Below are 288,358 nucleotides of genomic sequence, written 5' to 3' on the forward strand. Positions count from 1 at the left end.
AATCACTATACATTTGCACATAATCTCCATTGTTATGAACCACCCAGAGTCATGGAAAGTTGGACAGCATACATTTAATTAATAACTGTAACAATAAACAGAAGGAGCAGCACCAGGAGATACAGACTAATTATCTAGTTACCAACCACTTTCGTATTGCTAATTGGTGTGGTAACTGATGTAGTCGAACCAGAAGTGAGTTTCAGCAGGTTCTGACCAGTTCTGGAGAACCGGTAACATAAATTTTGAGTAATTCAGAGAACCGGTAATAAAAATTCTGACTGGCCCCGCCCCCATCTATTCTCTGCCTCCCAAGTCCCAGCTGATCAGGAGGAAAAGGGAATTTTGCAGTAACCTTCCCCTGGATTGGGGAGGGAATGAAGATTTTACATTATCCTTGCCCTGCCACGCTCACCAAGCCATGCCCACCAACCCATGCCATGCCCACTAAGCCACGCTTACAGAACTGGTAGTAAAAAAAAAAATTGAAACCCACCACTGAGTCCAACAGCATCTAGTTGAAAACAAGTTATTTCCTCCTAAGCACAAAGGAACAACAGAGGAACAAAAGATCAGCTCCTATTTGCCAAGATGATTTTGGAAAACTGTGAGAGAACGAATTTGAATATAGCATGGGCTGATCATAAGAAGGTATTTGATTCCCTGCCGTAGGATTGCATAATCAAGTGTCTGGAAATAACAGAAGTCATTAGAAACATGAGAAACTATGTGCAAAGATTGGAGTCACATGCTGGTCAATGGTGCTAATCAATGGTGAGAGGTTGGACAGGATAATATCAAGAGAGGAATCTTTCAAGGAGACTCAATATCACCTTACTGTTTGTCATTGCATTGATTCCTCTGTCAACAATATTGAATAATTCAGCAAAGACTCCCCAAAATGGTGGGAAGCGAAATGTACAGAAAGTGGCACGCTGAGCGATGGGTTGATTTTTTTCTATCTCCAACAAACAGCTGACTTTGCTGCTAAAGCTGGCTCTTTGGCAGCATGCTTCCCAGGTTTTCAATGGGAGTAACCTGGAATAACCCACAATGACTCTCAGAGAAACCAGTGTACTTGCATGGGAAGAGAATCCAGTGGATTCCAATTTTCAGTAAGCGCAGCTGGAAGATCTGGTTTCCATCTTGTTCAGTTGTTTGCTTTTTTTAGGCATGCCTCTGTTTTAACATCACTTTTTGAAGTTTCATTTTGCTTTGATATACATTTATAAGGGTTAAACATCTGGGTGAATGCTGATTTATCTTTTTTTTAAATCAAGTTTTTATTATTTTTAAAAAATTTATACATATCATTGTGTGAATGGCACGATGTTTGACTATCATACATTTCAATGCATATAAACATATTCCTAATTATTACAATCCATTTTCCTTAATTCATATTATTTATTCCTACCTTTTACACAAAATTTTAATTTTCATATAAATATTAACTAGTATGCAATAACATCTAAACCGATGTGCTTTAGCATCCATATTATCTTCCATTATAGTTTCAATAGTATAACTCTCAAGAAAAGAAATACGAAATTGTCCATCTGTTTTCTTTTCTCCTGTACACCATATTTCACCTATTTTTACAACATCCCTCTCCTTTCTCCTCCCTCTCTTCTCTACTCCCCTCTCCTTCTCTCTACTTCCCTCCTTCCTTCTCCTCTCTTTCCCTCTCCTTCCCTTTCTCCTCTCCTTCTCATGTCCCCTATTTCCCCTCTCTCTTCTAGTCAGCTTCTATCTCCTTCCCTTTCTACTCTTCTTCTCCCCTCCATTCCTGTCTCTCCTTTCTCCTTTCTCCTCTACCCTTACTCTTTCTCCCCTCCTCTCCTACTCCCTTCTACTGCACTCCATTTCCCTCATTTCCATTGTTGCATATAATATTCCCAATATCTATAGAATATGGTGTATTTTCCAATTAATATCTTTTTCAACTATAACCATACAGCTTCTTTAAATTGCATTCAAAAATCAAAGAAACAATCACTTACACATATATTGTTAATCATCATCATAATTATACTATCATCATAATATTAATTAATCTTCATGTTAATAACTTTATACACATTATCATTCTAGTCACATATATATATGCAACTGCAATTTTATTCTTTTAATACTACCATCACTTCATTATACCAAACAGTATACCATCTAAATATCAGTTTCTTACATCCTCACTTTTCAAGCTTACCACTATTTTCATTCTTTGTGTCTATTTTTCATATTTCTTTTCCTAACTTATTTGACTTTGTGATACATTGCTTTACACCTTTCCATTCTAAACTTCCACTAATATTTTTTTCTTTTTTCCCTTCCATATTATTACATTCAAAGACATGATACTCTGTTTTATCATTCATATTCCCATTCTCTAACTCTTCCTTTCTATATATTTTAAAATTTATTTAATACACATAAATATATCTACTTTCACTTTACCTACATGATAATCATATTTTATACACTTTTAATAATACCATCATTCAACTATATCTTTCTAATATTAATACAATTATTACTATATAATCATGACATATCTTTAACTCCTTTTCTCCCCTTAACCATTATCTCTTATCCACATCTCTTCCTTTAATTCTACCTTTTTTTAAACTTGCCTCCCCAGTTTTCCTCTAAAGTCTTTCATTCGATCCACTTTGAGGTTTATATTCTGAATCCATAATTTAATTTTTCTTCCTGGCCCTGTCTTTCCCCGCTGTTTAATTTGAGAGCCTTCTGTTTTAAATCCTATCATTTCCCTCCAAGCCTCTTCTTGTTTCTCCCATTTCTTTTTAAAATCTTTTAAACTGTTTTCCCCCTGTTTTAATTCCTCAATTCTTATTAATTTTAATAGTGTCTCCTCCTTGTTATCTTCTATTTGCTGGTTTTTCAGTTCTAATTCTCCTTCTATTCCAGTTGATAATCCCATTTTTTTCCCTTCTTGTCCTGATTTTGCTCTTCATCTCTTGTATACAGTTTTCCAGTCTTCTATCTATATGATCCAATATTTCCACCATGTCTTTGTGCAGTTCCAGGATAAGGTCCTTAATGGCTTTTGTTATTTTGAGTTATTAACTCCATTTCGTTTAGGTCTCCTCAATCATCCATTCAAAAACCAGACCTCCTGATCAAGTTTAAATGTCTCATCAATATCCAATCAGATCAGTTAATCACTTCATGGATCCTTCACTCCTCAAGTCATTTTTGTATATTCAATAGTATTTAGGAGTCCAGACACCAATTCTTTTTTTTTTAATATTCCAGTCTCCAGTGGTTAGAAAATAAATATACATCATTCAATAGTTATTTCCCTCCATTTCAATATTTGCTCCCGAGTCACAAAAATTTACTATCATCAGCAGATGGCATTCTTTACTTCACTTTGTTTTGTCTCTGCTTTTATTGTGACTGCTCTTGTTCTACTTTTATTTTGACACACCCAGTTTGTTTCTCTTGCTTAGTTTATCTTATAGCTCTGTTATTTGAAGAAAAGGTAGGTTTATAGTTCCAGCATCTTAATATGCCTTCTTAATATCATGCCTTTTATTTTGGGGATTCTATTTCCCACTTAAATTTCTTTTTAAACAGATAGTTAATTCTTTAAATTTCCAATATGCTTTTTTCCCCACAATAATTGCATGCCGCTGTAGCAAATTGCTCTAAAATGTATTCCCCTTAAATTTTTTGTAGGAGCCAACTTCAGCAGCAAATCTTTTCTTACCCAGATGACACACTATTCAGCATTTCTCTACTCCTGCACAAACTATGGTTCTGGATGTTCCCCAGCTTCATGGCAGCCATTTTGATTGCTGCTGCTTCTAGTCTTCGGATGAGGGGGTTTTCTGAGTCAGGGAGGGGAGATGTGGCTCTCCTTGACCTGCAAGGCGGTCCCCCTTTGCTTCAACACCCCTCCAAGGTATCTATGGCTTCTAGTGCAGCCCTCAACAAGGAGATCTGAGAACAGACCTGCAGGGGTCACAGATCTCACACCAAAAGTGCCGGAAGTTCAACCGGAAGCCAAATGCTGATTTATCTTATATACTCAATTACAAAAGTGAAGTTTTCATCATTGGTTTTTTTAATTTTGAAGATAAAAACCACTTTGTCTTTTGCTAAAATGTATGCCAATTGTTTGACATTTCACAATGCAACCTTACTAAGGGTTACCTTTGCTGCATTCTGGTCACATAGAGAAAACTGTTTGGCCAGAATTTCTTCTCATGGGGGTAAGAACTATTTTTGTTCATCTCAAGATTCACAGTATTGGATACTTGGGAAGGATATGCCTGGGGCACATGGTTTGTAGATGTAATTAAACTTTTAAATATACTGGCATTCATGTTACAAGCATCCTTAAATCTGCTGAAATATGGAAAAGGAATGCTTTTATGCACAGGGTAAAATAACTATATAAATGTAAGTGTTTGGGGGTTGATAGATGGACTTTATGTCAATTCCATTTGTTTATTGTGTTGTCCTTCTTGTACACATGTTGTACTTTTCTTGTAATGCAGAGGAATAGAAGTATTACGAAATTATTTTCTCATTTTTTGGGAACTGTAGGAAAATGAGGAACAAGGCTTAAAGGCAATTCAGTGAAAAATGTGGTAATAGAGCATTTCAAAGAGATTTTCTCTTAATTAAGAAAGATAGGGACTAGCATTATAGTTTTCAAGATTCTGTAGGACCCCAAAATAACATTAGAATGCTTTCCTGAAGAACATGTGCCTGCTTTCTCTATCTTAACAGCTGCATGGAGTTGACAGCATACACAAGGTGGCTGATATGAGAAGAAATATATTTATTTATTTTATTTATTTGATTTTTATACCGCCCTTCTCCCGAAGGACTCAGGGCGGTGTACAGGCAAGATAAAACAATACAATATACAAATTAAAATACCATTTAAAAAACTTATTTAAATTAGCCTAAAATTAAAAAATTTCCATACTAAAAACCCCGTTTAAAAATTAATAAAAGATAAAATTCAATTTAAGACAGCCCCGCGCAAATAAAAAGATGCGTCTTCAGTTCGCGACGGAATGTCCAAAGGTCAGGTATTTGGCGTAAACCCGGGGGAAGTTCGTTCCAGAGTGTGGGAGCCCCCACAGACAAGGACCTTCCCCTGGGGGCTGCCAGCCGACATTGCTTGGCGGACGGCACCCTGAGAAGTCCCTCTCTGTGAGAGCGTACGGGTCGGTGGGAGGCATGTGGTAACAGCAGGCGGTCCCGTAAGTACCCAGGCCCTAAGCCATGGAGCGCTTTAAAGGTCGTAACCAGCACCTTAAAGCGCACTCGAAAGGCCACAGGCAGCCAGTGCAGTCTGCGCAGGAGCGGTGTTATATGGGAGCTACACGGAGCTCCCTCTATCACCCGCGCAGCTGCATTCTGGACTAACTGAAGCCTCCGAGTGCACTTCAAGGGGAGCCCCATGTAGAGAGCATTACAATAATCCAGGCGAGAGGTAACGAGTGCATGAGTGACCGTGCACAAGGCATCCCGATCAAGGAAGGGGCGCAACTGCCGAACCAGGCGAACCTGGTGGAAGGCCCCCCTGGAGACGGCCGTCAAATGATCTTCAAACGACAGCCGTTCATCCAGGAGGACATCTAAGTTGCGCACCCTATCCTTTGGGGCCAATAACTCGCCTCCAACAGTCAGCCGCGGCTGCAGCTGACTGAATCGGATATGAATCGATATATCTACACTAGCCTTTTCAATTTGTTTTTACAGCTTTAAAATAGTTTCTTACTGGTAAAATTCACATTCCAGGTTCAGCCTTGAAGAAAGTCTCCATTGTAAAATCCTGGAGAACAAACAAATACTGAGCTGGATGAAGTAATGGCCTGATAGGGTATAAGGTTATACCAGGTAGAGAATTTTTTTCCCTGTATTTATCAGCTCTCATTTGGTTGGATAACAAAAAACAAGTCAGTTATAGATAGATAGATAGATAGATAGATAGATAGATAGATAGATAGATAGATAGATAGATAGAGGATAGATAGATGAAATGTTCTTGCATTCATTTAGTCATAAAAAACTGAGGAGCTTTCTGGCTTTCCATTTGTTAGTTAAATTCAAAAGGAAGGTATTAGTAGGGAACTTTTGTCAGAAATTTCTGCCCAATTTAATGGAAACTTTTGAAAGGCTGTACTAAGCCGTAGAACAAAATCAATCTTGCCATCTTTCAATTATTATTTTTTCAGATAGTATCTGCATTCAGAAATATTAGGAATTCAGGGTAGCCAATATGTATAGTTTATAGGATATCAAAATTAATGAGGTAGAGTTGAAATTCTAAGATCCAAAGATTTTAATGTTTATTCATGTTTTATTCTATCATTAATGCAGCAAAGCACAATTGGAGGGAAGAAAAGCTTCAAAGATTGAAATCATGTGGAAAGATTAAGAAAGTTGGACTTATTCTCATTGGAAAAGATGAAATTTCACAGTGTGCTAATTAACGTTTTTAAGATTTAACAGATGAACAATATTCACTTTAAAACAGGAATATTCAAACTTTTATTTTCCTGATATTATTAGTTCAATCTGAGCTGTAAAGATAGTATGAGCTAAAAGCAGGGTCACAATTCAGCCTGATTCATGCAGTTGACAGAAAAGACATTTATCTTTGGCCCCGCCCGCAATTACAGCTCCAGTTCATCAGATTTATTTGCTGGGTCTAGGAGATTGGCAAAATTTATTGTGCTTGCCGGATGATCCAATAGTATTTTTTGATAAATATATCTTATCATGAGCCAGACCAAGTAGCTCACTTGACAAAGGATGACACAAGGCTGAGCTCAAGTACCCCTGAGGAAAGCACACAGGGAGGGATATGGAAGGCAGGAACACAAAATACAGGGAGTATGGCAGATCTAGTCAAAGAGCAGACAAAGATGATGGATAGTTTTAAAGTTGTGGGAGAAAAAAGGAACGTAGAAATGTCTGCAGTGATATTTCACTGCACAACAGGGCTGTCTTTTTCTATTCCTTTCATCAAGTGAGCATGAATAGTGTGTCTGCCCCATCCTTTTGTACATAGACCTAAGCCTTTGTGACATTCAGTATTGCAGAAGTGGATGACTTTTGTCTCCTTCCTGAGATTTCCCCCCCCCCCACTTTCCTCTCTCGTCATGGTTATAATAACATCATAAATCATGAAAAAAAAAAATTCTAGCTAATAGTTAGTAAGAGTACCATCCAGTCCCCATCTAGTATGCAAAACCTGAATCTTCTGACAAAGCATTTTAGGCACGATTCTGCTAAATTAATGCCCTTGAACATGGAGTGGCATTGTTGGCCTTTGGAATGACCTCTTAGTGCAGAAATATGACTGTTAAACAAGAAAAGGGGGTGTATTATTATTGGTGCCTGGTCTGGCATTAAAGTTGCCTGCTGATATAAAACGAGCTTCTGGATAAGCCCAGGTGAATCGTGAAGGTAGTTCTCCAGTTTATCCCAGTTTGCATTTATTAAGAAAGGCAACCTTTAGAATCGAGACTAGATATTTATAATTAGAAAACCACATCCTGCTAAGTTGACCCCAGAAGTCATTGCCATTTGCACTGGAGAAATTCAATAGAGAAATTCATTCCATTAAAAAAAAGTGCTAACTCAGGGAATTGGCTTCCATATTAACATCAGAAGAGCTTATGCTGATTGAGGTTGATGAAGCCCCAGATTCCTGTTAGCAGTGAAGGCTTAGGAGCTGAAGAGATCAGTTTCCTTTTAACAGACCAAACATCTTCTTTCCAAGGATTCAGGCTAAATTATAGGGGCACAGCAGAATTTGAACTTTGGACTAATATCGTATTAATTCAAGTCCATAAATCTGAACTTCTGGACTAATATTATCATTGTAAGATTTTGCAGAAGCGAAGAAAATAATCTATGCTATGCCTTCAACTTCTTGTTTGAGGGAAGATTATCTAAATGTAGGAACCAGTACCCAGAATTAGTTAATAGAAAACAGCATAATATAGGAAATAATAGTATAGTACTAGAATATAATATATCCTATCTATTTTATATCCTATAGGATACAGAATCGTATAGGACATAAATAATGCAGGAAATAATATTTGTATGTATTTACATCTAAACGCAGAAGAAGCAAAACAAATAAAAATTGCAATACCGCCTATTAATGGCATAAAGTAATCAGTAATCAATTTAAAAATATGGGCCTGTCCTTGAAAACCATTTGGAAGTTTCAAGTGGTCCAGGACATAGCAGCATAAGCTGTTGCATGCCTTGTCTTGACAAGCCCACCAGACACCCCTGCTTATGCCAACCCTATTTAAAAAAAGAAAGAAAAAAGAAAAACAAATCATAGTTTACTGTAGGTGATGTCATTCTAATGACCTGCTTTGGTAGTGTTCTTCCACTTCTTCTCTCCCTTACTACTGTTTCTCCTCCATGGATCTTCTCATCAGCCTTTCTCTGCATGGATCTTCTCATCAGCCTTTAATTAAGGGAAAGCCAGGTGGAGAAAGAATTGACAGGAAGTTACTCAGAGAACTTCCAGCAGCAGCCAATCAGTTGCTTTCCCCCCCCTGATTTCCAAAGGTCTTTCCCTTCAGCCAGAGAGGCTGTCCAGCACCAGACTGCCTGCCATCTGGGGAAAGCATTGAAGTGCCAATCAGCTGTGTACCCAGACTGTCCAATGCATCCAAATGCTCCTGAAAAGGCTGGGCTGAACATTAATTCTATATTTTCCTCTAACCTTTCTTCTGTCTAATGGGGGGGGAAAAATCAATTTTATTGGTTTCTTCAAAGGAGAGAAAAATTGGGAATGATTCTCTCACAAGAAATATAGTGTTTTTAGACTGACCTGTTATGAGATGTGCATAATTTCCCTCTCTGTTTTGTTACACGATCATCTCTCCTGCCATCTGCAGTTCTCCGAGGTCCCACATTTCAGTTAAACTCTACAAGAGCTCCTGCCAATAGGGCTTTTTTCACCGTTGCAAACATGAAAGAATATATAGAACAACACGTCTGCTTCTTCCAATTAGCAATAATAAACTAACCTCAAAACTAAACAGAGTTCTAAAACATCCAGCGATGAATTACTTTTGCAAGGGAAGAAAAGTTTAGGGTTGCTAATCAGAGAAAGACACCATTGGTTCTTCCATTCTGATGCTACTGCCTAGCTGTCAAGTGCCAGGGAATTAAGGTGATCCAGGCAGTTCAGATGGGTATAAAGATTTATTGCAAGCTTAAACTCTGTACAAGAATCTGAACTAATAAGTGCCAAAGAAAATTGGCAGTAGTTAAGGGTAGAGGGAATTCAAGGTGGGCTGGACTTAGATCTCTTGTGGGTGCAAAGGGACTCATGACTGATGATATATTTGACCCCTCCCTTAGGCTTAGCTGGTCATCTCCTACGGTTGTGCCCCTAATAACTTTTCTGAACGGAAAAAGCTGGGCTGAAAGGAATATGACAATACTGCGAATCAGATAGTTCAGTTAACCAGGCAGTCATAAGGACTGAATGTGAGTCTATCTGCAAGCTGCAGATATCGCCTTATTTTAAACATGCAAAAAAGGGGGCTACAATATTGGAATGTTTAAAATCTCCTCTTTTCAACCTGTGTGAGAATGTCTTTATTATAGAATAGAATAGAATAGAATAGAATAGAATAGAATAGAATAGAATAGAATTTTATTGGCCAAGTGTGATTGGACACACAAGGAATTTGTCTTGGTGCATATGCTCTCAGTGTACATAAAAGAAAAGATACGTTCATCAAGGTACAACATTTACAACACAATTGATAATCAATATATCAATATATTATATATCAATATCAATATATATCAATATATCAATATAAATCATAAGGATTATCTTATCTTCATTGTAAGCAAATACACAGTATCAAAGACTCCTGCTCTTTATTTGCCATTATATATTTTGCATGGAACGTTCAAGTATACTTGTATACTTATACTGAATACTTATGGTATTCAGTACGTCAATCAATTTTGCAAAGGTAAATATGGGCATTTTGGGTTAATTCTTAGCATCAATTCTTTTTTTTGTGTAGTTTTGTATTTATCCATCAGATGGCAGTATACCCTTACAACAGAAAAACATGCTCCAAGTGAAACTTCAGTTTTATATATTTACTGTTATGAATTGAATCTGTGTTCTCTAGATTACATTTATAAGAATACAAGTTTAGTAGATAGTCTCAGTTAATACCAGGATAATCTGAAATCAGTAAAGATGCATAAGAAAATGGAATCATTGTAAGTTACTTTGAATAGCAATCTAATAATATAATCTTTGCATTTTTATTAAAACATCCCTATATGTTAGTGAAAACAGAATACTACAACACCAGAATGGAGTTTTATTGTCATCCTTAAATAGAGAGTCAGCTTCCAGCTAATAATAGCACAATAATTTATCACCAGTCAAGTTTGGCTCTTGATATAATTAAGGTTTAACAAAGCTAAAGCACAGTTAGTGTTTTACCTTAAATGACATTGAATCACCTGTTCAGCAAACTGTGAATCATTCCTATGTTTCTTTAAAATATGTGTACCTCTATCCAAAGAATCTTGCCAAATGAACTTGTTTCCCATCAATGTTTTATTGCCAGATTTCTCTCACACCTTCCTGGTGGATTTCAACATGCCATAAAAATGGGACTGTGGGTTGATTGCTCACATTACATTTAACAGTAACACAGTTTGGAAGGGACCTTGGAGGTCATCTAGTCCAACCCCCTGCTCATGCAGGAGACTTATACTAGTGATTTGAACCCCCAAACTGCCGATCTTTCTGATCAACAAGTTCAGCGTCTTAGCTACTAAGCCACCTAGCCTAATTTCCCGGCTAACACTTTTGTTCGCCCCATCCTCAACATGGTGAGTGAAGAATAAGTTGTATTCTTATTCAGTGAAGCCTGTGTGTATGGAGACCTGTATTTTCAGTCAAGTTAAACCAAATAGATACTTTCTTTAAATGTCCAGGATAAAACATCAGGGTCTGGTTGATAAGACACAGAATGGAATGGAAAGGCTAGTTGTTCAGTCTTAGTTTCTTTAGAACAGGGGTCTCCAACCTTGGTCCCTTTAAGACTTGTGGACTTCAACTCCCAGAGTCCCCTTCACTAAACCTGGCGTGGGCATGGGCAGAACGTGATGCATCCAGCCAGTGGGCCAGGAGTTTTACAGCCCTGTTTTAGAAATATCAATAGACAAAGCACACAATAAAGGGGTGGAGCTTCTCTCCCATGATCACAGTGCCATTTTGATCCCCCATGGACAACTCTGCTTGCTCCTACCTATTTTCAAAACTTTGTGTTTGATATTTAAAGAAGCACTGTATTAAGCCTATTCAAAGATATTGGCTTATATTCAAAGTAGAAAATTGTAAAGCTATCTAGTGGAAAATCAGTTTACTCAATCTATTTTCTTAATGTCGTTGTTTGCTGTCAATTATGCCTTGGAAACAATTACATTATTTGTTTAAATCGCACCACATATTTTTCTCTACTTGCTCAAAGAACAAGAAAAATGAGCAAAGTATGCAGCAAAATGATCTGGTATCTACGAATCTGAACATGAATATGGACAACAATCTTAGAGAGCTGTATTAAGCAACCAAGCATATAAAGATACTAAAAAACTTTATGGCAGAACAATTTGTTTTACAAGGTATGAATCATGCTTTCCAGTTTTCAGATAGAAGAACTCAAAGGCTAAAAAGAAGCTCAATAATTAAAAAAAACTGTTATGGTTTCTTCTACATTATAATGTAGTAGTTGCAAAAGTAAGCATTTTGCCATGAAATAATCACATTTTATTTTTTTTTAAGCACTGTTATTACTGTTATTTTTAAGCACTGTTATTATATATTGTTTCCATGTTTCATTAATCTGCCTGAAACAGCATTAGGATATAAGAACATAATAAAGCTACTTTTCTATCATAAAATGTATCATTTGATACTGTTAGATATTTACATACATTACATTCTGAATTCATCTATCTCAAATTAATGTACTCAAAAGGCTATGTCCTGTAACTGGGACCTGAATAGTCGAACATTTGCTGACATTTTTGTAACCATCATCCAATGCCAAAAAAACTGTCTATCTAGACCCGTTCCAGTCCGGTTTCCGGCCCGGCTACAGCACGGAGACGGCTTTGGTCGCATTGGTGGATGATCTCTGGAGGGCCAGGGATAGGGGTTGTTCCTCTGTCCTGGTCCTATTAGACCTCTCAGCGGCTTTCGATACCATCGACCATGGTATCCTGCTGCGCCGGTTGGAGGGATTGGGAGTGGGAGGCATCGTTTATCGGTGGTTCTCCTCCTATCTCTCCGACCGGTCGCAGATGGTGTTGACAGGGGGGCAGAGGTCGGCCCCGAGGCGCCTCACTTGTGGGGTGCCGCAGGGGTCGATTCTCTCGCCCCTTCTGTTCAACATCTATATGAAGCCGCTGGGTGAGATCATCAGTGGCTTCGGTGTGAGGTACCAGCTGTACGCTGATGACACCCAGCTGTACTTCTCCACACCGGGCCACCCCAATGAAGCTATCGAAGTGCTGTCCCGGTGTTTGGAAGCCGTACGGGTCTGGATGGGGAGAAACAGGCTCAAGCTCAATCCTTCCAAGACAGAGTGGCTGTGGATGCCGGCATCCCGGTACAGTCAGCTGAGTCCTCGGCTGACTGTTGGGGGCGAGTCACTGGCCCCGATGGAGAGGGTGCGCAATCTGGGCGTTCTCCTGGATGAACGGCTGTCTTTTGAAGATCATTTGACGGCCGTCTCCAGGAGAGCTTTCCACCAGGTTCGCCTGGTGCGCCAGTTGCGCCCCTTTCTAGACCGGGATGCCTTATGCACGGTCACTCATGCCCTCGTGACGTCTCGCCTGGATTATTGCAATGCTCTCTACATGGGGCTCCCCTTGAGGGGCATCCGGAGGCTCCAGTTAGTTCAGAATGCAGCTGCGCGGGTGATAGAGGGAGCCCCTCGTGGCTCCCGTGTTACACCTATCCTGCGCAGACTGCACTGGCTACCTGTGGCCTTCCGGGTGCGCTTCAAGGTGCTGGTGACAATCTTTAAAGCTCTCCATGGCATAGGGCCGGGCTACTTACGGGACCGCCTACTGCTACCAAATACCTCTCACCGACCCGTGCGCTCTCACAGAGAGGGACTCCTCAGGGTGCCGTCAGCTAGGCAGTGCCGTCTGGCGACACCCAGGAAGGGCCTTCTCTGTGGGGCTCCCACCTCTGGAACGAACTCCTCCAGGACTTCGCCAACTTCCGGACCTCCGAACCTTTCGTCATGAGCTTAAAACACACTTATTTATCTGCGCGGGACTGGATTAGATTTTAAAGTTATGGGTTTTAAGGGGTTTTTATTATTTATACTATTTTAAATTTGGGGCAATAGAATAAGTTTTTTAATTGTTTTTTAATCTGTATTTATATGTATTTTAACTGCCTGTGAACCGCCCTGAGTCCTTAGGGAGATAGGGCAGTATATAAATTTGAAAAATAATAATAATAATAATAATAATAATAATAATAATAATAATAATAATAATAATAATAATAATAATAATAATAATAATAATAATGCAGGAACTTAGTTCATAAATTATTTGGTGCCATCACAATATGGCAATAATTCTCCTCTGGTTCACTCTGGTCAATAATCCTGATTAGCAAAAAGGTTGTAATTCAGGATTTATAGTGATAGTGTATAATGTATGTTTGGGGAGCTAGCAATACTGGAGTAGAGGGAAATGGCAATGGCAATGGCATTTAGACTTATATACCACTTCACAGTGCTTTTACAGCCCGCTCTAAGCGGTTTACGGAGTCAGCATATTGCCCTCAACAATCTGGGTCCTCATTTTACCCACCTTGGAAGGATGGAAGGCTGAGTCAACCTTGAGCCGGTGAGATTTGAACTGCTGAACTGAAGCTAGCAGTCAACTGAAGTAGCCTGCAGTACTGCACTCTAAACACAGCGCCACCTCAGCTCATGAAGTTTTATTTATTTTTATTTTATTTTTGTCACAACAGTATACACAAACAATTGTCATAGATAAAACAACCTGTCTTGAAGAAATATATATATATATATATATGAGTAAAAAATATGCATCAACTATATTAATTTGATATAATGAAGGGAACGTTAGGACAGGAACGGTAGGCACTATTGTGCTCTTATGCACACCCCTTATTAAAGTTATTCTATTGTTCCTTTCCAGCAAACATTTAAGGCATGCAACCTTTAATTCAATAGGTGACCCTGAGTTCTAACTTTCTGAGAAAAGGAGATAAAACTGTATCCACATTATTCATTATTTAAGCCATTGGGAGCTTAAACAAGTTAAAGGTTTTTTTTAGTCCTCTTAATGTTATAAGTAATTCAACCTTAAGATAAAAATTTATATTAATCATCACTCATTTCATATTTCTGTATTTGTGAACAAAAAAGCCCTACATAATCAGCTTGACGAATAGCTTTGATAAGTACATCCTCCTTGACTCAGTTTTATTTTCTTTCTAAGTGCCAACAATTTCAGCCTATTCAATTTTCAAACCAGTGTTAATAAATTCCTATATAATCATCTATTGTATGTATAAAAACTCGATTATATCTATACTGCAAAGACTGTGAAATTATCTCTCTTAGTGGCACCAACTGGAATATGTGCTGGCCTTTTCTTTTGCCCACAGATATAGCCGTGCAAACATATATTGGATTCAGATTTTGATTTAAATATAGGCACTTACTGTACAAATATCAATATCTATGTGAGTAGGTTACACAGAAATTAGAGATCTTCCCTTGTTGCCTTTTAAATACTTTTTAAAATGCCCCAAACAAAAATATATTGAATGTTAATGAATGTCAATGAGACATAAAACGACAAAGAATGTCAAGGAATCATAAAAGGAGATTCTGCTATTGCAGTTGTTAATTAAACACTAGAAAGCTAACATTCAAGAATGTGGGGGGAAAAAACTGAGAGGAAGGTATACTTTTCAAAATTTCTGATGGAAGTCAACCACGAAATGGCAAGAACATTTAAAGTCACGTAAGCTGGAAGGAAAAATACAGACCTGTTTACTGGTGGTTGTGATATTTATATCAGAGAATAAAGGAAGCATTTGTTGCTTTAGAACTACTGACGTGCTGGATGATATGATCAGCCATGAGGAAGAAAATCAATAAAAAAATAATTACAGAAGAGCAAGGATAAATGGCATAGATAATGTGTCTTTTGGCTGCCAATGATATGGCTTTAAAGATTATAATATGAATATGGGTGAATGCATTTAAATACAAATAATATTTTTCATCTATCTTAATTTTTTTTTTTAAATTTGAATTTATATCCCGCTCTTCTCCGAAGACTCAGGGCAGCTTACATTGTGTAAGGCAATAGTCTCATCCTATTTGTATATTTATATACAAAGTCAACTTATTGCCCCCCCAACAATCTGGGTCCTCATTTTACCTACCTTATAAAGGATGGAAGGCTGAGTCAACCTTGGGCCTGGTGGGACTCGAGCCTGCAGTAATTGTAACTGCAGGCAGCTGTGTGTTTGTTTGTTTTTTAAATAATTTTTTTTTTCATTTTTCAACATCATATTTATGTACAAACTATTATCCATCATTAATCATTAATTTTTATTTATTACTGATTCAGGCCTGCCCGACTGCCACTTCCTTACTACACAACCTCCCTCTCTACTCTCTACTACTTTCCCCCTTCATCCCCTTCACTTTACTACTTCCTCTCCTCCTTCTCCACTCCTCCCTTCTTCCACCCTATCTAACCTTCTTATTCCCCTCCTCCTTCTCTACTCATTCCTACCTACTTTCTTCCCTCCTTCTACTCCTCTCTCCTTTTCTTCCTGAAATGGCAGTCGAGCATCCCCAATATCATTTTAATTTTTTTAATTTCATATCTTCAAAAATTATTGTACATTAATAATCAGTCCATGTATCACTTGTTGATTCATTTTCCCCCCCTTCCCCCCTCCTCCCCCTTCCCCCCGCCCCCAGACTTCCCAGAGCAAATACCGGGTATTATGACCAACAATCACAAGCTAAAGTATACAAAATATACATAACCTCCCACCTTAAAAAATTTAAAACTATAGATCCCCTCACAATAAAAATAAAAAGATAGGAAAGAATAATTAAAAAAAAGAAAAGAAAAGAAAAGAAACAATACCAACTTCACATATTACTTCTTCTTACAGTCCATTTTTAAAATTAATCCATCTTCTCAAATTCGATTTTTTTCCCCACTTGTATATTCCTTCAAATTTCATAAGTCCATTTCTCAAATTACAGTCCATCTTCTCGAACTCAAATTTTTATCACTTATATATTTCTTCAATTGCCATAACATTTAATGTCCATTCTTCTTACAGTCCATTTTAAAAATTAGTCCATCTTCTAAAGTTCAATTTTTTCCCTGCCCACTTATATATTCCTTCAAATTTCATAAGTCCATTTCTTAAATTACAATCCAGCTTCTCAAATTCAAATTTTCATCACTTATATATTTCTTCAATTGTCATAAGATTTAATATTCAGTCTTCCAATACTACTCCATCAATCAAATATCAAGCAAATAATCATTTAGACTACATCCACAATATAACAGTAAACAGTTAAAATCATTACATCCACATTATCTAAATTCATAAATTTCACTTTCCATCCTTCACAATTGAGTAATATCATCCCATAGATTTATACCATACAAATAGCAAATAACGAAAATCCTATAATTTATATCCTAAACAAATCAATTCCAAAAATTAACCATAATCATCCTATTCACATCTTAAACATTCCTCCCCTCTCCCATTCTATTTTCCATAATTTCCAAACCAGTTAACTTAGCATCTAACAACAAAGGATTCCCACTCTTTAAAACATTAATATAAAAATGTCTCGCTTTAATAACTGAATTAAGAAAATACTTTCTACCTCTAAAATTCACTGACAAACCCATTGGGACTTCCCATCTAAAATATATCTGATATTTCTTAAACTCATCCACCAAAAAGCAAATTCTCTTCTGTTTCTTAACATTTTAGGAGGAATTTCCTTCATCATTTTATATCTTGTCCCAATATCTGAAATTTATTTTTATAAAAGGCTTGCAAAATTTCATACCTAACCTTTTAGTTGTAAAATAAATAACCACATCCCTAGGTACTCTATTTTGTCTTGCCCACCAAGAATTAACACGATAAATTCTTTCAATATTAGTCTCAAAATCTTCTGGCTCCACACCTTTATCTGAGCAAAGGCTTGCGTAAAATCTCCTTTAAATTTTCCTTCCTATTTTGTTTCAACCCCTCACCCTTATAGCATATTCCATTAATCTATATTGTAATATTACTCTTTCTTCATCTGCCCTATCTACCTTTGCCTTTATATCTTCCATCTTATTATCTAAGTTCCAATTGTTTTGATTTTTTTGAATTTCTTCTATTTTCCTTTGCAACTCTAAATTAGCTTTATTAAATTCTGCAAGATCGTCCTGCATCTGAATACAAGAGCTTAATATTTGCGCAATTGCATCCTTTACCATTTTCATTTCCCTCTTCTGCTCTTCCACCACTTCCTTGAAATCCAACATCTCTTTCTCTATTTCGTCAAATTTTTGATCTATTTCTAAAAAGTGACTCTCCAAAAACTCCTGTAAAGAATTTCTTACTTCCTTTTTGATTTCTTCTTTTAATTTTTGAATCTGAGCTAAAGAAATTTCAAAGTTTTTAATGACTTTTGGCACTATTTGCTTAAAAGCCATTTTAAAAAAAGGATAGCTTAATAATAGACCAAGAAAAAGAAAGAAAAAAAATTAGAAAAGAAAGTTTCAAAAAACTTATCTTCTAAATCACTATAATCCCAAAGAAGAAGAAAAAATATAAATCATAAGCTTCTCATTTCTTCCATTTAGTCAGTATCTTCCTATGTATCTTCTATTTCAACACACTTTTGGCACTATTTGCTTAAAAGCCATTTTTTTTAAAAAAAATATAACTTAATAACAGACCAAGAGAAAAGAAAAAATATTTAGAAAAAAAAAATTCAAAAAACTTTTCTTCTAAATCACTATAATCCCAAAGAAAAAGAAAAGATATAAATCATAAAATTCTCATGTCTTCCGTTTAGTCAGTATGTTTCTATATATCTTCTTTCTTCTATTTCAACACTAGCCGTTAGTAAGCATTTCTACTTTTGTTTTCCGTACACACATTCCACAAAACCGCCATTTGCTTTCTTCTCTCCTATCTTCGCAGCAAATAAATCCTCAGGGGCTTACAGTCTTCTTACAAACAGGTGCTAGAACTCCAGTTTCTGTTCCGTCCATGTTACAATCCATCATAAATCAATTCCTGCCGTGGAAATTGGACGCTTCGTTTGTTTGCCATAAAGGCAAATGCCTCACCCAGCCAGGGAGCTTATCAGGTTATAGAAGGAGAACTTCCTGCAAGCTTTAAAAGCTTATTAGGGCATCTCAACCTCAACCTAATTGCTCATCTTTTTCTTCTTTGCCCGAAGGAAAGAATTCCAAGCTGTCGGACCCAGATTTACGATGTCCTGACAGCTTACAGACTAGGGAGTTAGCAGCTAAATCATAGCTGCTTCTGCACGAAGCGGAGCCAAAACCGGAAGCCTGGCAGCTGTGTGTTAATAACAGGCTGCATTAGTCTGGTGAGCCACTTCCCAGCCCATCTCACTTTAAGTACAAGGAGTTACTTCGTATTAACTGGTTAGAGTATTTAGATTCCTCCTCTTGTCTTCTTTTCATTCTTTAAATTTATCGCCTCAACCATTATCATAATTTAGGTTATTGGTTGCTCACAATTCTTAATGAATATTTTGAATCCACAGAAACCACCCAGGACAGAAATTTGAATGACTAAGATGAAAGTTTTTAAAGCCTAGAAACCTTTATAAATTTTACAGAATGCCCTTTCTAGAGTTTTCTGTGACAGCAAAACATCAAAGAATCTCCCATTCTTAATGATTAAAATATTAATAATCCTGGTCTTGATAGAGATATTAATTATCCCTGGTTTTTTGAACTATGACCTCACAAAGCAATTTTAAAAATATGAAATGAAAATATTTAATTAAAACATCATTAATCCTCTTTTTTCTTTCCTTTGATTCCAGTAGGTGACCTCATTACATGTTGAATATCTGTGCATATATTTAGCTTATTATTAGCACTTAATTATTGCAAACATCAGGATATAACAATGTGATTTTCCACTTACTTATTGGTTAAATAAAATAAATAATAAAAACTGAAAATGTGATTAATGGGCAAATTCAACCTGTAAGGATTAAAAAAGAACCCATTAAGAATAACTAAAAACAAGTTGCAATTAAAATCAAGTGAAGTTAGATTTACAGAGGGGATGAAATTGTTTAGGTCGCTTAGCCGCTTCATATGCAAAGGCAACTAAATAGCAGAGAATCTGATTTTTTCATAAAAATTCAATCTTACACTTATCTGGCCATTGTGCTTTCATTAGAAGGAGAGGATCCAATTAGTTGGAGCAGGCCGTAGTTTAAGTTGGACAATGAAAAAGATAATGTGAAATATCTTTTAGATATCAAAGGCAGATACACCTGGATATAAGGAATTTTCTTGTAGCAGCCTTTGGATATAGCAGAGGTATTTGCTGCATCCCAAATTTTATCAAGACTGATTGCAGAGAAGAGATTGTGATATATTTTAAATATTCCACTCGTATTCCACTCTAATTCTTTTTATGAGCTGTGGTGGCACAGTGGTTACAATGCAGTACTGCAGGCTACTTCTGATGACAGCCAGCTGCCTGCAATTTGGTAGATCGAATCTCACCAGCCTCAGGGTTGACTCAGCCTTTCATCTTTCTGAGGTTGGTAAAATGAGAATCCAGATTGTTGGGGGCAGTAGGCCAACTCTGTAAAACCGCTTAGAGAGGGCTGTAAAACACTGTGAAGCGGTATATAAGTCTACATGCTATTGCATACAAAGCGACATTTTTTCTTATTTCCAATGGTACTGAGATCAATTTGTGTGGAAACATCTGATATCCCTTTCTTAAACTAGAGAGCTATTGAATCAGTGAATATTTGCATGTACAAATAATTCCCCTCAGGAAAGCAGTAGGGATGTTGCTAAATATATGCTTCATTTGTTCAATCACATGAAGTTTGGGTAGTCAAAAATCTGTAAGGGATTTCAACCTTACTCAATATTTTACAGCTCTAAGAATTTGTTGGTATCTTAAAATCACCAAAAGAAAACTATATTGCATGCATGGAATTCTGTTCAGTCTATGATTCTATAGGTCAAAACTAACAATGGCTCAGATTCAAAATATTAGGTATTGATATCGGGATTTTGAATTTAGTAATGAGACTTCACATAAATATCATCTTTCAAGTCAGATATTATACAAAAAGCCTTCTGACTCAATTATTTCTACAAAGGGTTTTAAACAGGGAAGCATTCTAGCTTTCCACTCTTATTTAATCTTTTCATTAACAGTATTATTTTCATCTTGAAGAATGCCAAGTTCTTCCCGTTCAAAATCACTGACAGGGAACTTATCTGCTGTTTTTGGTGCCAACAATCTAGTCTTACTTTCCACTACATCAGTTGTTCTGCACAGATTGCTGTCTTATTTAGCTCAAAAGTAAAAAGAAAATCATTTGCGCACTAAGTCAAATACTATGGTCTTGGGCCAGAAACTCCCCAGACATTAAAAATGTCTATTGAGCAAGTACCTGCTTATCAATACTTTGGTCCCTTATTTATATTATTTTGCAGCCGGCTAATCCAACATTGGGCTATAAAAAGGTAAGGCAGTTGTGCAACTAAATGTTCTACTCAAATGGTGGTATCCCCCCTGTGGCAGTTACTTACGTCATACAGCCCTGAATCTTCTTAAAATGAAGCTCACCTTATTTTTCTTTACAGAGGGGAGTTATGAGGGAGTTCGCCAGTATTTCATTGTAAATCATTTCAAAACAATTTTTCAATCTTTTCAAAGCAAATTCCTGAAAGGCATTCTCATTGCTTTCCTTAAGCCAAGAAAGGCATCAATCCTTAGTTCCTTCAAATAATGTCAGAACTTTATATCTTTTCAATTTTTTGTCATTTCACATAAAATTATTTAACACTCTCACTAGCCTCTTTTGTGAATCCAGTATAGGAAAATTACCCAGGTCATTTTCTTGGTTTGTTGTTTGCATATCCCTTTTAATTATTAAGGTATCAGCGTAACATCTTTTTCCATGTCATTCTTGTAGCTGTCATTTTTAAATCCACTTCCAAGCTAGTCTCAATCTTCTCATGTATGATTTGATCCTCTTTCATAACAGGATTTAGACAAGTCTGTCTATAGAGGCAGATGCTGTTAAGGTTTATTGTTCAAAAATATTCTTTAGTATGTCCACTGTTAAAATATTTTGCTTTATTCAGTATTAGTAAGTCACGTTTGATTTCTTCTTTAATGTAATCTATAGTTCCCCTTGGTTCCAATTTTTAAAGTCTTATCTTATTATGATTTTAAAAATCAAATTAATTCCAAAAACTTGTTTCAATTTTTTTTAAAATCAAAGATTTAATCCCTCTTGCTGTTTATTTAAAAAAAGGTTTTAAACTTGTAATTAAAAGTTCCTTAATGTGAGGACCCAAGAGCCAAGAACAACACAGATAATTACTTCCTTTATTGCTCTTTTCCTACAGACAGAATCTTGCCAGATTTAAGCAGCTATTTGCATAACTACAGATATGCCGGAACAGCTGGGGAGGAGGCATTTTAACCCTCTTCCTATTGACCAAACTTTCCAAGCTTCACTGTCTCTTTAACTTCTGGAAAGCAGTCCCTCCTCTTAGGAATCCAGACTACATTCCACTACACAAAGGATTGAAGAAAACTCAGCCAGTGCTGTAAAACATGTCCGTCCGAAGGTTTCTAATAGCTGAAAAACAGTTAAAGAGCAATTTCCAAAGTGATTAGAAAAGGGAGCTTCCAAAAGTTATTAGAAAAGAAACTTAGTGTCTACTCTTTTTTCTCCCAAACCTCTGAACTTGCTAGAGTTCACTATTCTTGCAGTAACTTCATGAGGAACATGGAACCCATGGAAAAACTCAAGTCCTCTTCTTGCCTGGAAAAAAAATATTAAAAAGCTATTCTACTCTCTGGCTCTTCATCAGGGTCATTGGCACCATTTTTAATGACATCTTTAGCCCACCATTTCTCCCCTGGAGTAGTCATGCTTAATATCTTGAATGTATTACAATACTTTGGAAAGCAAGAATTATTGCAATAAATAATTAATAATAAGTAATACAAAGCTGCTGCTTTCTTGTCTCCTTACCTATGATTATCACACTCCCATTTTTAAATATAGCTTTTGTATAGCATTAAAAAATATTGTAGCATATATGCATACGTGTGTATATGTTCTGCACATACTAATATACAAATATACAAACAGGTTCATAGACATCTGTTGCATGCAAAATGTTTAAAAGAGAAAAGATGAAGAAAGTTCTAAAAACAAAAAAATGAATATTATAAAGCAAGCAGAAGATACAATTATTTGCAGATAATGTTTTAGAATCCCTTTGCATAACAGGATTTATACCTTTGATAGAAAATATTAGAGAGGTGGTCAAATTAGTTTCCAAGGGCAGTATTTCTCAATCTTGGTGACTTTCAGAAGTGTGGACTTCAACTCCCAGAATTCCCCAGCCAGTGTGATTGGCTAGGGAATTCTGGGAATCGAAGTCCACAAAATCTGAAAGCTGCCAAGGTTGAGAAACGTTATTCTATGGAATTATAGAATTTGGCCTACCAGTAGCAGCCAGCTGGTGAAGCGTGTACTGTGTTTCCCCGAAAATAAGACCCTGTCTTATATTTTTTGAATCCCAAAATAAGCTCTTGGCCTTATTTTTGGGGAGGTCTTATTATTTTGGGGCGCATGAAGCAACACGGGGCTCCTCTTGCCATCTTATCTGATTTCCAGCTCTGTCTCCCTAACCCTAACCAAATGAAATGGCGGGGACCAGCTGTGCATGTGTTTAAATATTTTCAGGGAGGGCTTATTTTTTGGGAGGGCTTATTTTCCGGGGGGGCTTATTTTAGCACATGTGCTCAAAAGCCAAATTGGGCTTAATATCAGGGGATGTCTTATTTTCAGGAAAACAGGGCAGTAAATCAATACAAGATGGCAGAACTTTCTAATGATTCATTTGAGTAACAAGCATAGACACCACTTCTAAAAGAAATTCAAGGAAATAGAATGGAGAACTGGATTAAACAGTTAAAAGAGAGGCAGTTTGGTCTAGTGGATAGGTACCAGGCCAGAAATCAGGACACTGTGGGTTCTAGTCCCACCTTAAGCAATAAAGCCAGCTGGGTGATCTTGAGCCAATCACACTCTCTCAGCCCAACCCACTTTACAGGGTTGTTGTTGGGGAAAAGTAAGAGAAAGGAGCATTAGGTATGTTTGCCGCCTCAAGTTATTTTTACAAATAATGTGAAATAAAAAAAATTAAAAGCAAAACTAAATCTAGAAAAAGGGGGAAGATATTGGATTACATGATCATTTGTTTTGCAAATTCCACCTGTAAGAGTCATATTTCTGATAACAGAGCTTTTCATAGTTAAAGTTGAATCTCTTTTATGAGAAATAAAAACATGGATATTTAATTTTGAGGGTGGTGATGCTCAGCTTATAAAAGAGCAATTTGCATTTTTTCCCCTCAGGTTCTTCCTCTAGTTTACATTCCAAAATGAAGATGATTATCAACCGATGAAACTGAATTGTATGTTAAAAGCATATTATTGAATTTCTAGACTCTGATAGTGATGAAACCAGCTTTCTGTGGCTCCTGTTGCAATTAGCTTAGTATTTACAAGTTCTCTCAGCAATTTTTCTGAAAAAATATACTTTTTTAAAAAAAAAAAAGTCCTGTGGCTCATGCACATATATTAACATCTTTCATCATATGCTAAATAATCTGTGTCCATGCTGTATTATGAAACCCTGTGAATTTGATGCACCCAGTCCGTGACACCTACTATGTTTAAGAATGCCCTAGGATGTCACTTGATTCTTTTCGAAGAAACACAAGAAAATGGTCCAATTTTGAAAAGACAACAACATAGGATGGGGGGTGGGGAGAAGGAGGGAGAAACTAAAAAGATCAAGAAAGCATCCATCTCCTTTTGCAAATAGGTCTGAGATAGCCAATGTCTTTTACCCGCCCTCATGTCAAAGTGGAAAAAGATGTCTGCAGAATTTCTAATAAAAGTGGAAAACGTTCCCTTAATAATGCTTTCGTTGAGAGTGATAAAGACTCCTCTGAGAAGAAATCTATCTGAACATGTTGTCATACTATTGCTTTACCGCTAAAAATTGTGTCTCCATTCCACCATCCCTGGTTTTATTTTTATTTTACTTTTATAAAAGATTTGGTATCTCTATCTACTCAAGCAAACTTGCAAAAAATCAGCAATAAGGAGATAGTCAAGAGTGTCTGTAAATCACTGTGGCATGTTTTTAATATGACAAATTACTAGAATGATATCTTCCCTGCCTGAAGTTTAATTTGCCCTCCATATTCCATTTCCAGTGTCATTTCTGAACTGTTTATAGCTTTCCGTCAGGAGTGAAATCCAGCAGGTGCTGACAGGTTCTGGAGAACCAGTAGCAGAAATTTTGAGCAGTTCAGAAAACTGGTAGCAGAAATTTTGAGTAGTTTGGAGAACTGACAAATACCACCTTTGACTGGCTCCAGAGTGGGGTGGGAATGGAGATTTTGCAGTATCCTTCCCCTGCCATGCCTACCAAGCCACAGCCACCAATCCACGCCATGCCACGGCCACCAAGCCACACCCACAGAACCGGTAGTAAAAACATTTGGATTTCACCACTGATTTTCATCTTTTTTGATGGGGAACACAGAACGAGCTTCACTGACTAAATAAGGCAGGGAACTGATAGATTTTTTGGAGACAGAAACTTCAAACATGAGATAAAGAAATAATAGATGTGAAAGAGTGTTTCCTGTTCTTGAACAGAAAGAAATGAAGTATACATACTGCAATGGGTCTAAATGGGACAGGCTGAATAATTTCGGTTTAAAATCTATTTGTCTTTCCAGACAATGGGCTGGATTTAAAGTTGTGTCACTAAAATCAGTGAGATCTGTTAGATTCAGTTTTGTGGATTTCAATGGACAAATCTATTTCAAAGTCTATCCTAAATACAGTCAAGTCTGCTTCCAACCCCTGACTTTAGAAAGCAAAATTCAGCTTGCTCAGCAGTGCTGAAGTGCTTAGTGGAGCTTCTATAGGAGGAGGCAATCTACATCCAAAGAACAATGGTTTCTATGCAAAACGTGAGAAACAGGCCACTTTAGTTATTGGTTTGGGAGCTTCCTAGATACCTTTGTGTGGCATAGTTGTTGGTCAAAGAGGTAGAGGAGCAGGTGCCCTTTGATAGGAGGATAAGGGAGGTGGGTCATCTCCCTGGAAATTCTAGTAGCTTTATGACTTCATCCCTGCAGACTAAAGTGTCAGTTACTGTCAGTTATCAGAGTGAAGATGTCTTCTTAGAGGTAAGTTGCTCTTCAGTAGGACTCCTGGACTCTGAGGTACCTTCTCTCATTTTGTATTGATTGGTTTGGTAGCTTCCAAGAGACATTTGTGTGGCATGGGTGTAAGTCAAAAAAATGGAGAAGCAGGTGCAGAGCTGGGTTTCAGCAATTTCTGACCAGTTCCAAAGAACTGGTAGCAGAAATTTTGAGTAGTTATAATAAAATAATAACAGAGTTGGAAGGGAACTTGGAGGTCTTCTAGTCCAAACCCCTGCCCAGACAGGAAACTTTACACCATTTCAGACAAATGGCTATCCAACATTTTCTTAAAAATTTCCAGTGTTGAAGCTTTCACAACTTCTGCAGGCAAGTTTGGAAAACCGGTAGTAAAAATTCTGACTGGCCTCACCCCCATCTGCTTCCTGAGTCCCACCTGATTGGGAGGAAATGGGGATTTTACAGTAGCCTTCCCCTGGAGTGGGGTGGGAATGGAGATTTTACAGTATCCTTCCCATGCCATGCCCACTAAGCCATGCGATGCCTACCAAGCCACACCCACAAAACCGGTAGTAATTTTTTTTTTTGAAACCCACCACTGAGCAGGTGCCCTTTGGTAGGAGGATAAGGGAGGAGATTTATCTCCATAGGAATTCTAGTGGTTTTATGAATTCATCCTTGCAGTCTAACGTGTCACTTACTGTCAGTTATCAGTTATCAGAGTGAAGTTGCCTTTCTAGAGGTAAGATCCCCGTTCCTGGGACCTGGGGAAGTTTCCTTCTTTTTGTAGCCAAAAAGCAATACTAGAGATACAAATGAAATTGGATGATGTCTTAATATTTGAAAAGGACATACAACTATCAAATCAGATTTGGATAGCTTTCTTGTACTGGATTTACAAAAGAGATCTGTTAAAATTTGGAAGGGATTGCTGAGAAAAGACAAAGAGAAGATGAGAAGATAGTGTTAAGTTCGGGCAATGAAGAGGCAGGAGACGATACAAGTGACAACAGCTCTTTGGTTTATTGTGATCCCAGCAACAACCAACAGGCAAAACCCCTCTTTAAATAGTATTTTGGTTGAGGCATCAGCCAATCAGCAATGTGCAATTTCCCGCCCGAATTTCCCTCCTGAAATTCAAATACATTACACTCCTCCCCTCCCAGAACACATTGTACCATATTTACATAGTTCTTTTTGCATAACATTTGCATGTTATTTTTCCACGTAGTCACGCAGGTAGACAGGGCATCTCCTAACTCTTTCTGACCTGCGCAATTCATTCCCTGGGAGTGAGTCGAGCTGGTCGGAGGGACTGTTTGTTCCGCCAAGCTCCTCCTCTGGGCCCTCTGGCCCTGGATTATTGGCAGAGTCGTCCCTGCTGTCCTCTGGAGGAGCCGGTTGGCATTGCTGGACTTCTTCAGACTCAGCTAAATCCTCCGATCGCCTCGGGGTTGAGTTAGCTGTTGGTTCAAATATTGGGTAGTCAGGGTCTGGCTGTTTGGTTTCTGGATTGATTTGTATTCTTTTTCGTAATTGATCTATGTGGCGTCTCCACACTCAGCCATCCCCCATGTCCACTATGTATGACTTTGGGCCCGTCATTCCTACAATTGTTCCCTTTAGCCACGCTGGGCCCTCACTATAGTTATGTGCCCATACCAGGAAACCTGTTGTCATTGTTCCGGTTCTTCCCTTTGTGTTTTGGTACCCATCAGGGGAGTATGTTGGGTTTAACCGATCTAGGGGGCACCGGAGTCTTCTACCCATTAGTAACTCCGATGGGCTGCGTCCGGTGGTCACACAGGGAGTTCTATGTTGGACTGCCAGGAAGGTATCAATTTTGGATTGCCAATCTCCTGGACTAATTCTAGATAGCACTTCCTTGGCACTGCGTACGAAACGTTCTGCAAGTCCGTTCGTCGCCGGGTGGAAAGACACTGAGAGGACATGTCGGATGCCCTCTTCTGCCAAGTACCCCTCAAACTGGGTGGCTGTGAATTGTGGGCCATTATCGGACACTAGAGTGTCGGGCAACCCGTGTGTCACAAATAGATGCCTCAATACTGTGATTACAGCTTCTGCTGTTGTGGTTTCCATGAGTAAAATTTCTAACCACTTCGAGTAGGCATCTACCACAATTAAGAAGGTCTGCCCATGGAACGGCCTGGCAAAATCTATATGGATCCTGGACCAAGGACCCTGGGGTTTCTCCCAATCCCTTATGGGGGCTGTTGGGGGTAGTGGCCTTGATTCTTGACATGCTTGGCATTTCCCTACCCGGTCGCTAATGTCTTTATCCATTTGTGGCCACCACACGTAACTTCTCGCTAGGCTCTTCATCCTTACAATCCCCGGGTGGCCCACATGCAATAGTTCCAACACATGCCCTCGTAATTTCTCTGGAATAACCACCCTATCCCGCCATAACAGACAACCCCCTTGTACCGACAGTTCCGAACGCTTTTTTGTAAATTCTTTGAAACGATCCCCCGGTGCAGTGGGCCATCCCCTCTGCACCCAACCGATCACAGTTCTCACAACAATGTCTTTGTAAGATGCCCTAGTCACTTCCCTAGATGTGACTGGGCCAGAGTCCAAGGAGTCAATTAGTAAGACAGGCGTCCCTGGGGTCGGGTCTTCTATAGTCTCTGGCAACGGGCATCTACTTAAAGCGTCTGCATGTCCCAACTCTTTGCCCGGTCGGTGAAACAGTTTGTACAAATATGCTGCCGGGAAAATAGTCCAACGGGTCAGCCTGGGTGATAATGCAACTGGTGTTGGACGGTCCCCCGCCAAGAGTCCCAATAAAGGTCTGTGGTCTGTGACTATTTCAAATTGCCGCCCAAACAGGTACTCGTGGAATTTTTTAACCCCAGAAACTATAGCCAGGGCTTCCCGGTCTAGTTGGGTATAGTTCCTTTCCGCTGCGGACATCGTGTGGGAAAAATATGTGAAAGGGGCTTCTGAACTGTTCGGTAACCTGTGGCTGAGGACAGCCCCTACCCCGTAGGGTGATGCATCACAAACTAGTACTAATGGCAACATCCCATTGTACTGAATTAGAAGGCTATCGCTAGATAAGAGATTCTTAATGCCTTCAAATGCCTTAGCCTCAACCCTGCCCCAAGTCCAAATGGATTTTTTCGCTAGCAGTTTATGTAGCGGTTCGGCTACCATTGCCTTATTTTTTAAAAATACTGCATAGAAATTTACGAGCCCCAAAAATGCCTGTAATTCTGTTTTGTTTTTTGGGGTTGGGGCCTTTCTAATGGCTCGCACTTTGCTCTCAGTTGGGTGGATGCCTTCCTTATCTATCTGGTAACCCAAGAATTCTACAGATTCAACTCCTATCTGGCATTTGTTGAGTTTAACCTTAAGCCCCGCAGACCTGAAAATGCCCAAAACCTTCCGTAATTTGACCCCTAATTCTTCCAAGTTTTCTGCTGATATCAGTACATCGTCAAAATATGGAACTACTCCCGGTAGACCTTGTAGGAGTCATTCCATTAAGTTTTGGAATAACCCGGGGGCTACACTAACTCCGAACTGAAGTCGAGTGCATTTAAAATTGCCCCGATGTGTGACAATTGTCTGCGCTTCAGCCGTCAACTGGTAATTGTTGGTAGGCTTGGGCCAGATCGAGTTTGGCAAAAACCCGTCCCTGTCCTAACGAGTGCAACAGATATTGCACTATGGGAACGGGGTAAGCACTCTTTTGCAATGCTTTGTTAAGTGTTGCCTTATAGTCAGTGCAAATCCGAACTGATCCGTCCGGTTTGACTGGGGTCACTATTGGTGTCTCCCATTTTGCATGGTCGACGGGGACTAGTAGTCCCTGGCTTACTAATTTGTCTAGTTACCTGTCAATCTTGGGTTTTAGGGCGAACGGGACCCTCCTGGCTTTTAATCTAATGGGAGCCACCTGGGGGTCCAAATTGAATGAAATGGGAGTCCCCACGTACTTGCCCAGGCAGTCCTGGAAAACGTCCTCGAACTCTCTCAACAGTTCGTCCTTCAGGTTGACTCCACTTCTGTGAACCCCGGTTACTTCCATGCCCAAGGCTCTGAACCAGTCCAGACCTAGCAAACTGGGCAGGTTTCATCTACGATGGTGATCGGCAGGGTTTTCTTGAATTGTCCATATTTCACTCTGACGGTCGTGACCCCTCGAACAGGGATTCGGTTCCCCTGGAGTCTTGCACTCTCAGCTTTTGGGGTTGCAGCTGGCGTTTCGCGATGTATGGTAAGTCCCTTGCGATTGTGTCCCAGGACATAATCGTGATTGATGAGCCGGTATCCACCTCCATTTTACACTGCACTCCTTCAATGTGTGTCTTGGTGAATATTTTCTTCTCTAGCCATGTCGATGCGTGGACCACTCTCACAGTGGTCTGATTCAACATCGCACCCTTTTTGAACTGACCAATCCCTGGCCGCCTCGCAGATCCGGCGCCCTGTTGATTGGCCGGTTTGAATTTTGGCCGGGAAGGTTGAGAGGCTCGGCAGGCCTGAGTTATGTGTCCTTTCTTTTCACACCGCCGACAAATTGCATCTTTGAACCTGCAATTCTGTCGTTGGTGTTGGCCTCCGCAACTCACGCACTCGTCCCGGTCACCTCTCTCCGGCCTCCCGGTGTGGAAGACCTCTTCCTCTTCTTCACCGTCCGATTCGGCCTGGATTTCTTCGCTGTGGACTGGCGTTGCTTTCGCCGCGGCATTTGGCGTGTTTGGCTTTTGTAAGGTTTCCGCCGCTTTGGTGGACATCTTGTGTGCCCTGGCCTCATCCAGGGCTATCGCCAGGGTTAGGTTGCTTTTCGACAGCAGCCGCCTCTGTAGTCAGATGTCCCTGACCCCACAAATGAGTTGTTCCAATAAAGAGTCCTCCAAGTCTCTATACTCACAGTGGTTTGCAGCTTTCCTTAATGCGGCCATGTACACACTTATCGATTCGCCCTCTCGCTGAACTCTTTGCCTCAACTCGAACCGTTGTACAAACTTCGATGGCACCGGCGTGTAGTGTGCTCGTAGCGTTGTCTGTAGCATTTGCCATGGCACCGACTGTACCGCCGTTGGTTCCGACAGCGATTCGGCGGTATCGAAGACTTCTGGCCCACAGTGGCTCAGGAAGTAGGTTTGCTTCTGATTATCCAATACTCCTTGCAGTTCGTTAGCTTCGAGGAAACACTCAAAACGAGCCATGTATGACCCCCATTTCTCCTTGGCTGGGTCAAATGGCACTGGCGGCGTATAGCTAGACATCGCTATGTATCCACCCTTGATACTGGCTGGGTTTGAAGTTACTTTGCCCCTTTAGCTCTTTTCCTAGTCTCACTGCCTTCAAAATCCCATCTTCGTCGCCAATGTTAAGTTCGGGCAATGAAGAGGCAGGAGACGATACAAGTGACAACAGCTCTTTGGTTTATTGTGATCCCAGCAACAACCAACAGGCAAAACCCCTCTTTAAATAGTATTTTGGCTGAGGCATCAGCCAATCAGCAACGTGCAATTTCCTGCCCGAATTTCCCTCCTGAAATTCAAATACATTACAGATAGGTTTGAGGATACCTTTTTAAAGAGATTAAAAGCCAAGAATATTAAATATACAAGGAAGGAGTTGGCTTGTTTGAGCAAGGTTAAAATAGATACGTAGTCATCTCTGATAGCACCTAATGGATTTTACTGACTAGAACATTAAGATTTTGTTTATAGTTAAAAGATAAGCTGTGGGAAGAAGAGAGTGCTGGATATAGTTTAAGAAATGGTGATAAGTTAACAAAATTGTTTGAAATTGTCATCATGAAGCAGAAAGCTACTGTTGTTGTTGTTAGTTGCAAAGTCGTGTCCGACCCATTGCGACCCCATGAACAATGTTCCTCCAGGCCTTCCTGTCCTCTACCATCCTCTGGAGTCCATTTAAGCTCATGCCTACTGCTTCAGTACTATGAATACTTTGAATACCAATACTTTGGCCACCTAATGAGAAGGAAGGACTCATTGGAGAAGAGCCTAATTCTGGGAAAGATTGAGGGCAAAAGAAGAACGGGATGATAGAGAACGAGGTGGCTGGATGGAGTCACTGAAGCAGTAGGCATGAGTTTAAATGGACTCCAGAGGATGGTAGAGGACAGGAAGGACTGGAGGAATGTTGTCCATGGCGTCACAATGGGTCGGACAAGACTTTGCAACTAACAACAACACTGCTTCAGTGACTTCATCCAGCCACTTTGTTCTCTGTCGTCCCCTTCTTCTTTTGCCCTCAATCTTTCCCAGCATTAAGCTCTTCTCCAGTGAGTCCTCCTTTCTCATTAGGTGGCCAAAGTATTTCAGTTTCATCTTCAGGATCTGGCCTTCTAAAGAGCAGTCAGGGTTGATCTCCTCTAGGACTGACTTGTTTGTTCGTCTTGCAGTCCACGGGACTCGCAGGAGTCTTCTCCAACACCAGAGTTCAAAGGCCTTGATTCTTTTGCGCTCAGCCTTTCTTATGGTCCAGCCTTCACAGCCATACATTGCAACCGGGAAAACCATAGTTTATATATAGTTTATATATAATTTTTATATTATATCATAGTTTATATCATAGTTTATAGAAAGCTACTAGTTTATATTTTTCTCTTTCTTCTCTTCTTCCTTTCTTCACGCTATATTTTTAATTTTTATATTTTTGTAGCTTGTATTAGTTTTATTTTTTTTCGTTGTAATCTTGGTTTTAAAAAAATGTTTTTGAAAAGCAATGGCACTGTTTGACAGAAATAGCAATCTATACACATACTGCCATATGGATTATGTAGGGTTTCCTCATGTGTTACTCAGTCTCTTTCTCTGATGGCATTTGGGACTGAGGATGTGACAGAAAAGGGGCTGGGGTGTGAAAGTACTTAAGCAAAACTTACCTATTTCATAACAAGTAGAAAATGCCTGAAGGGAGATTGAAGCTTTCCTAACTGAAAAGAAACTTCTGTAACAACAACTCACTGACTAAATTCAAACTTGGTCAGCCTCTTGAGATACTTGAAAGAAATATTTCAAGAACACGAATGAACAAGAAGGAACATAATACAAAAGCAAAGAACCCAGACAAATGCCTAAGAGACTCTGAGAAAGTTTCCATATAATCTAAACAAGTAACTTGTGCAAAGCATCAACAAAACTAATATCCAGAAGGAAAAAACTTTTAGCACAAAAAGAAATGCAGATTGTTTCTCTGGCCAGACCCTGTGCTTCAGAGAGTCAACCAGCTTTTTTATTAACCACCAAGAGTTTTTTCTTTTTACTCTTCCTGTGAAAGAGGAGATGCAGGAAACCCGTCCGTGCATTTGCTCCTACTAAAAGTGATCCCTCTGTAGAAAGACAATCTCTATAGAGAGCAATCAGGGCCCACAATGCACACAAGAAACATTTGTTTTGCAAATAAAAAAAGATACAGGCATATTTTTCCCAACAGGAAAGGCTGCCAATGGCAATATTTACAGAAAGATTTTGGAAGTTTTAATGAAATTGTTTCAGAGGTTTCATATGTGTAGGCCTGGGAACAGCAAAGCTCAGAGGAGAATAGAATAGAATAGAATAGAATAGAATAGAATAGAATAGAATAGAATAGAATAGAATTTATTGGCCAAGTGTGATTGGACACACAAGGAATTTTTCTTGGTGCATATGCTCTCAGTGCACATAAAAGAAAAGATACCCTCATGAAGGTACAACATTTACAACACAAATGATGGTCATAGGGTACAATTTAACAGTTAATGATGCAACACTTAATGATAAGCATAGGGTACAAATAAACAATCAGGAACAATCAATATCAATATAAATCATAAGGATTACCTGGGACAAAGTTACAGTTATACAGTCATAAGTGGGAGGAGATGGGTGATGGGAACGATGAGAAGATTAATAGTAGTGCAGATTTAGTAAATAGTTTGACAGTGTTGAGGGAATTATTTGTTTAGCAGAGTGATGGCCTTTGGGAAAAAACTGTTCTTGTGTCTAGTTGTTCTGGTATGCAGTGCTCTATAGCGTCGTTTTGAGGGTAGGAGTTGAAACAGTTTATGTCCAGGATGTCTCTACTCAAAATCCCAAAAACTTCAACCAAAACCTGTCTACTATTGACCTCACCCCATTTCTAAGAGGACTATAAGGGGCGTCCATAAGAGCACAAAAGTGCCTACTGTTCCTGTCCTATTGTTCCCTTTCATTATATCAAATTAATATAGTTTTTGCATACTTTTGCTTATATATATATGGTTTTTTACTTTTTACAATGTGTTGTTGTTTTATGTCAATGTTTACGTATACTGTTGTGACAAAATAAATAAATAAATAAATAAATAAATAAATAAATAAATAAATAAATAAAAAAAATTTGAGGGAACTGTAAATATTTTCACGGCCCTCTTCTTGATTTGTGCAGTATACAGGTCCTCAGTGGAAGGCAGGTTGGTAGCAATTATTTTTTCTGCAGTTCTAATTATCCTCTGAAGTCTGTGTCTTTCTTGTTGGGTTGCAGAACCAAACCAGACAGTTAGAGAGGTGCAAATGACAGTCTCAATAATTCCTCTATAGAACTGGATCAGCAGCTCCTTGGGCAGTTTGAGCTTTCTGAGTTGGCGCAGAAAGAACATTCTTTGTTGTCCTTTTTTGATGATGTTTTTGATGTTAGCTGTCCATTTTAGATCTTGCGATATGATAGAACCTAGACATTTGAAGGTTTCTACTGTTGATACTGTGTTGTCTAGTATTGTGAGAGGTGGAAGTATGGAAGGGCTTCTCCTAAAGTCTACCACCATTTCTACAGTTCTGAGTGTGTTCAGTTCCAGATTGTTTCGGTCGCACCACAAGGCTAGTCGTTCGACCTCTCGTCTATATGCGGATTTGTCACTTCTCAAATGAGACCAATCACTGTTGTGTCATCTGCGAACTTCAGTAGTTTAACAGATGGATCATTGGAGAAGCAGTCATTGGTATACAGAGAGAAGAGAAGTGGGAAGAGCACACAGCCTTGTGGGCCCCCTGTGCTAATTGTACAGGTATCTGATGTGATCTTGCTTAGCTTCACCTGCTAAGGCAGAAGATTAAAGTGAAAATTGTAAAGACTCTCAAAAGAAACTAGAAAATGAAAAAGAGAATGCAAGAATTTTAACTTTGTTAGGGAAGAAGTATGAGAGACTGTTTGGTGTAGTGGTTAAAGTACCATGCTAGAAACAGGAAGGGCATGAGTTTTACACCTGCCTTAAGTACAAAGCTAGCTAAGAGACAATGAGCTATGCTCTCTCAGCTTTAAGAAGCAGGAAATGGGAAACCATTTCTGGAAAAAGGTAAACGTTGGCCAAGAAAACTGCAGGGACTTCTCGAAAGAGTTGCCAGGAGTCAAGACTGACTTGAAAGCACAAGCAACACACACACACACACACACACACAAACCCCCAGCAAGAAACACAGTGTGTCCTTGGCATAATCCTCCATCTTTTCTAAGAAAAAGTAAATTAGAAACTTAGATCTCTATATTATAGACTATATACCAGGGGTGAAATGCTCCCAGTTTGGACTGGATCGCCCAACCCGGTAGCGATGGAAAACTGGTAGCAAAAATCCCTGCCCCACCCCCATGCCCAGCTGAGCCACGTGATCATCAGAGGTTTTTTTTTTAAAAAAATTAAAAACATTTTTTCTTCGGCACAAGCTTTTTTTTTTTTTTTGCCTTTAAAAGAAAAGAAAAGCTTCTGACAATCAGGCAACTCAGCTGAGATCGCCAGAGCCTTTTAAAAGCATTTTTTCTACAACTTCTTTGGCTGAAAAAGTTGTAGAAAAAATGCTTTTAAAAGTAAAAAAAAAAAAAGTTGGCCACACCCACCCAGTCACATTACTCTCCCACACCAAGCCACACCCACAGAACCGCTAGTAACAAATTTTACATTTTACCACTGCTATATACATGTGCACTTAATTCACTTGGTTATTTTGAAAACATGATATGAAGTCTGTTCTCATACTGTAATAGCTGCTTAAAAATGGTTGAATAACTCTAGATGTTGGATGGTCAGATGTCCCTAGAAGTAACTGGTGGAGGCAGGATATATATATTTTTTTAACCTTTGAAGACAATTTGCCTAGACTAGTGATATCAGTGTCTGTTAAGTTTTGTGTGTGTGTGTGTGTGTGTGAGTGTGAGATAAAAGAGATTCATAGAAAATTAAGATCATGTGAAAAGAAAAAAGAGTCTACAGTTTAGAATTAAAATCAGCAAATAGCCTTTTCTGAAACATTTAAATAATCCTGAGAGATTGCCATGACTGCATGAGCTTCTGGAGGAATACAGTTTTTGTACTTGTTAAATTGTTATGGTTCAGTTCTGCTTCTATGGAACTTGTTGAAAGAACTATTGTCATACATTTTCCAACCTCCAATGCAACAGTAGCTCAGTTAAAGTGTAGAACTTTTAATTATGTGGCCCAAGATAAAAAATTATGCTAATTTTGTATATTGACTACGGTCTCTTCAACCATGAGATGGCCAGCATATAAAAGTAATAAACAAATGAATAATAATAAGCAATAAAGTAAAGTAAATAAAGCTCGGATCATCTGCAAAGTGGTGGTGTCTTTTCAACGGTTGGAAACCAGCTCTGCAGTTATTTTATTTTTGACTCAAAAGATAGGCAATTTTGGTTCATAGGTTCTGAAACAAAGTAAACATTGTATTGCTTTAATAGCAATTTGATCTGAGAATGGATCTTAAATCTTGGTAATGTACCCTATCAAAATGACCTACATTCCTTCTGAAGATAATATAAGAAATAAAACTAGCTATCCATGCTACCAAAAGACAATACACTAATCAGTTTCATTTTCTTTCATTCTTGTTTCCCAAGGTTATGAACATATACTGTTCTTTTGCCTCGTATCCAATTTCATAGACAATCCATTCTATTTTCTGGTCAGGCTGAAAGTTCATGGTATTTTAAATATGGATTTATGATCAAATGATCTAAAATTGAAAGAGGAATATAAAACCTTGCTAATATTACAAGGCAGGACTGGCTTCCAAAGATACCATTATTATTATTATTTTTTAAAAAAAACCTCTTTCCACCTCAAATTTCATTTTTCAATTATTACTGAAGTGAAATTAATGGAGAGACACAATCTTTAGAAGTCTGTTGTATGGCAGTTAAATAGCTCTAGATGCCTTCTGGATGTGCCAATGCAGACAATTAAACACTAAAATGTGAGAGGAAAGAAAGTAGATGTAGTGTAACAAATTAAATTAGACATTATTGCATTGTATTGTTCTTAAATTATGACACCATTAACAAGCAGTGATAAAAAGCATAGCTTGTGGTGTATAAAATATGTTTTTTTAAAAATGGTTGTGGTTAGCAGGCATTCATTAACAACAATAATAAAGGACCTGAGTTGAAATACTACTTATAGTAAAAAAACCCAAGACTTCTGAATTAAGGTAGGGAATGAAATATCCATTTGTATGGACTATAGAAGGAAGAAACTCTATCTACTGCAACATTAAGCTCTGCAAGTTCAGATCAATATACCTATTTCTGGCTATTTCACCCATTTATAATATGCACTTCTTTGTACATTCTACAATGCTGACTGGAGATGTGAGGATTGGATTATAACACAATTTTCTTACCATTATTGTGTGACCCTTCCAACATGTGACCTGTGGTATGACTAATTTATACACCCCGTTGGCTTCCTCTACTTACCTATAGCAGTTATTTAAGGGCAGTTACCGAAAGAAGCCTAGCATCGTAGATGCTAACTGGGAATATTCTGCATGCAATCAACAAGAGGTTTCTTTGTTAAAAAAAAAAGAGTTGGTATAAAACCAGCTGATAAACCATTAAAACAATAGCTGGCTAAAAAATAATGTAAATGGCAAGTCAAAAGAAGATCCTTGGGACTTTGCTTGTAGTTTGGGAGCAAGATGACCTCTAACAGTGATGGCTCCTTCAGTAGGACTTTGTTTATAAATGAAAAAATGGGGATAGGTTCATAATGAGAAGAGTCCCCCTATTCCCAAGATTCCTTATCAAAAGCAGAGCATTGTGATCCCCTTGCATTTAATGATCATATAAATATTGGCCTTGGTTAAGGAATGAAGCAGGCCATCCGCTATTCTTAGTATGGTTCTCTCTAAACAGCGATATTTTTCTGTTTCCTCATATCTTCAAACATTAAACTGATTCAGATAAAACTAGTATTTGTGCAAATGCACTTTAACAAGCTGTTAATGATATTTAATTCTTGGCCTTTCAAAGGTGGAAGATGAACACAATAGTCATTTCTAAATAGAGTATGTAGCAACTAGAGGACACTAGGTGGCAAAGGAGAACTGCTTATCAAGCTACAAAAATTTTCTACCTGTCTCCAATAGTTTTTAGCAAATATTTCTATCTGAAATGCATTTGTTCTCTTGGGAGCCTTCCTTCCTTCCTTTCCCAAGTCTGTTTTGTTTTGGCCTTGCTCCATGACTTTAACAACAACGTCCTCTACAGATATTAAGTAGATAAAAAGATACTAAGTCCACTGATAAAAAGATACTAAGTCCACCAATTATTAAACTTCCAACTGGCAAAGAAATAGGAGCAGGTATGGCTAGCAAAAGCTCAAATTATAAAGTAAAGCAACGTAGCAGGAGATCTCTGTTAAGAACAAATTCATTTTGCTCACGTCATTGTGCATATTTAATATTTGGGGAATTCAGATGGAACTATTTCAGAAAGAACCCCCCCCCCCAAAAAAATCCAAACACTGCTCATCAAAAGCTAATCAAATTATCTGTAGAAAAGAAGTAAAAATTGAATTTTTTTCACCAGTGATTAAGTTAGCTCTACAGCATTCCCACACTTTTGAAAAGTTTCTTCTATTCACTGTGTGAGACTTTTTTCTAAAACAGGGGTCAGCAACCTGCGGCTCTGGAGCCGCATGTGGCTCTTTCACACTCAAAATATGTGTCACAACTGCCAATGAGCAACACCCGCCAGCACACGATTTATTGAGCTTTTCAACCCCCCCGGTAGGCCAACCATGAATAAATCCAAGAAAAGAAAAGTTTCAGAAGAAAACAGAATGTTTAATTCAACTACATATGCTAGTTTTGTGGCCGCTCAAGAAATAATCAGGCACGGGAAGGATTTTGTGGCTCCCGGTGTTTTCTTTTCTGTGGGAAACGGGTCCAAATGGCTCTTTTGAGTTTTTAAGGTTGCAGACCCGTTCTAAAACATGTTGATTGAAAATATGTGCTCACTCTGTAGATAGGGATTTTCCCTGTGATCTGCATACATTAATTCAATCAGTTGCAAATATTCGGGATAGCCTTCCTCAAACTGGATCCCCTCCAGATATATGGACTTTTATTTCCCAAATTCCCAAGTCGGTTGCTATTCTTGGAAGTAAAGACCACACACATGATAGCCTAACCCTTCAAGTTCTCCACAGAATCTCTTCTTCTTTGGGGAAAAAAATGGAAATCTGGATATTTAACATTATATAGACAGTCCTCAAGCTAGGACTGTTCATTCAGCAACTGTTCAAAGTTGCACCAGTGCTGAATGGTGCTGAATGAAGGGACTTATGGCTGGCCTTGGAGTTCAGGCTGTTGTATTGTCCCTACAGTCATATGGACAGAATTCAAGAGCTTGGCAACCAGCTTGCACTTAAAGTAATTGCAGTGTCCCACTATCATATGAACACCATTTGCCATTTTTCCTCTTAGCTTCCCACAAGCAAAGTTAATAGGGAATCTGGCAGAAAAAATCACAAATCACTCAGATAAGTCCCCTTTTCCCACAACCTTTCTTTGCTCACATGCACCCTATACCATCCTTCTCTGGCCTTCCTGCCCTTATAAACATGCACACATCTACTGGCATGCTCCTTCCCAGGGCTCACTGTGCTAGCACATATGTCACATCCGCCTTCCCTGACCTTCATGATCTTGCTCCAAAGAGCAGCACCCCCTTCCCCCAGGTCTCTGCTGGGCCTCCTATAGCATTCCCCAGTCCCCTGCAGCACCCCCACTACTCCTTACCTGAGATTCCCACCAACTTCTTGCTTAATGACTCGTGTATCTTGGGTTACAATGGCAACTAGGACTGCTTGAATTGCCATCACCAAACAATGTGGTTACACAACATCATGTTTTACAACCACATTCCTTAGCAATGGTGATGGCAGTCATAACTTGAGAACTGTTGGTTGAGAATTGAAGTTGCCACTTCAATTCTCAACCAACAAATGCCCTGTCTTACACAGTGGCAAAAAAAATCAGAACATAATATACAAGCTGGAGGCACATGACCTTGTTGACAACCCTCACTCTGTCAAGGACCTTGGTGTACTCATCTCTAATGATCTAAGTGCGAGGGCCAACTGTAACTACATTGCCAAAAGGGCATTCAGAGTTGTTAACCTAATCTTGCATAGCTTCTTCTCTGGTAATATTGTACTACTAACTAGAGCATACAAAACATTTGCTAGACCAATTCTCGAATACATTTAATTTGTCTGGAACCAGCACTGTATATCAGACATTAATACAATTGAACGTTTCCAGAAATATTTCACAAGAAGAGTCCTCCACTCCTCTGCTCGCAAAAGAATACCTTATGCTACCAGACTTGAAATTTTGGGCTTAGACAATTTAGAACTACGCTCCCTTCAGTCTAACCTAAGTGTAGTACATAGAATTATCTACTACAATGTGCTACCTGTCAATGACTACTTCAGCTTCAACTGCAACAATATACGAGCACACAATAGATACAAACTTAAGGTAAACCGCACCAAACTCGATTGCAGAAAATGTGACTTCAGTAACAGAGTTGTTAATGCCTGGAATGCACTACCAGACTCTGTGGTCTCATCCCAAAATCCCCAAAACTTTAACCTTAAACTGTCTACTGTTGACCTCACCCCATTCCTAAGAGGTCTGTAAGGGGCATGCATAAGTGCACCAATGTACCTACCGTCCCTGCCCTAGTGTCCCCTTTTATTCATAACCATCTCATGTATTCATAATCATGTTTATACTCTAATCTGTAATCTTATTTTTTTTTTGTTTACATTTATATCCCGCCCTTCTCCGAAGACTCAGGGCGGCTTACAGTGTATAAGGCAATAGTCTCATTCTATTTGTATATTTTTTACAAAGTCAACTTATTGCCCCCCCAACAATCTGGGTCCTCATTTTATCTACCTTATAAAGGATGGAAGGCTGAGTCAACCTTGGGCCGGGCTTGAACCTGCAGTAATTGCAGGCTACTGTGTTCTAATAACAGGCTTCTTAACAGCCTGAGCTATCCCGGCCCCTTAATATATATATGCTTGACAAAATAAATAAAATAAATAAATAAAAATTACCTATACTCAGCATTCACCACAATAGTGCCTGACTCATGACTTTTCTTATGATATGATATTTTAACAAATGCCACCATCGTATTTCCTCTAACCTTTCTCGGCATTAATAATGCATTAGTCAACTACAACAATAGATTTTCCCTCTTAAAACTTCCCCTTATAACCCAAATCTTATTATTGTGATGATTCATTTCCCTCCCACTGTTCTCCAGTTTAGTCTCCTCTGCTTGAATTCTCTTCTTCCTTGGCTAAGGTTTCTTATTTCCTTTTATAGTGTCTTATCTGTATCTTGTTTTAGTTATAATAATTCTTTCTTGTCTGGAAAGCAATCTATGAAGAGCTCAGAGTCCTATAATACTTTTTTTTTTTTTTTGGCTGGCTTTTATAGCTCCAGATTTTAGGTAATGGAAATCAAAACTTTACGTGTTTCCACCCCCACACAAAACCTCTTGCATACAATTGTAAAATCAAGATGTTGATAGTTATACCTGATTAGAGTTCTTTTGACTTAAACAACCATGGCTGTCTTTTAATGGGTGGATACATTTTGAAATTATAGAGTATTGACAGCTGATCGCATGGCTTTGTTTGTCAATGTTGTATAAGATAGCTTTCTACTTGCACATAAGAGAAGAAAAAGTCTGCCTAGATTTCTCTCTCAGGTTTTTTTTCCTTGATGGAAAGAATCGCTTTCCATGATAAATGTTTTAACATCTGCTGACTAATCTGCCTGTGTGCAAGCTGCACTTTGCTTTGACAGGGAGCTGCAGCTACTAATATGCCAGAAGAGGCCCCAGAAGAATAGAAGGCACTGCTTGCTTTTGCTTTTTAGAAGTGGGGTACCAGGTTGCTTCCTGAAACAGCTTCAAAGGAATACTTCCCTTGAAGCATCATCAAAGCAAAGCGTCCCCCTCAAAGCTTTGCACAGCCTCATGAAGATTTATTTCTCAAAAACATCACAGCTTGTTGGAATGCACTGTATAATGTATTTCTTTTGCATTTCACTGAGCTGAGAGACCCAGAATCTTGTCTAGGTCTTTTACATGGATCTACCCGGTTCAGGGGCTTAGATGGTTAAGAAGTTACAAGAATATCAAAGTTCATTCCTAGGACTGTGAGCCAGAAGGAGCTGACTTTTCCCTCCTTTAACTTCACTTGGAAGTGAAGGTATTGGTTCAGTGGTCCAAATTTTTTTACTACCAGTTCTTTGGGTGTGGCTTGGTGGGCATAGCTTGGTGGGCGTGGCAGGGGAAGGATACTGCAAAATCCCCATTCCCACAACACTACTGGGGGAAAGATATTGCAAAATCTCCATTCTCACCCCACTCTGGGGCCAGCCAGAGGTGGTATTTGCCAGTTCTCTGAACTTCTTAAAATTTCCGCTACTGGTTTTCCGAACTCCTCAAAATTTCTGCTACCAATTCTTCAGAAACTGTCAGAACCTTCTGGATTTCACCCATGTGTTGGTTGAATATTCAAAACGCTCCAAGCTGTATCTGTAGTAATCTTGCACGAAGTCACAGATTTCATTCAACCAAGTCATTTGTGCTGTGGAGGAGGATGTGATTCAGTGCCACAAAGCAAAAGAAGCCACACAATTGACCTCCATTAAACAATTTGTGGCCTAAAACCACTTCAGGCTTGTGCTGTGACAAAAGGTTTCAGTTTCTTAGCCAGGATGAGATTAAAATGTTTTCAGGATGGGTGGTTTTATGATTTTTTGAATTGCACATCAAAACTGCCCAGTTGGTTGTTGTTGTTTTTTAATTTGGCTGTAATCTGTACAAGTCTGTTGTGCATTCCAGAACAATTTGCGAGCACATCAAAGTGATCCATGTTGCATGGTAAAAATATTAGACTTTGACTAAGAAAAAAAAAATCAATACCAGAGATTTCCCACTTGACAAACTAACTGGATGATTTTATGCCAGTCATTACAATATTTTTCAAACTATAGATTTGGAATTTGGTCAGTACAGATGGGTGAACATGATCCTTATTTCAATTTTAATGCATATAGATGACATCAGTTAGTTGTCCAGGGATGATTTTGCAACAATTAACAATTAACACTGGATCTGGTTAGGGTTTGGCTACGAGGTCACCAACAAATCCCAGGGTTTATGTAATAAGGGAAGAAAACATATTTTGGAAGTATGTAATGGCAAATCAACTCCCTATTATCATCAAGAAATGACCTGCCCATGACTATAAATTCAAGAGGAGTCAAAAAGTTTCTACCTCAATTGGTGACAAGACTTTAGAAATCCTTTGATTAAGGAAATAGAAAGGACATTATTTATGTTATAAATGCAGAGGAAATCAAACTGACCTCTATTATACCTTTCCCTCTGAAGTTTATAATGTAAAGCATGTGTAATAAAAAGACTATTAGTTTTAAAACGCCAGCATCAACTTAGACTAAAAGCATGTTACATCCTCTTCATTCATTTGTTTTTTACTTGTGTAACTCTTTCCATCTTCCAAGTACTGCATTCATTAATATGCAGGTGTAAAAGCTAGAACCATTTTGTTAATTGACTAATCAATCAAAGAACTCTTATTTATTCCACATCCTTGTAAGATATATGGAGGTTATTTTAATGTTCAGCAAACATATTTAAGCAAAACTCAAGAGGCAACTAAGTCAAAATAAACATTTAATATCTGGAAGCTAATTATAATGGTTACTTTACTTCAAATTTGGTCATTAAATACTATTAAATAAATGTATTAATTTTCCTTGGGTGGAAAACTATCAGTAGCACAATTGATATATGGACATGGGGCAATGCATGCCATAAACACAATTGTCCTTTAGCTGTGTTCATTTAGCTAATCTCAGCTATATTAAGTTTCTCATGCTATGCAATCATCTTTACATGATCTGTATACACCATTTTGTTCTTTCGTGTTGAGTCTAATGTATGAATATAAAGGATTATCTTGCACCTCCTAAAATCTGCATTACAAGAAGCTTTGAAATAATAACCAACTGCCAAACTGTAGTTGCTTTTCATCTTAATTTCACAATTTAAAATACTGCTGCAGTAGTCTGAAAACTCAGGGCTGTTCTACACAGGGGGACTTGGGATGGGGAAGTGAGGAAGAAAAGTTTTAGTAGGAGTTCGCATTTAAAGAGCTTTCCTTGGAGATATTGAACAAGAAAGATAAGAGATTCAGAGCAGCTACTCTAATCAGAAACAGAAAAGATATATAAATAAGGTGGTGGGATTTCAAAGGGCAAGTTGCACTACAAGTAGTCTAGATATTCTTTTTTTATTGCCTTGAGAAGGTTTAAAAAAAACACTGTGCCAGCAAATCTCTGAAAGAATGAGGGATCAGAGCTTTTAACAAGCAAGTGAAGGTTGTGTTAGCTATTGCTGTTGTGCACACAAGAAGACACTTCAGTGACATCTACTTCTTGAAGTGGCAGACTATTAGGTTGCACTCGGCTACTAGAGTGACAGAGACATTGATCAGGGCAGTCTGACACTCCGGAAATGGAGCGAAAAAGGAAAACATATAAACCCTTCCCAATTGAAAACAGATGTGGACAGGTGGCAAAGTCATTGCAGTTCCTCTTTCTGACAAGCTGCACATAGTTGGAAAGGGTTATGGACCAATCATGTCCCTGTCTGCCTCATCTCTGGCATCTTCACCTGTATCCCATTGTCCTGGAATAGACCGAAGAAGGAAATAATGATTGATCCAGGTTTTTCCCTCAGGAATTTTACATGCTTCTTCCAAACAAAAAAACTGCTAATTTCTAGTATGTGTATGTGCAGTATGCATACCCATACAAGTGTGTGTGTGTGTGTGTCTGTGTGTGTCTGTGTGTGTCTGTGTGTGTGTAGGCATAAAAAACATATGACTATATCCATGAAAAAGGCTTTTGTCTGTCTGTCTCTGTCTCTGTCTCTCGGTGTGCGTGTGTGTGTGTTTTTGTGCGTGTGTGTATACAGTATATACATATGGTGTGTGTGTGTGTGTGTGTGTACATAAAAATATTGAAAAAATGATTGCTCCTTTTGTGCTGACTGCCAATTTGGTACACAATTCACAGTGCTATATCTCTTACCAGTTTTTATCGAAGGACTTTTTATTTTATTTTGTCACAACAGTATACACAAACATCAACATAAAACAACAACACATCACATACTTTGTAGCAGAATAAATGAATCGGCACCTCTTCCCAACAGTCTGTCCATAACGGAAAATTTTAGTAATCAAGTCTTAAAACTGCTCCAGAAATTTACAAATTGCAAGTACCACTGAAGCTGCTTGAGAAATGAAAGCTGACTCAGAAAGACTTTTATAAGCAATAAGCAGCAATGTTGGTGTTTAAAGCTTTCATTCTTTTATATGTTGCAATAATTCAGAAAAAACACCCTCAGATCCACAAAATATGAATTATTCCTCCTCTCCATAGTGTGAACTGAATAGGCAAGATAAAAAGGAGATTTCATCGTTAGCTTCTGCCAACGCCATACCAAGACTTAAAATCTTCCTTCCTTCCTTCCTTCCTTCCTTCCTTCCTTCCTTCCTTCCTTCCTTCCTTCCTTCCTTCCTTCCTTCCTTCCTTCCTTCCTTCCTTTCTTCCTTCCTTCCTTCTTGCCTGCCTGCCTGCCTGCCTGCCTTCCTCCTTCCCTCCCTCCCTCATGACACTCATGACAACTTTCCTTACCTTTTCTTGGTTAAAAAAACAGCTGCTGTTATTTCATCATTTTGATTGATTTCTCTTTTAAAACTGCAAGTGACCCAGAGTCTTGTGGTGCTTGGGGGGGCTTCTAAATCAAATCAAATGAAAACATGCAATGTGTACATGTTCTCTTTTAAAGATGTCAGGTCTTGAGAAAAGCTAAATAATAAATACAATTTTTGGCAACAGTAATCTCACAGTAAATTATAATTTCAGTAATTTCTATCCCAACGGTGAAAGATTTATCCTTATTTAGCATATCACTGAAAGCTAGAATGTCTTGGATATCAAGGCATACTCCCTCAACTTAATTTACCATTTGGCTACAGGGGGAAAAAACTGTATGTATTATCCAGGAAAAAGCATGAAATATATTTCTGCCAAGATTTCAGTTGTCAATTACTTTTCTGTCAGTGTTTGGTTTTTATTTGGATTTTAATGCATGGATGCTGTTCTCTTTCACGTTTTGTATCCTGTTACGCTGTTGTGAGCCACCTGTTTTATCAAATAGCTACAATAGATGGCAATATGGGCTATTACTCCAATGATTACAACAAAAGTGTGACTAGTTAGAAAATATTCAGTTACTACCCTAGCACACCCTGCAGCACTATGTTGCCAGTCCAGCTGATTTTTGTCATTTTGAAGCACTGATGAGCACTATTCAAAAAATAAACCCGAGAAGCTACCCAGCAGTTTTATTTTCTAAAAATGTCTTAAAGGCCTGTGTGAAGTCCAGAGGCATTCTTAAAAATAAAGATAGTGCCAGAAGGTGGTGATTCACTTTGCCAACTTCCATTTACTACACACCCATAGACCCAGACACATGGACACAAGCACATCTTTCTTAAAATGAAGTTGGCAAAAGGACATTTTGAAGATTCCTAAATATATATTTTTTATCTTTAAAGTCACATTAGTAAATTTATTTCCTAATTTGAGAAGGGCTTTTTTCTTCTTCTATGCTTCCTATATGAATCTGAAGAAACCAATTTGCCCTTCTAAAAAATAAAATCTAATACATTTCTGTTGATGATTGATTGGCTGGCAAAGCCTTTGAGACAATTGCATTTAATACAACTGCGGGCATTATTACTGAAATCTTCAAAGTAGACATTTAAGGAAAAAAACTGCAGCCTTGTTCATTTTATTTATTAATTTATTAAATCTGTACTCAACTTTCTGCTTGCATAATTACTTGAAGAAGCTTAAAACCGTTTAAACAATTATTTTATATTGTGCAAGATCTAAACATAGTTCTAATGAAGAGTTTTCTGCCCACACTTGAATTAGCTATAGTAAGCTGCAGGTGTGCAGTCATCTATAAACAAGACAAATAAAATTTACTCCTAGGATCATGTTTTTTATATTTATATTTTCTCTTAAAGAATTGGGCTTAAAGTTACTATTAAATCCTGAAGCAATTAAAAGCCCATCCAAAGACTTCTACATGTACAGTATGTCACTATTAGCATTTAGGTATAGAGCAGTGGTAAAATCTTTTTTTTTTTACTACCGGTTCTTGGGCATGGCTTGGTGGGCATGGCAGGGGAAGGATACTGCAAAATCCCCATTCTCTCCCTACTCCTGGGAGAAGGATATTGCAAAATCTCCATTCCCACCCCACTCTGGGGCTAGCCAGAGGTGGTATTTGCCAGTTCTCCAAACTGCTCAAAATTTCTTCTACCAGTTCTCCAGGACTTGTCAGAACCTACTGGATTTCACCCCTGGTATAGAGGGGGGAAAATGGTTGATATTTGAGCAAACACAGTAAAGCAAAAAAAAAAAAGGCAGTAAGCTACCAAAGATGATTACTGAAAGTGTCTAAACAGGCTTTAAAAATGTGACATAGATTTATATTGTGTCTTCAAAGCAAATGAAAAGGCCAAAAGGCAAGGGGAGAAAAGGCCAATTAACTGTTTCCAAGAGGAGAGCCCTCCTACTGTCACCTTCAGCGAAAGGTATATAACAATGCCTGAAATTAGATGAAATGGATTAATGCGATACAAAAGAGACAGCAGGTGGCAGACACATATCTCAGTGGCACACAGAGTAGACTGAATCAACAGGCATGAAATAATCAAATGGACTCAGGGTGTTTTCAAAAGAACTTCTTTCTTACATAGGAGGAAGAGCCTCAGAATTGAAAACAATGGTTGTTTCCCAAAGCAACACAATCAAGCAGGGTGAAAAAGGGGGAAATATGTCCTTGTATGACTTCATTAGACTTGTACTCCCAGCTTAGGGAAGCTTACTTCTATTTGCAATGTCTATTGAAATATTTGTACGCTAATGGCTGATTAAATGGTCTTTAAAATACTCTGTAAATATCAGTCCAGAAGAAATTAATGAGAGCTGCATAAACAGAGAAAGGAATTAAGTGGAGTAAGCCAAGACTTTTTCATTGTGTTTGCTTGCAATCTGAAAGCCACCAAGACGCACTGTTTTGATGCCACATCAGATGAAGTAATGTTCATGATACCTTATCCTGTTCAGTCCTTAGGAAATAGATGACATCTTGTTGATGTCAACCAAATTTTTCAGCAAAGATTAAATCACATGTCTTCAGATAACAAAATTCATTACTGCTAACTGATCTTGAGAATATGCAAATGCAGAAAGTCCCTTAAATTCAAGGAATTATAGTTAAAGGAAGGAAGAGAAAGATTATTTAAGGTAAGGAGTGTCAAAATCCTGGCCCATAGGCTGGATGTGTCACACACTGGCCATGCCCATGCCTAATTTGGCGAAGAAGGGAAAGTCGTGATACGTCACATGACGCAGTCTGATACGCCTGATCTAAGGAGTAAAAGTAAATTAGTCTGACAGCTGAGTTGGAATAGATTCATTGTTTTGGAAAGTATCTGTAATATTATTAGGAGGCAAATTTAGATAGTATTTGTTAGGGTTGTTCAAATATTCAATCTAAACATAACTGTAAAAAATAGGTTTTTGTATAAGTGATGAAAAACTTGCTTCTACTCTCATTGGAACTACGACCTCTATGTCAATTAAATTGCTAGGGCTGATACATTTGCTCTATTTATGTACATTTACATACATGACAAGAGACAGTTTGGTGTAGTGGTTAAAAGCATCAGGCTAGAAACTGGAATCTGTGAGTTCTTGTCCTGCCTTAGATACAAAGCCAGCTGGGTGACTGTTAGCCAGTCACTTTCTGTCAGCCCTAGAAAGTGGATAATAGTAAAGCACTTCTGAAAAACCTTGACAAGAAAACTCCAGGGAAAGTTGTATGTAGTCTCCAAAAATCAGATAGGATTGAGCAATAGGGAAAAACAATATGTGACAGCCCTTTAGCACTTAGCACTAGTACTTACTTGTATACCACTTCATAGTGCTTTACATCCCCCTCTAAGCAGTTTACAAAGTCAGTATATTACTCCCAACAATCTGGGTCCTTATTTTACTGACCTCGGAAGGATGGAAGGCTGAATGAACCTTGAGATGGTGAGAATTGAACCATTGGCAGTTGGCAGAACTAGCCTGCAATATTGTATTCTAATCACTGTACCACCACGGCTCTTTCACACAGACAAAGTTATGACACAAAACGGATTTCTAGAATGTTTTTTATTGTCATAGGGAAGTCTTGAAAGCCTTCTCTGTATGCCATCTTTATTTATTTATTTATTTATTTATTTATTTATTTATTTATTTATTTATTTATTTATTTATTTATTTATTTATTTATTTATTTATTTATTCACACTTTTATACCGCCCTATCTTCCTAGGGACTCAGGGCAGTTTACAGCCATATAAAACATATATATGTACAGAATAAAACATTAATTTAAAAAACTTATTACATAAGGCCGAATGTTTAAAATAGAGATATTAATAATAAAACCCCATTAAAACCAAATTTAAAATTTAAACATTTAAAAATTTAAAAATTCTAGTCCAGTCCATATATCTTATGCTAAACTAAAATAAAGAGAGGTTATTTTGAGTTTCTTTCTCACAATTTCCTCTTTATCAGGGCCAAATAATCTCTTGTTAAACTTTTCCTAAATGGTTCACAAAGCCAGGTCTCCATTTCTACACAAAATATTTCAAGCCATCTGAAACATTTACACCCTGTAAGTAAGTATCACAAGACAGGAACCATACAGGCAGAGCAAGCAAACATGTGCCTACTATAGAAATATTTAACCCATAACCACAGACCTGCAGTAATAGCGACTGCAACAGTTTTCAAAAATGTTTGGAACACCCCTATTTTCAGAAATGGACTATTCTGGTTGCAAATAGCTTTTGTTTTCCTGCCAATAAGAGTGTTTGCAGCGTATTTGGTGCTTTCTGTAGCAGTATTTGAATTTGAATTGCGGTCATTTTGAGCACAGATCTTTGTTAATGTATATATTTTTTTTATAATGTCAGGCCCATGTTTTCTGCCAAAAAGAGTGCAATTTGGTGACCCAGACTTCGAAGAAACTGTTCTAATATGGTATGAAGAAGCAGAGAGTGATCTGAGTGAAGTGGAATCAGATTACAATGAAAATTTTGTAATGGACATGAAGTACCCTCCTCTGTCACCGATTCTGACATCAGCGATATTGAAGCTCCTGATGAAATTAATGGCCAGTACAATCTACATTGTGCAATAATTTATATGGCAAGAACAAATTCAAATGGTCTTCTGCACCTTTTGGAAGCAATAGATCCAGAACCACTAGTCACAATATCGTAGTGCAATTACCTGGACTATGGCCAGCAGCTAGAATGGTCATTATGACTTCATGTCTCTAATAGAGTAGCTGAAATTATACGTCTGTGGTCAAGGGTTAAAAGAAGGGAACCAAACTATTCAATAAGGTAGTCCAGTTTGAATTGGGAAACTCCATGGACATGCTTTGATGACTCCATTTTGACATTACTTGATTATATGGGGTACTCAATAATTTCTACCATAATTTTCCAGGAAAGAAGATATTCCTGTATTATGAGATTTCTAGCAAAATCTTTATGGTTCTTTCTCAGGCTGCAGAGATTCATCATTGATAACATAGGCAAATTATCCTATCCAGTGTTGTTTTCCCCACTCTACAGCTCTTGGGTGTTCATTATCTTTCTCTTGTAAAATTTGTCTTCCAATCCCCTGCTCCAAGAAGAGCAGAAGAAAATAGAGGAAGGATGCAACTTCGTAATTGAAGTCAATTATTTTGTGCTCAAGTCATCTGTGCTGTGAATGACTTGAACAATGAAGCAGCCGAGTTGGTTTTTATGCCAGCAGTAAATGAGGAATAAAATGCTGAGCATGCCAATCACCAATTGGTAGACGGTTGGACCTGCTCATAAATATTATCTCCTGAACAGATGGTTGGCACCATATATCTGTCTCCAACCATTTTCTCTTCATCAAGCATTTGCATATTCCAGGTCATCTAGCCACAGGAAATGTATTCATAGCATCAATTCATATTATCCTTGCTGAATGAAACAAAGCTTTTTTTTAAATAACCACGTTGCAATTTGCTTTATAAAAAACAAAATTTAGTACAGTGGAAGCTCAGTTGACCAAGCCTCAATGCAGCAGCACTGAATTACATACAACAAATCCAATTTCTCTGCACTTTACATTATTTAAATAATTATATGAGTCTGCAATTGATGTAAATGGCTGAAGGAATGTACATTTCAATTTATCCCTTTATTATTTATATATTCATCAAAATTATATAGCCTTACAGCTCGCCAAAGGTGACCCTAGGCAGTGCATAGAAAAAAAGAGTAAAACCACCTATAAAAATCATAGATATAAAAAATATAAAAATCATATTAATATTAATTTTATAAAAACAGAGTTACAAATCCTAGGAAAAGAGAGAAATAGTCTGTTCAGCAATAGCTCCCCAAATAGAATCCCCAAAGCTTTAACCAAAAACTCTCTACTATTGACCTCACCCCATTCCTAAGAGGTCTATAAGGGGCGTCCATAAGAGCACAAATGTGCCTACCGTTCCTGTTCTATTGTTTCCTTTCATTATACCCAATTAATATAGTTATCACATATATGCTTATATATTATATAGTTATTTTCATGCTTAGGCTTATATATACTGTTGTGATAAATAAATAAATAAATAAATAAATAAATAAATAAATAAATAAATAAATAAATAAATAAATAGAGCCATCAAAGCATGTCTCCAGTTCCTTGAGAGCCCCATGCCTGATAATTTGACCAGGTTTTGAGGGCTTTCTAGAACATTCAAAGGAATGATAATAATCTACTTTTGGGGAAAATCTCTTGGGACCCACCAATGGTATCCACAGCGTTCGTTCTTTGGAATCCTGCATTTTGTTAATAATGCTCATCTTACCTTCTGAACTGATTTGTTCAAATATTGAATAAAATGAAATAAAATAAAAAGCTGGTTGCTATAGACATGCTATTATTGATTAATGCTGTACTTTCATGAAGTAACAGCCTAGTCTTCAGAGTCCTGAGATAACTCCTATAAATGTTAGAATAGAATAGAATAGAATAGAATAGAATAGAATAGAATAGAATAGAATAGAATAGAATAGAATAGAATAGAATTTTTTTATTGGCCAAGTGTGATTGGACACACAAGGAATTTGTCTTGGTGCATATGCTCTCAGTGTACATAAAAGAAAAGATACGTTCATCAAGGTACAACATTTACAACACAATTGATGATCAATATATCAATATAAATCATAAGGATTGCCAGCAACAAGTTATAGTCATACAGTCATAAGTGGAAAGAGATTGGTGATGGGAACTATGAAACGATTAATAGTAGTGCAGATTCAGTAAATAGTCTGACAGTGTTGAGGGAATTATTTGTTTAGCAGAGTGATGGCCTTCGGGAAAAAACTGTTCTTGTGTTTAGTTGTTCTGGTGTGCAGGGCTCTATAGCGTCGTTTTGAGGGTAGGAGTTGAAACAGTTTATGTCCAGGATGCGAGGGATCTGCAAATATTTTCACGGCCCTCTTCTTGATTCGTGCAGTATACAGGTCCTCAATGGAAGGCAAGTTGGTAGCAATTATTTTTTCTGCAGTTCTAATTATCCTCTGAAGTCTGTGTTTTTCTTGTTGGGTTGCAGAACCGAACCAGACAGTTATAGAGGTGCAAATGACAGACTCAATAATTCCTCTGTAGGACAACAACTATTAATCAAAGCCACCAGATCAACTGCTAACTAATAATTGTTACTTTTGTACCCTATGACTATCACTAAGTGTTGTACCTTGATGAAGACATCTTTTCTTTTATGTACACTGAGAGCATATGCACCAAGACAAATTTCTTGTGTGTCCAATCATACTTGGCCAATAAAAAATTCTATTCTATTCTATTCTATTCTATTCTATTCTATTCTATTCTATTCTATTCTATTCTATTCTATTCTATTCTATTCTATTCTAATCATTGTAGATTAAAAGGAGAGCAATATCTGGACCTTCTCTGTGTAACACCTGTGCTATGAGCAGCATTTCCCCCACCCCGAGATCAGAATGATCAACCTTTTTGACCTTCTATATGGTAGTAAAGACCTAATTATTCCTCCAGGCTTTGGGACTAGGAGTTAAACCAATCTTATTAGTGGATTTGTTGTTCAATCGATATCAATTAATATTGAATATGTTAGGGCCCAACATATGTCACCAGTATTACTATTATTAGTTTAGGCTTTTTTATTCTATATCATGTTTCATTGCTTTTAATTTTCAGTGCACCACCCAGAGTCACTGTTGTCAAATGAGTGGCTTTTATAACTTTTTATGTATGTACGACTCTGAATAATTTGTACAGAGACAAAAAGGGAAATCAAATTTTTGTGGGGCCTGTTTATAAAGAGCAAGTCTGGGCAGAAGGTGCATGAGTCAGAAACTTAGAAATTTTTTACGTTGACAACATTTTGCCTTACAGTGGGGGGGCCCCCCCGCGGGAGGTAGATATATTTAGGTTGCAGTTGCAACCAAATTCATCATTTCAAGCAGATTGCTTGAAGTGTTCAAACGGGTTTTTGAAAATTGGTTTATTCTTGTGCCTTATGATTAGATGGCATATTTCCATTTTATTCTCCAACCTAAAGCAGCAGAGACCAGCAGTGAAACATACGTTTGGCTAGTTATAAGACTGCTTGAAGCTACATACCTGCTAAGCCTCCTGACAAATGACCAGTAGGGGCCTTTTTAAACATTATTTATGTCTGAACACATGTATGCTTTATTTTACAGGCAGGTCATGCAAAGATCTGGGTGCTAAAAATACTCTGCATACAGCTATGCTATGGCTAATGTTGATATTTTATAAATGCAAAAGCTATTAATACAATTTTCTTATGCTTGAGTGAGTGCTCAAGTTCTGGTTGCATGGGAATACTTGGCTTATTTTGAAATTCATCTTACAAGATATATACAGGTAGATCTCAATTAATGACTGTCTTGTTTAGTGATTGCTCAAAGTTACAACAGCATCAAAAGAGTAAATTTTTATGATCACTCCTTACATTTATGTCCATTGCAGCATATCAAACAATTCCTGTTTGATACTCAGGCATTTCAAAACTGGCAGGTATTTCCAAGTGTTGCAGTGTCTTGAGTCCTGTGATTGCCATTGCCAGAACCATCTTCCAATAAGCAGAATCAATGGAGAAGCTGGCACTAAAATTACATGTTAAAGACACATGAAGTCTCATTTAATGAACTACTGTGATTTGCTTCACAGCTGAATGGGATGTGATGTTATAAACTGTTTGTGGTCATGTGTTGTTTTGCTTAGTAACTATGTTGTTTAGTGATGGAATTTCCTGATCCAAATTATGGTCATTAAAATGAGGACTATTTGTGATACATTTTCAAATGCAAAGGCTACATTAAATTGGACTAATTTGTTGAGCTTTGTTCTTACTGTTAGTAAACACTTTTTGAGGAGGGATTGTTTTATCATTGACATCTAATAATTCCTATTTTTGTATTTTTTTAAAAAGTCAGCAAAGAGTAAACACAGTTGCATAGATAAATTTGTATCTGACAGGCAGGCTGAAAAAAAAGGGGGGTGTTAATATTTTTTCTAAATGGGTAGGGACTTATACAAAAGTTGACAAAGGGGAGAATGTTATTTTTTTTTAATAATTGAGGATGTTTGGGGGGGAGGGAAATGGGATGTGATGAATTACACAAATTACAATTAAGGTGCATTTGAAGATTTCCTGTTTTCATTGTTCCAGGATCTTTTTGGAAGCTACCCATCAGTGAAATCATACCTCAGATCCCTGGTTTTCATCCAGAGTGGTTTATATATACAGTAGCTGTCCCAGAAATTGCTATGGAATGACCACTACTTTGTGAAATGTGAAAAACTGCAGAAGTTTCAGTCTGTAAGGACCAAACTGGATACTCCAATCCTGGAAGATGACAGAATCTGTTGCACTACAAACTATTCTACAGCTGTTTTGGTCAGTCTGAACAATTGTGCTATCAGCAACTGGGTTGACATATGGTACACAATGCAGTTTTAAGGGATGGACCACAATGGCAGGTGAACCGAGTAACAATGACGTAAGTGCTGCGATATCTCTGACTGATGCTGGAGGCATTGTCATAAGGCCTATGCTGTGGCAATCACGGAAGAGAAAGGCATTGGATTTCCTTTATAATTACATCCACGGAGAACCATCAAATAGAGATTTTCAGGGCTTCAAGCTATCTGAGTTCTATTATGAGCAGTTTGCACAGTTCTTCAGAGATAAAATGACTTGGATTCATGCTGAGTTTGATGTCACTTTGGGCAATGCTGTACCTAATATGTTCGCTGCACTGTCTACTAATACCTGTCTGAATCATTTCTATTGCTCGTCCCCTGAGGAATTAGATGAGGTTCTTCTTTCTCTTTGTGCCATTATTAGAAAATATTGGTTCTTTTTTATATGCTGACTATTTGCCTTAGGGTTTATTTAAAGAACAGAAAAGATTTCTGTATGAAGAGAATTCTGCTTGCAGATTCTAATCTAGACGTATTGATTCAGTGTAGTAAATCTAAGCTAGTAGTTACTGTTACAATATTGTTGTAAAGTACTTGGAATTTTTTTTACAAAAGAAGATATGCAATATTACAATAAATGAATAAAGAGTTTGCCCATTCAGCTTTAAAGAACTCTATGGAGTTTCAGGGACAGTAAGAAGAGAAAACTGTTCAACATTAAGAGAACATTTTCATATAGACATTGTTTCCAGTCACTAATAAAACTACACAAAGCAATGTGTAGATGACTCATGGTTTCTGAATGCTGTGAACAAGGAGAAAAACTACAACACAATTTGCTGTTTTAGATCTGGGGGGAGGATAACTCCGTCACCAAACAAATCATGAAGGAAAAGGAAGAGGAGGAAGAGAAGGGGAAAGAAGGACAGTTTCAAACACACAGTGAGTCAGAAGTAAATTGGCTCAAGTCAAAAACAGCCATCTGCGTGAGGTCAGAGATCAACCATCACTAAGTCCCTAGTTGGAAGCAGTTGCATTTTCCTCTCTGTTTATTTTGTATTATTGTTTCCACATTAAAACAATTTTTTAAAGTTGAATTAATAACTTTCTAAAGAGCCACAGATTTAGGCTGTAGTTCTAAGCACACTTGGGGGAGTTAATTCTACTGAGTTAATAAAACTTCTTTAGAATAATTCAGTCTGCTGGGTTGCTTATGTAGGCATGAGGTCAATATTTTAAATCATGCTAATTCAGCAGCACAAAACACCACAACACTTCTTCCATTTCCTGGGTTCAACAAGGGCTACAATTTTGCACACAGATTAGTTAAATACAGCTGAATTCAATGGAATGCAGCTGTAGATTTTTTTTTTCTCTCTCTCTCCTTGGATAGCATAGTGAGAGTACTTTGCTCTCATTTTTGTAAATACCTCCAGTCTAGTCATAAGAGGATCAATTTTCCCTTGACAAATTATGCTGCTTAGAGTTTAATTCCAAAAGATTCCAAAAATACCTACGCTAAGATGTCTAGCAAGGGAGTGTGCCAATTTGGAATGGAATAATGTTTAATGCTTACATTTACACAAGTAGAACTTACATGCACGCTCTTCAGTTTCCCCATCTCAAATACTTAGTATAAGTTATGAAAATCCTTCTTTCTTTCTTTCTTTCTTTCTTTCTTTCTTTCTTTCTTTCTATCTATCTATCTATCTATCTATCTATCTATCTATCTATCTATCTATCTATCAAATATTGTGAGACAAATCAGAATGCACACTTTTTTGGCTTTGTTTCAAGATAACTACTTCTTTCTTGGACTGGGTAGAGTGGAGGATGAAACCACAACAACCACACAATTGAGCTCCAAATTCATTTGGACTTTTTTTTTTTTTGACCCAAAGAACTGATCAGATTAGTTTTTAGAAAATCTATATCAATGCAAAATATTGAAAAATCTTTACTTCTAGAAATATACATTATGGATATAATTCTTGTATTCAGTAACTGTTTTTTTGTATCCTTTTTAATACTATTCTATTTTTCTTTCCAGATCCTGAAGATGAAACTCAAATATTTTGGCCACCTAATGAGAAGGAAGGACTCACTGGAGAAGACCCTAATGCTGGGAGAGATTGAGGGCAAAAGAAGAAAGGGATGACAGAGAATGAGGTGGAGGGATGGAGTCACCAAAGCAATAGGCATGAGCTTAAATTGACCCAGAGGATGGTAGAGGACAGGGAGGCCTGGAGGAATGTTGTCCATGGGGTCGTGATGGGTCAGACACGACTTTGCAACTAACAACAATAAATTTTTATTTCTTTTTTCTTCTTTCTTTTTATAGATAGAGATAGTTGTGCCTTCAAATCATGTTAATTCCTGGTTATTTTTCTGGACAATTCCCTATAGTTTTCTTGGAACATTTTCTGAAATAGTTCATTATTGTCTCTTTCTAAGAGCTGAGAGAAAGTGGCTGTCTAAACATACCAGTTGGCTTCATGCCTAATGTGAGTCTCACTACTCTAGTTCTATCAGTACTACTAGTACTACTACTGTTTGCTATGATACTAAAAAAATAAAAAAATAAAAACTCCAAAGACAAAACTATGCAAGGGATAAGTTAGAAAATTATGCATGACTTCCTAGCCAAATGCTAAAATAATTCATTCTATTATTTAATGGATTTAATGGAGCATCATTTATTTATCCATTATTTAATGGATCCCCATTTGACCTGATTTGGGATGCAACAATCAACATACATCCAGATGCTACTTCCTACTCAAAGTAAATAACTACAGTAATTCATACAAGGCATACAAAATATATGTTAAATTATTCAAGTAATATACATTATTGGGACAAATGCTGTAATTCACAACCTTTGACTAATATCATTATGGAAATTATATAAATTACTGCCCATGTATTATTTTTGTGGTAGAATGTCATATGGTCTTTCAGAAGAAATGGACCTTCCTTTTCTCAGTTCCAATATTCAGTTTAGGATTCACCAGATTTCATTTTCAAAATCTCTAGCCTTATATTAGAGCACTTTATCCGTTTCCTAGAATGGGAGTTTTCTATATAAGCACCTATGATTTAGAACTCTTTTCTGAAAGAAGTCTGTTATCTTTTCAATTGCCTATTGCTTAATTTCTAGAAACAGATGTTCTCCTCTGGAGAGGGAATTGCATGACTTCCATAATTGGCTTCATTTCTGACATTTTCCTGTTTAGCTAAAGCTGCACAGACTCAATTGGGAAATGTGCAAAATGCCAGATGAAACCAGGTGGCAAGGTCAGAATCCCTTAACACACATTTAGTGTACATGGAAACATTGTCTGCACAAAATGCCAGGTCCCAGTTACTAAGCTATGTGGAAATGAAGTATTCGGGGTGGACTTCCCTCTTTTAAATTCTGTTCTTAAAGAAAAACAAAATAACTCTGAACAAGACCCAATACAAGTACAATTTTGTCTTTTCTATTAATGTTTTGCCAAAATCTGTACTGTAACTAATACAAAAGTCTCTAGGTTAAAGGACTCTTTGTTTTTCCAATTCAGTCTGAAGGTTGTTTTTATATTTCTTAATGGGAATGGTTTTGAATTGGATGTAGGAAAGGGTTCTCCCCCTTTTTTCTCTTACACATCTTTCCATTATACTGAAGCCTCTTTGGCTGCACACCCTTTTCAACTTTCCTTTGGGCTTAATTGAAGAATGGAAGGCCAGGTAGGCTGTAGACTACTTAAGACATGGATCCCCAATTCCCCAGGCTGTGACAGATTACCGGGCTGCAGCCTGTTTGGAACCAGGCCACATAGGTGGCAGGTGAGCCTATGCATGCAAAGTTCCCCTTGTTCAAGCGGTAGCCATCTTGTCCTCATATGCAAACCTCCCTTTACATTAATAGTGGGCAGCCGCGGCCACTGTTCACACAAATGGAGCTGGGCTTGCATGCGTGCCCCCTCCTACCACTCACAAGGAACTATCCCTTCTCCTCCCCCGCCAGGCCACCAAGTCAGAAAGGTTGGGGACTACTGATTTAAGAGACAATTATACAGGGAAAGTCAGGATATTTCCTCACATCTCTTGCTTATCCCGTGATATACAAGTGGAATAAATCCATATGCACAAACATACCCCCTCCAAGTGAATTTTATCAAAATTCTCTACTCCTTTGGAGAAAACAATGGAGGGAAAATAAATTCTCTTTCATCAGACTGAAGGATCTGTAGAAACAAAGCAGGAGAGGTTTTTCTGCTAGGCACTGCTTTTTATGTTTCAGAAAAGAGCAGCAGCATTAAAAATAGATGCTGAGGCTTCATCCTCAGGGACTTTGGTGAAAACAAAAACAAGGCGCTGTTCATTGGGGAAAATAATCTGTTCAATAATCTGTTCATGAATTGAAGCTGCTGGTACTTGTGCTGTGAATGCTTATAACTATCATTTATAATTTGAACTACAATGTTTATTATTTTGGTTTGTCACACAGTCAGTCAGATGTTCAGGCTGGATTTGACATTTTTATCCACCTATCATGTCTTTCTCAAGAACCTGGGATAAGCAGATGTGGATGTGCTAAAGGTATCATTGCAGGATGCAAGCTGTTCCAAGTAAAGCTGCCTTTTGAATAGAATAGAATAGAATAGAATAGAATTTTATTGGCCAAGTGTGATTGGACACACAAGGAATTTGTCTTGGTGCATATGCTCTCAGTGTACATAAAAGAAAAGATACGTTCATCAAGGTACAACATTTACAACACAATTGATGATCAATATATCAATATAAATCATAAGGATTGCAATTGATTGTTTGTGATTTTGTCAATGCCGATGGTGTTCAAGTGGTGCGCCAGTTTTTGGGATAGTATCTATTGCTATTGGTACCACTTTTACCTTCTTTTGCCATAATACCTTCACATTGTTGTTGTTGTTGTTGTTGTTATTGCTGCTGTTGTTGTTATACAATTACCTATTGTTCTATTGTCATCAGCTTCTTTTCATCAAAATCAGATCATATGGGCTTTAAATCTTCAATATTATATATCACACTGAACATTCTGCCATTATCAGAGAAGAGGAAAAAATTAAGGATAGAAGAAATAAGGAGGGGAAGATATCTAGATAGCATTCCTGGGACCGCATAGACTTGTTTGTATTCAGCTATTGTTATTCCTTTTGATAGTAACTGTAAGGCCCAGTTTTAGATGAAGCAAACTTAAAAGTAGGAGAGTAGTCCCAGATTGTGGAAAAATCAAAGAACCACCTATATTGTTCTCAGACAGAAACAGGTAATTTTCAAGATAATGGTCAGATCAGTGATACAAGGGACTTCTTCTGACCAAAATCTTCTTCAAGCATTCTTCAAATGTATATGGAAAATTAGAGATTGTGAATCAGAAATGGTTGCCCTGTAAGGATAATGAAAGGATGAGTGATCGATCGATTGACTGACTGATTCATTGACTGACTGACTGACTGATTGATTATATACCATCTAGTTGGTGCTTAGCAACCACATAAATAGATTTTCTTCAGTATAGTCTGACCCCAGTCTGGTCCTTCAGATCTTCCAATAGTAAATATTGCCTCTGTAACTGAGTCTATCCACCTTGCTGCAGATCATCCTCTTTTTTCTTCCTAAAGGATTATTAATGAGATTTTTTAAATTAAATTAAATATATACATTATCACTTTAAAAATGGGTGTCTGGACTAAATAGCCAAGACTGTTAGTCTTAAGGTAAACTTTCCTTGTCACTATAGAGAGGTTTAAAATGCAGGGAACAGAGTTGGGATAAGTTATCATATCTTCCTTCACTACATCTCTGTTGTGAAAACTGGAAAATTCAAATTCTTAACACCTAGGGTTACAAATTTCCCCTCCACCTTGAAGAGTGGATCCTTAAATAGCAGTCTTAAAGTCTGTGACTCATTGTTCCACTGGAATTGAAAGACAGATTCCTTATCCAACTCTTCTCCTTCCATTTCTAAGTCACAGTAATGATATTAACAATGTATGAGAATTCTATTCCATTCAAATTTTAAGAAACAGCTTATCAAACGTTGCCTTTTTCCATGAACAATGTGAAATTAATCTGAGGTTTTAAATAGATGACTTGACAGATTTACTCACCCTTACATTATTTTACCTGTTAAAAAGAAAGACATTTCAACAACAAAAATTCATTCTGAGAGACAAATTTGCTTCTCTGCAAGCTTTGTACAAGAATTCATCTCATTTTTATATCAAGGTGGTACTTTTACATCTGAGTCCTTGGATTTCTCAAACGTTCTCAGAATTAATAAATCAACACAGTAGATTTTTGTACTTTTCATGTTTCCTAAGAACATAATGTGAATTCCCTTCCTGGGTATGATAGCAAAAGATGGGCTAAGAGAGAGTAACTGACCCAAAACTACCTAGTTAACTTTCATTAAAAGATTGGACTTGAAGTTGGATTTCTACAGTCCTAGTCTACACTTACACTACATATTATACTACATATTTTACTATTTAAATCATTGAATTACATAACTTAAGTTTAAGCTAAACTAAACTTTGTACCAAGGCTTCAATAATGATTATGTATCATATTTGAGTTGTAAGGCCCTTTAAACCCCAGAATGGATTTCTTGCACTTCACTTAAAAAGCTAGACATGTTGTCATGCTACTTTCACAGACAGATACTTTAATGAGAAATGGGGTCCTTGACACTTTTGGCATGTATTTGATTGATAGTGTTTGCCTGGCAATACATTACTGATTCTGAGAGAAAGGGCCTATCTTCATTTTAGGCTGATTAAAAAGTAAGAGCTTGTTGTCAGGTAAGAACTGTGCAGAAAGATCCAAACAACTAAAAGGAAATAGGAAGCAAAGAAATTAAGAAGACGATTCCCTTTTTTGCTCCCGAAAGGGTAAAGATCATCGCTATATATTAGTTTTTAACTGATAGTAATTCAAGCACTGAAATTCTTGCAAGTCTAACCCATTCATTTCCCCCACACACAAAAAAAAAGGTGGGGGGAGAGAGGGAGGGAGAGGGAGGGAGGGAGAGACAGAGAATTCTATTTAGTCTAATGAAGAGAAAAACTAGTGGGGACATGATAATGCTAGTACTTGAGGGGCTCTTGCAGAAAAGAAGGAGTCGACCTATTCTTCAAAGTGCCTCTGGGCAGGACAAAAAATAATGGGTGGAAGATGATTAAAGAGAGATCCAATCTAGAAATAAGGAGAAATTTCCTGACAGTGAGAACAATTAATCATTGGAACAACTTGCCTCCAGAAATTGTAGGTGCTCCATCACTGGAAGTATTTAAGAGGAAATTAGACAGCCATTTGTCTGAAATGGTATAAGATCTCCTGTCTGAGTTCCAAAGTCATTTCCAACTCAGTTAGTCTATGTTCTATGGCAGTGATGGCTAACCTTTTCTGGATCAAGTGTCCAAAGCTTGTGTGCATGCAAATGCACGCCCGCTCACCTGAACCCCCCAAATTCATTACGTACACATTTCCTGTGCATGCGCCCCATCCCCCGTGAATGCATGCACCCCTGCACATACCCCATCCCCACACATCTGCATGTAGCCCGGCTGCACACTCCCTGGACTCCCCCCCCGCACGTGCACCCTGCTCATGCATGGCAGAGACCCAAAGACCAGCTGGCTTGTGGGAGGCGTGTGTGCCTGCATGGCACAGCTGAACTGGGGTGACAGCTCACGTGCCCACAGAGAGGGTGCTACATGTCACCTCTGGCATGGATGCCATAGGTTCGCCATCACGGTTCTATGATCATGCTTAGAAAAGCACCCCTTTTGATTTCTGGAAGTAGCTGAAGTGTTGACTTTACAATTATAAAAAGATTGGCTCCTGAAAAAAAAATCTGGAAACCATTATTTGGAAGTTGACCATAAATATATCATGCTGTACCATGGAATCTAAGCCAGTTTATCCAGTGTAGACTTCTACTCTTTACCAACTGTTGAATGACATAAGACTTAAACTTTCCAAATCCATTAAGAAGCCAGCCCCCAAAGTTAGATGTTATAATATTTCTTTCACATTAATTATTGAAATGATGAAAGCCCAGTAAGAACTGGAATAACATAATAATAAGTTTAACTAGTTACAACAGTGTCAAAACATAACATATGTTTTTAACAGGCATTATGTTAATAATGAGCAAAATTTTAATCAATGTGGCAGGAAATTACCAGGAAAAAGAAAGTTATTTATTGGCTTTGTCTCAGATTTTTATCATCAGAAATTTGTGATTATTTTCTATGTATTACATCTTAAGAATTATAGTTGTTACATGAGAAACATATTTTCATTGCAAATATATATCAGGATAGAAACAAATAGTCCAATAAGAGCCTTTAAAAGATATGTTGAGATGAAATGAAAGACACCCCTCCTTCTGCCTCTATATTTGTAGATGTATTTGTAAAGTTTCCAGATAAAACACATCCAAAGGGCTGAATTGCAATAAATCATGAGTGGAACAGAAATAGATAACCTTAAAAAGGATTTTTGTTTTGTTTTTCTTTTTAAAAGAAAAGATTTTGCATTTCTGTTGCCAGAACAAATTTTATTGTTAAGCTCTCAAGCTGTTTCAAACATTTTAGCTCCTTAAGTATACCAGATGGATTGAATAAACAGATTCTTTATACAAGATAGAAATATATCTCATATGAATAAATATTTTTTTCTCTCTCTCTCTTTCTGCTGGAATACAGCCATTAATTGCCCCCATACTGAAGCAATGTGTGAAGCCAGGAAGTGACAGAGAATTACTCCAGCAAATAAGAATCAGCAAAACAGTAACTTGATAAATGCAATTCACTATATCATTAGCTAATAGGTTTTCTTCATCTTTAGGCACATTTGTCCTTGCTGTTAAACCAACATTCAAGCCAAGAATAATCCGCCTTTGACTCTTCATATATAGCCAAAATTCAGAGGAAAAATTCATATATAGCCAAAATTCAGAGGAAACATGAATAATGGTGGGGGATACTACATATGATATTTATCAATATCTGAAGTGCCATGGGTAGCCTAACCATAAACTAAGTGATCTTATTTTATTTTGTACCTGCTATGTTCATAGGAATTATCAAATCTTGAAATCATCAATTGGCCTACAAAAATCATAAAATGGTCTTGTCCTATATCTTATTGAGCCAGGAATTGTGTGACAGGTATTGGGTGACAACTATTTCAGCTATTGATAGCTAATCTTATTTACCAGGCTGCGCGGGTTATTGAGGGAGCAGTTCGGAGCTCCCATGTAACACCTATCCTGCGCAGACTGCACTGGCTGCCTGTTGTCTTCTGGGTGCGCTTCAAGGTGTTGGTTACTACCTTTAAAGCACTCCATGGCTTAGGACCAGGATATCTATGGGACCGTCTACTGCCATCGTCTGTCTCCCAGCGACCGGTGCGTTCTCACGGAGAGGGACTCCTTAGGGTGCCGTCAGCCAAGCAATGTCGACTGGTGGCCCCCAGGGGGAGGGCCTTCTCTGTGGGGGCTCCTACCCTGTGGAACGAACTTCCCCCTGGACTTCAACAATTACCTGACCTCAGGACCTTTCGCCGCGAACTTAAAACTTATTTATTCCATCTTGCTGGACTGGCTTGAATTTTTAAAATTTTAAATTGATTTTATGGGTTTTAAATTTCTGTAAATTTTATAGGGAGATATTTTATTTAAATGTGGCCAATTGAATAAGTTTTTTAAGGGTTGTTCTTAGTATTGTATGTGTAGTTTTTGTATTTTATTCTGGCTGTGCACCGCCCTGAGTCCTTCGGGAGAAGGGCGGTATACAAATTAAATTATTATTATTATTATTATTATTATTATTATTATTATTATTATTATTATTATTATTATTATTATTATTATTATTATTATTATTATTATTATTATTAACATAAACATCATATATAATACTGGTCATAATTACAAGGGTATGAGTAGTCTCATGAAAGCTTATACTGAGCCCTAGAATAGAATAGAATAGAATAGAATAGAATAGAATAGAATAGAATAGAATAGAATAGAATAGAATAGAATAGAATAGAATTTTTTTATTGGCCAAGTGTGATTGGACACACAAGGAATTTGTCTTGGTGCATATGCTCTCAGTGTACATAAAAGAAAAGATACGTTCATCAAGGTACAACATTTACAACACAATTGATGGTCAATATATCAATATAAATCATAAGGATTGCCAGCAACAAGTTATAGTCATACAGTCATAAATGGAAAGAGATTGGTGATGGGAACTATGAGAAGATTAATAGTAGTGCAGATTCAGTAAATAGTTTGACAGTGTTGATGGAATTATTTGTTTAGCAGAGTGATGGCCTTTGGGAAAAAACTGTTCTTGTGTCTAGTTGTTTTGGTGTGCAGTGCTCTATAGCGTCATTTTGAGGGTAGGAGTTGAAACAGTTTTTGTCCAGGATGCGAGGGGTCTGTAAATATTTTCACGGCCCTCTTCTTGATTCATGCAGTATACAGGTCCTCAATGGAAGGCAGGTTGGTAGCAATTATTTTTTCTGCAGTTCTAATTATCCTCTGAAGTCTGTGTTTTTCTTGTTGGGTTGCAGAACCGAACCAGACAGCTATAGAGGTGCAAATGACAGACTCAATAATTGTAGAATTATTGTAGAGGTGCAGTGGTTAGAATGCAGTATTGTAGGCTAATTCTGCCCACAGCCTGGAGTTTGAACGTGACAGGGCTTGAGGTTAACTCAGCCTTCCATCCTTCCAAGGTTGGTAAAATGAGAATGCAGATTGTTGTAAGGGCAATATGCTGACATTGTAACCCACCAGAGTGTGTTGTAAAACACTATGTATCTGTAAATAGGTCTAAATGTTATTGCTATTGCTATTATCCCTTTAATAAAACGAGTTGAAAGAGTTACTACCAAACTCCTCCTGATTTTTTTGTTTACCGACATAGATTAACACAACTCTCCTCCTACAAATTTACTGACCCAATGTATCAATCACTGTAGAAATCTGACAGTAATTTATATAGAAAATAAACTGAGCCAGAGTCCAGCAAAATATTCACACTCTCTCCGTATTAGACTTTACAGAGGGAAAGGATGAGGGGAATATTATCACAATAGTCGGAAAAGATATTAGAAAGGAGGTGTGTCTCTTGTCTTTTAAGATGGAGAATCAACAGCAAGGGCACAGATATTGCTCAATAAATTTCTTAGGCATTATCCTGCTCACATGGAATGAAAAATCTCATCCATTTTGTTCTTTCTTAGTTATTTATTTCTTTATTTGATTTATTTGATTTAAAAGCCACCCATCTAGTGACTGTGGATGACACATAATGATTAAATATACACATATATACATGCAATATTATAACCCCAATTGTCTGCCTCTCTCTCTCCCTTCCTCTCTCTCTCACACACACAGAAAGAGAGAGAGAGCACATCAACAGCAGTTCATTTATCCCCTTGATCCAAATGCTTGTTCATAGAAACATGTTGAATCATAATTATCTGTTGTCTATATGGAATTTTAAAATAAAATAACTTGTGACTTCCTCCTTCCTATTATTATTATTATTATTATTATTATTATTATTATTATTATTATTATTATTATTATTTCAGAAATTGAATTAAATATATATATATATCTAATCTGTATCTCATTTCTATCTCTATCATGTATCTCTCTATTATCTATCTATCTATCTATCTATCTATCTATCTATCTATCTATCTATCTATCTATCTATCTATCTAGAATAGAATAGAATAGAATAGAATTTTATTGGCCAAGTGTGATTGGACACACAAGGAATTTGTCTTGGTGCATATGCTCTCAGTGTACATAAAAGAAAAGATACGTTCATCAAGGTACAACATTTACAACACAATTGATGATAATATATCAATATAAATCATAAGGATTGCCAGCAACAAGTTATAGTCATACAGTCATAAGTGGAAAGAGATTGGTGATGGGAACTATGAAACGATTAATTAAATTAATTAAATTAAATTAATTACTGCAGATTCAGTAAATAGTCTGACAGTGTTGAGGGAATTATTTGTTTAGCAGAGTGATGGCCTTGGAAAAACTGTTCTTGTGTCTAGTTGTTCTGGTGTGCAGTGCTCTATAGCGTCGTTTTGAGGGTAGGAGTTGAAACAGTTTATGTCCAGGATGCGAGGGATCTGCAAATATTTTCACGGCCCTCTTCTTGATTCGTGCAGTATACAGGTCCTCAATGGAAGGCAAGTTGGTAGCAATTATTTTTTCTGCAGTTCTAATTATCCTCTGAAGTCTGTGTTTTTCTTGTTGGGTTGCAGAACCGAACCAGACAGTTATAGAGGTGCAAATGACAGACTCAATAATTCCTCTGTAGAATATCTATCTATCTATCTATCTATCTATCTATCTATCTATCTATCTATCTATCTATCTATCTATCTATCTATCTATCTATCTTTCTATTTCAAAAATGGCTTGCAATTAGCCTTTTTAATTCATCCATGACTTCAGAAAAGAAACTTTTATTCTTATTTATTATTTAGAATATGGAGACTACTTGTCTATAAAGTCACCAAGTGTCAGACATGGTTAAAACAACAATCTATAGCCACCCATCTTATAACAAACTCTGAGCAGTTCCCAATTAAGATCAATGATCAATGCCATTCATTGCTGTTGGTATGTTTTTTCTTGAGAAACAGGTGATACATTTTTGTTTTTTGTTTATTTCAGAGCAGCTTCCTTTTTAAAATTTACTCTGTGTTCTGTGTTTGTCTGTGCATGTGTATGTGTGTGTATAAGTTTCTGCTCTGAAGACCAAGAAGCTTGTGAATAATAGGGAACAAGATAACACTGCTTCTGAACAATCAAAAGAGGGACACTAAAAGTAAAACTGAGATTTCATTTTCTTTGTCTGTTCCATTTTTTCTTCTTCCATTAAGTCTCATGATGGAACCTCCAAGTGATGTTGGAAAGAATGAAAAAGCAGCAATTTGAAGAAGGCAGAAACTTGTATTGTATGCATGACCTAATTCCCTACATACTTTGAAGAGTTCATTCCAGTTCAGCAATAGAAAAGAGCTACAGCTAAGCCCTATTCAAATCTTTGAGCAACTATGAGCACTTGCCACATATGGTCTAAGCTCATCTTTCTACCAGCATTATTTAAATAATATCAAACGTTGTGTGTATCCATGCGCCTGCAGGAAGAAAGCCTTTGTACACATATTTGAATGTGCCTTGTTTTCATGAGAGTCATTTTTCAATACCAATCAATCAGGGGGAAAATTTTGCTATCACCCCAGACTTGGAGCACCACCCATTTTATTACATTACATTACAACTCCTATGAATAGGGGCAGTGATTTGGGTTTTTGTTTCCATCATCTTGACTTTTTGGACTATTGATGACTCTGCTCCAAGTGCAAAATGAGTGATGAAGTGCTATCAGAGATCTTCATATTTACAAACTTAAAAATAATAATACATTGCGAAGTATTGGCAAATGGAGTAGCTGATGGTGTGACAATGTCTTTTATCTATTCACACACGCACACACATCATTATAAACCTGTTTTTCTTTAATGCAGTCCAAGATTCCTTACTACTGTTGCTGCATTCCACTAGTGTAACTCTGAAACTTGTAAATGTGTAGACAAGCATGTCTTAACACTGATTTCCCCTTTTCCAATTGGTATTTTTCTTTTTTAGTTTTAAAATTAAACCATTCTCAGTATGGAAGAACGTGAAAGCCAAAAATACATAATATTCTAGCATGTGGTATTGTGGCATTTAAATTTTCAGGAAACTTTGAAAAGATTGACATTTAGGTTTCCTTTTGAGAAAAGCTAATGTTATTTTTGCCTGCTGTCCATCACTAGAGAGCATGAATGTAAATGGGAATTGGAAAATACTGAAATAAATATTGGAATGGAATTAATGCAGTCGTGTCCATTAAGACAGAAATGCAGACGAAGGGGGGAAAAGGAGAAAAAAGATTTAATAAGTAATGAATCTAGACTAGATATGTCAGTCATTTTGAAGCAAATCAAAGATCTGCTTTTTATGACTTATTTATTTGATAAATCCAATAAATTAAAATTGGTTACAAGGACTGGACGGTGCAATATGCAAAATAAAGGTGGCTAGATGATGATAGATAGATAGATAGATAGATAGATAGATAGATAGATAGATAGATAGATAGATAGATAGATAGATAGATAGATAGATAGATAGATAGATAGATAGTTAGATAGACAGACAGACAGACAGACAGACAGACAGACAGACAGACAGAGACAGATATGGATGGATGGATGGATGGAAAGAAAGACAGGCTGACAGAGACAAGCAGACACACAGACCATTCTTAATATGCTAAATTTTGCTCTAAGAAGATTAGCTGCAAGAAGGAAAATAGTGGTGATATTTGAGTCTCTGTGATGGCATTACCTACTTAGCTCTTCTGGTGATTGAATAAAATCCATATGAAAAAGGTTTCAAAATAGAAGAAAGGCAGCAATACATTCTTCTGCATAGCTTCTATAAATGGGACTTATCAGAAATAAGATTTTGTTCTATTTTCAAAAGAGCCATTCCTTTATTTATGAAAATAACGTTTTCCTAATGTTTGGCACTCTTTATTTCTGGGGTTTAAGATGTGCTTGCTTTCATTCTTCATAAAAAGAGTTTGTGCAGCAGCTACAAGTTAATACATTCCAAGGTGACTGGAATTCAGAAGAACCCTAAGACGAAATATCAAAACAAAGATTAACCTACTAGTCAATAACTCTGGCTTGGTTTTACTTCAAATGAAACAAAAATTAGAATTTAAGCCAAAAAAGTATTTTTATTGGTTTTCAAAGATATACAAATGTTTAAATCTGTAGTTAAGCAGGAAAGGGAGAAATTAATCCTTTTCTCCCTACATGATCCAAATATAAATACATCAATCAACCTTTTTTCCAGAATGAAAGATTTCTTCCTGCCCTCATGTTTTCTGGGGACCCTTACTTTAAATATTATTTACTTATTTATCATATTTTTTTATGGCTGCCCACCTACAAAGGCACTCTGAACAGCAAACAGATGAAAGTAAGAATCGCAATCCATAACATTAAAAAAAAGTCATAGCAGACATACCTGTCAGGGCCCCCGAAACAAATTTCACAAACCATGGACTTGCACTTATATGGCAGTTCCAAGATGTTAACCTTGGTGCCAGTATGTGGGGGGGAGCTAGTTTTTAGGGCTTTGTGGTAAATTAATAGGGTCACTGCTGTCCAAATCTCAGGGAGTGGCTGTTCCACAGTAACGGGCACTCAAGAGAAGAAGTCAAACTTTTGAAGATCCACCTAGCACCATTGCTTTACTGATGGGACTTGGAATATGTCCACTTTGCCTCAACTGGTGGGATGAGAACAGACAGTTGGAAAGAGTGAGGAAGTCCCACATTTGTTACACTCAGACCTGTTATGAGCAGGAATTCTCCACATATTTTAATTAGAAATATTTTTTTTTATTTTACTTTTTTGGGGTTTTTTTCTGCCTATAAATGTAACAACTTCTGAAAAAAAGATCAAGATACCGAAAAGGTTCGCTATATGGGTATGTGTGCTTAATATACACACACACAAAGTGGAAGAGCTTCTTTTGTTCATTTATAATGTCAAGATTCTATAACAACACTATAAGTCTTTACAATTGATAGTTGTGCATATATATAAGTCAGCCAAGAACTGTTCTGATTCCAGCCAGTAACTAAGTTCATCTTGATCCACATACAGTATCTCATCACACATCTTTTTCCCCACATCAAAAAAAGTAAAAAATTTTACTAGCGTATTCTTAGGTCATTATACTTACAACCGTTCTATCAACATTTCTGTGACTGACAGGCTGGTGGTTCTGCATTCAGAAGCTTTTATCTAATCAGGGCAGCATTCTGCTACAATATTTTCCCAAAGCAGTGCAACAGTAGAATGACCTCCAATGAGAACACCATCTGTGACTTGAAGTACATAAGTTGTCATTTTTAAAGCAGCATTTTTTTGCCTTGAAACAGCTTTTCCCTGTCCTCGGATGCAATGCCATGGGCACAGTGAGGTATCAAAGTTGCTCGTAGTTGGAAACCTCCTGTCAGGTGATCAACAGAAGACTTCTCTCACATACGTACTAAGATAGCACTGTCATCTCTCTGTCAACTCTTTTGTCATGGAATTCAAGGAGTTGGAATTTCAGAGAGCATTTAGTTCTACCCAGCAGAAAGAATGGCTGGCAAGAGAAACATTAAAGTTAGGAGTTTAATTATTGTGAAAAAGTTTTATTGGGGCAGGTGTTTGCATGAAAGTGAATAAACATAAGCTTGATGTAGGAATTAGCATAGTGATAGGAATGCCTCAGCTAATTAAGTCTCTCCACAGGTAAGAGCTGGTATCTGTAGCATACTTTTTTCACTACGCAGAAAGAATATGAGCCAAGCATATGTAGGCAACAGTGAGCAATAGCATATGTAGGATACAATTAGCAATGTAGGCTAGAATTGGAAGAGAAAGAGTCAGAATTTAGTGTGACATTTAAATTTACCGACAAAGAAATTGAACACAAAAATGGTTTGTCGCAGAAGTGACTGCCTGCGAAGGCTCCTAGATTGGGGCTGAAAGGCAAAAGCAGAAGCAGGATGCTCCGTTCCATATTTGGGTAGACCAGGTTGCTCTGATAGACCGGTCTCCCCGGAAAAACAGTTAGTCAGAATTTAGAGAAGAAGAAAGTGGTAAAATAAATCATAATCAACAAAGAGGCAGGTTATCTACAGACATGCAAATGAAGACATGAAGACAAGGGAAGAAAAGTGTGGAGTCCTCCACTTCCTCTCTAGTGATCAATATCCTTCCAAGCACAGAAAGGCGATGCACACAAAGTTGATTTTCAACATGAATTCCAATACAACTCTAGGACATCAAAAGATCCTTGAAAAGGAGAAGGGATCAATGTCTTCCCTTTTTCTGGAAATGGCAAGCAGGTCCCCCCAATTGTGTCCCCAGTACAAAACCATGAAAAAAGCATTCATTGTTCTGCCTTTTGACTCTTAATTTTATTATGATTGCATGTTATAGCTGTTTAGGTTTTCATTCCTTGCAGAGATCATACAAGGCCATCGTGATCTTGAATAAAACAGGGCAGTTAAGCAAGTACCACCCGTATGTGCTTGGACGTAAACCTCTCTGGAAACATGGGTTGAAGGAAGGTGTAATAATACACAGGTTGTCCTCGACTTACAACAGTTCGTTTAATGACCATTGGAAGTCATAATGGCCCCGAGAAAATGACTTATGACCACTTTCCACCCTTACGACTATTGCAGCATCCCCATGGTCACATGATCAAAATTCGGAAGCTTGGCAACTGACTCATATTTATGAGGGCTGCAGTATCCCAGAGTCATGTGATCATTTTTTGAGACTTTCTAATAAGCAAAGTCAATAGGGAAGCCAGTCTCACTTAACAGCCATATTACTAACTTAACAACTGCAGTGATTCACTTAACAATGGTGGTAAGAAAGGTTGTAAAATAGGGAAATGTTGACTTAACAACGATCTCACTTTGCAATAGAAATATTGGGCTTAATTGTGGTTGTAAGTCGAGGATTACCAGTATATACCATATATATTTATGGATAAGCTGACCCTTGAAATTTTCACGTGCTTCAATTTTCATAATTGGATTATCTGTGGGTAGTATAACTTACATGACACTTTGGTTAAGAATTAAAGGGCTAGCTTATCTGCAAATGGGCTTATTTGCAAGTATAAACAGGCACTTTTTAAAAATTACTACATATACTCGCAGATAAGCCCATCCACAGATAAACCAAACCCAATTTTCGGGTGTATTTTGCAATATAAAATCCTCTGTAGTAAATAGATACAAAGAAATAGCAATAGCATTTAGACTTGTATACCGCTTTACAGTGCTTTATAGCCCTCTCTAAGCAGTTTACAGAGTCAGCATATTGCCCCCAACAATCTGAGTCCTCATTTTACCCACCTTGGAAGGATGGGAGGTCTGAGTCAACCTTGAGCCTGGTGAGATTTGAACTGCCAAACTGCAGGTAGCAGGAGTAGCCTGTAGTACTGCACTCTAACCACTGCGCCACCATAGCTCATACAGTATATTCTCATATATACATATATTCTTCTCTATAATGGAATAGGGATCTATTTTGCTATATTCTTTTAATAGTTTGCTTCTAAACATTTTAATTAATCTGAACTGGGGACCAAAAATATGACTTCTAGCTCCCAAAAGAAATTGGTGGCATTTTTTAGTGAACAACATGTCAGGAAATTTTAAAAATAGCTTAAAATCTGAAAGGAAAACTGAAAGATGCTTTATTTTATAATGCATTGAAGTCGATCCATATGGTGGACTTTTTCCTTTCTTCTAGTCACATTTCCTTTGCCCTTTTTTCACTTTTTGCAAAGTGCCTTCTTTTTACATCCACTCTCTGGCCCCTGTACTTTTAACTCCCTCTTTGGGTTTTTCATACCGTCTTCACTGAACTGACACTTCAGAGATGGGGAGCACCTCCTTTCACTTTATTGCTGATCGCATCCAATGACAAGATGCTACCAGTGGGTTTTTTTTTCCCCCAAACGACTGCAGAGACATAGAGGAGGAAGTTTATACGGCAGGATATATAAGGAGAAAGTAAGACTACTATGGGAAAGGAAAATGAATTCAAGTGGAAAATCCAAAGGGGCAAAAAAAGAAAAAAGGAGAAATAAAGCCTAATCTTTACAAATAACAAGAGTCGGACAGAAATCTCTCAAGAATATCTATCCAACCAAATTCTCTTGACTGGATAGAGAACTTACACTGCTCAGTACAGAAAATGGGGTCTGAATAGCACCTAACGAAACTGTGCAAAAAAGAATAGCTTAAGACCCGTAAGAAATAAAAAAAAATTAGGTATATTAAATAATCATTTTGTTACGGCTTTTAAGTCCATATATTTGGGTATGATGTCAAGCCTATAGGCAACAGATCTATAGTAAGTTATTTCAAACCTAATGGAATGCCGGAAAAACTATAGAAATATATTGATTGATTGATTGATTGATTGATTTTCTATTCTGCCCATCTCCTCTACAAGATGGCTCTGGGTGGCTTACAAATAATAATTATAAAGAAACTCCATCCAAGCCAGCTGCTTATTGTAATTTATTTGGCTTCTTGAGAGGAATTTTAAATAAAAACTCTTATACGTTCTATTCAGGATGTTGAATGTTGATGTACTGACAAATTTAAATGTGAAAGTGGCAACTTAAAACATCCCCTTAAGGACCAATGTTTTGGATATACAATTTTTAAAACATCCCTACCATCCTGGATTCAATGAAATCCAATGGATCAAAGACCTACATTTTCCTTCATTGTTACATAAACAGGCACCTTCAAGATCCACTCCTTATGTCAAAATAACAAAAGCAGCATCACACCCTCACAACACAAGTTTTGACCCTTTCACATCAGTAAGTGACATCACAATACAGGTAATAAAAAAGACAGAACTTGTGCAGAGTTTGGTCATTTGCCATTTCTTCTTTCTCCACCTGATGTCTCTGCTACTGGTTGTTTGAAATAGCCCACCTGATATCCTGATGAAAATTGCCTCCATTCTTCAGAAGAACGTCCATTTCTTTTATGCTTCAGTTATATTGTTGGTGTCATTTGAGAAGATCTCTTTAGGCTTCTGTGGAGTTCAAGAACAAAGTAGTTTGGACTTGGTTGCAGCAGCAAAGTTGGAGATCTTCATTGTCAGGAAATTTGCTATTAATTCTCTTGCCTACATGGGACCCAGCCACTAAATTAACTGTCGTTAGTGATATATTACGTTTTCAAGGTTCATGACAGATTTGGTTCCTCATCCATTCTGAGGCTGGCAGAAGACATTCCCATTGCCTCTGCAAATCAAACTGCCACTATAGAAGTCATGTACGTGACAGTGACTTTAAGAAGACTTTAAGTAGTGTTATGGCTGGCAGACCACATTTGCTGTTATTAAAAATAAAATTTCAGTAGCCTCAAGTGACTTATCCAAGAGCGATAAGAATACCAGTGGTGACAGTTTAAACTGTTTTAGGTCTCTTAATGCAGGCAATTTATGGTTTTGCCTTATTTGTATCCAAAGGTTCAAAGCAATCACAGCAATGACCTCACACAGCTAACGCAAAAGGAAGAACTTATGTGCACTTTGGGCTGTCACACACAAACCACATCATGACAAAACATTTCCCTCTGAGGAAAAAAGAGAGAGAGAGAAAGAAAGAAAGATTTAACTCATTGCTATCTTTTTCAAGAAGTTTTAGCCTTGCCTGGGTTTATTACATTTCTAAGTGAGAATTGGCCACAAATGTGTTGGGTAGCAAGCACCTAATGCCGTTATAATAATATATGTGACAAATCACAGGACTGATTTGATTTTCTTCCTGAGAAGCTCCATCAAAATGAGTAAATTCTTACTTTCCAACTGGAGAAAGAGAAAGAAAGGGAAGGAGAAAACATTTAATGCTGCATTATCACATTTTACTCTCCTTCAGTGATCACTTGTGACAGCTTATCTGAAATTGGTGGGAAAACTAATTAAATCTCATTCATAAATTCTTCGGGAGGCAAAAATAACTCAAAGGAATTCTGTGTTTGATATCTGGATTCAGATTTGCCCTTGACAATTGCAAACCAAGAGCTATTTAGTTAGAATATATTGCTATATCAATTCCGAGTTCTGTTTTTTTCAACCAGAAACTATTGTGAAAGACACTGCAATTCAGACTTCCAAATCCTTAGCAAATAAATCCTTCTCTAGAATTTAAAAATGACAGTATTCTTAAATACAGCTTTACATTTCAGCAACTTCTAGATACTTAAATTCTCTGCAAAATAAAGTTTTGTTTTTCATTTGAGCTATATGTGTTGGCAAAGCATTGACAAATCGAATAAGAATTGTAATTTTCCTCCCAGATGCATTTAAGCTGAATTATTATGTGTCACATTGTTTTATACCCAGTCATGCTTTAAGTCTAAGCCAAAGCAATGCTGTGAAAATGGAACACAAGAGCATTAAATGCACAGATTAGATAAAATTTATTTGCAGCTAATACAGCAGTCATCTGGTACAGATTTCTAAAATATTTTTTTACAGGTCTGGACATCTGTTATAACCAAATAAGCATTTTCAATTGGTTATGATATTAGTTCTCTCCCTACTATGTTGAGAATGAGATGATAGAGAGTTAGAAAGAAAGAGATATATTAAACCAGAGATCTCCAACCTTGGCAACTTTAAGGCTTGTGGACTTCAACTCCCAGAAGTGGGAGTTGGGAGTTGAAGTCCACAAACCTTAAAGTTGCCAAGGTTGGAGACCTCTGCATTAAACTATTATACTTGTCCAAACTATATGTTACACAGATTTGTTTAATGATGGAATGTGCTTTTATCACTATTTGAAATATAGATAGATAGAATTGTTCAATTTGAAAGAGAGGACTTACAGAGCAAAAATGATAGAATAGGAGATATTTTTTAAAAAAAGGGTGAAGATGACACAAAAAGCATACCATTTCTCTGGTCTCACAGAAAGACCAGCTCCTTCAGTCTTCTTCTCTCCATGAACATTATTTAATATCTAGCATTTAAGTTTAATAATTGAAATTTGATCATTGTTTTTCTTTCCTCTCCTTAACTGAACATTTTCTGTGTCATGGGCTCTTGTCTGTTTGTAAGCAAATGGTGCCTTTTCTTGTTTTTGCCACTAACTGCAACATGAGTCTGACAGGATCAGAGAGAAAAATTATAAAGACTGTGTTTCTGTGTTTTTTGTGTGTCAGTAAGATAAAAGGAATTGTGTGTGTAGGTAGACACACAAAACATAAACTATCCTTGTAATGTATCTTTAAAGTTTTGGAGGGAAACTTGGGCGGGAAATAGCACGTTGCTGATTGGTTGAAGCCTCAGCCAAAACTGTATATAAAGAGGGGTTTTTGCCGGTTGTTTTTGCTGGGTTCACTATAAACTAAAGAGCTGTTGTCACTAATTGGTCTCCTGCCTCTTTATTGCCCAAATCTAACATTGGCGACGAAGGTGGGATATCGAGGCAGAAAGATCGTCGGAAAGAGCTGAACTAACCAGGAATTAGCGAACCCAGACAGTAAGGGGCGGAAAGCAGCGATGTCCAGCTACACACCGCCAGCGCCATTTGACCCAGCCAAGGAGAAATGGGGGTCGTACATGGCTCGTTTCGAGTGTTTCCTCGAAGCGAACGAACTCCAAGGAGTCTCGGACAATCGGAAGCGAGCGTACTTCCTAAGCCACTGCGGTCCGGAGGTTTTCGACACCGCAGAGTCGCTTTCAGAGCCAACGCCGGTACAGTCGGTACCGTGGCAAACACTACAAACGGCACTTCGAGCACACTACGCACCGATACCCTCAAAGTTCGTCCAACGGTTCGAGTTGAGGCAGCGGGTACAGCGCGAGGGCGAATCGATTAGTGTGTACATGGCGGCGTTGAGAAAAGCCGCGAACCAGTGTGAGTACAGAGATTTGGAAGACGCCTTACTCGACCAGCTCATTTGTGGGGTCAGGGACATCCGATTGCGAAGGCGGCTGCTGTCTATAAGCAACCTGACGCTGGCAATAGCCTTGGACGAGGCCAGGGCTCACGAAATGTCCACCAAAGCGGCAGAGACCCTGCAAATGCCGAACGCGCCAGGGGCTGGAGCGAAAACAACCCCGGTCCACAATGAGGAAGTCCAGGCCGAATCGGAAGGTGAGGAAGAGGAAGAGGTTTTCCACACCGGGAGGCCGGAGAGAGGGGACCGGAGCGAATGCGTGAGTTGCGGGGACCAACACCAACGACAACACTGCAAGTTTAAGGACGCGGTTTGCCGGCGGTGCAAAAAGAAAGGCCACATAGCGCAGGCCTGTCGAGCCCCCCAACCTTCCCGCCAAAAATGCAAACCGACCAATCAAAGTGCGGGAGCAGCGAAGCGGCCTGGGATTGGTCCATTCAAAAAGGGCGCGAAGTTAAACCAGACTGCCGTGAGAGTGGGTCACGCATCAACGCGACTAGAGAAAAAGATTTTTACCAAGACATACATTGAAGGGGTGCCGTGCCAAATGGAAGTGGACACCGGCTCATCGATCACGATTATGTCCTGGGACACCCTCGTGAGAGACTTGCCTGCCATCGCGAAGCGCAAACTACAAACCCAGAAGCTAAGGGTGCAGGACTACCAAGGGAATCGGATCCCTGTTCGAGGGGTAACGACCGTCCAAGTCAAGTATGGACAGTTCAAGAAAACCCTGCCAATCACCATAGTTGATGGAACCTTACCGAGTTTGCTAGGACTGGACTGGTTCCGAGCTTTGGGCATGGGAGTGACCGGGGTCTTCAGGAATGAAGTCGACCTCAAAGATGAACTAATGAAGGAGTTCGAGGACATCTTCAAAGACTGCCTGGGCAAGTACGAGGGGACCCCTATTTCCTTTAACCTAGACCCACAAGTTGCCCCTATCCGGTTAAAGGCTAGGAGGGTTCCATTTGCCCTAAAGCCCAAGATTGACCGGGAGCTGGACAAACTAGTAAGCCAGGGGATACTAGTGCCCATTGACCATGCAAAATGGGAGACACCTATAGTCACCCCAGTCAAACCGGACAGATTGGTCCAGATTTGCGCTGACTACAAGGCAACGCTTAACAAAGCATTGCAGAAGAGTGCATACCCCATCCCAGTAGTGCAACACTTGCTGCACTCGTTAGGACAAGGGCAGGTTTTCGCCAAGCTAGATTTGGCTCAAGCCTATCAGCAGTTACCCGTAGATAGCAGCACAGCCGAAGTGCAAACAATCGTCACGCACCGGGGTGCTTTTAAATGCACCCGGTTACAGTTTGGGGTTAGTGTGGCTCCTGGGTTATTCCAGAACCTAATGGAGCGACTATTGCAGGGACTCCCCGGGGTGGTACCCTACTTCGACGATGTCTTGATATCTGCTGAGAATTTAGAGGAATTGGGGGTAAGGCTGAGAAAGGTTTTGGGCATTTTCCGGTCTGCCGGGCTTAAGGTTAAGCTGAACAAATGCCAGATCGGGGTAGGATCCGTAGAATTCCTGGGCTACCGGATAGACAGGGAAGGGATCCACCCCACTGAGAGCAAGGTACGGGCCATCAGGAAGGCCCCTGCTCCCCAAAACAAAACGGAGTTACAGGCATTCTTAGGCCTGGTAAACTTCTATGCGGTATTCTTAAAGAACAAGGCAACAATAGCCGAACCGCTACACAAATTACTGGCAAAGACAGCTGTGTGGTCGTGGGGGAAGGCGGAAGCTAAGGCATTCGAAGGAGTAAAAAAACCTTCTGTCCAGCGATAGCCTCCTTATTCAATACAATGGCACGTTGACATTAGTGCTAGTTTGTGATGCATCTCCCTACGGGGTGGGGGCTGTGCTCAGCCACAGATTGCCAAATGGAACAGAAGCCCCTATAGCGTATTACTCCCGAACAATGCCCTCGGCCGAAAGGAACTATAGTCAGCTAGATAGGGAAGCATTGGCTATAGTCTCCGGGGTAAAGAAATTCCACGAATATGTATTCGGACGTGACTTCGAGATAGTCACGGACCATAGACCCCTACTAGGCCTATTGGCAGGTGACCACCCAACGCCCGTGGCCCTCTCGCCCAGACTGACCCGATGGACTATCTTCCTAGCGGCATACTCTTACAAATTGCTTCACCGGCCAGGGAAGGAGTTAGGGCATGCGGACGCCCTGAGCAGATGCCCGCTACCGGAGACCATCGAAGACCCTACCCCGGGGACACCCGTCCTGCTAATTGACTCTTTGGACTCGGGCCCAGTCACATCCAAGGAAGTGGCTAGGGCATCTTACAAGGACATTACAATAAGGACTGTAATTGGTTGGGTACAAAGGGGATGGCCCGCTGCGCCGGGCGAGCGTTTCAAGGACTTTGTGAAAAAACGAGAGGAGCTATCGGTTCAAGGGGGGTGTCTGTTATGGGGGGATAGGGTGGTGATCCCGGAGAAATTACGAAAAAAGGTATTGGAACTTCTGCATGTGGGCCGCCCGGGGATCGTGAGAATGAAGGGCTTAGCGAGGAGTTATGTGTGGTGGCCCTTGATGGACAAGGAAATTAGCGACAGGGTAGGGAAATGCCAAGCCTACCAGGAGTCAAGGCCACTACCCCCTACGGCCCCAATCCGAGAGTGGGAGAAACCCCAGAGGCCATGGTCTAGGATTCACATCGATTTTGCCGGCCCATTCCACGGGCAAACCTTTCTAGTGGTAGTAGATGCCTACTCCAAATGGCTAGAAATCATCCTCATGAGATCCATGACGGCCGAGTCAGTGATCTCAGTCCTGAGGCACCTATTTGTAACCCATGGGTTGCCCGACACCCTAGTTTCCGACAACGGCCCGCAATTCACGGCAACCCAGTTTGAGGGGTACTTGGCAGAGGAGGGCATCAGACATGTCCTCTCGGCGGCTTTCCACCCGGCGACGAATGGACTTGCAGAACGTTTCGTTCGGAGCGCAAAAGAAGCATTATCCAGGATAAGGCCAGGCGATTGGCAAACAAAAATCGATACCTTCCTAGCCGTCCAACACAGAACCCCCTGTGTGACAACTGGCCGCAGCCCGGCGGAACTATTGATGGGCAGGAAGCTCAGGTGCCCATTAGACCGACTAAACCCAACCTACACCCCAGATGGGTACAAGGGGGCACACGGTAAAACGAGAGAAATGACAGTGGGTGACCCAGTGTGGGCACACAACTATAGCGAGGGCCCAACATGGTTAAAAGGGACAATTCTTGAAATAACCGGGCCGAAATCATATCTCGTAGATATGGAGGATGGCCGGGTTTGGAAGCGCCACATAGACCAAATAAGGAAACGAATAACAAGTAAATCAGAAACAGATCAGTCAGGCCCTGACTACCAAATGTTTGAATCCACAGCTGACTCAAACCCGGGGCAAACGCGGGACTTATCTGAGTCCGACGAGGTCCAGCGACACCAACCGGTTCCTCCTGAAGACAGCAGGGATGACGCTGCCAATAATCCAGGGCCGGATGGCCTAGAGGAGGAGCTGGGAGGAACTAACAGTCCCTCCGGCCAGCTCGACTCACTCCCAGAGAATGAATTGCGCAGGTCCGAAAGAGTTAGGAGATGCCCTGTCTACTTGCGTGACTACGTAGAGAAATAAGATGCTAAAATTATGTAAATATGGGTACAATGCGTTCTGGGAGGGAAGGAGTGTAATGTATCTTTAAAGTTTTGGAGGGAAACTTGGGCGGGAAATAGCACGTTGCTGATTGGTTGAAGCCTCAGCCAAAACTGTATATAAAGAGGGGTTTTTGCCAGTTGTTTTTGCTGGGTTCACTATAAACTAAAGAGCTGTTGTCACTCATTGGTCTCCTGCCTCTTTATTGCCCAAATCTAACAATCCTTGTAACATGATCCTATCGGTGCCCATTATTAATGAAAAATAATAAAATAAAAATAATAGGGTACAAAGAGAGGCCCAAGCATGAAGGCAGCAGGCTGAGGCTGCTAAAGGACCCAGATCTCTACTTCAGGCCCAACGCCATCACTGTCACCAAGGAGTGCCACAGTGTAGAGGAGACAGATGAGAGGAGATAGGCAATTGAAGAGAATTGAAGAGGAAGTAGTCCCTTACCTTTGAAGAACACGGCTGGGAGAGACCAAGCTGGGAACAGCTTGGATCAGGATAGATCCTCACCTAATGACTCAATGAGATTTGATTAATGATGGCAACAGAAAGTATCAGAACTACCAGCTAAACAGGGTGGCCAATACTTAATCTCAAGACTTAGTGATGGAACGGCCAGTCTCAATTGTGGTAGTTAAGCAAAATAGGACTTGCTAAAATATTATTGTACAATATTCCCAAATCTCTGTTAAAGTAGTATATATTATTTCATCCTTTGATTAGTACAAAATATTGCTTTTTCTGACATGGATAAATCATATACTTCCAAAAGCTGTTTTTTTACATTTGGAATAATATATTCTTTTCCCAAGTTTTCAATTGTAATACTTTTTGCCAACTCTCCTATGCTCCACACCATGATACCTGACAATCTTTCATATTCCAAAGTTTTGAAACATAATTCAATATTACATCACCCTATTTAACATTTAAAGATTTTCCCATGAACCTTCTTATGTACATTAAAATACCATTTCATGACTGTCTCATAAGGTAAACAAGCCTTCAGATTTTTCTACATCTCCGACAAACAAAATCTAATATCCATTCTTTTGATTCTTGATTTTTATGATTTTATGATTTTTATATTATAAATTTGCATCTTAGATTCACAGAAAGAGATTGTCTGATTTGCGCCATTGCAGTTCATGTTTATAGGTCCTTAGCCTACGGTGTCTCAGAAAATATACAGTATAAGCAACCAGAAAATGTAACATTTTAACATGGGCTGAATATACTGTAAGTATATTTTTGGTATAGATTATCTCCATACTCCTTTATCCTATTAAAGGAATTTCTGCAGAATCTCAAATCATATCCACCAGATTTGCAATGAGTGCGTAGACCATAGACTGTGCAGAAAAGGAAAGCTGTTTCAGAGAGTCACTTTTGTCTCTATGCAAAGCTCCCTGAGGAAATATTCTTGTAGAGACTGTCTCTGCATGAAAAATGGGTTGCTCAGAAGAGTGCAGCCGCAACCGAAGAAAAGTTGTCACTGACAAATGCAATCACAAAAGTCAACACCAGGAGACACCAACTGAGATTGTGGTTCATGCAGGCTGCATTTTTATATAATCATGGAAGATGGGAATAGCCAGACAAAATAGCCCATTTTCTGTTCATAGAGATGCCAGCAATCATCTCCATGCTTGACTATGTAACTAATGTTAACTTCATTCTGTTTTCTGTTTTCTTTTTTTTTTTAATTCCGGAGAAAAATGAATTATTGCTTTCACTTCTATCTCTTAGAGCCCTAACATTTCATATACCCCTAACATTTCAGATACCCCTAAGGCTACTAAAACAAGCTTTTACAAACCGGGTTCTGGGGAGATTGATTGATTGGGTTATTTGTGATTCTAAAGTGGGAGAGGAAGGAGGAGGAAGAGGAGCTTACTCAAATATAGCCAATTTTCGAATGCTACATCTTTACTTCATGATCAGGAATTCTGAGATTTATTTTTTAAAACAATAGGTTCTACAGCCTAAAAATGCCTACAAACCTCTATGCTAAAGGTGTATTGTTCTATTGGTATATGTTTGTTAAACTTTATTATGAGAGATCATAGTTAGAATGCAATCTCTCAAATTATTTAAACAACATTTATATAAACTGATTTAGGGTACTTAGCCCTAGTTTGGCCCAGGCACTCTAACAGAGCATCTGTCCCATTACCTTCCAATTGGGATTATCCCACAATGTCAATTTCTCATGTGAATCTAGATCATAAACACTTGCTGATCAACAACCAAATAGCAATAGCAATAGCACTTAGACTTATATACTGTTTCACAGTGCTTTACAGTCCCATCTAAGCATATTTTTTTATTTATTTAATTTTGTCATAACAATATACACAAGCATAACACAAAAAGATTATATAATATATAAATATATATATATATATTTATATTTGTTTTCTGAGGTTTTCACGGGTGTTTGTATATAGGTCTTTGGTTGTTCGGGTTTTCTCCCGTGTAAAATTGGAAGTGTCTTGGCGACGTTTCGACGAAGTCTCATTCGTCATCTTCAGGCTTCAGCTTCGTGCTCCCAGAAGCACGGCTGAAGCCTGAAGATGACAAATGAGACTTCTATATATATATATATATATATATATATATATATATATATATATATACATATATATATATATATATATATATATATATATATATATATATATATATATATATATATATATATATATGTATATATATATATATATATATATATATATATATATATATATATATATGTATATGTATATGTATATGTATATGTATATGTATATGTATATATATATATATGGAAAGAAACAATAGGATAGGAACGGTAGGCACGTTTGTGTTCTTATGCATGCCCCTTAAAGTCCTCTTAGGAATGGGGTGAGGTCAATAGTGGATAGATTTTGGTTAAAGCTTTTGGGGTTATGGGAAGAGACCACAGAGTCAGGTAATGCATTCCAAGCACAGATAATTCTGTTACATAAATCATATTTTCTGCAGTCCAAACTGGAGCGCTTGACATTAAGTTTAAATCTATTGGTAGCTCTTGTGTTATTGTAGTTGAAACTGAAGTAGTCATTACAGGAAGGACATTACAATGGATGATTCTGTGAGCTAAACCCAGGTCCTGTCGAAGGCGACGGAATTCCAAGTTTTCTAAACCCAGGATTTCAAGTCTGGTGGAATAAGGTATTTTGTTGGTTACGGAGGAGTGGAGAACTCTTCTCGTAAAATACCTCTAGACACGCTCAACTGTATTGATGTCAGAAATATGGTATGGGTTCCAGACAGGTGAGCTGTAATCAAGAATTGGCCTAGCAAATATTTTATATGCTCTGATCAATAGTGTTTTTGGAAAAGAAGCTACGTAGGATTAGGTTAACAACTCTTAGAGCCTTTTTTGATATGTAGTTGCAGTGGGCTTTGGCACTTAGATCATTAGATATGAAAACTCCAAGGTCTTTGACAGGGTGGGGGTCATCTGTAAGGTAATGTCCATCAAGCATGTACATAGTGATTGGGTTCTTTTTTCCAATATGTAAAACTGAGCATCTGCTAGTTGAGATTTGTAGTTGCCAAATTTTAGACCAAGCGGTTAGATGATCAAGGTCTTTTTGAATGGTAGATGTATTGTCGGTGGTGTTAAACAGTTTGACATCATCAGCAAAGAGAACACAATTACTTATAATATGGTCACAGAGATCATTAATGTATAATATGAAGAGTGTTGGTCCAAGAATGCTGCTTTGGGGAACACCGCTATTGACAGGAACAGGATTTGATAGAGCACTGCCAATTTTGACCACTTGTCTGTTTGATAGGAAAGCTGTTATCCAATTCTGGAGGGGTCCTGAGATGCCATAGGATTTTAGTTTTAGGAGAAGTTTATCATGTACCACTGAGTCAAAAGCTTTGCAGAAGGCTATGTAAATTGCATCTATTGCTTTACCTTGATCAAGATTTGTAGTACATATGTTTTTGCAGTGAAGAAGTTGTAAATTACATTATAATTTTTTTCTGAAACCAAATTGTTTCTTAGAGAGTAGAGTAGTTTGTAGGTGGAGGATAATGGATTGGTTGGTGATAGATTCCATTACTTTACAGGTGATGCAGCACAGAGAGATTGGTCTGTAATTTTCAACTAGGCTGGGGTCTCCTTTTTTGAAGATAGGTATGACCGTGGCAAGTGACCAAAGTTTGGGAAGGGAACTGGTCATGAAAGCTTTTTCAAAGATTATGCTTAGGGGTTCTGCTATATTAGTGGAAAGCTTTTTTAAGAAGTATGCACATAGTCCATCAGGTCCAATAGATAGGGATGGTTTCAGTTTGTGAAGAGTTTTTTCAACATTGTCTTCTGTGAAATCTGTTGATACGATTGGGGAATGTTGGAAATCGTTGTTGGGGAATGTACTCATCATTGGTATGATTGGGGAATTGGGAAAGTTATGACAGTTGCAGCAACCCTGCAATAATATGATGAAAAGTTGAATGCTTGGCAACCAACCTGTATTTATAATTGTAGAGGAAGAAGATGGTGAATGTCAGATGGGGAGGGAGCAGAGCACTGTGAGAGAGATAGACAGCAGTGACAGGCAACAGTGCACTGTATCCAAAAGGGCAGAGACAGGGGAGAGGTAGCAAATGAGGAAATTTGGAGTACAGGCAAACATGGTATGTTGGTGGACATTGTCTGATGAAGGTAGCTTACCAGGCCCTGATGAAGAGGTAGCAGGGCACAATCAGCAATTTCATGTAGTGCAGGAGAAGCATGAGATCCTTGCCTAATAACATCATGTTCCTAACCTCATAACTAGGAGTACCAGAACTGCCACTGTGAAGCAGAAGAGTCACACATGTTTCACCTAACGGCTGCTTAGTTAACAATGGAAATTCCAGTTTCACTTAGGCTCACTAAATGAGGCTTGCCTATACTTTGACTCTAAAACTTGCCAAGATTTCAGAGAGGTTGTACTTATTCTCTAAATAGGTCAAAAGAGGTCAATATTCAAAAGTCTCATTCTACAAAAATATACTGTATGGCAAAGTTGAAAATCTAGTTGAGTAATGCTGCTTTCATTAAATGCAATCTCAGTCAGTTTGATCAAAGAAATGTATGGGGTTTGGTCTGCCATATTTTTTTCGTTCTCTAATCTGTCTATCACAAAATAGATTACAATAACAACAGAAAAATTAATATTTCCTCTTTGTCTAAGTATTTCATGTGAGAGCTATAAAAATTCACACAGCCACTGTAGCAAAAGAGCTCTTCAGAAACTCCAGATAATATTCTTTTTACCATCAAGTAAACATCCAGATTTTTGCAGGTCTGATCTGGTACCCTGGCCTAAACAGAATTACTTCACTCAACAGAAAAGCGAAAGTTGGTAGTTCAGTAATTAGGATGCTTTGTATACATGCCACTTCACGTTTAATCTCTGATACTTTCTTTAGCGAGGGCCAGTCCCTACTAAACTGGCCTGATTTAATATGGAAAGGGGCAGTTAGGTTACAGTAGCTCCTAATCCAAAACCTTTGGATACAGACCATAAAAAACCTTTGCCAGATCAATTCTTGAATACAGCTCATCCGCCTGGAATCCACACTGTATATCAGACATTAACACAATTGAGCGGGTCCAGAGGTATTTCATGAGAAGAGTCCTCCACTCCTCTGCTCACAATAGAATCCCAGACTTGAAATTCTGGGCTTGGAAAATCTGGAACTATGCCACCTGTGGTGTCGTGTCCCACTCCTCCTCTGACGGCCGGGTCGGGGAAGTCCATATCAGGTGTGCCTCTGCAGCTCTGCCAAAGTCCTAGCAAAGTTATCAAGGCAGGCAGGAGACCAGGAAGTGACTTCAGCAATCCAAGGTAGACTTTGCCTGACTCAGAGAATGCCAGAAAGCAGATCCTTTATATAGGCCATGGGGTGTGGCTCCATGACTCAGCACTTATCCAGGCCTGCCCCTCCCTTCCTTCTGCTGACGCCGACTATCAATTCTCCTGAAGCGAGGATCTCCCCAGGCTCCAGCTGTTGGCAATTCACATTCCTCAGGCTCACATGCTGTGGGGGAGGGGGAGGGGTCTAGTTGCTCCGTTTGCCTGGGCATGGAGCCAGGGCTGGGGGCTGGAGGCACGTCAGGCCCTTCGTCTTGCTCAGCCTGTCTGGGCATGGTGCCAGGGCTGGGGCCTGGAGGCATGCCAGGACATTCCTCAGCATTCGGCAGGAGATAAGAGGGACCCAGCTGCGGGGAAAGCGAGCGAGACACAACATGTGGTCTGATCTAAGCACAGTATACAAAATTGTCTGCTACAATGTCTTACCTGTCAACGACTTCTTCAGCTTCAACCACAATAATACACGGGCAAGCAATCGATACAAATTCAAGATAAACCACTCCAAACTCGATTGCAGAAATACAACTTCAACAACAGAGTGGTCAACACCTGGAATGCTGTACATGACCCTGTTGTTACAGCCTCAAACCCTCACAACTTCAACCTCAAACTGTCTACCGTGGACCTCACCTAGGGATGAAATCCTACCGATTCGGACTGATTCGGGTGAACCACTAGAGATCATGGGCATCAGTTCACCAAACGGGTAGTAATTACCCCTCCTTGGCCCCACCCATGCCCGGCCAGTTGCCACTCACCTTTTCCAGCCGCTCGATATTCTACAGAATTCAATGTTAAATGCAGCAGAGAGAATGCTAACATTTCTCTCTCCATTCAGAACGGAGCTTCTGCAGCCTGTCCCTTTAAGGTAGTCCCCAGGAGGGAGGTGGCCAGGAGGGAATCATAAAGGGAGCAGCAGCTCCATTCTGAATGGAAGGAGAAAAGTTAGCATTCTCTCTGCCACAGAATTCAATGTTAAATGCAGCAGAGAGAATGCTAACTTTTCTCCCTCCACTCACAAGGGAGCTGCTGCAGCCTGTCCCTCTTAAGGGAGTCCCCAGGAGGGAGGGGGATGGGGGGAGCAGCTGGAATGGAAGCATTTTTTTGAAAGGCAGGAAAATAGGGAAGGGGATTTTCCTGCCTGTCATCCATTCCTCAATCTCAGCACAGACTGAGGGAAGGATGGTAGGCAGGAATATTCCCCTCCCCATTTTCCTGCCATCCATGACAAAGAGTGGCTGGGAGGGGAGGGGCTGGTGAGGACCCTCTCAATGTGAGTGATGTCGAGTTGGCTATGCCCACCCAGTCACATGACCTCCCCCCAACAAGCCACGTCCACAGAACTGGTAGGGGAAATTTTTTAATTTCACCCCTGATCTCATCTCATTCTTAAGAGGTCCATAAAAGGGGTGTGCATAAGCGCACCAGCGTGCCTACCGTCCCTGTCTTACTGTTCCCATTTATTTGTATTCATTTCCCTCATTCATGTCCATGTTCATATTCATACCTGCTATCTTGTACATGTTTGACAAACTAATAAATAAATTAAATAAATAAATCCCAGTCCAGCATGTATGGAAGGTTTCTTGGTGTGTAATCAACTTCCTCTTGGGGAATGCCAAAGAGAGATGCAGAGCTGGGTTTCCATTTCACAAACCACAACTTTTTCTTCTTGGATCTGCTGCATGTGAACTGGATTACCGATAAACAGCCCACTCATTGACTGTTTCCCAAAGTGTGCATAAAACAAGGTGCCTTTGGAATTCATACAGAGATTGCTCCAAAGAGAGCTGCTGTGGAAGCAAAATACGGTGCTTAGGAATGCAGAATGAGGAATGAAGGGGAAAAAAAGCAGGTCACAAGCAGCATCACTGGGAATTTGTTAAAGGAACCTATGGATAAAAGCATAGCATTAACACTCCCTAAATAGATTGAAGTAAGTCAAACGGCACAGAGGAGAGAATACGTGAGTTTATATTTAACTGTGCTCAGTTTATTTACTTCTAGAAAAAAAATTATAATCATCACAAGGCTCATTAACATTGATTTTCAAAGTCCCCATCTGAAATTAATGTGTCCTTGGCATTTGAATATATGAAGCCCTGATATTAATGGGCAGTTGGAACCCTTCCACGTATATTCTCCAGATGTGTATTAGTTTACATGCAGAGCCAGACAAAAGATTTGTCTCCTGAAAATGACAGAACCTGCAGAGTGATTAAAAAATAATGCCAGGCTACCTTATAATGGCATAGCAAGATAACTCTTTGCTAAAACTTAAAGGTACACAGGATTATTCAGAATCCAAATAACCTGTCAGCCTATAAAAAGAGCAGGTAAGCATACTTTTTCTTCTTAACTAGGCGCCAAAGGTTGAGTGCAAATCACACAGCAGTCACAATGCAGAAATATCTCACAAACATCTATCTGATGTTGAAAGGCTTTAGATCCACTGTCTGTGCTTCTGAAAAGACTGCAGATATCCTGCACATTTTTTTTCCTAAATGTGGATTGTTTAGGCATTTAAATCCTACCTGTCAATGAATTTATACCATGGGAAAAAACTGAACAAACCTTAGCATCAGGTTCACAGGAAAAACATTATTTTGAGTTCAGCAGTCATTTCTTTGATGGGCCACGGTTGATGAATGGAGATTATTCCTCTAGACTTGTAGAGAACAGTCTGCACAGGGTAACGATGGAGATATTCAGTGGAATAAGAAAATAAATATTGAATTATCTCTGAGAATCCTTAAAAAGCTACAAAAAAAGCCTGTTGTGACACATATGAACAGTTATGGTATTACTTGTATTTGTCGTTAGTTATTTATTAAATGTCAGAAAAGATGGTGAGTAAAGACAAGAGGAAGTAGAAAAATATGGAAGCAATTGAGGTGAAAATAAAAATGGTAGAACTTGGATGAGAACATAGCAGATGGGGAAAAATAGTAAGGTCTGACAAGAATGTTGGCTGGAAAAACAAAAATATTCCAGGAGATATGTTAAAATAGATATATATTATTTTTAAGTCATTTACCTGGAAATTATATTTACCTGTCCCTCTCCCTCCTCAAAGCTACTCTCTCTCCATATATTATATTAGGAAAATATCAGAACAACTTTTTTGGGGGAGGGAATGTTATGAAGGGGGGGTAAAGAATGGGTGGGGGGGCAAATGGATGGAAGATGGGGAGAAATTGGAAAACAGGAATGATAATCTTTTAAGAGGTCATTGATTCTGTTAACTTTCAATGGCATACCTTCAAGGATTTTACAGCAATACAGTTCTGAAATATTACTCTTTTAATAAGGAATTCCTCTTTTAACTTTCCTCTTTTAAGGTGGAAACAGCAGGGGTCACAAAGGCAGAGAATGGAAGTTAAATTGTGGTGAATAAATGAAGAAACTGTCCCAATCCAATTAAAAATATTAAACATGTTTTTTTTAATTAAATGTTGGCTCCTACATTTCTACTTGCTTTTCTGGGTGAAGGCTTGGCATGATCCTGAAGAAAAAATGGAGAGTGTTTTTTTTTAATAATAATAATATCTTTATTACGGTCATCGACCAGCAATAGACATACAATATATTAAAGTAATAATAATAGTATTGTCATTAATATTGGATAATAACATCCCCATTAAGAAAATACATCATCTCAAACTGTTAGGGTCACTCCTAATTTGCATGAGTGGAGAGCCGATAAGTATGTGAATAATATACTCAAAAATTGTTATAGATATCTCCAAAAATTGGCATAAGTTGACAGCTATAATTCTGTAACCAACTTTTTTTCCTTGTGGACATTGCAGTGACACAGAATTTTGCCACTGAATGCATGGTAGCCGGATTTGAGTCCTAGAGGAGAAAGCCTACATAAAAGTCCTCTTCCCTCCTCTCTCTAATAAGGGGAGAATATATACTGACCTATAAACTCTATATAACTCACAGTACAATAAAACATGTGAGATATCTTTGACTTCTCCTTTACCACATATACATACCCGTTGTGCTATTGGTGTTCTCTTATATCTTCCCTGGAGAACTGCTGAGGGGAGAATATTAAAATTGGCTCTGAAGAAAGCTATTCTTTGTTTTGGGAAGATCAGTTCATTTAGATATCTTGCTGATTCCCACACACCCTGTTTAATTCTGTCCCTACTGTGGGAGAGGCAACCTATTTAGTTCCTCTTGGAACTCCATGTCCTTCATTCTATCAGTTACTACTTGCTTTGCTTTGTCAAAGCCTAGGGACATTAAGAATACCAGTGAGAGCCCATAAGAGCACAGCTTGCGGTCTAGAGTGTTTGCCTATATCTGATCACTGCATTTTCTGAGAAGCAGAAGGGTTGCGAAAGCTGGTTAACATGCTTATTCTTCCTGTGGAGGAAAAAAAAACACCTCATTTTTTATTTTATTTTTTACTTTTAGTGGACACCAGGTTCTGAAAGCTGATTAGCAAACTAGATTCTTCCAAGATAAATTTTGAATAAAGCCTGTTATTTTATCCTTCTATTGCAGCATTGTTACTTCTGATCCCTGAATTTTCTGAGGTGCCAAGAGTGTTGGCCAGTCTGGCTCTTCCTGGGAATGTCCTTTTCATCACTGGCAGGCAGCGCTGAACTGCATCAGTGGGCTGCTGATATGAGAATTAGCAAGTCATAGAGCTAGGAAGCCATGGAAAAAGAGAATAATCTGCCTCAGTCATATACCTTGCTGGGTGGTACCAGGTTGGGAGGAGGGCAAGCGTGCATTCTTTGAGTAATCAAAATCATTAGTAACTTAGTTTGTGGTTTAAATGATCCTGATTAGTTTTCACTTTTTAGGGAAAACAGTTGGATTTTTTAAAACATTTTTTTAAAAAACATTTTTTGTTTGTGATTGTATTTTTCTCTTCTTGTTGATGTTTTTTATTCATAAGTCACCCAAAGTGACTGGGAGTAGGTGGCAGGAAACTTTTAATAATAATAGTAAAAATAATAGTAATAACAACAGCAGCAGCAGCAGCAAAAATAGAAGCTGTCTAAAATCTCATTAAATTATAGTGCTCTGAAACAAACATACTTCCTACATTCAACATGGATAAAGTGAAGTCTTTCAAACAATATTTTCTTTGTTAACAGTTCAAATTGATATAATAAGGAAGTACAAATTTGATTTCCTTCCAGTGGAATTTTTTTTTGGAGGCAAATTAATTTAAAAAAATGACTTTAAAGTTTGTTTTCAGCTTTGTTTAAGATGTATTTTTCAGCAAGACCTGAAACATTTAGGATATTTTCCCTGTACAATGATATAACAAATACCTCAGTTTGAAGAAAAGGACCTACGTTAATATCTTTCCATTTTCTATTCCTCAAGGACAGCATCTTCTTTTTGGAGAAATAGATTCATTTAGTCTTGTGATTTCTAATTAGGCAACTTGGAAAAAAATCATAAACAAGGAATCTATCACTCTCCGAGTTTGATACATGCACTACATCAGCAAAGTATTATGACTTTGGCATGATATAAACAGCAAATGCTGAACTATATGTTCATATTGACATGCATAATTCATGCTGTAATTTATACCATAATGAAACAGCATACAATCCAACACAGAAGTATGCCATCCTATGGAAAATTAATACCACAAGCTAGGAATCTAAAGTCTCTCCTTAATGAGGTAATTTTAGAATATCTTTGAAAGTGAATAATTGTAAAGGTTGGTTTTGGTGTGTGTATATGTTTAACATTAGTGTTAATCATATGTTTTGGTAATATCTCATGTTTTCTGGATCATGTTTAATTGTTGTAATCCAGAATGGTTGTAACATAAAATTGTTGTAACTCAGAATTTCAGATTAGAGACAGACAGATCAGTAGTAGGTTCCATTTACCTTTGCTACCGGTTCGGAACTGGGAGCGTGTGTGTGTGTGTGTGCTTGCTTCGCTCGTGCGTGGTGCTTCTGCACATGCGCAGAGTGTCCGTGATGATGTCCGGATGGGTGGGTGGTGCCTCCCGCCACCACCACTACTGGTTCACCCGAACCGAGGCGAACTGGTAGAAACCCACTGAGAGATATAGACAGACAAATACATCTCCAGAGCTGAAAGTGTGGATGCCAGGGAGAGCAGAATTGGGATCAATATGTACTTCCTATTACCTACCTCCTCCAAATATTACTGCATTCATGATAACATCTAGGATGGCAAAATTAATTTAAAAAAATGACTTTAAAGTTTGTTTTCAGCTTTGTTTAAGATGTATTTTTCAGCAAGACCTGAAACATTTAGGATATTTTCCCTGTACAATGATATAACAAATACCTCAGTTTGAAGAAAAGGACCTACGTTAATATCTTTCCATTTTCTATTCCTCAAGGACAGCATCTTCTTTTTGGAGAAATAGATTCATTTAGTCTTGTGATTTCTAATTAGGCAACTTGGAAAAAAATCATAAACAAGGAATCTATCACTCTCCGAGTTTGATACATGCACTACATCAGCAAAGTATTATGACTTTGGCATGATATAAACAGCAAATGCTGAACTATATGTTCATATTGACATGCATAATTCATGCTGTAATTTATACCATAATGAAACAGCATACAATCCAACACAGAAGTATGCCATCCTATGGAAAATTAATACCACAAGCTAGGAATCTAAAGTCTCTCCTTAATGAGGTAATTTTAGAATATCTTTGAAAGTGAATAATTGTAAAGGTTGGTTTTGGTGTGTGTATATGTTTAACATTAGTGTTAATCATATGTTTTGGTAATATCTCATGTTTTCTGGATCATGTTTAATTGTTGTAATCCAGAATGGTTGTAACATAAAATTGTTGTAACTCAGAATTTCAGATTAGAGACAGACAGATCAGTAGTAGGTTCCATTTACCTTTGCTACCGGTTCGGAACTGGGAGCGTGTGTGTGTGTGTGTGCTTGCTTCGCTCGTGCGTGGTGCTTCTGCACATGCGCAGAGTGTCCGTGATGATGTCCGGATGGGTGGGTGGTGCCTCCCGCCACCACCACTACTGGTTCACCCGAACCGAGGCGAACTGGTAGAAACCCACTGAGAGATATAGACAGACAAATACATCTCCAGAGCTGAAAGTGTGGATGCCAGGGAGAGCAGAATTGGGATCAATATGTACTTCCTATTACCTACCTCCTCCAAATATTACTGCATTCATGATAACATCTAGGATGGCAAAATTAATTAGGGAATGGAGAGTTGTTTTTCTATTATATTGTTTTATTTCTTTCTTCATTTTTTTTAAATTGCTATTTTGATTATCATTCCTTGAGTGTATTTATACAAAAAGGGGCATACATTAATAAAAAACTTAACTCAAATATTCCTCCTCAAAATAACTGCAGCTGTGCCTCTATGGTTTCTGATAATGTTGTTAGACTATAGACTTTCTCCATGAAAGCTGAAGGATACCTGAATTCATGAAACATTTTGCGTTGTTAAATTGAACCAACAGTCTTAAAGCAGTATATGCATTTAGATATGGTGCCCCACATCTCAAATTTTATTTCAGCTATGGCCAAGAAGAAAACCATATATATATAATTAACTGATCTCTCTCTCTCTCTCTCTCTCTCTCTCTCACACACACACACACACACACACACGCACCTATATCTATATCTATATCTATATCTATATCTATATATCTATATCTATATCTATATCTATATTTGTTTTCTGAGGTTTTTGCGGGTGTTTGTATGTAGGTCTTCGGTTATTTGGGTTTTCTCCCGCATAAAATTGGAAGTGTCTTGGTGACGTTTCAATGAAATCCCATTCGTCATCATCAGGCTAGGTGCTTACAGCTTCGTGCTTCTAGGAGAAATGTGTGATCGCAGCTGTTTCTTCCTTTTAACTGCTAGTGGGAGTTTGAACTGATTGGGTGGGAGCTTGGCTGTGCTCTAATTGGCTGGGGGTGTGTCCTGTTTGGGTGGGGGCTTGGTTGGGCTCAGATTAGTCTGAGTTGCAGGGGGATTTGAACTGGTGAGCTGCATTGTTGTTGTTTGGCTTCGTGGTCGTGGTCGTGCTACATCTTCATAGTGGGTGTCAGTCTGCTGCATGTATGGATTGGAGGGGTTTGAAACGGCTAATGTTGCAACTGCAGTCTGGCTTCTGGTCCTTGGTCGTGCTTCATCATCAGTGTGGGTTTGGGTCTGCTTTCTGGGTGGATGTGTGGTGGTGACATCCTGTGTGGACCTCGTGAGTGTGGGTCTGGTGTCATTCCTCGTGTTAGGGACTCGTTTGTCAATAAGGGCAGGTTTCCAAATGGCTGGTAGGCGGGAGGTGTCATCTCGTTTGTTCATGCTGTGTGGGCGTTTTTCTATCTCAATGGCTTCTCTGATTATTCTGTTGTTAAAGTGTTCAGTTTGGGCGATAGTTCTGGTCTTTTTAAAGTCAATATCATGTCCTGTGGCTTTAAGATGTTGGACCAGGGAAGAAGTGGGTTCCTCTTTTTTGATTGAGTTCTTGTGTTCTTCAAAGAAAACCCGAATAACCAAAGACCTACATACAAACACTCGCGAAAACCTCAGAAAACATACATACATACATACATACATATATATATATATACAGGCATCTGTAAATTGCATTTTTTGGTGTATATATGACTCTTGGGATATTGCTATTATATTCAAAGATAAATGCCAGTTTTGTGCTTGGCTTGTTTGCATTTGTTATGACTCCCTATTTGTTGATGCGGAGATAGTGAAGCTGCATAGATCTTTACAACAAAGCACCTATGTTGAACCACTAGAAAACTCTGTTCATAATGAGCCTCTCAGGCTGGATATCCTGCAGAAGGGAGATCAGTGTAGCATGACCTGACAAAGGCCCCACCTGCCTGTTCTGTTATTTGACTGCAAGCGAAAACAAATATATTATGCCAGGTCTGTTCAAAGAGAAAAAAAGCAAAGAAAATTTATCTCTGTTGCTCAGATAATGAGAGATATAAATGCCTTTTTCCTCTAACAGAGCTGATGATTGGCAGTGCTTTCATCCTTTTGTCTACAAAGTGATAAGAAAAGGAGGGGGGGACCCTGTAGATGAGGATCACTTAGTCTTTCCCTTAATTAAAGCTTTGCTAGAGAAAGCTATTAGCCAGTGAAAATAGGAAAGGGGAAATAAGACATGAAAACTTTGTTTTGGAGCAGATTAAAACGGGATAATGAACTGTGATAATAATCATGTTGCCCAGGTGCTTAGAGCTAAATCTTTTAATTGTGGTCTGAAAAAGGCTTCTGCTTAAACTGAGATCCCAAAATTAACCAGGTTTTGGAGAGTGAAAGAGGGAGGGAGGGAGGGAGGGAGAGAGAGAGAGAGATTCATTTCAGATTTTCATTTACCTTTGTCACATAGAAATCATTATAGTATTGTATTTTCTATTGGACTGATATCTCCAAATCTATTTTCACATCAAATATGTAATAAACATCTTCTAACATGTATAGTTTGAGTGCTTATGCCTCTTGTGAATCATTGGTCTTGCCTATCAAAGCTCTTACTCTTATTTTATTGTATGCAAATGGGTTTTAGATTTGATTTCATAAAAAATATGATTGGAAACATCCATACTCTTTCAAGAGAATCCTTCTGTGAAATGGGTTTCATCGACAGTGTCATATTCCCTTCACTGGTGGGGTTGTTGTTTTTTGTTTTTGTTTTTTGTTACAGACAACATCTTAGTGATTTTCACTTAGAATTAATGGGCATGAGTGGGAGGCCAATGCAAAACAGAACAGAGCCTCTGAATCGTAAACTGTAAATCTATAAATAAGGAATAACCGTTGATTTTCCCTTTTGGCATAGCTATTAAAGATAATAAAATCCTGTCCTCTTTTGCACCTTAATACTGCAAATATAATGTGATCAATATTCTATTAAGAACAAAGAGGTCAAATGTTTCTAGAACACAACAGAGGATAGAAAATACCTTCAGATGAAAATGACCTAATTTATTTATTTGAGAACAACAGCAAGGTGGCATTTTGAACAATGCAGCTTCTTGAAGTCATAGAAAACACCAGGATTTTATCATAAGGACAATGTTTTATTACTGTTACAAAACACAGCCAATGTCAGATTACCACAAAAATTACATCATTATTTCATGATTATTTTTTTTTAATGATCACTCCCAGAATTAGATTGTCACTTTAGTTCTTTCCCTCCATGGGGATTAAACACAAGTTGGTATTATTACTACTGACTTACACTTACAAAAGAAATGAACAAAAATAATTAGATAAGGTAGTAATTAGAATGATAAAGTCTTTAATGGGTATGTATTCTAAATTGCTACTTTTAGAAAGGTCTCTTTTCAAGAAAAGCTTCTAAGATGAGCAGAAAGTTATTATATTTTACTCACAGGAAGACTCTGCATACGATCAGCTGGTAAATTCATGGCAATTATCTCAGTTCCATTGTGAATCTTCAGTGGTAGCATAACTCTGCCTGTAGCAAGGCAACACAATTGTTTCATTATCAAGAGGATCCATTTTTTAATTTGATGAATGCTGGGCCATAGTAACCATGAAAAAAAAACAATCTTAACATAACACTTCAAAATTAATGTTCATACATAATTCAGAAAAAATAATACATTGAAAATCACTAGCATATTTTGTAGACTAACTTTAAGCACAACTGTAAATTCAGTTAGAAAAGTTTTAAACCATAATGAGCCTCTGGAGATTCTGAAGGACTGAAGGCATATTTTAATCGCTATGATCTTAAGCCTACTCATTTTTGCAAAATATTTACCACTGACCCATTCAATTCAATTTTTAAAAAAATGTTAATTAGGAAATGCTGAATTTTAATCCATGTTTTAGAACTAATGTTGTCAATTTGTGTTTGGAATAGATCCAGATTAAGACCACCCATTATTCTGTTATTAATAGCTAATAGCAAACAAGTCCAATGGGAATAGCTCTCAGCTGTTTAACCAATGCTACTTCAAGGGGATTACTACCTGATCCCAGTTCTTAGAAGTAGTCTTAGGCCTGCTTGGCGAGGGATGGAAGAAATAGCTCATATCTTGAAACCTATATTCTGTTTTAGGTACATTATCTATGAATTACTGATGCTGGTAATATAGATATGTCCCAGCAGAGACTGGAAAGCCATCTGTCAAGGATGCTTTAATATGAATTCCTGGATTAAACAAAATATTAGTCTTGTTGGCCTGTAGGTTCTCTTCAAAGTCTCTTTTATCTGCAGAAGTGGTGGTTGTATGAAAAGAATTAGAAACTGCCTGGTGTTTCACATGCCCCCCAATTCAGCTTATTGTCACTCACTCACACTTACAGCTTTTTGAGGCATACCAATTTTGTATGCTTATAACATGAGTTTTCTTACAGGTATGATTAAAGATACACAGCAGCCAAAAAATAATAATGCAGGCACATACAGATAATTTCCAACCAAATGCTGAGGCAGATTGCATTATCTGGAGTACTGCTTATATCACATTGCTCAGTTTGTTTCAACCACTACAGTACAGAGAGAGATGTATAGTTCTGGACGTTGAAGAAACAAAACAACCGCTTCACAAATGCATGGTACAGCATAAAAGAACAAACCCATCAGGATAAGATTTAGCAGTTCATCTGTATTTGAAAGACAAAGGTCACTCTTTTGAAGACGGCAAAGTCCACATTCTGGACAGAGAGGACCACTGGTTTGAAAGAGGCCATCTACATTAAGACTGAACAGCCCTTTCTCAACAAAAAGGGAGGGATAGGACACCACCCATCTCCTGTTTACAACACAGTCCTTCCAGAAGTTCCAAGAATGCTCCACACTCATTTACACTATTCAGGTGACCCTGAGGGCAAAGATAAACCTCCAAGTGGCCTCAGTGACTCTCAGAAAGAGTGCTAATGACCAGCTGGCTTAAGGAATATAAATCCTTCCATCCTCCACCATTCAGTCAGAACTGAAGAAGCTTCTTGGATGAAAAAGGAAACGTCTTCAAGGGAAAAAAAAGTCAGGTTGCCTTTTGAAAAAAGCACCCTTGGGACATTGCGACCTAGTGAATTTAAAACAACAGTGAAACTTTACCAATTACGATGTATGCTTGCTCTTTCTCTCACATGCACACACTCATATTATGTTATTTATGTCATTCACAATTAGGCTCCCAGGCACCAGTTTCAGGGATGGAAGCTGTCAAGTCTGGATCTAAAGGAAACTCAAGGAGTGGGAGGGCGTCAGGATTCCCTTTCTCATCCAATTCCTTGTTTGTTGATTTCACAAGATTGGCAACTACTCTTGCCCTGTTAATGTAAAAAAGTTTGTTGTGCAGCTGTTGATGGGACAACAGGGAATTTTCCATGTCCTCAGGCCCAACTTCCTTTGTATGGTTCAAGAGTCTTTTTTGTTTGTTTTCTTATCTACCCTTTGAAAGGATCTTTTAGAAAGCAATTCTGGCTTTTTGTCTTTTCCTACTTACATCACTTGTTATGTGGCAATTTCATGCTTACATGCATAGTTCATTATGGTAGCTGCAGCCTAGGGGGAAGCCTAGTCTCACATTGGCTGGACTCATTAATTCATCTGGAAGTACAAATGGGGTTGAGCCAGAAGCAGACAACCCAATAGTTCATATTGCAGCATAAATTTATGATAGCAGAGGTGTCTTCATATCTTTAATTATACTAATCTGCTGAATGATGATCTGTAAAATGTCAAGCCACAGATGGTAAACTATAGTCCCCAAATTCTGTGTGAAGGCTGTATGACCTCTATGAATCCATCAATATAAGGTGGAAATAGCAATCAGGCCTAGTTTAATATGGTAAGGTATATTCTTTTCCATACACTTAAAAAGCTATGAAAACATATCTGGCAACTCTTACAAATTATTTTGGCGAAGAAGTTAAAAAAAATAATAGTACTCCCAGGGCATGCATACCATTGAGATAATTCAAAGCTATATAATTTTTATTACAACAATATGTCTCCATAATAGAAGCAATTAATGAATCCATCTGCTTACATTCCAGAGAGTCCATCTTAATTATAGAATCAGATCATGGACTCCATTTTCAAGACTATCAGTATAATCTGTACTCTTTTCTTTCCATAAAATGTGAAATTAAATTTGAACTGCTTTTCCATGATATTGATCTTTAAAACTTAGCAGGACATTAGCACAGTGATGGTCTACTAAATATGAATGAACAACCTATTAAGGTGGATTGCTTGGCACTCAAAAATAGTTCCCCCCCTTACAAGTTTAGTTTTTTTAAAAAAAATAAAGCAAAGCAGATTTGTTCTGATGAAAAATTCTTTGAAATGCTTCCAATATTTAAATTAGATTCAATCAAAATGGAAAGTTCTACAGTAAAATATGAATGATTTATCTTATCACCAGCAAATAAAGGAAAATGAAAAGCTTATTTATATTTTAAGATTATAATTTGCAGTATGCCTAGGACTGAACAGACCAGAGCTGAAATGCTATGCAGCTTACATTATATGAGGTATTTCCATTAGCGCTCAACTTTAATTCGTTTCTATGACCACAATTTGAGGTGTTTTATATATTAGACTGTTGGAAGAAAACGTCCATCTGGGTTCAGTTCCAAGTGGGGAAAAAGACACTGGAAACATGGAGACTGCTTGGAAAGATGGTTTAATGGTGGTCAGGATCACATGGCTTGAGTTCCTGAAAAGAAAAAAGGAGTGAGATGCTGTGTGCGCCCTGGCTTTATGATTTTTCTGAGCTTTGAATTTCCTGGGGCACAAGAAGAGTATCCTGATTGGTTGTCAGACTCCCAGGGGATGGGGGGCGGGTCTTAGCTAGCCTTGCTAGTTGATGTAATCTTCCCAGGTGCCATGTGGTGAGTTTCTGCTGCTAGATGGGTCCTATTGTGTTGCAGATGATGGACCATTGACAAAGGTGGGGGGAGACAGGAAGCTGCAAGGAGCTGCTTTGTCTTTAAAACATGTTTCTCCATTTCTCATCCAGGGAAATATAATATTATGCCCTTTTTAATATTTTCTAAAATATTTCATTCTTCTAGGAGAGGGGTGGGTGCTAACTTCCTACAAGACATATTAAATAAATCCATCCTGGATCAACTAAGACAGAATCTTGTCTTACATAATTACCATGTTCCAATAGCGTCTATTTCAAAATACATTTTGAAATAAAAAACTGGGAACCTTAGGATTCAGAGAGATTCTATTGTAGATAAATGGAATCCTGCAAGTGACGGCAATATGTTGGTGCAACTACCTCTTTGTTTAGATACAGGTAGAGGGGAAGTGCAGAAGCATATACTGTCATATTCCCTTTGAGGTCTATCTAAAACCATGAATGCTACTGCTGTGTATCCAAATAGTATTGCAGGTGAAACTGGAGATCTTAAAAGTGTACGTTGTAGTCATACTAGGCATTGAGGTATCAGACACATATAAATCAGTTAGATACAGTTTCAGGGTTCTGAGTAATGTACCCAAAGAAATCAGAACTCTGAAGCAGGCAAGTCTGTCAAAGAACATGTTTATTGGATACATCATATTGGCACAGCAGTGAAAACCAACTCTGAAGTTTCCCACTTTAAAAGTATAGTCAAAAGAATAAATGTTTCCCTCGCCCCAGTGTCCCAAGTCACATTGTCCAATTAATACCATTGATGGCTCCCCGGTCACTTCTCTCCTCCTTCCACTGTGACCTGTTGGAATAGCAATAGCAATAGCACTTAGACTTATATACTACTTCAGAGAGCTTTTACAGCCCACTCTAAGCAGTTTACAGAGTCAGCATATTGCTCCCAACAATCTGAGTCCTCATTCCAAGGAATGACCTTGGTTCCCACGGGAAGGCTTGTTATTTTGTCTGTGAGACAGTCTACCTACTTCCCCCCCTACCCAGAGTACTGGCAACTATGAAGCAGGAAAAGATGGCTTCAGCCAGGTTTGATTCAGAGTTGATAGGCAGGGTCTGCAAATTATGGATTAAATACTACCTGGAAAAGTGGTGGAAATAAAGTAGTATTTTGCTTTCAGCTGACTCATGACAAACAATAGGCAACTAGTGGGTTCTTTCTTTGATTAATGTCCCATTTTAATCCATGAATTCACAATAGTGTGCGTGTTGCTCCCTCTTCTTGTGTTGGTTAATGACAACCTTGTGAGTTAGGTTGGACTGAAACAGAAACCATGGTATAGTAAGCTTCTGTGGCTGAGAGTGGACCAGGGTGCGGGACACCCTGATCCTATTCTAACACATTAACTACTACACTGTACTAGGATTCATAATGTTTTGGTCTCCCAGTTCTCAGAACTGAGACCTAAACAGTAGTGGTTATTGTTCAATTTTTATGAAGCAGCCAAATGGTTCCTTTTTTTTCATTGCAGAACGGCGGCTTCTTGAAGAATAGAGGTTCATAAGAACATAAAGTATGGTGTGATCACACAGTTCATGAAGTGCCAGAAAATCAACAACAAATAAAATAACCCTCTACTTCTCAAAGAACATGGCACTGCTGTAAGTGCCTTAGGCTTTTGGAACTGTTAAAAAATAATTAAAAGACTTCTCTGTCACTTCATAAACTATATGAATCACATTTAGTCCCCATCTGTTCCCAGAACTGATTTGATAGATTTCCATAGATTTTTAATAAAGAATTTGGAGCAGAAATGTGCCAAGTTAAATATGTGCCCCCCTCCCCCAAAAAAACTAATTGTAATGAGGGAGCAGACTTTCTCTAGTTTGTTGAGTTGCAATGCAAACATGGTATCACTTCCTATCTCCATTCATTCATACTGAGGGATCTGTCACCTAAATTGGAAATAACGCTGAAATGATTCTTCAAATGAAATAGACTTTCGTTTTTATTAAAATGCTAAGAATGCAAATGTAGAGGCAGCTGTCTGTATAAATCTTTACAATCTGATCCCTGGCAGAAAAAAACCTGTTGGTTTCAGTGCTTTATGGTGTAACAGACCCCTGAGCAAGAAACATGACTCCAAAAATTGGAAGAGAAAAAAATCTGAATATTGAAAAAAAGGAAAAGAATTTAGCCTGCTTCTTTACAAACTGACAATCTCACTCTAATCCAGCATTCATTAACTATCTAGTACTTTTGGCAGACTCTTCCTTGCACTGTTTATAAATTCTCAAAAAGCGAATATTGTTCCCACATTATGGTGAATAAGCCAAGGCCAATTTTTCAATGTCCCTGACCCTTTGCCAAAAATTTGTCTCCCAGTAAACACGATAAGAAAAGAGATGCCAGGAAAGCATTTATCAGTGTTTATAAACTACTTCTACAAAACACTGAGCCAAAATCTAGGGATCAGAAACTAGGTTCTATGGGAGAAAACGGGTAATTAGCAATAGTCACCAGCTATCCCTAATGAAAAATAAAACCGTATCACAGCCATCACAGAAGCTTACTGTAGCTAGAGAATACTCAGCCATTGCTACAGGATTACTGTTATTTACATTGTCCCCTGTACAGAGAACCTAGAAATTCCTTCAATTGGTTTAACATAAAAGTATTTTTTAAATATATGTTTATATTGAAGTTTGGCTGTTTGGGAGGACTGTTGAATTAGAAAAGCTGGATATAAATGCTGAAATTTATTTTTTCCCCAACTTTAAGTTCCTGATGAAATGGAAAGATGCAGTAAGCAACAAATATTTGCAAATGTTTACTTTATACGGTAGGAAAGACAAGCAAAGACATACTAGAGGTGACTATTATCCTTCTACAGATATACAGTGTTGTACAATTTAGAACTGATCAACTGGAGCTATTCCCCCAAAGAATTGCTGCAAATGACAATGTCAGTTCCCTGGCATTATTTCATACTGATCATATGCTATCACTAGCTGTCAGCCCTCTGCATGACCTGACAAAAATGCTCAGAATGATCTTAAGGTGGAAAATGAAATCAGGGCAAAAATGACAGTATCCTGCATTGCTGGTGACATCCAGTTAATGCAATAACACCAGGAAAACAAATTAGTAAGTTCAGAGAACAATGAATACTTATGAGTTCATTCCTAAGTTGGATGTAATATCTTAAATCATTTTTACCTAGTAGTGTCCTCTTTATGGAGAGAGAGAGAACGTTCTCTTCATAATAGTTATTGTAGATTGTAAATTAATGGTACCCATAATATAGCGACAAGAGCTTCTGGCATGCTTATTACTTGCTTAACATCATTCCTTTCTCAGAAGGTCCTTTCTCCATCCAAGATACAAGCCTTAAGAGTAATCGACAGCCAATCTTTCGCTATAAGCTGCTGGGATTGAAGCAATGTGGTATGGATGTGGTTAGAACATTGCCCTTTAAATGCCATGGTCAAGAAGTGTGTGACTTGCTGGTTCTCCTGTTCCATTGTCTGAGCTATGATTTTGTGAGTTAAGATCAGTTCTGGAAGACTCCTTCCAATCAAGCTGAGGCCTAGGGTGATCTAATTAAACAAATGGATGGAGATTCAGAAGAAATACAATTAATCACTTCTGCTCACACATGGACGATTTGTTCTATATTGGTTCTGAGGCAACATATTTCTGACTATCTGCTGGTATGTCTTGGCTCAAAGTTTTCCAAAGACATTTTAATGATCACTGAAAATGGGCATTTAGTTTTCTCCTGGAGAATATTCTTATGAGAAACTCTAGCTGACATGTTTGTGATGATTTCCAGATGTTTTGTGAGAGACATGACTTCTGCATTTAAAAAGCAGCCAGTACAATTAACCTTCAACTAAATCTACATCATTAAATGCAATATCTTGACAGCCCATTCTACCTCTATTATAAATAGAATTTTTAACTTGCAAACCAGTTGTTGTTGTTTTTTACATAGTTTAAACAGCTTAACAAATAATTGGCATAAACTTTAAAACAATCAGCCCCCTGTCAAAGCTGACAGCAATTAGGGAAGTAAACAAAACACTGGATTTATAGAGAGATGAGCAAAGCATTGGAGGATTGCTCATGTTACAAGTAAAATCTTTATTGGAATAACGTCTAAAATTAAAATGCCATGTAAGCCCTAGATAGACAGGGAGAAAAATAATTTTAAAAATAACAGAGAATCATATTACACTTATAACAAGGAAAAAAGCATAAAATATTTATTCCGTCTATGATAAAATTAGGTACGGATTAATATAGTTCTGAAGGGCAGTGACAAGGAGAATGCTTAAAATTAGATAGAATAATGGATTGCAAAAATACAGGGGCAGGCACTGAAGCTAAGAAAAAATGAGCCACAAGGGAACTTAGGGTAAATCGCTGTACATGGAGAGTAATTAATGTGTGGTACTACAAGCAATTAGGAAATAAAAATAAGGACAAAATGCTAAATAGACAGGTAGATGGACAGTTGGGCAGATGAGCTTTGCAGCCTAATTTCTTTCCCAAATTCTGGTACATTACCTCTGCTGTCAGGAGGTCAAAGACAAGGCATAATTCAAATGAGTGGAAAAAACACACATTCCCAAATGACTGTAGTTCAGATTTAACAATGTAAATCCGAAAACAATAGCTTGATTTACAATGATGGCTAAACTAGCAATGCTTCTGAATTTCAGAACTCTGTGGAAACTTAATTGCTATCATAGAATTTTTAGTAGGAAGTATCATGTGCTCAAAATCCATCAAGTACACCTCTGGAAAATAAAAATGATGGGCTTTTGATGACTGCTAATTTATCTACTAAATATATCTACTAAATGCCTGCCACATTTTGCCAATGTTGGAATACTGGAACTATATCTTGAAAGTTTGAAGTAAAGAATGGATTCTCAATGGACATTCTTTACATTGATACAGATTGCCACCATTTTTAAAGATTTTTTTTTTAAATCCCACTTTTATTACTTTATAAGCAACTCAAGGTGAACATACATAATTATATGCTCCTATTTTCTCACAGCAATTCATTTATATTTGAGACCTGAAGAAGAAAAGTGAGTTGCTAAATGGTTCAAATGCTTGTAAAGAATCATTAAAATGTGGTCTGCAACATAGATTTGTTTTAGGTTTGATGTGCTTGGGAGTCTTTTGGAATTCCCAAACTATCAAAATGAATATATTGTCACTGATTCCCAAGACTGTGTGGTGATGTGGGCTGAAGTCCAGATGACCTTACTTAGTTTTCTCAATTTTATCTCAATTTATGTTATCTAACTAAGCTTGGACAATGCCCCAAATGCCATAATTTTAATGATGTTTAATAATGTTTCCCCAGGCTCAATCCATATTAAAAATGGAAAATTTCCAAAGACAACTACATTACCTAACTGTGATGCAAATTATTCAATTTACCTTGCTAGCTATTTTCTTAGCTGTTGCTATTAAAGTGCAGACTTAGTTGATTAGTTAAATATTTTGCTTGGAATGAATAAGTGTTGCATTATTATTTTTTTACAGAAGATAACATGTAAAACAGAAGGGCAGTTCGATGCTCTTATTTCACTTATTTTCACTGGATCCTGATCATATTATGAGAAGCCAATAATGCTGATGAATGGATAATATAATGAGGTCTCATCCCAGGGGTGAAATGCTCCCAGTTCAGACCGGATCGCCCGATCTAGTAACAATGGCGGTGGTGGTTAGGAGAACTGGTAGCAAAAATCCCTGGTAGCTGAGCCATGTTATCGTCAGAGGTGTTGTTGTTTTTTTTAACTTTTAAAAGCATTTTTTCTTCGGCTGAAAAAATGCTTTTAAAAATAAAAAAAGCCTCTGATGATCGTGTGGCTCAGCTAGGATCGTCAGAACCCTTTAAAAGCTTCTTTTCCTCTGGCAATCCCAGCTGAGTTGCCCAATCATTACAGGCTTTTAAAATCATTTTTTTACAACCTCTTACAACAGCCCCTACCCATGCCCACACAATCGCCTGGTCCCCACTTGCCTACCTGCTGCTAATCAATTGCATCAGCTAGTCTGCCTGCAATCCATCTCATCGGTGAGCAACTCAATCTGCCTGCCTTCAATTGGGTAAGTAACGGGGGTAACGCTTTAAAAAATAGCTAACTGGAGTTTTTTAAAGGAGTTTTTTTTTTTAGACAGCAATTTAAAGTTAAGGAAGTTTTAATTTAGCTGCTTTTATCTAAAAACTATGAATAAAATAAAATAATAAAATAAAATATTTGTGCAGCTTTCTAAGACTTGGTGTGTTTCTGTAGTGTTTCACTCTACAGTGAAAGCTGAAGCTGTATGTGGCATTTTGTGTGTGTGTGTGTGTGTGTGTATGTCTGAGTCAGTTGCGTTGTGTTGTGTATGTATAAAGTGTGAAAGTTGGTTTTTGAGCACCCCTGCCTCATCCTGTAATATAAACTGTCTTCAGGGTTGTCATTCTTTCTTTAGAAGAAACAAGAGTAGTCTGTGATTGCTATACAATTCTTTAAGATAGAACTAAGCACAATAACTCATGCTTAGTTTTTGAGTGCTATGTCAGAGGCTACAAATTCCAAAATTAGGTAAGACCATGACAAAGAAATTTAAACATTTGTTCAACTCCATAATTTGAATCATGTGAATATGAAAACCTTTAAGTCTGGTTGAATTATAATAATGAGTAATAAAGGAAAAGGCCATAAAAGTTTTATACTTTTCTAGCATATTGTATTACAGGAAGGACAGCTTAATGAATGCAATCCACTGCAGACAGAGATATTACACAAGTGATGACTTTAAAGAGGCAACATGTCAGTTTCTAATATAAAAAGTGAATTTTCATTCTTAAATGTCATTGTAATGTCATAGACAGCAAAGCAATTTTGCCTAGCATTGTTTTTACTAGGAACTGCACATTAGAAATCACAACATAATGAAGAATACTTACTGGGACAATTGAATCAGATTTAATATGTGATTCTGCAAAGTGTTGAACCTGTTATTACATTGATGTAAAACAAGTACCATATACCATATAAATAGATACATTTACTGAACTAAAAGTTCAGATGTGCATTGCAAAGAGTAAAACATTACTCCACTGAACCGGGTTTTATTAGCTATCAGGAGAGATGCCCCGTGTCATAACTCTTGTTCTGTTTTTGCTTGTGAAAACTGATTGGCCACCAATGTGTTTCAACTGTTTAAATCAGTGTACATGTACTTTCCCCCCTAAACACAGATTTCCATGGTCTCACTCAGAGCAACACCTTTGAATGCATTCTTCATGATATAGCTATGCAATATTCATGTAATTTGGTTGTTGATGAATAAACGTTTGCAGAACCTGTCTGCACAAATTTATCTGCCATCAGGCAAAATATGTTCGGATGTGTGAGTTTATCACTAGTGGCAGGCCAAAAAGAAACAAGAGCTCAATCCCTTGTTAACTCATAGAGAATGATCCCAAAATATATATGATCTTGGAAGGTGCTGCTTTTTCTGACAGCCATTGCATCTGCTTTTGCATCTGGAAAGGAAACTCTGTTTAACTATGGAAAATTCAACAGAAAGTCTTTTAGCACCTTAAAACCATGCTGATACTTTTCACGAGCAGTTAATAGACAAGTATGAAGATCAGGGGTCCCAATCCCCAGCTTGCAGCCCATTACCCGGACTTGAGTAGTTCAAAACCAGGCCATGGAAATGGTGGGCAAGCATGCACATGCAACCCTACTTGCACAAGCAGCGGTGCATGTGCTGATGCGCCATTTGCTCATTGCTCACATGGAATCATTCCCTTCCCCGCGATGATCTGCAAAGCCAGAAAGGATGGGGAACTTTGATGTGAATAAGAAAAATATTCATGAAAATTGTAATATGACTAATATTTCCCATTTTTAGGCATGCTTCTAATATGTAAATTGCATCTTCTTTTTCATGAATGGGAACACTTATTGTTATACACTCACCCTATCCATTTTTTTTTATGATGAGGAAGATCAAGAAGACATAGAAAATCAAAGAAGCCAGGCCCAGCATCATTGGCCAAGAATTTCTATTCAGTGCTCCGACTCCATACCTGAAAATCCTCAGTTAAATCATTTTCTCATTTATCCAATCTGCTTACATCTGCTTCTCCATGTAGAAAGTCAGAAGTCTGGGATCTGGCACTTAGCATTAGCACTTAGATTTATATACCGCTTCATAGTGCTTTACAGCTCTCTCTAAGCAGTTTACAAAGTCAGCATATTGCCCCCAACAATCTGGGTCCTCATTTTACTGACCTCAGAAGGATGGAAGACTGAATCAACCTTGAGCTGGTAAGGATCGAACTCCTGGCGGTGGGCAGAATTAGTCTGCAATTTTGCATTCTAACCACTGTGCCACCACAGCTCCTGGAGTTGGAGGTTTAGACAGTTACAAGGAAAACTATCTGGTACAACATTCTACTTAAGAGCATGCCTTGCTCTAAGAATCAGAGATAACCAATGCTGACTGTACTTAAGTAAAATCTAAGACCTTACTCTATTGAAGCACAAGCCTGAATGCAATCCAAGGAATAGGTGTCTAAGATAATCAAAGCTTGTTTATGCATTTGTGTTCAAGGGTATGTTCATTTCTGCACATTCCTGTGCCTTATCTTCAAAGTATGAAAGCCTGCAAGTCAGTTTCAATCCTTGATTGGAACCAGTTCTATGAATTAACATTGAACCATGGTTGTTGTGAACCTCTCTGAGTAATTGGAAATTAAAGTGGAAAATATACTGGACTTTGCTGAATTCACTGTAGCTACTGATTTACACTTGCTGCTGATATCAAAATGGTCTGAGAAGTTGGAACATGCTGCTACTTAAATTCTGGCTTCTCACAAAGTACATTTCTGTATGCAAAAAACAGAATTCTAGACTCCTGTGTGGAAAATGTAATCACCCTTGAAAGCTGCAGTTGCCTGTGTGGGGCCCAAGGGTATGGTGATTCAGAACTTTTGAATACTTTAAACTGGAGAAAGACCCTATGAGAAAAATTAGAAAAATGTAGTTAATTATGACTTGATTCAAACCTTAACACAGGTATTTTAATAGTGTGATAATAATATACCACGATGACTCCTAGCTTTGCTTTTTATTAATTGACTGCCCTTTTTATTTTTAAGAATGAATGTTTCATTTAAATGAAAGGTCAGCATTGCAGGGGGTTAGTAGAAGTGCACAATAGTAGATGTAATTTGACTCATCAATAGAAGAACGAGTGACCTTTCTTGAAAGATGTGGCAGGGAGAGCGATATTGATAAAAGCCGAGCTTTGCTCACTCTCTCTTTGCATATCCCATTACACAAAGTTATTTCCTGTTTATATCCTCTGAGAGGATCACACTGGAAGTGACCAGTTTAGTGGTGGGGAGGAGCTGCTGATCTTGAAATGAAATAGACTAACATTCATCTAGTCTCAAGTCCCACTGCTTCAGTGAAACTATCAAATATGCATGAGTTTCCTGTTCTTTTCAAATTGGCAAGATACCGAGCACCAGCAGATCAGAGAAACTGTTTTATCTTTTGTATTGCTTGAGTCACTTTAAAATGCAAGGAACGCTGGCACATCAAGTGCACAATTGTCTTTTCTGAGTTCAAAGGACAGCCAACAGAAAACGCAAATATTATTTGGTATAGATATGTTTTATAAGGTAGCAAGAAATTAGCAGAGGCCACATATATGTGTGTGTGTGTGTGTGTGTGTGTGCGTGTGTATACACATATACATAAGAGTGTGCATAAGAGCACAAAAGTGCCTACCGTTCCTGTCCTATTGTTCCGTTTCATTATATCAAATTAACATAGTTGTTGCATACTTTTGCTTATATATATGTTTTTCTTTTATGATGTGTTTTTGTTTTATGTCGATGTTTATGTATACTGTTGTGACAAAATGAAATATATGCACACACACACACACATATACACACACACCTCTAACGTCTCTTTCAACTCTGTTATTTTGATATATATATATTTTAAAAATCCAGGTTCCATAACCTCTCTCTTTTTTATCAGAGAATATGAAACATTTAGTAATACAATCATAATAATCTCTTCTATTTTCAAAACTGATGGGAAGGTCCTTACCATTATGAAATTCAAACAGCAACAGGAGCCAGGCAAAAGAAAATGGGATCAGCAGCTTTGGCCAGAAACCCCAAAATACACAAAAGCATATAAAATGTCTAGAAAAATAATTAAAGAAGGGGCCCTCCCAAAACATCACCCTCCTCAAAAAAAAAAAAAAGGACAATAATAATGTGAAATGCTGGATGACAAAAGGGAGGGAAATGTATAATCACATGCAGAGCCAATTTGGTTTAGTGATTGAGACAGCAGGCTATCAACCAGAAGACTGATATGGAGTCCCAGTGGACAATCACTTAAATATGAGCCAGCAGTGTGCAGCAGCAGCCAAAATAGCTAATACAATCCTTGGTTGTATAAACAGAGGCATAGAATCAAAATCATGTGACATATTAACACTGCTTTATAAAGTCTTAATAAGGCCACCTCTGGTATACTGCATCCAGTTTTGGCCACCACATTACAAAAAAGATGTTGAGACTTTGGAAAAAGTGCAAAGAAGAACAACTAAGATGATTAAAAGCCTGGAGACTAAAACATATTAAGAATGGTTGCAGGATTTGGGTTTGGCTAGTCTAGAGCAGGGGTCTCCAACCTTGGCAACTTTAAGCCTGGAGGACTTCAACTCCCAGAATTCCCCAGCCAGCAAAGCAGGCTGGGGAATTCTGGGAGTTTAAGTCCTCCAGGCTTAAATTTTTCAAGGTTGGAGACCCCTGCTCTAGAGAAAAGCAGGACTGGTAAAAATGAAAAAAAAGGGACATGATAGCAGTATTCCACTATTTGAGAAGTTGCCACAAAGAGAAAGGGGGTGATCTTATTTTCCAAAGCACCTGAGGACAGGACAAGAAACAATCGATGGAAACTAATGGATGGAAATTAAGGAGAGAAGCAACATGGAATTGAGGAGAAACTTCCTAACAGTGAGGACAATTAACCAGTAGAACACCTTGCCATCAGAAGTTGTGGGAGCTTCATCACTGGAGATTTTTAAGAGACTGGACCAGTCACTTATCTGAAATAGTATAGAGTCTCCTGCTTGAGCAGGGGGTTGGATTAGAACAGGGGTCTCCAACCTTGGCAACTTTAAACCTTGGCAACTTTAAACCTTGCCAGCAAAGCTAGCTGGGGGAATTCTGGGAGTTGAAGTCTGCCAGGCTTAAAGTTGCCAAGATTGGAGACCCTTGGATTAGAAGACCTCCAAGATCCCTTCCAGCTCTATTCTGATTGATTCTAGCCCTGACTTACACATTAAAGTCAGCTGGATAACTTTGGGCCAGTCACTCTACCTTAACCGACAATGACAGGCTCATGCAACAAGCTGGTCAGTCAATTCCTGTTGCAACTAAGAGATCAGGGGTGTTAAACTGGTGGCCCACGGGCCGGATGCATCACACACAGGCCACACCCACCCCATCTCCGCAAAGGTAAAAACACCACAATATGTCACGTGATGACAATTTGACACAGCAAGTTTGATAACCGTGTAATAGATCAACACTCCATTGAGCGAAAAAAGTACTTGCAGGAAAAAGCTAGAAAGAAAAACAAAGTATAACCAGATTGAAGAAAAACTGGGATAGAAATAAATATATTTACAAGAATAATATTAATATCCGATGAAATCTGTTGTGAATGGCAGGTAGTGAGGCTAACAACTACAGCCAATGAGCTTACATGCCAGGCTTACCCTTATGGACAAGACTATGAGTGGCTGTACAATAAAACAATGCAGACATAGGATACACATCTTTACAACAAAGAAATGTCAAATACACAGAGAGATGGCCCAGTTTTTCTCTCTATGAAATAGGAAAGTGTTGGGGTCTTTTAACACCACGACCAGAGTTATTGAATTAAGATGGAGAAAAAAACAACATTATTTTCCAGAATCTCAGATTAAAATTTGAAACTCCCAGGAAAAATAGATAGTACAGGAAAGCGGATTCAAAGAAGAGATGCTTCAAGTGCTATCTCTGATGGAATAACAAAGCTAGAAAGAAATTTGCCATAAAATGTTGATACAAAATTCTCTATATTTTGTATATTTCCTGTCTTGTATTTGTTTTTGGAAATTTAGCAATTGTATGTATTTCAGTTTGTAAGCATACCTCAGAATAGGCGATGAAATGATTATTTTGAGATTCCAAATGAAACATTGGGGGGGGGGGAGAGAGAGAGAGAGATGTTTTTGTTCATAATTCCCTCTCAGGATTTTCCAAGATTCTGTATGTTCTGTATTTACCTCAAACAAGGAATGTGGGCATTTTAATATCTAAAGTTGAAAAGAATAATGACTTTAGGTATTAAAATGGCAACATTTCCTGTTCAAGATAAATGCAAATTATGGTAAAGTTTGATTTTGTTTCTTTCTTGTACGACTGGTCCCTCTCTCAAGGAAGGACTGACACGCCTTTATATTATATACCAGGAATCTGCATAGTAAGATTTTATTATGGATCATTGCATAGTCATCCAGATGTTCAGAGTGGATTTAATACTTCATTTTTTTTTCTTGTGGAGTCTGCCAGGGTTTCTTCTAAGGAGTCATTTGTAGTCCATATTCAAAATTATTTTAAAATGCCTCCAAAACAACAATGCAAATTGTCTGCAGAAATCCATAGAACAATCCAGGATCTCAATGTAGCTGGACTTTATGTCCATAGGTTAACATAGGTCACAAATTTCAGTACCAAACAGAAAGATTGCCAGTTGTAGACTGAGAATTTAGGAGAACATAAGAGTACAACACTACAATGTTATCTAATGTTATCTACCTCTATCACAGTGTGGAAGAGAGCCATCCAAAAACCCTACATTATTTCAGTTTTTAAACCCTACATTATTTCAGTTTCCAATTTCTTCTTATCAAATCAGATGCACTCAAAAGCTCTTGCATTCATACTGACTTCAGTTTTAAATATTCAAAAATTAAATAAAAAACCATAAAGCTAAATATATCATATGGTACTATTGTGTCCCAATAAGTCCTGAATTAATATTTCTGATTTGTGTAAATTTCATTTCTAGACACACCTTAAGAATGTATGCCAAAGAAATAATTTATCCTGAAATCTAAATACATCGTCCTTTCAGGATACTGTAAATAACTCTAACCCTAGCCCTTACCCTAGCTTAAACTTTCTTAAATGTGCTACCATTATGTCACAGACATGCCATTTTCGCAACAATTGTCCATGAAATGTATCAGGATGCAATATATTTTTTTAAAAAAATGAAGCATAGAAAATGTTTTATTGTTAAAACAGCTTTGACTCTATTCACATAAAAACTTGTCACCCATGAAGATTTCAGGGAGGTCATGTTAAGTGTTACATTTCATCCGAAGATTCCAAGAAATGAAAATTGTTTGTCACATTTAAACAAAAACAAAACCCCAAAGCTTAACATGCTGAAACAAAGAATGAGAACAAACAAAAGGTTTGGACCCATCCCCTTGAAATATTTATGTAATTCCTTAATTCCTTAATTAATAATTTTACATAAAATTGTCATATCCTTAGCAGATGTCAATAGAACAAAATGGATATTTGAGTTATGAGTCTAACAGAGATATGAGAAAGTTCAGCGAGTATGTTTTTTGAATTACTAAACTGGGATTCGGATTGGAACCTGTGGCCCTCTCCTACTAGCTGTTATTGTGCGGTCTGGATGTAAAATAAATATAAGCTTAACTACATGTGTCTAAACTCTGTGCCTCTTATAAAATGCCTTAATGAATGTTATACCTTGCTTGTTATAGGGACGTAGTGGCTCAGGGGCTAAGATGTTGAGCTTGTTGATCGAAAGGTCGGCAGCTCAGCAGTTCGAATCCCTAGTGCTGCCATGTAATGGGGTGAGCTCCCGTTATTTGTCCCAGCTTCTGCCAACCTAGCAGTTTTGAAAGCACATAAAAATGCAAGTAGAAAAAATAGGGACCACCTTTGGTGGGAAGGTAACAGCGTTCCGTGCACCTTTGGCGTTGAGTCTTGCTGGCCACATGTCCACGGAGACATCTTCGGACAGCACTGGCTCTTCGGCATTGAAACGGAGATGAGCACTGCCCCCTAGAGTCGGCAACGACTAGCATGTATGTGCGAGGGGAACCTTTACCTGTACCTTTACCTTGCTTGTAGAGCAGTCAATGAATGTTCACTAAATGTTATTAAATAAATGTTATTAAATAATAACTGATTACAAGTATCATAAAATGTCTGAATGTTGGCCCTTGTAGAAGTTTAAAATCTGCTCCAGATGTTGGTTATATCTGGGAGCCAAATCAATCTATTAGCATCTTTGCTGGTGTGTGCAGTAAAATTCCTACCCTCACATTCCTGAAAGCAGATATTTTCTTCCATTGATGGGAATTCTTACTTTCTTCTGCATTCCAAATCCTTTCCCTTGCTGCAATATTGTTTTCCATCCTTCAAGACTGAGAAGAGTGAAGACAACTGTGGGTCAGCTTCACGATGTTTTTGAAGGATTGGGGTGATGGTGAAAGTGCAATGGAGTGGAAATGATCGTTGTGTATCATTTAAATTTCAAAAGTTTTGGAGGAAGGAAAAATGTTTTCATTGAACTTATGTTTCTACACATTCAGCAAAGATTTAGGAGTTTTTAATAGCCAACCATCTTCATGTCTTTATCTCTGCTTGGCTGGAATAAGAACTCAGGCTGTATCAACTGTATAATTATCCATATGCATACATTGATAGATGTGAGAAAATGAGAAAAATGTTCTTTTTCTGTTCTTTGCTGTACTTCTCATACAGCACCTTTAAGACTGAACTTTTCCTTACTATGCCAGCTTTATCTGTTAGTGACTAATTGGCTATAAAAATTAAGCCTCAGAAGCAGAAAATCCAAAAATGTCAACCATTATATTTCCTTATCTCTGTACTAAAGTACAGGGACAGCTTGTTGAAATAATAATTAGAGCAGTGGTAAAAGTGATATATCAAAAAGTGGCTATGCTGCCTTTAAGGAATGTATCTTTCCTGCATTGTAAAGGATGTCTCAATATCCTGGTCAGTTACTGTATAATGCAAATATTTTCCAGTTGAATTTCTTTATTGATTTGTATGTACATTCCAGCTGCCTTTAACTGATATTTCATATAATGTTATATAATATGTTTTTTTAATTCTGGCTCTTGCCTTGCAAAAGACTAGTGATTCACTGTAACCTGATAGCTTTGGACCAATAAAAAGATTGTTTGAGCCATCTCTAATTGTTGGCTTTCTTGATGAGTTATTTTGCCATGACAGATTGTTTTCTTGGAAGATTATTAGGATTAATAAAGAGGATTTTTATATGCATGTTTATAAAACACCAAAAAAATTGACATGCAATATCTTCTACATTTGCTCTTCCAGAATTAAATCCAAAGTCCCTTGGTAGCAATCATAACTGAATACAATTTGGCACCTGTCCTGAATATTTCTATAGGTGCACAAATAACACATTTTACTCATCTAGTCTGGGCAACTAATTAACTAAGAAGGACATGCTAGATCAGAATGCCAGATTTAATACATAGGACAACACATAAAAAGTAAAGGTAAAGGTTCCCCTCGCACATACGTGCTAGTCGTTGCCAACTCTAGGGGGCAGTGGTCATCTCTGTTTCAAAGCCAAAGAGCCAGCGCTGTCCGAAGATGTCTCTGTGGCCGGCACGACTCAATGCCGTCATGATAAATTAACTTGTTTTTTTTTCCAAACAGAGAATAGGCCATCTTGTACACAGATATTGTTCCATCTCTCCTCTAAAATTATAGATAGCATGTTATTAAATTTAGCAAGGAAAAATACTCTTCCCTAAAAATAGAGGTAAGGTATTAATAAAATGGGCTAAAGTAAATTTTTTTCTGAAGAAGTGATCTTTATAGTATTAAGGAGATGACTCTGTTGTTTTTTTTCTGTAGGTTAGGGAGTCAAGGGCCTACCATCTTGTTTCTAGAATGTTCTCTTTTTATATTGTTAAATGTTGGGTCAATAGATTGTGGTAACTTAAAACTGCATGTTCATCTTTCTTCCAAAAAAAAAAAAAAAAGATGTTACAAGCACTAAATAGGGTGGGCAGAGATCTCTGTGTTTAAGTTATACTTTAGTAATGTTCATGCAGACTTCCAAGAAGAAAGTGTAGAAGTGCATTTGGCACACACACTGAGAGATATAGGCCTGGTTCTAATAAATTTAGCTTGAGTTGCCCTGTTGCTTGAAGGACAACAGAATTAACAGTCAATATGGGGTAGCTATGAAATATGACTTTATCTTAAAGAGGTAGAATGGCATTTTCAAAGGGAACTTCCACCATGGAGGACAAGGGCATCAATGCTATTGATTTTATGATAATATCTCCAAATTTTCTTTAACAAAACTATTGATTTTAAGATTTTTTTTTTAATCCCAATAGCCATCACTCCTCTCTTATTGCAAAGCTTTGGTGTACAAGGCAGAGCATAACTGCATGAATGAAATTGCTTTGGAGAGGGACATCAATATAGGATGATTTAATAAGACTGAGGATATTACTGCCTGCTCTGTAGTTTGCCCGGAGCCTCTCAGCAAAGGAGCCAGTCTTAGCGATGGAGGATAAAGTTTTGCACCTTTTCAGCAAATCCTCAAATCTGGTTGAAAAAGCAAGCAAAATATCCAAATCCAAGTCCCAAACCCAAATCTAAACCCTAGTTTGATCAGAAATAGAGTAAATTCAACATTAAATTAGTCCAATCGGAGGTTAAAAACAGCTCTATTGAAGAACCATTATAAAGCCTATTGAAAAGGGGGGGAAAAACAAAAGGTGTAAATATGTCATTGGAGCACAAAAGATAAAAACGCAATAGAATTTTGACAATGGGCCATCCTGCAAGGAAGACCTTTGCTGCATCTACCAATGTTTCTGAATTATCCCAGTAAATGCTGAAAAGAATTACAAATCTTCAAGTACATTTCAAAAGTTGTTTTTATTGGCACCTCTGTCAGAGTTTGTTGCAGCATACAATCAGACACAATTAAATAAACTTCAGCACGATTCAAATTACGTAAGAAACTTCTTCATATACAATACCATATAGGAGAATTCAGCATACAATATCAGGAACACAGAAGCAATATTCATAGAAGCAAGTCAATACAGAGTAGAGAGATACAGAGGCAAACATATTGTACAGAGGCTCTCATTAGAGGCCAACTCATATATATTTCAGCAAGTTTAAGCCATGCCCAGACTTCAAACTGTCGCTTATGGCCCCATACAAACAAATACAATGTTTCAGTTTCCAAACAGCCCTCATTGGCTGACCCAGTTGCCATGTCCTATTCCAGTTTATGAATATACTGACAAACTCATCATATAATCTACACTCAGATAATTGCCCGGGATATAGAAGTAGAGAGAACCAGAAAAAGAATGGAGCCTGAGGAGAAACAAAATAAATTTTGAATTTTAAAAAATAATACCATTGGGAGAAATTTTGGGAAGAAAGCATGATCCTTCCCCCTGAATTTCCTCATTTTCACTCAAACTTTCACATCTCTAATCTTAATAAACATGACTTTGGGTTCTTTCACAGAGCACTTGATTTAGAGAAAAGGAATCAAATGAGAATACATAACAAATCGTAGTCAATAAGCAAATCCAGTTCTATAAATGAACTTTAAATCCCAAACAAGGAGAAATATGGCTAAATGTGGCTTATTTTATTTTCTTGCTTTGGAAGTTAACTCTTTTTTTTAAACATCTGGGTTTGTTATTATGATCTTGATCCTGTTCTGTTTTGATCAATTAGAACTATTGGGGTTCTGAAAATAGTCTGTTCTTTCCTACAGTGAACATCTAAAGCAGCTCTTCCTCATTTCCATCTGCCCAACTACTACATTTCTATATTTTATTCTCTTTCTTCCCAGTTCATATTCACACCCACACAGACCTACATACTTAAGCTACCTGTTTATTTTGCCCAACCTGGAAGTAAGGGAGGGGAAGTGGCACCCTTTCATCCATTTTGATGTCATTCTTTTTCCAAGAGCAGCTGTTCCAAGAAACATCAGTCGATTCACATTAAACATGTTTTGCTTTCTGAGTTCAGCCAGCACAGAGGAATCATTCATGCCAATCTAACAAGATCTTTGCCAATAAAATATGCGTTTTGTAGGCTGAGAATATGTGCCAGAAAGCTATAGGCAAATGAAAGCCTGTAAGGGATGTAAGGCAAAGGGAAAGTTTTCGTTCCAGAGAAATCTGCAGGGATAACTTCCCCACGCACCCACCAGATTTTCCAAAACAGAATGGATTCATCCCTTTGAGCTCTAGCTCTTTCATGTCTGAGTAAACATGGCCTGGAAAACTTTCTGCTGCACTTTTGTGAAAGAACTAATAAACCTCTTTTCAAGGGGCCACCCTACTTACCACAGGCAGGGATCTCAGAATGACATATTCTGTTAAGGAAAAACAAGACTTACCAAACTTAAAAGTTTTCCCTTAGAGTCTTCTCAGAGCTGAACTTGAACTGTAACATTCACTAAACGCTCCTTAGATAAAGCCTTTCCTCACAACTCTAATTTGACCCTTGGGACAAAAAATCTAGATTTTTTTTTTTACTTTAACCTAGAAAAAGTAGCATTCAGTTCTCTGTCTGGATGCCATGGAAACAATGTTTTTTCTTACGAAGTTGGGAAAAAAGATTTCCTAAGATGGATGAAATTCGTCTAGGCTTTGAATTGTTGATTCAGGCAACTTTATTTATATCTTTTTAAAATTGGATCTAGCTCAAACCTGGAAAAACAAATGATATATATTGTGTCTTTTCATTTTTTTAAAAAAAATATTTATTTATTTATTTATTAGATTTGTGTACCTCCCATTTCATCTAAAGATGATTCTGGGTGTCTTACAAACATTAAAAATTGGTAAACATTAAAATGATAAAAAATAAAGAACAATAATATGTTCTTGTGGAAATTGTTTCAACAGGTAGTGCTATCTAGTAAAGGTAAAGGTTCCCCTCGCACATACGTGCTAGTTGTTGCCGACTCTAGGGGGTGTGTGCTCATCTCCGTTTCAAAGCCGAAGAGCCAGAGCTGTCCGAAGACGTCTCCGTGCTCATGTGGCTGGCATGACTCAACGCTGTTACCTTCCCGCCAAAGGTGGTCCCTATTTTTTCTACTTGCATTTTTACATGCTTTTGAAACTGCTAGGTTGGCAGAAGCTGGGACAAGTAACGGGAGCTCACCCCGTTACATGGCAGCACTAGGGATTCGAACTGCCGAGCTGCCGACCTTTCGATCGACAGGTTCAACATCCTAGCCCCTGAGCCACCGCATCCCTGGTGCTATCTGCAAGGAGCTAAAAAAATGTTAACCTATGACCAGGTGATCATAGGCACATATTCCTTATTGTCATTGTTAGTATTTGTAATGTATCTGTAAGAGTTTTGGAGGGAAATTAGAGCGGGAAATAGCACGTTGCTGATTGGCCGCTGCCTCCGACTGAACTGTATATAAAGAGGGGTTTTTCTGTTGTTGGCTGCTGGATTCACTATAAACTAAAGAGCTGTTGTCACTCATCTGGTCTCCTGCCTCGTTATTACCCGAATCTAACACTGGCGACGAAGGTGGGATCTCGAGGCAAAAGAGCACCAGGAAAGAGCTGAGCTAACCAGGAATACGCGAACCCAGCAAAATAAGGGCGGATAGCAGCGATGTCCAGCTACACACTGCCAGCGCCATTCGACCCAGCTAAAGAAAAATGGGGGTCATACATGGCTCGTTTCGAGTGCTTCCTCGAAGCGAACGAACTCCAGGGGGTCTCCGACAACAGGAAGAGAGCGTACTTCCTAAGCCACTGCGGTTCGGAAGTTTTCGACACCGCAGAGTCGCTTTCGGAGCCAACGCTGGTACAGTCGGTACCGTGGCAAACCCTGCAGACCGCCCTTCGGGCTCACTACGCACCGACGCCCTCAAAATTCGTTCAAAGGTTCGAATTGCGGCAACGGATGCAACGAGAGGGCGAATCGATTCGTGTGTACATGGCAGCGCTGAGAAAAGCCGCTAACCATTGCGAGTATCGAGACTTGGAAGACGCATTACTCGACCAACTCATTTGCAGGGTCAGAGACATCCAATTGCGACGGCGGCTGCTGTCCAGAAGCAACCTAACACTGGCCGTCACCTTGGACGAGGCCAGGGCTCATGAGATGTCCACCCAAGCGGCAGAAACCCTGCAAACGCCGATCGCGCCAGGGACTGGGGTGAAAACAACCCCGGTCCACAATGAGGAAGTCCAGGCCGAGGAGGAAGGCGAGGAAGAGGAAGAAGTCTTCCACACCGGCCAGAGAAAGAAGACCGGGGTGAATGCGCGAGTTGCGGGGGACAACACAAACGACAAGACTGCAAGTTTAAGGATGCGACTTGTCGGCAGTGCGAAAGGAAGGGGCACATAGCGCAGGCCTGTCGAGCGCCCCAACCTTCCCGACAAAAATTCAAACTGACCCATCAGAGCGCGGGAACGATGAAGAGGCCCGTGATTGGTCGATTCAAAAAAGGCGCGAAGCTTAATCAGACTGCCGTGAGAGTAGGCCAAGCAGCCACGCGCCTTGAAAATTTTTTTTTACTAAAACACACATTGAAGGGGTGCCGTGCCGAATGGAAGTGGACACCGGTTCATCGATCACGATCATGTCCTGGGACACTCTCGTGAAACGTTTGCCAGCCATTGCGAAGCACAAGCTGCAACCACAGAAACTAAGGGTACAAGATTACCAAGGAAATCGCATCCCCGTCCGAGGGGTAACGTCCGTCCAAGTCAAGTATGGACAGCACAATAAGACCCTGCCCATCACCGTGGTCGACGGAACCTTGCCGAGCTTGTTGGGACTGGACTGGTTCCGGGCATTGGGCATGGGAGTGACCGGAGTCTTCCGAAACGACGTCGACCTAAAAGACGAACTAATGAAGGAGTTCGGTGACGTCTTCAAAGACTGTTTGGGCAAGTACGAGGGGACCCCGATCTCCTTTAACCTTGACCCACAGGTTGCCCCTATCCGGTTAAAGGCTAGGAGGGTTCCGTTCGCCCTAAAGCCCAAAATTGACCGGGAGCTGGACAAACTAGTAAGCCAGGGAATACTAGTGCCAGTTGACCATGCAAAGTGGGAGACACCCATAGTCACCCCAATCAAACCGGACGGGTCGGTCCGGATTTGTGCTGACTACAAGGCAACGCTTAATAAAGCGTTGCAGAAGAGTGCCTACCCCGTCCCAGTAGTACAACACTTACTGCACTCTTTGGGGCAAGGCCAGGTCTTCACCAAGCTAGATTTGGCCCAAGCCTATCAGCAGTTACCCGTAGATAGCAACACGGCCGAAGCACAAACAATCGTAAAGCACAGGGGTGCTTTTAAATGCACCCGGTTACAGTTTGGGGTTAGTGTGGCTCCAGGGTTATTTCAGAATCTAATGGAGCGGCTATTGCAGGGACTCCCCGGGGTGGTACCGTACTTTGATGATGTACTGGTATCCGCCGACAATCTAGAAGACTTAGGGGTATGGCTGAGAAAAGTTTTGGGCATTTTCCGGTCCGCCGGTCTCAAAGTCAAACTGAATAAATGCCAGATCGGGGTAGGATCCGTGGAATTCCTGGGCTATCGGATAGACAGGGAAGGAATCCACCCCACTGAGAGCAAGCTTAGGGCAATCAGGAAGGCCCCAGCTCCCCAAAACAAAACGGAGTTACAGGCATTCTTAGGTCTGGTCAACTTTTATGCGGTATTTTTAAAAAATAAGGCGACCATAGCCGAACCGCTACACAAATTACTAACGAAGACAGCTGTGTGGTCTTGGGGAAAGGCGGAAGCTAGGGCATTCGAAGCAGTAAAAAACCTTCTGTCTAGCGATAGCCTACTGATTCAATACAATGGCACGCTGCCATTGGTGTTAGTTTGTGATGCATCTCCCTACGGGGTGGGGGCTGTGCTCAGCCACCGGTTGCCAAATGGCACAGAAGCCCCTATAGCATTTTACTCCCGAACAATGTCATCGGCTGAAAGAAACTATAGTCAGCTAGATAGAGAAGCCTTGGCCATAGTTTCCGGGGTAAAGAAGTTCCATGAATATGTATTTGGCCGTGACTTCGAAATCGTCACAGACCATAGACCCCTACTAGGTCTGTTGGCAGGCGACCGCCCAACGCCCGTGGCACTTTCGCCTAGACTGACCCGATGGACTATCTTTCTGGCTGCGTATTCTTACAAATTGTTGCATCGGCCAGGAAAAGAGTTAGGGCATGCAGACGCTTTGAGCAGATGCCCACTACCAGAGACTATCGAAGACCCCACTCCGGGCACACCCATCCTGCTAATTGACTCTTTGGACTCGGGTCCAGTCACTTCCAAGGAGGTGGCTCGGCTTTACAAGGACATTACAATAAGAACTGTAATTGGTTGGGTGCAAGAGGATGGCCGCTGCGCCGGGCGGTTTAAGGAATATGTAAAGAAACACGGGGAGTTGTCGGCTCAAGGAGGGTGTCTGCTCTGGGGGGATAGAGTGGTGATCCCGGAGAAATTGCGGAAAAAAGTTTTGGAACTCCTGCACGAGGGCCACCCTGGGATCGTGAGAATGAAGGGTTTAGCAAGGAGCTATGTGTGGTGGCCCTTGATGGACACGGAGATTAGTGACAGGGTAGGAAAATGCCAAGCCTGCCAGGAGTCCAGACCACTACCACCAACGGCCCCAACTCGGGAGTGGGAGAGACCCCAGGGCCCATGGTCTAGGATCCACATCGATTTTGCCGGCCCCTTCCATGGGCAAACATTCCTAGTGGTAGTCGATGCCTATTCCAAATGGCTGGAAATCATTCTTATGAAATCCACGACAGCCGAGGCCGTAATCTCAGTCCTTCGGCGCCTATTTGTAACCCACGGGTTGCCCGACACCCTAGTTTCCGACAACGGCCCTCAATTCACAGCGACCCTGTTTGAGGGGTACTTGGCGGAAGAGGGCATCCGGCATGTCCTCTCGGCGCCGTTCCACCCTGCGACGAACGGCCTTGCAGAATGTTTCGTACGGAGTGCAAAGGAAGCATTGTCCAGAATCAGGCCAGGCGATTGGCAATTAAAAATTGACACCTTCCTAGCAGTACAACACAGAACCCCCTGTGTAGCAACTGGCCGCAGCCCAGCAGAGCTACTGATGGGGAGGAAGCTTAGGTGCTCATTAGACCGGTTAAACCCAAACTACACCCCAGACGGGTACAAAGGGACAAACGGTAAAACGAGAGAAATGACAGTGGGAAGTCCAGTATGGGCACACAATTATGGAGAAGGCCCAAATTGGGTAAAGGGGACAATCCTTGAAACAACCGGACCCAAATCGTACCGGGTAGAGATAGAGGATGGCCGGGTTTGGAAGCGCCACATAGACCAATTAAGAAAAAGAACAACCAAAAATCCAGAAACAGGCCCTGACTATCCAATGTTTGAATCCACAGCTAACTCAAACCCGGGGCAAACGCGGGACTTATCTGAGTTCGATGAGGTCCAGCGACACCAACCGGTCCCTCCTGAAGAAAGCAGGGATGATTCTGCAAATAATCCAGGGCCGGACGGCCTAGAGGAGGAGCTGAGAGGAACAAACAGTCCCTCCGGCCAGCTCGACTCACTCCCAGAGAATGAGTTGCGCAGGTCCGAAAGAGTTAGGAGACGCCCAGTCTACTTGCGTGACTACGTAGAGAAATAAGATGCTAATTTGATGCAAATAGGGGTAAAATGTTTTCTGGGAGGGAAGGAGTGTAATGTATCTTTAAGAGTTTTGGAGGGAAATTAGAGCGGGAAATAGCACGTTGCTGATTGGCCGCTGCCTCCGACTGAACTGTATATAAAGAGGGGTTTTTCTGTTGTTGGCTGCTGGGTTCACTATAAACTAAAGAGCTGTTGTCACTCATCTGGTCTCCTGCCTCGTTATTGCCCGAATCTAACAGTATTACTATTACTATTAATTACTATGATATACAGATGATCCTTTTTATGTTTTCTAGACTATACTGGAAAGTAAAAAGAAAAGAAAAACAATCTCAGAAGACAGCAAAGGGAAACTATTTAAATGTCATGGCTAATAAACAGTTACAGTAAACAGTTACAATTCTAAATATAGTTGTCTAATGCAAATATTTTTCAAGTATGTATATATTTCTAATAAAGGTAATGATAAAAAAATTCCTGCAAATTTTACTCTGCTAGTCATTGGGAGTGGTGCTCATCTCAATTTCAAGGCCACTGAGCCACCATTATCCAAAGACATTTCCATGGTTATGTGGTCAGCATGATGTCACAGAGCATCATTATCTTCCCACCAAAGTGGTACTTATTTATCTATTCGCATCTGCATGCTTTTGGTTGCATAGTTGGTGCAGGAGCTGGGGCAAGGATGGGAATTCACCCCATCATGAGGTGCTTGGGTCTCAAACCTTTGGATTGCCAGATTTCCAGCCTACAAGCCCAGTTTCTTTACCACTGAGTCATCACCCTGTCTTATATATTTCTAATATAATTATATAATTATCATGGTTTTTAACCTCCTGTGTTTTGTATCAATGAGGACCATATTTCATTATATTTGTCCACATGAAGTCTACCTCTATAGGCAATCTGTACATATGTGGCCAGCACAATCATGTCTTCAATCTACTGAGTGGAAGGGGCCATGCATTTATCTTTCCCATGCTCTGTTTACTGCTAAAATGATTGATCCTACTAGGTTTTCTTTTTTTCTTTGTTGTAATTGTTTCATTTTTTCCCATGAAAACACTATTTTTGTTATGAATTAAAAAGCAACAAAAATAACGAGATATTATGTTTGACCCAAGGACTCCTTATGTTTACATAAACAGTGGACATGATGTCAGGAATATTCGAACAATGCTTTTCTGTTTCAAATGCTATTTCATTTGATGCTTGCTTAGCAGCAGTCCATTCTAGAAACCAGAATGACTGGAAAGTATCTCCTGGCCAGACAAATAAATCTTCATTCTGCAGCCTTGGATTTATTCTGCAATAATTTCCATTACTGCAGTACTTGCTCCAAAGCTGGTCTGATGTAAAGATTATTTTCCATAATGTATTTTGTGGATTTAGAGATGTGGGTAATTTCTCAAACAAAGTGCTATACCACACAATTTCTACATTTTAGACTAATCTGTGGTGGGAAAATATGTATCGATGCAATTTTTTTTCTCCTCCCACACTCCTTTTTGATGCTTTGTAATGGTTTATCGGGATGTTTGCAGGCCAGATCTGCTAGCTCTGGTATAATGAACCTGAAATAACTAAACCAAGAAAACTTTTTGGCTTCAACCTCAAAAATACACTTTACAAAGAATGTTGCATCCCTGTGGCTTTCCTCATATTGCATCTTAAATGCCATACCCTTTGGCTGTCCTTGAGAGATGTAAGCACATGGTGAATAATTATTAGAAAAAACAAAGGAAGCCAAGACTTATTTTATCATGCAAAGAAACCCTAAGAAGAATAGATACAAATCTGATCAAATCCTGGAATTGCAAAAATACAAAAGGAGGGCTATGAAGAAAGACGCTATTAAAAAAAATATATTTAAAAGCAGAAAAGAAATTACTCGCCATAGTTTTTGTAGCCATTGTAAACCTTGACTATTATTTTTGTTCAGACAAACAGAAAGCAGACATGTCCTGATGTGCTCAGTTGCTGCATTATTTTTTCATGTTTGAAGCATTGGTTGGAGGAAGGGTGTGGCAAAGAATCCCAAATTCTTCATATAAATACCTAAGTTGTAGTTTTTGTTATATAATCCAAAACTACATCCAGATATTTAAATCACATAGTCTTTGTAACACCTTTAATAAATGTGATTGATGACTACTGGCATCCTGATAGCTTCCTCCTTCACCTTGCTTGTGGGAAGCCAGCACAGAATGTCAGAAATTGCAGCCATGTGATTGCAGCTTGTTGAGATGTTCTAATTGTGAGCTAGTGGCTGATTTTCTGAATCACAATCAGGTGACCACAGGGGTGTTGCAATGGTTGAAACTCCAAGGACCGATCATAAGCAAAACTTTTCTGCTGTCATAACTTTGAATGGTCTGAATGAATTGTCAAAAATTAAGGACTATCTAAATTGAATTAGTCCTACTGTAAGGTCTAAAATCCCCTTTTATTTATTTTTTATTTATTTTTGTCACACAGTATATATAAGCATAAGCATGAAATAGCTATACAATATATAAGCATATACATATAAGTATGAGTATGTAATAACTATATTAATTGGATATAACAAAAGGAAACAATAGGACAGGAACGGTAGGCACGCTTGTGCTCTTATGCACGCCCCTTACAGACCTCTTAGGAATGGGGTAAGGTCAATAGTAGACAGTTTTTGGTTGAAGCTTTGGGGATTTGGGGAAGAGATCACAATGTCAGGTAGTTTATTTCAAGCATTAACAGTTCTGTTACTGAAGTCATATTTTCTGCATTCAAGATTGGAGCGGTTAACATTAAGCTTAAATCTATTTTAATATATTCATGTATATATTAAATAAATGTATTTATTTAATACACACACACACACATTTTTTTTATATATATATATATATATATATATATATATATATATATATATATATATATATATATATATATATATATATATATATATATATATATATATATAGGTCTTTAGTTATTTGGGTTTTCTCCCAAATAAAACCTCAGAAAACAAATATATATATATATATATATATATATATATATATATATATATATATATATATATATATATATATATATATATATATAGGTCTTTGGTTATTTGGGTTTTCTCCCAAATAAAACCTCAGAAAACAAATATATATATATATATATATATATATATATATATATATATATATATATATATATATCTTTAGTTATTTGGGTTTTCTCGCGTAAAATTGGAAGTGTCTTGGCGGCGTTTGATGAAGTCTCATTTGTCATCTTCAGGCTTCAGCTTCGTGCTTCTGGGAGCAATGCTTCTGGCAATTGCTCCCAGAAACACGAAACTGAAGCCTGAAGATGACGAATGAGACTTCGTCGAAACGTCACCAAGACACTTCCAATTTTACGCGGGAGAAAACCCAAATAACCAAAGACCTACATACAAACACCCACGAAAACCTCAGAAAATATATACATACATACATACATACATACATACATACATACATACATACACACACACACACACACACACACACACACACACACACACACACATATATATATATATAAAAATATAAATATAAATATATAAATAAACAATAAAGAAACGAAACCTACAACCCAGCGACCTACTTGTGAGCTTCGATGTCATATCCCTCTTCAGCCAAAAATGCTACTAAAGAAGCATTGACAGCTTCCCAAAACAAATACAACCCCCCCAAACACATCCTAGATCTGACCAACCACTGCCTAACCAACACATACTTCATCCACAATGGACAAAGATACAAATAGGTAGAAGGAGCACCCATGGGATCACCCCTCTCACCTGTCTTCGCAAACCTATACATGGAACACTTTGAAACCAACGTTTTAGATAAATCTGAATATAAACCCAAATGCTGGCTCAGATATGTAGATATGTGTAATTTGTCCACACGAAAAGAAAGAACTCGATAACTTCCTCACACATCTCAACAGCCTACACCCCAAAATACAATTTATCATGGAAATAGAAGTGAACAACCAAATCCCCTTTCTAGACGTCCTAACCTACAAAAAACCAAACGGCTCCCTAGGACACACAATCTACCAGAAAAAAAAAACATACCAACCACTATTTAAATGCACAATCACATCACCACCTGGCACAGATCAACTCCATAGCCAAGACTCTCATCTCCAGAACCAAACACCTAGCTGACAAAGACCACCTAGAAACTGAATTACACACACTTACAAACGTACTAATCTCAAATGGATTCCAAAGAAACACAATTACAAACCTAATCCAAAGAGACACTCAACCCAAAAACCAAGACACAGAACAAAACAATGACATCACCCTCCTCCCATACATCAAAGGCACTACAGATAAAATCAGCAAAATTCTCCACAAACACAACATCAAGACAGCCTTCTGCATAGACCAAAAAATAGCCAACATCTTAAGAAACCCCAAAGACAAGATCCAGCTAGAAAATCAAGGAGTCTATGAAATGCCTTGCAAAATCTGCCCAGCAACATACATTGGACAAACTAATAGGAGAATAATTGCACGCATAGCAGAACACAAGATTGCAGTCAGAAAAGATGAAAAAACTTCATCTCTTTTCCAACACCTTAAAGCAACAGGACATGACATTGATTTTGAAGGAGCCAAATTAATCTCTAAAACTGAACATAAGCGCACAAACGTGCCTACCGTTCCTGTCCTATTGTTTTTCTTTTCTTCTTCCTATATATATATTGATGCTTATACCTCCTAATATTTACTTATATATATGTTTATATACTATATAATCCTTTTTATATGATGTTGTGACAAAATAAATAAATAAATAAATAAAATAAATAATTATGGAAGCCATGGAAATAGAGAAACACCCCCATAACATGAATAAACGTGACAATACCTCCCGCTTACCAAACATCTGGAAACTAGCACTAGACAAGAAATGAATCCCAGCTACAAAAATTGACACCAACACATGACAGGATCTTGAGCTCAGAACCAGACCAGAGCCCAAAATGCTACTTCCCACACAAACATGGACACATGACAAGACCTCGAACTCAGAACCAGACCACGGCCAAAAATGCTACTAAAGAAGCATTGACAGCTTCCCAAAACAAATACAACCCCCCCAAACACATCCTAGATCTGACCAACCACTGCCTAACCAACACATACTTCATCCACAATGGACAAAGATACAAATAGGTAGAAGGAGCACCCATGGGATCACCCCTCTCACCTGTCTTCGCAAACCTATACATGGAACACTTTGAAACCAACGTTTTAGATAAATCTGAATATAAACCCAAATGCTGGCTCAGATATGTAGATATGTGTAATTTGTCCACACGAAAAGAAAGAACTCGATAACTTCCTCACACATCTCAACAGCCTACACCCCAAAATACAATTTATCATGGAAATAGAAGTGAACAACCAAATCCCCTTTCTAGACGTCCTAACCTACAAAAAACCAAACGGCTCCCTAGGACACACAATCTACCAGAAAAAAAAAACATACCAACCACTATTTAAATGCACAATCACATCACCACCTGGCACAGATCAACTCCATAGCCAAGACTCTCATCTCCAGAACCAAACACCTAGCTGACAAAGACCACCTAGAAACTGAATTACACACACTTACAAACGTACTAATCTCAAATGGATTCCAAAGAAACACAATTACAAACCTAATCCAAAGAGACACTCAACCCAAAAACCAAGACACAGAACAAAACAATGACATCACCCTCCTCCCATACATCAAAGGCACTACAGATAAAATCAGCAAAATTCTCCACAAACACAACATCAAGACAGCCTTCTGCATAGACCAAAAAATAGCCAACATCTTAAGAAACCCCAAAGACAAGATCCAGCTAGAAAATCAAGGAGTCTATGAAATGCCTTGCAAAATCTGCCCAGCAACATACATTGGACAAACTAATAGGAGAATAATTGCATAGCAGAACACAAGATTGCAGTCAGAAAAGATGAAAAAACTTCATCTCTTTTCCAACACCTTAAAGCAACAGGACATGACATTGATTTTGAAGGAGCCAAATTAATCTCTAAAACTGAACATAAGCGCACAAACGTGCCTACCGTTCCTGTCCTATTGTTTTTCTTTTCTTCTTCCTATATATATATTGATGCTTATACCTCCTAATATTTACTTATATATATGTTTATATACTATATAATCCTTTTTATATGATGTTGTGACAAAATAAATAAATAAATAAATAAAATAAATAATTATGGAAGCCATGGAAATAGAGAAACACCCCCATAACATGAATAAACGTGACAATACCTCCCGCTTACCAAACATCTGGAAACTAGCACTAGTCAAGAAATGAATCCCAGCTACAAAAATTGACACCAACACATGACAGGATCTTGAACTCAGAACCAGACCAGAGCCCAAAATGCTACTTCCCACACAAACATCCACACATGACAAGACCTCGAACTCAGAACCAGACCACGGCCCAAAATGCTACTCCTCACACAAATATCAACACATAATAGGACCTTGAACTCGGAACCAGACCAGGGCCCAAAATGCTACTTCCCATACAAACATCAACCCCATTAACCAATTAGCAACACAGCCAACCAATCAGCTTGCAACAGCTAGGCCAGAAATTCAAAAAACTCCATTAACCAATCAATATGTAGCAACACAGCCAACCAATCATCTTGCAACAGCTAGGCCTGCAATTCAAAAAACACCTCCACACCAGTATTTATAGAGAAACAGCAGTTAAAATCCACACTTTGCTCACATAAGAACAAAGCCAAAGCCTGAAGATCTGGTTCTGCGCATGCGCAAGATGGCGCAGCGTTGAAGATCCGGCTCCGGCGTTTGTGGGGCCCTCCGAGGATGGCTTTATCCAAACCGCCGGTCTAGCCGCCTGCTGCCCCGACCTGGACTGTCATCAGAGCGGCAGCCGTGGAGAGAGGCTTTTGGTCTCTTTTGAGCCCACGGCTGCTGAGAACGGGGTCAGGTAAGCAGTCGGCGAAGTTACGGCGGCCATGTTTTTTCGGGCCTGAGGGCGGGGACATTGATTCGGCGTTTTCTCGGCCGTTTTTTTCCGGCCGATTTTTTAATTTTTCAGCTGGCTCCTGCGGTTGGCGTCGGTCTTGGCTGGCTTGGCCTGGCTTTTTATAGCTGGTCTGCCTCCCGTTTTCCACATCTGACCTCTATATTTTCATCTGACTGTTACATCTTATCGGCTTGGTGGCGCTGTGCCGTTCGGGTTCGGACCTTTGTTCCGACCTGGACGATGGCGACAGCGACTGAGAAGTTCCATCTGTTTCCGCCCAAGTCGTCTGTGCCTTTTCCCTGCCGCCAGATTGTGACCATGGCGTCTCTCCTATCCTCCAGCCTCTCGGAGAGGCTCAACCTGTGGGAGAGGTTGGGCCCCTCGGTAGGAGAGGTTTGGGGCGGCCGGGCCTCTGCACCGGGTGAGGATGCACTAGGGGGTGCTGGATTTGAAGGGACCCCTGGATTGTGTGTTCTATCCTGGATTGGAGGTGGTGGTGGTTGGAGGATAGCGGGAAGGCGATGGAGGTGCGATGGATTTGCCTGCCTGGAGACCCTCGTTGGACGGTTAACATCTACTACGCCTTTTCTGGCCTTATTGGTATCCTTGGCCGGTCGCTGGCCCTTTAGGCCTATTGGAAGATGCAGGAGACTTAACAGCAGCCGATATTGCCTATGACTGGAGTAACCCCCTCTCCACCTTTTCTATCCCAGGATGTTTGGTCTCAGACCTTCGACAGACTACCATCTGGACTGTTTGTGGTTTTACTCTGGGTCTGCCCTTATTGGGATTACCAGCATGCTGGTTTAGTATTATCATCATTTATCATCATTTTAGGCCTATTTCAATCTCTATTTGGATAACATCTTTAATCTTTGCCATCTTTTTTATCCCTCGGAGTTTGGACCCTTCACGATCTTATCTTCTATTACGACGCTATTCTTCTGATGAACTCTTGCAGCTGCAGGTGCCCCGCCGCAGAAATGGCCTCCACATTATCGAGGGCCGGCCTCTATGACGGGTTTTGGGACCCACAGAGGTGGCATGCGAAAAAAAGAACCTGTGGGGTTTTGTAGATAGGTTTTTAATAAGGGTTTTTAAAGGGGAGGTAGTGTCAGGTAGGGGAAGAACCTGTCGGGGTTTTTAAGGAGGGTGTTAAAGGGTTTTTAAGGGGAGGGAAATTGATAGGTTTGGGTTGGGGGTGGGTGGGAGGGATTTAAGGGCGGGTGTTGGGGGAAACCCGCCGGGTGGGAGTCCAGTTCCTGCGCATGCTCGTGGCGGGGGGTTGGTGGGTCCGAGGGTCATGGGAGGGGTTGGTGCTCCATTGGTTGAGGGTGGTGACATTTCCACGGTTAGGGGAGGGGCAGATATGGCGGAAGTGGGGCTCACATCGTGTTAGGGGCGCGCGCCGATGTCTGCAGGCGATCGCGCCCGAGCCCTCAAACTTCTCCCGCTTCCGGATGGTCAGGACCCTCAGGGCCCTGGCCTTCGGCTGATGTTGTGCAACGACGGTCCGTGGCCAATAAGGCCCCCTAATTCACGATCTTATTCAGGGGTGCCGGACCTTATGGGCGCATGGAGACCTGGCTGGGCCCAGAAGGCGTGCCCTGGTCGAGATGTGCCCGCCGGGTTTCGAGCATTCCATCAGCCGAGGGTCAGGTAGGGGTGGTGGGGTGGCGGTTGTGATTAGAGAGAGTCTAGAGCCGAGGAGACCACTGTGCCTCAGATTGCCGGGTGTGAATCCTTTTGTGAGATGGGGTCATAGATGTCAGATGGGCTTGCTGGTCGTGTACCTGGCTCCTTGCTGCGTGACAGCTGCCCTGCCTGAGCTCCTGGAGGTGCTTGCTGGGGTGGCAGTTGAGACCCCCAGACTTCTAGTCATGGGGGACTTTAACTTGCCATCTTCCGGCTCATCATCGACAGCTGCTCGGGAGTTCACGGCTTCCATGACGGCCTTGGACCTGACTCAAGTAGTTGATGGCCCTACTCACATTGGGGGTGGCACTCTGGATCTGATTTTTATCTCTGGTCAGTGGCTGAGAGATCTGGATTTGAAGGAAATAGTTATTGAACCTCTGTCATGGTCAGATCACTCTTCTTCGCCTGGACTTTCTGACCGCCACTCAACACCGCAGGGAGACGGAGCCAGTACGCTGGTTCCGTCCCAGGCGCCTGATGGACCCTGAGAGGTTCCGGACGGAGCTTGGGCCATTTCCTGAGGGTCTGGCTCACGACACGGCTGAGGAACTAGTTGCGGCCTGGGAACGGGCCGCGGCGGGGGCCTTAGATCGTGTCGTGCCTTTGCGGCCTCTGACCCGGCGCAGGTCCCAAACGGCTCCTTGGTTCTCCGAGGAGCTGAGGGGGATGAAGCGCCGGAGAAGACGCCTGGAGAGTTCTTGGAGGTCCAGCCGCTCCGAGGCTGATCGGACACTAGTGAAGTCCTATACTAGGACTTACCTAGTGGCACTGAGGGAAGCGAGGCGTTGCTACGCCTCCTCCCTCATTGCGTCGGCAGATAACCGCCCAGCCGCCCTGTTTCGGGTGACCTGCCCTCCTTCATCAGGGGGAGCGGGATGACCCGTTGCAGGGACGTGCTGAGGAGTTTAACGGTTATCTATACGATAAAATCGTTCAGCTTCGGGACGGTTTGGACCAAAATTGCAGTGGCCCAGGGGAGGCGTCCGAGGGTGGTCTTGGTGATATTTTATGGGATGAGTTTGACCCTGTGGCTCCCGAGGACATGGACAGGTTGTTGGGTAGGTTGAATGCCACCACATGTTTACTGGACCCGTGCCCCTCCTGGCTGGTGCTGGCCACCCAGGAGGTGACACGAGGCTGGCTCCAGGCAATTACGAGCGCTTCCTTGGTGGAGGGAGTCTTCCCGGCCGCCTTGAAAGAGGCGGTGGTGAGACCCCTCCTCAAGAAGCCTGCCTTGGACCCAGCTGTTTTAGGTAATTATCGTCCGGTCTCCAACCTTCGCTTTGCGGCGAAGGTTGTAGAGAGTATGGTGGCATATCAGTTTCCCTTACACCTGGATGAAACTGTCTATCTAGACCCGTTCCAGTCCGGTTTCCGGCCCGGTTACAGCACGGAGACGGCTTTGGTCGCGTTGGTGGATGATCTCTGGAGGGCCAGGGATAGGGGGTGTTCCTCTGCCCTGGTCCTATTAGACCTCTCAGCGGCTTTTGATACCATCGACCATGGTATCCTGCTGCGCCCGGTTGGAGGGATTGGGAGTGGAGGCACCGTTTATCGGTGGTTCTCCTCCTATCTCTCCGATCGGTCGCAGACGGTGTTGACGGGGGCAGAGGTCGGCCCAGGCGCCTGATGGACCCTGAGAGGTTCCGGACGGAGCTTGGGCCATTTCCTGAGGGTCTGGCTCACGACACGGCTGAGGAACTGGTTGCGGCCTGGGAACGGGCGCGGGGGCCTTAGATCGTGTCGTGCCTTTGCGGCCTCTGACCCGGCGCAGGTCCCAAACGGCTCCTTGGTTCTCCGAGGAGCTGAGGGGGATGAAGCGCCGGAGAAGACGCCTGGAGAGTTCTTGGAGGTCCAGCCGCTCCGAGGCTGATCGGACACTAGTGAAGTCCTATACTAGGACTTACCTAGTGGCACTGAGGGAAGCGAGGCGTTGCTACGCCTCCTCCCTCATTGCGTCGGCAGATAACCGCCCAGCCGCCCTGTTTCGGGTGACTCGTTCCCTCCTTCATCAGGGGGAGCGGGATGACCCGTTGCAGGGACGTGCTGAGGAGTTTAACGGTTATCTATACGATAAAATCGTTCAGCTTCGGGACGGTTTGGACCAAAATTGCAGTGGCCCAGGGGAGGCGTCCGAGGGTGGTCTTGGTGATATTTTATGGGATGAGTTTGACCCTGTGGCTCCCGAGGACATGGACAGGTTGTTGGGTAGGTTGAATGCCACCACATGTTTACTGGACCCGTGCCCCTCCTGGCTGGTGCTGGCCACCCAGGAGGTGACACGAGGCTGGCTCCAGGCAATTACGAGCGCTTCCTTGGTGGAGGGAGTCTTCCCGGCCGCCTTGAAAGAGGCGGTGGTGAGACCCCTCCTCAAGAAGCCTGCCTTGGACCCAGCTGTTTTAGGTAATTATCGTCCGGTCTCCAACCTTCGCTTCGCGGCGAAGGTTGTAGAGAGTATGGTGGCATATCAGTTTCCCTTACACCTGGATGAAACTGTCTATCTAGACCCGTTCCAGTCCGGTTTCCGGCCCGGTTACAGCACGGAGACGGCTTTGGTCGCGTTGGTGGATGATCTCTGGAGGGCCAGGGATAGGGGGTGTTCCTCTGCCCTGGTCCTATTAGACCTCTCAGCGGCTTTTGATACCATCGACCATGGTATCCTGCTGCGCCGGTTGGAGGGATTGGGAGTGGGAGGCACCGTTTATCGGTGGTTCTCCTCCTATCTCTCCGATCGGCCGCAGACGGTGTTGACGGGGGGGCAGAGGTCGGCTCCGAGGCGCCTCACTTGTGGGGTGCCGCAGGGGTCGATTCTCTCGCCCCTTTTGTTCAACATCTATATGAAGCCGCTGGGTGAGATCATCAGTGGCTTCGTGTGAGGTACCAGCTGTACGCTGATGACACCCAGCTGTACTTTTCCACACCGGCCACCCCAATGAAGCTATTGAAGTGCTGTCCCGGTGTCTGGAAGCCGTACGGGTCTGGATGGGGAGAAACAGGCTCAAGCTCAATCCCTCCAAGACAGAGTGGCTGTGGATGCCGGCATCCCGGTACAGTCAGCTGCAACCGCGGCTGACTGTTGGGGGCGAGTCATTGGCCCCGACGGAGAGGGTGCGTAACTTGGGCGTCCTCCTGGACGAACGGCTGTCCTTTGAAGATCATTTGGCGGCCGTCTCCAGGAGAGCTTTTTACCAGGTTCGCCTGGTACGCCAGTTGCGCCCCTTTCTGGACCGGGATGCCCTATGCACGGTCACTCACGCCCTCGTGACGTCTCGCCTGGATTACTGCAATGCTCTCTACATGGGGCTCCCCTTGAAGGGCATCCGGAGACTGCAGTTAGTCCAGAATGCGGCTGCGCGGGTGATAGAAGGAGCCCCTCGTGGCTCCCGGGTGACACCTATCCTGCGCAGACTGCACTGGCTACCTGTGGCCTTCCGGGTGCGCTTCAAGGTGTTGGTGACCACCTTTAAAGCGCTCCATGGCATAGGGCCGGGCTATTTACGGGACCGCCTTCTGCTACCGAATACCTCTCACCGACCCGTGCGCTCTCACAGAGAGGGACTCCTCAGGGTGCCGTCAGCTAGGCAGTGCCGTCTGGCGACGCCCAGGGGAAGGGCCTTCTCTGTGGGGGCTCCCGCCCTCTGGAACGAGCTCCCCCCAGGACTTCGCCAACTCTCGGACCTTAGAACCTTCCGTCGTGAGCTTAAAACACACTTATTTAGGTGCGCAGGACTGGACTAGGTTTTTTAGATTTTTAAATTTTTGAAATTTTAAATTTTATATTGATTTTAATTGGTTTTGGTAATCAGGCTGGTTAGAATAAGTTTTTTATTAGTGTTTTAATCTGTATTTATATGTTCTTTTTATATGCCTGTTAACCGCCCTGAGTCCCTCGGGAGATAGGGCGGTATACAAATGTGATCAATAAATAAATAAATAAAGATGATGAGTGAGATCTCATCGAAATGTTGCCTAAATACTTCCAATCTTACACGGGAAAAGACCCGAACATACCAAAACCTGCACGCACACACACACACACACACACACACACACACACACACACACACACACACACATAAAATAAATATATTCATGTACTCTTAGCTATTAAGCTGTTAATACTGCTTGTTAGCTCTCCATACTTTTCAAAAAGAATTCTATCTAAACACTCAAACACATTTAACTAATGTCCCTTGCAGCTTTTGCATTGATTATTGTTATCTTTACTTTTGCATGACGGAACAGTATCAACATTCTTCCTATTAGTCATAGGTACAGTCCTCACATTCTAAACAAAAGCTGGCAGAATGTTTTTAACAGTGTCTCTATGAATGATAGTGATACGTTGACTATGGAATTGAAAGGAATGCTATCAATGTTATTTCCCAGTGGATCCGGCTGTTTTAGGTAATTATTTTCCAGTCTCCAACCTTCGCTTTATGGCGAAGGTTGTAGAGAGTGTGGTGGCATGTCAGTTACCCCGGTACCTGGATGAAACTGTCTATCTGGACCCGTTCCAGTCCGGCTTTTGGCCCGGTTATAGCAAGGAGACGGCTTTGGTCGCGTTGGTTGATGATCTCTGGAGGGCCAGGGATAGGGGTTTTTCCTCTGCCCTGGTCCTTAGACCTCTCAGCGGCTTTTGATACCATCGACCATGGTATCCTGCTGCACCGGTTGGAGGGATTGGGAGTGGGAGGCATCATTTATCGGTGGTTCTCCTCCTATCTCTCCGATCGGTCACAGACGGTGTTGACGGGGGGGCAGAGTTCGTCCCCGAGGTACCTCATTTGTGGGGTGCCGCAGGGGTCGATTCTCTCGCTCCTTCTGTTCAACATCTATATGAAGCCGCTGGGTGAGATCATCAGTGGCTTTGGGGTGAGATACCATCTGTACGCTGATGATACTCAGCTGTATGTCAAGGTTCCAGAAAAACCTCTTCTGCATAAAAAAAACTCAGAAGCCATTGTTTTCCAGAGTTCTTTACTAGCATGAGGAAACTGGCACACGATGAGTGAAATTCCAAAACTGAATTTCCAGATTCTTTTCCCAGTTATACAAACCCTAAGAGTCCCACCCCCCTGACCCCTTTGATGGTCACATGGTCCCACGTTCTCCCAGTTCATTCGAATATCTTCTTGCCACTCTTCCTGCAGATGTGAACACCATCCGACCTTGACCGCTCGAAGAATGTTACCATACCCCTCAGCCCCCCTTCATCCCCTCAGGGGAAAAATGTGGCAGCGTCTGGAACCCTAAAGTCTAATATGGTTTTCAGGCCTGACACTGTACTTTTCCACCCCGGGCCACCCCAATGAAGCTATCGAAGTGCTGTCCCGGTGCCTGGAAGCCGTACGGGTCTGGATGGGGAGAAACAGGCTCAAACTCAATCCCTCCAAGACGGTGGCTGTGAATGCCGGCACCCCGGTACAGTCAGTTGCAGCCGCGGCTGACTGTTGGGGGCGAGTTATTGGCCCCGATGGAAAGGGTCCGCAACTTGGGCGTCCTCCTGGATGGACAGCTGTCTTTTGAAGATCATTTGACGGCCGTCTCCAGGAGAGCTTTTTACCAGGTTCACCTGGTTCACCAGTTGCGCCCCTTTCTAGACCGGGGTGCCCTATGCACAGTCACTCATGCGCTCGTCACATCTAGCTTGGATTACTGCAATGTTCTCTACATGAGGCTCCCCTTGAAGAGCATCCGGAGGCTTCAGTTGGTTCAGAACACAGCTGCGCGGGTGATAGAGGGAGCCCCTCGTGGCTCCCACGTGACACCTCTCCTGCGCAGACTGCACTGGCTACCTGTGGCCTTTCGGGTGCGCTTCAAGGTTTTGGTTACCATCTTCAAAGCGCTCCATGGCATAGGGCCGGGTTATTTATAGGACCGCCTGCTGTCACCGACTACCTCCCACCGACCCGTAAGCTCTCACAGGGAGGGACTCCTTAGGGTGCCGTCCGCCAGGCCATGCCAACTGGCGACACCCAGGGGAAGGGCCTTCTCTGTGGGGGCCCTCACCCTCTGGAATGAGCTCCCCCCAGGATTACGTCTGCTTCCAGACCTTCGAACCTTCCACCGCGAGCTTAAGACACATCTATTTATTTGTGCAGGGCTGGCCTAGGGTTTAATTTTAAAATTAATTTTAAACGGGTTTTTGTGCTTTTAACTATAGTTTTAAATTTGGCCTAATGGAATAAGTTTTTTAAATGTCGTTTTAACATGTATTTATTTTATGTTTTATAAGGCTGTAAACCGCCCTGAGTCCTTCGGGAGATACGGCGGTATAAAAATTTGAATAATAATAATAATAAATAATAAAAACCTGATGAAGGAAAATCTTAAATTATATTAGAATGTTGAAAATTGCTTAGGTTGCTGATTCAGATGGTATAACTGGAGAAATGTTAAATGACGTACATGATTAACTCATGAAGTGGCTGTATAACTTTGTCTGATGTGTAGGAGCACTAGCTCTGTGCTAGTTGGTGGTATACCTTTTGTTGGATACCTTTCCTTTTGATTTTTGATTCTTGATTCAGAAGGAAAGGTAGCAAGAATGAATGCAAAAAGTTCAGGAGGATCAGTGATGTTCTCAGCAAGCAACAATAAAACTAACATTATTATTTTTTTATTTGTAAAACAACACAATATGACAAACACAAAACATATATTCCCTTTTTGCAACAGTTTCGTAACAGATGTCTTCTATTATTTACATTTTCCCCTAACTCTCCTTATACTATATATATCCTTCCTGTCCTGTTATCTTTTATTTCTCTATAAATTTCTTCACATATAATATTAATTTTATACATTATCTTACAAACACTTTCTGTTTGTGACTTTTCCCCACTCATTATTAATTACTGTTCCTAATCTCCAGCCATTTGTTCCATAGTACGTAGTATTCTGTATCTTCCTTTTCTTTAAGTTCCTTTGTTAATTTGTCCATCTTTTTTTTTTTTTTTTACATTTATACCCCGCCCTTCTCCGAAGACTCAGGGCGGCTTACAGTGTATAAGGCAATAGTCTTATCTGGGCACAATCTAAAATTTTCTTTATCAGTTCTTCCTCAATCGATACATTGTCTTTTTTCCAATTCTGTGCATATGATATTCTTGCAGCCATTATTAGGTGTAGAATTAGATATTTTATTTTTTTGGTATATTTTCTGGTGAATATTCCCAATAAAAATGTCTCTGGTTTCCAATCTATGGGTTGGTAGGTTATCTCTTCCAACCATTTCCTAATTTTGGTGAAACTAACATTATTATACATACAATGATTCAATACTTCTAATTTCTTATACTTTTTCTATACTTTTCATAAAATTGCCATCCCCTCTCAGTTTTCCAAAGGATTGTTCAATTACTGTACTGAAAAAGAGTTGTCTACAATCATGTCTTAGCTGGTTTTAAAACTAATTACCCTATCTGCTGTATGTGGCTAAATTTTCCATCCAGATATCATATGAGTTTAATATCATTAACAAGTCATACTTTTAAAGCAGAGTTAATATTTTTAACCAAAGAGATAATTTTCTTCTTGGGTTTGCTGTTCTGCCCTTCCTTGGAATAGCTGTTCTTTCAATCCTTAGAAAGACTGACAACTGACAACCCTGCTTAATTATGTCTTCTGTAAAAATGTGTTTAGTGAGAGTCAATTAATCTAGAAAGTTGTTTCTGCTCTGTTTTCTAAAAAGCCTTCTCAAGTGTTTGGTGTTACTGCCACACTTCCCTCGATTGAAAACTCTTAATAGCTTCTCTGAAGCCATTAAAACCTACCATTTGAGTGATCTGTAAGCACAAAGTTTCTAAATAGGGTTTGACTAGACAGACAAATTGATCGGGAAGGTGTCTTTCTTGTCAGGCTGCCAATTTCTGTCCCCAGGTGGCCTCAACACAAGTATAACCAAGAGCTCCACTGGAAACATTCTGACTACATCTTGTGCTGCTGTCTCCTCCAGGTAATACCTAGCTCACTTAGCACTTTTTACAAGTCACATTTACAGTGGGAGAGAAATAATTCTGTCCAGTTAACATTCCAATCCAGTCCTTATGCACAACAGAAATACTTATGAAATAAGTTTGTCCTAGGCTGCATCGACAGATGGTTCACATCAAGATCACAAGAAGTGAACAGCAAAATCTGCAACAATTAAAGAAGGTAACTATACAACATTAGCAGTGAGAATTATATTTGCACAATATTGGAAAAATGAGGATATTCCCACAGATGAAAATATAATTAGAAAAATACTAGAATGTGTGGAGACGGATAGATTGACATTGAAAATAAAAGACAAGGAAGAATCAGAATATTTTTTAACATGGGATTTGTTTTACCAGTGGTTAGATAAAAGAGGTAAAAATTAGAAGTTAAAATATTATTGCTGTATATAAGTAAATGATAAAAGATTACTACTAAATATAAGTAAACATTATTATTTAATAATGATAAATAATAATACTATCAGTATTTTGTATAAGCAATTGACTCAGACAATACACTGTTCATTAAACACTTATGTATATTAAAGAAAAAGCATATAAATAAAAAAAAAGATTACAAGAAGTGATAGTACCACTCTGTACTGCAATAATGAGGCCATGTTTGGAATATGGCATCCAGTTCTGGTCATCACAATATAAAAACAATGCTGAGACCTAGAAAAAATGCAGAGAAGAGCAAGAAAGATGATAAGGGGTCTGGAGGCTAAACCTTAGGATAAAGGAATTAGGTACGTTTAGATAACAAAAAGAAGGCTTAGGGGTGACATGATAGCCATCTTCCAATACTTGAAAAGATATCACAGGAAGGGGGGGGGTATTGATTTATTCTCCAAAGCAAGCCGTAATTAATCTTCTCATCATTCCCATCACCCATCTCTTTCCACTTATGACTGTATGACTGTAACTTTGTTGCTGGCAATCCTTATGATTTATATTGAGATATTGACCATCATTTGTGTTGTAAATGTTGTACCTTGATGAACGTATTTTTTCTTTTATGTACACTGAGAGCATATGCACCAAGACAAATTCCTTGTGTGTCCAATCACACTTGGCCAATAAAAAAATAAAAAAAAAAATCTATTCTATTCTAATGGGTGGAAGTTCATCACATGGAGATCCAACCCGGACGTGCACATTAAAACAAACATAGTTTCTTTTCTGAAATCAAAATATATAATATGGACTCTAATCAAGCAAGACACTGAACAGTGGTCACTCCAAGTTGTAAGAATGGCATTTCTCTCCTTCAGCATATGCCAGCCTCTTTCATTATATGAAGCATTATCTACATGTAGTGTTAGTCAAGCTATCAGTTCATGCAAGTCTTCAGTAAAATACTTCCCATACGCTGATATGTTTTGGAGGTAGGATAGTTGACGGATTTATTTTGACTATGATTCTGTGATACTCAATTATCAGATTGTCTATTCAACAGGAAAAGCACAGTAACCTTCAGTCATTCCTCTTATGGGAATGACTGAAGGTTCCCACAGTAACTCAGTAACCTTCAGTAGTTTCTCCTATGAGAAAACTGAGCATTTAAGTATCATATCTTTATCTGCCCAACACTCGATCATCTCAACTGTAAGCATTAGCAGAATCATTACTTTTAGGACTCTCAGCATTTCAGATTCAAAGCCAAATGGTGCTTCAGAGATAGGTGATTTGAGAAAGTAAGGATGTGCAAGATCAAACATCCGTTTTCATCTCCTTAAACCAATGTATCTTTCCCTTCATGGGGGAACGGGAAGTCACAGGGGAATTGAAAATACAGACTAAAACATAGATGATTAAATATTGTTCTGTGCAGTCTCCTTGTCAAACCTTTGGCAGCTGCCTGAAATGAAGATAATTTCTCCCCAAGCAGGAATTTACAGAATTTTCTTTAACAAGATTTATTAAGATGAAAGAATGGTGACATAAGAATTCCAAGAAGTAAATGGATTTTTGGTTTAGAAGCAATATATCCTAGTGTACATTAGTGTAGAGACTTTCTAAGTGTTTTTTTCACAATTGTACAGTGCCCTGGAAAGGAAGCAGCTGTTTTCACTGATAATGAGAAAGCCTGCTACTACTTGTTTATTTAATTGTCCCTCCCTTGCATCTTTATCAGTCTGTGAACCAACTTTAACATTCTTCTTAGAATTGAAGGGAGAATTGATTGGCTAGTGCTGTTCTCAGCATTTTGAATTCAAGCAGCTGTGAAGATAAGCTGATGGTTACTTTCCAGCTCTTTTTGACGATTGGGGGATAGGAAATGGTATTGATAGAGGTGCCTTAAAAACAATTAGCCCATAGTATCACTTGTTTGGGAACACAAATATTAATCTAGTTGTGCAGACCTGATTCTAGAAAGCTGCTCCAGCATTGCTCTTCATATGTTGTGTAGAGCATTTGACGGCCGTCGCCAGGGGACCTTTTTATCAGGTTCACCTGATTCGCCAGTTGCGTCCTTTCCTGGACCGGGACTCTTTATGCACGGTCACTCATGCCCTCGTTACCTCCCGCCTGGATTACTGCAATGCTCTCTACATGGGGCTCCCCTTGAAGAGCACCAGGAGGCTCCAACTGGTACAGAATGCGGCTGCGCGGGGGATAGAGGGAGCATCTTGTAGCTCCCATATAACACCTCTCCTGCGCAGGTTGCACTGGTTGCTGGTGGTCTTCCCGGTGCAATTCAAGGTGCTGGTCATCACCTTTAAAGCGCTCCATGGCTTGGGACCGGGATACTTACGAGACCGCCTACTGCCACCAATAGCCTCCCATCGACCTGTGCGCTCTCACAGGGAGGGCCTCCTTAGGGTGCCATCAGCCAAACAATGTCAGCTGGCGGCTCCCAGGGGAAAAGCATTCTCTGTGGGGGTACCTGCCCTGTGAAATGAACTACCTGTGGGGCTACGCATACTCCCCGATCTCCGGACCTTTAAGCGCGAGCTCAAGACTTTTCTCTTTCATCGAGCAGGGCTGGCCTAATGGCAAGTTTAATGGGGTTTTAATTGGGGTTGTTTTTTATAATTTTATCCTATTATTTTTAAATTTTCGGCCAATGAAATTAGATTTTTAAAGATATGGTATTTTAAGTTTTGTGTATTTGTTTTATTCTGGCTGTAAACCGCCCTGAGTCTTCGGAGAAGGGCGGTATATAAATATGAATAATAAATAAATCTTTGCCCTTAAGATGGAAAAGAAAAACAACAGTGTAAGGCAATGCTACAACAACTTGTTCCATGACCAAACATGTAAGGCAAGGTAATATGTGTGGATATAATATAATATAATATAATATTATAATATATAATATAATATAATATAATATAATATAATATAATATAATATAATATAATATAATATAATATAATATAATATAATATAATATAATATAATATAATATAATATAATATAATATAATATAATATAATATAATAATATAATATAATATAATATAATATAATATAATATAATATAATATAATATAATATAATATAATATAATCTCGGTCTCCTTTTCTGTTTTTCCTCTATTTCCATCTGAGACTTGAGTGTTCATATCTATGTTGCAGCTAGGAGGGATTACCCTTTTCTTTTTTTCATATGGCAGAAAGAGTAGTGAGGCAAAGGTGGGTACCTTCAGAGACATCTTAGATATCCTTAACATCAACTTCTTCAATCTAGATATGCTATATTATTGTCTTGCTACCTTGGGTGATCTTGAAAAACGTAAGCAAGGTTGGATCTGTTTAGTATTTGGATATATCCTTGAAGTTACCAGGAACTGAGCTTGACTTAGATGAGAGTTTACTACATTTATTAAATTAGAGTCAACACAAGCGTTCAATTTTCTCTGAGAGAAAAGCAGCAGTGAATAGCTTAATTTAAATGATATTAAATGCTCTCCGCTCCTGAAATATTATTCTACCAAAAAATCAGTTTTCAGATTATCCTGCTGAAAAATAACTATACCCAAAACAATCAACTGCAAATTAGGGGTTTATTACCAAACACAGTTCCAAATTGTTCACTTTGATTTATCCAAAGACTACATACATGACAGCTGAATAAAATTAAGTAGCCATTTTCTTATTAAATTATCCACATTAATAATGTAATATTCAAGAACCACTGCCTTTAAAGGTTAGGAGGCTCATGTAGCCTTTCAGTTACATTATTTATTTGAATCAAAACTCTAAATTAATAATGGAAGGTTTGTGAGGGAAACTTGGCTGTAAACATTATTCTTTTGTGGAACTTACTTTTGGCTGGATTTTCTTCTTCCTAGCATTTTTCCCATGTGTGCAGGTTCTGCCTGTGTTTGGATCCATCAAATGTTGATCCATTGATTGTGACAGGAATTAATTGACAATTTTGCCACTCGATCCTGACATTGTGGACTAAGAGAGAATGACTGCCTCAAAGTTACCCAACTGGCTTTCATGCCTTTGCTTTCTAGCCTGGTATCTTAACCATTAGACAAAACTGGCTTTCTTGCTTCTGATTGGCTACACTGCTGAATATAGAATGACATAACAATGGACACCAAAGTTTTCTTGTGTCACCTTTTTATACTTCTTTCATGTCAGTAAAATAATTCCTGAATTTTCTCACGTTTAAAATGAGGAACCTAGCCCCAGGAACCTAGCCGAGCAAAATCGTCACTCTGAATAATATTTACAAGAAAGTAATAACAGCTTTCAGCATCTGAAGTGGGTACTTGAAACAGAGATCTTTTTAAAGTACAATATTTATTTATACAGAAGGTGAGGGTTTTCACAAACTGATTATCTTTGAAGTGGGAGAGTTGTGTCAGACCTGTTGAAAAGAGACTGAACCTATTGGCTATGGAAAGAAAGAAGCTGCCTTTTCTGTCTGTACATTTTCTGTAAAATGTGGATCATGCAGGGACAAAGACCCTCCTGTACCTGTGGACTTCAAGCATTTTCTGGAATGGTTGTTGAGACAGCAAGCTGTATTTCATTGATCAATGTGACTTGGCAGACTGGTGGAGGGGGCAATAGCAGTGGGTGGGGAGAGGAGATGGTCTTGCACATGTGTGCTGCTTTCACAAATACAGCTTTGCATGCATCACACATATGTGCACTCACCCACCACTTCTGCAGCCTGGTTCTGAATGGATTGTGGCCAGGGGTGGGTTCTACTTACTGTTACTACCAGTTAGCAATGGGATCGCATGCGCAAGGAGCTTCTGCGCATGCGCAGATCGCCTATGATGACATCCAGGTCAGTGGGTAGAACCTCCCGCTAGTTTTACTACTGGTTCTATAGAACTAGTCCGAACCGGGGGCAACCCACCACTGGTTGTGGCCCAGCACTGAGCCATGGACCGGAGGTTGGGGACTCCTGTCATAGATGTTTCTGTCTGATGTAAACCACTTCTTGTGAAGACTTTCTATAGCTGTACTCTCTACTGTACATTCAAAAACCAATCAACATCTCATTTTCTTTTTCTTTTTTTCTTGCCGTCCCTGTCCCATTGTGATCCTCCCTTTCTTTTGAAATGAAGGCACCCTTCCGCCTCACTCAATTTCCATCTTATTGTGTTGCGTTGTGTTGTGTTGTGTTGTGTGTGTGTCGTGTCCTACTCCTCCTCCGACGGCCGGGTCTGGGAAGTCTGAATCAAGTGTGGCCACGAAGCCTCTGCAGCTTTGCCAAATTCCTGTCAGAGTTCTCAGGGCAGGCAGGAATCCAAGGTGTGACTTCGGCAACCAGATGAGACTTTGCTTGACTCAAGGAATGCCAAAAAGCAGATCCTTTATATAGGCTATGGGGTGTGGCTCCATGACTCAGCACTTATCCAGGCCTGCCCCTCCCTTCCTTTTGCTGATGTTGCCTCTCCATTCTCCGGAAGCGGGGATCCGTCCACTGAGTCTTTCCATTCTCCTGCTCTGCTGCCGGCACTTCTAGACGTGGCTGGCTTCTTGCTCACACGCTGTAGGAGGGGGGTTTGTTTGCTCCGTCTGTCCAGGCATGGTGCCAGGGCTGGGGGCTGGAGGCATGCCAGGCCATTCTTCTTCACTATCAGTCTCTGGCTCAGATAGCAGGAGATGAGAGGGGCCCGGCTGAGGAGAGGAGGGCTGGCGAGGCACAACAGTGTGTTTCTTTGTTTGTAAATTTTGTTGGTTGTCCATCGTACCATAAGGTAACTCTGGGTGGTTTACAGTCATAAAAATATACACCTGCATTAAAACATAAATAAATTAAAACCATATATTAAAATCTAAGGTCATGTAGAGAGGGCAGGGGTGGAATAGGGGGAGATAGGATCTGTTGTTACTTGATCAACCATTTCCACTGTGGTGTCCCCCATTGGAGTCCCAAGCCAAGTGGCAGCCAGATCTTTAGGCCCTTATGAAAGGATAGGAGGGTTGGGGCCAACACACATGGGGGTTGGTGGGGGCAGGAGCAGCAGTAGAGAAAGCGGTCATCCTGGAGTCTGTCAAGTGGAATAATCAGACTGACAGGCCCCACAGCATGCCCCTTCTGCCAGCACAGGTGGGACAGGCAAGTGCCCCTGGGTCAGATGGTCCCTCAAGTAACCTCGACCCATGCCATGAAAGGCTTCAAAGGTGCTCACCAACACCTTGAATTGTACCTGGAAGCAGATTGGCAACCAATCCAGCCGGTGGAGCAGTGGTGTTACAGGGGCCATTCTTGGGGGGCTCAAAACTGCCCATGGCACCAGCCTTCTTCTCCCATTCATTTTACTATTGCTGCTTGGAAGGAGAGATGGGATTTGGATACGTGTGAAAAACAGTGGGAGAATTTGGGGTATGTGAGAAAGGCCTCTGTATTTGGGGGATCAGTATTTACTGATAGGGAATCAATTGATTTTGCACGAATGTATAAATCATAGCATTATCCATTTATCTTTGTTAGAGTGTGACGTTTGGCTAGTGTATACTATATGCACAAACCCATATGCAACCATGGCACATCCACACACTTATTAGTGGGAGGGAGGGAAGAGGAATAGGAAATAGCCAGAATTGTTTTAAATTCAGTTATATTTTTCCTTACCTCATCTCCTCTTTTCATCTTAAATCCAATAATCTTCTTTTGAGCAAACAGTTTTGCTCAGCATTATCAATGACATTTCTTTCAGTGGATTTAGGTTTATGGGTCTATCTTAGTGAATAGATGGACATGTATCTTCTTTTATGAAAATGGTTTATTCAATATCAGTGCCTTTGGAAATCTGTTTTTTCTGCTTGTTAAAAACAAGGCATTTGGCTTCCATATCGACTGTTGTGTTGAATTTCTAGAACTGACACACTACATTTAATAGGAAAAAGTAAGAAGGTGAGAGTGAAAAATGCCTATAATCCCTGTAGATTATTATCAAACCAAACATTTTAAAAATATAAATAATGTATTTATTTTTTTTAAAAAATCATAAAGACATCCAGAATAAAATTCCCCAAATCAGATGTATCTCAGTGCTATTGATAACCATTTTTCTCTCATACAGTCTATCTGCCTTGTCTGTCTGTCTATTAACTATCTGTGTGTCTGTGTCTCTATCTATCTATCTATCTATCTATCTATCTATCTATCTATCTATCTATCTATCTATCTATCTATCTATCTATATATCTATCATCTTAAAACATAGAATACATTAGTTGCACAAATAAATGAATTTCTGAAGAAGTAAATAGAATCAGAAAAATGACTTTATTTAAATGGAATTTTTCATCATAAAGAGAAAGTCTAGGCAATGCTGATTTTATCCATTGAGAGCAATCAAATCAGTGAATTGCACAGGGCATTTCCCTTGGGGGTTTTCAATTAGCCTGCAGTAAAAAATGTGTCTTTTCACAGTTAATAGGAATGAATACTTTAACTGTTTTGCTTCTTAGGTCAATAAACTGTATCCTCCCTACTATAAAGTTACAAACTGTTACCAATCATCCATTAAAGAAAAGGTTATGACCATTTGATGCAACATAAAATAAATTAAAATTTGATTAAGCTTCAGGGCCAAACCAAATGCAGCTTTTGTTAAATCCCCATGGCTTAAATAGAATGACATCACAGTGTATTAAATGCTTGTTACCAAGTAACTATACAAATTTCTAACTGGTAATTAAATTAGAGGTAGGCTGAGACCTCAGATAATAATCACTGGTTTCTCTCTTGGTGAATCCCGAGTTCTCCAATACCATTCTATTTTAACAATGGTTTATTTAGTTATTCATTCAATTTGGATGCTGCCTAACAATTGTGTTACATAAAAATAACAGCCACAGAAAATGGAACAAGTACAATAAAAGAGAATATATGTAGCTGTGGGTTGAACAGTTGAGTACTTGGTGCTTTCTGAGCTTGGTTATTTGCTTGCAGCTATTTCATTACCTGAACATAACATCACCAATGCTAGGGGCTATTATGTTTGCTCCTTGCTTACATAGAGTAGCTTGCCTAGAGTAGAATTACTGTGGGTACAGTTTTTTCCTTGGTTGTTCCATGATTAGGGTATTGTTTCCTGCTTGAAGCAAGTTGAGAGAATACCAAGCTCAGAGAGCATGAAGGATTCAATAGAACAGGTATAAAAGTGTACATAAATTACCTCAACATGCATAAGAAATGGTTTAAGCCTTCTTTCTTCAAAGATGCCTCCTCCACCATTACATTATATGAATCTGTAAAACTTCTCAAGGGGTGATGCATGCTTTTGTATTTAAAAAAAGGTATCTAGGTTAGAAAACGTTGCGATCAAGGTTCTACATCACATCAGGATGAATGGGATGGGATGGGATGGGATGGGATGGGATGGGATGGGATGGGATGGAAAGGAAAGGAAAGGAAAGGAAAGGAAAGGAAAGGAAAGGAAAGGAAAGGAAAGGAAAGGAAAGGAAAGGAAAGGAAAGGAAAGGAAAGGAGGGAGGGAGGGAGGGAGGGAGGGAGGAAGGGAGGGAGGGAGGACAATCCCATAGAGACTAAGCACCAAGACTCATATGGTGTTTCCAAGAGAAAAGGGATAAAGTAGTACAGTGGGACAAGAAAAGTGGTGTTTGAGATATCTAAGTAAACTATGACCAGCAACTCAGCAATCTGGAAGCCTCAAAAGTTCCAGGTTCATCCGAACAAGGAAAAAAAAAACAGGAAGTGGGGAAACTTTGTAATCCTTGTTTCCCCCTTTGTTGTGATTGTTAGGCATACTGGAAATAAATAAACGATTCCAGAATTTGAAAATAAGTGGAGTGGGATAGGTATTTAAGGTGGCTGCTACCCACAGTTCATTCTACATAAAATGGATGGCTTTCAATTCTTTTTAACAATAAAAAAGTAAAAAAAAAATAGATACCTCCCAAATTGAACAATGGAAAGATTGTCCAGCTTCATCAACTTGCTGGAGATGCTTTAATGGGCAAACAGTGAGCAAACAGATATAGAAAGATAATCCCCCCCTTGTCTTTGCAGACAAAAGGTCTTTGCAAAATAATAATAACCCAAGGTTTCAAGGTTTAAAGTCCTGGCAGTGCTGGATAGTTAAAGAACCAATATCCAGAGAGGCTCACAGTAGCTTCAGCTACATAGGTCACTGAGCTGAATGCCGTAACAAAACCAATAAATGAAATTCTGAAAGTTTCCACTGTACTATAATTTTAATCTGATATAAAGATATGGTTATTAAATGCATAGCATAGAATCCGGTTAAGTGTTTAATGTTTAAATTTAAATTAAGTTTAAAATAAATTTAAAATAAATAAAATCAAATTAAGTGGTTGGCCAGACCCCATCTACAGCTGTGTCCAGGTCTAAGTCCCATCTCTGAGATACAATTCAAGGACAGAATATAGCCCTGAGCCTAAAGAAAGTTCTGTTTATCCCTTTTCAGGTAACTAAATCAAAAAGTTCCAGACCTAAAAACTTCAACCATAATCATTTTGAAATTTACCAATGGTTTAGCAATAGATATTAGTTGGAACTAGATCAAAACTGAATAAATAAATAGTTTCCTTGCAGCTGTTCAAATTATATCTTACTTTCCATCAGAAAATGTTTTTAGCGATTGCATGAGGCATTGGCAAGTAGGCATTTCTGGAGCTATGTTGACAAGCTCTCCAGCATTACTATAATAGAAGTAACCCAATTATGCTAATGGCTCTGCATCACAGAACATTAGCCAGCCTAAAACTTCTTATCTCTAGTAAATCTGCAGCTGGTCTCTTAAAAAGAGATACATAATTCACAACAGTGAATTTCACAGGGTGGACTAAAACCAGAACTGAAAATGAGCAGGGTAGGTAACAATTATCAATAATTCCCATTTTTTTTTAAAAAAATGCATAAAAAAACCCCTCTGAACTAGGTGTCCTGTAAAATACATTACTTCTCCATAGTAATTTTCATCTAAAATATTTTCATCATATGATTATCTTTCTTCTTTTATCAGTGAATTTGAGTGGTAGCAAAATCAGGACATGATTTGCAGGGCAGATTACTTTAGCTCTGATTTATTTGAGAGGTTCTGAGCCCAGGAGTTTAAGAATACAAATTTTTATTTGGCTATTCCATTTTAGAACACCTGCTGTTGTTGCATCATTGGAACAGATGCAGACCGATAGGACCCTTGCCGTAGATGGCTGAAAAGTAAACTTATTTAAATATTTAAAAACAAAAGAAAATGGTCCTGTGCAGTTCAAAACAGGAAATGCTTGAGAATCTTTTGCAAGAACAAAGAAACTACAGTTAATCTTTATTTAGCAACTGCCTCAAACTCAAACGGCAACTGTTCACAGTTATCAGGGTGACAAAAAGTAACTTTGAGACCAGTCCTCACATTTAAAATCTTCACAGTTCTATAACTGCAAAGGAAAGCTACTAAGCTGCTAAGTTCAATCGCAGTTTCACAACCACATCTCAAATAAGTGAGTTGCCAGTTGCAACTATGGCTGCTAACAAGACATACCCGCATTGGTGAACATCTTGGATGGAGTGTGGGGTTTCTGTATGTAGCTCAGATAGCAAGCAGTTTGGAAAAAATGTGCTTGAATGTCCCCTATTTAACTGTAACTTTATGTCGTGTCCCACTCCTCCGCTGACGGCCGGGTCAGGGAAATCCGAATCAGGCTTGCCTCTGCAGCTCTGCCCAAAGTCCTAGCAAAGTCCTCAGAGCAGGCAGGAGACCAGTAAGTGACTTCAGCAAGATAAGTTCGACTTTTGCCTGACTCAGAGACTGCCAGAAAGTAGATCCTTTATATAGGCCATGGGGTGTGGCTCCATGACTCAGCACTCATTAAGGCCTGCCCCTCCCTTCCTTCTGTTGCCTCCGCCTATCCAATCTTCTGATGCGAGGATCACTCCAATCAGCTGTTGGTAATAAACCCTCCTCAGGCTCACATGCTATGGAGGAGGGGGAGGGGTCTAGCTGCTCCGTTTGCCTGGGCATGGAGTCAGGGCTGGGGCAGGGAGGTGCTCCTTCTTCTGCAGTTTGTCTGGGCATGGAGCCAGGACTGGGGCCAGGAGGCATACATTCCTCCGTGTTCGGGAGCAGATAAGAAGACCCCGGCTGCTCTGAGGGCGGGCAAGACACAACACTTTATCTCCTTGGTGATATGCAGTTACATCAGGTTTCTAGACTTCAATTAATGGTCAGGGAAGCCCTCCTCTTAGGTATTTTCAGATCAGAAACTCGGGGAGCTAAGGAGGCCCGATAGTTTTGGGAAGGTATTTGATTGTATTTGTGTGTGTATGAGGTTGTGGGTGGACAGCCTGGAAGGGAAGGAGGGAAAGAAGAAAGGATTAAGATAAAATATAAACTGACTGTTTGTACCCGTATATGTAAATGAAGACTCAATCATCCAGGCCAAAAGTATCTAAAAGGGTTAAATCATGGCAATTAGACCAAAGTTGATTAAACTTAGCTGTTTTGTTATTCATCCAAATAATTTCTTCAGTCAAAATGAAAATTTCGGTTAGGCATAGAGTCAGAGTCATTGGAATGTACTAACTCTGCTGCAGGGTTTTCCCTCTTCCAAATGTCTTCATTTACACATTGCATTGCATTTGGGGAGCAACCCCCTGCAGTCAGTATGATAGAGTTAGTACATTCCAATCGGGGTAAAATGCACTTACCTTCGCTACCAGATCGGAAATGTTAGCTTGCACGCCTCTTCTGCACATGCGCAGAGCCTTCTACGCATGCACACAGGGTCAAAAATGGGACGTAATGACATCCCGGTGGGTGGGCAGAGCCGAGCAAGAGCAAGATAGATCTGGCCAGATTTCATCACTGATTCCAATGATTCTATGCCTAACCAAAATTTTCATTTTGACTGAAGATGAGTAACGAAATGTTTCAGTTTAACAAACTTTGGTCCTGTTGCCATGATTTAAACCATTTTAGAGACCAAGTGTCTGTTTTACTGGTTCAATATTTGTTAACACAATAGCAGGAAATGGTGTGAATTAAAACAAAAATAAAAGTAATTTATTTAAAAAGGGAAATGGATCAGAAACAAGATATTTAAAGCTATTGCTTCCTCCAAGAGAAATGAAACAGAAGTTGACATGGGGAAATTTAGCAAGCTGAAAGATTCCAGAAGCAGATAAACTGAATGCATACTTACACATACGTGTTAATACGATAAAGCTCTTGACGATGAACCTGAAATTTTGAGTTATATAAAAAAACACAATAAAAGGGGGAATGCTTAAAAAAGAGGAAAAGGAAGCAAAGCTAATACAACCTAAAATTGGGGCTGTAAATTTGGGAGAAGAAACACAGAAAGTCGTAGGGAAGGATCAAAGTATGATTGTAACCACTAAACGTAAACAGCAAGGAGTAAAGAAGTAATATTTTCAAATGAAAAGACTTTCCTTTCATGGGATAGGGTAAATTATAAGTGATATTTCTGAATAGAAAATGTAAGTAGTTATGGATTGTATGATAAATGGGGTGTAAATTGTTTAGAAAGTTATGGTATGGGGAATATGGGGAAGAATATGAGGTAAATGTTAAATTCATATAAGGAAAGATGATGTTTATTATTAAGTATGATGGAGATAATATGATGGATTATAGGGTATACTGAGGAATAATTTTTGATATTACAATATTGGAAGATGGGATATTGTTTATTACAGAAGATTGGACTTTAAGTTTAATGGATTTAGATGAGAAGGTAGAATAATCACCATATTTGAAAGATTATTTTTGAAAGATATATATAATGGAGATTGAAATAACAAAATACTAAATAGCTTTCAAATGAATAGAAGGTAATTGTATTAGTATTAATATTTTCCTTTTTTTCTTTTTTATGGAAAAGGGGAGTTGAGGTTCATGAAGAGGGATGGGAGTTTATATTAATTAGCATATTTTAGTTTATTATTGTTAAATACGACACCCTGTATTTGCTCTGGGAAGTCGGGGGCGGGGAGAAGGGATGGGGGAAGGAGGGAGAAGGGAGGGGAAGGGTTATGGTTAGGGGGAGGGGGGGAAAATATTGTATGGGGAAAAAATATTGTAAAACTTTTTCAATAAAAAAAAAACACAATAAAAGGAAATTAGTTATTAAAACCTCTCACTTTCTTGGAGCCCTGTAGAAATGGATATGGGCAGTGGGGCAATTCAGAGAGCCAATTCAAATGGCAATTAACAAGCTATGCATCATGAATTCCCCATCCAAGATTAACAACAAGAAATGAAATGGACCATACCTTCAGTTAATAAACTTTTAACTGAAGTTGTTAGATACCTTTGCTGAATAAGGACTTGTATATTTTATAGGAAAATCTCAATCATGGAGAAAGTAATTGCTGGATAATATAGAGCTGTCTAAGCATGCTATGCAGAAATTCAATTTTCCTTCTGGTTCTAGCTAATTGCTAAAAGCAATAGTTCAGCAGGGTTTATGGGTTTTTGTTACTGCAGAGTGCATGGGAGGAAAGACAATACTTGGGCTATATTTTGATATTGAGTTGTTCTAATGGGTTTTACACACTAAGCTTTAGTAATTTTATTTTCGAGATCCTGTTCCAACCTTACCGTATATCATTTGAGTGAGAGTATGGCAGGGAAATGTTCTCATAAATCTGTGTTTAGAATTGTTTAACTCTCCAAGGCAACTATTTTATGAATGGGCAACACCCACTCAGTATCCCTGCTGTGCACACACCTAAAAAGTTATCTTAAAATTCCAAATTTGACAACTGGCTCAAATATGTGTCCTTTAACATACAGTATTATGTATACATTACTGTATACATACAGTAACAAACAACTAAAATGAGAGGTGCATATCCTATGTTAATATATTAATCATGGAATTGAAATAGCAATTGTTAATTTTGCCACATGGTTGCACTCCAGTAAGTGCCAATCATCAGTGACTCTACAAAATGGTCTTGCTTTATAGTCTAAACTAAAAAAAAACAAATGTGAAGACTAGTATTTGATAATAAAAACAACAGCTATCATTTTGGATGATTTTTTTTTCTTTTTACAACCCTGTAATCCCTTGCTTTGGAGTGGGTCGGGGTGAATGAATGGAGCTAAGTTTTTACTGGCCGGATGCCCTTCCTGATGCCTGTGCAGAGTTTACAGCAATATTTCTTGTGGGACCATAAAATAAAGGAAGTAATAGAAAATGAAAATGCTAATGCATTCTAGGACTTTTGAATTCAAACAGACAGAAACCTTCTGCAAAACATGCCAGACTTAACAATTTTTGATAAGAAAGGCAAAAAGGTCTGGATAGTGGCTGTGGCAGCACCTGGAGACAGCAGAATAGAAGAAAAGGAACTGGGGACGATAACAGAACACAAAGTCCTGCAAATAAAAATAGAATGACTGTGGCAAAAGAAAGCAAAGGTAGTATCAATAGTAATAGGTACCTTGGGTGCAATCCCAAAACAAATGGAGCACCATTTGAACCCCATTGGTATTGACAAAATCACCATCAGTGAATTGCAAAAGGCAGCTTTACTCAGAACAGCTTACATCCTTTGACGATACCTCTAATACTACCAAATATCCACATCTACCTATTCCCATGTCCTTGAGAAGGATTCGATAGGTGGACAAAAATGCCAAATCCAGTCTGAACTTCTGGCTGACTATACAATGAGCCATTGAAAAGAGTAATGTTTAGTTCATTGATGTTGCTATTCCAAGTGATTCAGGGATTGAGGAAAAGCAATTGGAAAGATAAATGAAATACTGAGTTTTGCAGATTGAAGTTGAATGCTTATGGAAAAAGAAATCCATTTTTATGCCAATTATGATAGGAAGCCTCAGAACAATATCCAAAGGATGTCAATATCTGGAAATATTGAATTTTTCACACTTGAACACCCTAATTTTTACAAAAAATCCTTATCCAATTTGGAACTGGCTATATTCTTAGATTCTACCTTAATAATTCTTAGTCCTTAGTTAGGATTTGAATTATGAAGTTTCCACCAATCTTAGACTGTGAATCTAACTGTAGATTACTCACACAACATCATCATGGATTGTTTTCTTCTCCCAATTCTAAAAACAAAACATGCATCATAATTTAGATCTGATTTCCAGCAAATTGCCTTTGTAATGCTTGAATGCATATGTGAGCAGTATCAACATGCATTTTATAGTTTTGGCTCTATCAGTTTGTTATTTGCTTGCAATTATTTGAAAGCATCAGCTACCATAGAAGTAACTAATTCTCCTTTATGATAATCTAAATATTTCCATGTGAAAAGTCATCATGCAGTGAAATCTTCATAGAAGAAGATACAGCTTGAAAGCTGCAATTACCCTCTGAATACCATGATTGCATTCGTCAGCCAGTGAGACAAGTCTGCTGTCAAACCACAAAGCTACCAGGATGGAAACACATGGAATTATGAGCTGAATTAGCATTCACCTATCCACCCACCTACCTGCCCACTCAAACGCAATAGCTCCCAAACAGGTCATAAGAACCAACTCATCTACCTTTTTTTTGACAGCCATAAAATCCACCTCTTGTTTCAGAGTCAACAAAGTTGTCAAAGCTGAAATGATGGATAGGTTTTCCACAACCAATCCCAAAGCTGAAATATTTTTCACGGCTTGTTCTGCACGATTTATCTAAGGGTTATGCTGGTTGAGAACACCAGACATCTTTAACTGTAATATTTATGAGGGGCTCATAGAAGCATACTGCCGATGACACAGATGTCCCAGCGAGACAATTTTTGCCTCTGTGTGGTCTGATTTTTGATGATATGTATTTGGAACATTAGGAAGTATTAACAGGCTAACAATATGTGTGGAATTGGCCAAAGACAAAGCAGGTTAAACTTGGGTAATAAATGTCACCAAAATTCATGGGGTGTCTTCTATCTTTCAGCCAGAGAACAACTTTGCTGCTTTGTTGTCAGCAAAAATAATGCTCTGTCTGTGTTTTTGGGTCACATGGAAAGGCTTTTCCTTGTTACTTTTAGGAAAGAGTCACTCTCTGTCACCTCCCTGACATTTTATAGGGATTAAAAAAATAAATCTGAAAAGAAGAAGAAGATGCACTTTATATATTGTTTTTCCCCTCTAGCTGACTACCGGTAATCTTTTAAAGTCAACCAATGTCAAATTTCAATTTCTTTCTTGCTGAATTATGACAGTTCTGAAGAGTTTTATTTACCTAACTCATTCAGATGAACTACCTGAAGAAGACTCACTGCCTTAGACCACCCAGGCATAGTTACTTACTCTTTTTATTTTCTAAGAATGTTTCTGAGCCTATGTAAACCCTGGTGTATTTTTGGAGGAGGAGAATTTCATTTTTGTTTTCCATTATCAGAAAAATTATTTACAAAATACCATATTTTTTTGAGTATAAGACACATCTTAATTTTTGGGGAGGAAAATAAGTAAAAAGCTAATTAGCAGGTGGATCGGCCTCCCGGAACACCCCCAATCAGCTGTTCCCAGAGGTGAATTTTAGCAACAGGTTCCTTGGTTGTGAGCTCTGTGCCTTGCTTTTTGCTTTTTTTTTGCTTTTTTTTCCTGCCTCTGAAAGCCTCTGAAACAACTTCAGAAAAAAAATACCTCTGAAGCTCTGTTTGGGGGCTTCTTTTCTGAAGCTTCATTTCTGATGCTTTTTTCAGCCTCTGAAACCTCCATTTGATAAGCTGGGCAGGGCTACATTCGGAGTATAAGACACACCCAGATTTTCACCCTCTTTCTGGGGGGGAAAAGGTGCGACTTATACCCTGAAAAATATGGTAATAATGTCTAGCTGGCCAGGGATAGTGCTTAATAATAAAATGTCTACAGACAGACTAATATGTGCGGGCATCCTTCTGCCTATGTCTGATATTATTATTATTTTTAAAGAATGATATGCATTCTGATATGCAGATAAAGTAATGATGTAAGAAGCCCTAAATAATCTGACAACAGAAGTCCTTTTCTTCTTCATTTTCTTCAAAACCCACAGGGGGAAAAAAAGGGTCTCAGCAAGGGGAAATCTTTCTCTGAGGCTTATTTCTACCTTTGCTCAGTTTTTACCAAGAACAAAAAAACACCACATGTGTTTGCCCCCAGGAAGCCTGCAGAGTTTAACAAAACTTCCTTAAATCCTAAAGCAGTCTAACAGCTGCATATAGAAGTCACCTAGGAGCAGGAGCAAATTGAGAAGACTTTTTTCTTGTTTATCAGAAAAATAAAAGCCAGCAAATCACTAAGGGTATAAAATAAATCTCTTTCTGTTCAATAGGCTTTATTCACTGGAAGACACGTACGGGTCTGTAGACTAAAGGGTTTTATTTTTCTCTCATTTATGGACAATTACTAGCAAGGTTTTCAGTTAGATTCCACATTGGTTTTATACCCACCAGCATGAGAAGAAGAATAAAAAAAAACCCTCCTACTTGAAATACTTAAAATTGGTAAGGATTGATCAAGGGCAAACTTTTATTTGAAATCCTTGGGTGTCCGCAAAATAAACGATTCACTTTTTGTAATATTCTTTTTCTTTCCCTCCCCACTAATATTATATCTATAGACTTGCTGATCTTGTTTGATCTCAGAAATGATAGAGTCAGTCGTGGTAAAGTACTTGGAAGTAAGTCTTCCAGGAAATATCAGAACTGTAGAAGTTGAAAAAACATGCTTGAAGTCCCTGGCAAATCACTTCCATATTGCTATCCAGAAAACAACATAGAAGTGACTATCCGGTTTCCAGGATCTAGTATGATTGGAGGGAAATTTATATTGGGATATCTTTTTTCTGGACTCATGGATCCCCCAGGTGAAGACCTGTCTAAAAAAGCATTTGTGAAGCTGCAGTTGATGCCCCAGAAGTGATCATTTCTGAAATAGAGTTTGCCAACTGTTGTTATTCATGCTGTCATAATTAATGATTATGTCATAATGAATTGCCACTCGTGATTGTTTTACTAAAATTCTCTTTACTTGGGGTTACTTTTAAAGTTTATTAAGAACTGCACAGGTCCAAAATGCTCTCTCTGACTGCTGATGAACCCAATTTAACAAAACGGCAAGTTATGTTATGATTCTGTCCCACCTTTGATCTTCTGAATTTTATTTCCACTGAAATTGGAATGGCTTCTCTTTAGATGTATTCCACAAAGACGACAAAGATCTATTTTTTTTTCTTTGAGCCTTTGAAAGACATGCAATAAGAGTCCTGGCTGCTACATTGTTCCTGGTGGCTATTTTTTTTTTTAAAGTAAGGTCATTCTTTGGTTTTTATTGTTTTATTTTGATGAAGTTTATGATTTTAGAATTCTGATGTTCTCAGTGGCATCTGTCTACAGGACAATGGTATGTGTGAGAAGGCAGCCTCTTTGCCTAGCTACTGTTTGTGAAGTCCCATGTAACTGGCAAGATTAAAAAAATAAGAATTGTATGAATTTCAATAAAGGCTCTTTAACATTAGTTCTGGAGTAAACACAAACTCTCCAGAATTCTAAGAGGCATTTCCTAGTCTCAGTTATAGTGAATTGGTTATGGTAGATTCTGTTTGAAACATAATTTTCTACCTTTCTTAGCAACTGGGTTGTGTTGCCTTTTCTGAAATAGATCCATCTGACTCTTCCCAGCTTTCCCACAATTTCTCACAGCCTCTCACCAAGACCATTTACCACCGGTGTGTGTCTTCCATCAGAGCTGGATGTCCTGCAGCATATAGACAAGTTCCTCTCTATAAGAGGTGATGAAGTGCAGCTAATAGATCTAGACTGGGGACAGATGGGAGCTAGCTGTTAGTTAAAGAAGGGTTTACTCTTTGTGAGAGTGTTATAATGACTTGATGGCAAAGGAAAGAGGCAAAAAGAAAAGAAAAAAGGCACAAATCCCACAGAAAATAAGTCTCAAACAACTCAGAAGATTGCTAAGGCAGGAGAGGATAAAATGATAGGACAAGAAAGAGAGATTGCTGTTGGAGAGGGCAGTATACGGGGGCAAAACAGGAGTAATTAATCAACAATTTAGCAGGTTGAAAGCCTCCAATGTTCCTAGCAAAGTTGATCTTGGACAGAACATCTGTCTTCTACTTTTCCCTTGACTTTTTATATAAAGACTTAAGAGTGAACATAGCTGCCAGGGCCAAAGAAAGAAAGCTGAATCGACATTTATGGAATCAGGACATGGAGAAGAGGACCAAGAGAAGAGATATTCCATACCCACTCAGAGGAGAAGTCCCACAGAGGCCATTTAGAGAAACCTGACAGCTGAGAGTGACAAATGGTGGAGATGAGCAACAGTTAGCCTTTGAGCAACTAACCTCAGATCCAGCCAAGAAAAGCAAACAACTGGATTTTTGGAAAGAGGGAACAGAAGACAAAGACAGGAGAAGGAGTAATATAATACTGTATAAAATAAGTAGTAAAGTAATCAAAAAGTAATGGAAGTCTTAACAAGAAGGTAAATAATCAATGAGGGCTAAAAACGGGAAGCTTTCAATTTTGGAATTAAGAGTAATAATAAATCCAGAGACAAGGACCAGAATTTCAAGGTTAAAATTATTTCTAACTGTAGGGAATTAAGATAAAATAAGACAGAAAAGGAACGAATGTTTAGAAAAATAATGGGATAAGGTGATACAAATAAGAAATCACAGCATTTAGTATGTAAACATCAAGTGCATGCTGTAAGTAATTATATTATAACTCTCTTTTTTTGTAATAATAGCCTAATGTCCTGCTGGGTTGCTACAGGGGACAAGTGGCAAAATGGATAATTTCTCAAAACCTCCCCCCTTTTCATTTTTGTTTATCACATTACAACATAAGCATAGAAGGGAGAGCTTGCTTCATAATGGCATGCTGAGTGTTTTGATATTTTGGCTTCATCATACTTAGGAACTGACAGATTTATATATTTGATGATGTTTTACTGTTATAAATCATCCAGAGGCTGGAGAACAGGACGCCATACAAATTAGGTTTTACAGAAGGTAAATGGATTTGTCATTATAATTATGTATCCAGTCATTACAAAATGATCAAATCACAAAAATAGATTAAATAACAGTTGTCTTGGTTAGGGTAAGTGGCCGTTATAAAAATGACTCCTTTACTTATGTTGACTTAACTGTCTCAGGTGCTTCCACTTCATATCTCTCACTAAAATCTTGACAGAGATGATGCCAAATAGTTGGCAAAATCTGCTGAACCAACTCATCCACACAGGCAAGAGTATTTGATTGAGAAAGACTATTATAAAGCAAAGAAGATTTAGGTAAAGGTAAAGGTTCCCCTCGCACATACGTGCTAGTCATTCCCAACTCTTGGGGGCAGTGCTCATCTCTGTTTCAAAGCCGAAGAGCCAGCGCTGTCCGAAGACGTCTCTGTGGTCATGTGGCCGGCATGACTAAACGCCAAAAGCGCACGGAATGCTGTTACCTTCCCACCAAGATGGTCCCTATTTTTTCTACTTGCATTTTTAGGTGCTTTCGAAACTGCTAAGTTGGCAGAAGCTGGGACAAGTAACGGGAGCTCACCCCGTTACATGGCAGCACTAGGGATTTGAACCGCTGAGCTGCCGACCTTTCGATCGACAAGCTCAACGTCCTAGCCCCTGAGCCACCGTGTCCCCTAAGAGAAGATTTAGGATGACTCAATTTAAAATGATTTGCTTGTGCGTATGTGTGTCATTTCAAGTTAACTACTCCCAGTGGTGAGATTCAAATAATTTAACAACCGGTTCACCCAGGGTCAGGTTGGCTGTCATGGGAGGTGTGGCCCAAGCTGACCCTGGGCAAACCAGTTGTTAAATTACACAGACACAGACACACACACACACTATCACAGTGGATTCTGGGCACTGCACTGTGTTGCAATGGAGAAACAGGCAACGGAATGGCTGGCACAAGGGAAGGAGGAGGAGCAGGGAGAAGAAAGAGGGAAAGCGGCCTTCTTCTTCCTGCATGCCAGCCACTCGGTTGCCCGTTTCTCCATTGCAGCAAATCACCCAGAATCCACTTTGATAGCAGGGATTGGGTAATTTAATAACCTATTTGTCTGAACCGGTGCAAACCGGCTGAATCCCACCACTGACTACTTCCAATAAAACATATTTAAATATGTAATAGAAAAGAAACTAATTCAAATGAAACTAATAGTCTAAGAGTAATGCCATATGAAAAAGTAAAAAAAAAAAGATGCTTGAGAATTTGACAAAGATGCATTAATGGAAAGAAACAAAAGTACTCTGAAATGTCCCCTCTGGCCCCACTCTTAGGCCTCCATTTAGATTTTCATGAAAGTAAATACATGCAGCTTAAAATCTGATAGATGCAAGATTTAAATTGTTTTTTTTAAAAAAACAAAAATAAAGAATAACCTATTTTAGGATATATTTAAGTACTTTAAACATAATTAGTTACAAATTCATCAGGTCTTTAATTTCACATGAAGCCTATAAACTAAGGAAGCTGGGACTATCCCTTTAATGAAAATGAAGCAACTGATACAAAAAGTGCAATTTTTAAATGTATAAGAAAGTGTCAAGGGCTATCCTATCCAAGAAGAACCACTTGCAATGACTTCTTAGATGGCAACAGAAGGAAAAAAGAAACTTTGCTAATATCTGTGGGCTGACCAACTTTTTTTCAGATCAGATAAGGCTCTACTTCAGTGGTGGGTTTCTACCGGTTCGCCCCGGTTTGGGCGGTGATGGCAAGAGGCTCCACCCACCCACCCGGACATCATGACGGATGCCCTGCACATGTGCAGAAGCACCGCTCACTCATGAACTCATAGTTCCGAACTGGTAACGAAGGTAACTGAAAACCACTACTGCTCTACTTAATCTCTACAGTTATATTATAATGTGCAGATATTATCCAAGGGTCATAAAGTAGCCTGAAAAAAGATCCTAGATTTCCTTACTGAGGAAGCTAAGTTGGGCTTTATCTGTATATAAAAATCACTTTCATGCTTAATCATACATAGGGCTCAGTACAATAAGTAAGAAGAAACTTATTGCCATCTTCAGTGTCAATTTTTAGCTGTTCAAAACCTATAGTAAACTATCTTTCAAGTGCAATTCCTTAAAATATAAACAAATCTAGACTTCATTTAGATCTTATGACAATATTTGAAAGTCCAAATGAAAAATCTCTTGGATGAAATATTATCTACTGGTGGAATATTGGAGAATTACTCTTCAAAATATTTTGAAACATCTTTAAGCACTGCCAAGAGAACAAATATCATTTTACTGCAGTCTTCAAAAAGGGGAAGATGGAAGACCCAATAGATCTCAGACTTGGATAAGCATTTACAATTAACAGGATAATGTTGTAGACATAGCTCACCCGGCTCAGCAAAGCCTTTAAAGGGTGCCTCAAAATATTATTCTTTATGAAATGGTAAAATAGGGGATTTTCTGTTAGATGAGCTCAAAGTTGACTGAATGACCAATCCAAAGAGTATTCATTAGTGGCTCCAGCCTAGAAAAAACACTTTGAGTGCCACAGGGCTCTGCCCTGTACCCTATGCAAAGATTCAGAGGAATCTAAACAATTCCTGAGCAGTGGCTGAAATGAACAGAATGGGATTTAGAGAACAAAGTATTAAGCTCTACATCTTGCATCTGAATATATACATACATACATGCATACATACATACATACATACATACATACATACATACATACATACATATATATATATACATATATATATATATATATATATATATATATATATATATATATATATATGGCACAAGTATATGATGGGGGACACCTGGAAGAAGTAGAAGTACACATGACTAAGATGCTAATTGGTTTAATTTAAAAGTCTTAGAAATAAAATAGATTTTAAAAGCCATCCTTTTTTCAGGATATAAATGTTCAAAGTGGTTCTTATTTAAATGCTTACTTGCATATTAATAGAATAGAATAGAATAGAATAGAATAGAATAGAATAGAATAGAATAGAATAGAATAGAATAGAATAGAATAGAATTCTTTATTGGCCACACAAGGAATTTGTCTTGGTGCATATGCTTTCGGAGTACATAAAAGAAAATATACATCCGTCAAGAATCATAAAGTACAATGATAGTCATAGGGAAACAGTCAATATAAATCTTAAGGATACCAGCAACAAGGTTACAGTCATACAGTCATAAGTGGGAGGAGATAGGTGATAGGAACGATGAGAAGATTAATAGTAATGCAGATTTTGTAACTAGTTTGACAGTGTTGAGGGAATTATTTATTTAGCAGAGTGATGGCATTTGGGAAAAACTGTTCTTGTGTCTAGTTATTCTGGTGTGCAGTGCTCTATAGCATCGTTTTGAGGGTAGGAATTGAAACAGTTTATGTCCAGAATGTGAGGGGTCTGTAAATATTTTCACAGCCCTCTTTTTGACTCATGAAGTATACAGGTCCTCAATGAAAGGGAGGTTGGTAGTAATTGTTTTTTCTGCAGTTCTAATTATCCTCTGAAGTCTGTGTCTGTCTTGTTGGGTTGTGGAGCATTATTTATGTAAATAAATGTTTAGTTATGTATTTGTATTATTTACGTATTAATAAATGCTTATGTATATGTTTAGGATTCAATATGCATTGTTTTTTCTTATTTCTGTTTGCTTGAGTTTTAAAACTTTATTTACCTTCATCAGATCCACAGTACTTTTTTTTTTCCTTTCCCACCCTAATGCTTCATTCGTTGAATAAAAGCAACAAAAGTTTGTGTATGAAGTATGGTACCTGGAGGCTGTTGAAATCAGGATTTCCTGATGTGGAAGAGCATCATTTTGAATTTCAAGATTTAGGTATTTCATCAAGTCCCTTGAGCCAGTTGCCTTCTACTCTTAGCCTCTCAGTCTCACATCAGCAGGCTCTCTGCCAGATGTTCCCAAATGCAGAGAGTTCATGCTGATCGCTGTATGCCAGTGATTACATCGGAAATGACATAAGGCCCAGCGAGCACCTGAACCAGTGTATAGGATCAAGAGATCTGCAACATTTCACTAGCAACCCAGATGTCCTATTGAGTTAGCTGTCATTTTAAAATTGATTTTCCAGATTAAGACTGGAGAACTAGCAAAGAGCAGGCAACAAATGAATAATGGGCTGCCTCAAAGAGAAAAAGGAGCTTTTAAATAGGAAATCTTAATTCTAGGCTTCTACTCTATATTTTGCTGCTAATAATTGGCTTATTACAGGTTATGTCAGACATTTCCAGTTACTTTTCTTAAGGGACTAGATTTTTTCCCTCCTCAAAACTCTGTATGAGATACTTTGGAAGGAAACCAAAATTAAGCTGAGATAGTGTTTACCTTTCAATAGTTTTTAGCACAATAAATATTTTACTCTTGGCTTGCATCTGTTCAATCATCTAAAACATTTCGGCTCCCGGAAGGATTGTTAATGCATTTCTAAGGCTTTTCTGTTTCTCTCGCTTAAGTTTTCCATTATTTAATGGACAGCTATAGTCTAGCGGCCACCATCAAATGGAATGTAAGGATTCCAAAATGGAACACGGACAATTCTGCCAATGTTTCAAAGTATAGCACAGATTTGCATTGGTGGTAAAAGCCATGAGTTGGCCATCTGTTTTTGTAAAATAGGAAATTGGCTGAGAAATCACCAGAGAAGAGCAGCATTTCAGCTAAACAGAATGCTAAACTAATTTGGAACATTTCAAGGCAAATAGAGATTTTTTTTAAAAAAAAAAAGTCAGCTATTACAGTATATGAGTATATCCAGGTAATTCTTCCAAGGTCTAATTCAAGAATGGGAAACTGTTCAGTCCATATATGGATTATTTTCTATGCAAACTTGATATACACATTTTTAAAATACTATTGATATGATATTGCTATTGTTGGGGGAAAGCCATTATGGTAGCAAATGCAAAGCAAAAATGATCAGGAAAATCCTGATCACCATAATTCACCAATGAAATCAAATCTTATTATAAAAAATAGCAATGACTTTACTAAAATTTGGAGAGTTGCCTCTCAAATTTGTGAAGATATAGTTTGGAATGTTCTTCCTCTGTTTTGATACCTGAATATTATATCTTTTCAAGTCTCTGCCACATCAGTTGCATTGATTATGATTTTTTCATTGTCTTTCATCCTTTCTGAATGCTTAAAAAATCCTCTTAACCAACGAATATGTCAAAGTATGTCCCTTATGAAAAGCTTTTCACCTCTGCCTCCCAATAGTTACATAAATCTCTATTCAGCCAACTTGATCTTATCACATTCTCTTAATAGCAAGCAAGTGATGCATTCAGAAACATTATTATAAGTAATCTCAGTTAGCTGTCTTAGGCCATGACAAATAGTTGGAATTCATCTGTGAAAGCCAAAAGACCACAATTGCCTTATCTTGAATATGTTGAATATGATGAAATCCCATACAGATGGCACATGTCAGCATTTGACACTTCAGATTAATCCCAGTGAGCTCGAACAGTTGTCACTTTATGAGCTATTCTTCATATGAAATGATAATCAACTCTCCTGCTTTTGGGCAGTCATTCTGGCTGCTTTAAATTAAGTTCAGATATATAAAATCATGTTAATCATGTTGGGCGCACATTGAATGATGTGATATCAGACTGAGTAGATATGTAAACATTGTGCTTTTTATAACATGCAAGTGCCATCCTCAGTTGTTTATTTATGATGTTAATGCACATCATCAATCTAATCCAAAAGTTCTTTCGCAGGGCAAAAATATTCTACTCAAACAAAGTAATAATTTTGTTGTTTGTATATGCATGATTAAAGAACTGATGGAAGTGTGACAGAGCTTAGAACAGAATAATCAAAACAAAACTAGATTCTAGTGTGCTGGAACTACAACATTTATTCTGAATTATATGGTTTGGTTGAGGATAAATTTGGCAGCAAGTCTAATACAAAATTTCACTGCAAGGCTAAAAGCCTGAATCCAATATATCTATGGCTGGAAACCACCTTGCTGCATTCTGATAATAAGGAAATGGGAATTAGTTCCCGAAACTTGTAAAGTCTTTGGGAAGAGAATGGAGTATATTTTAAAAGAATTTCTAATGTAGCAAGGGAACTCATTTAATTTATTCAGGTTTTACTCTGAATGCTTTAACTCTATTATGTTTTAGTTTTTATGAACCCCTGAGAATCTGACTGACTGAAACCGTGTACAAATTGAAAACAATTTATATATATATTTAAATCCCCCCCTCCAATTCTAAAGTAGAATTCCTGATTGATTTTAGGCAATTGCATGAAGGGAAGTATATTTTCTGTTACTAGGATTTCATATACTTAATTTCCTGATATATTTAGTCTTTAGATATTGTATAGTTTCTGACATCGGTGTATGAATTTATGGGGGGTGGGTAGATATCTTGAAGATTCAGAGCTGCATGTGGTTTCCAATCTCCTCACTATTTTAAAATGGGAAACATCAAGAAATGATATGTTCATTCAGGCTATGCAAAATGCCCCAATGATTTACCAAACATCTAATATGAATGATGCTGCCCTGCCTTAAATGCTCGGAGACAGACATTTCTTCAAGAAGCTCAGATCAGATGCTTTGAAGACTTTTCACTTTGTCTCCATGGGAATATGCATGTGCAACTTCTTAATTGTTCCCAAATGGAAATGTTGTTTGTATACACATGGAAGCAACTGGAGACAATGGCCCAGAAGTGAGTTTTGCTTTGGTGGGACTCCATAGACCAGGGGTGTCAAACTCAAGGCCCAGGGGCCGGATCCATCCTGCAGCGTGCTTAGAGGCCACCCTAGAATCAGCAAAGGACCAGGCCAGGGTACCTCTGCCAGAGAAAATGGAGCTCAGGAAGGCCACACAAGGCAGGCCACAAAAATCCGGGCTCTGTTTTCGGCCATGACATCCTTCTGCAGCCCTCTGCCAGTGAAAATGGAGGCCCAAAGAGGCCACATGCTCTGTTTTCACTAGCAGAGGGCTTCAGGAGGCCATCACAGTCAAAAACGGAGCCTCAGTAAGTGATGTTAAGCTGGTCACACCCACTCTGGCCACACCCCAACCACCACCTGGCCCCCTGATGTGGCCCTCAATGAAATTGAGTTTGACACCTCTGCCATAGACTATAAAGAAAAGTCTGCACAAAAGAGGCCCAGTCAAACAAGTGTTAGGACATCTTTTTTGTCCCAGATTGGAGGAGGTAGGGCAATGGCTTGTTTTAAGCTATAGGAAGGCAGATTGTAGTTCAGAGCAGTTTGACAATAGAATCAATTGAAAGAATTAGCAAAGTCCTCATTGTTGAATATCTACAAGAAGTGGCTTAACAAATATCAGGAACGTTTTAATTTGATTTCCTATTTCAAGTAAAGAAAGACCTCTTCAACTCCATTGTTCGTAACAATTCTATGCTATTCTAGCAGGGGTGAAGTTCGGTTTTTACCCAAACTCTTACTGATTGCCAGATTCAGTCCTGGAGATCTGGACATAATCTGGACTAAATCAGAGTGTATCTGATTTGGATAGAGTCCCCCATCATTATCACTTCACCCAAATATAAATACCTTGATCCACCACATTGTAAAATAGCACCTCTTTATAGCTATAGCTCTTCAGAGGAACAAGGAAGGTTTAGATTCCACAGATTAAGCCATTCAGATCGTTTCAAACTTTGTAGCATATCATGGGTGCCGGGGAAACTTTTTGTGAATGTTCACAGCAGCTCTTCATTATAAGAACAGATGTCCCCACTGCCACATGTGGGCGTGGAAATGTGACATGATGGGTCTGATCTTGAATGTTTTTTAATAAGATAAGATAAATCACCAGTGGCTTATTTAACATCATTGGTCACCAAAGTATGTAAAAATGATGAATAAAGTAATTCATAGCAACGTAGTTGCTAACTACAGCTGCCAGTAGTTAAGGACATTTTTTCCACCTAAACGCACAGCGGCATAACAAATTGAAAAACAAACAAGTATACAGTTTTCCCAACTGGTCACCAGAGACTTGAATGCATACATTATGATTTCAGCAAAAACAAAAGACCAAAATATCATTATAGCATGAAAGGGCAGAGTGATGCATTTTAATTAATTTCTAAAGGACATGTTGTCTTGTCTTCTCTCTCCTGCATCATTAATTTTGAAACCTGTTCCGAGATGCCTAATCTGCATTTGCTTGCATACACTCATGGCAACCATGGCATCGCAGAAACAGCAGCCTCCAAGGATTCAGAGAATCCCAAAGGCTTTTTGTTGTAGTGATCAACAATATCACAGGCTCACAAGCAGGATATCTTAAAGCCATGAAGATGAGTCTGGCCTGAAGTACAGGTAGCTTTCCACTTATGTGACCACAATTGAGCCCCAAATTTAAATTGCTAAGCAAGACAATTATTAATTGAGTTTGGCCCATTTTATGGCCTTTCTTGACACAGTTATTAAGTGAATCACCGCAATTGTTAAGCGACTAACACAACCGTTAAATGAATCTGACTTCCCCGTTGACTTTGCTTGTCAGAGGGTTGTAAAACGGGATCACATGACCCTGCAACCACGATAAATACAAGCCAGTTGCCAAACTTCCACATTTTGATCATGTGATCAAAGAATTTTGATCATGGGACCACAGGATGCTGCAGCAGTCATAAATGTGAAAACGGTTGCAACTTCTGATAGTCACTAAATGAATAGTTATAAGTTGAGGACTACCTGTATATTGTGAAGGCAACTTGCCCTAAGGTGCAATTTTTATACTTGATCATTTCCCTATTGATATATTTAGTTATTGCTTTATGTCAAGTTGTCTATACTTTTTTCTAAGTATTCTTTCCTTGTCTTTGCATTAATTTGCAATTTCACTACTTTAAGCCCATCTTGGGACATTATTTTTTTAAAAAACACAATTGTTAATGACAGAAATAACAGCACCTTTAATTTCCTAATGTTTCATTAATCTCACAAACCACACAACCATACAGTTTACTGGGCTTTATTTTCCCTTAACCAGAGTTAATATTGCTTGGAGAAAACTTCAGCTTAGGATAATATTGGCCAGTAATGAATACAGTTCTTAAAAAATATAGTTATAAAATACAACCAGGTAGATTTATTGTTTAAATCCATTAAAACTGAAATCTGAATATTAAGCCATATGATCGCTCCAAAATAGGATCAAATATCATGCTTGACTTTTTAAGCAGGCAGTGAATTGTATTCAGAAATTGCTGGAAAGATAGTGAAAAAGTGATGAAAGATGGTTAGCTGCATCTGAAAATTGGATTCCATCACAGCATAAATCAAAGCATATTTTCTGGTAAAAGTGGGAAATCCTAGTTAAGCAGGCAGAACAAATTAAGGGTGAAAACTGAGCTCAACAAAAGTGCTTGGAGAGGTTGTGTGCACAGGGCTGAAAGGGCTATCAAATGGGTAACCCTGATTCTGCACTTGTAAACCATGGCCCTTCATCCAGGTAAATGTATACAGGAATGCAGCAGCTTCACAAAATGTAGGTCAAGGCATTACACATGCCAGCAGTAGAGAACTGAAAAGGAAAGAATTTCAGTCCCCTCAGGAAAAATGTTCTTTGACTTGTAATGCTGTTTATTATTCCGTTTATTATTAATATTTTTCCTGTCTTTCTGACAGGACTCCAAGGCAAGTGGTAACAACTTAATACAAAAAAGAAATAAGAAACTAGTGGCAACATCTGAAGACTTTCGAAGAAATGTGATAGAATCTGTCCATCATCCAGGCTTTATATTTTGTTGTAGTGAGGCTACTAAATGGTTGGTCTTTAATGGTTCCATAATGAACAGACAATATCTTCAGATAAATTTGGGGGAAATTATATTTCCTAAACTAGAGATAGATTTTTAAGCTAGATAGACCTACATTTCCTAAGCTAGATAATTTAAAACTGTGTTTCCACCACCAATGAATGGCAAGGGTCTGGAAAAGTAAATAGAAGATGTTATTCCATAAGTCCACTAATTACTTCAAGAATACTGCTGAGCAAGTGGCATCATTTGCTCGTTACCTCTCGCTTGGATTATTGTAATGCTCTCTACATGGGGCTCCCCTTGAAGCGCACTCGGAGGCTTCAGTTAGTCCAGAATGCAGCTGCGCGGGTGATAGAGGGAGCTACGCGTAGCTCCCACGTAACACCGCTCCTGCGCAGACTGCACTGGCTACCTGTGGCCTTTCGTGTGCACTTTAAGGTGTTGGTTACGACCTTTAAAGCGCTCCATGGCTTAGGGCCTGGGTACTTACGGGACCGCCTGCTGTTACCACATGCCTCCCACCGACCTGTACGCTCTCACAGAGAGGGACTTCTCAGGGTGCCGTCCGCCAAACAATGTCGGCTGGCGGCCCCCAGGGGAAGGGCCTTCTCTGTGGGGGCCCCCACACTCTGGAACAAGCTTCCCCCAGGTTTACGCCAAATACCTGGCCTTCGGACATTCCGTCGCGAACTGAAGACACACCTTTTTATTCGCGCGGGGCTGGCTTGAATTGAATTTTAATTTTAAATTTTTATTAATTTTAAATGGGGTTTTTAGTTCATGGCATATTTTAATTTTTTCAGGCTAATTTTAAAATAAGTTTTTTAAATTGCATTTTAAATTGTACATTGTATTGTTTGTTTTATCTTGCCTGTACACCGCCCTGAGTCCTTCGGGAGAAGGGCGGTATAAAAATCAAATAAATAATAATAATAATAATAATAAATAATCACTAATAGAAGTCTTCTTCATAATCTCAAGTCATATGTCCGTATTAACTTATTCTGGAATAATAAGATATTTAATATTCAGTAGATAGCAAATTACAGGACACCAGAATATCTTAATATTCTTCTCAAGTGCTATTAAGAATAACTTTAAGAAACTGCAAAGTCTGGAGATTTATATCTTATATAAAATAATTTTTATTAATTAATTGTGATAGAAGCCATGAAATCTCAGACAATTATAAATTTCTACAGAGATTGATATGATTTATAAACTTTAAAAATGATACATTTCAGAGAACATCTGCCCTCTATGAAAATGTTGAAACACAGATAAAATAGAGTATATTAATTAAAAGCTTTACCAACATACAAAAAATGTTCAAAATTCAATTTTTCTCTCAAGAAGCAATACTTTTAACAAAATCCTAAAAGATGTTCACACAAAAAATATGATTTGCAAATATAAAGAACTCCCCTGATTTAAAAAAAACCCCACAATTTTACCAGAATATATGCTACCATTTATACTAAGAATAATGGCTTCTATATGCCAGCTGCAACCTACTACCTTATTCATTTATTAACAGGGGTCAGCAACCTGCATCTCTGGAGCTGCATGTGGTTCTTTTATCCCTCTGCTGTGGTTCCCTGACACCGGTTGGCTCCACAATTGATAGGGCTTTTGGTTAGGACAGGTAGAGGAAAAAGATGCCATGCTAGGAGGAGACTCTATAGTGGGGGAACTGGACTTGAATGGGGGGGGGGCTTCTGGTGAATTCCTTTCTAGCTCTTTGACTGTTTAAAGTTGCCGACCCCTGAGCTATATTATTACATAACTATTATTAAACACACATAGATGTTAATCACGTTGTTTCCAGTAAAAAAATTGAATATCCTCTATATCCTGTCTATATAGAATATCCTCTATATCCTGGTGTTTGGAAGCTGTACGGGTCTGGATGGGGAGAAACAGACTCAAGCTCAATCCCTCCAAGACGGAGTGGCTGTGGATGCCGGCACCCCGGTACAGTCAGCTGCATCCGCAGCTGACTGTTGAAGCAGTTAGTGGCCCCAAAGGAGGTGGTTCGCAACTTGGGCGTCCTCCTGGATGGACGGCTGTCCTTTGATGAACATCTGGCGGCCGTCTCCAGGAGGGCTTTTTACCAAGTTCGCTTGGTCCGCCAGTTGCGTCCCTTCCTTGACCGGGATGCCTTATGCACGGTCACTCACGCTCTGGTTACGTCTAGGTTGGATTACTGCAATGCTCTCTACATGGGGCTGCCCTTGAGGTGCACCTGGAGGCTACAGTTAGTCCAGAATGAGGCTGCGCGAGTAGTAACAGGAGCCGTTCGTGGCTCCCATGTAACACCACTGCTCCGCATTCTGCACTGGCTTCCTGTGGTTTTTCGGGTGCGCTTCAAGATTTTGGTTGCCACCTTTAAAGCGCTCCATGGCTTAGGACCCGGGTACTTATGAGACCGCCTGCTGTTACCCTTTGCCTCCCACCGACCCGTACGCTCTCACAGAGAGGGTCTCCTCAGGGTGCCGTCCGCCAAACAGTGTCGGCTGGCGGCCCCCAGGAGTAGGGCCTTCTCTGTGGGGGCAGTGACGCTCTGGAACGAACTTCCCCCTGGCCTACCTCAAGTGCCTGATCTTCGGACCTTCCATCGTGAGCTCAAAACACATCTATTCATTCAAGCGGGACTGGCATAATAGTGTTGAATTTTAATTGGGGTTTTATGAATATTTTAAAATTTAAAATTTTAATTTTAATTATCAGCCTTTTATAATCTGCTATGTTTTAACTGTTGTTTTTAATTGTATATATTTTGTGTTTTACTTTTTGGCTGTACACCGCCCTGAGTCCTTCGGGAGAAGGGCGGTATAAAAATTTAATAAATAAATAAATAAATAAATAAATAAATAAATAAATAAAATAATGACTAAGTTTTGTAGTGTTATATTTCCGTCCCTTCCTTCAAATCATTCTGGTGCTGTTGTGTTAATGTGACTTTTAGACAATGTACTATTAAGATATTGGTTTGAACAAATATTTCACATACATGATATTGAAAAGCTATGCTATAAAAACATTTTGCTATTCTAATATGTGTAACACAAGTCTGCAAATATGACACCTTTGCTTGTTTATTTCTACAGCTACCCACTTGTATAAGTGTTAACTTTAGCATTATGACCTGCTTAAAATAATTAAATAGTTTAACTAGCTATTACGATAGTCAACCACAACTCTCTTGTAAAAAATAGTGTGGGGAAGCTAAAGCCCTATCCAATTTGACCAACATAAATTGTGAGTAAGGAGCAGGCCAAAATTCACTGATATTTTTTTCCTTGAAGTAGGATGTACATTACAGCCTGGACCCTGTTTAGAATCTGAAGAAAAATGGTGTTCTTCACCATGAACTGACAAACTATAAAAGAGCATCATTAGTCACAATCTCTTCATCTGAAACAACCAAACATGACCTGTAAGGTTATAAGCAGAAAGATCTTTTTTTTCATTCTGAATATCAACAATCTGTCTATTCATTTTCCTTATTTCTTTATCCGTGATAGAGGGAGAGGAGGGACTAGGGGAAAGGGGGGCAGGGGGAGGGGAGGGGAAGGGAAGGGAAGGGAAGGGAAGGGAAGGAAAGGAAAGGAAAGGAAAGGAAAGGAAAGGAAAGGAAAGGAAAGGAAAGGAAAGGAAAGGAAAGGAAAGGAACTTCCAGATGCATTCAAAATTTATGTTCCATCCTCACACAAATGGGTTTTAAAGTGTGCCTGGATATGACAACAATAAAACTGCACCAGGAACAGTCCAGCTATTAATGTGAATTTGATTGACTGGAGAAATGTTTGAAAATGATTGCCAACTCAGAAGGAATTTGGATAAACAACAGTAAGGTTAATGATCTGTGAAAGTCATTGATAGACAAGGCAAATTAAAAAAAACCCATCAACAGCAAACAATCAATGCTTACCATATGTTCTTCGCTGGACTTAAGCTTCAATTAGATCCTAATGTCTCCATGCAGCAAACATTTCAAGAATAGCAAATTCTGCAGGACGGGAGAAAAGGTGAGGGGGGGGGGAATCGAGGAACAGGAAGTGTGTATTTATGCATGCATATATGTACTTTACAAAATGTTGCTTTAGAGAACCGTTTAAAAACTACTGAAGTGAGTAGTGTTGGCTGACAATTTGAAAGCTGCTAATTTTCATCTGAATGCTTGCTTAGTTCTCGTGATGCGCTTCTGCGACAGTGCATTCTATTTGCAAGTAGAATAATAAACAAAGGAAGCAGCCTTTGAAACAGAAGGGTACTCTGAGAGCAGAGTTATTTCCTACTGCCGTACTTTGATTTTTGCTGGAGGATATTTTATTCCTATTTCCTTCTGAAAGTGGATATTTGGAAAAACCTTTAATTAATTTATGTGTCAAACCTGCCACAACTTAAATGCCTAAATAGAAATGATCCTTGAGCTCCGTTTGTTGAGAAAGGGATAGTTTATTAGGGGTCAAGAGTATTGCAGTATTGCAAAGCCAGAACTGAGAAACATGTGCCAAATTCCTTAAATTCTACTTTTCCCTCCCTTAATGGTCTCTAATTGCCCACCCCATTGTAACCAATCAGGTTCAGGCAAGATGTTTTCATCACGGTCAATCTAAACAAAGTTTGGTATGTGGTTCCCTCCTTGTTGGGTGACCTTGAGGCAGCATCTCAAGGCGATACAGCATTTACTTTTGTTTTCCCCAAGCCTTCCCTCCTTCATTCCCCTTCTCCAAAGTTGTTGGCAGTCTATCACTGCATAGCAGTGAAGCATAAGCAAGATAAAGTGTCAGCTGACTTTATGAGGTATACCTTGTACTCAGTGTTTAATCCAATGTTTCTCTCCTTTTTCAACAATTGACCACTAAATAATTAAAAAAGAAATTTGAGACCAGCTCACTAAACAATCACATGTTCCCTGAATTTCTCTGTTTAACAGCATTGGTAAATAAAATAATTACATTTGTAATTCTATAACCCTTCCTTCACCATATTAAAATATATAAAGTTTGTACTAAAAGTACAGTTCAAAATTAGGTATTAGTTTCCCACTGTTGACTGAGTGGTAGCAGATGAGCATATATGGTAGATCATCTGGAGAACTTATAAGTGGTTCATGGACCACCTTTGAGATTCAGTTATTTCAGGTTAACCCATAACCACAGACCCGCAGTCACAGTGACCTCAACAGTTTTCCAAAATGTTCAGAACACCCCTATTTTTAGAAATGGACCATTTCAGTTGTGAATAGCTTTGTTTTCCTGCCAATAAGAGTGTACGCAGCATCGCGCTTGCATTAGTTACTTGGTGTTTTCTGTAGTGGCATTTGAATTTGAGTTTCGGTCATTTTGTCCACAGATCAAAATGCTCTGGTCCTCCTATAATTCAAACGTTGGTTCTGCATGTCTGCAAAATATTGAGAAAGGTTAGCATTTTTACCAGTTTGGATATCTCATTGAAAATTTCTTTGTCCTAAGGTATGTTAAGATTGGTTTGTCACTAATAAATCTAATATATTAAGATCAACTGACAGGATCAGTAAGATTAAAATCAAGACCCCCTTTCCAGCCCCACTGTATATGGTAAAGGTCAAGTTTTAGAGAGTAATGAGTAGGAAGTATCAACAATTGCAAGTAGAATAGAATAGAATTTTATTGGCCAAGTGTGATTGGACACACAAGGAATTTGTCTTGGTGCATATGCTCTCAGTGTACATAAAAGAAAAGATACCTTCATCAAGGTACAACATTTACAACACAATTGATGGTCAATATATCAATATAAATCATAAGGATTGCCAGCAACAAGTTATAGTCATACAGTCATAAATGGAAAGAGATTGGTGATGGGAACTATGAAACGATTAATAGTAGTGCAGATTCAGTAAATAGTTTGACAGTGTTGATGGAATTATTTGTTTAGCAGAGTGATGGCCTTCGTGAAAAAACTGTTCTTGTGTCTAGTTGTTCTGTTGTGCAGTGCTCTATAGCGTCGTTTTGAGGGTAGGAGTTGAAACAGTTTATGTCCAGGATGCGAGGGGTCTGTAAATATTTTCACGGCCCTCTTCTTGATTCGTGCAGTATACAGGTCCTCAATGGAAGGCAGGTTGGTAGCAATTATTTTTTCTGCAGTTCTAATTATCCTCTGAAGTCTGTGTTTTTCTTGTTGGGTTGCAGAACCGAACCAGACAGTTATAGAAGTGCAAATGACAGACTCAATAATTCGTCTGTAGAACTGAATCAGCAGCTCCTTGGGCAGTTTGAGCTTACTGAGTTGGCGCAGAAAGAACATTCTTTGTTGTCCTTTTTTAATGAAGTTTTTGATGTTAGCTGTCCATTTTAGATCTTGCGATATGATAGAACCTAGAAATTTGAAGGTTTCTACTGTTGATACTGTGTTGTGAGAGGTGGAAGTATGGAAGGTATGATACCATATCTTCAGATTCTATTGTTATTTTTAATGAACGGAAGTCATCACTTTCCCTGAACTGTTGTATCAGATCACAATAGAGAGTGGCATGAAACTCTGTTCAAGAATAAGCAATCCTTGGAGTGTTCTAAAAGGGTTTTTCAATAATCAAGAAAAAGTATCTTGTAAAAGTCTTTTGAAAGCCCACATATTTCCACAAATCAATCGTAATTGCCTTGAGTGGAGCAAAAATGCTAATCCTTAAAATTTATGCCAATAGTCCTATTTATCTACAACACTAATAACCCGAAAGAACCGATGTTATATCGTAAATCATTATGTTGCACTGCTCCTGTTATTGATATAGCTATCTAATATTTCATTGGTGTGCCAAGCATTTTTCGATAGGCATAAATAAATTTATTTACTTGACTTCAGGCTTGTCTATATTATCCTCCATAAAGATTTATCTCTGAAGTTTTGTAATGCAGTTTTATCTAGGTCCTTTGGTTTAACTATGGACTAATCAGCACACAAATTTGGAGTTCAAGTACATCAGAGATATATGTACAAAATAGAGCCAAGTGCATAAAGATTTCACTTAGTGGCAAACAAGCTTCCACCAAAAGTCTAACATTTTCAATCCCTAGCCAGGTAAGCAAAATATGTATTGTAAATAGTTTGATTTCTTACAAATGATGAAGTTGTCAACATCTTATAGCATAAGATGCAAGATATTTATTTTTCTCATTTATTTTGAAAGTCTTTAAACCATTATTTGGACAGTGATGTCTTTATAGTTACAACTCTTTGAAATTTGTGTTCAGTAAGAGTACAGGTAATCCTCGACTTACAACCATAATGGAGCCCTAAATTTCTGCTGCTCAGTGAGACAGTTGTTGAATGAATTTTGCCCCATTTTACGCTCTTTTTTGCCACAGTTGTTAAGTGAATCACGGCTGTTGTTAAGTTAGTAACATGGTTGTTAAACGAATTTGGCTTCCCCATTACTTTGCTTGTCAAAAGGGGCACTGCAACTCTCATAAATATGAGTCAATTGCCAAGTGTCCGAATTTTGATCATGTGACCATAGAGATGCTGCAATGGTCATAAGTGTGAAAAATGGTCATAAGTCACTTTTTTCAATTGTAATTCATTTGTAACTTCAAACTATCACTAAGTGAACTATTGTAAGACAAGGACTACCTGTAATTGCCAATTATTAGTGCCAATTTTAGATATATCATTTGACTTTTAACATAACATAACATAACAACAGAGTTGGAAGGGACCTTGGAGGCCTTCTAGTCCAACCCCCTGCCCAGGCAGGAAACCCTACACCATCTCAGACAGATGGTTATCCAACATTTTCATAAAAATTTCCAGTGTTGGAGCATTTACAACTTCTGAAGGCAAGTCGTTCCACTTATTAATTATTCTAACTGTCAGGAAATTTCTCCTTAGTTCTAAGTTGCTTCTTTCTTTGATCAGTTTCCACCCATTGCTTCTTGTTCTACCCTCAGGTGCTTTGGAGAACAGCCCAACTCCCTCTTCTTTGTGGCAGCCCCTGAGATATTGGAACACAGCTATCATGTCTCCCCTAGTCCTTCTTTTTATTAAACTAGACATACCCAGTTCCTGCAACCGTTCTTCATATGTTTTAGTTTTCATATGTTTTGCTAATTATTTTTGTACTGTATATGTTGAGTAGGGTTTGATGATTGAAATAATGGTAGATGTGCTTTGACTTTGGACAGATGTCCATTAAACTCATGTAGCTAACATGTAGCTTTAGAGTAATAGAAACTCTGACAGCATATAATTTAATAAATTATTATGAGTATTGAATTATATTAATTAATATTTTTGTCCATCTGTACTTTGATGCAGTTATAATATATTAAACATAAATTTAATAATTTTTCTGTATTGGCCTTAGATTTGCTAGAGTTTTCTGATATATCCCAAACTTGAAACATCAATTATCAGTTGGATAAAAGTCTTTTCCCATTTTTTGGGACCAGTTCATGCTTAGTTAACAAAATACAACCAGAAAAATCTTGCAACACACCACAGTCATTTTTTCTATGACTTGTTTCCATTTATACTTGTTTAAAATAAATGAATTCCAATTCTGATTCACCAAGTAAACATAGAGACTTTTTTTGTAGGTACATTGGGTATACATTGATTGCCTGATTATATTCATACTGTTGCTATCTAGGAAAATGTATGAAATCTTCAAATCGTTATTCATTAATTCATTTTATTTGAGCTACAATGCTTTCAAACTTTAAATTCTTATATATATATTGCTATCATCTTACATGTTTTTTTTAACAGTTTATTTCATTTGTGTGGGGGGGGTATCAATTTAAACTTTCCTAGCAATGTTTCATTCTTCATTCCGTGTTACTTTTAATAATACTGTTGTGTGATACTATTGTGCTGCATATATTAATGTAAGAAACTCAATTAAGGTTCGCATATTGGGTCTCTTACTTTGCAGTCAACATTGTGCTAAAGTTGCAAATGTTCCATTTAAAGCTGTCATAATTATTTAACACCATTTATTTAATCATAATTCTAGGACAGCTGGACTATAATAATTACGGTTACACTACTTTTATAATGGAAAATTTAGCTCTCAATAATTGTGATTCAAAGCTCAGGAAGAACGCTTATGTGAGAACAGGATTGTCTTTAGAATTAAGTTTTTAATGATCAATTCTACACAGGTGGAAAGGAACAGATCTGCACTACAATACAATGAAGATTTGTGTAATGAACTTATTCTTTAATGCTATAAACGGCTATAACTCTGACACAGAGAAGCTCTATAAATATAAAACATTTCAAACACTATCAGTTTACTGATAGTTTGAAAAATTAAAAATAACTCTTAAGGAAATAGTAGCTACAAAAGAATTAAAACACATAGTCTAATCAGCTGTTTTACACTATATTAAACTATTGGTCCATCTACCAAGTTTTGACAAAGTTGATTTGCAACAGTTCATTAACGTTTCTGACAAAACCTAACAGATGACCCTCACTCTGTCAAAGACCTTGGAGTACTCATCTCAAATGATCTAAGTGCCTGAGCCCATTGTAACAGCATTGCTAAAAAAGCATTAAGAGTTGTTAATCTAATCTTGCGTAGCTTCTTCTCCAGTAATATTGAACTGTAAACTAGGGCATACAAAACTTTTGCCAGACCAATTCCTGAATACAGCTCATCTGTCTGGAACCCACACTGCATATCGGACATTAATACAATTGAACAAGTCCAGAGATATTTCACAAGAAGAGCCCTCCACTCCTCTGCTCGCAACAAAATACCTTATTCCCCCAGGCTCAAAATTTTGGGCTTAGACAACTTAAAACTTCACCATCTTCAGTCTGACCTAAGCATAATACATAAAATCATCTGCTACAATGTCCTACCAGCCAATGAATACTTCAGCTTCAACCAATACAATACAAGAGCACACAATAGATGCAAACTCATGGTAAACTGATCCAAACTAGACTGCAGAAAATACGATTTCAGTAACAGACTGGTCTACACCTGGAATGCACCACCTGACTCTGTGGTTTCTTCCCCAAACCCCCACAACTTTAACCTTAGACTGTCTACTGTTAACCTCATCCTATTCCTAAGAGGTCTATAAGGAGCATGCATAAGTCACCAGCGTGCCAACCGTCCCTGTCCTAATGTTTTCTTTTATTCGTATCCTTTACATGTATTTATAATTATGTTTACACTTATATCTGTCATAAAATACATGTTTGATGAAATAAATAAAATTAATAAAAAAAAATTAAAAATAAAAAACAAAAATCTTTCCGGATACAATTTGTGCTTACGACAGGTAGTGAAACATGATTTCAATGTTAGTTCTTTACTATGATCCCTCAGGCCCACTTAATATGCAGATTTTTCTAGTCTTATAAAACAGTCCTTTCAAATCAATGTATATTCATGTCCTGTTTTCTCATATGAATTGGGTGCATACCTTCTATGCCTTAACTATGCCTATGCTTCTCTTTTCCTATTGCCCTAATAGATAACAAAGGCATCTTCAGGAATTTCTATGTGAATGCCTGTCAAGCTGAACTAAAACTAGAAAAGATTTCAATTGCAGAGCATTTTAATTAGAACCACAGCATGTTAAATACTAACATATGTATGCATACAAGTAGCCAGAGTTTTTAAAAAGCTAAACAGGAAGCGAGCTAATTTAACCCAGGCTATGTGAGTCATTTGTCTCCCTTTCTCTAAACAGAAGGATGCAGTTCTCATTTGCAGCAGGCCAAATAGTCTTAAGCTCATCAAGGTACTAGACAATTCAATTTCTTTTTCTATCGACAACTTTAATTGTGAGAGTGTGACAACTGAAAATGTATACATTGCAGCTCAGATGCTACATTCCTGCACTAACAAGGCAATACCAGAGTTAGAAAAATAGACCTTCCATTGCCCTGCAATTATACCATGTACATATATTAACTCAATGTAACTTTACAAAGTGAAAAGAACCCATAATACTCCTTCGATAAATCTCCAGTGTTCAATTTTTCCTAGCATAATAAGCCAACCTTTTTTGATTGTAGCAGTAGTGATGTTTTATTCTTTAGTAGACAGGACTCCATAAACAACAGAATGAGAAAAAGAGTATTACAAAAACAAAATACTTGTATGGAGAAATAAGATTACAGTATTACTAATTCAGACCTAGTTCTCATAGCCAACAAGCTTTTTTAAGCTTATCTGGGACAGATTTCTTATTCAAAACGAAAAAAAGCAAGGATATTATCTAAAATAGATGATAACTGGTTCCAATAATAACTCACCATGTTAGCCTTTCAAACTGAGATATATCAACAATACTAATAATCATATTATGCCCAGGTATCCAGAAGTGTGCTACAGCTGCCAAAAAAAGCCTACACAGTTCTAGGCTGCATAAACAGAGGGATAGAATCAATATCATGTGAAATGTTAATACCACTTTATAATGCCTTGGTAAGCCCACAATTAAAATAATGCATCCAGTTTTGGTCGCCATGGTGTAAAAAAAGATGTGGAGACTCTAGAAAGAGTGCAGAGAAGAGCAACGAAGATGATTAGGGACCGGAGGCTAAAACATATAAAGAAAGGTTGCTGGAACTGGGTATGTCTAGTTTAATGAAAAGAAGGACTAGGGGTGACATGATAGCAGTGTTCCAATATCTCAGGGTCTGCCACAAAGAAGAGAGAGTCAAGCTATTCTCCAAAGCACCTGAGGGTAGGACAAGAAGCAATGGGAAGAAACTAATCAAGGAGAGAAGCAACTTAGAACTAAGGAGAAATTCCTGAGTTAGAACAATTAATCAGTGGAACAACTTGCCACCAGAAATTGTAAACACCACTGCTAGAAGAAGTTTTAAAGAAGAGATTGGATAACCATTTGTCTGAAATGGAGTAGGGTTTCCTACCTAAGCAGGGGCTTGGACTAGAAGACCTCCAATGTCCCTTTCAACTCTCTTATTCTATTTCTATCTTAAAAAACAGTGGTATTATTTCAACAAGATTGAAAAAAATAAAGCAAGTCTCAACAGTGTTAGTAAGACTGGCTTTTTCAAAATCTGCAGTACTATGCCTCTCTAAACTTTCAAAGAGGGTTGACCTTTCCTATCACCTTGGTATCAGATGCAGGAATCCACTCTCAATAAACCCTTGAGAAATGAAGTGGTTTCAGAACAAAAGACTGGCACGCACACAAAAATATTTCATATAAATAATCCCCTTTGAGGCAGATGACATTTCTTAATAATAAAAGGTTAAAAAATTTGGTCTGGGTAGCTTTTCTCAGAGAATAGAAGACATAAAGAGAAGTTTGACATCCTTCTTGACAGTGATGGTAAAAGGATGTATAATTAGAGATTTTTGGGGGGGATTGCCTTCTCAATAATATTGTTTGCATGGTACACATTTAGGTAATTACACTTTTTTTAAAGACTTCATTACTTAAGTAGCATCAGCTATCCACTTCAGTGTAATTCACCATCTCATAGATTGAACTGCATTGATACAATAGAATTTTGTGCTCAATGTCATACTGGATAAAAAAGACATATACAAATAGAAAATTCCATTCATAAACCATAACCGTATACATTGAATCATTAAAAAAATCCTCTTAAATGGGACTTATTAGAATCTTTAAAATATTCCTTTTTAATAAAACTTGATATGCATAGTTGTGATTTATGAATGACATTTACTCCAATTTATTAATATTTACATTTTCACAACCATTCAAAGAATTTTCAGTACAAGGAAGACTAAGATATAAACTCCCATTTATTTCCCATCAGTTTAGCAATCTCAGAATGAGGTCCTGTCAGAGCTGTGGCTTTGCCTATGTATGCAAAGCATGATCCTGTCAGATATGCTCCAGGTTTTTCTTCCTGCTGTTTCTGGATGAGTCTGCTTATCCAGGCACAGCAGGAAAATAGGAACTTGGACTTGGCTATAATTTTTGTGACAATTAAGCATTTCTGACAAACTGCACCACACAGAATAAATAACACTTCCTGGAGGAATAATATATTAATTTTCCTTCCTTCCTTCCTTCCTTCCTTCCTTCCTTCCTTCCTTCCTTCCTCCCTCCCTCCCTCCCTCCCTCCCTCCCTCCAAATATAAAGTAATTTTATCCTCATAAATATCTCCTAATCTCCTTGCTTAGGATCTGCAAGGATAACTAACAATTCATCAATAAAATGTATTATAAATCTCTTGCCTTCTTTAGTAGACTTGTTCCTAAGCAGTTATTTTTTTTAAGAAAGACTTGCATTTAAGACTCACTGCAGATAGAGAAATACAGATCCCCTGTAAATTTATGAGTATGTATCAGCACAATGACATAGTAAAAGGCTAATGTGAAATTATCTTGATTTCCTTAAACTGATGGTTTTTATGGAATATTGTATTTCTTTAGAAATATAATGGATACTGTTCACATATAATGCATGTCAGAAGCATTTCCATTGTGATAATTATTACCCATCAGAAACATGTTCATTCTTGAGATACATTTGAGTAGTATTCTAGAACTCTTCACAAAATAATCCCATTCATGGCTACTCAAAGAGAAATCCATTTTGATTCAGTGTGATTTACTCTTTATTATTTAAGTTTGAGGCTGCAACCTATATAGGGTAAGATACAACCTATGAGGTATAAGAACATTTCATTTAAAAATAGAAGTTACCAAAGAGAACTAAAATAAGGAAATAACTAGGTTGACATTCATCATTGTATATCAATGTCACTCTTACTAAGTAGACAAGACCAGGAAATCAATTGTATAGGAAGGCCAAAACTGTTTTTATTGACAGTGGCTTTAAGAATATAATCTTTCAAGTCTGACTGTCCTGTACCTCTGCCCCATTTTATATTCCAGTGAATCAGAGTGCCATATGGCTGAGTCACTTACAAATGTCATCTAGTTTCTCTGGATTAAAAAAAAAGTTTTATCCCCTTTTGTTCTGGTCTTGCATATTTCCATCAAGGTTATCTTCCAAACTCTCTACAGTTTCTGCATTATTATGAAAACAAACCAGGGGTGAAATCCAGCAGGTTCTGACAGGTCCTGGAGAACTGGTAGCGGAAATTTTGAGTAGTTTGGGGAACAGGCAAATACCACCTCTGACTGGCTCCAGAGTGAGGTGGGAATGGAGATTTTGCAATAGCCTTCCCCCAGGAGTGGGGAGGGAATGGGGATTTTGCAGTATCCTTCCACTGCCATGCCCACCAAGCCATACCAAGCCACACCATGCCCACCAAGCCACACCAAGCCACACCATGCCCACCAAGCCACACCCACAGAACCAGTAGTAAAAAAAAATTGGATTTTACCACTGAAACAAACAGTCTAGGACATTTTGATATCTGAATCCCTTCTCCCAGGCACACCAATCAATTTAAAACATTCCTTAGAAAAATCCTGTGGATGCGGTGGCTCAGTGGTTAAGACACTGAGCTTGCTGATCAAAAGATTGGCAGTTTAGCAGTTCGAATCCCTAGTGCTGCATAACGGGGTGTGCGCCCATTACTTGCCCCAGCTTCTGTCAACCTAGCAGAAAACACGTAAAAATGCAAGTAGAAAAATAGGGACCACCTTTGGTGGGAAGGTAACAGCGTTCCTTGTATCTTCGGCGTTTAGTCATGCTGGCCACATGACCATGGAGACATCTTTGGATAGCGCTGGCTCTTCGACTTTGAAATGGAAATGAACACCACCCCCTGAGGTCAGGAATGACTAGCACATATGTGCAAGGGGAACTTTTAGAAAAATCCACATATGCATCCTTCTGTTTCTGACAGAAATGTATAATCAAAGCACTAAATGACTGTTACACTTTAATGAAACCCAAATCATGATTGGTGTTTTAGAACTTTAGAAGTACATAGGCAACATAAAAGCAGGAAGAATTACAACATATGCAAAAATGAAACTAGTTAATACAATAAACAGCATCATTCAAAACTGATATTATCTACATATGGTTATAGTAGTCTCAGCCAAGATTTGCAGAGTCAAGTATAATGGTATACCCAAGAATCCTATTATGATTTTTTTACTTCAGGCTAAAAAAAAAAACTTGAGATTTTAGCAAAGTCATAGCTTAAAAGAGAAAATAGGCCTTCAGGAGATATTCTCTTATCCTAAATCAATCTTTTCCAAATTGATATCCACCAAATGATAGAGTCTATAGCTGCCATAAATCCCTTTCCACTGAGAATCAAAAGGACAGGAGGAGACAGACTGGGAAAGTCTGTTCCCCTTTTATAACCTGGATGGAAAAAGAAATAAATCAAATAACAGTGGGAATCATTATCAGTAAGAACAGATGGTTACTGAGAGGGGACAAAGAGGATAGAGTTTTAAATCATGGCCTTCCTGTATGAAAATCCAGCATTTGGTTATTTCTCAATTTTAAATTGAAGAAGGTCCAAAAAAAAAAAAAGGCTTTTAGGAAAGCACAAGAAGCTTGTTGTGAAACAACAGTAGTCCCATTAATATTCTAGTTCTGATAGAGCACAACAACCTGTCCTCAGCTGAAAGTCACCATCCCATACTGTTATTTCTCTTGTAGACTCTGTGCCGTTTCCTTATCCACCTCGATTTAGCATGACAGCTAAATCCCCAATGTAACTGATAATTTACAGCAGTTTTACAAACACAGGGCCTGGTGATTCCCAGGAAATGTCTCTGGTCTTCAATGTCTTGTTCTTATGTAAGAACATTTAAAGCTTAAAGAGTCAGATTTAGTATTTATTGGCAAAGCTAGCCAGTTCCCTTTCCCCAGAGGAGAAGAGAAAACAAATTTCGATTCCTCCAGCTTGCTGAAATTATTGTTAGCAAAAAAAAAAAAAAAAAAACCAACCATCACCCTGATTTTTATTTTTATAAGCACTTTTCAAATCATGGCTATAAATCTAGACACACATCTCTGGGTAAAAATATAAATGTTGTGATGAAATATTTTTTTCTGAGGTAAGTCATATAGCCATATTGAGAGCTTAGAGATTTTGAATCCCCACCTATCCAAAGATAAATGTTTACTGACTTCTGTTATAGAATATATTTTTAAAAGTTAAGCAGTTTCTTACAGTGCTGTATCCCAGGGAAAACAATTTTGGAAGTCTGTCATAATATTAGGAATTTTGAGAGCACCCTCAGGAAATTTTACAAAATGCCTACATTGAATGGTGTGGACATTAATAAAATGGCTATCACAGGGGAAATAGTTATGGTCAGTCATGAAACACCATCTTATCAGAAAACCAGAAGGTATCCTGTATCACTCCCTCTGGTCTACCAGGATGGTATCGTCCGTCAAATTATCTTCATATTTTTTTCCTCTGGAAATATATTATATTTTCAAATCAGGCACAAAATCATAATCACTATCCATTATTTCCTCTTCTTTGTAGTGCCCATATGAGTATTAGATGCAAATTCTATTGCTAAATAATAGCATCTTCCCATCATTAAACTGATAAGAACAGATACTATTATGCCAATTTTCTATTATTAAAAAAAGAACCAGATGAGGGAATCCTATCAAGCAGACACCAACAAAAATGTCAACACAATTATAATGAATTTTGTTTCATTCCTGTAGGACAGGGGTGTTAAATTCATATGTCACAGCAGCATCACATGATGTATCAGGACTTTTCCCCCCTTTGCTAAACCATGCATGGGCGTGGCCAGCGCATGATGCATCTGGCCCGCAGGCTGGGAGTTTGACAGCCCTGCTGTAGGAACTTTATCTCCTGTTGGCTGCAATGCTTGTCATTCCCTACCCTTCAGCAACTGGGTGGTGCCCTGTGCAGATATTTCATATTTCACTGATATTAGTTGTTTTGTTGTGGTCCGCCAGCAGCCTGCAGAGCTGGCTATGGAGTCAGACAGAGATGAGGCTGAGGAATAACATGGGGCAATCCTGGAGGCTGGGGAAGGGCCGGGTGAGGGCTCTACGCTGGAGGCAGAGATGGGGCCAGGGCCATCTGGGAGCCTCCAGAAGCTGACAGTAGTGAGGCAGAGGACCAAGAGGAGCCCATTCCTAATGCACACATGAGAAGAGCTGCCAGAAGTCAAGAACAGCTAAAGCAAAGAGGACGACTCGGGAGTAGGGCCAAGAAATGATTGGCCCCTCCCATAAGGCTTAAAAGACCAGCAACAGCATTTGGGCTCTTTGTTGGAAAACAACGTTGATAGTCTTGCTCCTTGTCTTGCTGCGTTTATTTCTTGTTGGCATCTTCTGCTTTTGAACTTTTGCCAAGAAAAGCCTTTGGCAGTTTGCCTAATTAGACCAAGGTTGATGGTAAGACTGAAGAATTGTGTTATGAAGAATTTGCTTTGATTTAGTTTGGACGACACTGAGAATGAGTTAATTCTCAGTTGTTCTAATAAAGTCTGTTTGTTTTTGAACTGATTGCATTTAATACTACCTACTTGGGCCTGGGTCACAACATGTTTATCCAACAATGACCCACTATGCCAATGAACTATCTCCTCCCTTACAATTCATGCTCCGTTCAACTCTCATAACTTCCAACAAAAATACTTCTATTTTTTTTATTTGCATTTATATCCCGCCCTTCTCCGAAGACTCAGGGCGGCTTACACTATGTTAAGCAATAGTCTTCATCCATTTGTATATTATATACAAAGTCAACTTATTGCCCTCAACAATCTGGGTCCTCATTTTACCTACCTTATAAAGGCTGAGTCAACCTTAGGCCTGGTGGGACTTGAACCTGCAGTAATTGCAAGCAGCTGTGTTAATAACAGACTGTCTTAGCAGTCTGAGCCACCAGAGGCCCATTTTCTGCCCAGGGTGGTTGAAACTTTCCTCCCTCTTTGCCAACAGAACTTTATTTTTTTAAATAGCATGGGAACATTGTTGCTTTCATTTTATGAAACAGAACAAGAGAAGTTTCCATGGCTCCACAGAGGAAATTAGGAACAAAAGAATAACATCTTCCCTATGGCCGTTTTTAGTGTAAGCATTTTACAGAGAATGAAACAATATTGGATAGGAAGTAGCAGATACTGACAAGCCGATTCACACAGGACTCAGCCAGCAAGGTTTGTTTGTTGTCCCTCTATAGATGGAAAGGGAAAGAAGCAAGAGAGTGACCAATGAAGTCTTGTAGTAGCTATAATCCAGACTGAGCAGCAGCCACTCCTATTGCTCACTTTTTTTTTTATTTGCATTTATATCCCGCCCTTCTCCGAAGACTCAGGGCTGCTTACCCTATGTCAAGCAATAGTCTTCATCCATTTGTATATTATATACAAAGTCAACTTATTGCCCCCAACAATCTGGGACCTCATTTTACCTACCTTATAAAGGATGGAAGGCTGAGTCAACCTTGGGCCTGGTGGGACTTGAACCTGCAGTAATTGCAAGCAGCTGCTGTTAATAACAGACTGTGTTAGTCTGTTGAGCCACCGGAGGCCCATCTGGTGGCTCAACTGAATGGAATCTGAATTTTGGAAGTTATTTTCAGATGCAACAGGGAACAACATGGGGCGGTGGCGGGGGTGGGGGTCAAGCAGCATAGGCTGTGGCATGGAATTGCCCTGAATGAATTTGTCTGCATTCATTCTAGCTCAGAAATAAGCAAACATGTCCATTGCCAATGAGTGTTATTCTGCATAATTTGTATATAAAATATTTCTGTTACGTTACAATTTGTTTGAAACCAAGTCTGTTTTGAAGCTGATTGCCTTGCCTTAATCAGGAATTTCATGCCCTCTATGCCCAAATTTTTTTGGACCTGGTTCTGTTTATGAGATACATAATTTTTAAAGGAAGATAAAAATATTTGTGGGGTCTTCCCACCCCACCAGATCCAGTAGAAAAGCCATTCTTAATTTAATTGTTTAAGGATATATTGGATGCCAGAATTCCCAGCCATATTTCTAAGCTGTTTTGGAATTCTGAACTTTAATTAAATAAGGAATATGTCATTGAGTTTAACTGGTAATCTGGCATTGAGCTTGTTGGAAAAAAATCCCCCCTTAGGGTCTGTTTAAAGTGAAAACAAAGATGTCATAACACCACAGCATAAAATTTTTGTTTTATTGACAAAAATTATATTGGAAGCATTGTCTAGAGACAGGTAGAGTTACAAGTCTTCTTTATTGGTATGTGGAAATCAACCCATCTATTTGATTGGTTAAATTATGATTCCAGTTAATTACCATTAATAAAAGTAATGCAATTATCATGATTCAGTTTATCAATTTTAAATATTATTTTATAAGGGTTGAATAAATGGAACCACTCTTCTCTAAACAATAAAGTCTTTACTAAAATAATGAACCTTTAAATTGACCTTTAATTTTTTTTATTGTTCCCTTGTTTTTTGGAGTTGGCTGCTAACAGATCTCAGCCAGCTAATACACTCCTTGAGGCTAGCTTGCTTTCTGAAGGTTAACACTTTCACTTATCTTGTTAGTGCTTTGTTCCATTCAATGCAGTTGTGGATTCCAGGTGCATGACTGATTTGTTTGAGTTTACACTTGTCCTTTTAAATCATTTACAGTTCAATCTGGAATCCTCCAAAATTTATCCTCCAGTGTTTTTGAAGAGAGGGATGCAATTCTTATAAGGAAACATTCCTCACATTTGCCCCAGAATTATAAAAATAATGAATAAAATGAAATAATACAGAAGTCACAAATAGAGTATTAACTGGAATCATAATGTAATAAAAATAGAGGATAATAGAATAGAATAGAATAGAATAGAATAGAATAGAATAGAATAGAATAGAATAGAATAGAATAGAATAGAATAGAATAGAATTTTTTTATTGGCCAAGTGTGATTGGACACACAAGGAATTTGTCTTGGTGCATATGCTCTCAGTGTACATAAAAGAAAAGATACGTTCATCAAGGTACAACATTTACAACACAATTGATGGTCAATATATCAATATAAATCATAAGGATTGCCAGCAACAAGTTATAGTCATACAGTCATAAGTGGAAAGAGATTGGTGATGGGAACTATGAAACGATTAATAGTAGTGCAGATTCAGTAAATAGTCTGACAGTGTTGAGGGAATTATTTGTTTAGCAGAGTGATGGCCTTCGGGAAAAAACTGTTCTTGTGTCTAGTTGTTCTGGTGTGCAGTGCTCTATAGCGTCGTTTTGATAAGTTATTGTAATAACTGTAAGGCATACACACATGCATGTTTCTGCCATATTTTGGGATAATTAAGGTTATGCAAAGTGCAGAAAAAGAGTATGAAGTAGTAAATAACAATAACACTAATATAAGCTAAGGGTAAAATAGGACATCTGTGGCATCTTTGGTGCTCACTCTGCTTGGTTGTTTTGTTGCAGGTATTCCATTACCAAACTAGGTAACATCATTAGTGCAAGTTGGGAGTAGGGTTTGCTCTCATTTTATATATTAGAGGCTTGGTCCATCAATTTGATGGGAGAGAACTTAGTGTTTTTATTGTTTTATTGTTAGCTTTAAAGGAGGTCTAACTACACACAGATTTAATCCGGCATTATACGTAATACTCTCCAACTCAGAAATAAGTGATGTAGCTACACAAATGTAGCTTCACAAATAAAAGCACACATGCATATACCTGTTTTCATATTCAGTAATTATTTTAACTGTATATTTCCACAAAAGAAAAGCAGTATCTCTCTCTTTGAAAGAACCCATAAGGAACATTATAATAATAATAATAATAATAATAATAATTTAATTTGTATACCGCCCTTCTCCCGAAGGACTCAGGGCGGTGAACAGGCAAATAAAATGAAAATGATACATTTCAATAAAAACAATATTTAAAAAACTTATTCCAATAGCCTAAATTTAAAATACAATACAAAATATAAAATAAACCCCATAAAATCCATATTTAAAACCCTATTAAGCCAGTCCTGCTCGAAAGAATAGATATGTAGATTATGTTCCATAGATGGCATCTGGCACCAGCGAGACTGGCCAAAATGTTCCCAAATTTACCACCAAATTGTTGGAGATGTGGGTATAAGCTAGGCACATACTACCATATGTGGTGGATGTGCCCCAAGATAAAAATTTTTGGCAAAAAATCAAAAATTGGCTAGAGGGAATTACCCAACTAAAAATGGAATTCAAATCGGAATTTTATCTATTGGGAATAATTAGTTCAAAAATGGATAAATCTTTGCAATACTTAATACTTCATTTATTAACGGCAGCAAGGATTGCTGTAGCATATGTATGGAAACAACATAATGTTCCAGGAGAGGAAATAATAATCCAAAAATTTTTACAATGTGCAGAAATGGACAGGATGATGTTAGAAATTAAGGAAAGGGAAGAGTCGGAATATTACAAAGTGTGGAATAAATTATATGAGTGGTTGGAAAAAAGAAATCAAAATTATAAATTGGATTGCTAATCTACTAAATTAAAATTAGGAAATGTAAATTATTGAATTGTTCAATAGAAACCAATGTAAATATAAGTATGTATAGGATTGAGTAAAAAAGAACAGAGAATATATACCATTGCCAATACGACAAGCTGTAAAGTATGTAACGCTATGTTTGTTATGTGTTTTTAATGTGTTTTTTTGTTGTTGTGTTTTTTCTTCATTTTGTTTTTAAGGGTGAAAAGCTTAATAAAAATTATTTTTTTAAAAAAGGAACATTAGAATAAGAGTCAACAAATTTTTTTCAAAAGAAACATTCTTTTGACTAAGTTTCTCTTGTTTTTAAAAAATGCAGAAAATGTAAACTTTTAATAGCTTATTTGATGCAGATTTTAAATACCACATTACATAATATCATTTTTAAAATTATTATTGCCAGCCTATTTAGTATACCCAACTGATATAACCTAAAAAACATCTACAACATTTCTGATCATCCATGGAATGGCCAAGGACAAATTTTCTGCTCATTTTTTATCATTGTGGAAAGATCTGGGGGCAAATGGATTGCTGGATTCTTGATATAGCCAGGAAAGAATGCCTTAGAGATAAAGTGCTTCTCTATTCATATAAAACAATTTCTCTTAATTTTATCTCCATCTAGAATCCTAGGCTCCAAATCCTATACTTTCCCCAAAGATCTCCATCCTATAATCTATAGTAGATTCAAAATTTTAGAAAATGAAAGGAAGAATCCAAGCTAATGGTCTTGAGATATGTGGAATTTCTACTCCAGTACTCCAACTAAGAAAATATAATATATCCTGAATATATCATTCATTGTACACAAAACGACAATAGTCACAAAAAAGTAAGAAATGTTGCTCAAATCAATCTATTCATACTACATTAAGCTTCTGAGAGAAGTTATTGTACCATCTCAGTTACAGGAATAGGGATCTTATCAAGCATGGAAATCTGTACATGAGCATTTATGGTCATTCTGTTGCATTTAATGTAAATCTAATTGAAATACCTGAAACTCTTAGTGTAAAATAGCTCTGATATTCATTTAGAAGCTTTACTCTGCCTATCAGCCATTTATTTATTTTATTTATTTATTTTTCACATTTATATACCGCCCTATCTCCCTAGGGACTCAGGGCAGTTCACAGGCACTTAAAAATACATATAAATACAAACTAAAATAACAAGTAAAAAACTTATTCCATAGCCGAATTGTTAAAACCATATAAATAATAAAACCCATTTAAAACCAATAAATTTAAAATCTAATCCAGTCCCGCGCAGATGAATAAGTGTGTTTTAAGCTCGCGACGGAAGGTTCGGAGGTCCGGAAGTTGACGAAGTCCTGGAGGGAGTTCGTTCCAGAGGGTGGGAGCCCCCACAGAGAAGGCCCTCCCCCTGGGTGTCGCCAGACGGCACTGCCTAGCTGACGGCACCCTGAGGAGTCCCTCTCTGTGAGAGCGCACGGGTCGGTGAGAGGTATTCGGTAGCAGTAGGCGGTCCTGTAAATAACCCGGCCCTATGCCATGGAGCGCTTTAAAGATTGTCACCAAAACCTTGAAGCGCACCCGGAAGGCCACAGGTAGCCAGTGCAGTCTGCGCAGGATAGGTGTCACGCGGGAGCCACGAGGGGCTCCCTCTATCACCCGCGCAGCCGCGTTCTGGACTAACTGAAGCCTCCGGATGCCCCTCAAGGGGAGCCCCATGTAGAGAGCATTGCAGTAATCCAGACGAGACGTCACGAGGGCGTGAGTGACCGTGCATAAGGCATCCCGGTCTAGAAAGGGGCGCAACTGGCGCACCAGGCGAACCTGGTGGAAAGCTCTCCTGGAGACGGCCGTCAAATGATCTTCAAAAGACAGCCGTTCATCCAGGAGGACGCCCAGGTTGCGCACCCTCTCCATCGGGGCCAATGACTCGCCCCCAACAGTCAGCCGTGGACTCAGCTGACTGTACCGGGATGCCGGCATCCACAGCCACTCTGTCTTGGAGGGATTGAGCTTGAGCCTGTTTCTCCCCATCCAGACCCGTACGACTTCCAAACACCGGGACAGCACTTCGATAGTTTCATTGGGGTGGCCCGGTGTGGAAAAGTACAGCTGGGTGTCATCAGCGTACAGCTGGTACCTCACACCGAAGCCACTGATGATCTCACCCAGCGGCTTCATATAGATGTTGAACAGAAGGGGCGAGAGAATCGACCCCTGCGGCACCCCACAAGTGAGGCGCCTCGGGGTCGACCTCTGCCCCCCTGTCAACACCGTCTGTGACCGGTCGGAGAGATAGGAGGAGAACCACCGATAAACGGTGCCTCCCACTCCCAATCCCTCCAACCAGCGCAGCAGGATACCATGGTCGATGGTATCAAAAGCCGCTGAGAGGTCTAATAGGACCAGGGCAGAGGAACAACCCCTATCCCTGGCCCTCCAGAGATCATCCACCAACGCGACCAAAGCCGTCTCAGTGCTGTAGCCGGGCCGGAAACCGGACTGGAACGGGTCTAGATAGACAGTTTCATCCAGGTGCAGGGGAAACTGATATGCCACCATACTCTCTACAACCTTCGCCGCGAAGCGAAGGTTGGAGACCGGACGATAATTACCTAAAACAGCCGGGTCCAGGGAGGGCTTCTTGAGGAGGGGCCTCACCACCGCCTCTTTCAAGGCGGCCGGAAAGACTCCCTCCAACAAGGAGGCACTCGTAATCGCCTGGAGCCAGCCTCGTGTCACCTCCTGAGTGGCCAGCACCAGCCAGGAGGGGCACGGGTCCAGTAAACACGTGGTGGCATTCAACCTACCCAACAACCTGTCCATGTCCTCGGGAACCACAGGGTCAAACTCATCCCAGACAATATCACCAAGACCACCCTCAGACGCCCCATCTGAATTGCCGCAATTTTGGTCCAAACCGTCCCGAAGCTGAACGAATTTATTGAAATCACTTGAATGGCAAAAAGATCAATTTTATACCTCATTCATCACTAACAGTTTACAAGCCACCAATATCATTTGTTAGTTATAAAATAAACTCTGACATGTCTAATAAAGATATAATTGATAGGTTGACTTCAAAGTAAGTGATCTTTATATCTCCCACAAGGAATACATTTTATTCGAAAAGCTGAAGACAATAAAAATGGGGTGGGGTGGGGTGGGAAATGGCAAAGAAAAGAATAGAATAGAATAGAATAAAATTTTATTGGCCAAGTGTGATTGGACACACAAGGAATTTGTCTTGGTGCATATGCTCTCAGTGTACATAAAAGAAAAGATACGTTCATCAAGGCGATGCTATATGAGTTTTGAAAAGAAGTTATTTATTTATATAACTTGAATTAATTAGATTATTCATATTTCTAAAAAAAGTGGTCAACTTTTGTTGTCATGCAATGTCTACAGAACAATGTGAAACAATGCAACAGAAAACAGAACATCATATCTAAACTATTAAAAAATATACTGACAGACGATTTAGAGTGTTTAGCACAGTGATTCCCAAAGTGTGAGCCGCGGCTCCCCAGGGAGCCGCGCTATCGTCATGGGGGCGCCGCGGAATATCTGCGCCCGCTGGGTCTGGCACTGATGCGCCATTTCTGGGGCGTCTGGTGCGCATGCGCAGTTGCAGGTCGGATTTCCAGGGGAGCCGCGGGCGAAAAAGATTGGGAACCTCTGGTTTAGCATGATTCCACAAACTGTTCTGATCTATGAACTTTTTCTAAGTCATTACACACTGGATAAAACAGTCATTGAGAGATGGGTAAATTGAAATGCTAAAGATTCAAATCCCTTATAACTCACATATGACAGTCTATAATGAAGTGTTTCTATGACAAACTTCTCTGAGTTTTGTAATTCCCTGACAGCCATTAATACAAGTCAGGCTTACCAAAGCTGTTTTTAACATTGCAAAGTCAGCATAATACACTGCATGTCCTACAGCTAAGAATTATGCTGAGGTGATAAGAACAATGTATGTTAGACTTGATAAGTGTGTTGTAATTGCCAAGATAATAATACAAGAGTCAAAATTTCGTTTCTTAGAAGTACTACAGTGAAATCATAGCCTCTTCTAAATCTCTCTTTGTCAAATCAAACTGACAACCTTCTTCAATAGCTTTTGAACAGGACTTAAATTTGTATCAGGAAAATTCTTGTCTTCATCATTGTGGAGAGCAAATGATAACTAATTTTATGTGGGCTGCATTATCTGGTTTTTGAAATCTCAGATCAGATCTTGTGGTAATGAAAACAAAGTAAAGCTGAATGATCCAATCTGGGTCAGTCACGGGGACCAGAGGTTTAGTCTTCCAAATTTTTGGACTTGCGATGCAGCCCATCGTCAGGAAACTTCTCTTTGCCTGAATGTGTGCTTTGGGCTATTCTATGTATAGTATTAATGTGGTGCCTGGTTATGTCTGGCTTTGTATTTGTTGACTGGGGTGTTGATGGTGGCTACTAAGTTATTGGCTGTTGTTTTCTCATGTTGCCAAGTCCTCAGCTCCTAAGAACCTGATAAGATGGTAAATCTTAAGATGGTACATACTTATGATTATATATATGCTTATATATCATATAGTTATTTCATGCTTATGCTTATATATAATGTTGTGACAAATAAAATAAATAAAATCAGCACTCTTGTTGACTGACAAGATATGAAGTAAAGTGGTATAAGTTTTGAGATTGAATGGAGGCTTACTCTATGTCATATGAGCCCCATTGCTTTGTCACATTGCTGTCGATGTATCATGGAATCCCTGTTCAGTCCTTAGATAATGTGTGAAAATTTAAAGTTATTCTAAACAAGTTCCAAACTTCACCGAAGTTTATAGTTTCTGCAAATATAATTTTCCTCAGGAAGTGTTGGAATCCGCTATACAATACTGACCTACTACTATAATGACATACTGACATCTGCTATTCTGACATACTAAACATGGTGGCAAGGCTGTATTTATTTTTTTCTACTTTAACTTGTTTGTAATAAATTGATTTTTTATGGCTATGGGATAAATTTAATGAATAAAAATTAATTGTGCTTTGTTTAAATGGGTGTAAGTTTGGGGGAAAAAACTTTATTACCTAGCTTATTGCAAGAGATAATCACTGAGAAATTAATTTCCCAATGCAGATTTTTTTTTCCCAATCAAACTCCCCTCCCTCCCACCCCACATACACTCCTAATATTCCAAGAGGTAAAATATGCAGTCACATGATTTGGTGAAACACAATCAGAAAAAATAAAATCTAAGAATTATTCATGAGAGGCATTTAAATGGACTCTTTGATACGAGAATTATCAGGTATCATTATATAAGGGAAATGAAATATATTAAATGTGATCTCTAGGCAACAGTTCCTATGTCATAATCCAGGTATTTGACTGAGGAAGAAACATTCTTTCGTTGAGTTTGCTTCTGTCTGCATGCAGAAGCAGGAAAATTTAATTTCAAAAAGGCTTTTGTAAAGAGCTTTCATAGTGCTTTAAGTGAAACACATCATGGAGTTGGGATCATTTAAGCCAATTTTATCCACAAACTCTCTTTTGAATGCCAGGCTCATGGGATATTTCACCATATAGCTAATATTGATGTTGTTGAATTGTTTCAGAAAGACTTCTATCTAGGAAAAAAAATGGTGTAGCTAGCTTTTTTAGTCTTATAATCATTTTAGCTGTTTTTATTTTTCTCCACTATAAACACTAGGTAATTAGAGCCAGATAGTTGCATGTGGTATCAATTTTCTTTTTGAGAGGTCATGGCTAGATTTCAGCTGATATTCTGGCAGTGGCATTAGTTTATGACATGTTAAATGAGTTGCTTAAAATTAATCCATATATCAAGATTACTTTATTTGGATCCATGGCTAGATTGTACACATATCAGTATAATTGATTGAGTGTCTAATATAACACAGGAGGAAGAAGCAAGACTATTACAGGAAGTTGGCCCAAATATAAAAATGAAATAAAAACAGGTCCTTTGACAAGACCTGTGTTTAACCCATAGAATCATCTATTGCAATGTCCTTCCTGTTGAAGACTACTTCAGCTTCAATCACAACAATACAAGAGTTAACAATAGATTTAAACTTAATGTTAACCGCTTCAATCTTGATTGCAGAAAATATGACTTCTGTAACAGAGTTGTTAATTCTTGGAACACACTACCTGATTCTGTGGTGTCTTCTCAAAATCCCCAAAGCTTTAACCAAAAACTGTCTACTATTGACCTCATCCCATTCCTAAGAGGTCTGTAAGGGGCGTGCATAAGAGCACAAATGTGCCTATCGTTCCTGTCCTATTGTTTCCTTTCATTATATCCAATTAATATAGTTATTACATACTTATACTTATATATATGCTTATATGTTATATAGTTACTTTCATGCTTATGCTTATATATACTGTTATGACAAAATAAATAAATAAATAAAAATAAAATAAATAAATATGCTTTTCAAAAGGAAATTGGACTTTCTTGTTTTTTCCATTGAAGACATTTTGCTTTCCACTCAAGTCTTCTTCTTCAGTTCTGGCTGAGAAAAAAGAGGAAAAAAAGAAGGGGGGCGGGGGACAAGAAAGTCCAGCTGCCTTTTGAAAAGTACCTCCACAGACATACAGGAAGTTGACTGCTATTTCAGTGGAGTGAGGAGAAATGAGAAAAGGTTTAAGTTCACCTCACCACGCTTGATATAAGCTGAACAGGAGAATTGCTTTGACAGGATTTCTTATTTCATCCCTAGCAAGAGGTATATTAAAAAGCAGCTGGAAAACAAAACATAATATCTTTATTGTGAATTAGAAATAAGAATATTATGGTACAACTGATAAGACTTTGTGTTTGTACTGATGCCAAAATCGTATTCTTCTTCACTTTTTAACTGAAATGTCATAAGCTACACTTGTGTTTTAAGAAACTATCTTTTTGGAAATCATAAAAGGTGATTGGGGGCAAGAATGAATTTTGATCTGAACTAATGACGGAAAACCTTACTTTGCTAATATAGGAACTGCTAACAAACTGGAAGAATCAAATGAATTTAACAAAGGGATGACAATAGATTTACAAAGTCGAATTCATGGGAGAAAAAAAGACGAAAAACATCAGTAGTGCAAGATTTGTAGTTTCAGGCTATCTTATAGAAAGAAAAAAGGGTAGAGTTGTGTGGAAACTACAAATTAAATACATAGGAACAATTAGAATTCTAATCCTCAACCCAGTGTACTCAGAAATAAGGAATATAACTCATCCACATTAATGGACATCTCTGTGAAATATCACTGATGATTAGAACACCACACCATATTTTTTCTCAAATTATTGAAGAAGTTTCTATCTCAGATAATGCTCCACTTTGTATTTTGTTTCACACAACAATTTATATGATGGCTTTACAGCAGTCCATACAAAATTTCAGTAAATTGCAAGATAATGGACATATCAATCTATAAAATAAATCTTTCTTTTTTGGAGTCACTCTGGAACCAAAGGTTTACTAATTACTGGCATTATATTGAAATGTAGTGGGATTATATTTCAGATGCTGCGGTTTAATAGTTGATATATTTACTTGCTATACTAAATGTGAAAAGATTAATGTAGTTTATTAGGAGTAAGGATAAGAAACCTATTTTTTTAACCATTGAACCACTTGGTATTATGTATTTTAAGAAAAGCAACCTAGTACCTATTAAAAACCAGGAGATCATGAGTTTTTAATCCAGCATTAAGCACAAAACTATATGGGTGATCTTGAACCACTCACTCTTCTCAGCCCTAGGAAGAAAGCAATGGCAAAACACTTCTGAAAATCCTTGCCAAGAAAACTGCAGGAACACTAACTCTTTATGAATGAATGAATGAATGAATGAATGAATGAATGAATGAATGAATGAATGAAAACAGATACACACAAACACATACACACAAACACACACACACACACACAGAGAGAGAGAGAGAGAGTGTGTGAGAGAGTAGTTCTGATATAATCTAATAAAAGCTAATTTGTGTCTGAAGTTTTTTAACAAAAGAAAAGTTAGTTTTATCAAAATGATCATGAGTAACTTATAGGATTCTTCCAGATGTTCAATTACAGAGTTGCCCAGGAATGTATGGAAATGTTCTGTTTTCATTGTGTCATTATCCTTTCAAGAGGAAGGTATTGTGAGGAAATTCAATATTTATATTTTATCCAGAATAGGCAATGAGGAGGCTGTGACAGAAGACAATGCCACTAACAATAGCATCCTCCAAGACCAAGAAAAATTAGAAGTATGTTATCAAAGACTGAAAATAAAGTAGGAAAAGAGAGGTGTCTTTCACAGAGAGAGAAAAAAAACCACACCATTCTTTTCTAGACTAGAATTATTGGGCAGCCATTTGTTCGAAATGGTATAGAGTCTCCTACTTGAGCAGAGAGTTGGATTAAAGACCTCCAAAGTCCTTTCCAACTCTTGTCATTCTGTTAATAGGATATGGACTTACTTCCTCAGTAAAATTATTGAGAATGTTGCCTCATCTACAGTGTACATAGATTACTTGATGCTATGCTAACAGGTTCATCTCACAAATATTTCTCCTGTGATTTGTTCATCTGCCGCCCCAGCCTTTTACTAGTGACAAGCAGAATGATCAAGGTGACAGTCTTACACAAACTACGTTGCTGAATTATGTGAACATCTGCCTATGTTCATAACTCTGGTTAAATAATTTCCAGGCCCCCAGGCCCCTTCTACACCACATTATTTGTATTTCAACCTTATCCAAACCAATGCCCTCCAAACGTGTAAGGATGACAACTCTTAGTATATCCAGCTACCATCATTACTGAACATGCCATCTGGAAAGCTATAAAATGGACTTTGAACAGGAAGGAATCCATTAGGAAAAGAATTCCTTCTTAATTTCTTTTGTTCACAGATAGAAACAGTGCCATCAAACAAACCAAGATACCCTGTTTCCCCAAAATAAGACTGGGTCTTATATTAATTTTTGCTCCAAAAGATGCATTATGGCTTATTTTTTGGTTAGGTCTTATTTTGGGGTAAATACAGTACTAAATGCCTCTGTATTCTGACGATCTTAACTGGGGCTTATTTTTGGGGTAGGGCTTAGATTACAAGCATCGGGAAAACAGGGTAGTAACTACAATAGCCCTGTCCCTTTTGTATGTTAAACACATAAAAGAAAGGTGGGGCCTTGGTTACAGTCACAGTCACCATTTTGCCTTTGTTTGTCCCGATTCCACAGATACCAACAAGTTGAATTCGGATGCAATGTGAAGGTTTTTAATCTGCAGAGAAATGTAAATTAACTCTAACAAATACAGTTCACAATCACTGACCTTCAAGTTTGTTTCTTTAAGTATATTTTTCTCCATATAACATCGAATAGAAACAGATTGGATAACGAAACCAATTTCTTTGATTTCTTTCCCCCACCGTATAAACCTTCCTTACCACATTTTGATAGCTCTATCTTTAAAATAGATTAAATAGCAATTACTGAAGATAAATTTAAAAACCAGGTCTAGCAAAGACATGTACCAGTGATACAATGACATCATTAGAAAGATACAGTATGTATATGAGATTAGGATAAGATTATACATCTGCCTATTTTGCTAGACCTAATTCTGTTGAGAAACCGGAATTGGAAGGGAGCTCAGACCTATCCATATATAGCACAGTCAATGCAGAAAAATGAAAGGAACCTTAAAGATCATCTGGTTGAATCTCTTGCCCATGCCAAAAATATGCATGATCTTCCAGAATTAAGAAATTTGGTAAATGTTCCTACTTTAAGTGGAGTTAGGAAGCAATTGAGGCATTTCTGGAAAATGGATGCTAGAAATAAATCATACAAAATAGCTGTTGGTTTCATGTCCTTTATAAAATTCCCAGAAGAAGAAAACATATTGCATTATATGCATTATAATCAAGCATAGTAAAGTAAAACTAAATGGAATTCTTAACAACAAACTGTAAAAAAAAAGAGAGAGAGAGAGAGAATCTGGCAAAATAATGGACATATCAATCTATAAAATAAAATATTTTATTGGCAACCAATTAAAATTTATCTGCACTCTCTGATGCTCATACCCAACAATAAGTCCTCTAATTAAGTTAGACAAACCTCTAGTCAATCTAACAATTGGACATTCTCCCCCAAGCAGTAAGTAGAAAGGAAGGAACAAATAGCTTTGATCAAAATATTGAATGGATTTCCTGAAAGGGACTTTTGAAATTAGAGCAAAAGTGGGCAGCGGGGAGCATGAAATTAGTCTCAGGGCTGCAATAAATGAGATTTAGGATTGTCTATCCATCAAATTCCTATATTAGGTTTGCAACTATGTACTTATTTCATATAGGAGAATTGTCAAGGTTCCAGAAAAACCTCTTCTGCATAAAAAAAACTCAGAAGCCATTGTCTTTCAGAGTTCTTTACTAGCATAAGGAAACTGGCACACGATGAGTGAAATTCCAAAACTGAACTTCCGGATTCTTTTCCCAGTTATACAAACCCCAAGAGTCCCACCCCCCTAACCCTTTGCTGGTCACATGGTCCCACGTTCTCCCAGTTCATTTGAATATCTTCCCGCCACTCCTCCTGCAGATGTGAACACCGTCCGACCTTGATCGCTTGAAGAATGTTACCACACCCCTCAACCCCCCTTCTTCCCCTCAGGGGAAAAATGTGGCAGAGTCTGGAACCCTAAGGCCTAGTATGGTTTCCAGGCCTGACAGGCATCCCCCCTTGGAAAAGAAGCTATATCCTAGGAAAGAAAACAAAGAATTAATAAAGAAGAGTGTCGGTGGTCCACACTTCCCTTCTACCCCCCTCTCCCTCCTCCAAGAGGTTTTTTAGGTTTGTCAGGGAAAGTTTCGTGAAATTGTTTAATCAAATTGTCCGCATTTATTTTCCAACTTTTGACCCAAGTAGATTCAGATAATGGATATCCCTTCCAGTGGACTAAATATTGTAATTGACCTCTGTATAGTCTAGAGTCAAATTTTGTGATAAGGGAACACGTTCTAGCATTAAAGTTTTATCTTCTTTGTGCCATCTGATGAACAGCTAATGAACTGTAATGAAAAAGAAGTTCAAACTTGCCAAAACAACCCCTTGTTGTTTAAGGAGCACTTACTTCAATTGACCTAAAAGCTTGTGGCTCACTTTCTTGTGTCATTTTGGCTAGCTTTTGGTAGTAATATTTTGATGCTTTTTTCCTCCTACCACATGTTAGTCCCACAACTATGTTAACGTCCCCTTTTTTCTGCTTACGTCTACTGTTTTCATTTCCATTATTTGTGAAAAGCACCTGTGCAGTGCAGGTTGCATATTAAACTCATCCTATTTGGGCTTTCTAGAATGGATTTTAATAATAAACATAATAATTTATTAAAACTATGCTCCCCAATTCCCTATATTATATCTCTGAGATGCAACTGCCCCCCACAATCCAGTCCAAGAAACTTTATTGTTTAACAGCATTCATATATAATATATATAAACATACACTTGAATCAGAACTGGAGCCAATTACATATATAATATATTCAGTAAAAAATATGACAGATTAAAATTAAAGTAAACTGGCCCACTGCATCCACTGGGACAGGGGTTGCAGCACAATGCTATAACACAAGCTCATCATTGCCTGCGCAAGCATGCTTTGTTTTAGCAGTCCAAATATAATCCCCATGTAGACTTATGCAAGTTGCTTGCCTTCCTGCCCACAGAGAAAGCCTTTTGAGCCACTGTACAGCAGCTGGCATCAGTGAGCTGCTTTTAGTTTAGCAGTTCAATCCAGATCTAACTAAAGGACAGCCAAAAATCCATCTTTCTTAAACAAAGCAAAGAGCCTGAGCTTTTGGCAAGAGAGCAACTCTGCTTTTACATATTTTCGGATTTTGTAAAAGAACCTCTTAGCAGATGGTTTCTATTACGTGGAACATTTCTGAGCAGCTGCTGCACAATACAACTCTATGAAAAGTCTTTGTCAAATGACCACAAAGGCGGCATATGCTGGGTCCGTGGTTGCCCTGATCTCCTGCATACTTAGTCAGAAAAACATTGGATCACGTACAAATTGTGCAGAATAAGAAACCTGGCCCACTGTGGACTTTTTGCTCTGTAACTCTCATAAGCTTTTGTTGTTGTCTGGAGTGGCTGGAAAGCATACAAATCAACCCCAAATTTCTAGAAGACACCAGGTTTCTACTTCTGAATTACACGGAACAGTTATTAGCACATCCAATTCTTAAAGTTAATGCTGTGAAGCTGCACTTCAAAATGCTTTGAAACTGAACAAAAAAAATGCTTTCCAAATGCTGTAGGAGTGCTATCCAAGTTTCAAACTGCTTACTCACTCTGGGGAAATAGCAGGATTATTTTGAAGGGGGGAAAAAAGCACCAAGTTATTTTGCAAATCATGAACTCTGGAACAGATTTTATAAACATGTTCTGCTTAGTAACAAGCTTTCAATTCTCTGAACGTACAATCCCTTACTATCAGCAGACTTTAAAGTGCAAGCAAATAGCCCAGGTTTTATATTTTCAATCAGATTCAGAATTTTTTTAATCATCAGGACTTAAAAGGAAGGCCTTGGAATTTAAAGCCTGTTCTAAAGGTGTCTCTGTCAAATTTAAGTAAGGTGCTGGGTGTCAACAAAGCAACCTGGAAAGCTGAGATTTGCCTTGAGGACAACAAGCAGATCTATTTTATATTTGGTAATAGGAGAGTAAGAGAACTGGAGAAGACAATTTTGGCACGAGGAGACAACATTTTTCTGAGACATCTGTGCACATTAATGCACTAACCCATTTCTTTGTAGTATCTGTCATTCTTTGTTGCTGAAGGAAAACCTTCAGGGAGACGAAAAGCTTCCAGCCCCTTCCCCTCCCACACAAGACAAGTAACAGACAAGATATGGGCAGTGAAACTACATCAATAGTTTCATCAGAGGCTAGAGGCACAGTTTTAACATAATGACACAACACTGGGAAAGACCTACTTCTACCTCCAGTGTAGAATGAAAGATCACAGAATGTTGTAGTGTGTTGGAAGATGAGACTAAACAAGGAAATGTGAAATAAAAGGCCACAGCATTTAGATAGATCTACTCACCAGTAGATCTCAGCCAGCTAGCAGATAGGAGATAGTGCTTGACTTGTGATCACAATTGAGCCCAACAATTTTGTTGCTAAATGAAACATTTGTTAGGTGAATTTTGCTCCATTTTATGGCCTTTCTTGCCATAGTTTTTAAGTTAATCACTATAGTTGTTAAATTAGTAATGTGATTGTTAAGTGAATCTGGTTTTCTCATTGTCAGGTCACAAAAAGTGATCCCATGATCCCAGGACACTACAACGGTCATAAATGTGAGTCAGTTTCCAAGTGTCTGAATTTTGATGATGTGACCATGGGGATGCTGCAAGACGGTAAGTGTGAAAAACGGCCATACGCCACTTTTTTCAGTGCCATTGTAACTTCGAATGGTCACTAAATGAACTGTTGTAAGTTGAGGACTACCTGTATATGGTAAAACTAGTTATTTGCTGTAGTTTGTCTCTCTGAGTGTCCCAAATAAGGAACAATTATTCAGTTATCATAGCCGATATTAGGGTTCCAACCAATGGTTCTGGTCAGAGGTGGGTTTCAGCAGGTTCTGACCAGTTGTAGAGAACCGGTAGCAGAAATTTTAAGTAGTTCGGAGAACCAGTAGTAAAAAATCTGACTGGCCCATCTATTCTCTGCCTCCTGAGTCCCAGGTGATCGGGAGGAAATGGGGATTTTGCAATAACCTTCCTGTGGATTGGGGAGGGAATGGAGATTTTACAGTACCCTTCCCCTGCCACGCCCACCAAGCCACGCCCACCATACCACACCCACAGAATCAGTAGTAAAAAAATTTGAAACCTATTACTGGTTCTGGTTACTAGAGAAAACCGAAAGCCGGTTTCAATATTGCACAAAATGAAATGAAGAATCATAAAATTGCAGACAGTGTAAGGGTAGAAAAGAAGAACTGGAGAGATGGTGTGGAAAAAGAAATAAATGGATGTCTTTGAGAATAATATTGAGTGTGTGATTTGCATATCTCCTGACATTTACAAATTGTATTTTTCCCTAGAGAAAATAGAGGATTAGGAAAATAGAGATTAGGAAAACTCCCACAATGCTTTCTGTTTTAAAGCAGAGAAAATAAGAATAGATGAGTTGTTGAAAAAACAGAAATCAAGCCTTTTAAGTTAAAAAAAAACTTTTAGTGCAATTTTTTTTAAAAAATCAGACAAAGCTCAGTGCATATGCAAAGTTTGAAGTTTGAAGAACTGGTGAGATTATCCACCATCCACCATCCACAATAAACTAGGGGAAATTGTTTAAGATGCCAAGCAATGGGGAAAAACAAAAGAAGACACCTTAACTTACTTTATAAATTAAAGTCACAGTATTAATGCTACAATCCTAAGCAGAATTACTAATTAAACCATTTTATCCATAACCATAAAATGCTTAATTTACATTAGATGCTTTGCTGATTTCTTTTTTAATAGTCTTTCTTTTCCATCAGGTTCCTATTTTTTTTTTAAAAAAAAATGCAATACAGTTAACCATAAGGTAAGGGTAAAGGTTCCCCTAGCACGGGGGTCCGCAAATTTGGCTCTTTTAAGACTTGTGGACTTCAACTCCCAGAGTTCCTCAACCAGCTTTGCTGGCTGGGGAACTCTGGGAGTTGAAGTCCACAAGTCTTAAAAGAGCCAAGTTTGCAGACCCCTGACCTAGCACATGTGTACTATTTGCTCCTGACTCTAGGGGGAAGCCAAAGAGCCAGTGCTGTCCAAAGATGTCTCCGTGGTCATGTGGCTGGCATGACTAAACGCCAAAGGTGCATGGAATACTGTTACCTTCCCACCAAAGGTGATCCCTATTTTTTCTACTTGCATTTTTAATGTGTTTTCGAACTTCTAGGTTGGCAGAATCTGGGACAAGTATTGGGAGCTCACCCTATTACGTGGCACTAGGGATTCGAACCGCTGAACTGTCGACCTTTTGATCGACAAGCTCAGCATCTTAGCCACTGAGCTACTTTTGAATAAATTTGACACAAAGAATTGTCACAATATGCTTGTATCTTGACCCAGATATATAGAATTTCACTAGAATTACAGTAAAATATATGTTGCACAGGTCTTGAATTCAGTGCCTTCAAAAAGGTTTAAGGACAAACAGGAACTGCTTGTCTTTGCTGCCTGCTATATAGAAGTATATATAGAAGTATATATTCTCTTACAAATTGTCATCTTGCAGGATGAGCAAAGCATACCTTCTCCACCAGTCCCTGATCTCAGGAACCAAAAATATAGACATTGCCACTCTCCTGGGGTCCTTGAAACCTGACTTTAATTCTGGGGCTGATATTAATGTTGTTGTGTGTGAGGGGGGGGAGAGAGAGAGGTAGGTGGTATTCAGCAGGTTCTGACCAGTTCTGGAGTCGGGTGGGAATGGAGATTTTACAGTATCCTTCCCCTGCCATGCCCACTAAGCCATGCCCACCAAGCCATGCCACGCCCACCAAGTCATGCCCACAGAACCAGTAGTAAAAAATGTTGAATCTCACCACAGGTGTGTGTGTGTTGTGGTTTCTTGTTGTTATGATTGTTTTAGTGCAGATTGTGTTCTGGCTTTTGCTTTTATCATTTTTGGTTTGATATGCCATCTGGAGTCAATCGTGCCGATGACAAATTTAATTATTTTTTTTAAAAAAAACAGCTGAATATAGCAGTAGCAATAAGATTTGTATACCACTTCACAGTGCTTTACAGCCCTCTCTAAGTTGTTTACAGAGTCAGCATATTGTCTCCAACAATCTGGGTCCTCATTTTACCAACCTCGGAAGGATGGAAAGCTGAGTCAAATTTGAGCTGGTCAGGATCGAACTCCTGGCAATTGGCAGAATTCGCCTACAATACTGCATTCTAGCCACTACACCACCATGGCTCTTTATCATATATCATAAACATTCTACAGTTAATACATAAATACTAAAGCAGATAACATGAGATAAACAAGTAATTTCTCCTTTCTGACCAGGAGAATATAGCATGTCTGTTTGTAATAATCGGGGATGGAATTAACAGGACTGTTGTTACTGTCAAGCCCTGTGTTTTAATGCTATAAAATGTGTGCAAAAAAAAAAAAAAGGCTTAAAGATATATGATAGAGCCTCGTGCGATATAAGTTTTATGTTCTGTTATTTTATTAACCTGAAATGCTACTACCATTGAAAAGAGGAATGCATTTAAGAAATATTATTTTCTTTCAATGTCAGCTTATCGGGGGGGGGGGCGGTGTTGCATCTTTTGATAAATAGAAATATCTAGCTATTGGCCTATCTATAACTGCCACATCATTTTGCTTGAAGACAAATAAAAAAAACCTGGCAAGTCTTTTATTTTTTTCTTTTAATATTCTGAAAAGACCTATACTGTAAGAGATTTTACTACCCTATTAGCCATATTGTTCACTTAAAAGTAAACACATAAATAAAAGGCTGAGAAAAGTAGCTGCCACAGGAAAATTCTTTTGATTTGAATCCCAGAAGAACTGTATTCAAATTCTGCCTACTTCAACCATAAGAATTCCTCTCCCGAGAAACCTCACGGAAATTCTGTGACAGGGAAGGAACAGATTGCAACAACTAAGTGTCACAGATGGTTAAGAGAAATCTGAGAGGGAGAAAAAAAAAATTGGGACAAGATTTGTTTTGGTCCTATGCTGTATGTAGAATCAATTAGGGGTAATATAGAAGCTGGCTGAGTTTTCAAAAAAACCTTGTTTTTCAGATTATTTTCCTATGTTTCCAGCATTCTAAAATGTCTTTTTGCTAGAAGAGGAATATCTGACCATATGCATTCTTGGTAAACCAATAACAAACCTCAGCTTAAAGGCATTAGCAGTCTTTGCAATCGAGAAGTAAACTCTTATACTTCAAACCATAATAGGATTTATCATTCTGCCACATCATCATTTTTAATCACAGAACAAAGACCATGGGAAACATCATCCTGAAACACTCCCGGATAACCTTCTGAATTCCATTCCACTGAGACAGAGGCATGTGTTTAAGAAACATCATTTTCTTTCCATGTCAGCTTGTGGGGAGGAGTTTCCCCCCACCCCATCTTTGCTAAAGCTGCCAACAGGACCGCAGACACTTTGCCAAGATATTTCTACAGATGCACGAGTATATCTGTAGCATCCAATTGTTCCACTTACGCGTCTGATAAACATAGAAGACAGCCTTAGCTGGCTGGTTAGGTTGAGTTGACAGCTTCTCGGTATCACTGACATGGTTAAGGACAAGCATAGCAGGCCAGTAAATCTAGCCCAAGGGAGACCGTGTTTGCCAAATGTGAAGTCTGCTTTGGTGATAAAAGGAGCTGATCGGAGAAAACTAAGACTGAGTTCTGCTTCCCCCCCCCAAATAACTAGCAGATGGTAGCAACATTTGGCAATTCTCCTGCTTAGCTAGGATTCATATTGATACCCTAGAAATGAAATGAAAGCTCTTGTATCCTATTACCGCTCCCCTGAGCTATCTAGTATCCATCTGGAACAGAAAGTAAAGATTCACACAGCTTTATTTTCAAAGGCAGTAAAAGGGAAAGGACATTTTGTTTAAAGGGGGAGAGGCAAGGTTGGATGAAAACACACCAGAGCAAGTATTTTGTTTCGTTTAAAATAATCTCTTTCTGCAAGTGTCACAGACTATACATACATTTTTTTTACAAGAATAAACCAGATTCTTATCTACAAATTGAAGAGCCAAGAGATCCTTAGTGCAAACTATTGCTGGCCTGCAGCTTTTAAATCAGTAAACTTTGGATACCCTAAATGGTCCATTAAAGTTGAACAGATATCCTCAATCTGCTTAATTTCCTCTGGAGGCATATTGTGCTGCCAAGCATGGATGCCCGCCGGAGAGATTTCTCCTTCATAAGGAAGATAGAAAAGACTGGTGGATGTAGCAAATAGTATTTGGTTTAAGCTGGCTGGAGCCAGAGGCATGCCAAGGAAGTCATAGATGGCTTCAGCCGTCTTCTGGGGAGAGTTGACAATATCTTCGAATTTGATCAACTGGTAGTTTGCTGGCAGCAAACCCTTATTTACTCTCAGGGCGGCTGCTGTGTTGGCCAGCCATAAATGGGACATCACAGAGACAGCCTTTGAATCTGAAGCAGTGAGCATCTCTCGCAGAGCTTCATATTCAAAGGCATAGCCTGAACTGGAGCCACATTTTTCTTCATGACTGTCTGCTTTAAATAGCTTAGTCAGGTGCTGTGGTACTTTCCTCAGAGAGTAAAGGCTAGGCTGGTTTTTGTACAACATTGAGTAGATCCAGGCACGCGGGTCTCGAACCACATAAAGCGTTCTCAGGGAAGGACCAATGACTTCCTGAAGAAAAGGTAACTTTAATGTCCAACTTCCACTACTCAGACTAAGGACGGGGCGGGCATTTGGGTAAGAGGCAAGGTGTTGCCTCAATTCCCGAATGTATTCAGCTTCTTTGTCTGAATTTCCTCGCAGGCGGTTTCTTTGCTCTACCATAGATTCTCTCTTCTTGGGCCGTCTCTTTCTGTCTCTGCTAGAGGAAGAATGCTGCACCAACTTACTTCTGCTGGTTTCATGCAAATGGATATTTTGTAAGTGAAGCTTTGTGTCTTTTACTAAGGAAAGTAGCCAGCCCTGGAGGATGCGAAAATGGCCACTCTGAACATCCGAAGCTTTCCATTCACAGGCATCAACAAATGAGTCAACCTCAAACTCGGTTTCAGGGATATCAAGGTAACCTGTTGGGATTTTGATATAGACAAAATCACTAGTGTTGTAAAAGAGCTGCTTCAGAATTTCTGCCCCTGAACTAGGGAGGGAAGTGATGATAACATTAGGCAAATTAGGATGTCCTTCGTCCTCCCTTTCACTTGGTTCCATATTTGTCATGCTGCTAGTCCACTTTGCACAAATCAGCTGTGTGCAGGAGCTCCACACATCTACAAGTTCAATAAACCACAAAGTGATCACCAGGATTAAGACCCAGCGCAAAAGCTTACCAAAGGAAATGTAAAATCGCCAGTGAAAAGCCAATATGGCCAAGCTAATCCCCAAAATAAATCCTGCTATCACATTCACTTTAAAGCCAAAGGGGAAAATGGATTTATGAATAAGTTCCTGCTTCCCTATTGTCTTAGTGCCCAGGCCAAACTGTGTAACCTTTCCTTGAGTGGTTACTGTGGCATAGCCACCAAATCCTAAATAACGGAACCTTGTCCACAGATTGAGATACTCTGTTACAACAGAGTAGATTATTTCTGTATTGTTGATGTTTAGAGAAATCCGATACCCCGACTGGGCATCATCAATAAACCTACAGCTAGAAACATTGACGTAAGGCCCATGGAACACATAGGCAATTCTCGCAATATTACTCTTTGTAGAGAAAGTGACATTTACAAACTGAGTCCATCTCTTTTTGAACTCAGCTGCTTGCTCGGCCTCTTGTATCCTAGCAACAGGGCTACTCCCGCGATGGTCAAACCAAAACATTTTATAGTGAGCATCCCAAACATCCATCATGGCTCCATTATATTTGTTCATGAATTTGTATGGGACGTACTTGAAGTCAATGTCAAGGTTATGAAAGAAGGCACTGATGGCATCAATAGGAGAGTCTTCCTCCTTTTCCACGTGGTCCACGACGAGCAAAGTCTGAGGATTTAGTAGAAGCAATGAGCGGTATACACTTTTCAGCTTCATGGCTGATGAATATGCAGAAGCTGCCTCGCCACTCACAAACATCATCTCCTCATGCTGAGAGGAGGTGATTATCTCCCCAGATGCATCCCCAGCTTCATCCCCTGTCCACTTAAGCCACTGCATACATTCCCCGAGCTGACCTTCCCAAGGCTGATTGCATTGACTTGTAGGGGACGGAGCAAATACTAAAACATTGTTCAAGTGGCTAAGCTTAGGTCCATAGAGGGCCTCCGAAACGAACACCTGCCCATTTGGAGCAAAAGTAAAAGAGTTTTGATCAGGATGTTCATGGCCCGGGTTGAAGCTACGCCAGCCGTCAATCCAGGAATACGGCTGAAAGTGGACTATATCATAGACAGCACGGCCACCAAGCTTTCCAGATTTAAAGGAAACAAAGGTATTTGTCTGAGTGTTTGGTAACCCCGCTCCATATGTAACCACCCCCCAATTTGGAAACACATGCATTTTAGCCTTGCCATAGTCAGGTGGAGGTTGAGGGGTTAACCTGGGGTCATACCATATGTATTCTGTATGAAGGGTGCTCCACCGTTGGGCAGTGGATGGTACCATTGGGCCATCTTTGGGCCGGTGCTTTCTAATTTGCTGTGCAAGCCAATTGCCTACTCCATTCTTCAAGACAAACCTATCTAAGAAAACCAGTTGGCTTTCTGGACCATAAAACCAATTATAATTGGAATCAGCAATGCCTACAGTTCTTTGAAAGCCTGGCAAAAGGGTGGCATAATAAAACCAAAAGTGCATTTTGAGCCAGTGGTTTTCAAGATTGTTAATCCCAAAGTGGCGCTGGGCCAGGAAAATATACTGGGTGATGGATTTGGCTGTGTAGCTACCATAAGCTACGCCTTCGTCCAAGGAACCATCAACAATATGATTTAGCAGAAACATAGTTTTTTCCATCACATCTACTACAGCGTGCTTCCAGGCATTTGCTTGGGACTCAATGCCTCCTCCAGTGACCAGGGCCCCAATGAGCAATGCCAACATATTTGTGGCTTGATGGTTGTGAAGAAGTTGCTTGCCCCAAGAGCGGATTTTGGAGTACTCGTACATTTCCTCGGTCACAGCCCATATCTTGGTAGAATATTTTTGCCTTCTAACATCATCCAATGAGGCATATAAAAAATCAAAAGCAGTGGCAAAGCCAGTTAAAGAATGCCCAAGAGGAACTTCATCGCCTGGGGCATTTTCTACCAGCCAGTCTTTATATCCTGCCATTCTGTCCATGTATTCGACAACAAAATCAAAGGCAGCCTTATCTTCAGGACTGAGGAGACAATAAAATGCAAGGGGAGGCAAATTGTTTCCATATATCTCATTCCACTTGGCAGCAAAATCAGCATGCTTGGGAGGAGGTAGATAGTAGGAGGGATTGGAGAGCATTGTAGACACCGCACTCCGGAATGCTCTAAAAAGGTGGAGATGACTGGTGTGAGACTTTTGCCTCAGAGCTGGAATCTCTTCGGCACTGAAATATAAGTTTGGATTCGGGTTTGTTTTTTTCATCTTCTGATTTGCTCCCAAAGCTTCCACCCTCTGCTTCTCGTACTGATCCACATCATCTGTAAAAGTCACCCAGTCCGAGTAATTGCTTACAGATTCTTCAAAAGTGGAGACTGCCAACATTACTAATGCTAGAAATATGGAATGTCCTGTAAACATTAAAGCCATGATCCATTAGGCAGATTCCTCACTACGATTATACACCTCCGTTGGTGGGGTGGGTGGGTGGGTGGAATGTTCAAATTTCAAGCACAAATCAACCCACCAGTGGGAAAAACTGCTTGAAAGTGCTTTACTGTACATAGAGAAAGGAAAACTTTTTCTGGTACACACAGTTCTTGGGTGATAAGGTCATTAGGCACAGCTCTATGTTGAATTGCAAGTACACTGACAGACATTGTATGGCTATACAGAAAAGTAAAGGGAATATCATATCTCACTGAAGTCCATGTATACTTGATACATTGGATCTGAAAAGGATATTGTATGTTTAGCAAGCCATAAAGTGCAGGGTGTGTGTGTCATATCCAACTCATTACTTTGTTAATAATGGAATTATTCTTCCTCAAAATGCATTTAGTCATTCATGCCATTGAAAAAGAAAGCAAGAACATGACATATAGCAAAACATTAGGAAACAAATGTTGTTTTGTAAAGAAGGGACCATACAGTGAATGAATTGTGTGCCTTCATTTTCATTTCTCATGTGGCTTGAAAATATCCATACGTTACTTTTTGTGGGTAGAAAGGTTTAGCAAAATATTTTTGTCAGCCAGAATTGTAGCAGTTCCAAAACTTAAGCAATGAAAGCTTTGCTTGATTTGAACTTGAACTTGGTAGAGGATTTGTGGTTTTAATGCTCGGTTTCATGACTGCCATGTTCTCATCCATCTGTGCAACTGGCTCCTGTTCTGAAGGTTTTTTTTTTTACTACCTTGATGTCCTCCTCACAAAACACATTTTAAAAAGGGTGCATAAAATACGAAACACCGATCACTTGCTTCCACTGCTTCTGTAGTCTTTTTTTTTTTGGTCAGATGATCTTCTCTGCTTTAAAAAGAAAAACCAAAAAGGCGTCATTAAAATCAAACTAATATCAACATATACATATTTTTTAAAAACAACTATGGATCTATGGTAGCATTCTTATTCCAATCAAATTAGCATCAGAAATAAATAACGTGAGCTCTCTGAGTTTTCATTTCTAATGCTTTGCTTCTTCAGCCATTTCCTTCAAGGTGCTCGAGCGTTCGGAATAGGTTGAAAACTTTTACTGGTGAATGAATCAATTCCATTTTTTGAAAAATCGGTTAAGAGTCAGCACCACCCAGAAGCCCGATCAGCAATGCCCCTTGTCAGTTACATCTATTTCCTTCTTTCCCTGTCCGCTGATGCAAGAACACCAGTTTGGAGGACCAACCCAACTTGAAGGGTGGCTGAGCCTTGATGACTTTGTGTTTTTGAAATATCACCTACACACACACACACACACACACACATACATATATGTATATATGTATGTATCCTTAATGCCTCCCCCACCTCTTTTCACCTGTGGCCCGCCGAATGGCTGGTCACCAGAGGGCGCCAGGAACTAATTAACCAGACCCGACTGGCACACTTAGAACAAGTTTTCTTTGCCAACAGATGGTAATACTTAAAAAGTCATCGCCAACAGGAGGTCCAGGCAGGAAATTCTTCTTAATAATAGTAGTAATTATGATGAAATAACGATGCTAATTAATGAAGATCTCCCCCTAACCCTGTTTAAAAAGTTGCAAAGCCGCCGCCTTACCTTAAAGAGTCTTCCTCTGAAGGCGGAGGACAGAATAACGGAGGGAACCGGAGAAGAAGAAGAAAAAAAGGAGAAATATCCGGGGAAACAAATATTTTGTTTTAAAAACTGTTTTGTTGTTTTGTTTTGTTTTATTTAATTCCCTTTCCGCCGATCTGCCGCCCGGCGCTTTCTTCGGACTTCGCGCTCCCCGGCTAGGATCGGATAAGCCACTGGTTTCCTTTCGGCTCTTTCGCAGACTGTCCCGAAGCCCGGCTTGCGTCGACACGTGATGGATCCGCGTCGCGGTGGTTGTTGGTTTTTTTCTTTTTTTTCCCCCGTTCTTTTCCCCAAAATCGAGGAAAGAGTCGGATCCAGGCAAAGACGGTCCGAAGTAGCCGAACCGCCTTTAAAAATAAAATAATAATAACAAAAAAAGGCGGAAAAGCCGCGCAATATCCTCGAAGCGTAAAAAGTGAAGGCGCCGAGAAAGAAATGACTTTTCCTCCTTTTTACCCCGATCCCGCCAATGGGGGGAGGGGAGAAGAACAACAACAAAAAAAAAAAAAAATCAAATCAAATCTCAGGCGGGAATTAATCGTTCAGAGTTTGATGCCAAATCGACTCCGGCAAAGAACGTGACTTTTTCCGCAGAGGCAAGCCAGGCAGAGCCGCTGTGGCCGCCGCCGCCGCCGCAGCTACGGCTTCTGCCTGAAGCGACGGACTTTCCTCCGGCCGAGCCTTAGCCATGATCCTCCCGCTGTCTGCCTGTCAGTCGGTCCGCCTCCGTTGCAGCCAGCGGCTCAACCGCTGCGGTCGGCGGGTTGAAAGCTACAGCGGCCAACGCCGGGCAGATGAAGAGCGGCAACAGCTTGCCTGATGCCGGGCGGAGTCAAGGCGGGTCTAGCGGCGGGCTCTGCCCTCGCCGGCAGCTGCCGCTGCTCATTCTCAGTGCCTTTTTCTTTTCTTTTCTTTTTTTTGCAACGCCCGCCCGGTACCGAGCATGTGCGAAAGCCGCGGTTTCTTCCCCCACGTCCTCTTCAGCCTCCCCCCCCCCCGCTACTCTTAACTACACCTGATCTTTGCGAGAGGACGAGAAGCGAGTGGCACGGGGGTGAAGCTGGGATCGGGAGGGACCCAGGTGGAAGGACAGTGACGGAGAAAACCGAGAGATGCGAAGAAAGTGTTGATGAAATTCTCTGCAAGAATGAAGACCAACGCTCTTGAAACGTGCCGAGGCTGACTAAGTGGGTAAGGTTCTAGGAAGAAAGTAAAAGTCAGCACTTCGCGGATTCTCAGATATTATTATTATTATTATTATTATTATTATTATTATTATTATTATTATTATTATTATTATTATTATTATTTTATTTTTATTATTTTATTTTTTTTATTATTATTATTATTATACAAAATGACAGTATACACAGCAAACGAGATAATTATGCTGGATTTCGTATCATAGATCACTAGTCGAACACTTCCCAAGCGTTTAGGACTGCGTATTATTATTATTATTATTATTATTATTATTATTATTATTATTATTATTATTATTATTATTATTATTATTATTATTATTATTATTATTATTATTATTATTATTATTATTATTATTATTATTAGCATAGAATCCATTGGAAACCACCAGTTTCAAAGACATGACGTTTTATCAGCTCAAAATGAGCCATTGGGAGCGTCTGAGGCTTTGTGGCAGCACCTGGTCCTAAGATCCTGGATCTGAATCGAAAACAATAACAACACAATAATCATTGTTTTTATATGGGACCCGGTTGAAAACATGGATCACCTGTCTGCATAGAAAAAGCCATCCTAATCATGTATTGGCAGAAACTTTATGGACGGATCCTTCAGCATTCCACTATGTCATAGCCTTCTCTCCCTAACCTCCACTGAATACCCATAAGGAATTCTTCTACTGGGCATCTGGAAGCATTGGTTGAGTTACCATCACTGCATGTTTGATATAAAGTTAAGTTCTACTTTTCCATCTTCTGATTCAGGTAACATAATGGAAGCCCTAGACCAGGGGCCTCCAACCTTGGCAACTTTAAGACATGTGGACTTCAACTCCCAGAATTCCTCAGCCAGCTTTGCACCCCTGCCCTAGACCATGTCAAACTCATGGCATCACATTGCCATCATGTTACATTTTTCCCCTTCGCGGAGCTGGGTTGGGCGTGGCCTATGTGTGATGCATCTGGCCTATGGGCTGCCAGTTTGACATTCCTGTGCCTAGACAAAGACAAACGTGCCACCCCATGTTCCTAATCCTTATTGTTCCTCAAAATCTACATTGACTGTAATATTTTTGTGACAAGGTATCTGGATGATCATGTTTTTTGTTAAATTCAGTGTACTGCAAAGTTGTGATATTTGTGGGGTAGTGCAACAAGAAACCTTAGCTGAAAAAAATCAAGTCCCAGGTTTTCTAACAGTGTTATAGAAGTGGTTTTCAAATTGTCTAGACCAGGGGTCTACAAACTTGGCTCTTTTAAGACTTGTGGACTTCAACTCCCAGCTTTGCTGGCTGAGGAACTCTGGGAGTTGAAGTCCACAAGTCTTAAAAGAGCCAAGTTTGCAGACCCCTGGTCTAGACTGAACTGACTGGGAAGTTAAGGCTACTGTGAAATTGACTAGAGAATGAACCCTCTCTTAGATAAATTAATGGATGTAATGTGACTTAATCTTTATAGACTCATGATAGAGTTTGCTACAACAATCCAGATCTAAATTGCAGCAACTTTTAAAAAATACATTGCTGACATTGAATGTGGAATAGTAAAAATGATGCGATAGTACAGTCTTGTTCTTTGATAATATAAAAAGTACAATTAAAAATCAGAATTGAAATAGCCACTGGAATATGTGGGGTTTTTTTTTCTGGGTTTCCAACTGGTCACAAGAGATTAAAATTGTCCTATGTCTATTCTTCCCTAAGGGGGATTGAAAATCTCATCCAAGTCCAGTTGCATATTGTTATTGTCATGATCAGGCACTTGACTAACAAAACATCCAACTTTTCTCCATCCAAGTTACAGCTTGCTTACTCCTTGTCCACTCCAGAATGTTTCTGCATTTGAATTCCTTTCATATTTCATATATAGTTTCAGACTGATCCAATATCAAATAGTGAAACTACTTGAAATGCCAATACATTAGCATTAGATCCATATTTTTTCGTTTCATAAAAATCCCCCTCCATAAATAATCAAATCTGTTATTAATGAATGAAGCCTCTGTTACAGTCATGACACCATAATGGATCTGCTGTTATAATAACCGATTCCATTCAGATGTTTTACCCAGACAGATTCCAAAGAAATAGATCTGAGAAATCCACAGCAGAAATGAGGTATTTTGGATTTGTTTGCTTAATTGTGCTTGGAGGAATACTGGTTCTAAACTCGGAAGGCTGTTTCTTGCCTAATAGGAACTTATCAAGCTGTGATTGATGTATTAGGCTAGTTCCATTTCAAAGCCATTTGAACTGCAGGACAGCATTACTATATCTTGTGGCTGATTTCCATAAATTCATTATATTCATAATGGAGCAATATGTCATTTTATGAATGGGAAAATTAACAAACCTAACAGAATATGTTAGCAATTAGGCTCTGGTAGTGTTAATGTTCTTATCAAAAGTTATTGTGATGTATGTGATAGTGTTTGAGCTATCTCCATACATATTTTATCTACGTATTTATTTTACTTTTTACCATGTTTTATTATCTTAATTTTTTTTCAAAGCTTTGCAAACACCACAAGAACTCCTTTATAATCAGTCAATTAATCAATCAATTAATAAAAGTCAGGGGCATACATGAGGGCTGTTTGCAAAGGATGACTGGGGTCAGTGTGGAATTAAAAAAAAATTATTACCGGTTCTGTGGGTGTAGCTTGGTGGGCATGGCATGGGTTAGTGGGCATGGGTTGGTGGAACTCCACTCCAGAGGAAGGATACTGTAAAATCTCCATTCCCTCCAGGGGAAGGTTACTGCAAAATCCCCATTTCCTCCTGATTAGCTGGGACTCAGGAGGCAGAAAATAGATGGGGGCTGGGCAGGGGTGAAATTCAACAGGTTCTGACAGGTTCTGGAGAACCAGTAATGGAAATTTTAAGTAGTTCGGAGAACCAGCAAGTACCACCTCTGGCTGGCCCCAGAGTGGGGAAGGAATGGGAATTTTGCAATATCCTTCCCCTACCATGCCCACCAAGCTACGCCCACAGAACCAGTAGAGGAAAATTCTGAATTTCAGCCCTGGGGCAGGGCCAGTCAGAGGTGATATATACCGGTTCTCCAAACTGCTCAAAATTTCCGCTACCGGTTCTCCAGAACTGGTCAGAACCTGCTGAATACCCCCCTCTGACCGGGGTGCTATAAACTCCAAGAGGAGGGCTTCCTTCACAGAATGCAGGATGGGAAGCAAAATGACAGACTCCAGTTGACAATGTGAATCAAATATTAGACTTACTCTGATCAAGGCTATACTTAGTCAGGAAACCAGTTGAATTGAATGGCATTTTTCTTTGCCCATCGCTGATAATACAAGCATTATACCCTGATTCTGAATTACCTTCAGGATTGCTCATTGGTAGATTCCAAAATCAATAAAACTGTGAAGAAGTTTGGAAGTAATGAGAGCCAACAATAAGTGTTAAGCTAACGATAGTGTTGGTATTACAAATCATTCCTATATTTCTGTGCTGTTTTAATATCTGTTTCTCCCCAATGAGAGATCTTGAAATCCATTGGCATACCAATGCCACCAGCATGGGATCGAGAATGGAGGTCTTTGGGTTGAAGAAAATCACTTTCAAGCACTTCCAGAATCAAAGGAATAAATTGCCAGGTGCTCAGCAAAAACACCATCACTGTCATGTCTTGCTTTTGAATTTTCTGGGTATATCTGATCAGACACTGAATGACTCACTGTGTTGGACAACTCAGCTATCGGTCTGATCTTGAAAGAACCTTTTTATATTTCCCTGTCCTAAATAGCACAAGGGCAGTGGAATCTGTTTCCCTAGGAGAATGGGAGTGTGACATATATAGTGTCAGCAGAGGGCAGGCCAGAATGGAACTTTTGTGAAATAAACTATGGGTTTGAACCATTTAAAAAACAATTCTGTAAATGCATTGCCTTTAATCCTCTAGCTTACTCATAGGATCCTCTCAGTAAATGTCTTCTCTTAATTTATTCTGTTGCACACCATGGGATAAAATGTGTCACTTGGTCAATGACACAAAGCTGCTGTGCTGTTAGAGATTTGCATTTGATCTCTAAATCAGCAACATGGAATTGTATAATATGCTACGTAAGGCCTCCTGGATGGTACAGATTAAATTTATAATTGGCCAATCATATTTCATATTTCAATGGACATTATTATTTGTAATAACAGTCAATGTTACCTTCACCCAAGTGCTGCAAAAATTATGTGGTAATTTAAGTCAACTAACATAAACTGGCAGTTTAGCCTTATTGCTTAGGATCACAAGAAGAAAGACAGGAAGGAATGATATTCAAGTTAAAAAGAGGACTTCAGAGCAATCATAGGAGTACATAATATTAACAAAATACTTTTAAATTAAGAGAAACAGATTTATGAATTTATGGCTTGGTAAGTGTGTAGTAATAGTAAGCATACAGTACATCTAAAAACAGATTGAGCAGGAGTAATATTACAACATGATTTTCAGCTTTTAAGATATCAACTATCTTATATCTTCAAAGAAAAACTTTTCAAACTGCATAGAAGATTCTTACAGATGTCATAAGCATCAGCTAAGAAATATGCAATTACATTTCTCAGAGCATGGATGTGCTTGGCTAGCAGAAGACTTGCATTTGCCAAGTGATAAATCATGCTGTTTATTTATTTATTAATGCTTTTTTAAAAAAAAAATAGCAATGCTCTTTCTTGAAGGAATTCATTGCGATATTGATAGCTTCCCACACTTTAACTTCCCAACAACCCTTTGAGGTAGTCAGGATTGAGAGAGAGTGATCAATTCAAAGCTTTGGAGATACAATGCAGCACTTCTTTATCTTCATATTCATTTCAGGCAGGAAAAGTATAATAAAATGTTGGACAAATTCTGCACCTGTTCTATTGAAGTTGCAGAAATAAAAAAAAGCAATGTGATGGAAGAGTGTCATCACATAGCAATACAGTGCTCTAAATAATGGGCTGGCTAAAGACTGTAAGCAATCCAATAATGACTATTCCAATAGAAATACTTGGGGGTGGCGGAGAGTTGACTTTGAAGTATTTTATGAAATGCAGAGTGGAGATGTCTGGATATGAAATGATACTACATATGATATAAACTTTTTTGGAAAGAAAAACTTATGAAGGGCACTTAAGAAAATAGCTCTGGGATTGCATGTTTTTATATGAAATTTTCCAGTGCTACTGTTTTTCAAGCTTATTAAGACAAAGGTAGTGACAGATTTTATTTTCCTGGGCTCCAATATCACCACAGATGGGGACTGCAGCCAAGAAATTAAAAGGCATTTGCTCCTGGGGAGGAAAGCTATGGCAAATCTAGACAGGGTACTAAAAAGCAGAGACATCACCTTGCCAACAAAAGTGCATATAGTCAAGGTGATGGTTTTCCCAGTTGCAATGTGTAGCTGTGAAAGTTGGACCATAAGGAAGGCTGAACACCAAAGAATTGAGGCCTTTGAACTATGGTGCTGGAGAAGACTCCTGCAAATCCCTTGGACTGCAAGGTGATCAAACTGGTCAGTCCTAGAGGAAATCAACTCTGACTGCTCTTTAGAAGGCTAGATCCTGAAGATGAAACTTAAATACTTTGGCCACCTAATGAGAAGGAAGGACTCACTGGAGAAGAGCCTAATGCTGGGAAAGATTGAGGGCAAAAGAAGAAGAGGACGACAGAGAATGAGGTGGCTGGATGGAGTCACTGAAGCAGTTGGCATGAGCTTAAATGGACTGCAGAGATGGTAGAGGATAGGAAGGCCTGGAGGAACATTATCCATGGGAACATGATGGGTCGGACACAACTTTGCAACAAACAACAACAAAAAAACAAAGAAGCATTTCAGTAAAGTTCACTTTTGTCTTTTAAAAGAAGTACTGTATATGTAAAATCCACTGGGGAATATATCCCCCCAAAAAGAATCTTCAGAGTAGAAAACCTTTCCTCCAGGAGATCTTGGCTTTGTATTCATTTCTTCTTTTTTGTTGTTTTTATAACAGCCTTGTGATATACAGAATGTGATATATATATCACAAAAGGCAGAGAATAGATTTGAACTCTTCAATCTTAATTCAATACTTGAACCATTACACTCTGATGCCTTTGTAATAAATAGATAAATTAAGACTTAAGGAGAGGAACATTATCCAAGCAAAGGGTCTTCAACCTATGTTATCTCCATTGGTGATTTATTCAGAAGGCTCCAGACTAATAATATCTTCCTACATTTACTTAAGTGATTTATTGAAGCACCTTGGGAAATTGTGCTGTGCTATAAAAAAAATCTAAATATTTCTCTAGAGATGCTTTGCCTAAAAACCAATTTGTTTTCCCACAATTGGCACTATAGGACAAGATGTCTTTGCAGTCATAGCAACCTTTAAGATTAAAATGTTTGCTTTAATTTGCTTACTAGGAAATCCATGAAAACACACCTATAACTATTTCAACAGAACTTTAAGGTATTTCACTGTTCATTGTCTATTATATGGCAGGGAGTCTATAACTAGTTGGAGATGCTATTGACAAGACTTTTTGCCTCATAGGAAAAAAAAATATTTATTTATTTATATGTACACACAAAATTATGTGTCACGATAAATTGAGGTACTTTATACTGTAGTAAAGAAAATTACAAATATATACATTCCACAAAATATACACAGTTTAAATTAAAGTTTTTTTCTAAGCCCAATCACCCTTAGTCCTATGCAGCCTGTAAAATGAACCAACAATCCTGTCTTATATAAATTGAGTTTAGGCTTGATTTGATTCATTGTGCTCTCACATCTCTAGGAACAAGAATTTAGCCAGATTGATGGCCAATATACAGCATATTAGTCTTCTGTAAAGATTTCGTGTGGGCTCACACTTTGCTCCATCCAGGCCCTCACAGTCTCAAAGGATTTTGTCATGACATTGACATTGGACTGATGGGGTGAAAATGTTCAACTGAATATAGCAATAGCACTTAGACTTATATACCACTTCACAGTGCTTTACAGCCCTCTCTAAGCAATTTAGAGTGTCAGCATACTGCCCAACAAAATCTGGGTCCTCATTTTAATGACCTCGGAAGGATGGAAGGCTGAGTCAACTCTGAGCTGGTGAGAATCGAACTGCAATACTGCATTCTAACCACTACGCCACCACAGAATATTGTCAACATACTGATACTTTTCCCTAAAATAAAATATGATCTTCCAAATCAAAAGGATCATGAGTTGGTAACACAAAGAACCGATCAACATCCTTAGCCTCCACAAGCTCAAAAAAGAATCCCACAAGTTCTCATGTGACATTGCCTCAGCCATTTTACCAGATTCTACCCAAGTACTATTCAGTCTCAAAGCTGAAGAAGCTTCTTGGATGAGAAGCAAAACATCTTCAAAGAAAAACCAGAAAGTCCAGTTGCCTCTTGAAAAAGCATCTTTGGGACAACCATGACCTGGATGACTGAGAATCTCCATGGACATTCAATCTCAAACAAATCAGGGCTTTTCACTCAAATCTGAGAGTCCTTGGCCTTTCCATTACTATGCTGCTCTAGGATTGCATTATGATTGCTACATCAGTCTTGTATCCTGAAATAGCTGTAAAACTGCCATCAACTTCAATAGCATGTAGATTTTATGCTGGAGAGTGGGATACCTTTAACACTTGTCACATAGAAATAATTACTAAAGAACTTGAAGTAATAAAAATAGAATGATATCTGATAGTTTCCCAGATAAAAACTAGATTTGCATCCAGTCCTGTGCAAATAAATACATAAATAAGAAAAAGAAAGTCCTATATATTGCTCTGTAGTTGCATTCAGGCTTATACAGTCAGTATGCAGGGGGCAAATGCTTGTAAAATATCTATTTCCTAAACAGCATTAAAAAGCCTTGCCCAAATTATTTTATTATAGCCCATTTTAGATTCTGCATAGTTGTTATGAAAAACAAAAACTTGATCAATTATAACATAAGCACTAAAATAGAAGCAGAGGATTTTTTCAGCCAAGCATTTTGTTCATTTTTGTACTATTGCCAGTCTAGCATAAGAATCTCTTGAAAGTGAGTCTGTCAGAGACAAAAAACAAAAACAAAAAAACACCTGACTGACTGGGTATCTGTATCAGATGTGAGAAACAGCCAGTATCCATGGAAAAGGATTCCAAAAATATGTGCAATATGTTGAAATAAGCCAAAGACTCGAATTTTAAAAGCATGTCTCTGACTTTAAAAAATAGCAGAATTATTTTCCCATTAGCAAGCTCCATTTTTGTAATTACATTTCTGAGTACACAAATTTATTAGGGACTCCATTGTCTTTTGTGGGTTTCTGTATTCAAATAAAGCATACCTTAATCATGGTTTGTTAAATAAACCGTGGTGAATTAGTTCACATTATTCTAAAACAGAGAAGATGGTTTATAGATTATAATAACCGTTCATCTATCTTTTTAAACTAAAATCAAGCAAATCACATTATGGCTTAGCCTAATGTATGAACTCAGTTATAGGCTTTCTAGCTATGCAAAATCCTACAGATTTTAATGTGGGTCATGAGCTTTACAAAGAACGAAAAGTAAATTTACAATTCATCTTTCATTAATGTACAGTGAGGAAGCTCAGCTGTTCCGGAGCTCTATGAGAGTTTGAAGTATGACTCAAGCTCTCAAATTTGGATTAGGAAAAAAATATATATTCCGTTTTACAATTTTTTTTAATGTGGTTTCTCTCACTAGAGTATTACAGCAAATCTTTTCCAATCAAACATTGTTTAAAAAATATTGGAGTTTGTCTTTTTACTAAATGGTGTTTACCAGGCTATACAAAAATAAATTAGTATGCTGCTTCTTTGCCATATTCCTCCTTTCTCTATATATTTTCCATCAAACTTTCTTACAAATTATTGAACTGTAGCCATGTGTCACTGCTGTTTCCTAAGATGGTTTCCAAAGAGGCATTCTTATACATAAAGATGCTACCAATCTGGGTTTTTATGGTACTGTGGCAATTTTATATTTTTAAAAATTAGAAGAACTTTTGTAAAAACAATCAGTGTCGAATGGGAAGGAGCCTGACCATATGAAGACAGGTTTATGTGTTTATGTTTCTCATGGGGTTCATGTTGACTGTACATTATAGAGATCATTATTAATTTCTATAACCTCAATGGGTTTGATTGATCTTTTCTTCCAAAAAAATCTTTATCATGCTATTATTAAAGATGGAGTCCCAAGAATTTTTCTATTCCTAAATTACTATCCTTTCCTTTCTGGTAAAGCCATCATGCTGGGAGGTGTCTTATCTATCAGTTTTTTAAGGATGGTCAACTACAATTGGAATTCAGGTCTGAGATGGGAAAACCACAATAGGAGCAATAGAAGTGACATCCACTTTCATTTCTCCTCTGAATGCCCCCCAAAATCAAGAAAAGTAGTTTAGACTAAAAAAAAATGGCTCATGGTAAAGCAAGCAACAAAAAAGCCCCTTGAAATATTGAAAAGAAAACTAGTACTCCCACACACAACCCCCCACCCCACAAACCCTCACATCAATCCTATAAAGCTTAGGATAGATTTTTGGCTGACGTCCCAGAATAAGAACCCTGAGAGGTAAATTGTTCAGAGTTATAGATGGTTACTCAGAAACAGCCTTCAACTCAATGGGACTTTTAGTACTGAGGGCAATTAAATTGCAGCTTTAGTCCTGCCCATATGCTTTGAGGAGAAAACTAAATGGACATAAAGACTTGAGTGAGATTGGTTTTGATCATCAATTACTTTGGCCAGCAACAAAACAAAGAGCTGGGTTGAACATGCTTACAATTACACATGTCTTTGGAAAATGGAATTAGGGGAGATGCAATTGCTCTCCTCAGGCTAAATAAAAATCTTCCAAAATGATATGTCAGGAGACACAAGAAGAAGCAGTCTTAAAATTCACACTATCGCTTCTCGGCCTTTTGGCTAAGATCAAGTGTGCTATCACACTTTCATTGAAACAGGACAATCTTCTATCCTTCCATAACTGGATAAATGGGAAATCTGGTAGATGTACAGCTTGAAGGAACTTAAGTGGCAGAAAGCTAGAGAAATATCTAAGAAAAAACACAAACCCAGTGTTATAGGTCTGTGTTATATTTGGAGAATATCACATGACTATCAAATAATAAGCCTACAAGTGATCACATAACGAGGAATATTTTGGTATAGATCCAATGGCTGGGATATAGAGTATTTATGGTAGCATGACAATTACCCATTACATTTTTTGCCAGCTGAATTAAGAACTAGTCAAGGGATTTGTGTTAGAATATCCTCTTCAAGCAGGAATTGGGTTTATCTAGTCAAGTGAAAAGAAGGACTAGGGTGACATAATAGCAGTGTCCCAGTATTTGAGAGACTGCCAGAAAGAAGAGGGGGGTCAACCTATTTTCCAAAGCACCAGAAGGCAAGGCAAGAAACAATGGATGTAAACTAATCAAGGAGAAAAGCAACCTAGAATTAAGGAGAAATTTCTTAACAGTGAGGACAATTAACAGTGGAACAGCTTGCCTTCAGAAGATATGGGTGTTCCATCATTGGAAGCTTTTAAGAAGAGAATGGGTAGCCACTTGTCTGGAATGGTATAGGTCTTGTGCTTGAGCACGGGTTTAGACTAGAAGACCTCCAAGGTCCCTTCCAACTCTATTATTCTGTTTAATTCTGTTAATTCATTGCCTTCTCACAACACAATCAGTCCCAAAGTAAGATTCCTAGGGAACTTCATCTGTGTGGCTTTTTTTACATCACAAGACATGGACAGCCTATGATTTGCAGAGTTGTGGAGAGGTGTTTAATAAGAGAAAGTAGAAAAAATTAATAGTAGCATAGACTACAATCTAACAGTAAATTAAGGTCAAACACCCCATCAAAATAACCTGTAAATCATTTTGACAGAGCAATAAAAAAAAAAATCTCTTCCGCAGGAGAAAACTTTCAGGATACTGAGAGATCTCAACACAATACTGTATTATAATGCAGTATGTACATTTGTGAATATTTAAATATATCACATATTGGTCATGATAAACAGCAGAGAGTTATATATGTGTATTTGAAAAAATATGTCAAAATATTCCATTGTCTTCTATGTTTAGCATAATTTAGCTTATGGCTAAATTACAAAAACCATGCACGCAAAGGTTAGTCTCACTTGTAACTCTTCATTATTATATTGAGGAGGGAAATTCTTAATTTTAACATATTGAAGAGAGAAGCCAGCTAAGGTTATAATCCTTAATTGGAAGCCAGATCTAATATTTTAACCTTACTGTATGAAAAAAGGAGACAATGTGATGATATTCTCTGCCACTGAGAAATATTCTTATAGGCCAGTGCAAGACATACAGAACACTTAATTTAATAATTAATTCTGAGTGCAAAACACATATTTCCACAAATTGTTTTGTTAAAGAGACAATGTGTTAAAATGAAGGTTATTTCAAGAAATTGGTCTACTAATCTGGAAGAGACACACTTGTAATAATATCTCCTCGAAATATGTGTAAATCTTTATTTAGCTGACTTAGATAAATTAGCAATGTAAATTTACAGATTACACACCATTTGAGTACACTTAGTATGGCTGTTGCAGATTGTTACTACTTCTTTTCTTAGTAGCTGAAGAGGAAGGAGAAGAACTACAGCCGGGAGCTCTCACTGAACATCTTCACCAGTAAAATCTTATAGGCTTTCAAATTAAAGCATATATTTGAAATTACAATTACTAGAAATTTAGTATTTTTCCTTGATGCCCATCTAAAATTCTTCAAATTAAAAAAAGCATAACTTGAATAAAGAAAAATGGGATGATTTTTAGCTCTGGAATTCCTTCTGCAGCTTGATGTCCTTCAAATACAGTATGAATACAGCTAGTGGGATTTGTAGGCAACATGTTAAACAGTAAAGTGTACAAATCCAAAATGTAATATCCTCCATATGGGTCTGCATCCAAGTGGGTCATAACCCAATGACCAGAAACATTATTTATTTAAACAACAATGGAATTCTCAATTTCAAGAAGAAGCACTAAGCCTTCCGCACATCAAATATCACTCCTAAATAGGCAGAACAGGATTTATTTCAACGCCTCTCCTTAAGGAATGGAACTGGACATGTGAAATGGACAAGGATATCAAGAAGAGTTTACCCCTTGTGTGGGGCAGTTAAGACTTCATGGAGCATCAGTTAGGAATTTGATTCAAACAGGGCTCCCTAAACTGAATTATTTTCCAACTTCACAGAACAATAGAATTTTATGGCAATTATCTTGGAGACATCTAATTCAATCCTTTGTCTAGTACAGGGACCTTGTATTTCGCAGTACTCACAACAAATTGCCACCCAGCCTCAATCTGAACATCTCTAGCAGAGTCCACCATATCTTAAGATATTCAGCCCATTTTTGAACGTGTCACTGTTAAGAAATGTTTCCTGTTGGCCAACTGAAAACTACTTCCTTATATTTTAAACCTGTTGTTTCTTGTTCTATTTTTTGGATAGCAACAATTTTCCCACACCTTTACACTGAGATCTTTAAAGATGCTTGAAAGCAGCTATTGTGTCTCCCTGCAATGTTTACATCTCCTGACTAAACATATGCTTTCAATTTATTTAAAAAAAACCTTATTCTTTTATTTGCCCTGCTCCAAACATGTTCAAATTCATCAGTGTCCTTGAATTGTGATGAGCAGAAGTAGATATCACCTGACCGGTTGTGCTACAGACTTCCCAAACATAGGACTTTGCATTTGTCTCTCTTGACATTAGAAAATTAATCATCAAATCAGATGCCTCTAAATTGATTCAATAATTTTGAAAGGCTTTCACATATAATGTGTGAGAAACTTCTCTCTCCCTCCCCCCCTCCCACATTAGATGTGAAAAATTGCATAGAACCAATTCTAATTGAAACTCTAAATCAAATTGATTTTCAAAGTCATTTTGGGTTGCCGAATTGACTGAATCAAGATTAAAATTATTATTTAAATTGGATGAGAGCCATTCCGAGGCCGTACTAGTTACATATCACTTTGAAGAAAGAAATCACTAAGAAGAAGAAAACAACAACAACCAAATGCTTCACTTTAAAAAGAGGGGGGGGGGGAGAAAAAGAGGAAACAGATTAGCATGCTAATGTTGTATGCCTTGATGTAAATTTAAAAAGACTGGCCATAAAATAAATTGAAATTCATTACTAAAGACCATAGAGAGAAGACCTTTGTGCTTACTCAGTCTGCTGTCCAGCTATTAATTGTTGCTGGGTAACTGCAAATCTTTTGCTCTACTTTTTATCTTTGAACCAAAAGATTGGTATGTAGACGGTGTCTTCAAATGGAAGAGTAGCTTCTGACAGTTCTTGAGATGGAGTCTTGTCTTCTATAAATTAGGACATATGACCAATGTAGTCCACAATTTTACGTGCCTAAGGACAACAATTCCAGATTGTATTTTAAACATTATGAGATGCACTTCCTGGCTCTTAGCAATTTATGTATAAAGGAAATCAAAGCAAACCATGCTAGAATACTTAGCCTAAATGTTGACTGCAGATGCTTATAAGCTAAGCTGTGCAAGAAAGCAATGCTATATTATCTTAGGAGTTTTTTTGGGATTTGCACCAGTTCAGAATCAGCTCAGGACCAATTTTATCTTACAACTTTTGTATTCTGCAGTTGAACGGATTAATTTCTGACTGAATAGCAAATTCTTTACAATAACAGCAAAGATGGGTTCTTGGTTGCATTGCTACAGCCTTATTATGCAGCTTATCAGCCAGTTGTATTCCCATTGGTGGGATCTTTGGTCTCTTCCCTTATCCTGTCTCCTATTTCACAGAATCTTTTCTGTTCAAAGGAACAGTGGTGTTCTGCATTTCCCGCATAGCTACCAAATTGTGTCTTTCAGTGTGTGGACTCTTGGTCAGTGGAAAAGAATACTGATTATCATATGATGCTCAGAATTTCAAGGTTAGTAGAAGTGAAGACATGGAAGCAGTATTTTCTTTTTTAAAAATAACAATATATGTTGTCCTCAACTTACGCCCACAACTGGGACCAGAATTTCAATTCCAGTTGTTAAGTGAGTTACGCCTGACTTTAGGATATTTTTGCTGTGGTTGTTAAGTATACCACACAGTCATTAAATGAATCCATCTTAGAGGAAGTGAAGACATGGAAGCAGTATTTCCTTTTAAAAAATTACAAGGTGGCCATCTGTCTGCAAGTTGGAAGTTCGAATCTCACCAAGTACAAGGTTGACTCAGCCTTCCATCCTTCTGAGATGGGTAAAATGATGAACCAGATTGTTGGGGGGCAATATGTTGACTCTGTAAACTGCTTAGAGAGGGCTATAAAGCACTGTGAAGTGGTATATAATTCTAAGGGCTATTGCTATTCGCCCAATGATGTTGCCTGTCAGAAGTTGACTAGGAAGGTAGCACATGATGAGCCCGAGCATCCAAATTTTGATCACATGACCTTGGAGATGCTGTGACAGTCATAAGCGGATTTTACAACATTTTTGAGAATCAAGTACCATGTTTCTCCAAACAGATGATCCACCTTGAAAAGAAGCCCTACCACATTTTTGAGCGCATGTGATCATATTAAGCCCCACCTACAAAATTCACCCTAATTAAGACCCCATCCACCCCAGGGTGCAAGGGGTGGGGCAAGGCACACAGATAAAAAATAAGCTAGGGTGGGGATGGGGGGTGAAGTTGCCTTACTTACACACCCCGACACCTGCCTTGCCTTCTGAGGCCATTTGCCGTCACTCGCACCCTGACCTCCGTTTTGCCTTCAGATGCCTCCTGGCATCTGTTATCTGCAGCCAATAACAGAACTTCAGGTCAGTCCGGAGTTCTATTATCGGCTGCTGATGCCTTCCGGCAGGCATCTGAAGGTGAAATGGAGGCCAGGGCAATGCGTACGAGTGGCAGCAAGTGGCTGCAGAAGAAGTGGGCCAACAGCAGGCTCCTGCTGGCAGAGCTGTTGGTGCCACAACCGCAAGGTAAGTCAATAATTAGAACCCTCAAAAAAAAAAGGCTTAGCCATTTTTTCAGGAGTCAAAAGAAAATAAGACCCAGCCTTCTTTTTGGAGAAACACAATACTTCCTCCAAAGAAGGATTTAATGAATTCTATCCTACAGGGGAATCATGCACCAGACTCTTGGAAGGATGCCTAAATTTCAGTAATCTCTATTTTTTTATTAAAAATAAATGTAAGGATAACAATGGTAAAGTAGTAAGAGAAAAATAAGGGGAAAAGGGACTTTTGTGTACTTATAAACACCTATGCAATTTTAAGCTGAAAAGCAATTGATGATCTCCATTTAAAAAATAAATAAAGAAAAGATAATTCAGAATGGAGGAGATGAAGCTGTATAATAATGTGAAGAGAACTGCTTTCTTTGTTTTCTTTTGAAAAATTGAAGACATTCAGGAAAGATTGCTGCACAGTGATAATGTTCAAAAACAATAAAAATGTCCCATTTCCCTGCCTCTGGTTATTTCGGCTAGTTTTGACTCCATGCAAGACAGCCCTTACTATATTCCCAGTTAACTTCGAAGTAAACCAGGCCTGTCCTATTGTTTTAGCTTAAGCGATCTCAAATAACTTTTGTGAGAATCAAATAATGGGAAGAATTCAAGTAGACCAAATTTAAGAGAAAGCACTGAATGTCAGTCCTAAAGGAGATCAACCCTGACTGCTCTTTAGGTCCTGAAATGAAATTCAAATACTTTGGCCAATGAGAAGGAAGGACTCACTGGAGAAGAGCCTAATGCTAAGAACAATTGAGGGCAAAAGAAGAAGGAAATGAGGTGGCTGGATGGAGTCACTGAGAGACTCTGTGGTCTCTTCCAAAAATCCCCAAAGCTTTAACCAAAGACTGACTACTATTGACCTCACCCCATTCCTAAGAGGTCTGTAAGGGGCGTGCATAAGAGCACCAGCGTGCCTACCATTCCTGTCCTAATGTTCCCCTTGATCGTATCCAACTCATATAATTATTTCATGCTTATACTTATATATATACTTATATGTCGTATAGTTATTTCATGCTTATGCTTATATATACTGTTGTGACAAAATAAATAAAATAAAATAAAAAAGCAGTCGGCATGAGCTTAAATGGCCTCTGGGGGATGGTAGAGGAAAGGAAGGCCTGGAGGAAAGTTGTCCATGGGGTTGTGATGGGTCAGGCATGACTTTGCAACTAACAACAATAACACAGCTCTCTGTAGTCCTACTCCATCAACACCAAGCAAACATTTTCTTACTGCATAGTGAGCAATTTTCTGTACCAAAGAAGTACAGAAGTGATGAAGTAGGTGATGTATCTATTTTGGAACTTCTTCATCTACTTGTATCTGCGGGTTAAGCATAAAGAAAGACTTACTGGACACATCTGGTTGTGAGTTTTCTGAGAGAATCCCAAAAGGACTATGGCATGAGGACTTCAGCTTGGCTTCTCTGACATGATGGATGCAGGAAATAAGTTATGCATTAGTGATAATTACTTCATATTGAGATTGCTAGCAACTTTTGAACCCAGTTTGGTTTAATAAAATCATCTTCTCCAACTGGACCTCCAATACCCATCTCTCCTCCAGCTTTGTTTGTAAATCTAAAGGAGTCTAAATTTCTTTGCCTGAAGGAAGCTTATCAAACCATAAGGCTAGAGGGCAAATGGACTGATGAAAATAGCAAAATAAATTGGCCACATAGTGCAATGAAAAGCAAATGTTCCGGTGTCCAACTAGTAGCATTTCCTTTTTTTTATTTCTTGTTTTTTTTTATACAGTAACTGATGAGAAGCAAAAAAAATTTCTGAACAACATCCAGTACTGAATATGTTTGTACTTTGTTCTGAAAGCTACATAGTCCATTCTTAATCATGTATAATGTATAAGAATCATTCATATTAGTCTATCATATTAGAATGCCTAATTACAAAAACAGAAAACTATATTGCACAGTTTGATTCTTTGTTTGCTGTTTACATTCTTTTATAAATCATTACTTCTATTGTGATCCTGTCTCATAGTTTTAATGTATTCAAATATATTCCCTTGTATACAGCGCTGCTACAAGAATCAGAATGGAATTTGAAATAATGTATTTAAGTAAATTAATAAATAGTCTACCATTCCATTGACTGATTAATTTTTTAACTTTATTTTCTTCCTTTGGAATCAGACTGCATTACAGCTCTGCCATTTTATAGCAGTAATTCAAAAACATTGTTCTTTTACCCAGTTCTTTAAAATATTATCTTAATTGAATTCCAGGGAACAGAAACGATAATACAGATGTAAGTTTAGCCACTTCTTGTAAATCTTATTTTGCATTCCAGAAATACCACAGCAAAATTGTCACTGTTTACTTAGAAGTGGATAGCTTATTTTGCTAGATTTAAGTGTTCATAGAATCTGAATTTATCCAGTCTTTTAAGAGAAAAGAAAGGATTAATCCATCATCTTTGAGATACAAAGACCACTACTCAGATTATCTTCTGACATTTAGCCCATCTGAAACCTTGGAAGTTTGCATGCTGTCATTCTTTATCTTTCTACTAAAGGTATTTTTTTCAACTATGAATTGAGGAAGACAAAATGTAAATGAGAGAAGGATAACACTTTTTAACCAAATTACAGAGAGACACAAAAATGTAACCTGATGCAAACTTACTTTGAAGTAAGTTGTATTGTGTTCTTCTTCTTCTTGTACCATATCTGTCATCAGATGTTGGAGATCATGTTGGCAATCCTATTTTTCTCAACAGAAATCCTATTTTTGTCCAAACCAGTCCCTTAGATTTTGAAGCCATGATGTTCTTCTTCTGCCTAGACCTCATTTGCCTTCAATATTTCCCTGGAGGATTAATTGAAGTATGGCATATTTTTTCCGGGTGTCGCATCACATGTCCAAAATATTCTAACTTCCAATACTTGATTATATTGTATTCAGTGGCCTATAACCCACTCTATGTAAATTATAGTTTATTTGACAGAAGAGTGCCCTTTTACTAGAAAACTAGATAACCTGTGCCCCAATGGGCTATTGTTTGAAAGTTATTTCCTTACCTAAATAGAGAAACAGGATGACCACGAACGGTAAAAACAAAAGTGGAATCAAGAGTAATTACCTGTTGCCAGCTTCCCCACTGAGTTTCCTCCTGGGAATCTGGCAGAGAGCATTTGAAATCTTCTTCTCCCTTCCCAGCAGGTAAGTGACTGCAGCTAGGTAGGGGAAGAAGAAGTGAAGGATTGCGAGACTGGCTGAAAAACTCATGGAATGTTAAAAATGAAGAATATGGGACTACAGTAGCAGCTCAGCAACACAGTAGCACTGAACAGCCATGACTTTCCCAAATTTCATTCTCTCGGGAGTCATGGGTTCCAGATGATGGACACATTCTGTACGTTAGCCCATTTGGGGTACCTTAGTTCAAAAACGGTTGCCCTAATGCACTGTTTCCACTAGTTCAAGACCAATCGAAGGAGAGTTTTAGTAGTGCAGAAGTCCTCGACTAAACCATTCATTTCATGACCATTCAAAGTTACAATACAGCACTGAAAAAAGTGACTTATGACCATTTTTCACATGGCCGTTGCTGCATCCCTGTGCTTATGTGATCAAAATTCAAATGCTTGGCAACTGGCATGTATTTATGATGGTTACAGTGTCTTGGGATCATGTGATCATCTTAGAGATTTTCTGGCAGGCAAAGTCAATGGGGATGATGAATGTATGCCTGGCTATGCAAAATCATCAATATTTTATTAATCCAAATATTCCAGTTAAAGTTTCATAGTCTATGATGCTGTGTGTACTGCGTAAGTAAAATGTTCCATTGACATTTACAAATTTTATTTACATATTAATGGATAGGTGTTTGGATTGCATTCCCGTCAGTCAGCTGAAAATGGCTTACAATATACATTACCTTCTAGCAACAAATAGCAAGACGTTCACCAAGGAAGAAGTTTATTAATTTCATTGAATTAGTACAAGACCAACAGATTTATCAAACATCTCCAATGGGCTAGTTGATGTTTATGGTATGACGCAGCATATAATGCAACAGCCTCCTCTAAATTTTATAGACCTATAGTCAACTACTAGATAGGAGATCATTTGTGAGCTTCATGCATCCTATTTTGGTCTTTCATTTCAAACCTAGAAAAGTTTGTTGGTACAAAAGAAAAAGAAAAAAACATTTGAGACTTGATTCTATTTCCAAAATTGGCAATCTGTGAAGCCCAAGAACAGAAAGAACAGAACAGAATAACAGAGTTGAAAGGGATCTTGAAAGTCTTCTAGTTCAACCCCACCCCCGCTTAGGCAGGAAACCCTATACCATTTCAAACAAATGGATATCCAATTGCTTTTTAAAAACTTCCAATGTTAGAGCATTTACAACTTCTGGAGGCAAGTTGTTCCACTGATTAATTATTCTAACCGTCAGGAAATTTGTACTTAGTTTGTGGTTGTTTCTATCAGGAGTGTCAAATTCACAGCCCACAGGCTAGATGCATCACATGCTCATCACGCCCACGTCCAGTTTAGCGAAGGGGGGAAAAGTTGTGATACGTCATGTGACAACACCGTGATGACGCAAGTTTGACACTCCTGCTCTAAATCATTCTCAGAGAATAAACCTCAATGGAGATTGAAATCTCTGAAAAGTATTGTATGTACAATTATTCCAGAGTTCCTTTTATTGTCATATTTGGGAGTTCTTGATCAAGTTGTTAGGATGAAGTTGTTAGGAATCCCATATGTTTTTCATGACAATCAACCTGCTCAACTGGCCAGAATATGCCTTTCCATAGCATAAAATCATCGACCAACCCAACTAACAGTGAATAAATCCCGAGAATAAGTATGATCTTGACCTGGAAATATAAAAATCAGATATCTGTCCTCTTCTATTAAAGTAAAGGTAAAGGTTCCCCTCGCACATATGTGCTAGTCATTCCTGACTCTAAGGGGCAGTGCTCATCTCTGTTTCAAAGCCGAAGAGCCAGCGCTGTCCAAAGATGTCTCTGTGGTCATGTGGCCGGCATGACTCAACACCAAAGATGCACGGAACACTGTTACCTTCCCACCAAAGGTGGTCCCTATTTTTCTACTTGCATTATTTACGTGCTTTCAAACTGCTAGGTTGGCAGAAGCTGGGGCAAATAATGGGAGCTCACTCCGTTATGCGGCGCTAGGGATTCAAACTGCCAAACTACCGACCTTTCTGATCGACAAGCTCAGCGCCTTAGCCACTGAGCCACCATCTCCCCTCATCTTCTATTACCCCAAAATTATTATTATTATTTTGATGTGGAAATTAGTACTAGAAATGTGCTTCCTCCATGTCAAAAAAATCCTAGAGATGTATTTTCTTCTTAGCAACAGCAAAACAGAAATATTTCTGAAACACTTCTCTTCCTAAGCATCACTTTTTCTACCCTCTACCCTCCTTTAAGATAAATGTGAGCAAAATAAAAATGTGTTCCAAAGCAAATCTATTAACTGAAAAGGTGTGAAGCTAACAATGTTCATATGTTAACTTCTTTACTCTGTCACTTTGCTACACTGAAAAATTTCCCTTGAACAAAAAATAAATGAACTAGGTAAAAGAAAGCTTGGAGCAATCTATATTTATGCTGATATAGTTGCTGTTTTAGGCTGCAGGAATAAACTCAGATGATTGTCTCGGGCAAGGTAGACTAAATGTTTCTAAACATTCAGATATCTGAAAATTCAATATGTTAAGCTCAGGGGTGGGTTCTAATTTTTTTTATTACCGGTTCTGCAGGTGTGGCTATGTGGGGTGGTGGTGGGGGAAATGATTGAATGGGCATGGCCAACTTGACTTCACTCATGCATTCAGTCACATGAACCCCCCCCCCCACCAAGCCATACCCACCAAAATGGTGGTGAAAAATTTTGGGACTTTTTTACACTTTTTTTTGACGCTCTAGCCCCATATCCAGGGTGGGATGCGGTGGGGTGGCAGTGGTCATCTCACCTTTCCCTCCATTGTCCTTCCCGGCCAAAAAGCATCCCTTCTCACTTCTGACGGGCCTTCCCCATGGTTGCAGCCAGAGCGGGCAAGCCAGGGGCGATGGCAATGGCTGGAAGGAGGGTCCAACACACAGGAGGCTCCCCGCAGTTCCTTGGCTTGTCTAAGCTGCAGCTGAGTCCGCTGCCCTGAGCTGGCAGATGGTGGCACCCCTCCCTGGCCAAATCTTTCCAGATTTGACTTGGAGGAAAGCGCAGCTAATGGTTGCCACATAGTTGTGACTCTGAAAGTGATGGGGAGGAGCTGACAAGGCCTCCCTCTCCAGGACCCTCCTTTCTGGCAACGCCTCAGGTTCCAGCTGAAGGCCAGGAGGAAGGCATGTCAGAGCACCCACTAATAGGGAGTGATGAAGATCAATCTTGGATTGATCCCAGGCAGCGTCGGAGGGAGAGGCGTGCGCAGCAAAGAGGTGTGCAAGGGCCAGAGATTGCTGAGTCACTGAGCCATGCCCCACAGGGGATAAAAGTGGGTGGGGTTGCTCTGCAGGCTCTGTGATGGACAAAACTGCATATCGTGAGCTTCAGATGGGATATTTCTCAGACTTCAGGCTTGGACTTTGTGGATAATTTCTGACTACTCTTTGAACTCTTGGTTGCCCCGGCAACAGACTACAGATACGCTGACTCCTGTTTCTAGAGGTGATAAGAAACTTGGCAGGCATTTGGAAAGTACTGTAGCTGCCAGAACTTTTATCTGCTAAAGGGACTCAGGTCGGCTTGTAAAAATAAATTACTGGTAGATGTCATTTGCTCGTGTGTCATCCTCTGTGAGGTGGGGGGACAGAACACACATTTCGCTGTGCTAGATGAGCGAAGAGGAAGAAACAGTCAGTGGAGAGCACAGAGCTGGTCCAGTCCACGTGTTCTCCAGATCAGCGGCTGTTTCTCTCCTTCGTTACTCTTTATGGGAAAGTGTTTGGCGCAGCACAGCAAAATTTCACAGCCATGAGCTGCGTTTTCCTCCAAGCCTCTCCAAAAAGCTCTGTGCAGAGAAAAGCTGCTGTTTCCCTCTACTGCCCACAGCGCTTAGAAGAAAGCATGGCATTGGGGGGTGAGCAAGCAGCGACCGGGGAACCAGTTTGGGGCATGGCCAGGCTGCCTTTACTACCGGTTCAGAGAACTAGTCCCTAAAGTTACTACATATTCAGTAGAACTGGGCAGAACCGGTAGAAAATTGATCGGGATGCCTTATGCACAGTCACTCATGCGCTCGTTACCTCTCGCTTGGATTACTGTAATGCTCTCTACATGGGGCTCCCCCTGAAGTGCGCTCGGAGGCTTCAGTTAGTCCAGAATGCAGCTGCGCGGGTGATAGAGGGAGCTATGCGTAGCTCCCACGTAACACCGCTCCTGCGCAGACTGCACTGGCTGCCTGTGGCCTTCCGGGTGCACTTTAAGGTGTTGGTTACGACCTTTAAAGCGCTCCATGGCTTAGGACCTGGGTACTTACGGGACCGCCTGCTGTTACCATACGCCTCCCACCGACCCGTACGCTCCCACAGAGAGGGACTTCTCAGGGTGCCGTCCGCCAAACAATGTCGGCTGGCGGCCCCCAGGGGAAGGGCCTTCTCTGTGGGGGCTCCCACACTCTGGAACGAGCTTCCCCCGGGTTTACGCCAAATACCTGACCTTCGGACATTTCGTCGCGAACTCAAGACTCACCTTTTTATCCGCGCGGGGCTGGCTTAAATTGGGATTTTAATCTTAAATTTATTAATTTTAAACGGGGTTTTAGTATGGTAAATTTTAATCATTGGGCTAATTTAAATAAGTTTTTTAAATCGTATTTTAAATCTGTATATTGTATTGTCGGTTTTTTATTATGCCTGTACACCGCCCTGAGTCCTTCGGGAGAAGGGCGGTATAAAAATTAAATAAAATAAATAAATAAATAAATAAACCCACAACTGGTTAAGCTCTGGCACTCTATACTTGGCATCTATAGCTCATTTTATGTCAGTATTTCTTTAATTTCTTTTACACAGATGGCACTCTCCATTTCTAGCTCAACATATTATGAGGAGTAGTTACTTTGAGGAACTTTCTTTTACTCAGGAGTAAATACTAAGAAAGAGTACTATCATAATTCCTGAGCCAGGAATCATTTAATCAAGCAATAAAATCAAAATACGGAATGGACAAAAGGAAGCAACTCTTCATATGTTTATTTATTTTGTTTATTAAATGTACAGTATGTTACCTATCTCCCCAATAAGGTGACTCTATCTAATTATGAATAGTTGAAATGAATTATGAATGTATGAAATGATGAAGTGATAACTATTAACCTATGAATCGCTTCGAGTCATTGGAGATTGGGCAGCATATAAATCTGATATGAACAGAGAAACAAGACAACATTAAAGGGGGAATTTGAGAAATTTCCCACTGGTTATTATTAATCATGAAAAATATATGTACCCCAAGTATTAGTGGTGATATGTTTTTTAATAATATTTTCTGGAAATATAAATGGGAAGCATATTACAGGATTCATATTCTGCTTGACATTATCTCACGGATCTGCTTATCACTGTGGAAACAGAATTGAATAAATCTTGTTCTTGATCCAGCGGGAAAGCTTTTCTCATGTTTTTATAGCTTAGGCATTTTATGTAATCTTGGTTTGTATGTGAATGCATAAAAGAAATAAAAAAATAAATGATAAGCCACAGAAATTAAGATATAACATAAGGAAAAGCAAAGCAAAGAGAAGTAAATTGAATTTATACCACTAGCATTTATTATTTCTCTCCTTATCTATCTTTGCAAAACATCTTTATTTCTACCATGTTCATATATCATTTCATATACTCCTTTATTTGCTAGGAAAATATCCCAGCTCACCTAGAATAAAGAAAGAATGCATGGGATAAAATTGGAATCAGGTTGTGAGGGTAGCATAGTAGCCAAAATGTGCCACAATCAAGAGCTATATCCTTTCTATCACCAAGGAATGCTATACGTGCATAGATGTAACTAAGTACATTGGTAAGGCTGGTAACCAAACCTATATATTCCCTTTTTTCTAACTTTTTGTAAAAAGTATTACCTATGTGAAAAAGGCAAAAAGCCATTAAACACCCCCTCTGTAGCAATCCATTATTTCAAACTTGATCAAATAAACGAATTTTGTCAACCATCTTTAAATTCCTCAAATATCATTCCAATATCTGCCTTCCCATGCTCTTTTTACCTCTACTCTCAAAATTCTTGCCTCATATTTGTCAGGCCGCTTTTGAACTTCCAACCTGGCAACTGTAGCGAATCCTTCTTGTAAATTCAGTACAAGGATATAATCCAGATCACTCATCTGAGGTGTTCTTTGTATCTTTTTTTCAATGTTTAACTTGTGACAATTGCTCAGCTTGTGAGATTTCCCAGGGTGACAATGACTGGCTCAAGGCTACCCAATGGGAAACAGTGCAAGTTCAGTTTAAGAAGGAACTTACCTTTTCCTTCTGTGTTTAATTTCTAGAGATATCATATATGGTGTAGAGGCTGATGTTTAGGGAGGATCTAAGCTTCTTAATGAAGCCACTCCTCTGCTCGCAATAAAATACCTTATGCCACCAGACTCAAAATTTTGGTCTTAGACAATTTAGAACTATGCCGACTTCAGTCTGACCTAAGCATAGTGCATAAAATTATCTACCACAATGTTCTACCTGTCAATGACAACTTCAGCTTCAACCACAACAATACACCAGAAAATAATAGATACAAACTCAAGGTAAACCGCTCCAAACTCTATTGCAGAAAATATGACTTCAGTAACAGAACGGTCAACACCCGGAATGCACTACCTGACTCTGTAGTTTCTTCCCCAAACCCCCAAAACTTTAAGCTTAAACTGTCTACTGTTGACCTCACCCCATTCCTAAGAGATCTGTAAGGGGCGTGCATAAGTGCACCTTCATGCCTACCATTCCTGTCCTAATATTCCTTTTTACTTATTCTTTTCATGTATCCCAAATTATGTTTATACTTTTACCTGTTATCTTACATGTGATTGACAAATAAAATAAATAAAAATAAATAATCTAACACCTTCAATTTAGTGTTATATGTTAGGACTAAAATCGGTGTTTCAAAGGGAGAAGGATTCAAACTCAACATTTAGGAATATTTGTGATACAGGCCAAAATGATTAAGATAAACTCAAGTTACAATTCAAAATAAATGACTGTTATTTTATTCTAAAATTTAAAAAGGCACTGTAAAATTAGAGAGGAAAATCTACCAGTCTGTTTGGTCATTAACTATATATTTTGTGAGTATTAAGTGCTTGGAGCTTACTCTGAATACCTGTCTTTTCTCATTTGTATCTAAACATGACATAAACATGCCCTGGTAGCATCTTTTTTTATTGACTCCCCAGCCTTCATCTGGTCCTCAGTCAATAAGTGAGAAAAGCTTACTGCAAGTCATCATTAGCTATCCTAGTATTTTGATAGTATTTCCCCCATATTATTTATTTATTTTTTATTTATTTATTTTGTCACAGTATATATAAGCATAAGCATGAAATAATTATACAACATATAAGCATATATATGAGTATGTAATAACTATATTAATTGGATGTAACAAAAGGAAACAATAGGACAGGAATGGTAAGCATGTTTGTGCTCTTATGATACCATTTAATGTAATGTAATTTAATATAATTTAATATAATTTAATATAATGGTATTATAAGATACCATTATGATGGTATCTTATGATACCATCCAAGGGCAGGCTCAAGGTGTATACAATTTTTAGAATTTGTCTCCCATTGCAGGGAGACAATAGAGCGAAGTGGGAACAATAAATATCACACTGATTCACAGATGGATGGATAGAACTTCGGGAGCACACAGTGGTGGTTGGCTAAATTAATTGCCTCTGGATGCCTGGAGATACCAGCTGCCCGAGTGCTGAGATGGCTGACCTCTGCTGTCATATTAACACCCTGATTGCTGTGGGGGATTTGTAGATTCAGGGCTTGTTGGAAGCAGTCCACCTTGGCTGCAATTTAATTTAATTGCTGCAATATAAAAATCAACATTTCTGCAGTCAGAAGGAAAGCCTCCTAGAAAAGTTTAGTGATATAGTTGTCACGGGGGATGCTAGGACTTTACCCTGGGAGGTTATCTCCCTTCTCCGGAGGATGAATTAAGAGTTGAGGAGATGGCTTCCATTATGGATGGAACTTGCATTATTATACTCTGGAGGTGAAAATGGTCCTGGGGCTGTGAATCCACATAGTTGCCTCTATGATATGTAGATAGCAGTCAATCCTCATCTGTCTTTCTGCCTTGTTAGATTTATGAGTTCTAGTAACTAGGGATGGCCTGAGATCTTTTCTTGCACTTGAGTGGCATTTGGGAGGCATTGGGTTTAGCCAGAAATAGTAACACGTGCTGCAAGCAGGGAGTTTATTTCAGAAGCTACTAGTGTTTTGCCATCTTGGCTCCTTACCTGGATAAAACTCCAGCTTAGCAGTGGGGAATAGGTGCTTTCAGATATGGGGTTCCAAGAGCATTTTTTGAAAGAGTAAAGAACACTGTTTAAAACTTTTTTCTCCAAAAATCATTTATATTGTATACCCTTTTGTCTCAAAACACAGCATTGCTGAGAATTATAGCAGTATATGTCAGCCTAACCATAAAATCAATATTAATATTTCATTCCGTTCAATGACAGCTGGCAAAGATAGAAGTTTCATGGTAAAAAATGGCCAAGTGACCCAGGGTAACTTTTCCCGCTCTTTGTTCTCCTGTCTATTTCATTTAAAACATTGTACCATACTTTTTGGCTCCTTACCTGGATAGAACTTCAGCTCAGCAGTGGGGAATAGGTGCTTTCATATATGGGGTTCCCAGAGCATTTTTTGAAAGAGTAAAGAACACTGTTTAAAACTTTTTCCCAAAAATCATTTATATTTGTATTCAGTTTCCAAAGCATCTTGCTGCAATGACCAACAATAATCAGCCAGCATTGATGGATTCCAATTGCCCTTATACAGTTTTTCAATTGTGGTAATGTCCTGGTAAAATCTTTCACCCTGTTCATCACTGACTGCACCTGGATTTTCGGAAAAGATGCAGAAAATGGATCTTCAGTGACATGTTGCACTTCATGGTCTTGTGAGGTGTAAAACGTTTGTCAACCAACTGACTATAGTTTGTTGCTCTCTAGTTCTCAAGAAAGGGCTTGAGAAGGGCTTGAGAAGGGCTACACCCTTGAATGCTTTCCAAGCAATTTTCTCTGGCTCTGCTAACAGATTTTCAAATTGCTTGCCATTGATGACGTATTTGAGCTGTGGACCAACAAAAATGCTTTCCTTACTCTTGGCATTAGTTATTCTTGGAAACATCTGTCTCAAATAATGACAATTTTCACCTTCGTTGTTCATTGTTTTCACAAAATTTTTCATCAGCCCAAGTTTTATGTGACATATCCTCGTCAGGTCAACAAGTAGTGAACATGCCATGTTTTCCTGTGCTAAAACCAAATTCCTTTGGAGTGGCCAATTCTTTTTAACATAATGTGACATTCTTGCACAACTGACCCATTCATATATATGTAACCACAATGCTTGGTATATCCCAGCTTCATTCCAAGCAGCAGAGCCATTACTTTTAAATCTCCACAGATATTCCAGTTATAATTTGTGTACTTGGTATGCTTTAATTCAGTTCAGTTCAATTCAAATCTTTATTGTCAGTGCACAACATATGTACAATGAGATTGGCTGAGCTCCCTCAGTGCACCCCCCCAACACAATACAACTCACAGTGAAGACAGAAAATCCCTAACCCAATAAATCATATTAACAAAAACCCCAGTCCTATTGCACCAGTGTGATAACAACATGTTTTCATGTGTTTCTCTTATGTGTGCAGAATAGCAAACAGGTACTGAAGTATATATCTTGCTAAAACAGAAGATTTCTATAAAATGGTACATGATAGGTTAAATTACAAATTATTTTCATGATTAGCAGTCAAAAAGCTATAAGATATACCCAGAAGTGTTCAGGAAGCAAAATTGTTGTTGTCTAAGAAAAAAAACCTTCAGCAGTTTTGTGTCACTCCTTCAACTTCACTATGGGTTGATTCATAGCATAAATGGCATTACTTGCATGTTCATTAAATGGGCTTCACTGTCAATTCATTTCCTGTATTATGTCCCTTTTGCACCCACATTTTTAAAATAAAGGTAAGGAAGTGGTGGCCCTCCAAAGGTTGCATTGTGAAATTATGCCTTTGCCATGATGGATAGGATTAATGGAGTTTAACATTATCTTAATGAGGCTTCTGCAGTGAAAATTTCCAACTTTTTTTTTTATTTATTTACATTTATACCCCGCCCTTCTCCGAAGACTCATGGCGGCTTACAGTGTATAAGGCAATAGTCTCATTCTATTTGTATATTTACAAAGTCAACTTATTGCCCTCCCAACAATCTGGGTCCTCATTTTACCTACCTTATAAAGGATGGAAGGCTGAGTCAACAGCCGGGCTTGAGCCGGGCTTGAACCTGCAGTAATTGCAGGCTGCTGTGTTTTAATAACAGGCTTCTTACATCCTGAGCTACTACGGCCCTGTCAACTTGTAACAATATGGTCTTTTCAGATGCAGAATGTGGAATATCCTTGACAGAGGCGTGCCACACAATAAGTTATGCAATTTGCAAATTGAAGCAACAGTGCTAGAAAGGCCACAGATTTCTCCCACAGGTTGTCATCATCTGAAATGTCTTTTAAACACAGTGATCATGATACTTGCTGCCCAGCATCAAAGGAAAAAAAAAGTAGGTTCAAGGATGGGAACAGATTTAGACAGTTTATGGATTTTAGACTGTTGATCATAGGTTTACAGTTCCTCACTTCCTTTTCTACATGGGGAAGAATATATAGAAGAGGTAACTGACAAACATACCTAGAACTGTATTCCAACTATGTTTGAAGCATGGAAAAATCCAAACAATTGGCTTTTTGAGAGAGGCCAGAAATCAGATTTTGGGGCTTACTGATAGGTTGTTATCAGCCTCACAAGTAGACCAGACAGAAACATGCCAAGATTAACTAATACTACTTTATTGTAAAACTATGTTAACAGAATCTTGCAAATCTGAAAGTACAAATTTCTACCTTCTCTTTTTATCAACTACTAAGTTAGGGACTCTGGTGCTGGAGAAGACTTCTGCAAGTCCCTTGGACTGCAAGGCGAACAAACAAGTCAGTTCTAGAGGAGATCAACCCTGACTGCTCTTTAGAAGGCCAGATCCTTAAGATGAACCTGAAATACTTTGGCCACTTAATGAGAAAGAAGGACTCACTGGAGAAGAGCCTAATGCTGGAAAGATTGAGGGCAAAAGAAGAAAGGGACGACAGAGAACGAGGTGGCTGGATGGAGTCACTGAAGCAGTAGGCATGAGCTTAAATGGACTCCAGAGATGGTAGATGATAGGAAGCCCTGGAGGAACATTGTCCATGGGATCGCAATGGGTCGGACACGACTTCACAACTAACAACAACAAAGTTAAGGAAGATCCTTTCTAAGTTTCCTTCTATGTCCATTGTTCAGTCTTGGGCTCTTCCTCCTTTTATCTAATCATTCCTTGGGCAGCAGCTTCCCCTCCCCATTTTTCAAGATTGTTCTCAGGTTCCTTCACAGATACTGCCAGATTGCAGGTTGTTGTACGAGACCTCTGTCACCATGTTCTCCGCAAATGAAGTTTGTTTGCATCCATATGTCTCATTGAATCATTATTGAGAACTGCAAAGCCTAGTTATAATTCAGTAATAAGTAAGTGTCTTATGTGCTCTTGAAGGAAAAGGAGCTTAAGTCAATTTCTAGACAATTCATCCTATGGAAATGCTATATTGAAAATACTAAATCTTGACCAAGTGCCGAAAAAAAGCCAAATTGCTAACATTGGAGCAGTGCTGATAGAAAGTGTTATACCGTGATATGTACATTTCTTTGTAACTAATATATTTACTTCTTATTGGAAAACTTAAACAGACTGATTAAGTTTTTCCCTTTTATCTCTAATTAGGCATCACCAGTCCAATAAGGAGAATAAAAGCAGGAGAAGAAGATACTCGGTTGGTAGTTTCTGCCAGTACAGCAAAGAGAAGCAAGGTTCATGGTTGGATTCCTACTAGCAATGTAACTCTTGAATGCGCTATTGCCCTACTAAAGAAAAAAAATAACAACAATAATAATGTAATCCGACTAGAGATCAAAGAGTCATTGACAGACTTGAAAGCTTATGGCTTTTCCACTGTTCTGAGTATCACTGATTTAAGAGCATAATCTCCCTGTTTCAGTCCACTTGCTCTACAATAATGACAACAAAAGACCCCCTAATTAAGAGTCTTAAGGGCTACAATTCAGCTTTTGAATAAGCTCAAGTACAAATTACACTCATGGGACAATACTCCAATGCTGCAAATCATTCAGCATGCTTCTTCAAATTAATGCCATCTGCATAGGGAGAGTATTACTATGTGTTCACATCTGCCTGTTCGCAAGGTACATTACCACCATTTAGTTCAGGCAGTGCAAGCCATATCTGACTTACACTGTCCCACAGTAAAGATGGATGAAGAACATTATCCTTTCATTGTCCTATTAGAGAGACTGTAATTAAAGCTTTTCAAATGGGAGAAATATTTTAAGTTGTAGTCTTGCATGACATTGTGTGAATGGGTTGTTTGCCTCCCTTTTTTATCATGTACTTTAAAATCAACACTGTAGTTGCACGTAGACTATCATTTTGAATATGGAACAAAAATAGGGTTAAGAAAATAAATAGGATGTTTCTGCTCTCATTTTCTCTATGCCCCATTTTCAAAATGGCAACCAGGAGCCATCAGGTATCAACAAATCACAAGAACATTGTCTTTTGGAGCTTAATGTTAAAGAAGGAACTCAAAGCTGTGGCCATATGGAAATCAATTACTTTGTCACTTCACAAAAACCTGAAGATAAGTATAATGTTTTGTTAAATTTTAGCCCCCCTTAAATATCTGCCTCTCTCCTAATATTTTGGAAAGGTTCTACTGAACAACCCCAACAATTATGAGAATTTGGGGATGAATGTTCTATTCACTCTATAGTACCAGTCTCTGAATGAAGACTCAAGTCGTTATGTGAAATGAACAGAGCTATTAATATATCTAGTTGCCAATAGAAATTTCTCCTTCAAAAAGGTACTTATTATTAAGAGCCATGCTTAAAGATAAAAGCTAGGATTCCCTTATTGCTTCTCATAGCCAACCTCTTCAAGTACCTATTGAAGCTATAAACAGCAACGTCAAATATGAGCAGGTCAGCCTTTGAGTTGAAGGAGCTACTTTTGATCTCTAATGTCTACTGCTACAGGCTGTTTCATTTTTCCATTTCATTTCTATTTATTTATTTATTTATTATTTATTTATTTGTCAAGCATGTATTTTTATGACAGATACAAGTGTAAACACAATTATAAATACATGAAAAGGATACAAATAAAAGAAAACATTAGGACAGGGATGGTAGGCACGCTGGTGCACTTATGCGTGCCCCTTACAGACCTCTTAGGAATGGGCTGAGGTCTACAGTAGACAGTCTAAGGTTAAAGTTTTGGGGATTTGGGAAAGAAACCACAGAGTCAGGTAGGGCATTCCAGGCATTGACAACTCTGTTACTGAAGTCGTATTTTCTGTAGGCTAGTTTGGATTGGTTTACCATGAGTTTGTATCTATTTTGTGCTCTTCTGTTGTTTGGTTTGAAGCTGAAGTATTCATTGGCTGGTAGGACAATGTAGCAGATGATTTTATGTACTATGCTTAGGTCAGACTGAAGACGGTGAAGTTCTAAGTTGTCTAAGCCCAAAATTTTGAGTCTGGTGGCATAAGGTATTTTGTTGCGAGCAGAGGAGTGGAGGACTCTTCTTGTGAATTACAGGGAAAATCATCCCCTCCTTAGCAGTTCTTATTCACCAAGCTATAAATCTCACTAAGCCTTTCTGTCACCATTAATTCCCTAGTTCTGGACTCTAATCCTCTTCAGTTTTTAACATTGTGACATACTTCTCCCTTCTTTCACATCTTTCTCTCATATCTTTTTCTCCACTGCTGATATCACAGTCTTTGTGGCTTGGGCTCACCAGCTGTCCCTTTCACATGGCCCTCAGTTATTGTTACAATGTACTAATAACATACATAACTATCTTCAAAAGTAATGCTATTAGCAGACTCATACACGTAATTTCTACCTCACCACCAACATCTGCATATTTTATACCAACACACTGAGGAGAGATTACAGCTGATCATGAACAGTAACTATGTCCAAAGTGCAGTTTAATTTATGACATTTGCTTTTGAGACTGTGTGAAACTATGGTCATATTAGATATCTCACCTTGATATATCAAACAAAGGCCTTGAAAAACCATCAGATATAATGATAATGCTCAAGAACAAACTAGTAATGCAATCAAGTTATTATGCAATCCTGCACCACTGTACACTGGACCAGCTGAACTTTGTGTTTTTAGGGACAGCACCATGTACAGCAGGGGTGTCAAACTTAAGGCCCATGGGTCAGAACTAGCCTGCAGGGTGCTTAGATCTGGCCCGTGGGGCCATCCTGGAAACAGCAAAGGAACAATCTGTGGTGCCTCTTGATAGCAAAAATGGAGCTTGGGAGGGCTGTGCCCTCGGCATGAGTGATGTTGAGCTGGCAATGCCCACCCTGGCCACACCTACCCAGCTCCCCAAGGTCAAACACAACCCTGATGCAGCCCTTAGTGAAATCAAGCTTGACATCCCTGAGGTACAGCATATTGCAGCAGTCAATCTATGAGGATACTAGGGCATAAGTTAAGAAAGGCCCCGATTTAGGAAAAGCAACTAGACGCTTATCCTGAATCAAGAAAGGCCAACTAGAAAAAACTAACGTAGAAAATGAATAATTTACCGGACCACCTCAATTGATGGCATGAATATTAAAAAAAACCCTCTTCTCTTTTTCTTTTCTTTTTATAAAAAATGATGAAATCTCACAACACTTCACGAATTTTCCCTGATGACCTCATGATACTTTAAACTATCATGTGACTTTAAATGCCAAACTATCATGATTTGGTGATTTTGAGACAATTCAGACCTTTGAGAAATAAAGACTTTGGAGGCATGCTTACAGATTAGACTATCTAGAATATAGACGGTGAACATTGCTGCCCATGAGATAGTAAGAAGAAATCTTCTCTAATTTAGATTTAGAAGGAGGCTTACTTTCAGGGGGACTAGTCGATTCAGGTCCTTTGTTGTTCAATGAACATGTTTTCTTTAAATCCCCAATGCTTGTGTCTGGCCTCCTTACACTGGAGGTACAGTGGAGATTCAAGCTTTCTGTATGAACAATGCTTGCAGGAACTGGGTATGACTAGTTTAATGAAAAGAAGGACTAGGGGTGACATGATAGCATGGTACTGAAAACTGATAGCAGTTGTCCAATATCTAGGGGCTGCCACATAGGAGAGGGGGTCAACCTATTCTCCAAAATACCTGAAGGCAGGACAAAAAACAATGGATGGAAACTACTCAGGAAGAGAACCAATCTAGAACTAAGGAGATATTTCCTGAGAACAATTAATCAGTAAAACAACTTGCCTCCAGAAGTTGTAGGTCCTCCAACACTGGAGGTGTTTAAGAAGAGATTGGCTAATTATTTGCCTGAAATAGTATAGAGTTTCCCGCTTCAGCAGGAGGTTGAACTATCCTGTTTCCCTGAAAATAAGAGCTATCCCAAAAATAAGCCCTAGCTTGTTTGTTTTTTACGTGTGTGCCTACTATAAGCCCTACCCCCCAAAACAAGTCCTACTTAAGAGCCTGCACAGCTGGCTCTGGTAGAAGATCTCCAAGGTCCCTTCTATCTCTGTTATTCTCTTATTCTTAACCATCCATGGTACTGAAAACAAAACCATCCTGTCACATGGCTGCAAGACAAAATGCTTTCTCTTTGTATGCTCTGAAATGGTCATTGTACTTCCATGTCCATAGGCATTAAGAGAAATTTCTACTTGTTTAGTCCTGGAGGCTAAACAGGATGGAGTCTCATTAGCATTCTACTAGAAGGGAATTCTAAGGCTATACTGGGAAATTGAAAGAAAATCTAAGAAGACGAAGAAGCCAATGTTAGATCACTTTTATGCTCATGCCCACCCAATTGCACAGCTATGTTCATGTGACCAGTAGAAATATGTTCCATGTAAATATATTACATGTATCTAGATGAACCTGGCTTGTAGTAGTACTCTCACTGAGAGAAATTATTATTTAGAAAACTGTAGTTTCAGCTCTCTTCTGACTAAAGTGGTCTGATATCTATCAGTTAAAAATAAAAAGAATTGGCATCTGCGACCCTAAAAAAATAATAATCAAAGAATAAACAATTATGCTGGAGGAATTCGGGTTTTAATTTGACCAAGTTGAACATATCGATATTGCTGGAAGTGGTACTATGGAGGTGTGTGGCCTCGGGAGAGGACCTTAAAAATGATAAAAGAAAAGTGATGTAATCTAGTCACACATTTCTTATTTTGTAGTAGCAAAAACATTGTGTGTTTTTGTCTCTTGTGCACCATTGCCTATTATTTTGAAGACTAATGAGCATTCTAATTAGCATAGTTATTTTCTCAACTTTTAATTATTTCAGTTTCTCTTTCTCTTTTCTCTTTCACTTAGGCCTCATGGCATGATACCTGCCTCAGAAGTGAATGTATTGATTCAATTTTATTTACTTTAATTACTATTGCCTTTGGCAAGGTAGCAATAAAAAAAGTCAGAAGAAGTTTCACTTTTCTCCTATCCTTCAATACGGACTACAAGCAAAGAATCTGTAGGCCATTTGAATAGCATGTTATTGCTAAAGTCAGTAAATGTGGTAATATTCAGCTGAAAATAGAATAACAGTATATTCTTTTCTTGTGCAAGTGATGCATATGTTGTTTCCTGTGCAATTTCCCAAGGACATTTGTTCTTCTTGTCAGTTTTACCTATCTTATGGGTCTTTTAATGTTCTTTTCAAAATTTCTGCTGATGTTTATGTAACTTTTCCAACTGTACACTGAACTTTTCTAGAACAGCAGATGGCAAGAAATAGAATGTACAGATGTTAGCCAGCCCATATTGCAGTCCACTTTAGGGGATTTCAACATTTTGATGGGGAAAAAAAATATCTGTCATGGATTTATTTCCTATTCCCATTCTATACTCACAGCTAAGAGAGATTGTTACTGCTTATCGTATTAACCCACTTCAGCATCTGTTAGATCTTGGATTCCGCTTTTATACCCCTAATAATAATTGCTATCTTTCGGTGCTTTTTTCAAGTGTTTATTAGAGGTCAGGCTCTTCTTTAAAAAAATCTCAGTCTGCAAGCTTTATAACTGTGAGATACAGTGATTTATACTGCCACACACAATTTCCCCCCCCAACATATGCCATTATCTCTACAGGCCTTTCATTAGAGATTAGGAAAATAACATTCTTCTCAACTGCATTTGCATTTGAAATGGCTTGTCAAAGATTAGTCCTTTTTAATAAATAGCCAGGTGATGCAGAGGGGCCCTTTACTTCATGGTAAATTGAAGCTAAGTGCCCCTTGAAAGCAGCGCTATGAAGCAGCACCTGTTTCTATTTGGTGGAGTAAAGTGGCCATTTTCCTCAGTTAGGGTGGTTTCAATGCTTGAGCAGAAACCTTTATGAATGAAGCAGATGAAGCAATGAAGGCAAAAAGCCGCCATCTTGACTTTTCATCTTTTTGAAAGAATTGCACCAACAATTGCACTATATCCACCATATATTCTCCTGATATATCAGTTTTACTGGATGGGTGCAATTGAATACATAATTTTCTCAATTGATTGATTGATTGATTGATGTAGACATGGACACATGAAAAAAATTGGCACAAATAAAAGGATATAAATAGGCAAAACACAGCCATAAACATATAGAATTATTACATATAAATGGGGACAGTAGGACATGGATGGTAGGCACGCTGGTGTACTTATGCACGCTCCCTTAGGGACCTCTTAAGAAACATGAAAGGTCCACGGTAGACAGTTTAAGGTAAAAGGTATGGGGATTAGTGAGACTAACAACAGGATCAGGTAGAGTGTTCCAGACACTTACTACTCTATGGCAGAAGTCATATTTCCTACAATCAATATTAGAGCGAATTACATTGAGTTTGAATTTATTGATAGTCCTTATGTTATTATGGTTGAAATTAAAATACTCATTTGCGGGTAGGACATTTTGGTAAACTACTTGTGAACGTAGACGGCATAGTTTGAGGCTATCCAGACCTAAAATTTCAAGCCTGGTGGTATAGGGAATTTTATTTCGAGCAGAAGATTTGAGTACTCTTCTAGTAAAATATCTCTAGATCCTCTCTAATGTATTGATGTCTGAAATACAATGAGGGTCCCAGGCAGGTAAGCAGTATTCAAGTATAGGCCTGGCAAAGGTTTTATATGCCCTAGATGGAAGTGTAGCGTTACCAGAGAGAAAACTTTGTAAAATAAGATTGATGCCTCTTAATGCCTTTTTTGCAATGGTGCGCTCTGGGACTTAGATCTTTTGAAATGAGTACTGCTAGATTCTTGGCAGAGTGTGGATCAACCTTTAGATCATTTCCAGCCAGCAAATATTTGATGTTCTTATTTCTATTGCCAATGTGCAGGACTGAGCATTTTTTAGCAGAGTTTTGAAGTTGCCAATTGTTTGACCATTCAGATACATAGTTTAGGTCATTTTGAAGAGTAGTAGAGTTGTCTACTTGAATAGTTTAACATCATTGGCAAAGAGGACACAACTGCTTATAATTTGATCTCAAAGGTCATTGATATAAAGCAGAAAGAATGTTGGACTTAGAACACTAACTTGGGGAACACTGCTGTTAACAGGTGCAGGATTTGATAAGGCACTGGCTATTGTGACCACTTGTTGCCTGTTTGACAGGAACGCAGCTATCCAATTATGCAGGGGTCCAGAAATGCCATAAGATTTTAGTTTCAGAAGTAGTTTGTTGTGCATTACTAAATCAAAGGCTTTATAGAAGTCTATGTAAATTGTGTCTATTGCTTTGCCCTGGTAAAGTTGAGAGGTCCAGATGTTTTTGCAGTGTATGAGTTGCAGATTACATGTCAAATTTTTCCTGAAACCAAATTGTTTATCAGAGAGTAGATTATTTGTCACTAAGTGGAGGGTGATGGATTGGTTTATGATGGATTCCATGACTTTACACGTGACACAACAAAGAGAAATTGGTCTATAATTCTCAACAAGGCCAGGGTCACCTTTTTTGAAGATAGGTATGGCTGCTGCTAATGACCATATGTTAGGCAAGGAGCTCATTCTAAAAGATACTTCATAGATGGTGCTTAGAGATTCAGCTATGGCAGAGGAAAGCTTTTAAGAACGAAAAGCACATGTTCCATCAGGACCAATAGATAGAGATGGCTTTAATTTGTGCAGTGCCCTTATGATGGTATCTTCAATAAAATCAATGTGGATTAGATCATTGCAATTGGATGAGGTACGACTAGGAAATGAGGAGGAGATGTCATAGCTGTTGACGAAGATTGAACTGAAAAAAGTTGTTGAAGAGATTAGCTTTAATGGCATCATCGTTACAATCTTCACCATTCGGTCCTTTTAGAGGTGGAATGGTTTTTGAGTCTTTAAGTTTGGTGTTTAGGAAATTATAGAAGGCATTTCATGTGTAACAACTCTTCCTCCTGTTTGTAGTGGTAATTGATACATTCTGTTTTTATTTGGTGGCATATGGATTTGTATTGGTTTTTGAAGTTAGTTACATAGCCAATTTTATTTTTCTGCCAAAGGGATTTTTTTTAATTGAAATTTCCTTATTGATATGGGTATTTATTTTTTTTTTGCTTTGAATGTTACTAATGGCACATATAGATTAATGACTCTTTGAACTTCAAGTAGAAAAGTGTTATAATAGTCTTCAGCAGTGTTGCAGTCATTGAGTAGAATTTGCCAATCTAGAGATGAAAGGTTGGCAGCTATGAGATCTTAATTTGCTTTTTTAAAGTTGTATTTAGGAGTCCTATTATGAGATTCCTTGAAAAGATGTAAATTTAGACAAAAGTCAATCATACAATGGTCATTATTGGAGAAAGGTTCTTTGATGTGAAGGTTATAAATTGTGTTTAAACTGTTGCAGAAGATTAAATCAAGACAGCTGTTGAATCTAATGTTGTTAGATACAAACTGATCAAGTCCTAAAGTAGTGACGGCATTAAACGGAGTCATATGTATTGATTCAGTAGGGCACTCATTTAGGGTCCAATTAATAAGAGGTAAATTGAGGTCACCAAGAAAAATAATGGGATGTGGGAATGAGGCTGCCCATGTTAGTAAAGTAGTTGTTTACTCACATGATCAAGGTCATAATCAGGGGCTTTGTAACATAATAGGAAGCGAATTATGGTATTTAGTGAAAGATCGCAGATAATGGTCTCATGAAGAACTAGCTCATGTGATACTTGAATATTTTTCAGATCTAAGGACTTTTTATAGAAGATGGCAACACCACCTGATTTCACGATCAGTCCGATGGGACATGGTAGTTACTTGTAGTGGTAACGGAGTCTGAATAGGATTTCTTAAACCATGTTTCATAGACAAATATAATGTGAAACTGAGCCATATTTAGAAGAAGAAGAAATTCTGGCATTTTGTTTGTGAGACTTCTTGCATTAAGAAGTTTGCATTTAAGATCTGTAGCAGTGAACCTGGATGAACTTGGGGGTGTGCATGCCTAGTTTTGGATGCTTGGGTGTTGAGGTTGTTGATTGTTGGTTATTGGGATGTTTGATTGATGGGATAGTCAATTGTTGGTTATTGGGTTGTTGTGGTTGTAGGGACGTGAGCCGTTGCTTTTGTATTTGATACAGTTGGTGTGGTAGTCGATGTAAAGGTCAGTTTCACCATGATCCAAGCGTCTTCTGAGCTCTGCACAAAGCTTATGGGAGCGTGCACGCTGTAATAGTGAAAGGTCAGGTTTATTATGATTAATGAAGTTTCTGGCAAGTGTGTTCATTGAGTGGATGAATTTGCATTTACTGGACTCGCTATTACAAATTACTCTGCAAAAGCGAGAGGCCATCGTGCCGTCACTGTTTTGGTATTCAAGGCCGTCACAGGAGATGTCAATAATTTCATCAGGAGAGATAGTCAATGCCGGAAAATTGCTGATGATGCTGCGAACCCTAGTGATGTCATCTATTTCATTGTTGTACTCAAGTCCAAATAAGATGGCATTTGGACGCTTCTGTTCACGTTCAAGTGTATCTTTGATGAGATTGAGATATCAGTACTAGTGTAGCTAGTTCCATCAGGTTGTGGTTCAGGCTGCACTTGTTGAGACGGGGTAGGTTTTTGAGATGATGGGTTTTCACTTTTCTGCTTTATATCATATTTATTGAGCGAAGCTACATAAATACATTGGACATATTTGAATGCATCATTTTATAATATATGTGTTCCTGTACACATTTGGGGGAAAAATAAGCCAGGAAAGAATAATTACATAACAATAGATACAGTATAAACTAAGTTGGTTTCAAATAAAATGTGATTCCTAACTATTGTTTTCAGCATTATTCCAAAATATTGTCCTAAAGCTTTGGGTGACAGATACTGGAAGCTCTAAAGCTGTGGTAACTGTATACTGTATTATTATAGATATTTAAAGAAAGAAAAACATATAGAAGAAGCAACCCCAAATTTGCCACATAGCAATATATTAAATGGGGATGGGGTAAAATGGAAAAAGAGAAAAACATTTGAAAAATGACATGGAGGGACTATAAAAGAGAAACAGGAATAAGAATCCATACATATAAAAAAGATTCTGAACATTGTCAGAATAGTTCATTTCCAATACACATTATACACTTAAACATCTCTAGTAATGATAGTAAAATCTGATTTATAGAAATTGATGAGGAAATTTAAGAATGAGCCCTAGTTCATCTCTAAGTTTTTCCTGGTGTTCTAAGTTTGATGTTATTTATCAGATGGAGCTACCTATTTCTTTCCTGTAAATTTAAAGGAGCTTCATTACAGAGAATTTCAAGGGAGTAACAGGAAGAATTCCTCCTCAAGCCTGCCTGATAAGGACAGAGATTTTAAGTGGGAATGGAAAACTGTGAAAATTCGGTTTAACCAGAGCTGGGAAAAAATAAAATGGGATTTATTTATTTATTTATTTATTTTTCAAACTTTTATACTGCCCTTCTCCGAAGACTCAGAGCGGTGTACAGCAGATAAAACAACAATAATCCAATTTTTTTAAAAATACAATACCCAGTTTAAAAATCTAAATTCAAACGCTGTATATTAAAAATATTAAATAAGAAAATTACAAGAAAAGATTAAAACCCCTGTTAAAAGCCCACTAAAAACCCACAATATTAAAATCAATCAGGCCAGCCCCGCTTGGTGAAAAAAGAAGGTCTTGAGCTCGCGTTTAAAGGTCCTAAGATCAGGGAGAAGACGGAGTTCCACCGGTAACTCGTTCCACAGGGCCGGGCCCCCCACAGAGAATGCTCTTCCCCTGGGGGCCGCCAGCCGACATTGGTTGGCCAACTGCACCCTAAGGAGGCCCTCCCTGTGAGAGCATTTAATTTAACACTGCAGTCTTTAATAGAACACTATTTGTTGTACCAGCAGATGGTTACATATTGTGTTATCCATTCTAATACAAAACGTGAATGCTTTTTTGTCCTGATTTTCCTGGAACAAAATGAACACATAATCTAGGTTGTACAACAGAGTTACAATGAAAGTGAATGTACCTACTCAGAATTGAATTAAATTGTTTTCTCTCTCTCAAGGTATCTGTACAAGACTGTAGCAGTTTTGAACACATTTTCAAATTGCTGAACTCAGTAAAAGTAAAAACATATAACATTAAGTCATTATGCATGGATATCTCACTCAAATCAGTGAGCCTGCCTTGCTTTTAAGATTTTTTTTTTAAAAAGCTTGCAGTTTCTCTTTAATTCTTAACATTCAGATACAAACATATGAAAGCAATTGCAAGCAAACCATAGATGTTTATCCTCATCTTTAATTTTGGAAATCACCATTTTTCTCTCCCTCTATTGTCCCCAAATAGCACCAAAATGTTTCATCAACTCTATAATGCTGTAAGAAAACTAAAGAAATCCAAGATATAGAAGCTGTCCTTCCAAAAGGCATCTAATTAAAGCCCTTCCATTCAGAAAGAGCCATGGAGGAAAGGGAAGAAAAAAAAGAAAAAAAAAGATGAAAAGAAAAAAAAAATAATTGGTCAGGATTCATGGAGTGTTAAGCCATATATCAGAACATGGAAATACACTAAGCTAATGAGAAAATCACATGAGCTGACACTGATCTGCCATTCCTATCTATGTAGATCTGTACTGTTATATTGTTCAGTGGCTATTCCTTTTGTAACTTCTGAATCTTTCTAGTCGACTATAATTAAAAAGGATTTTAAAAAAATAGCAGAAGAGCTTTCATAGCTCATATGAATGCACTGGAGCAAAAGGTATTCAAAAGATATTGTCTTCCTTCTTAGTCACTTGTCAACGGTTTCAAAATACAGCTAGTCCTTGACTTACAACAGTTCATTTAGTGACTGTCCAAAGTTAAAATGGCACCGAGAAAAGTGACTTTCAACTGTTTTTCACAGTTACAACCTTCGAAGCGTGCCCATGGTCACATGAACAAAATTCAGATGCTTGGCAACTGCAACCTATGACCGTTGCAGTATCCTGAGGTCATATGATCCCCTTTCTGTGACCTTCTGACAAGCAAAATCAATAGGGAAGCAGGTTTCATTTAACAATCTGGCTACTAATTTATCAACTGCAGTGATTCACTTAACAACTGTGGCAAGGAAGGTCATAAAAGGGGGCAAATCTCACTTCACAAGTGTCTCACTTAACCACAGAAATGGGCTCAATTGTGGTCGTAAATCGAGGGTTACCTGTACAGACTGAAATTATATGAAGCCATAACCAAATAATGTATGGTATTGGCTAAATATGGTATGTGAATCAGGTACCTATCTGTGATTTATAGGAATATCAGCTCAGTTAGTATGCAATTGGAGACTATGCAGATTTGCTTACATAAGTAGTACTTTTTCACCTCCTGACTCAGAGTGACCTGTGATCAAATTGTCTTTATTAGTTTCTATATGATGGTGATTTTTATGGATTTTTATGGAGATATTTTCTCACACCTGCTTCTTACATTTCCAATAAATAGAGCATGAGCCAGGTATCAAAACAATAAAAAAATGCCATAAAATTTGATGGAATGTAATAAAAAAGCAGTAAAATTGCAATTAAAAATATAGCCGGTAAAATACCACTGAAATCCATAAAATAGTTAGAACCAATGTCAACATATTTCAGATGCATAGCTACTCAGAAGTGTCATAATTAAAAAGATTTGCTTGCCATTGGACAGTCATAAGAGCTGACTCTAGCCAAGTATCTTTGAGCCACTGAGAAGATGCTTTTTGGGTTACCCCCTCCCCTTTGTCATCTTCAAATTTTAGAACATAAAGCAGAGGTTCAGCAGCCCTATTTTTTTCAAAAGTGCTCTCCAAGAAGTACAGCATAAAACTGTGTTCTCAGAATGTGATAATTAGACAGGAGGCATAGCTATTTTGGAAATATAAGATAAACAGATCATAACCAGATACTGAAAAAAAGAAAGAAAGCAATCAGGCATAACGTTTTTATGGGATGTGGTGGCTCAGTGGCTAAGATGCTGAGCTTGTCAATCGAAAGGTTGGCAGTTCAGTAGTTTGAATCCCTAGGGCCGCGTAACGGGGTGAGCTCTCATTACTTGTCCCAGCTTCTGCCAACCTAGCAATTTGAAAGCCCGTAAAAAATGCAAGTAGAAAAATAGGGACCACCTTTGGTGGGAAGGTAACAGTGTTCTGTGTGCCTTTGGCGTTTAGTTATGCCAGCCAAATGACCACAGAGACATCTTCGGACAGCGCTGGCTCTTTGGCTTTGAAACAGAGATGAGCACTGCCCCCTAGAGTCAGTAATGACTAGCACATATGTGCAAGGGGAACCTTTACCTTATAACCTTTTTATAAATGGCATATCATAACTATCATTTTTAAAAAGTCTCCATGGTTCTTGCGTAGCACAATCTTGTTAGGGAACATTAAAATATGGCTCATGACTGATATGAGTCCGCAAGGGTGGCCAGAGATTGCAATACTTACACAGTTTTCTATATACACTTAGCAAAACTTGATGCAAAACTATGCGGAATGAGGAATAACATAATGGCTTCAGAGCGCTTTATAAACCCCAATTGTTCTTTTTGTTTATTTAATTTTTTTTAAAAAAAACAACAACAACACAGGAATAATCATGCAGCAGAAACTGAGGCTTCCATGCAAAGCTCTGGCTATTTGACCTGATGCTCAACCTGCAGAGGGAATTACAAAGGAGGGAAGGGAAGAAAGGCAATGGCTGTGATTCTCTCAGTGGGGCTGTAAAAGTAAAAATTTACAACCTGTTATTGTTTTGCAAGCCACAACAGTGTTTTAAGAAAACAAAGATTTTTTTCCTTTCTTTCCTTTTTCTGATACCAGTGGAATGAAAGGGGCTGTCTCGAAATAAAATCCGTGTTACAGGAATTATGCAAAAGTAAGCCAGCACATCCTTCTCATTAATTAAAAAGGATAACGTTCAACTGCACTAGTTTTGGTTATGCGTATTTTCAATGGAACAGTTGAAATGTTCTATTATTTTGGTGCACAGATTAAGATGTTATTGAAACTAAATGAATATGTTTCTCACTTAATCCTAGTTTAATTTATAGAATAGCAGAGGTATTATTTTAAGAATAAAAGTTAAATTTCTTGTGTAGCACACCATTAAAGCAAGAATCTGAAAAGATGCAGAAAGATGATCAAATCTGGGGCCCTCTGAATATTTACAATCTATATAAGTACAAAGCGTTGACTAGATGACGAATCATAAACTCAGTTCTCAGTTTGTTTTTGGAACCTTAATTAGTAGTTGGCTTTTATTTTCCTCTGCATATTTACATTTCTTTCAAGAAATAAGCAAACAGTTGCATTTTATGATGAGAGAGTGAGTCAAAAAAATGGTTTCATTTATTTTTAGTGTTATTTTTACCCTGCATTTTCTTAAGAAGGACAGAATGTTTTTCTTTAGCAGGAGAAGCAATTGTTTTAATTCAAGTGAGTCTTATAAAACGTTTGCTTTGAAGCAAAGGGGTTTCAAGTAGAATTTCTCTCTCTAGTGGTTCTGCCTGTACCACTGTGCTAAGTTAAATTGGCTTCTAAGAAGATGTAGATCCATTCTTTCACATGAAAAGCTTTCATTTCTGAGTGAGGAAAATATAACAGTGAAGAGACTAGGGTTGCAAACATACTATAATGGATTACATTTATTCGGAAATGTGCATTGCTTGTATCTCAGAAAACTATTCCCCAATCTCCTCTCTTGCATTTGAATCCACTACTTTTTCAGATAACTTTTCCATGCCCTACCAATTCAACTGCAATCCCTTTCTTCATTAGGATTGGGTGAGTTTGGGGGTGGGAGATGGGGGGGGAGGCTCATTTTTATATTTTTCCCTAGAATTAAATCCGTCCAAGACAGTTTCCAACCCGGTTTGCTGCAATGAAGGGAGTGTTTGCAAACTACATTTCTCTTGAAGTCTGATCACTTTAAAAGAAAAGATGGCTACCAAGGTATGAAAAAATGCACTGCTCTCTGGACGCTCTTTCTAATAATGATAATGCCTCCATCTTGCCATAGTGTCCTGATGTTTTTCAGGCCACAACTTGCTGTAGTCACAAGATTTAGTCTGACACTCATGAATCTTTGATGGCCTGTATATACAAAATGACAATCTGAGATTGACAGGGAGAGCAGCCACCATCCACTGGCTTCAATTGTGGAAGCAAGAACAGATATTGGCCATAACGTTTTGAGTTTGGGTAAATAAGCTCAGAAATTAATTTCAGTTAACTTTAGCTGATTGCTGTGACCTAAATCAGAGTTCCCAAACCTTTCCAGCTTTGTGAACCAGTGCGGGGGAGAGGGGGTATGGTTTCATGTAAGTGGCCAGTAAGCAAACATGCAACTCCATTTGCCCCATGGCAGGCACATGCGCCCGCCACTCTCTCAAATGAAATGCATGTGCACATGCTCATCCACTGCTGGTGCAAGTGGGGATGTGCATGCACATGCGTTCTTGCCTGACGTTTCTATGGCCCTGTTGCAAACAGCTCATGGCCCACTAGTGGACCATGGCCCAGAAGCTAGAGACCTGAACCACAAAACACCTCATATGGACTGGTTTTAAACTAGCTTGGAGGAAGTCTGCTTAGACATGAACTTTAGTTAATCTAAACTGGAATTAATTTTGAGGAAGTCTGCTTCATTAAAGGAACTTATACCTGACAGCTAATGCACAAGTCTCTTTCACAATATTGCTGAACTACACATGCTTAAATATATGCTAACAAAATAATGAATAGTTCATGCAGTGGTGATATTGGTTACCACCTTCAAAGCGCTCCATGGCCTAGGACCGGGATACTTACAGGATACTGCCGTCTTCTACCTCCCAGAGACCGGTGCGTTCCCACAGAGAGGGACTCCTTAGGGTGCCGTCAGCCAAACAATGTCGGCTGGTGGCCCCCAGGGGGAGAGCCTTCTCTGTGGGGGCTCCTACCCTGTGGAACGAGCTTCCCCCTGGACTTCGACAATTACCTGACCTTAGGACTTTTCGCCGCGAATTTAAAACCTATTTATTTCGCATGGCTGGACTGGCTTGATTGTTAAAATTTTAATTTAATTTAATGGGTTTTAAATTTCTGTAATTTTATAGGGTGTAATTTGTATTTTAAATTTCTTTGGCCAATTGAATAAGTTTTTTAAGGGTTGTTCTTAATATTGTATGTGTTTGTGTTTGTATTTTATTTGGTTGTTCACCGCCCTGAGTCCTTCGGGAGAAGGGCGGTATACAAATTTAAATATTATTATTATTATTATTATTATTATTATTATTATTATTATTATTATTATTATTATTATTATTATTATTATTATTATTATATACTTTCTTAGATATTACTGCTGAGCTGTACTGCTGAAACTTTCTGATGATACCAAGTAGAAGAATTTTCTGCAGCCCACTCTTCCTCTCTATTGACTTCCACTCTATTATTCCCTTCCCTCATACTATTGATTGCTTTTTAAAGGCTCCAGGAAGAACTTTTGTAAAAATGCTAACTCAGTGGCTGTTGGCATTATTTTTGTTAAATAATATAGACCAGTGGTAGTCAACCTGGTCCCTACCTCCCACTAGTGAGTGTTCCAGCTTTCATGGTGGGCGGTAGGGGTTTTGTCTGATACTGAAGCACTTTCCTTTTTTTTTTAATTTAATTGACTTTAAAAAATTTCCATAGCGTTATTTAAAAACATTTTCATTAGGTTTTCATAAAATTCCCCATGACAATTTAAATTTCTGAAAATATACTATTTGTATCGCCCGCACATAAGTTTAGTTCACATTACGCAAGTGAAACTAAATGGTGCTATAGTGCGACCACAAACAAAAGAGCCTTGTCCCAGAATAGCTCACGCATTTATTTTATTTATTTATTTATTTTTGTCACAACAATATACACAAGCATCACACAAAATGATTATATAGTATATAAACATATATATGAAGAAATATAAGGAAGTATAAGCATATATATATATAAGAAAAAACAATAGGACAGGAAAGGTAGGCACGTTTGTGCTCTTATGCACACCCCTTATGCTCTTAGGAATGGGGTGAGGTCAATAGTGGATAGTTTTGGGATTATGAGAAGAGACCACAGAGTCAGGTAATATGTTCCAAGCACTGATAACTCTTGTTATAGAATTACAGAACTCTGCAATTATAGAACTCTGTTATAGAATTACAGAATTACAGAATTGTTACAAAATCTCCCCCACACCACCCATCTGTAACAGACAAGCAGAGCTAGAAGCCGGCACCACCCCCAAACCAATCCACAATGCGCGAGAGGCATGTGCAGACGATGATACACGGTGCATTACTGTGGAACCGGTGGGCAGTTAGAAAATTTTACTACTAACAGAGATACAAATCTGGGCGGTAGGTATAAAAAGGTTGACTACCCCTGATACAGACGGTTGATTTCTTCTCCAATTAAAAATGAACAGGACTACTTGCCAAAATTATATATATCACTGATGTATATGCAAAGCATGGAGCACTTTCTACACATGCGTCTCTCAAATACGCTGGTGTCAATGAATACCACAGATGGACTCACCTGTACTGGAAGTTAAAGTACAATGTATGCTGAGTATTTCCCTCCTGACTAGTAGTTGTCAACTTATCCACTTAAATATCTTACAATTCAACAAACCCGACACATGCATAAACATGCTCTTTTTCTTTTGCTCTGGCAGTCACTGCATTCAGTACACCTTCTTGTCTTTCACATCCTTAAGAAAAAAAGAAAAACATTGCTGGAGGGGGGGAAAAAAGGCAGATAGAAATATGAGGGCAGCTTCATGAGAAACTTGGGACAGGAAGCCTTGGCACAATAATGGGAATAAATATTAATGCAGGATTTCAAAGTTCTTCACTGGGGGAACCTTCAAAAATGTTTTCCCCCCCCCGCTTTTGTGTGGGTTTATATACACCCAACCACCAACACATATTATAGTTCATTGCCTTGCTGCAAAGTTTCCCATTTATTTAATGTCTGGGATGGTTGCCCTTTTTTCTTTGAAAAATATTTGGATTCCCCTGAGGAATGTGAGCCAGGACCCTATTCAGCATCAGCTGAGATTTAAGCTTTGACTGAATAAACATGGAAAATAATTCACTTTCTCCTTCTGTTATTATTTACTTTGTCCCTGGAACCCAGGTAATTTATTGTAAAGGTATACAAATTTTTGTTTGTAATACCTGTCAGCTACCTCATGATTTAACAGTCATTTCACACTCCACCACAATGCATTTTAAAGAGATGATGTGCTAGGAATAAAAATATACATTTTATATCAATATCCAGCACTTGGTTTGGCCAGAAAAATATTAATGCTCTATCTTTCATCCCTTCTTATTCATGCAGAAAAAGCCTTATCTTGCAAACTTCTTATATCTTAAAGCAATTGTTATTAAATGTAATAATGTCAGTGCTATTAATATTGCATAACAGCTGTAAATCTGAATCATTTGGTGCTCTAATCTCCAATAAAACAAGTGGCAATTCCTAGTAAATTTTCTTAAGAAGATAAAGGGAACTGTGCTGAGTCAAACCAAAACCTATATCTTCAATTCCCATGGTAGCCAATCAATAATCTATGAGAAGCCCATAAAGAATAATGAGTGTGACAGCACCATTCAGATCAAAATCCCCCACAAATAATATTGAGAGCCTTTGAGAAGCTAAATCTGTTCCAGCACTTTCTACATCCTGCAGTATTGAATTCCATAGTTTAATAATCGGTTGTGTTAAGAAGTGCTTCTTTGGTCTCAAACAGCCTTCAGACTAAACTTCCTCATTCTAAATAGGGCTCTTGAGAGTTACCATCCAGCTGAATTCATCTACCCATCTGGACTCAGAATGAGGGCAATTGATTATGTAATTGGCACTATGGACACATTCTCCCTGATGTTATGCCTTCCTAAAAGTTATGCCTAAATTTGATAGTGATCATCTCCCAATCCTACTTAATTTAAATGTCTGCACTCAAGAAACACAGAGTGGGATTGCTACCAACTTTTACTAATACCAGCCAGAACAACATATTTCTGAGTTAAATGGATCCCACAGTTAAACCAATGATAACAGAGATTTTGGCCTCAGATCAATTGCAGACTGTCCAGTTTGCCCTGATATCAGCTAAATCTACCAATATAGTCCTAGAGAATTATAGCATCATAATAACCCAAGAACTGTACCAGGCTTTATTAACATAAGACTCTTTCTCATTCATGGTAATAAAATGTCTATTTTATACATTTTAAAATTTTAAAATGTTTATTTTATATAAAATTAAATTATTATTATTATTATTATTTATTATACATAATGACAATCACTATTAGTATTTTAAATGATTAATAATTCTAATTGCTATTGTGGCTGGTGAAGATGTTAGAGAGAAGGTTGTTAAATCTTTAACAAAATGTTTGGAATGGGATGAAGAAGATATGGGTGCAGAAGTGGACAAGTCAACAGAATTAGTATAAGATATGCAAAGTGAAGAAGTGTACCAAGAGATAACCTTGTGCACTCTGACAGAAAGAAGAGAAGACACCATTTTGGTAAAGAATTAAAAGAATTAATTCAACGTAAAAATGGTGACTCCAAGATTGTTGTTATTTGTCTGAAAGACTTAGCTCTTTCTCAATGGAGTTCCCCACCCACCCCTAAAAATCTTGTTATGTGTGTTACCAAATAGTGTTTTAGGTCATATCACAGTGACTTTAGCATATAAAAGAAAGTTAGAATTTACACGGCAGCAAATTGAGAATTTATTACAAAAAAAAAATCAATAATGGGAGTTTGAAAAAAACCCTGAAATAATTCTTTGATAATAATAAATAATAAAAGCTCAGATATAAGGACAATACAAGACACTAAGAAATCCTTTATGAGAGGAGAATTTATACAGCAAAATAATGAATTGAAAAGACAAAATATATGCAAAAGTTTTAATAGAGATAAAGATAAGAGGAAGATGTAAGATCTCCAGAAAGGAAAAATGTCTTACAGCAAATTAAACCTCTACAATGTCAGTTTATCTCTAGGAGAAATTGAAATTGAAACAAAAATGAATTTTGTAAAACAGAAAAATTTTGACTTTGCAAAGAAGCTGAGGAAATGGCTAGCATATATATTAAGAAAAGAAAGTGAGTAGAAAATGATACTAAAATTACAAAATGCTAAAACGATGGTAACAGTAATGTAAGCATGAAAAATAATATTTCACCTTATACAATAAGTATATCAAAGAAAATATTTTTTCTGGCAAAGGTGGATAAATAGTTAAAGAGACAAAATTTATCAAAGATATGAGATAAATAATAGAGGATCCTAGTGAAATTATTTAATGACTATATTTAAGAAAAGAGTTCTTTGATGTGAAGGCTACAACATCTTGGAAATTCTTTTGTTTAATAAAAATGATCTTAGTTAAATTCAAGTGACTTTATATGAAGCAGCTGTGTTGTGAAAGCTCTTTATTTCTCTATAAAAATTTGGAATGGGAAGGTCAATTTCATTTTTTCACCCATACATAAAGTTGTGTTCATGAAAGTGTGTGCGTATGTGTGTATCTTTTGCATCTTTTGCTACTAGGCAAAAAATTGTCCTTTTATTAAGGGAGTTATGTTTTCTTTTAGGTTTCTGTTTTAAACTAATTTAAAGGCTGTTTTTATTGTGATCTGGGTAGCTCTAGAATGTATCATGTTTCAGATTTGAATCACTACAAATTAATACCTAAAGCTAAAAGAATGTAACATATTATCCTTTTTTAATAATACATTTTGACTTACTTTTCACCTATGAGATTAATTTATTCCCTAGGAGAGAAGAAACAAAGGCTTAATAATAACCCTACAATGCTAGATGATTAGAATGTGACATTATTAAAGTTGTTTCAACTTTTGCATTTTGAACTTTTAATCATCTGAAAGAAAGCATATGTATGTGAAAGCTTCATTGAGGTGGAGTTCTAACCTTCCTTACAAGAAAATTTTCCATGTGAATGCTGTTTTTTTTGGCCTGAATTTCCACGCCATTCCAATATTGTCAGAAGACTGGTTTTTTTGGTCCAGTAAAGCCTGCATGTTACTATGGAATTAAAGTGGAACTGAGCGCTTCTGGTGTATTAAAATGTTGGAGCTTAAAAGCTGAAATAAATCTAAAACATCTCCATCAATAGAAACTAGATACTTTAAAAAACAAAAGAGGACCCTAAGGCTATTGAACTTCTCTGCCACATGTGATGTGATACACACACCACAAACACACACACACACACAGATTCTCTATCCCTCATATTCTGAGTGCTGAAAATGAAAGCCCAAATAATAATATGACTATAATAATCAACTACACATTTGTGTAGCCTGAAACCATTTTGTGAAAAAAAGAAACAAAGGACTCTGATAATAGCAGGAAGTCAGCTAAGAAGGTTAAAGCAAAAAAGTAGCACACAAAAAAGTTTTTTGTTAAAGGAAAGAAAGCCTCCCAGATAATGCCATTTTTTATTATCATTACAAGACTGTGTGAGTGTATTGGAATATGCCAAAGGGAGACAATAAATAAATGTATCGTTGGGGTTGGGTATTCATTGTTGTTTACATCATTGTGATTTTTTTCAGCTGCTATACAAATTGGTATGGACTTTTTTTTTTAGGACAATTATGGATGTCTACTCTGACCATCTATTTCTTCCTGGAAATGCAATGGTTTTGCCAAACTTTCCCACCATGAAACCCCCTGAAATACAAAAAGTAGAATGGGACAACTATTCTTCATATATTCAATAGCAATAATACAAGAGCAAACAGTAGATTAAAACTTAATGTTAACCGCCTCAATCTTGATTGCAGAAAATATGACTTTTGTAACAGAGTTGTTAATGCTTGGAATACACTACCTGACTCTGTGGTCTCTTCTCAAAATCCCCAAAGCTTTAACCAAAAACTGTCTCCATTGACCTCACCCCATTCCTAAGAGGACTATAAGGGGCGTGCATAAGTGTACAAAAGTGCCTACCGTTCCTGTCATATTGTTTCCTTTCAATATATGTGCTTATATATAATGTTGTGACAAAATAAATATACCATTATTTTGAAAACAAATGTCCCATTCAGTATCAGTTATACAGGTACTCCCTAAATTTACCTACTCTGTTTATTTGCAATTTGTTAGTTCCAAGGTCACCTTTGATGAGGGCCAAAGTCAGCATCTTCTCACAAATGTTTATTAGTAGGAGAAGGGACTAGATTTTGTCAGAAAACAAAACAAAAAGCAAACGCATAAAAGGAAGACTTCTGAGTACCAAGATGTAGAGTAAAAAAAAAAAAAAGAAGATAGCCAACCATTTACAAACGATTGTGTTCCATAAAGAAAATAGCATTCCACAAATTCAATTAAAAAACATTGTCACTGGTGAGTTAGGGCACTTATATGTTACCCCCATTTTCTCTCTGCAGTTCATTCGGAGCACTTTTAAACTGATCTGCAATTATCTTCTTGGCTGCTTGCCTTGAAGTGCAGGGAACCTGCTGAGATCAACATGAGCTAGTCAGTGTTCATGGTGATCAATCAGTCAGGCTCCCTCCAGCTAACCAGTAGGAGAGGGGCAAAGTGCCAATCAGTTAGTATCCCTCTCATTTGAGCTGCTATGAATCCTGAAGAAACAAAAATCCATTCGCTGCTTCATGCAAAAATAATAAATATTGTCCTTCCTGCAGATATATATTCACATCTCTGTTGCTGTGATCAGAAGCTATGAAAGGAATCACATTTATAAAAGAGTGAAATGTAACTGCCTTGTTGCTATAATGATATCACAAAGTGTAATGATAATTTAATTATTTTTATTTATTAAATTAATATTCCATCTTTATTTTCTATATCTCAAGGCAGCATATATATAATAGTCCCACCACTGTTTTCCCAGGAACAGAATAACTAAGTTGGAAGGGACCTGACAGTCTACTAGTCTACCCCAGACCCTGTGAGGTGAAGGAGCCAAGAACATAACTGACTCAAAGTCACTTGGCTGGCATCCATACCTAAGGACAGATCAAAACTCATGGTTTCTTGGTTTCTAGTGTGACACTTTAACCACTACTCCAGACTGATACCATATGTAGAATTTTACAACCAGGTGAACAATATTTCTAGCCCTGGTTCCATGGTTTTATAACACTTGGATCTAAGAAGGGCTGCCTTTTAAAAACAATCTTGGCTGGTCTGAACTCTTTGAAGATCTTATAACTTTTCTTATATGCCAAAATCTTAACTGATATGAACAGGGATAAAATAAATGATTTAATATTCTGTTTTCTTTGTCAGCAGAGCATCTACTGTAAGCAGTGGTGGGTTTCAATTTTTTTTACTATCGGTTCTGTGGGTGTGGCTTGGTGGGCGTAATGTGGCGTAGTGGGCAGGGCTTGGTGAGAGTGGCAGGGGAAGGATACTGTAAAATCTCCATTCCCACCCCACTCTAACATTACATTACTGTAAAATCTCCATTCCCTCTCCAATCCAGGGGAAGGTTACTGCAAAATCCCCATTTCCTCCCGATCAGCTAGGACTTGGGAGGCAGAGAATAGATGGGGGTGGGGCCAGCCACAATTTTTACTACCAGTTCTCTGAACTGCTCAAAATTTCTGCTAACAGTTCTCCAGAACTGGTCAGAACCTGCTGAAACCCACCCCTGACTGTAAGTAAAGCAAAGCAACAGGCTTGCATTCATTCATGTATTCATTTCAACTGACTTCCTTGAAATGGAATAGCTCAGCTGGATCCAGAGCCAAGCGATGAGAGGTAACAAGCGTTCTCATCAGTGAGATGATAAACAATCCATAAGCTGTAGCACTGAAAAATTAATAATTGCCCTAGCCATAGTTATGGCCATTGCAGCACTCTCAAAGTTACATGATCAAGGGGCGTGGCCATGACCGTGGTGGGGTAAGGACCTTTCCTTCACTTCACAGGGCTTATTAATGAAGATTTATGAGGATATCTGTGTTTGGAATGCACCGTTACGGATGAAAGTTAATAAATCGTGAAGTGAAAGTATTAACAGCCCAGCAGACTGAATTTAAAACCGGTAGGTCATCTGAAACTGTTTGAATTAAGGAGTTTTTACAGCGTGGGGGTGACCAACCAACTGGCAGACACGATAAGTTTGGAATAAATTGTTGTCTTTCGCTCTTCCTATTATAACTATCGTGTTCTGTGTTTTACTGCTGAGGTCAAGGAGTGAATATTAAAGACTGAATTTGGCAATGAGAAGAATTTAATTGAAGATTAAATTGATCTTTTGTGTTGGAAACTTGATCGGCAGCAGCAGGATTTTACTGGGCGGACACTTTTTTTTTTTTGAGAGGAAACAGCTTGTTTATGTGCTTTTATGATCACAGATAACAAAAGAGGATTTTCCCCCGAAGCTTAAGTTGGAATGAAGCAGTAAATTTCTTATTTTTTTTTTCTTTTTCCTTTGCTGACGTGGAGAAAAAATGGCGCTGATTATTGTTTAAAAGCTGTGAGTTATCTGTGCTCCTTGTGGAGTGACTATGAGTCACAAGCTACTGAGAGATAAATTTTCGAGTGCAAAATAAGCCGCTTCGGCTCAATTAAAAACTGTTGTCCCTTGATCTTCATTAAGACCCTCTGCAAAAGTGGTTGAAATACTAGTTTGGAAACTTTTTAAGACTTTTTAAAATGACTCAACAACCTTCAGAAATGCAGCAAGTTGCTGCAGCTTTAAACAAAATTGGGGAAAAACTAGTAGGACTATCGGAGCGTATGGATAATATGACATTGGAAATGACATTGGAAATGAAAAAAATGAAACAAGAAATGAATGAAAATTTTGCAAAGCAAAGAGAGGAAATGACAATTATTAAAGATGAACTTGAGCAGATCCATGTACATGAGGCAAAAGTGGATCGGCAAATTGGCGAAATATTTAATAAAAATGAGCAGCAAGACAAGAGAATTTGTCTCCTGGAAGAAGAGATGAGGAAATATAATTTGGTTATCCGAGGAATTCCAGAAGAAAAGGTGGATAATTTGAAACAGCGGGTTTTAAAATGGATTAATGATCTTGACACGCAACCTACGTTTACAATAGCAGATCTGGCAAGTGTTTTTAGAATTGGATATAGAAGGCAAAATGGCTCCAACAGGAATGTGCTTGTCAGGTTCGCAAATCTCGGTGATAAGCTGGAAGTTATGGCCAAGGTGAGAGAGATGGGAGATGCTTTGAAGTTTGAAGGGAAGACTATTCAAGTCTTCCCGGATATATCAAGAGAAGAAAGGGCATGGAGATTTTTTTTTAAACCAATTACAAAGGTTTTGAGAGATAATGGAATTAAATATAATTGGAGGCCACCTCAACAATTGAAATTTTTTTATAAAGGAAGGATGCGTACGATTACCCCAGACATAGATGCAATATTATATTTACGGGAGCTTGGACTGATCGAGGTGGAGGATCTAATGGAGATTAAAGATCAAATGCTTAAGATGGGTGGAATACACGTGGAAACATCAACTCCAGAAGAAGAAAAAGGGGCTATTGGGGGGCAAGACCCTAAAGGGTTAAAGAGGAAAGAAATATCACCTGTGTTGGTTGAACAGAAGAAAAGTCGTGAGGATACAGTAGGAGAAGAAGCAGATAAGAGTCTTGGAAAATACGAAGCCGAATGCGGGAGAGAGCCATCACTTTCTTTTTTCTTGAGTGATGAATTTAAATAGACAGCCCGAAAGAAGTGGCCCGGACATTGGCACGTCCCCTCTCCCCCATTCTCTTTATAGAGGCGAAACCGACGAGGATGTGGGGGAAGAAGATTGTTTGTATTTTATTGTTTGTTTTGTTTTTTGTCTTTTTTTGGTTTTTTTATTGTTTTCTTTATGTTAAATGTTGGTTATATGGGAGTTTAATGTTGGGTTTTGGGCACAGAAAGGAAGAGGCAGGGATAGGTTTGAAAAATTTACATTTTAAATGGGAGTCATAAAAATAATATCATGGAATGTGAAGGGTACAGGGAATCAGATTAAAAGAAGAAGATTGGAATTTAAGATTAAAAGAGATTTACCAGATATTTTATTTCTACAAGAAACCCATCAGAAATCTGAAGATTCAAATAGAATGTATATAAAAGGTATGCAAATATATGAAAAAGCATTTGGAACTTCAAAAGCCAGAGGAGTTGCAACATTGATATCAGATAGGGTGTATTTTGAAAAACATCAGGTAATTTTGGATGAGGATGGAAGATATGTAATAATTGTTGGAAATCTTAATGAGGAAAAAGTGACACTTGTTAATTTATATTTACCGAATGAGAAACAAAGAGAATTTCTTGAAAAAATAACAAAAATTTTGGAGAATGAAAGTGTAGGGAAAGTAATTGTGGCTGGGGATTTTAATTTAATCAGAGATAAAATAGATCGTACTAACCACACCCGTTGTGGAGGAGCAAATAAAATGGGGATTTTAAATACGTGGATGCTTCGAAACGGCGTGGTGGATGTGTGGAGAGAGGTCAAAGGAATTGAAAGAGTATATACTTTTTTCTCTAAGATATATAATACATATTCTAGAATTGATTATATTTTTCTTTCTAAAGATTTGTTGAACAATGTGGATAAGGTAGATGTGGAATTTAAAGATTCTGATCATGCAGAAGTTATGGTGGATTTAGATTTTAATTTTGAGAAAAAAAGAAGTTATTGGAGATATGAGGAGAAACTGTATAAAAATGAAAAGGATAAAAAATGGATACTTAAAAAATTGGAGGAAAGTTGGAGATTAAATGATAACGGGGAGGTTAAATTTGAAATTGTTTGGGATGCGATGAAAGCGGTGTTTAGAGGGGAGAGTATTAAATTATCAAGTAGGAAATATAAAAATTATAAAATTAAAATGGAAAGAGATAAAAATCAGATTAAAGAATTGGAAAATCAATTTTTGCTTACTAAAGAAAAAAAAATTCTTCAGGAGCTTAATATGTTAAGAAATAAAATGATAGAAGAGGATACAGAGTTGGTAAAAAGAAATTTGAGATATTTAAATAGGAATTTTTTTGAATTTAGTAACAGAAACTCCAAGTTATTGGCAAAGATGGCAAAAAATAAAAGAGAGAAGAGAGAAATTGGAGCTTTGATAGATGACAGAGGTATAAGATGTTATAAAAAATTAGAGAAATGTGAAGTGGTTAGAAACTTTTTTCAGAATCTATATTCAAAGAAACCAGTTAATCGGGGAAAATTGCAAAGTTATTTAGAAAAATATGTGGTGAAAATTGATCAAACATATAAGGAATCGATGGAAGAAGATATAACACAAGATGAGATTAATGGAGTTATACAAAAAATAAAATTAGGGAAAGCTCCAGGTGAGGACGGATTACCTGCTGAGTTTTATAAAGAATTTAAAGAATTAATAATACCAAGATTGCAAAAATTATTTAATGGAATATTACATGGTGGAGAAGTACCTTCGTCATGGAATAGAACGGTGATATCCCTAATTCCTAAGCCAGATAAAGATTTAGAAAGGATTGAGTCCTATCGGCCCATTTCTTTAATTAATCAGGATGCAAAGATATTTACTGCTATTATAAGTAATAGATTAAATAGATTTATAGATAGATATATAAGTTACAACCAAGTAGGTTTCGTGAAGGGTAGATACATGAGTGATATTGTTAGAAGAGTATTAAATATTATAGATGTAGCTGAACATAATGGTGATAAAATTGGTATAGTATCATTGGACATTTTTAAAGCTTTTAATTCTGTACAATGGGAAGCTATTAAAGTAATTGTGGAGGCTTTAGGCTTTGGTAATAAGTTTATACATGTTATTTCAAAATTGTATCAAAAAAGTAGTGCAAGAGTGAAGGTGAATGGAATATTAACTGAAGAGATAAAATTAGAAGCAGGTACGAGACAAGGATGTCCCTTGTCCCCAACATTATTTTTATTGGCTATGGAAATATTGACAAAATGATAGAAAAGATGAAGAATTAGAAGGATATAAGGGTATAAGATAAATTTGTATGGATGATACTTTAATTATTTTGAAAATATAGAGAAAGACCTGAAAAGATATATAAGCATTTGAAAGAATTTGAGGAAATGACAGGTCTGAAAGTAAATTGGTCAAAGTCAGAATTATTGATGGATAGTAATGGTAATGAGTCTGAGAATATGCAAGAGCAATTTGGGATAAGGATTAAAATACATTGAAATATTTGGGTATAGTGCTTTCACTCAAGGTTAAAGAATTGAAAAACTTAATTATGATGTGGTGATTAATGAAAGTGAGAAGAAGATAGATAAATATAAAATTTTAAAGTTGTCTTGGTTTGGTAGAATTGCAATGTGTAAGATGATGTTGCTGCCCAAGTTCAACTTTTTATTCGAGGTGGTACCACTAAATTTGACAGAGAAAGATATTGAAGGATATCAGAAAAAATTGGACAAATTTTGCAATGGTGGGAAAAGACCTAGATTAGTGAAGAAAATGTGGTATCAAAATCAAAAGGAAGGTGGATTAGGAATCCCCAAATTATTTAATTATTACTGTGCGTATGGTATCCGGATAGTGGTAAAAATACTTAAAGGTGAAGATAACTATTGGAGAGACTTAGAGTTAAGGGATATAGAGAAATTTGGATCAAGGTGGTTTTTAGATAAAGCAAACTTAAAATGTGTAAGTAGAAGTTATTGGTTAAAGGGATTGAGTAAAATGTGGAATAAATTTGTTAAAATTTTAATTCGGATATAATCTTTTGGGGAAGACAATTGAAATTGGCGATTAAAAACAATATAAGACGTAATGAAGTGATTAAAGAGGAAAATATAGAAACTATTAGAGATTGGATAAAAGTTATGGAAAATGAAAGGAGGAATAAAGAAATTATTGAAAAATTAGGGTTAAGTTGGTTTGAAAAATACAGATAGAAAAATGGACAAAAAAATTAAGGGAAAACTATTCGATAAATAGATGTGAAACTGAATTTGAATATTTAGTATCTCGGATTATGAAAGATGAAATTGGGCTAAAGGGACTCGTTAGTAGGGTTTATAAGATTATAAATTCTGATGAAAAATTACAAAGAGTGATGAGGACAAATTGGGAAAAAGATCTTAATATTGAAATACCAGAGTCAGATTGGAATGTGAATTGGAATAGTAGAATTATGAGAACTTTATCTATAAGGATTAAAGAGCATAATTATAAAGTTGTTTGGAAATGGTATTTGACTCCAGTAAGATTGTCACAAATGGATAAAAAAATTAGTAAAAAATGTTGGAGATGTGAGATGAAATTGGGGATTTATGAACATATGTGGTACAAATGTGATAAGGTTAAAAAGTTTTGGCAACAATTGGAGAAAATGATATTTGAAATGATGGGGAAAGTAATAATATTGAGAGTGGAAACTATATTATTGTTGGTAATTAAGGAAATAGAATTAACAAAATATGAAAAAGAATTGATTAGAATTATGATTATAATAGGTAGAATTATAATAGCTAGATATTGGAAATTAGATGTGATTTTTAGAATAGAAGAATGGAATTCTGAAATGTGGAAATTAGCCTTAAATGATAAAATGACATGTGATATTAAAATTAGAAGTGGTGTGTATAAAGAAGATATTTTCTGGAAGACTTGGAAACCATTCGTGGACTATGCGCTTGGAAAATTGGACGCCTCGGTACCTGTACCTCGAGAACGTGGATTTTGGCAATCATGAGGACATATCCGAAGACCCAAATCTTCCTTTTTTTATGCACAAGGGTGCAATAATGTATTTTCTTTTTTGTTTGTTAGAAAAAAGCAATAAAAATAATAATAATAATAAAAAAAGTTACATGATCAAAATCCAGGCATTTGGCAGCCTGCCGGCAATTATGGCCACACTGTGCATAACTCCCTCTCTCCCACATGCCAATCGCCCTCCCATTTCTGCCCTTTTGGCCACCTGGCACTTCACCGCTGCCACTTTCCTTGGCCCCAACTTATCTTCATAGTCTTCCTCTCACTGTCTGAGACGGGGTTTCTGCTGATGCATCACAAGAAGCTAGCAGCTATCTCACTTAAATGTCTCTGGTAAGAATATGTGAAAGGACAGGTTGCCTACAAGATGGCCAGTACTGGTGCTGCTGTTGTCCTGTTCCTTTAAGACCTCTCCTTTGCCAGCACAACAGCTATTAGCTATAACAGTTGAACAGAGAGGCAGCTGAGTGTGGTGGTGCCAGGGTGTGGAAAGAAGGTGTGTTGCTCAGGGATTTTTGTGTTGGGTCTCTTGGGTTTTGGAGCCCACTGGTTTGGGTATATGTAAAAGAACTTGGGACAAAGTGAGATGAAGAAGACAGTGAGGGTTAGCTGGGAGTGTGGGATAGGTCTCAGAGGGCAGTATAGCCAAAAGGATAGGCATGATGGGGAGATAGGCAGGGGGGGAGTTGAAGCAGAATCAATCACATCAGGGCAGGAGACATATGAGGTCTTCACCAGTGGTGGGATTCAAATTTTTTTACTACATGTTCTGTGGGTGTGGTGTGACTTGGTGGGTGTGGCATGCGGGCATGGCAAGGGAAGGATACTGTAAAATCTCCATTCCCTCCCCATTCCAGGGGAAGGTTACTGCAAAATCCCCATTTCTTCCCGATCAGCTGGGACTCAGGAGGCAGAGAATAGATGGGGACAGGGCCAGTCAGAGGTGATATTTACTGGTTCTCCAAACTACTCAAAATTTCTGCTACCGGTTCTCCAGAACTGGTCAGAACTTGCTGAATACCACCTCTGATCTTCACCTAACAGTGATTCTTTCCTAACACCATGGACAGGTTGTTGGGAAGGTTGAATGCTACCACATGTTTACTGGACCCGTGCCCCTCCTGGCTGGTGCTGGCCACGCAGGAGGTGACACAAGGCTGGCTCCGGGGGATTATTAATGCTTCTTTGTTGGAAGGGGTTTTCCCTGCTGCCTTGAAAGAGGCGGTGGTGAGACCCCTCCTCAAGAAGCCTTCCCTGGACCCAGCTGTTTTAGGAAATTATCGTCCGGTCTCCAACCTTCGCTTTGTGGTGAAGGTTGTAGAGAGTGTGGTGGCACGTCAATTACCCCAATACCTGGATGAAACTGTCTATCTAGACCCATTCCAGTCCGGCTTTCAGCCCAGATACAGTACGGAGACGGCTTTGGTCGCATTGGTTGATGATCTCTGGAGGCCAGGGCCAGGGTTTATTCCTCTGCCCTGGTCCTATTAGACCTCTCAGCGGCTTTCGATACCATCGACCATGGTATCCTGCTGCACCGGCTGGGGAGTTTGGGAGTGGGAGGCACCGTTTACCGGTGGTTCTCCTCCTATCTCTCTGACCGGTCACAGATGGTGTTGGCAGGGGGGCAGAGATCGACCGCGAGGTGCCTCACGTGTGGGGTGCTGCAGGGGTCAATTCTCTCGCCTCTCCTGTTCAACATCTATATGAAGCCGCTGGGTGAGATCATCAGTGGTTTTGGGGTGAGGTACCAACTGTACGCTGATGATACGCAGCTAAACTTTTCCACCCCAGGCCACCCCAACAAAGCTGTCGAAGTACTGTCCCGATGTCTGGAAGCCGTACGGGTCTGGATGGGGAGAAACAGGCTCAAGCTCAATCCCTCCATGACGGAGTGGCTGTGGATGCCGGCACCCCGGTACAGTCAGCTGCAGCCACGGCTGACTGTTGGGAGCAAGTCATTGGCCCCGATGGAGAGCTTAAGACCTATTTATTTACCCGTGCGGGACTGGCATAGAACTTTTTAGTTGTTTTTAGGGTTTTAAATTTTTAAATTAGGTTTTGGGATTTTAAAAGTATTTTTAGATTGGGCTAATTTAAATAAGTTTTTTAATTAATATTTTATTCTACTGTATGTATTTGATTGTTGTTTTTATTTTGCCTGTTCACCGCCCTGAGTCCTTCGGGAGAAGGGCGGTATAAAAATTAAATTATTATTATTATTATTATTATTATTATTATTATTATTATTATTATTATTATTATTATTATTATTATTATTATTATTATTATTATTACCTGCAATCAGAATGACCAAAACTGCTATAGCTAAGTGGTGTGTTCAAGTGATGTTTCATCTAAAGTCCACTTTGCTTAGTGGGGGGAATTCTCATCCCAGTTAGGATTGTTAGGCAAGGATAACCTCTGTATCATTTGAGTCATGATGTCACAATGCTACTGACATAAGCAATATAATTTGCATCCTTTGTGTCATACTCATGATGTCATTGTGACTTTGACTAGATGCCCCTAGTCACCACATCCCTGACTTAGACAAACACAAGGGTTTTGCCTTGCCACTACCTCCCCTGAGAGACCCACTGAGTCTGCTTTCCTTCCTTCCTTCCCTCCCACTCAGAACAAAAATGGATTGTGGCAGAGAATATGATGAGATAGGATTCTAGCTAATGGCTATTCTTAGCACTTCTCCATTGACATAAAAAGTCTGAAACTTTGCTTATGACAGGAGGGTGGGGCAGCCATTATGAAAAAGGTAAGTTAAGCTAAGTTTTCTTTTCCATGCATTTTGATTTGCAAGCTTTTTGCCTGTGTTTTTTTCAAAGAACATCCTTGTAGTTCTCAAGAGATTTTAACTGATGTCAAGTGCAATTATTTTAAAAATAATAAACTAAACATGGCTTGTGGTGAAGAAGTTGAATAATACATAACAGGGTGTGTGGAATAAAGGATAAAAATGAAAATGATACAGGTAAGATTTCTTAGATGTAACGAACTGATATATAAAGAGTTTAAGGTAATGAATTAGCTAAATTGCTGCTACTTTACATCTGCATATGTAAATATGTAACTGATAGAAATTACATATGTAATGGATAGAATCTTTACCAGGAAAACTGAAAATCAAGTAATGAAAGAGCACTTTAGAACAACAGTTCTGATCATTGTCTATGTTTTCATATTTAGTTTTATTGATTTATTTCTTTACTTTTACATATGTTCATATAGGCTGGCCATTTTATTTAAATAGATTAATTATCTAAAACTCTATCTCGCAGTGCTTGAAGGAGACATAGATGCCTCTACAAACATGGGTTATAAATTTCAATAACATCACAATGCTTGTGATGTCACATGCCCTCTTAACACTGTTGCAAGTGACTATAGATAGCAATAGATACTTATTGCTCTCAGGAAGTGTGAAAAGCAATATACTTCCTATAACTTATTCAAGGTTTTTTTTTAAAATCATACTTAAAAATAATCCTACAATGATTGAAATATGCTCAAAGATGTGAGCATGTTTATAAAATGTCTTGAGAAGTTGGGAAGGAATCAAAAGTTTTAAAATGAAGACAAATCAGGATGGTAAAAGAATCATGCATTTAGGATGGTCTATTAGCTGGCATCTTCTCTAAAATCGAGATAGGTCCAGGATACTAACAAGTCACAAGATGTCATTATGGGGTTATGGCGAGGGGTGTCGTTCCAGTTTGTCAGGGTCGAGCTATTACTACGGTAAGTGGGAGAGGCAGATATGACGGAAGGGGGGGGCCACATCAGGTTTCGGGGGCTCGCCCTCGCTGTTTACGAGCGATTGCGTGCTCCGGCCCCCCAGAAATTTCCCGTGACCCGAGTGGCCAGGATAATCGGGACCTGGGCCTCCGGCTGATGTTATGTAATGCCAGGTCCGCGGTTAATAAAGCCCCCCTGATTTCAGATCTTATTCAGGAAGGGACCGTGGACGTTATGGGCGTTATGGAGACCTGGTTGGGCACCGAAGGGGGGGTCCAGTCTCCAATCTTCGCTTTACGGCGAAGGTTGTAGAGAGTGTGGTGGCATGTCAGCTACCCCAGTACCTGGATGAAGCTGTCTATCTAGACCTGTTCCAGTCCGGCTTCCGGCCCGGATACAGTACGGAGACAGCTTTGGTCGCACTGGTGGATGATCTCTGGAGGGCCAGGGATAGGGGTTACTCCTCTGCCCTGGTCCTATTAGACCTCTCAGCGGCTTTTGATACCATCGACCATGGTATCCTGCTGCGCCGGTTGGAGGGGTTGGGAGTGGGAGGCACCGTTTATCGGTGGTTCTCCTCCTACCTCTCTGATCGGACGCAGACGGTGTTGACAGGGGGGCAGAGATCGACTCCAAGGTACCTCATGTGTGGGGTGCCGCAGGGGTCGATTCTCTCACCCCTCCTGTTCAACATCTATATGAAGCCGCTGGGTGAGATCATCAGTGGCTTTGGGGTGAGATACCAACTGTACGCTGATGATACCCAGCTGTACTTTTCCACCCCGGCCACCCCAGTGAAGCTGTCAAGTGCTGTCCCGGTGTCTGGAAGCCGACGGGTCTGGATGGGGAGGAACAGGCTCAAACTTAATCCCTCCAAGACGGAGTGGCTGTGGATGCCGGCACCTCGGTACAGTCAGCTGCAGATGCGGCTGTCTGTCGGGGTGAATCATTGGCCCGATGGAGAAGGTACGCAACTTGGGCGTGCTCCTGGATGGTCGGTTGTCCTTTGAAGACCATTTGGCGACCGCCTCCAGGAGAGCATTTTATCAGGTTTGCCTGATCCGCCAGTTCGTCCTTCCTGGACCGGGATGCCTTATGCACAGTCACTCATGCTCTTGTTACCTCTCGCCTGGACTACTGCAATGCTCTCTACATGGGGCTCCCTTGAAGAGCACCGGAGACTTCAGCTAGTTCAGAATGCGGCTGCGGGTTATTGAGGGAGCGTCTCGAGCTCCCACATAACACCTATCCTGCGCAGACTGCACTGGCTACCTGTTGCTTTCCGGTGCGCTTCAAGGTATTGGTTACCACCTTTAAAGCGCCCATGGCTTAGGACCGGGCTATCTACGGGACCGCCTACTGCCGGCTTCTATCTCCCATCGTCCGATGCGCTCCCACAGAGAGGGACTCCTCAGGGTGCCGTCAGCCAAACAGTGTCGACTGGCGGCCCCCAGGGGGAGGGCCTTCTCTGTGGGAGCTCCGACCCTGTGGAACGAACTTCCCCTCGGACTTCGACAATTACCTGACCTTAGGACCTTTCGCTGCGAACTTAAAACTTATTTATTTCATATGGCTGGACTAGCCTGATTTTTATTTTTTGGATGGGTTTTTAAAATTGTGTTATTTTACGGGGGAGTATGTTTTTTAATATTTTGGGCATTTAAATTAGTTTTTTAAGGGTTGTTTTTAATTATTGTGTGTATTTATATTTTATCTGCCTGTTCACCGCCCTGAGTCCTTCGGGAGAAGGGCGGTATACAAATTAAAATATTATTATTATTATTATTATTATTATTATTATTATTATTATTATTATTATTATTATTATTATTATTATTATTATTATTATTATTATTATTATTATTTTGGGAATATAACAATAATAGAATCAAGCAGTCTAAGTATTGGAAAAGGTTATTTAGGTCAACAAGTCCTACTTCATATTTTAACCCCTAAGTGCACCAGCTTCTCTTTTTTTTCTGGAACTGTTTTTGGAATGTGCATTCTTAGGAACTTATATCCAGCTGATAGAAGAAGATTCTGGTTCAGTTCAGACCAGGTCTTCCAAAGTCAAACTGTTTGACAGGCGTCCCTGTCAAACAGACAACAAGTAGTCAAAATAGGCAGTGCCCTATCAAATCCTGTTCCTGTCAATAGCGGCGTTCCCCAAGGCAGTGTTCTTGGACCAACACTCTTTATATTATACATTAATGATCTCTGTGACCATATTAAAAGTAATTGTGTTCTCTTCGCTGACGATGTCAAAATATTTAACACTACCAACAATACAGCTACCCTTCAAAACAACCTTGACTTTGTGTCAGAATGTTCAAAAACTTGGCAACTCCAAATCTCAACCAGCAGGTGCTCTGTCTTACACCTTGGAAAAAAGAATCTAAACACTAAGTACAAGCTTGATGGACATTACCTTACAGATGACCCCCACCCTGTTAAAGACCTTGGAGTTTTCATATTCAATGACCTAAGTGCCAAAGCCCACTGCAACTACATCGCAAAAAAGTCTTTAAGAGTTGTAAACCTAATCTTACATAGCTTCTTCTCCAGAAACACTACACTGCTAACCAGAGCTTATAAAACATTTGCTAGACCAATTCTTGAATACAGGTTGCCTGTCTGGACCCATACCACATTTTAGACATCAATACAATTGAACGTGTCCAGAAATATTTTACAGGAAGAGTTCTCCACTCCTCTGAATAAAATAAAATACCTTATGCCACCAGACTTGAAATATTGAATTTAGAAAACTTAGAACTCCGCCGCCTTCCATAGGACCTGTGTTTAACTCATAGAACCATCTATTGCAATGTCCTTCCTGTTGAAGACTACTTCAGCTTCAATCATAACAATACAAGAGCAAACAATAGATTTAAACTCAATGTTAACCATTTCAATCTTGATTGCAGAAAATATTACTTCTGTAACAGAGTTATTAGTGCTTAGAACATACTACCTGACTCTGTGGTCTCTTCTCAAAATCCCCAAAGCTTTAACCAAAAACTGTCTACTATTGACCTCACCCCATTCCTAAGAGGTCTATAAGGGGTGTGCATAAGAGCACAAACGTGCCTACCGTTCCTGTCCTATTGTTTCCTTTCATTATATCTAATTAATATAGTCATCACATACTTATGCTCATATATATGCTTATATATTATATAGTTATTTTCATGCTTATGCTTATATATACTGTTGTGACAAATAAAATAAAATAAAATAAAATAAAATAAAATAAACATAGGGAAAATTGCTTGAAGCAGATGAGTTTATTCCACAGAATGACAATCACAGCAAGACAGATGGTCACAGCAATCAAAGGTAGCTACATAGTTGTAGTTTTGAAGTGGTTACTTTTATTGAGACGTTAATTGTCCCCAGAAAGCAGACAAACGTGGCCTGCCTTCTTTGAGAGGTCAAAAAAATATCCCCACTTTTCTTTACACTGCACAAGACTTCTGAGATTCTTTAGTATGTATGAGTTACATTGGGTAGCTTCAGTGCTGAAATCCAAAAATTTTTTTACTACCGGTTCTGTGGGCGTGGCTTGGTGGGCGTGGCAGGGGAAGGATACTGCAAAATCCCCATTCCCACCCCACTCTGGGGCCAGCCAAAGGTGGCATTTGTCAGTTCCCCAAACTACTCAAAATTTCTGCTACTAGTTCTCTAGAACCTGTCAGAACCTGCTGGATTTCACCCCTGGGTAGCTTGTAGCCAATTTTGACTGATTTCTTAAAAAGTTAAATAAGATTAAATTTGCTTAGAAATAGCCTGGCAAGGTACAATGAGATGCTAGGGTTATAAGCTGTATTAGGGTTGTTGTTGTTTTTTCCTTTAACAAATCCTGAAAGAAGAGAGAAAAATAGACTATGGAAAAACTACTTCTGTATCATATTGAGAAAAATTCACATAAGTCACTGGGACATGAGCTTTGCTGAAAGGCAAATATACTTTTTATGATGTAGTAAAGAAGCTAATACTTTTAGACTTAGTGCTGAAAAATAATACCATTTGAAAACACAGAATTACTATTCAAAAGATCATAAAAATCACAAATTGTAGAATGAACAAAAAAAAAAAAACACCCTATCCTGGGGGGCAATACATTAAAGAAAAATTGAAGGGAATTGTTAAGGAAAATAACCAACACTATCATAAAAGGACAGATTTTACAAAATGACATGAAGAGTAACCAAATGAGACAGAATAATGTTTCAAAAAGAAGCATTTTGTCATAAAAATAGGGGGAAATGAGCTTTGTCAAAAAGCAGGATACAGATAAATAGTGATTTACATGTGTGAATCCTATTATTAATCTGAAGAAATACAAAATCTTGAATTCTTTCTTGAACTCTGATAAAACCATCCTTTTCAGGAGTAAAAACTTATCTATTTCCTAAACATCCTTGGTATCCAATCTTCTTCATATATTTAATATTTCAAATAATACATTAGATTACAGCTAAACCTTCTTCCTCTTATTTTAAACAGCAAAAGTCTCATTAAGAAAGAATAGTGTAAACATGAAAAGAGTCAAAGAAAGATGCTCTGGTATATAATGAAGAAACTGGAAACAGAGAAAGTAAAATATATGTGTCAATTACTTTAGAACAGAGGTCTCCAACCTTGGTCCCTTTAAGACTTGTGGACTTCAACTCCCAGAGTCCCTCACCCAGCAAAGCTGACTGAGGAACTCTGGGAATTGAAGTCCACAAGTCTTAAAGGGACCAAGATTGGAGACCCCTGCTTTAGAAGTTTGCTGAAATCCATATGTTTCCATTTCTCACCTTTAAGAGTAATTTGTATGGCCAGGTGAAGCAAATCACTAATGTAATAGTTTTTCCATCATAAAAGGTGTCTCACTCCAAAATACACTTTTAAATGGTCCACTATGCTTAGTTTTATAGGAAATGGATTAGAAACTATCTGCTTTTAAAATAAGTCTCAATCTGTGTCTCAAGTTGTTTTCATGTCCCTGTGACTGGAGAAAATGGGGAAGATACACAGGGCCATTATGTGTGAGTAAAAATGAGTAGCAAAATGCTGTTGGAGACCGACATTTCGATGAAGTTTCATTCGTCATCTTCAGGCTTCAGCTTCGAAACAGCTGCAATCACACATTGCTGCAATCACACATTGCTCCCAGAATCACGAAGCTGAAGCCTGAAGATGACGAATGAGACTTCGTCGAAACGTCGCCAAGACACTTCCAATTTTACGTGGGAGAAAACCCGAATAACCAAAGACCTAAATAAATAAATAATATAAATATAAATATAAATATAAATATAAATATAAATATAAATATAAATATAAATATAAATATAAATATAAATATAAATATAAATATAAATATATTTATTCATTTGCGCAGGACTGGACTAGGTTTTAAATTTATATTGATTTTAATTGGTTTTAGTATTTATATCATTTTTAATTAATTTGGCTTTAGAATAAGTTTTTTAATTGTGATCTTAATTTGTATTTATATGTTTTTATTGGCCTGTGAACCGCCCTGAGTCCCTCGGGAGATAGGGCGGTATACAAATTTGATTAAATAAATAAATAAATAAATAAATATATATATATATATGTAGGTCTTTGGTTGTTCGGGTTTTCTCCCATGTAAAATTGGAAGTGTCTTGGCGACGTTTCGACGAAGTCTCATTCGTCATCTTCAGGCTTCAGCTTGAAACAGCTGCAATCACACATTGCTGCAATCACACATTGCTGCAATCACATTGCTCCCAGAATCACGGCTGAAGCCTGAAGATGACAAATGTGACTTCGTCGAAATGTCGCCAAGATACTTCCAATTTTACGTGGGAGAAAACCCGAATAACCAAAGACCTACATACAAACACCCGTGAAACCTCAGAAAACAAATATATATATATCTCCAGACAGAATGGAAATTCAAAACATAAAGGAATGAAAGCACGGACTATGATAATAAGACCCTTTCTGGAACTCTAGGGCAGGGGTTTCCAACCTTGGCAACTTGAAGACTTGTGGACTTCAACTCCCAGAATTCCTCAGCCAGCAAAGCTGACTGAGGAACTCTGGGAATTGAAGTCCACAAGTCTTAAAGGACCAAGATTGAGACCCCTGCTAGAAGTTTGCTGAAATCCATATGTTTCCATTTCTCACCTTTAAGAGTAATTTGTATGGCCAGGTGAAGCAAATCACTAATGTAATAGTTTTTCCATCATAAAAGGACAGATTTTACAAAATGACATGAAGAGTAACCAAATGAGACAGAATAATGTTTCAAAAAGAAGCATTTTGTCATAAAAATAGGGGGAAATGAGCTTTGTCAAAAAGCAGGATACAGATAAATAGTGATTTACATGTGTGAATCCTATTATTAATCTGAAGAAATACAAAATCTTGAATTCTTTCTTGAACTCTGATAAAACCATCCTTTTCAGGAGTAAAAACTTATCTATTTCCTAAACATCCTTGGTATCCAATCTTCTTCATATATTTAATATTTCAAATAATACATTAGATTACAGCTAAACCTTCTTCCTCTTATTTTAAACAGCAAAAGTCTCATTAAGAAAGAATAGTGTAAACATGAAAAGAGTCAAAGAAAGATGCTCTGGTATATAATGAAGAAACTGGAAACAGAGAAAGTAAAATATATGTGTCAATTACTTTAGAACAGAGGTCTCCAACCTTGGTCCCTTTAAGACTTGTGGACTTCAACTCCCAGAATTCCTCAGCCAGCAAAGCTTTTTTTTTTTATTATAAAAGTTTTTATTGGTCAAAAAATTTATGCAAATACATATCAGGTATGGTAAATTTTCATTTTC

General features: G+C 38.5%; 2 protein-coding genes across 3 annotated transcripts; both read right to left on the reverse strand.

Moving 5' to 3' along the window:
- Positions 1-147,881: 147,881 nt before the first annotated feature.
- LOC131194824 (zinc finger homeobox protein 2-like) lies at positions 147,882-149,155 on the reverse strand. Its single transcript, XM_058176304.1, has 2 exons — positions 149,030-149,155; positions 147,882-148,188 (listed from the first exon to the last, which is right to left on the reverse strand). The coding sequence occupies exons 1-2, from the start codon at positions 149,045-149,047 to the stop codon at positions 147,913-147,915; spliced, it is 294 nt and encodes a 97-aa protein (XP_058032287.1). The 5' UTR covers positions 149,048-149,155; the 3' UTR covers positions 147,882-147,912.
- Positions 149,156-211,231: 62,076 nt separating this feature from the next.
- On the reverse strand, positions 211,232-217,582 carry DSEL (dermatan sulfate epimerase like). 2 transcript variants are annotated; one of them, XM_058176787.1, is made up of 2 exons: positions 216,739-217,582; positions 211,232-215,990 (listed from the first exon to the last, which is right to left on the reverse strand). In XM_058176787.1, exon 2 carries the CDS (start codon positions 215,109-215,111, stop codon positions 211,455-211,457), a length of 3,657 nt encoding a protein of 1,218 aa, XP_058032770.1. In that variant the 5' UTR covers positions 215,112-215,990; positions 216,739-217,582; the 3' UTR covers positions 211,232-211,454. The 2 variants fall into 2 exon arrangements, with proteins under 2 accessions (XP_058032770.1, XP_058032769.1); XM_058176786.1 differs by having other exon boundaries at positions 211,232-215,993.
- Between the last annotated feature and the right edge of the window lie 70,776 nt (positions 217,583-288,358).

The sequence above is a fragment of the Ahaetulla prasina genome, chromosome 3 (assembly GCF_028640845.1).
Source record: "Ahaetulla prasina isolate Xishuangbanna chromosome 3, ASM2864084v1, whole genome shotgun sequence".
Lineage (NCBI taxonomy): Eukaryota > Metazoa > Chordata > Lepidosauria > Squamata > Colubridae > Ahaetulla > Ahaetulla prasina.

Coding starts and splice junctions, on each gene's coding strand:
- DSEL (XM_058176787.1), bottom strand. CDS start 215,111: ATGGCTTTAATGTTTACAGGACATTCCATATTTCTAGCATTAGTAATG.